Genomic DNA, 288,358 nt, shown 5'->3' with positions numbered 1-288,358 from the left:
CGTATCTTAGTCCGAAGTGGGGGGTTAGTGTGGACCAGGCCAAAGTCATGGAGTTAATTGTTTCACTCTACTCAGCACTGGTGAGGCCTCAGCTGGAGTACCGTGTCCAGTTTTGAGTACTACACTTTCAGAAAGATGTAGACAAACTGGAAAGGCCAGAAAAGAGCAACAACAAAAAAAGTGATAAAAGGTTTAGAAAGCCTGACCCATAAGGAAAGGATAAACAAATTGGGTAAGAGACAAGAAGATCAGGGGGGAACCTGATAACAGCCCTAATGTATTTGAAGACTTTTATAAGGAGGACAGTGATCAATTGATCTCCATGTTTACCATAAGTAGGACAAGAATTGGCTTACCTTACAGCCAGAAAGATTTAGGTTAAATATTAGGAAATAACTATCCTTATAATTAGAAAGTAAGTATTGGAATAGGTTACCAAGGGAGGCTGTGTAATCCCTGTCATTGGAGATTTTTAAGAACAGGTTAGACAAACACCTGTCAGAGACTTGTACTTGTACACCTGGACTTGGTTTTGCCTCAGTATGGGAGGCAGGACTAGATGACCTCCCAAGGTTCCTTCCAGCCTGACATTTCTCTGATAAGTACAGCTTCTTTATTGTATTTTGAGATTTCAGTGCCTGCTCTTTGCTAGAACCAGGTAGAACAGGGCTTGCAAATGGAAAACTATGAATAGGAAAGCTAACCAAACTTTTTCAATCCCCCTCCCCCAAAAGGTTTTGTCTTGAGATTTGGATCTGTCTTTAATTTACCCAAACCATTTCACCCTTCACTATCTAGTGTATGCAACTGTTGGCAGGTCTACACTACAGCGGGGATTGATGCTCTGAGATGGATCCACTGGCGGTCGATTTAGCGGGTCTAGTAAAGACCCACCAAATCGACTGCAGATCACTCTCCAGTTGACCCCTGTACTCTATCCCCAACAAGAAGAGTAAGGTAAGTTGACGGGAGATTTTCTCCCGTCAACCCCCCACAGTGCAGACCCCGTGGTAATTCGACCTCAGGTACGTTGACTCCAGCTACATTATTCACGTAGCTGGAGTTGCGTAGCATAGGTCGACTTACCGTGGTAGTGTAGACATAGCCTGTGTGCACATGCATTTCTGTATATGTGTGGAGTAGTTGCGTGTTTTCAGTACTGATCAGTAGTGTTATGTACACTAAGTCAGTGCAACCCAGTGCTGTGTTGAATGCTGGCTAGAGAAGTACAATATAGGACTGTACTGTGCAATATGGGATACAGCATAGTAGAATACAGGGCAGTATAGGTCAATGTAATACAAATAAGTACAGTGCAGGTAATCCACTCAGGAATTCTTCCATTTCTTCTTAGTCATAACGATAAATGTTAGAAGGGAGATGCCAGTTAAATCTCAACATTGTTTTGCTGAAGTCATCCTCAGAGGAGCTGTATAAAGGGAATGCATTTTGGCTGAGCTCTGTTTTGAAATTTATCTTCATGAATGAGGGGAGAAGGAAGAGCTCATAAGTGACATTATACCATCTAGCATTTTAACTGACAATAAATATCATGTGATTTTAGACAGCTATTCCATAGGCAAGACATACAAAATGTGCATATTTCCTACATTTGGAGAATATCTACAATTAACTCATAGCATTAGTTCTTCCCACAGTCTTAGAAAGTAAACTGATAAATGGAGATGAAGTGAAATCATTAAAAGCTGCACTGACTTTTTAAAAGAATTTCCCAGTGCTACTGCCTAGAACCTGCAATCTGTTGTTCTACTATGTGTATTTAAATACTTGTTCTCCCAAACTGTTTTCCATGACAGCTAGAAAACTTTGCAACCTATAGTGAGGAAGCCAAGAGCTCTCTTGCTTCCCTTTGTATAGAGGTGTATTCAGCCTCTGACCCAGCTCCTAAACTCTATTCCATATGGATCCCTCCTCTCCTCCACCATGACTGGTTCAGAGATTAAAAGCCCTCCTGAATTGTCAGCAAGTAGTTTGAAGGCGGAGCTGCCTTTTAGCATTTAAATTCCATATGTGTGAAATAATCGGTGTGGGGGGAATGATGTGTACTTAAAGAATCAACAAGGAGTCCTGTGGCATCTTAAAGACTAACCGATCTATTTGGGCATAAGCTTTTGTGGGTAAAAAACCCACTTCTTCAGATGCATGGAGTGAAAATTAGAGATGCAGGCATTATTATACTGACACATGAAGAGAAGGGAGTTACCTCACAAGTGGAGAACCAGTGGGTTTTTTACCCATGAAAGCTTATGCCCAAATAGATCTGTTAGTCTTTAAGGTGCCACCGGACTCCTTGTTGTTTGTGTGGATACAGACTAACACAGCTACCCCCTAATACATGATACCTACAGAATGTGTTTCCTGGCAATGGGGGGGAAGGAGGCAGATGGAAGAGTGACCAATTGTCTTCTTAATTGCAAGGTAACCAAACAGACTGGTTGTTTACAGAGACCTTACCTGGGGTCCTCTACCTAACCGCAGAAAAATCAGATAATACCTACATAGCAGTTACCTGGTACAGCTGAATCTTATCTGCCCATTCAACTAAAGACTCATTAACCAGACTTACAGCCCCACCCTCCTCCTGGGAAAGGAAAAAGTTGGGTTCCCAGTTCTTTTATTCCAGAATTCAAAGCTGAGGCTGCTGATGCAGCCATTAATACATCAAAATAGCCAAGTCAGGCTTCTACAAAATCAGGTGGTTGTTTCAAAGGCGGCGCTATTTTGACAAAACAGGGGATAAAGAATTTTTCTACACAGGATACTCCCAGTGAAATTCAGTGGGAAATCCCTTTTTAAAAAAACAAAAAACCAAAAACAAAAAGGAAAATCCCACCTGTGTCTAATGTGGGAAATTAACAAAAACCATGGAGCTCTGTCTCTCCAGGAAAAACAGGAACATTCTTATCTTTCTCCTTCTACTCTTGAAAAGTTCATGATTGGGAATAAAACATCATAATAACTAGTGCTGCACAGGGAAAACTCCAGGGATGAAATAAATTTTGTGAAGACTCGCCCATTTGAAATTAGAAGAATTTTACAGGATATCTTTCAAACCTAGCGGTTCTTGTCAGCCAGCCAGTCAGCATCCCATCCCATGGAATTGGAATGTTGGTAAGTCAGCTGAAGACACTAAAGCATATAATTAAATTTTGTTAAATTAATGCCTTTTTTGTCTCACAGCCAAGCAGCATCAGGATAACCCTAAGAATATGCATTGATCCTGTACCATAAAGAGGCATGGTACTATGTTAACATATCTCAGACTGTCTGTGCTCACTGGGGGTGAAATCCTGGCCTGATTGACGTCAATGGGAGTTTTGCCAAGGATTTTAATGGAGCCAGAATTTCACCGCAGGTCATGGCTCTGAGGGGTTCCAGTTCATCAGGTGAAGACACTTGGCCATGTGTTATTTCTGCATTTTGATGTATGGAAACTGGGACTGGGTGAAGAAGGATCATCGATTTCTCATTGGACCAAGCGTTCAGAGGTACTCAGCATCCAAGAGCTTCTCTTTACAATGGGAGCCGGGGCTGCTGGGTGCTGAGCACTGACCAGGTGTAACAGTGTTTCTAAGGTGTCAAGACCACCACATTCCTCATTACATGCAAAGCAGAATGTACTGGTGAGGGGGACAAGCCCGTGGGTCAGCAAAGCTTTCCTCAAACAAGTGATCTGCCTTTTGAGCTGAAGAACATCTCCAGGATCCGATAGATCATCCATAATTATGTACCAATGGGAAAGCAGAGAGGGATCCTCCCAGAACCTACATATATCAGGATGCTGCTGCTTATCTCTAATACTTTTCCTGGAAACCCTTTTCGACAGGTCATTCCCGTTAACCAGGATTGTGTTCCAGGGGGCTCATCTGCTTTTATGCAATATACTTTGGTTTTGTGTATTGAAAAACATATATATTCAACAGAACGATTCTTTTATCAGCTCAATATTTCTGTCACATTTTCCTTTCAAGTGCACAGGAAGTTTATGTACTTAACTCATTTACCTGTTATATAATTGGAAGGGCTTCACTACTTTGGTTTAATGGATGGAAAATGTGGTTTTTTTTCAAACAGGTTTGTTCCCTGATTCTTTTAAAGGGCACCTGCCTGTATACACAAAGACAATCTCCAAAGTCTATTTCTGTTGCTGTGGACGGTATGAGCCCTGTCACTGAGGGCAGCCATTGGGGAATCATTGGATTAATAGAAATTTCTTCTTTCCTAAGGTCACTTCTGGAATCATTCCCATTACAGCCTTTTCTGATCACTTACTACAAGGATGCACTGCTGACCTGAGACTTTTAGGCCACCTTAAATACAGCAGGATATCGGGGCTATCGGCCTTAGTGGGAATAGCAGATTGTCAGAGGCAGGGGATTGGACATGTGAAATCTTGGACTGAATCACAGAACAGTAGTCAGCCCTCCAGCCTTTCTATGGCTTTGCTGGTAAACTGAACTGTATTAGAAATTCCCTAGGTATTGCTACTGGTGCTGTAGTAGCAGGGAGTGGCAATTTATCTTTATCTCCTGTGTCTTCTTTGGCTTAGATGTAGAAACCAGACTCAGTTGGTATTTTTTATATTGCCATAATAAAAGAGATATCTTAATCAAATGTTTTTACAATAGATTCGGAAATCTCCATTCTTTGTAGCTCTTAGAAGCTTGGAAATAATCTTTCTGCCTGATTTTTGGCCTTTTCATTTGGCAAGATATTTACTCTGCCTCATGTTTCAAATGGATGTGGAATGAATGTAGCTGCCTTTACTGTGTGTGAAAGCTTGCACGGCCCCTGCCTGCACTGCCTTTGTTATTGGCATAATTAAACCATTTCACTCTCTCTGGCTGCCAATTCAGCAATTTTCAGGACCTTAGAAAACAAAATTCACCAAGAACTAGAACCCAATTAGAACAACAACGTCACCTTGTAGAGCACCTCAGGTGCTCAAACATCTTTGAGCTCACAATCCGGCATTAGTAACTGCTGTCAGCACAGCCTGGGCAATAGTGTTAGTTTCCTGCTGAAGCCACTAAGGGAAGCACAAGCTATGCTATTTTACATTTCTTGCTGATGGGCTTTTTTAAGCAGATATAGATATAATATGGAAGATTTTACTCATCAGATTATAAAAAGATAAATCAATATTTGGACCTAACCTAAGGAAAGAGGGAATGTACTGTAAATTAACCAGTCAATAGTACCCTATTGCTATTATGAAGAGGTCTGTGTGACAATATCAATACTTTAAACAATTTCAAAACAATAAGTTGACTATTTTCTTTTCAAATGGTGACTATTGGATAGTTAGAGTTGGTGGCGCTCCAATTTACAGTGCACTATAAAGGCTACAAGCAGGCGGATCCATTTTTTTTGTCAAGGTCCAGACTCCAGAGGGAGAAAAAAAAGTAAATAAAAAAGATTTCAGGATACGTTCAAAAGCATCTGATGGTCTGGATTTGGTCCGCGGTCTGCCTATTGACTACCCCCGACTACAAGAATCTGAAAATGCTGCTGAATGTCAGCGTAGTGCTGGGGAATCCTGACCAGGCCCCTTTTCATCTCATCACAACCGCTTTCCTCTGCAAAGCGAGCAGCAGGGCGGGTGTTTGGGGGGTAGAGCTGATGTTGGGGCTCTTAGACTGGAATGATCCTCCTTGAGTCGATTGAACTAATTTTGTGGTCAGATCATGCCACTCTGGTGCAAAGAAGCAGCATCACACTGGAGGAGCTGGCGTCATGTGTTTGTTTGGAGCAGATACATTTCCTTCTCACCAGTCCTTTTCTTAAGAAAAACAGAAACAATGCTTCTTGTTGCCTGAGTCTGATTCTACGGCACCATGGCTCTGTTCATTGTACCCAAATGCACTTTCACTTCTTGAGGTTTGCCTTGTCTGTGTGGATAATCCATTAAACAGACAGATGATTCCTGCTGGGTACAAAAACCATGTGATTACAGTGAACTGTTCTCTTGTTACGTCTAGGCAGGTGGATAGGTTGTCTGGCCAAGTGCAAACTGTCTATATTCGTGTTTTTTTCTAACACCGGACAATAACACTCCACACACAAAGATCCTTTGGAAGTGCTAATGCCCTGTAGTCCAAGGCTGATACTAACAAGAGCTCTACGTGGTTTGAAAGCTTGTCTGTCTCACCAACAGAAGTTGGTCCAACAAAAGATATTACCTCACCCACCTTGTCTCTCTAATACCAGGGAAAGACAAAGACACAGAACAACTGAAGAGTCTCATGTAAGTAATGTCATTGCAGCTGTGCTTTTAGCAATTCCTGCTGGAAGAAGCTAGTATTATTCTTTAAGGCACAAACAGCTTGTATTTAATCATTAAGTTATTTACTTACATTACATAACACAGCAATGAAAACTTGCAGGAAGCTGCAACCAACCAGTCTGATGTGCCCCCTACAGTCCACAGCCCTGTCTTCTAAAATGGAAGATGACCTTTGGTCTCTGAAGCCATGCCCCTCAGTCCTTCAATGGAGGAGCCCACGACATGCTAAAAACGTGAAGACGTACATTACAAGGAAGACACAAAGGTACATTAAGGTAACATGATGTCTAAGCTGGTTGATAAGAATCTTGATCATTTTATTAAGTTGCACTGTAATACACCAGCTAAGAGTCTCTTGTCACGATGAGCAGCACTTACATAGAATCAGTTTGCATCACCTGCACCCAGAATTCTCGGGTTTGTGATTTTCTTTTAGAACTGTCCTCATATTAAACCTAGCGTGTTCATGGGAACTTGTCTGCTTTGGAAAGAAGTTTTGCTTCATCAGGTTCCCCAGGGCTCTCTTTGGGCTCAATATTATTATCTGGCAATGGAGAGAGAACATTGCCTGGACATTCTCTGTCAGCCTGAGAATGCCAAGCTTGGCACAGGACAGCCCTCGTCAGTGCATCCGAGTGGACAACACCAGAGAAATCTGTACAGCAGAAACTGTCAGAGGATAAATTAACCTTTGAAAACACACAAGCAAAATACAGTTTCATAATTTGGCATTTGGGATATCTGCAAATGACAATACCAGAACGGAGGAGAACAGCAGGATGGACAAACGTTTAGTCCTGCATGGAAGAAGTGTTCCAGTAATGAAGGCTAGGAAGAAGATGGCTGCAGAGGAGGAAATACTGTGCATTTTTAAAATTAATTAGACAGACCCACATTTCTCTAGTTTGCTTTCTCTGTCTCTGTAGGGGCTGCTGCTGTGCAGGTTCAGAGCCATTTTTGCATAAAATGTCCCCAAAGGCAGCTCTGCCAGTGCACCTCAGTCCTGACCCACAGCACCTCCTGCTTTTCTCATTTGGCACCCTAGCACAAACCCTGCTACTCGAAGAGCTGTAGCTCACCGCCTGACCTGCTGAATCCCACACAGAAGCAGTGTGTGGCTGACCCCTTTGTGACCCTGAGAAACAGGGAGCAGTGATTCTACGGGAACCTGACTACACTCAAGCCTCAATGCTCCATGGTAGGGGTGAGTGAGTGCTGTTTCCACCCTGCTCCAGGTACTGCACATGCTGCATAAAGTCAAAACAGAGCCCCTTTGTGGGGTTGTCTTTGTTGGTATCTCAAATTATAATGAATCTCAGCCTAGGCTTTCTCACTAAGTTCAGCTGCTTCTAGGATTTACTGTAGGACTTGCCTGCTGTGGCCCCTAGTTTTCTCTGACTAGACACTAAACACCCAACTTATATATCTCTGTAGTGAACAAGATGCATTTACCACAGTGAGTGAGCAGCACTTGCTCAGCAGATTTAATCAGGGTTCTAAAAGTCCTGCTGATAGCAATGGAAGAGCCCTGCACCTCTGCACCAGGTCACAGATCTTGCTGCCCCGTTACATGGAGCATAGACCCCATCTTAGAATTCAGTCTAGAGAACTACTACAGTGTTAATTGGGGGCTATTGCAGTGACATACCCAGGGTACAATCCAGACAAATGAGTAGCTGCCCTGTAACCTGGGGTGTCCTTTACACTGCTTTGCTGCTGTAGCTCCAGTCTGGACTGCTCACAAACTGCCTCCAGCATGCAAGTCACTCCCAGCTATGTCTGTGTGTGTGTTGCAGCCAGTCATACCTTGGCTCTTGCCAGCCTGGGTTATATTGCAGGATGACCCCAACACACCCTCAGTTCTAGATTTCCCCCCAGAAATGTATGTCCGGTACTGCCCAGCTCTCTCTTGGGCAATACAAATTCTATTTCTTTAATAGAAATATGAACACTTTGTTACCCCAAATGGAGTTGCCCAGACACTTCAATTTAAACACACTGGATTAGATAGAATAGTAAAACAAATTTATTAATTACCAAGAGATAGATTTTAAGTGAACACAAGTAATGAGGCATAAATGCCAGAAATGGTTACAAGAAAAATAAAGATAAAATGCAACTAGTGCCTGACAAACTATATTCAAACCTAAATTCAAAGTAAAGTTTCTCTCACCACATGCTTTCAACAATCTTACTGCCCCAGTTTCTTAGGCCAGGACCCCTTCTTGTGTTTAATGGCTGCTTCCTTTGTCCCTTCTCATGAGGTGAATCGATGGACAGAGAGAGAGAGAGAGGAGGGGGTGCCTTGTGGGGTTTGTCCCCCTTTTTATAGGATCAGTCTCCCCTTTGGAAAACATTTCCAGCTGAGATTCTGGAGACAGGGTCTATAGGAAAGGATCTTCCCCGCTGCTTTTCCTTACCTGTTGGAGTGTCTTTCTTTCCTTTCCTGCTTGATGACTCCATTTACTGCTTAAATGCAAATGAAGCAGAGTACACATTCCTTTGTTTGAGAAAGACTTGTTTGCCATCTTCTGCTGTGGTTTGGAACATGTGTCAACAACATCCTACAGGGAAATCTTGTAACTTCATATACAACGTTGCCACACATCTTTTATCAGGACAATATTGACCAGCAAATTATGAGTTTTCAGATGCTACCTCACAAGGCATACTTTGTACAAAGATTATTACAACAGCATGTAGGGTGTGGACACGGATACATTTAATCAAAATTGCTGTCAGGGAATGTGCTGGTCAAGCCTGAGATAAACAGTGTTTGGATTCATCTGCTCACTCCCATTTGTTCTCAACTCTCATCATGAGAGGCATAGGGGGACTAATTCTTCAGCTACCAAGTTTAAGTCAAAGTCATTTTCTCACCAGTAGAGACAAGCCTTGGATGGCAGAGCCTGAACTGATTGTGAGGTCACAGTACACAGTGGTGGTGGGTGCAGACATGAGGAGGTGGTACTATTTCATTTTCAGCTGGCTGAAAGCTGACTTGCAACCTCACGGTCTCCAAATTCAGTTCAGACAACAGTTCTGTGTGTCTCCCAAAATGGGAGGCAAGGGAAGGAGAAGAGCCCTTCTAAGCAGGAGCTTGGCTTCCAATGAACAGGAAAGGCAGGTGCAGTGTTGAATTCAACAGCACAGGCGACATATGTTAAATGGCCCCGAGGAACCTTTCAAGTCTCACTTGTAAAAATCTACATCTTTCTCTCTGTATTTAATGCATCTTTGTACGGACACTAATTCCTCAAGTATCCAAGCCAGGACTGACTTTTAGTGTGTTTGTCCAGGCAGGCTGCCAGCGCACCATTCCTGCAATGCTCCCAAGCTCTGACATTTGTTAACACTGCAGTAAATCACAGAGACTCTTTGGGGATGTTTTTCATGACAAAACAGCCAAAGAAAGAGAGGAACCCACAACAAAACTACAAATGGCTTATTTAACCCAAAGAGGACTAACTAGACTGAAAGCAGAGACAGATGGGAGACAATGGAGAGGGAAAGATACTGCAGAAAATCTATTATCCATCAGTGTCCAATAGCTCAAACATTTAGGAAAAGGCTTAAGATTTGTATTTCTTTATGACTGGAGGAGATGTGGCAAAAATAGAGACAGTTTGGATATTTCATGGAGTAACTTGCTGAAATCTAAAGGACCTAGCAAAAAAGTATCAGATTGGGGGTGATGCTGCAATAATTGTATAATCTTGACTGGAAAAAAACCAAACATTCTCTGCATTTACCATCTTCCCGCCAGGATGCGTTGGGGAAAGAGATGTGATATGGTCCATTTAGTCTGAAGCCCTAACAGTAGCTGCAGCTTCAGACCAGGTTTCCAGAGAGAAAATGTAAGTTATGGGGGGGAAAATAGCTTGGATGTTGAACACCATCCACACAGCCAAAGTGGAGTCTCTCGTGCACTATTGTTGAATACAAACAAAACCACAACAGTCATAGTTCTCTTCTGTCTATCCCTTTTAAAAACATTCAGGGTGAAATCCTGGCCTTCCTGGAATCAGTGGGAGTTTTGCCATTGACTTCAATGGGGCCAGCTTTTCATGTTCACATTTTAGGGGGCGATGAGAGCAACAGGATAGTGGATACCAAGAATACCTATATATGGACTTGAAGAAAAAAGGGATCAATTCAGCCATGGTGTAAGCAGGTGAAATTCTACTGGCTTCAATGGGCTTGTGTCTGCTCACATGGTTGGATTTGGCCTTATATCTTTCCTTAAGACATCATGAGGGGCGGAGCACCAAAGCTTTGGGCCAGGACCACTCGGCCAGCTGCTGAAGAGATCAAATGCTGTAGACGATGAAATTAAGATTAAAGTTCAAACGACTTCCCTTTGGAAGGCAAAGTGAAGGCTCCATGACAGTCCCTATGAGAGACATTCAGTGAATGGGAGCTGTACCAGATTTCACCAGGAGGAAACGTGGCCCTAGGTTGCTTTGGCCTCTTTTTATCAACTAGTTCTCATCTGAAACGCCTACAGCAGTGGGGCCAGGAGTCACAGGCGGATATTGCACTGGCTCTGTACCTCAGGAGACTTGGGAACATCCCTGTCTTACAAGTGAAGTGAATAATGTGGAATCAAGCCTTCGCCCCTTGTGAACGCTGTGTCCTGGCTTGATGGCTGGGTGAAGTGAGCTAGAGACCAGACAGTAATCATGGCAGAGACACTACAGACCCAGCTCTTATGAGCCTGAGCCTAACTGAGGAAGAGGAGGGGCATTTCCTGAGAAGCAGCACCTAGAAGGAACATGCCTTCGAGAGATGTGGTACCTCCAGAGGTCAGGGGAGGGAAGTGTGCTTCACTTACATCTGTAACTCGCTCACTCCCATTGCAACCATCCTAGTATGGGGGTGGGGGCAGGGCCATGGCTTCATTCCCATCCCACTTAGAAACCTATTTTCTGGGGCCACTAGCACTGTTGGCAGCATCAACCAGTCACCCCCTTTGCACCCTCAGCCCTGGAAGCCAGATTGATGGCTAGCACCAAATGGATGGCTGCTTGGGTGTGGGGGGAAGGGCTCCCTGCACCTCAGACCTCCCTATTCACCTACACCCCAAGTTTTTAACTCTCAGACAAGCTTTCAAGACTTTTTGCCCTTGGCCATTTATTTGAGCATATGCTCAGAGAGACAATTCAAGTAACAAGACACCAAGGAATATTGATCTTTGAGGAAGGGAGAGCAGCAGCAACAGCCTTGGTGATATTTTTTGGGAGGGAAGGGCTCCTACTTTTATGGAATTTCCAGCCCAACCAGAGGCAGGAAGCACCAGAAATCTCATGAGGATGCGCTCTCTTGTAAGATTTCCAGCCTAGTTTTGCAATTCCAGGAGTCTGATAGGTTGGCTAAGGTTCAGAGAAGCATATGAACTTTTGGGAGCTTATCCAAACTTTTAAAGCTTCATCCATCTCCAGCGTTAGCTCAGACTCTGGTACATGCTTCAACAATTCAAGACCTATGCCCGGGGGATGGGGGGTGGGAGGGGCGAGGTGTGTGTGTGTGTGTGTGTGTGTGGAATAAAAAGAAAGGAACTTTAAAGGAGTGACAGCTGGCCTCAGACAGTATCATGGGTTTGTCAGGCCACAAGCAATAGCTAGCTGTTTCCGATCCAATAAGCACTGCAGGTTCAACTGAAGCCTATCCTAGGAGGCATGATTCTCTCGGTTACTAATACAAATGTACCAAAATGATCATTGCCACTCACTAGGGTGACCAGATAGCAAGTGTGAAAAATCAGCACAGGGGGTGGGGGGTATTAGGAGCCCATATAAAAGAAAGCCCCAAATATCGGGACTGTCCCTATATAATCGGGATATCTGGTCACCCTACCACTCACCCTCAGAAGCAGGCTGGTATCTGTGCTGAGTGCCAGCTTCCCAAGGTTATCCTTCTTCACCCCATTTGCCTGACTTCCCCAGAGGGCACATGTGCTGCACTGATCCATGACCTACTGTCACTTTCTTTTTACCATCACTCTTCCCATCTCTGGCAAAATTCCCAATCCTCCAGTATGCATTCCATGTAGTATAACCCTGCTCCCAGACTGCAGCCCATCTGACTCCCCCGCTCCTCCCCCAGGCCAGTCTGTGTCACTGTCTGAGAGCAGGTATTTATTTTTCCCTGCCAGCCTTCTTTCTTTTTACTTTTGCTGGTTTATTTATGGCTCTTCCTTTTCAGCTTATTACCATCTCAGCCTGAACTTATCCATTATGCTCTTCTCATCTAGGAGGTATTAATCTGCTGGCCCAGTGTGCAGAGTGATGGAGTCCCCTCATCATCATTAATTTTTCCTCAGCTTCTGGTCTTCTCTTTGGACCCAGCCGCTGTACATGTGCTGCTGGTGGCCCCCAAGCTCCCATACCATACGTTAAACTCATTCACAGAAGCCCATTATTTTGTTCTTCTTGCAGGCATCAGGTGGTGCTCCAAGCTGGATCTGCACTGTCCAGCCCCCCAGATAGGGGTTGGGACAGACTTTATTTAATAAAGTGTTTAGGGATCTTCTCTTAAAGTCAGTTATTTTACTCTACGGCATAGTCCTCCTCAACAAACCTGGTTTAAGAAAATGATGTAAAAGACTGACAGAGAAGTAATAGTTATGTCTGCATATTTTATATTTAGCTAGAGATTGACTCTATAACCTTTACCCAGGCTAACTAACATTTATCTGAGTAGTCCCATTGCCTTCACTGGGATGACTTGCACGAGGGTTGCAAAATCAGGACCAGTATATTTTTGTGTGGAAGAGATCCCAAAGAGCTTTAATAACTTGCTCTTTCTCTCTCTGTACTGTGTGTGCATGCAGATACATAAATACAGAGACATCTCATTCAATCCTAAATGCAGCCACTGCTGTGGTGGAACATGGTAGCTGTTTAACAGCACACAGCAACAGTACATAATTTAAGGACAAGGAAAAAAAAAAGACATTTCTTAAACCTCAATGAATATGTAATGTCTATGTATTGAACACAAAATGGTTATTATCCAGGCACCCAAAGGTGCACGAGGTGCCTCACAAATAGATAAGAGGACATCCTGCCTGATCTGAAGAGCTTGTATAAGACAGGATACAACAAGTGACAATAATAAACGATGGATGGGGTAGGCAGAAAGGAGCACAAAGACTACAAATATAATGTTGTGCAGTGACTTAGTATATCATGTATGTATCAGGCAATCACAGGATGCCTCTGTGTATAGGAATTTCTAAAAACTCTTACTAAATCTGCCTTGGGACCAGGACTGCCAAGGGTCACCAAGGCAAGTGAGGGAATTAATTGGGAATAACTTGCCTCAACTACAACCAGACAAACCTTTTATTGTCTGATTGCAGAACATCCAGAATAGTGAGCCTCTGATCCTGAGTGAAGCCCCTGGCTGCTACTGCAGGACTTGGGGCACTCAGGTAAATATTTTGTGTTTAAATTTGAGATGAACTTGAGGCATGGAACTCAGACACACACTCAGACCTACATGCTGTAGAGTGGCAGTGGATTTGGCAGACTCATTTCAATGTAAGTGAAACACTGAGCTTCACTGAGTTCAATGGCTGGGAGGTGTGTGTGTGTGTGTCAGGATTTCACACTTTGTGGTAAAATGCTTCTTTGCGTCATTACCAGCGTAATTGCTGGATGGAAACTCTCAACAATATCTGAATTTAAGCCCATTGAATGATGCTTCCTGAAACAAAGAGTGTCACTTTTTAGCAGCTGCCTATCAGCAGGAGGCACAGAAATGTCCATCTTAATGAAAGTAACTCCATTTTAATACCAGTCTATTCCACGCAATGAGAGGAGCTACATTTTCCCTCAGTGAACATTCCAAAGGATGTGCTGGCCTTTGAAAGAGACTCCTCTTGGCCGGAGAGCTGTACTTTCTGAACCACAGCTTCCCTACACAAAGGTTTGGGCTCTCTAATGAGCTGCAGCAAGCAACAAAACAGCTGTTTGGAAGTTATCTGCTTTCAGAATTACTTTCCATTCTGTATTTCTCAGCACTATAAAATGGCAGGCTGTCTGTCAGGTGGAAAGAAGTTGCTGCAGGCACAGGGAGCAGCAGAATGCCAGAGTCCTGGCCTTTGACAGGAATTGGGTCCTGGAGTAGTGACAGGACATGGGCATTCTGGGAAAATTAATAAAGTCCCTCCATGGTTCCCATTAATAGACCAAATCCAATGAGAAGGCAGTTTGACCCCTGCGCAGGAAGGCAGCTCCTGGATTTTCCTAATGCTTGCTTTGGGTCAGAATGTACCTGCTGTGTTTGGTGGAGAGAGGGGGAAAGAGAGAGAAAGACCATACAAGCAAGAAGCATCCCCTGGTTGCACCCAGTGTGCAATGACCAGACACGGGCAGTCCCTGCATTGGAGAAGCACAGGGATCTCTCCATTCTAGCACCCCAAAAGCATAAATTACCTCGAATAGGTCTCAGTCCTGCCCCTCCTCCTCTGCCCCCCTGCATCAGCCCACACAAGTGGCTGGGTGTGCTGGCAATAGGGTGGGGGGAGACTCTCATTCCAAGAAATGGTGCAATGTGCAGGCTTCCCCTCCTCCATGTGCCAAAGAGCTTGGGAGGGATTGGGCTTCCTGAGATGCTGTGTCTTCCTGAACTCCGCACAGGGTGGTGCAGCTCCATGCTGTCCCCAGAGTAACCTTCTCCAAAATGTACTGTGAGCAACAGGCACTGGAACACAGTCACACACTTGCCATATGTGATGTTTTAAAAGCTAAACTGTGACCACTTTGGTAATGACAACTATGTATTTGATGCGTCAGTACATATATTTTAGGTGGCAGACATGTGAGGAATTACTATCTGCAAAACATTTCTAGTTTCCTTCTTCACTGGGCACTCACGTCACATTTCTACATACTCACAATGTTCTTGGATATATGTTACTGAAAGTTGAATGGTGTCATGAAACAAACTCACTACCAGAGCACCCCTTTGTGCCAGGTTGTGGCATAGAGGGGGTTCTTCCACTCTAGCAGACCCTGTCATCTGTCATTGTAGTGTTGTAGAATCTGCAGTTTCCTGGCCTGGCCCTTCAGTTCAGGCCCCTTCTGGGATAACAGAAAAAGTACAAACAAAGCCCAAAGTCTAGTGGTCTTTATTCTGGGCCTTCAGCCTCCATCTGGAACCCATCTGTCTTTGGGTCTTTAAATCCTAATGCTTGAACTTTCTCTGTTGCTGGGGGAGAGGTAGGGAAACTGAGGCTCACCCTCTCCTCTTGGTTCCAGCCCAAGAACCTTCCAATCCCTCACTACTTCCCTGGGCTGCTCCTCCTTCCATTTCCCTATTTGTCAGTGTCCCTCACATCCAGGGCTGCAGACTCTGCTCCTCATGCTCTGGAGTTCTGTCACCTCATACAACTTCTTCCCAACCAGCTACTGGAGCTTCCTCAAGGCTCTTCCCAGACCTTTGGGCTTGACTCCAATTCTTCTCCCTTTGTCAGGATGCTAGCCACCCAGGCTATTGCCCGCTGGGAGTCTAGTGTCCTTTAACCTAACTTTCCACCCCCAGAGGCTTCAACCTCCCTTCTCTAGGCTTCAAAATCTAGCTCAGGGCTCTCCCCTTGCTCTAGGATCCCCACCATAAGAGTTAAGTCAACCCCACTCTTGTAGCTGTACCCCTAACTGCAGTTACACCTTCCTCCAGACCTATTCCCACCTCCTGTCTCTTGGGTCTCCTCCTAAACTGAGCTCTCTCAGATCCTTATACCACCTAGCCCCACCTCAATCAGTTAATCCACTCCTAGGTGTGGAGCATCACTAATTAGATCTTCTCGCTTGCCTTACAGATGGTGGGATTTAGCCTCATCACACACATGTTTAAGTCCCATTGACTTCAATGAGATTCATGTGCATTCTTAAACACTTTGGTGAGTTGGAGCAATACTGAATATAGTACTAGCCATGTCAGACTCAGAAAGATGTCAATAAATAGGAGAGAACTCAGGAATAGCAACAAAACTGTTTAAGTAGCTGGAGAGGTTGATTCCTGAGGCAAGATTAAAGGAACATTGTTGAGCTTGGTTAAACAATGCTTAAGGTAGGGAATATGAGAATTGTCTAACAGTACCAGTTCTTGGAGATAAAAATACTCAGGAGGGAGAGGAATTGTTTAGTTAGGGCTGTCTGAGAGAGTGATGAGATGAAACTGAGCACAGGCCATTTTAGGTGGAATTAGCTGATTCTGATCTCACAGTGGATTTACACTGAAGTAATTCCATTGGGCCAGCACTTTTGCACCTCAGCTCTGTGAGAAGGTGGCTTTAAATTGCCATTATGTTCCTCAGTTCTGAAGGCTGCTCTAATCTGCACTGGTGCCTCACTGCCTGTAGGTGTCCCTCTAATAGCTGTGGCTCACCAGGCATAAGGATACCCTGCCCCAGTCTCTCCATCCACACCTTGTATGCTGGAGGCAGGTAGCATAGGAGACCCTGTACCAGCCCTACACTACCCGGAAATTCCCCCATATGGGGTAATTCTAAGGCAGCCAGATCTGCCAGCTTTACTGAAACTTGGCAAATTGGTGGATTAATCCTGATATACCAAGTTGCAAACAAGAGGAAAATCAGGTCTCAGATCAGGAAATATTTTCAAAATGAGGTCAATTACTCCAGACGCTAGAGCTGGGAGTGCCTGGCCTTAGAAGCTATGGTCAGGATGGCCCAGCAGGTCTTCCATCACTAATTGCTATGGGCAAGGTGATGGGAGGGGGCTCCCAGGCAGGAAATCTCTGTGAAATATTCTTCATGGAAATTCACCTACATCATTATATTTGTGAGGCTGGGTCTTGAAGATAATGGAAATACATCCACATAAAAGCAGCATAAGATTCACATGGAGGCCCTGTGTCCCTGGTGCTCCCCACCCCCACTAGCATGACTTCAAGGGAGCTGTACTATTAGGGGCTACCCCTGGCTCTGGCTGACTCCTGTTTGTTGGGATCTCTGGTGCACAGCCCAGACTAATATCTTTCATTTGAAAGTTCTGCAGGGCTGGTGGGGGATGCAATGTGAACCCCCTTTTCACCTCTCCCCTACCCACTCCTTCACATCGCAGACAACTATATGTCCTCTCCCCTTGCCCTCTCCCTCAGTGGGGAGATCACTCTTGGTCTGTGGGAAGGATGTCAGGACCTGGTCAGATGCTGATTTTGAACCTAAGCACACTGTGTTCTTGGGAAGCAGCCATGGCCATCGCACTGTGTCAACTCACAAAATTACTAGAGAATTCACAGACTTGGGTGGGCCAACTTCCAGGGTTCTGTGACTTGCTTCCTGATTGGTCACACAATCTTGACCCTGATTGGTTGGTAATCACATATAAATTTCCTTTCTGCCCTTGTCTGAGCAACAAGCCGTTACCTGCTAGTTGCTACTTGGACTCGCTCTTGCTTGACCCTGTCTTGCTGACCCATCCGATTCTGCCTTGCCTCACCAGCTACTTCGCTGTACATTCTCCTTGGATTGGATCTCCTGGCTATCGGGCCTCTTGCATAAATGCTGACCACTAATCTGGGCTGCCCTGTGACCTGCCTGACCTATGGGCATTACAGTTTGCTCAGACCCTTCTTCTGTCTCCTCTGGTCTTGCCCCTTCTCCAAGGAAAGTGTGCATGGAATCTGCAGTGGCAGTGTCACTGGCGCCATCCAAGCAGAAACCATGGAGGGACTTTATTAATTTTCCCAGAATGCCCATGTACTGTCACTACTCCAGGACCCAATTCCTTTCAAGCAGAAAACTAAGCCCTACAGGTGATGGTGGACAAGCTCCAGGTGGAAACCCACATTTTGCAGGAATGGATTACAGGGCTGCAAATGGGAACGTCTTCCCTAGCTCCATGGCCCACAGCTACCTCAGTGTCCAAGCCCATGGTGCCTTTAACAGAGTATTATGATTGCTTACCCAGGGTAAGTTTTGTGGTTTTGTAAATCAGTGCAGGCTCCTATTTATGTTGTGGCCCTGACTAGGCCTAGTCATTAGCCTTCTCACCAACAAAGCCCTAGAGTGGGTATCTCCCCTGTTAGAGCAAGATCATCCTGTGTTGGCTAGTTGGGATTCCTTCCTGGGGGCTTTTGCAACAATTTTCAATGATCCACATTGGGCCTGCACCATGGAGGCGGCCTTATGTAGGCTTTGTCAGGCCCTAGGATCAGCAGTGTTGTATGTGGGCTGCTCCTGACGCCTGGCAGCAGATATGGCTTTGAATGAGCCATCCTAGCTGCATCAATTTTGAATGGGCTTGAGCGATGAGATAAAAAAATGAACTCAGTCTCAGCGGGGGTTGGGGGGGCTATAATGTAGTTAGGATCCAGCCAGGGGATGAATGGAAGACCACACAATATGGCCACTTCAAATACCAGGTGATATCTTTTGGCTTTACCAATGTGCCTGCCACCTTTCAGCACCTGATCAATGATATTTTGCAAGACATGTTTGACCACTATGTGGTCGCCTGCCTAGATGACATTTTAATTTATTCTGAGGATCAACCCATGTATGAGCACCATGTGCACAACATATTGGGAAGGCTCTGCCAGCATGGACTCTATGCAAAGCTGGAAAAATGTATCTTTGAGTAACCTACTGTAGAGTTTCTCGGATATATACTGCCTCCCAAAGGGGTCCACATGGATCCCCATAAGGTAGAAGCGATCCATGACTGAGTGGTACCCTGAAGCATTTGGAAAATCCAATGCTGAATCATGTTTGCAAATTTTCATAGGTGCTGTATACAGAGTTACTGTCAAATTCTGGCTCCAATAACCTCCTTGGCTTTGAAAATCTGCCAAATTCTTCTGGACGTTGGAAGTCCAACATGTTTTTTATCACCTGAAGGAGAGGTTCACCACTGTGCCCATCCTCGTGTGCCCTGATCCAAATCAGCTATTCGTCCTGGAAACTGATGCTTCCATTGTTGCTAATGGCGTGGTATTGTCCCAAAGAGTCTTGATCAAGAGCTCCATTCTGCGCACATTTCTCTTGAAAGCTCTCCCCTGCTGAACATAACTCTGAGATTTCAGATAAGGAGCTACTTGCCATCAAGGCAGCTTTCAAAATCTGGAGGCACCACATGGAAGGGGTGAGATGCCCCATGCATGTGTATACCAATTACAAAAATCTGGAGTACCTCAAAGTGCATCCTGTATTTCATGCTTTCCTCCTGAAACCCTTCTCAGACAATCCCTTCCCTAACCAAAACAAACTCCCCAGCCCCACCACCAGTTCACATTCAGGGACAAGAAGAGTATCTTGTCCATGAGATCCCAGATTCCCAGAGGGAAGTTGTGGTCCCTCGTCGATGGGGAAGGATACAGGCCTGAGGAGTGGACCTGGGAACCAGCTCACCATGTACACACCCCTGAAAGTCAACTCTTTCCAAAGGAGATACCCAGATCTCCTGCACCCCGAGGTAACCTCAAGGGGGGGGGGGGCGTGATGTCAGAACCTGATCTCAAATGCCAGTTTTGAACCCAGGCCCACTGGGTTCTTGGCCATCGCACCACACCAACTCATCCAATTATCAGGGAATTCACAGACTTGGATGGGCCAGCTTCTGCAACCTGCTTCCTGATTAGCCACATGATCTTGACCCTGATTAGTTGGTGACGATATATAAAATTCCCGCTTTGTTTTTGCCCTTGTCTGAGCAACAAGCCACTGCCTGCTAGTTGCTACTCAGACCCTGCTTGATCCTCCCTTGCTGCCTCACCTGACTCTGTCCTGCTGACCCATCTGATCCTGCTTTGCTGCCTTACCAGACCCTGTCTTGCTGCCCTTCCCTATCCTGTCTCACTGCCTCACCTGACTCCACCAGCTACCTCATTGTATATTCCCCTTGGATTGCAACTCCTACTATTGGACCTGGGATTAGATACAGGGCTTGAGTGCAATAATATGTTAAAGACAATACTGAGGTACAACAACATGGAAAGTTGTGCTCCTTGTAAGCCATGAAGGCTGAGTACCTGAGCAACCAAGCAGTGCATCTCCATAAACTAGGCAGGCTGCAGCTCACTGCTTTACTGAGCAGTTCCAGAACCATGAGTCTCAATATGGAGCAAGGCCTTTTGACTTTTGCAACCACCATCCATGTCCTTATAAAAAAATGTCTACTCTACATAGGAACAGTATATATACAATAAGTGTGTTGTCCCTCTGTCGCCTCCTTGAACACTGTCTTACTCAAACAGGGACTGAAGGTGAGACTTACTGGCCAGGATGAGGACAGTGGGGAAACAATTATTTTGATTTTTAATTCATACATGCATTATTTAGTGTAATAAACAGGGATTGCAAAACCCATCTCACTGGCCTTGCTGGTAGCATAGGGTTGCCAACTGTCTAATCGCACAAACCCAAACATCCTTGCCCCGCCCCCCTGTCCCACCCCTTCTCTGAGGCCCAGCCCCCTGTTCACTACAGTCCCGCTACCTCTGTCGCTTACTCTCCCCCACCCTCATTCACTTTCACCAGGCTGGGGCAGGGGGTTGGGGTGCAAGAGGTGCTGGAGGGTGGGGCCGAGAGGTTCAGAGTGCAGGAGGGGGCTCTGGGCTGAGCCTGGGGCAGGGGGTTGGGGTTCGGGGTGCGGGCTCTGGGAGGGAGTTTGGGTGTGGAAGAGGGCTCAGAGCTGGGAAAAGGGGGTAGGGTGCAGGAGGGGGTTTGGAGTGCGGGCTCTGGGAGGGAATTTGGGTGCGGGAGGGGGCTGGGGTTGGGGTGCAGGAGGGGTTCTGGGTGCAGGCTCTGGCCGGGCAGTGCTTACCTCGGGTGGCTCCCAGAAGCAGTGGCATGTTCAGCAGCGGCTCCTAGGCTCAGGGGCAGCCAGGTGGCTCTATGTGCTGCCCCTGCCTGCAGACAATGCCCCCTCAGCTCCCATTGGCCATGGTTCCCTGTTCCCTGCCAATGGGAGCTGTGGAGTCAGCGCTCAGGGTAGGGGCAGTGTGCAGAGATCCCCTGGCCACCTCTGTGCCTAGGAGCTGCTGCCGGACATGCCGGCCACTTCCGGGAGCCAGGGCAGGTAGGGAGCCTGCCTCAGCCCTGCTGCGCCACTGGACTTTTAGCATCCTAAAATCCCCGGGTTTGGCTTCAGTAGCCTCCAGGAGATCGAGTCCGATTCCAGGAGACTCCCGGCCAAACTGGGAGGGTTGGCAACCCTATGTTAGCATAATGCAATACCCTGGAGTTAAGCCCATTAATGTGGTATGATAAGGTTAGTGGGCAAGGACCTCTTGAAAAGTAATGGCTGCCTCTCCTTTTCCAAGGGAATGGGTGGGGACAATGATGGTTGAGGAAATACATTAACTCTGAACAGGAGCTCTCACTTGGCTGAATGGAAAGACTAGAAGTTCAAAGCCAATAATAAAAGAGAATGAGTGTGTGAGAGAAATGAGGGGGACAAGGTGGGTAGGTCTGGGGGTGGGGGAAGAGATTGTGTGCAGGAGGAAAGGATAGGGTGACCAGACAGCAAATGTGAAAAATTGGGACAGGGGGTGGGGGGTAATAGGAGCCTATATAAGAAAAAGACCCAAAAATCGGGACTGTCCCTATAAAATCGGGACATCTGGTCACCCTAGGAAAGGATAGGCTCAGAGGGATTTTAAAGGAAGAGAATGCCTCCCCTGAGGTAGTTACATGAGCTGCCCCATCACAGCTGAGGAAAGTCGGAAGCCTGAAAGAGAGAGCAAGTCCCCCTTCCTCAGGAATCCCGCTGCTGCTGGTGCCAGTGACAGCTGCTCCGAAATCCACCTGCTACTGTTGGGGCTGGGAGCAGGGAGCCTAAGAGACCAAAACCCTCCTCACTTCTTCACACAGCGGGGTGGGAGGTGAGGGATGCTGCTGCTGGCTGCCACAAGGCTTGATTTCAACTTCTCTTCTATCCAAAAGGAGGGAATTGAGAGGCCGCTCTTCAGCAATACATTGAAAAGGAAAGGGCCACTGAAGTCCAAGTTCTTCACAAATATAGTGAAAAGAAAGAATCCATTTGATTCCCCTGGCTCTGCTGGCTCCCTGCACCCCTTGGTTGATCTAGTTTGGATGAATCCCCTCTGTGTGCTGGAGCCACCTTCATTTTATATGACATTATCATTATTGATCCTTGCCAAGGGCTCTCAGCCTATGAATGTGTCGGGCTGTATATTTATGACTGCACATCAGCCGCCTGTCCTACTTGCTGTGTAAGCAGCGCCAGAGAACATCTGCTGGGCTACCTGGAGCAGCAGCATTAATGGAGTTAAAAATGCTGTAGGAGTCATTAGAAACATTCTGTCAAGAGAAGGAGTACTTGTGGCACCTTAGAGACTAACAAATTTATTAGAGCATAAGCTTTCGTGGGCTACAGCCCACCTCTTCCGAAGAAGTTCTTTTTGCGGATACAGACTAACACGGCTGCTACTCTGAAATCTGTCAAGAGAGTTAAGAGCAAGTGGACTGGCTGGGGCTGCATCACTTCAGATTATTCCCATCTTCAGGGGAAGGAGGGAGGTTTTGGCCAAATTATTGCAATCTTGCTTCATTAGGCCATTTGGCAGCACATCCATCTGAGAATGCCAGAAACCCACCTCCAGCTTCTCCCAGGAAACCCATCTGCTCTGGCCCGCTGCCCATGTTTGGAGGTGTAGGGTGCCCTCTGGTGGTGGAAGCGTACCTTTTTGTAAGAATAAAAGGCAATTTGGCTTGGGAAAGGAAGGACGGCTGTAGAGAAGGATTGTTTTGAGACAGGTTTGCGGTTTTTTTGGTAAGGTTGGTTCAGAGAGATCATTGGCTAGTTACCTCTACTGGCTGAGCCTGGGTTTCAGGGCTGAGAGGCAGCTTCCCTCCCAGGTCAGAACATCCCTTTATTCCTATGTAAACATTCTACAGTAACATTCTACCAAACACTGCGTCTTGCAGTAATGCGGCTGCAGCATCTAGTGCCATCACTGCAGAATAGTACTGCATCGTGTAAGTGTCTCATTAACCTCCCCAGCCCTGGTATCTAGTCTCTCTCCAGTGGAAGACATCTGACCTCTCTTCCCCTTCCCCCCCTTCTCACTTCACAGGTCCATATTTTACCTCTGCCTTTGAACAGGTGACACTGATCCTTCCACACAGCAAGACCCCTTTCCATGGAGCTAGACAACCTGAATAAAAGAAGACATAAAAGAAAAGGGCTCAGGCTTCCTCAGCAGCTTCAAGTTACTCTCAGGCAATGTGTCCTCATTCAAAAATAAACTGGTGGTGATGGCAGGGTGTGTGTGTGTGTGTTGGTGGGGGGGAGGGGAGGGAGCTGTACAGAGGAGGGTTGTTAACATGCCTCAGCTTCCATGCTGTATTTTTAGGGTTGGCATTTAGACTTGGCTCAGGTACAAGTGGCTGGAAAATGTTTGGCATTTCCTCTTCCTGTCAGATGATATGGTGAGTACGTACGGGGCGCTCTACCCTAACGCATCAAACCCAGGCCATCAGGTGGCTTGCATACAACGCAGGTGTCACCTCCTTGTCTTTTTGTTCATCTCTAGCTTCCAGAAATAAAACAGAGTCTCCCTGGTTAATTAGGATTAATTATTCATGTTATTACTGTTAGCAATTAGCACTAATGGAACCCTTTCCATCTTCAAAGCACTTTACAGATATTCACTAATTAATCACATCTCCTGCTCTGCTTGCTCTTAGAACCTGTCTGAAGCTAAACAAATAATTTAAAGCATGTTGTACTGTGTGAGGAGCTTCAAATAGCACAGGCCACTTGGGGAATACTTTAAATATATTCAGTGACATGTCTAATAGGCTTTTTGTTAGATGTGCACCCACAACGGGGAAATATACTATTGCATGCGAAGGAAACTAAATTGCAAGTGAGTAGAGTCCCCACCCCAGACGTATGGGAATGGGAATATTTATGAATGGAAATTGGTGACCAGCTGCCACAAATACACACAATTTATTTTAAAGCACAGGTAAAAGAGCTGCCAGAATAAGTTGCCAAATGATTAGGGAATTTTGGTTTAGGTTGCAGTTTCCTCTTCTCTTTGCCTTCCTAAATTTTCAAACAATTTCATTTTCTGTGGCTCTTCATACCCCAGCCATCAGCTTTATGATATGACTGATTTGGGTTCATGTCACATGCTGGACTATCAGCTGGGGTTGCCAAGGGCAGGGTAGCCTCATTCCATTTGCTCGGAAATCCGTGAGACTCCCTGTTTTTTTTTTATATAGTGAAAAATATCCTCAGGATTTGGGGGGGGGGGGCTGTGAATACTGAGAAGACAGTGGCCCAGTAATTCCATTTACCCAAATGCAGAGTGGGTGAGGATTTGGACCGTGAGGGGTGGCTCACTGGACAGTACTTGTGATGCTTTTCTCACTAGATCCTTGAATATTTTTAAAGCTGCTATTCCCAGCACTGTCTGGAGCTGTCAGTTCTAATCATCAGAAGCTTCGTGGCTGACTTTTGGATGCGGTACACTGGAATGCACCAATATCAGTGAAGCTAGCTCCCTTTATGGGGATAAATCTCTGGCAATGATAGAATCACCAGTTTGCATCTTTACAAACACACAGATCCAATTTACTTTTAATGCTGGTAAAGACTCAAAGATGCATTTGCAATATTTTAAATGCTAGACCATGGAGGAACATATCATGAGAGAGGAGATGCAGGAAGGACCCAGATCGTCCAGGGAGAAGAACAAGCAGACACAATGTGTTGTTTTTGAGAAGTGGTTTTCATGGGATCTAATATTCAGGAACACAGCAGATCCTGGTCCAGACCCTCAGCTCATGTAAATTGTCATAGCCCCCCTGACTTGAATGAAGTCATTCCAGTTTAAGGATCTAGCCCATAGTGCCTGTGTGCATATGTCTGGGCAGGTAGTAGGAGATAGGTTAGGGTTTGAGACTAACATAGCATTGAATTGGTGTGTAGGGGACCCGGGTGAGTGATAAGGTGAAAGGATTTATTTAGCAGCGTTGTTGATTGCAGTTACTATTTGCTAAGCACTGACAACGTGCTCAGAGCTGTACAAGGCACAAATATGAAGACAGTCCCTGCCCAGAGGAAAGCCATGAAATGAGTGTGGTGACCCCAGCGTGGTACCATACAGACAGGAGGTCCAGTGCAAAGCTTGCAGTCCCAGAGTGGGTCAGGCTTGAGTTTAGAGTATAGACTGAGCTAGCCTCCCACTTAGAGGGGTTTCCCCCAGCTCAAAGCACACTGCTATGATGGAGCTTCCATGAAATCTGCCAAGGGCATGTGAGGAACAACTTGGGCATGAGACCACCCTGCCGATTCTTTGGTTTGACATAGTTGCAGTAAGAAGAAAAATGTGACCTATGGTTTCAACCTCCCCCTTTTCCCTCTTTTATCCCTTCACCTGGAAAAAAAATCTAATGCAAGAGAACCAGCTGCAGAAGTCTTTTAGTGGGAGAAGCTCATAAATCTCCATCCAGCCCCCCGACCTTTGGTTTCCCTGGGGATCCACATGGAGGGAAAGGAAGCATTTTTCCTGTGGCAGTGACATGTAGGACCCTTGTCAAACCAGATGTTATATAGATACACAAACCTGTGCTGTCAATTATAAAATTTGCCCAAATCCTTCCACTGAAGAAAAGGATATTCTAGTTAGAAAGGCGCAGCTTTGATGAGAAGGTAGGACTGGAGTAAGGGTTAACTAAAGGATTGGAAAGCAAAGCCAGGGACTTCTTTTTGTGAAGGACAGATTTTCCATTTCAAAAGAACCAATCCCATAGAAGTTTGGGGGTTGAGTCTGGGTATGAGGAGGCATCCAGATTAGGATGGGAGAAGGATCACCAAAGGCAAAACACAAGACAGCTCAGGTTCAGTGCTACCCAACACACCATCTTGATTTGAGTGTTGGCTCAGGGATTGATTCTGAGCTGAGTTCAAGTTTGGTTTGGGGTTCAGTACAGGATAAATGTTGGACCCTGTAGAGGACTCCACTTAGCACTCACCCTCACCTAAGCCCATAGGGGAGGCAAGAGGCAGATGTACTTGCTTTCCAAGGTGTCTCAGGCAGAAAACCAGAAAGTAATTGATTTCAGAGAGGCATCTGGTGATCTACCACACTCATGTGACAGAGACTCTTTCAGCCAGGAAGTGCAGGGTAGTTGAGAGAAGATAAATAATTAGCGTTGCAGGGGGCATTACCAGAGGAACGTACAGCCTAACAGCAGTAGCTATGAGAGGAATGCAGGGCACCAAGCAGGGGTTTCTTCCACCAGGTTGGTGTGGGGAGGGGTTGTCAGGTGTGCCATGTGGGCACAGCAGAGTTAGATGGGGGAATATGGAAGGAGCAGTGGAAACTTCATGTGGATCCAGTTAACTTTTCAAATTTCAAACACTAAGAGAAATAGTTAGAAATAGGCTCCTAACACAGTTCTCCTTTGTCCCCTAACCAACAGTACACACCTGCTGTGGAAGTGCTAAGGCCCAGTTCCCCCGGGGGGGGGGGTATTTTCTCAAGGGGACACCAGCAGAGTGCATTGCTCTCTCATTTGGATGGTGACAGAAATGGCAAGTCCCTGTTCTTCCATTAAGGGGACACTTCCTGTAGGTGGCACCAGAACCACTCCCTGCTCTTTAACTGGACAGTGACAGAGATGCTATAGGCCATCTCTCTCTCCCAAGAGAGGATATTTCCTGTGGGTGGCACCAGCGCCATGCCCTGCTTTCTAGCCTGGGCAGCAGCTGAGATGTTAAGACCCAGTTACAAAAGTTCTTGAAATGAAGCTATTTGCTCTCCATTCTGCAGAGAGCAGTGTTCTGAGATTTCCCAGAATGCAAAGAATCTCCCCCTAACACCCAACATAGGAACTCTGAATTTTAGATGCAAAGATAAATTAAAAATTGGCATTGCATAGCCTCTCCTCCTCTCATGCTGCTGAAAAGTGATATTAACAGCTACCAGCTGAAGCTTAATACTGGTTTGCACATCAGAATAACCACTGCTGTTTAACAGATTGTTAATGTTCTCTGCGTAATTGTTACAGTCCTTCTCTTGATTGTCAAACCAGTATTGAAACAGGATAAAAACTGGTTCACTCTCTCCGAGGCTGGGCTCCCAAATGGCTGGTGCCAAAAATGACATAATTTTTTTCAGCAGTACAGTGCTGCCTGCCAGACACTAACAAATGCACTGTGAGTGGGGTATACTCACAATCCTCTTACAGTGGATAAAGGACTCATTGGAAGTAATTACTTTCTGCACTACATTTTTCTAGTGTACTCAATTGAATGTTTGGAGTCTGTCTGTGAGGTTAGGGACTTGAGTGCTAAGCTCAGCAAAGGGGAAAAAATTAATCTCCCCATCAACTACCACTCAATAAACCAACACCTGAAGGAAAAAGTGGTGACCAGGCAGAAAGTGGAACCAATACCCCTTTTCTACTTGCTAGCAAAGATGGCACTGTGCACCTGTCCCAAATACACTCCAGAAAAGACTGCTGCAAGACCTGGGTGAATAATGCAAAAACGGTACTGGGAGTATTCGCTTGAGCATTTCAAGGAATTGACTTTGATTGTGTTGTGGCCCTGTGCGCTCACATTCCCCCAGAACTGTACAGAGGAGATTTGCTAGAATGAATATGCACAGTAAGCAAGCGGTCAGCCTGAGTAGTGGTCAGATTTGACTTTGAACTGAGCAGTGAACGTCCACGATCTGAACAGTGAATGTGCAATTTGAAATTTGCTTAGCTAATGATGTGCTACAAAAGTCATCCAATCAGGGAACAGAATCAATACCATATGGCTGCTATAGCCAACTGCCAAAGTGCAAATGGTGAATATTCACAATGAACTCTTTGCAAAATGCTCTGGGGGCTGAGAATTAATTACTAAAGAAATTTGAAAATATTAACAAATACTTCTGAGAATTATGCAACTTGTCCATAAATAGAAAAAATGTTAAGTAAGTAGTTCACTAGGAATTATTTGCCAAGCTCTTGTTGTTAACTCTGCCTGCATTTTGGAAACTTTCAGGGGTCATGTGAGGCCTGCGCTGTCTTCATTTGTCTTCAACTTCTTTAATTCCAGGCCAGCTATGGAGAGTGAGACTTAGTATCTGCCAATAAGTCAGTGGCCCTGACCATCCCATCTGTGGGGATCGCAATTACTCTGCCCACGTGTGAGGGCATGGCCTAGCACAGCAGCCGTACGCACGTATTGTGCACTGCTCAGTGGACACAGCCAAGGGAAGAGTAATTGTCAGAGGAGGAAATGCTGCTCCTTATTCTCCCCCACTCAAACACATTTTGGGAGACTGTGCAAGGACAACATAGAGCTGTCAGGAATACTCTTCTGTTTCCTCACCAAGACGGCAGCAACAGACGTGCTAGGGAAATATCCTGCTGGACCTTAGTAGAACTGGCAGTAAACCATACCAAATAAGAGCCATTTATCCTAGTGTGATGGACTGTGGCTAGAGAGGTATGCACTCCAGAGATGAGGAAGAGATATGGGGAAGCACATGGATAATGGGCAATGTCTCCAACCGTATGGTTGCCAGGAAGTGAATTCTCTGATGCACACTATTACCATGTTGGCTTCATGCACTGTTCACTTGGATGCATACTGCAACTTGTGTGCTGTTGTAAGGCCTACTCTTTTGAAAACTATGCAGGACAGTGGTCAAGTCTTTTGTGTTTTATGGCTGTCACTTATGAAGCATGTCAGTACAGTCTGCTGTCAGGGTCTCTATCTCTGCATAATATTGTTCATTACTAGATACATTCAGTCAACCAGCAACCTCCATACTCTGCCACCCACTGAGTGTATTTTGCTCCTCTTTCCTACCCTCTGCCTTTGTTCCTCATCATGCTGTGGACTGGAAGTCACAGTTATGGTTGCTAGGGGGTGGCAGTAGCTGTTGCACAGTCTCAGCACTTGACAAGCTGAGTTCTCATGTAATGAGCAAGACATATATGCTACAGAGAGAGGCCAAATAGAAAGACAACCAGAGACAGGCAGATGGTCACACAGCAGGACAGAAAAAGGAGGATGAATGAATGATCTAGGCAGGGTTAGGAGAAAGGCAGAAAGAGACATAGAAAGAAAGGGAGAGAAAGCAGCACAGGCTGGGGAAAGATGCTTTTGTGGTTAAGTCACTAGACTTTGAGCCAGGTGATCTGGGTTCAACTCCCTATTCTGCCACATATTTCCTGTGTGACCTTGTACCAGTCACAGTCTCTCTATTCCTGAGTTCCCCATCTGTAAAATAGGGATAATACTTCTTACAGTATTAGAGGGGAGCATAAATCCACAAATACCAGGAGATGCTCAGATACCACTCTCATGAAGGCCATGTAAATAGAAAGAGAGGATGGATAAAGAAAGCCTCTCATGAACTGTTACTGTACCTCCTGTTCATTGCCCTCCTTCTCTTTGCATTCCTACTTGCTCACAGCCCTGAACATGAAGGATGCTCAAATCAGATTTAGATACAAAGGCTCCTCCCTATGACTTTGCTATGGACCACTGAAGATGGTAAAGGGAAAAGAGGAGACAGAACTCCACCAGCTAAACCTTGCCTTGTGTGCACTGGGGGGAGAGGGGAAGGGAAGAGGGGCACAGAGGGACTGTGGTAGGAGGGGAACCCACTATGATTTTAGGAATCCAAGATTGAAATATATTATGAAATTTGTGCAGTGTCTAGTTCACACAGCTATATATGGAACTTGCTCTATACACTGACTGCACTAAAGTGACCTGCTGTGCCTTTCCCTTTTGCTTATGAGAGCAATGAGACCCAGAATGGGATTTCACTACTGAACTCAAGGGGGAGGAGCAAGGGCACTTGTATTCTGCATCAGCATCTCAGTAGAGGAAGCTCCATTGTCACTGCCTACTGTTGCATACATTGGGATAATAGAGCGGGAGAGAAGTCAAGCACAGGGTCATGGCTCCTATACTCAGTGATATCAGAGCTCATTCATGGGGGAAATGATCACCCAGGCCCCCACTCTCCCATCCTTTGTAACATGAAGAGTCAAGTCAGGCAAACAAGAGGAGTGCTAGGAAAGACCATTTTGTCTTGCAGGTAAAGGATGAGAAAGCAGCACAAGGCCCACCTCAGAAGCTGGGGGTCAAGGCCAGGAGTAAACATTCCTCCCCTGGAAAAGGGAAGAGGCAGTAGGGACTGTGCTTCAGACATATATTTAGCTGTCAGAAATGTAATAGCCAGAAAGGTGACTTTTCACCTTATTCTATGGGGATGCCAGGAATGAAATGCTACTGTGACAGAGTGGTGCTATAAACCTTATATCCATGATGGCCAGGAAACTCAGGGTCTGTACTGTTGATATCTTGGATAAGAAGCTGAATAGAACAGGGACAGGAGTTACCAAAAACATTGTTTCCATGTAGCATTTTTACTCATGAAACACAAGTTGGCCTTGCTGTGTAAGTCTCCACAATCATTTTTTTCTCCTCCCAAAGGGTACAGTTCTACTTATTGAGCTCAATGGAGTTACACCCAGGATGAATTGTCCTCTTGATTATCTGTACTCCCATGGCAACTAGAGGCCCCAACCAAGATCAAGGCCTCATTTTACTGGACACTGCACAAACCTAGAGTAAAAGGTAGTCTGTGTCCTGACAATGTCACAATCTCCACTCATTCTGCTTCCCCTGTTGTTGCACCTTACTTTAGTGCATCCACACACCTGTAGTCCATAATGCATCTTTATTCAAGAGAGGAGTTAGGTGAGTTTTACAATCAGAGATATCAAACCAGAAAACCTTTCCCTTGAGGACAAGATAGTGCTCCTGAATCCAGGTGCCTGCTCATGTGTGTGTATATCAGCCACTTTCTCTTTGTAGGAAAGATATTTTTTGTCTGACAGACAAGTCTCATCTGCCATGGCCAGTCCTATCTTGTTCTGTAGCTATCCTCCAGCAATGGACAATACTTTGTTTCAGGTGAAGAGGCAAACTTCACTATGCACCTAACCAACTGGGCAAAGCTGAAGCTTCCTTCATGACTCCTGCAGGAATCAACTCACTCCCTGAAGCATAAGATTTGGTTACCATTCCTGAGTTAGGATAAACAATTGTCCTAAAATAACCCAGCTTTGAAATCTGACTCAATGACTTCCTGATGCCGTCACTTGATGGTCATCTCTCCAAAGACATGACAAACAGCACAGGATACAACTGAGGGCAGGAGAGAAGAATCCAGTCAGGAAAAACAGATGAGGTGGCCTAAACCTAGTTATTTCAATTTCATACTTTATTAAGTGTATCGTTATTCTTCAGGGCAGGAAATGTAGAATTGGAAGCGTTCCTCTCCAAAATCTGGCAGAGAGGAACCTCTCTTCCTTTTTTTTTTTTTTTTTTTATCACCCTGTCTCTCCCACCTCCGTCACACTGGCCTCTCCCAAAACACACAATGTCAGGTTTCAATACAGATGCTCCAGATGGGACATTGTATACCTGAGCCTGGATGCTGAACAATGCCCACTTTCTTTCCCACGGAGCAGCATGGAGTAAGAGACTCGTGTTGTCTCAACTTTCGTAGCGGGAGATTTATGAGGTGTTCCACTCCAGGGGACACTGCCAAATGTTAATTGCTTCTGTTACATGACTGCTGAGGAAGAAAGGGAAGAAAAAGAAGGAACTCTTTCAATAAAAGACTGTGTTTGAGGTTCATTGCCTTTAAATGAAGTATCAGTTTATATCCCTTCTGAATTGCTGGTCACCTTTGGTTCTGCTTTTGAATACTAGTTGCCACAGTGCTACCTGCCTTTATTCTGTTCTTGGTTAAGAAGAATATAGAAATGTCCAATCAGCACATTTAGCATGCAAGAGAAAAACCCAAACTCAGCATCTTTGAAGTGCAGTGTCTAAGCAAGATAACCATGTTGGCAAGGGGTTAGCCACACAAGGGGTCCCCATTAAACAAGGCACAGTTATACCTAACTTGATTGCCTCTCTCCCCAGTCTGTGGCTCTCATTTTTATGCTGGCATAATTCTATGGAGTTATATCCATGTACAATTATAGTCATGCAGCTGTAAATCAGGCCCCATGTTTTTATTTGGGGTGTGAGGGGAACATTTATTTTTCCTAATGTGTTTTTTTTATTAAACATATGTAATGTTTTGGATCAGGGCTAATTTATTTTAGAAAAGTGGCCTGGATAATTAATCTATAATCCCACTGAGAGAGAAAAATTAGTGGGAATTTTAATAGAAGCAGTAAAGTAGTAGTTACTTTTGCAACACAACAGAGACACTTTATCCACTAAGCCAGTGGTTCTCAACCAGAGGTACACATCTTGCCAGGGGTACATCAACTCACCTAGGGTATGTCTACACCCAGCCGCTAGTTTGGCGGCTGGGAATCGAAGTTCTGGGTTCGACTTATCGCGTCTTGTCTGGACGCGATAAGTCGAACCAGGAAGTGATCGCCGTCGACTGCGGTACTCCAGCTGGACGAGAGGAGTACCGCGGAGTCGACGGGGGAGCCTGCCTGCCGCGTGTGGACCGAGGTAAGTTCGAACTAAGGTACTTCGAACTTCAGCTACGTTATTCACGTAGCTGAAGTTGCATACCTGAGTTCGATTTGGGGGTTTAGTGTAGACCAAGCCTAGATATTAGCCTAGTTTTACAACAGGCTACATAAAAAGCACTAGTGAAGTCAGTACAAACTAAAATTTCATACAGACAATGACTTGTTTATACTGCTCTATATACGATACACTGAAATGTAAGTACAGTATTTATATTTCAATTGATTTGTTTTATAATTATATGGTAAAAATGAGAGTCAGCCATTTCTCAGTCATAGTGTGCTGTGACCCTTTTGTATTTTTATATCTGATTTTGTAAGCAAGTCGTCTTTAAGTGAGGTGAAACTTGGGGGTACTCAAGACAAATCAGCCTCCTGAAAGGGGTCCAGTAGGCTGGAAAAGTTGAGAGCCACTGCACTAAGCTTCACACACTTTTGATGTGGAGCCATGATAACCATAGGACGGTTTCTGCAGTGCAGTTGATACACTGAGAATTACCATTAAATAAAAAGTTAGACGAGCTATTACTGGATTCAAGGAAAGCAACTTCTTCAGCTCACACCGAGATCTATGTGTGAACACTAAATTCCATGTAAATCAGATATGGTTTACTGTGGCCATAACCTGCAGCTCGTATTCAAAACTGAGATGTGACTGAGTAATGGCTGCAGGGTTTGACCCTGTGCATTTAACTTCTTTAATGAAGAAAACAGAGGACTTTCCCCACATCTAATGCACACATAGTAAGGCAATGTTTGTACATGATGTTAAAGTAAGTCTGTGCAAAAATAAATCTCAGAAACAAAGAAACCTCATTATTTTGCAATACTTGGTATTGCCAGAGCAACACTCCAGATTCCTGATTGAGTTCAGTCTCAAATAGAGTTAATTACATTCTTGTTTTTCAGACTTGGCTTGAGTCGCTCCAGTAGTGTCCATGTTACACATGGTGTGTACCATTGGCAGGGCTGGATTAAGGCATAGGCTACCTAGACACATGGTTAGGATCCAATTTGTGGGAGGGCCCAATCTGAGCTCTGGCTGGTCTGGTTCAGGTACTGGTGCAGAAGCTAGCCCAGCGGCAGCACTGAGAAGCAGCAGTGAGGAGCAGCAACTCTGGCCTCCCCATTGCCATTCAGGTTTGTTTCTGCAGCTCCTCCATCATAGCAGGTCAGTGCAGCCAGAATTGAGTGAGTGTCATTGCAACATGGCACACAGGGGTCACAGTGATGCTCGGATTTGGCCCCTTGAAGGGGCTGTGTGCCCAAACTGAGCAGCACTGTGACCCATGTGCTTCATCACGGAGGGCCATGCAATGCCACTCACTCAGTTTTGGCACTGCCAACCCCTCCATCATGATAGAGGGCCACAGGGCCAAATCTGAATGGGCAGTGGGGTGGCACATTTTGGGATCGGCTCCTGCACCAGGGCTCCCCTGCAGCCTTTTCCTGCTTCCAGAAGCCTGTGTCCCTCTGCTCTGCCTGCAGGACTCGCTCAGTGACAGCCTCAAGTCCTGTTAGAAGTACAGGGAGCCACGGTGAATGCCCGCACACAGGTGAGCTGGTGGGGAAAGGGAAGTGGAGGGTTCTGGGGAGTGGACACAAGGGGAGTTTGCTTAGTGTAAGATAAAAAATTGTATGTGTAGACAACCTGCTAAACTAAAGTAAGAGTGTTTCAGTTGTGTGCACCAAGTGAAAAATTTCTTGGGGTGCCTCTGAGCCACTCTCCATAGTGTGTAACTCAGAGGAAACAGAAAAGGAGGACAAGTGACTTTAACACGTAATCTTAAAAAAAGAGCTATCAAGTAATTAAAGTGCCAGAATTTGCCAGGAATAAGGGTACTCACTGTTACTGAGTCCTGCCAGTAACCTCCAGTTATGACTGGTACCAGAGATCCATCCTGGAACATTGTTACTCAGCTCTGGAATCATTACAGGAGTCTGGATAGAAAACCATTTACATGGCCAAAATGCCCTTTTAGTTCCTAGAACTGGGGTGGATTTGACTTGTACCTGGGAAAGTTTTGGAGATGGAAAAGCTGCAAGCAGAAATACCCTGACTATTCACAGCAAAGTACTACCCATTAGCCAAGAATTTCACAAAACCTCCAGGCTATTTCTCACAAGAACTCCAGCAAAGAGTTCAGAAAGTCTTTGGGAAGGTGGAGAGTGCCAACTTCTTTGTGGGGCATTTGCCCATATTCAGTTATCTCTTTAAAGTTTATACATTTACTTTTAATAATGGTTTTCAGTTCACTCACCAATAACTGAATGAAAGGGCTAACCTCCTACCACTTCCTTAGCAGAATACTCAGCTTCTGATCTAGTGTTCAGGCTTTCCTCTTCCTTTCAGAAACTGGACTTTCTAGTAAATAAAAACACCCCACCTAAAGACCTAGGCCCACCACTTCTATAGCCTGATGGAGCTAATTGGACCCACTTGACAGTATGACTCAGCAGTAATTACTCAGACTTGTAATGCAGGATTTTAATGCATGAATGTATGGTGACTCAACAGAAGAGCCTTCCATTTCTATACAGGGCCTTAGAGTCTCCCACCTTGTTACAAATCCGCAGTTATATGTATTTGGAAAAGAAATGCACCAAACACTGTTAGAAATCATTCCACTGTGGAAAGGTTGTTTTATTCTGACACCTTTTTGGACATTTCATTAGCTAACAGTTTTTCCCTGTCATACCCCAAGACCCTTGCTTGAGGAAATGGTAAGTCAAATTTATTCCTGGTTAACTGACTTCTGTTGAGTTACACCGGCCATGAATTTGGCTGACTATGTCTGGGAATAACATCACATGGGTACTGTACTGTAAATAACACAGGTATGTCATCTGCAGGACTCATTCTGACACCTCTACTGCAAGTGTCACTTCCTGAGGTGGCACTATATTCTGGGAATGCTGTCACTGTGCCGTAACAATTACTGGGGTTATAAAATACTCCTCCATTGCCTCTCCTCCACCTCTTACATCAGCTTGAAATTAGACTGTGAATGAAATAGCTAACAGCAGCATGGCTGGCTGAATATCAGCTGATCACAACAGTGTGGCAATCTCCAGTATGACATACTGCATGGTGGTGGGATCGTGAAATGTCCACTCCAAGGCAACACTTCTCCAAGACATGAGGGCCTCCAGTCTCTGGAGAAAGCTGCACTTCAGTTTGTAAAAGGAGAGTTCCTAGCTAAAACTTCCCTCCCATAAGTCACAAACTAACTGGATCCAAGCTGCCTTCATTCAAGGAAAGTGGGGAGTGTTCAAGTGACTTTGAGTGAGAAAGAAACAGATCTCTGTTTTGAGTAGACCCTTCTCCCTATCTATAGCCAGCCTCTCCAGCTTTATACAATTGATGTATGCATCTCAGCAAATGATGCCCAAGGACGAAAGCTGGGGAACAGGGCAGGAGGCAAAATCTGAAAACATTTTGTAAAATGAAACTCTTTCTCTAGACTTGTAAATACTGTAACAGCTTGTAATCCTGAGCCAGTTTAGAGACCATGTCCCCACTCAGAACGGGATCAGGAAGTTAGCTTTACTTAAGACCCTGTTCCATTAAGTGGCAGATGAGTGGTAACAATGATTTATTTGCCAAAGTAGCCCAACAGGGTTCTCTGTCCCCACTGTTTTGCAGGATTGGTTTCACTTTGCAGAAGCTGTCACTCAGTGTTCAGATGGTTATTGGCTCCACTGTGCAAACAGCATGAGTAGATCTCCTGCTTCTGGTTTTCCAGGACTCTTTATATATTAGTGGTGATATAACAAACTCCATCCTGCCTGGTATTTTCCACCCTTTGATGATGTCATCATGATGCAGTGTAGTCCTGTGCAATGTTGGAGCTACTCCTTCTTGCCCTCTAACAAAGGATATGCAAGAAAACTTAGTGGGGAGCAGTTAAGAAGGTCGTAATCCAAGAACTGCCAGGTGTGTCATTGATCAGTGAGGGGTTTTTATTCACTTGGAATAATATTTTAGGAATCAACTTCTTCATATGCATTCATAATGCTCCCTAGGCAGAGCCTTCTCTTTGGTTTGGCCATGACAGCCTGTGACCCTGTGCAACCCAGCCCTCCTTAAACTTTGGCCATGATACAGTGGAGCCTGCAATAAGGATCATCTCCAGTAGGCTGTCCCCCGTTCTTAAAGGACCACTTTAAGGAAGCTTTGCAAAACTGTTATAGAAATTCACATGCTCAAGCACAAATCTACTGACCAGCCTTTTACCATGATGATCGAGGATGGAAATAATAATGGTATTTTACTTACCAGTACTTGCCTCCAGACCAGCCCTCTCCCAAAGAAAAATCTCACTGAAAACTCATACAAGGCGTGCAGGCAAATACAGCTCTGCAAGGCTACTATTAAGTGTCCCCAAGGTTTCTGACCAGTTCTGTTTGACCTGTAGTTAAAGAACTCAACTCAGTATGTCAGGTAGGCGGTGCCCTGGGTAGGCACTTGATTATATATTCAAAAGCACTTCCATGAAGTGCAGATATTTGGACAAAGAAGAGTCCTTACTGGCATGAGAGAGGGCTTTAAGGGGGGGCGGGTGGATTCTCAAATGTGCACAGTGTTGGTCTCACTGAAAAGAATGATGAAATTGCTGCTGATTTTAAAGGGAGCAGAGATAGGCCAATACTGAACGTTCTGGAAAATCCCACTCTAATTCCCTGATCTAATTCCCCCCTGCCACCCTATGTGGGATCCTTGGCACAGGGATTTCTGATATTCTCTCACCTTTTCCCCCTCCTCTGCCCTTTCTCCTTTGAAGCTCTGACTCGTACCTATGAAGTATGGCCACGAATCCCCCTCAAGATCTGTCATCAACACCCCTGAATCAGTCATTCTGAGTTACTATGGAACTTCACAAAGTGTTTCACCATTTTCACCTCATTTAAATAATCTACTCTCACCCCAAATCTCATCTCTTGGCTGCAAGTCTGCCGCCCAAGGACCTGTTTCCCTTTGGACCTTTCTACTTTGTTCTTAAAACAGATTGTTGTTGCTGAGTGATGCAAAGTTTTCCCTTCTCTTCCCCAGCTGCCCCATAGAACAAGGGTCAGGGACGGAAGCAGATCTGTCCTTTAACAGGGTACAGTTTGCTTTTCTTGCATATTGTAAATATGCTTTTTAAGTAAAATGAACAAACCCAGATCAGATAGTTTGTTCTGCTAATACAGCACAACCTCAATGGGGAAACTGCACAGGAGGGTCAATTCCATGTGTTGCTATGTATGCACAGTCAGTCACACAGGCATAGGAGGAACACGGGAGTATGTGTCCCCTTATCCTGCCCAGGAGTTTATCCAGGAATTAGACACCCCATATTGCGTTAGAAGCTACATTTGTCCTTTCCCAATATTATAAAAAGTTGGGCCACCCCATGCATGCCTGTGTAACATCTAATCTAATCTAATCTATCTATCTAAGTATTTAGATTATGTACTTACTGCAAAATTCCTGCTGCTTCTGCCCCCACCCACCCCCACCCCCACCCCTGACTGCCCAAACCCACCAGCAAGTCATCTTGTCCCTGCCATTCTGTGAAACTTTCGCCTGTTCCAGTCCCATCAGTACCTGTCACTCCAGATAGCTGCGTCTCTGTCTCTCTCTGATCAACCCTGCTCAGCTCTTGGCTCAGGGTGAACATTCTTGGTCACTGTTTCGCAGTCGGCTCTGCACCTGTTTCTCCACAACGGCACCATGGGAGTCTAAAGCATAATAAAGGGATATAAATAATGCAGTGACACACACACGCTAGCTTACACAATCCACTACGGACGGCAGTGTGTGCAATCTGTAATGAGAACCATCAGCTGTCCTCTTGCAAGCTTCTCAAAACCCTGTCACTGGGCCCTTTTGGTATCATCCAGACTATCACAAGCAAGTGGGTCTTTGGGTCCTATACTGGGAGATCCTCCACAACTCAGATGGTAAAGATTTTGCAATTCTACCTAAATATTTACATAACAAATACTGATCTTGAGCTATTTTGTTGCCATCAAACACATTTTTAGGTAGTAAAAAAAAGGGACTCAGATCCATCCCTGGTGTAACTCCTCTGGCCCAGAGTTTTTCGTTTTATTTGAGAGGTCTGTGGTCCTTAGAACCCTCATTTAAAAAGAAAGGGTATTATATATCTGTTTACATTTAAAAATGTGTGCAAGTCTGCCACTGAAAACCAGTGAGGAGTTTATGAGATTATACAAAACCCCAGTGCAGATTCTCCCAAGATTACTAGGTATATTTTAGCCAATAACATAGTAGAAACTCTGAGTTGTATTTAAAATGAAAGCTTTACAATTACACTGATAATTCCCTGCCTCCTGTCAGCAGTGGCCATCTTAATAGAAGGTGACATCATCTATGGTATCAGAAGTAGGAGAGGCCCAAAGACAGAGATCGTAAACCAGTTTCCTTCCAGTGGAATACTGATTTAACAATCAGGAGTGGAGGGGGGGAGGAGTTTTTCTGTTCAAGCATTAACCAGACTATTTTAATGTTAAAGAGTATGATCCTGTTTCTGATAATTAAACCAGCATTAAAACTGAGTGGGGACTGTCAAATCTCAACTCGCAACAAATGGAGTCTCCTTTCAATATCCACAGAAAAATTCACATTGCCAAAATGCCAGGTCAAACTCTCACTAAAGCTCTTTGTTACACTGTCTTCAAACTGAGCAAAACAAGTTTATTCTATTAGCTTTCATGCAGTGTGTATATGTGTGTTTGTGTGCATGAATGCATGAGAGAGAGAGAAAGGGGGGGGCACATATCACTTGCACAGGTATATTATCTTACACCTTGGGTAATGGAACTTGTGGGTGGATCTCTTACCCCGTATGAACAGTTACACCTAATACTTGGGGATGATCCTGGGTTAGTATTTTAGTGCCTGGAGTGTTTTGTGCTTGAAGATAAGAATCTTGTTACATTCAGTGAAGTTTTATTCACTGGGGCAAGTTTGGAGATTTTCTGACAGAACGTTTTTCCACGGGAAAATGCCAATTTGTCAAAAGTGAAACATTTTGTGGTAACATCTAGATGTCAGCTCAATTTTGTCAAGGCACCTATCTGCATCTTTAGGCATCTAAATGGCTTTAAAACCTGGCCTCTAGTGACAAGCGAGGGGTTTTCTTCCTTGCATAAATCCCATCAAAAGGTGTCTATTCTATGAGTCCTTTCCCTCTATGAGTGAAAAGCTATTGGTAAGGAGCTGAATATATACCACTCTCTTTAGCATCTGGTCAGTCTGACCATGCTGCTATAAAGTGGGGAAGGTGGTTACAATTTCCCATCAAAGTGAAAAAATCAGCAAGATCTTGTTCAGACATCAGAAAGCCTACAGGACCCAGTCCTTGAGCTCTGCCTAGGCATTGCTCCCAGCAGTGCTACAGACAAGAGATGCAGACAGGTTGTAGTCCTGTCAAGGGCTGCCATTGCCATGTGGTTTTTATGGGAGCGCAGCGAACCAAGATTTAGGACAACTGGGATGCTGATCAGAGCCAAAGTTTTTGAAGTTTCTGCTTTACTGAGTGTCTTTCAGCACGACACAAGCAGCTCTGACATTTCAGGAAAAATAAAAGAAAATGTATGGCCTCAAAAAGACCCAACTGTATTTCATAGCTGTATTTATTTTTATATCCCTAAGATTTTAAGCAATCTGTTTCCATAGGGAAAAAAAAGTATTCTCGCATTCTGATTAATTTATCATTCTGATCCTTGACAAACTATATTTTATAACACACAAAAATTGTTCTAAAAGGCTCCAGAGTTTTTTGGTGCTCTAGGTCAGGGTTCTAATATACAGTGTGTTTGTTTGTTTGTGTGTGTGTGTATATATATATAGAGTTATACTGCCATGTCTCTCTGTTGAATGTCTTTCACCAACTCACTGATTAAAATATAGCCTCGGATCCCAATCCTGCAATTAACTGTGGGTGCACATTCGCCTGTGTGGAGCCCCAGAGACTCCAGTAGGGGTGTGCCTGCATGCAGTCACTTGCAAGATCAGGGACCTAGTCTGTAGTGGCCACAAATAGTTATGATCTGACAGCTGCGTGGTGACCTAATGTGAAATTAGTTGGTAATCTCAGTCCAATTCCTGGTAGCGAACATGTGACCGTATCCCTAAAAACCACCATCACAGCCGGTACAACTTGGCACCCTTATTAGCAATCTCAAATAGATGGCTCAATTGTTGCCTGTGCATAGAAACCGAACTCCCCTCTGATCCCTAGAGATAGCGCCGCCAGATCAGGGTTGAGGTATACTGGCAGGGCAGCATGGAGAAGAGTGCATTGCTGCTGCCTGTGCTTTACCAGTTCTGTGGGTAAACAGAAGACTTCAGTCTCTCCAATGCTGTTTTCAGTCTGGCATCTTGCACCAGCACTAAATTTATTTTAAGTAAAAAAAGCAACTGAGAGTCTTCGCATGTGTTCCGAAGGTCTGAGCACCATGAAGCTAAGTGGTTTGGGGACCAGCAGGATATGGCAAGCCGTATTCAGGAAGCCCCAAGGGATGCACAAACACACCACATGCTTTTCACTGAATTCTCAGTCCTTTCCGCACACTTTTGAAATTGTTAATATTTATTTGAATTTTCTGTCATCAGATTCCTTCTGGTGCTAGGAATTTCCTTCTCTCTGGGTGGAAGGCTTGCTTTGCTAAATAAGGAGCTTTCACACAGAGTTGAACACTGAACTGTGTTTAGGGGTGGTGAGTGGTCTGAAAAGTCTTATAATAGAACATAAATCTTAAAGGGATATTGCCTAGATTTAGAGCCAATATTTGTTCCACCTTAAAATTGTTGTAATCTAGACAGAGATATCTTAAAGTCTCCAATAGTCAGATTTTGATCTAACTCACACTGTTTGTAAATCAGGAGTAACTCCACTGAAGTCAATGAAGTTACACAAGTCTAAATCTCAGAATCAGCCCTAACTCTCTCTCCTTAAAAACAACATCTCACTCCCCGTAGCTGAGGCAGTATTTTTAAAAAAGCCATTATTTTTATAGGACCTCTACAATTGTTTTCTGCTATTTTGTTATGTGCTTATGCCTGCTGGCTCTGACTCTAAAACTGTAATTAATTACCAAGTACTGTTCCCACATACATTTCTGCTGGCTTGATTGATGATGCTGAATGCACAACTAAAGAAGTAAAGAAAATATTCATGTCGAAAGGACACTTTCAAGGTGCTTTGTGTAATTTAAAAAAAACGCACGCATTTCTCTTGCTCTTGTTTTCATTGGAAGCTGGAATGCAGAAGGTGTTACATTTAGCTATTTTTGCCATTCACTCAGTGCACACACTAGTTTGTTGGAGCTTCGCTCAGAAGGGTCGCACTATTGACTTAAAAAAAAAAAAGTTTTTAATTGGATGCTTTGTCAAGTCCTGCGTATTGGGCAGTGCATTGATGTGCTGGTACCAGGAGCAGTGGAGTCAGGGAATCACGCACAGAGTGGCATGATTTCTTCTCTGTTCCCCCCATGCTCCAGGGATGGAAGGAATATGCTGTTGGTCTATTCCTATAACTCAGTATTACCCACTCCATTCTGGCTCAGGTTCTGCCTATTCCCCCACCCTGCCCAGCCACTTCCTGCTCAGCCACTTCCTGCCCACCTATTCTAGGGAGAGAGCATAGTGGGTGCACAGCACCTGTTTACCCCTGCACACCAGGCCCCTATGTCTGCATAGCCCATGCAGAGGTAGAATCTAGCCCAATGAGATCGGAAGCATCTCTTTTTTAAGTTCAGCTCTGGTTGAGGAAGCAGGGAAAGAAATCTGTCCAACAAAAAAGGACAAGAGTGGCAGGGAACTAGCCTATTTTCATGTGTCTAAGACAGTGTTGCAAATAAGAGGGAGTATACAAAAATGAAACACGAGGAGCCAGATTCTGTCACCCTTACTCATGTGGAGGGGTGTCTTACACTGCAAGCAATCCCAATGGTTTCAGTGGGAATACTTGTGGAGTAAGATAGTACTCAGTGTGACTAAAGGTGGCTCAGCGTGGGCCTATAAAAGTGGTCTATAGTTAACTTGCCTTTAATATCAGGATTTCTCCCTCCCCCTGCTTTTTAGAAGGTTAGTAGCAATACTGCCCTTCATGGCCTGAGCCAAAGCTGGAGATCCCTGGCTTTGCTTTGTCCATTTTCCGCCTCATCACTTCTTTTGCTTTATTGCTTCTGCTGTGTTTTTATTCATCTCTCTTCTTTTACAAGCAGGTCCCTGAAACCCTTCTCTGGCTGTGTCCTTCCTGCTCTCCTGAAGAATCAGTTACCAAAATCCCAACTGGACTAGCCTGCCAGATTGCTTTGAGTAGTGAACTGCTGCCCCCGTTTCATTTGCCTTGTAGGCAACTCTGCTTTTCCTCCCTTTTCACAGATGTTTCACATTACTGTAGGGCTTCAAACAGGAAGGCAGGGGACTGTGGAATATTTTGCTACATTAAGTAATGCAGGTCAGACTTGAAACATTTGGAAAGGAGTTGGATAAACTCGAACAAAGCTGGTTGTTGAAGCCCTGGTCTTGTGGGTTTCATGCATCAGTCTCCAGTGGTAAGGACAGACGGTAAAATTTGGCAGATTTGTCAAGAGAAAAGGATGAAGACTGTCACTTGCCTACATGTAAAGCTGGCCTTTTGCTGCCTTTCCTTCCTCACCAACTCAGAATTTATCACCCCCTAGTAATTTTTCCCTACATGAAGCTTATTGCTCCTTTCCCTTGGGATGACAACCTTATCCTTGAAGGAGACAGAACTTTTGGCCATATTCAGAGATGATATCCACTAATTCAGACTCCCTTCATCTCGGTTAGAATATTTTAAAACTACTTACACGCAACGGGAATCTTTCCATTCACTTCAATGGACTTTGGATTGGGCCCTAAGTAGGTGTGACTTACACAAAAAGGAGCTGGAAGAAGATGTGAATTAAAGGAGCCCCACTCTACTTTAATTTGTGCCTTTCTTACACTTGCTCATAAGAACATAAGAACAGCTATACTAGGTCAGACCAATGGTCAATCTAGCCCAGTATCCTATCTCCTAACGGTGGCTTGTGCCAGATGCTTCAGAGGGAACAAACAGAACAGAGCAATTATTGAGTGATCCATCCCGTGTTGTTCAGTCCCAGCTTCTGGCCGTCAGCGGTTTAGGGACACCCAAATCATGGGGTTGTATCCCTGACCATCTTGACTAATAGTCATTGATGGACCTATTCTCCATGAACATATCTAATTCTTTTTTGAATCTGGTAATTCTTTTGGTCTTTACAACATTCCCTGGAAATTAATTCCAAAGGTTGACCATGCACGTTATGTGAAGAAGTACTTCCTTATGTTAGTTTTAAACCTGCTACCTATTAATTTCATTGACCCCCAGATCTTAGGTTATGTGAAGGGGTAAATAACACTTCCCTATTCACTTTTTCCACATGATTTATTATTTTATAGACCTCTATCATATCCCCTCTTAGTCATCTCTTTTCTAAACTGAACAGTCCCAGTCTTTTTAATCTCTCCTGGTAAGGAAGCTGTTCCATACTTCTAATAATTTTTTGTTGCCTTCTCTGTAATGTCTCCAATTCTAATATACCTTTTTCGAAATGGGGTAACCAGAACTGCATACAGTATTCAAGGTGTTGGCATATCATGGATTTATAAAGTGGCATTATGATATTTTCTGTCTTATTATCTATCCCTCTAGCCCAGTATCCTGTCTTCTAACAGTGGCCAATGCCATGTGCTTCAGAGGGAATGAACAGAACAGACAGTCATCGAGTGATTCATCCCCTTTCATCCACTCCCAGCTTCTGGCAGTCAGAGGCTAGGGCCACCCAGAGCACAGAGTTGCATCCCTGACCATCCTGGCTAATAGTTATTGATGGACCTATCCTCCATGAACCTACCTAATTCTTTTTTGAACCCTATTATAGTTTTGGTCTTTCACAACATCCAGAGCCTTGGGGGTTAACCCCGGTATTTGCCTCTTTGCTTTGTGAGAGCAGACCATTTATTCCTACCCTTTGTTTCCTGTCTTTTAACCAGTTACTGACCCATGAGAAGACCTTCCCTCTTATCCCATGACTACTTAGTTTGCTTAAAAGCGTTTGGTGTGGGGCCTTGTCAAAGGCTTTCTAAAAGTTCAAGTGCACTCTCTCAACTGGATCACCTTTGTCCCCATGCCTGTTGACACCATCAGAGAATTCTAATAGATTGGTAAGGCATGATTTCCCTTCACAAAAGCTGTGTTGACTCTTCCCCAACTCCTTGGCCTAAGTCACACCTACTTAGACTCCCTCACATATGGACAGAATGGTTGTGAGTAGTTGTAATAGTTTAACTCAGTGTAAGTGGGTCTGACTCATACCATCTCTGAATTCGGCCCTTATTGTTACTGTGATGGGACACCTACCTCCTCCTAAATCACAGCAGGAGAGCAAATAGGAAGGATGTTAGGTCTAGAAAGAGGAATTTTTGTTATTCTTTGATGGTCATTGGCAGAGAATGCTGATCCACCTATGCTTTTATATACAGTGTGCCTATCATCATGGTATCGAAGGGATTAGCTATCTAAATCTGATCCAGGTTCAGATCCAGGTTTCAAATTCTCTCAAAGTTCATGAGCATTGGGGAAGTGGATTCCAGTTCAGGGTATTATTGAGAAAAGCCCTGATCCTGAAATCTGGGTCACAGTGTAGTTCTATGTTTCAAACTCCCTAAAAGTTTGGAGAGGTTCAGATTGGGGGATCCAATTTTGGCCCAGCTCAAATCACAAACTGCGGCTCCTTTACAAGGGGAAACTTTGTCAATGCCACACTGTATGAGGTCTCAGCCTCCCTGTGGGAGCCCAAGGTGAGTTATGTTGAAAAGTGTCAGCCACCCCTGGGAGATATTCTGTGAGCAGTCACATACTTAGTCAGCCTTTAAAGGCAGAGCACACAGGTGATTATACCCTCAGCCACACAACAGTCACCAAGGCAGAAGTTTCCCCCTATTTCTCCTCAGTTCTTCAGAGGGGGTTTCAGAGCGATGAGAAGAGGAAGGACCATGTTCGGTGTCCGTATGTAAGTGGGATTCAATGGCTATTGCCGTCTCAGATTTAGAACAATAAAAGCAGCCATAAAAAGAGTGAGCTTCTCGTTTGAGGCAGTAGCGTAGCTAGGGGGGGTGCAGGGGAAGCAGCTGCTTCCCCTCAGCACATTTTCCAAAAGTGGCGCCTTAGTTAGGGGTTACCATGGTGCCAGCGGGCGGGGCCCATGCTCCGCTCTGAAGCTTGGCCTGCCGGGCCGGTGCTGGGCTCCTGCAGGCAAGAGTGGGGCAGCACTGCCGAAGGAGCCATGGAGGGGGGGCGGCGGGCTCGGCCGGAGGAGTGAAGGGGGGCGCAGCATGGCCGTAGCGCGGCCGGAGGAGCCATGGGGGGGGGGCGGCACGGCCGGAGGAGCCATGGGGGGGGGGGCGGGGCCGCGGGGGCGGCACGGCACGGCACAGCTGGAGGAGCCAACCAGGATGGCCCGGGGAACAAAAAGAGAAACAGAGCCCGGGCTCGCTCCCGCTTTCCTCTCTCAGCCCGTGCTTAGCATTACTTCCCCCCCCCGCCGCCAGTGCTCTCCCTCCCGCTGCCCTAGTTGCAGGGTTATTTCAGGATACAGCCCGCCTCTCTGGCTCCGAAGTGCTGCTGAAGCCTGCCCGGCGTCTCCCGTGCTCAGGCTGGGGTTGGTCAGGTGAGAGCTCCCCCTCGCGCTTCCTTAGGGGCTGCCTTTTCTCCGCAAGTCAATCGCCCCAGAGACTAGGGGGAGGCGGCAGGGGGCGGCGTGCACAGAAGTCTTTGCAAGCCAGCAATGAGCTGGGGGGCGAGGCGGACGGAGCTGCCAGTCGCCACAAGTGGTTCAGAAGCCCCTTGGGAGGGTGGGGGCCTGGGATGCTGCCGAGCGCTGCTCCGGGGGGTGGGTCCAAGACTCCAAGGGGGAGGCGGCGCGGCCGGAGGAACGAGGGGGGAGCGCAGCATGGCCGCAGCGGGGCCGGAGGAGCCGGGGGGGGGCGCGGAGCGACCAGAGGAGGAGCCGGGGGGGCGTGGCCAGAGGAGGAGCCAAGGGGGGCGCCTTTTTTATGTTTGCTACCTCTGCTCTTAGAACCTGGCTATGCCACTGGTTTGAGGGAGAAGATTCTGATCATGGTTGACAAGCAAACCTGTCGGGCCAGAAGCTTTTACCCTGGGGTTTACTTCTGATTGCCCCAGAATCCTCTGCCTAACTCTTTGGCCTTTTGAGCAGGTGATTTGAAGAAGCTGGTAATTTTTTTGCAGCCTTTTTAACCAGGCTTTGTTTGGAAGAGAAGGTGAGGAAAGATGTCCTGTCTGGAGCAGGTAGCAGCACAGCAGGAGTGACAGTTTGGGACGACAGTCACACTTGCCTTCTCTGCCACCTCTCCACACCCAGTCTCTACTTCATTCTATCTCATTTCTTCCCTCTCCCCCCTCTCCTTTTCTTTTACTCTTTCTACCTTTCGTCAGCTTCATCTCTAAAAGGCCTCTCCCCTTCTCTCTCTCCCTTCCACTCCATGTGTTTCTCCCTTTTCTGCTCCTCTGGCCCTTATTGACTCCTCTCTGTTGTCTTCCTCCAACTCTTTACCTCTGTCCCTTTCTGTCTCCCCATTCCTCCCTCTCTGTCCCTGTCTCTCCACCCTGCTTGTCATTATAACTAGCAGCCCAATAAACACGTCAAGAAGGACATCTGCTATTGCTCTCTTTGCCCTGACAGCCTGCTTCTCTCCCCACACCTCCTCCTTCTCCTTCTCCCAAGCCACTTGACTCTTTGCAGTGTGAAGACAGGAGGAGGAGGGAGTCGTGGAGCAGCATCAGTCCCATTCCAGTTGACATCTGGTGATCTGAGAGCTTTGTGAAAAGCTCCAAAGGACAGCTGGAAGTCTCTCTCAGTTGCACAAAAATATTCAGGACCCCCCTTATCATTGTTCATAAATACACCTCAGAGATCAGCCTCCCACGTATATATGGAACCTAGACTGTAGTTATGGGATGGGGACAAAATAGGTAGGGTGGAGAAGTCAAAGGAAAGGGAGTCTGCACCTGTCACTTGGTAGCCTAGGCTCTCTCGGGGTAAAGAAAAAGCTTCCCTGGCAGGAAAATCAATTTCCTATATGAAACTGACACAATCAAGAATTCCTGATGGTAGGTCTCATGCTGATGCATAAATCTCCTTTCATGACTCCTGTGATCTGAAATCACTTTGCTACATCATTATGCCTATGAAATGGTATGGGGGGCGGGAAGAGACATCTGAGCCAAATTCTGCCCTCAGATACACGTTCACAGCTCCAACCAACCCTACTCTGGCCGTTACTATTTAAAGCACTGTGTTTTAAAGAACAGGTACTGGCATGTTCTAAAGCCAGTTTGCGCCACTACTTGATTTGGCAGGTCTGGAGGTTACTGACCTCCCATAACCAGAAAAGATGGAGGCAGCAGCAGCTCCAGGCACCAGTGCACCAAGCGCGTGCCTGGGGCAGCAAGCCGCAGGGGACGCCCTGCCAGTCCCTGTGAGGGCGGCAGTCAGGCTGCCTTCGGCGGCTTGCCTGCAGGAGGTCTGCCGGTCCTGCGGCTTCGGCGGCAATTCGGCGGCGGGTATGCCGAAGATGCGGGACCGGTGGACCTCCCGCAGGCAAGCCGCCGAAGGCAGCCTGCCTGCCGTGCTTGGGGGCGGCAAAAAAAAAAAAAAAAAAGAGACGCCCCTGGATGGAGGTGACTTCATATGAACCCCAGCTTTGCTTTCTGGTCTTGAGGGTTCTCCTTACATTGGGTTTAGTCAACCCTGTCCTGAATGAACTTTCTCAGGTGGTTCTTTTTATTCTACTAGAATAATGTCTTGCTGCTGTTGCCTGGGAGTTGAGGTTCCAGTCTATTTCTGAGGACACTGGCAGGTCCCTATACCTTGGATGGGAATGACAGGATAGGAAGAACCCAGCCCATTTACAAAGGTATCTTTCCCTAATCAGTCTCCTGGATCCAGTTTGGGTATTTTGTAATTCCCCAAACACATGGCAACTAATATAGATGGTGCCAATTGCTGTAGAATTGACAAGTGAAATATAGTGAATGACATGCCTCTCCCATTCAGTTTAGTCATGAAATCTGGCATGGTTTTTCTGATCCCCAAAGGTGTTATTCTCGGTCCTATGCTATTCTGCTACATTTTAGTGGCCAGCATAGCATTTAACAGTGCCATGCAGGTCTGTAAATGCTGTAGTAGCCATGATGGAAGTTGTGTAGTCCTGTGAGCGAGAAGGACTCTGGATACAGAGAGAGATGGCAAAACCTTAGGGTTTCACTTTTAGAAATTTTAGGGGGGAGCCTGACATTTTCTGGAACATGAACAAAATGAATGACCATCAAGGATTATTGATACTGCACCATAGCATTTCATTCACACCTGAAATTGACAGTTGCCTGCCCCACCGAGTCATGAACTACGGATGCTACCCCAGTTGAAATCCATGGCAAAATTCCTATTGAATTGAAAGGATGGAGGATTGTCACTGAAATTTGACATAATGTAGCCAGGGAGGACAACAAGCAAAAAGTGTGGGAGAGGGCATAGGAGAACAGAGGTTACCACCAGAGCAAAAGATCACAAGATAGTGCACAGCTTTCCAACTATTTTCACAAAATGAGGTAGGCTTCCATTTTCACTCACAGCAGAAATGGGAAAGAAGCCCCCTCCTCCCAATTCCATGTGAAACTTTCCTCTTCTCTCTAGTTACTGATTAGAGAAGAGAGATTGCTCTTCCTGCATGACCAGGCCCTGAGAAAGAAGGGATTGGTGACGAGTGACTGATGTCTCTCCTTTAGCCTTCCAAGAGCTCTGGAGGCTGCTGGGCCATTCATTCCAGCAAATGTCCTTCCCTCCTTAACCATTTGACCTTCAGTGTGCCCATTAGAGTAAAGTGAGTAAATTAAAGGCTGTCTCAAAAACCCTTAAGAAGCAACAACCAGCAACATGAAAGGGAATGTCTGGAAACATTATAAATGCAATTAGATAGAAAGCATCATCTTACTCCACAAGAGACTCTTTTGTATTTTTATACATGGTAAGAGAATAAACTTTCTGAATGAATCTGTAGAGCGAGCCCCTGGGCCAAATGCTGCTCTTTTACACTAGCCCACATACAGACTCACATGGATAAAGATATTCATGTGTGTTTGTGAGACTGGGCCATGAATCACTAATAATTATTTCTTTAACATTCTCTACATGGTGCAAAACTATACCTGAAAAAACAAAGTAGGAAGCGGATGAATTATCAGCCTTGGGACATGTAATAAGACAGGAAAGTCAGAGCTGCCTCTGGTCACACAAGGAACTGCAGCAGATGTGCACACCTCTTTCAGGATAAGTTCTGTTTTCTTTTTTGTTGTTTGTTTTGCTTAGTGTGCATTTCCCTGTCAGACGCACACTGCTCTTCACAAAGAGCTGTGGAAAATTAATGCTCCTTGTGCCTCTGGGTTCTACCTGGCTTGATACATGTCATCACACTGCAGATCCTGCTTGAGTTATAATTAAAGTGGCAGCCCCCAGGGATTTCACAGCTGCTCAGGTCACATCAAGGGAGACTGTGAAACATTTGCAGTTATAACTTATTCTCCTAGCACAAGTTTTCCTGGAGTCACCTAAGGCAGCAGTAAATAGATCCTTGAAGCTTTCCTTTAGCTGCTATACACCTTTTTTTGAGTCCTCACATTAGGGCACAAAACGAGACAGCCTTCCAGCTGGTGATAGCCAGACAGGGGTGTTGGGGAAATGCACAGAAGGAAGGAGACAGTTTACAAAGTAAGAAGAGATAAGGTACCAAGTGATAAATGATAGTGAGACCTCTCCTGGAGGGCATGATATAAATAGACAGCAAAGGGTTTCATTTTCAATATAGCACTTGCCTCATCTCCTCACCCCACTCACCAAAGCACCGCTTCATGCATCCTAAGAACCCAGGAAGCACAAAGTGGAGCACAGTAAACCTGGGAAACAGAAGATACTGGCAGTGTTTGGGAGGGGCCATTGGGTTGATATGAAGAGGAGAGAGATCTGCTTCTGGAATTAAACTTTATGGATAACATAAGAAGGAGAGAACATAGCCAAGGAGCGCTAGAGTGTATCGTGTAATCCCACCTGTTATCCCACATAGTGCTTCTTTTCTTTGTTCACGTACATGGGCTTTTTATTTGTAGTGTCCATGGGTGGGGCGAGTTGAGATTTTCCAGTACCCACGTGGAGGCGTGTAGTCCACCTCTTTGTATCTTATTCTAAATTACTGTACACAGTTAGGAGTGCCTCTTGAGATATAGCAGTATAATGTTAGATACCAAGCCCCTCCTATCCAGCTGATTCCCAATACCATACATGGGACATGCATGTCCTTTAGGACATGCAGGGTTAGTTTGGTGCCTGAAGATGGTCAGAGTCTGGGAACAAGGTGCTGTACTATACTGGTGTATCTTACTATACTATCTAGGACTGGTGTTATTTAATAGATTAATTAATGGCCTGGAAGAAGGAGTAAATTTTGATATGGCAAAATTCGAGATGACAACATTATTTAGGCTAGTCACATCTAGAGAGGGCTGTGAGGATCTTCAGCAGGACCTAACAATGCCAGGCAAGTTGATATCAAACTAGGCAGATGAAATTCAGTGTAGACAAATTCAAATTAATGCACATTGGGAGGAACAATTTGAACCACTTGTAGACATTGACTGCCATAACTACTCAGGGAAAATCGTTCCTCATTTTGATTATAGAGCTGACTCAAACTTGGGGCCATGTCCCCTTTCTGACAATTCAAGTCTGCAGTTTCTGGGCTCCTATTGTCTGGAACAGAGGAGTTCCATTAGATTGGATAAATGGTGATCTGATCAGGAAAAGCACTGCTAAAGAATAACAGCTGGCAGACTGAGAAAGGCTATTCTGTCCATTCCAGAAATCAGAGGGTGTTAACAAGTCTGAGGGACTTTCTTCTGTCAGCCAGGGAGTGAGAGATCATTAGTCTCAAACCTGGCCTTGCAGGTCCACCACACAGTAGCTTGCTGACACCAGTAAGGTGTGTGGGCTGGTGGACCCAGTGGTGGATTTAGAGTTAGTGGGGCCCTGTGCGCAGCTTCATTTCCACACTCCCTCTCAGGACCCAGCCAAGAAAAAGAACAGTCTCTCTTATCTCCCTGCCCCATTTTTCATTCTTTTTTTTCTTCCTCCTCCTCCTATATTATAAGTAATGGGAAGTAAATGAAAATAAAGTGAGGTACCTTGATTGGGGCAGGGGGTTGGGGTGCAGGAGGGATGAGGGGTGCAGGCTCTGGGAGGAAGGTTGGGTGCGGGGTGCAGGCTCTGGGCTAGGGAAGGGGCTTGGGGTGCAGGAGGGGGGCGGTGCTTACCTCGGGCGGTGTGGATCCCAAAGTGACTGGCACACACACCCCTCCAGCAGCAGCTCCTAGGTGGGGGGGGGGGGGCAGAGAGTCTCCTTGTGCCGCTGCCTGCAGGTGCTGCCCCCACAGCTCCCATTAGCCACAGTTCCCAGCCAATGGGAGCTGCAGAGTCAGCGCTTGGGGTGGGGGCAGTGCGTGGAGACCCCCCCACCCCCAGGGCCGCAGGGACATACCAGCCACTTCCGGGAGCAAAGTGGTATGGAGGGAGGGAGCAGAGCAGGCAGGGAGCTGCCTTAGCCCCGCTGCTGGCACATCTCTGTGCGCTCCTTGGGGGGAAGAAGACAGTTGGTCTCCATGTGCTGCCTGGGTCGAGGGCAGTGCGGGGAGCTACCTCCCTCCTCCGACAGGGGAGCGCAGAGACATGCCAGCAGCTGGCTGCTTCTGGGAGTGGCGTGGGGCCACTGGCCAGGGCATGCAGGCAGCCTGCCTGCCTGAGCCCTGCTGTGCCGCTGGCCCAGACTTGGGGTCAGGTTGTCAGATATTTGTCCTGCATTTTGGGGGCCTCCTTGTTGTTGGGGACCTCCTGCCATCACACGGTTTGTTTCATGGTAAATCTGCTCCTGGGTGGACCCTAGCTCGCCAGAGGCACCATCCCTGAAGGTCCCAATTGGAGGAGATGTCTGGCATCTCCAATTGGCTCAGACTCACTATTCAAGCCAGAAGGCACAAGAAGTTTTCTGAATAACTAAGTGAAGCCCTAGCTGGCTGCTACATTGGACCCTGCCTTCTTGCCTGACTCCTGCCTTCCTGTCCTGTTCCAAAACCCTGCTCCTATGCCCCACCCCTGGCTACTAACTCCGACTCTGACCTTTGGCTTGACTCCTGACTCTGTCTCCATCTTTAACCCCTGGCTCTGGTTCTTGGCTCCTGACCCCCAGAGCTCTGACCACTAAGTCTGACTACTGACATGCCAGTAAAGGACAGTTTGCTTGAACCACTAACCCATCTGAGTGGGCTCAACCTGGTATAAACCCAGTGGAACTCTCCCGACCCCCAAGGAATCCTGACGCTCCAGGAGCAGGTGACCTGCCTCCGGATGGACAACCAAGCTGTGTGGGTGTGGATCACACAGCTGGTTATTGCAGGGGCAAGTCCATCAACTCTGTGCAGAGAACAGTGTGCTCCAGGCCCATGAGCCAGAACCTGTCACCCCCATCCTGGACCGCTTCAGTGAGGATCATTCCAAATTTCGAGGCTTCATGTCCAGTGCCACTTCTTGTTTTTGCTTTGCCCTCAACCATACTCATCTGACCAGACCAAGGTAGGCCTAATAGTCAGCCTGCTGACTGGGGAGGCCTTGGACTAGGCCTCCCCATGCTGGAAGCCAGCTGTCCGGCACTATCTAGCTGGAACACTTTCCACCTGGCAATATCAACCATCTTTAGTGATGCCAACCATGCTTGCTTTGCTGAGACCGCCTTGCAGAAACTCCGATGGGTCAGAAACAGCTGCCTCCTATGCAGCACACTTCTGCCATCTCACATCAGACAGAGTGGAATGTGGCAGCCCAGCAGTTCCAGTTCTGATGGGGACTGCAGGATGAGATCATGGATGAGCTGGCTAGAGTTGAGATCCTGATGGATTTGGGCACCTCTATGGATCTTGTCATCTGGATTGACAACCGACTGCGTGAATGATAGGCAGAATGATGGGCGGCACCACAGCCATACCCCCCATTGGTTTCTGTTCTGCAAGTCCAGCTAATGCAGTCGACTTGGCCTGCTGGCCACTCACCCCCAGCAAAGGGAGCACCGGCAATGTTTTAACCTGTCCTTCTATTGCAGTGAACTGGGTCACATTATCTCTGATTGCCACATGAGGAACCCAGACTGAAAAGACCAGGAAAATGAGCCAGCCCAGCCCGGTAAAGGGACCTGGCATGAGCACCTTGACAAAATGTTTCCCTAAGTCTCAAATCCTGGTCCTATCTGGAATGCATGCCGAACACCGTCATCCAACATTGTGTTTGCAACTACTAGTTGAGGTGCTCCAGAGCACTCCTTTCCAATCCCTCTGCAGCAGGCCCTCATTGACTCGGGTGCAGCAGAGAACTTTATCGAGAGAAATTGATGGGCCCCTGCTTTCCTCCAGGCCATGCCCCTGGAGGTTACCATCCAAGGACACTGAGAGATGCTGCAGTTTAGTGCCTTTTCCCTGCAGTTCAGTGCCTTTTCCCTACATTTTCCTCTGATCCTGGATATTTCTTGGCTGACTTTCCATAACCCTCTCATTCATTGGCACAAACTAAAGGTCAACTTCTCTTCGGAATACTGCCGGCAGCACTACTTGATCCCAGGAAGTAGAGAGTGCCCAGCAGAGCCCTGACAGTCACAAGCCAGGGTAGCTGGTCCAACAGACTCGCCCACTAATGCGGAGCCTCAACTTCCACCGAACATACTTTGCTGATGTATTTGAAAAAAGGAATGTGGACATCCTACCCCCATATAGGGATTTTGACTGCTCACCTGAACTACCGCCAAGAGAGAAAATTCCATTTGGTTGCATTTACGCCATGTCTGAACCCAAATTGGCCAACCTGCACACCTACCTGCAGGAGAAATTGGCCAAGGGTTTTATTTGCAAATCCATCTTGCCTGCTGGGGCGCTGGTCCTCTTTGTTTTAAAAGAAAGATTGTAGCCTCTGATTTTTCATGGACTACTCAGTGCTGAATCAGATCAGCCTTAGGAACTGTACCCCCTACTTCTAATCCCTGAACTATTGGACTGTGTAGGGGCTGCCTGGATATACACAAAATTAGACCTTCATGGGTCATATAACCTAGCATGTATTAGAGCTAGGGATAAGTAGGAAACTGCCTGGCTCTGGGTGGATCAAGTTGTTGGCCTCCTGGAACATATCATCTTTGATTGCAGTGCACAACTTATCTCCCGCTTCTGGTGTGAAGTCCTCTGGATGTTGGGCATTTGCTCCTGTCTCTCCTCTTCCTATCACTCCCAGTCAAACGGTCAGTTAGAGAAAACAAACCAAATTCTGGAACAGTACCTATGGTGCTATATAAACTACCACCGGGACGACTGGTCCTTGCCTACTACCCCATGCAGAGTTTGCATACAATAACATGGAACATGCCTCTACATGACAAAAACCCTTTTCATCGAACTATGGGGTCCACCTTTGATTTTATCCGGAACTATTTATGGCCTCCCCCAGCCCACAGCCTTAGACTGGGTGCGACAGATCCATCAGCCCCAAGGTGACCTTAAAACCCACCTACAGGTTGCTAAGAGAAGCAACAAGCAAAATGCAGAACAACAATGACAAGAAGGGTCCATTTTTTCTGGAGATCAGATGTTGTGACTTTCAACTATATATCTGCATACAGACAGGCCCTCTCATAAACTGGATTACCAGTTCCTGGGCCCCTACTGAATTTGGCGCCTAATCAATCTGGTTATCTTTGAACTCCTCCTGCGCCAATCCCTCTGAATCCACCTGGTGTTTCACATATCACTTCTAAAGCTCCTAACACAGGATGTTTCCTCATCACTCCCAGCTGCTCCCCGGGCTCCCGATACATGTTCAAGGTCACAACAAAGAAGTCCTCCATGAGATCCTTGATGCCAGAATGAGATGTGGTAAACTCTGGTATTTGATTCAGAGTACAACCCTCTCAAAGAATGTTCATGGAAGCCCATAGAAAATGTCCACACCCTTGACCTGGTAAAGAGCTTCCAAAAGAACCAACCTGGAAAACCCAGCTCACTGACTCCCAGAGGATGCCCTGGGAAGGGTGATGTGAGGGATCATGTGTCTTGAATCCAGCTCTGTGGGTCCTCAGGAAGTCCGCAGACTGCAGCCACCAGCCAGCAGCTTACTAGTACCAGCTGGTGTGGGCTGGTGGATACCAGCTCACCATAGGCACTGCCCATGAAGGTCCTAATTGAAAGAGATGTCCAGCCTCTCCAATTGGCTAAGACTCACTATTTAAGCCAGGAGGAGGAACAGGAAGTTGTCTGAGCAACTATGTGAATCCTTGGCTGGCTGCTACGTTGGACTCAGACTCATAGAATTTAAGGCCAGAAGGGACCATCATGCTCAGCTAGTCTGACCTCCTGCACATTGTAGGCCACAGAACCTCACCCACCCTCTCCTGTAATAGACCCATAACCTCTAGCTGAGTTACTGAAGTCCTGAAAGTATGATTTAAAGACTTCAAGTTACAGAGAATCCACCATTTACTCTAGTTCAAATCTTCAAGTGACCTGTGACCCAAAAGAAGGTGAAAAGTCCCCAGAATCTCTGCCAATCTGACCCAGAGGTAACTTCCTTCATGACCCCAAATATGGTAGTCAGTTGGATCCTATGCATTTCGGCAAGACCCACCAAACAGACCCCTGGGAAAGAATACTCTGCAGTAACTCAGACCCCTCCCCATCTAGTGTCCCATCACTGGTTGTTGCGGATATTTTCTACTAGAAGTCACAGATGGTTTACTTGCCCCTGTAGGAACCTGCCTTCTCGCATGACTCCTGAGCTCTGCCTTGTTCCTGATTCCTGCCTTCCTGTCCTGTTCCTGATTCCTGCCCTCCTGCCTTGTTCCAAATCCCTGCTCCTACTCCCACCCCAGCTACTGACTCTGGCTCTGACCCTTGGCTTGACTCCTGAATCTGTCTCCTTCTTTGACCCCTGACTCTGGTTCCTGGCTCCTGACCACCACTGCTCTGATGACTGGGTCTGATCTCCTGGTCTATGACAGGGCTGGATGTGCTGAGGTGTGTTTGTGGCTGCCTGTTGGTGATTTTGTTTCTCTCTCCATATGAAGGTATTTGACATGGTCACAGCTTTCTCAGGCACTGGAATCACAGCTCTTTGCTTACACTTGATGGCATCAGTTATGAATACCAGACAGCAATGGCAGAGACAGAAATTCCATTCTTGTGCAGATTAATTGTGGAAGCACTCTCAGGAATTGTGCCGGCCTCTTTATCAGTCAACCCTTCTTTATGTGGCTGTGGTTTGCTTTCGCGAGTCCCACTTGCATTTATTTGAATATTAACAAATCTCTAGTAACCTTCTGTAAAGGCTCACTTTGGTTCTACCATTCCAGCACTAAGAATCCCTGTCCTACTTGAGATCCTAAAGCTCCTAAAATGGTCCCCAGTTAGTCTCCCCATTTACATCACTGGTAATTTATTGCTACACCTGCCGTATGTTGGTCTCCATTCCATACTAATCTCGCTTCAATCTCTGCTCTTACAACATGGCCAGCCCTTTAGCTTCTTCGCTTTCTTCAAGCTGGCTTTTTCTATAATTTTCTCTCTAACCAATCTGTTTGCTCTCCCGCCTCTCTGAGATACAGATCTGTTCTGTCTCCTAGAAATAGGCAGACATGCTGAAGTTTTCCCAAAGCTAATTTTCCCATAGTTCACTATCTAGCTTTTAGCTTCTGCTCCATTATTAGTGTTACAGTAGTATACCATCCCCTTTTAATATAGGTTTAAATTAGAGGTGTCCCAATAAGAACTGGATAATTCAAGCAGAGGGTAACAGAGCACATTACCTTTCTCTCCTAGAGCAATTGTTCTGATGTTTCTCAAGTCAGTAGTGACTTAAAGTCTTGAACATCTGATAGCTGTTTAATTGGTCTATGAGAAATAAGTTAGTAGCCTCACTCCATTTTGTAGCAGACAGGTGCATACATCATAAAAAAACACTGCCATATGTAGCACCCTCGTTTGCTGCCTAAGTAGACAGGCCCAAGATTGTGTGCACATGGGGAATGAACTATCCTCTCACTTAGAGGTGACTTGAACTAAGTGGTACAGGGAAGCTTACATTGCTACTACCTTTGCTACAGATAAAAAGAAAATATCACTCTCTAGGACTGTCAATCTGCCCCCTTCCACCAGTGCTAACATCACTTATGAAAATGTCATGGTAGTGACAGGCTACAGGATGGATGCAAGCAAGCCAGTTATTCACCAGCGTCACCAGCAAGTTGTTCTGCCATTACAAGAACCAAACAGCAAAGATATAGGAGCCAAAAGCTCTATTTTAAGAGGCATGAAGTGCAGCATTAATGGGAAATGATTCCTTTGAAAGATTTCTGCATATGTTCAGAAACTCCATAGGTTTCATAACAACTAACAGTTCCAGGCTCAGCACTTTGCCCAAGCCTGTCAGACAGATCCATACTTTATCAAGAAGTGACGTCTGGGTTTATTTCATAGGGATTGCCTCTGGACTCAGTGAGAGAGAAACATCATGTTTCAATTCCCTGGACGGGCATATATCTTACAGTGCAATTTGTACCACATCTGTAACGCCACCTCCAGAAAATCACAGCAACATGGAAAAGGTGAAGGAAAAAATGTGCATTTAGGCCAAGAAAAATAAAAGTATGGAAAGTTTCTGCAGATGAGATCTGCCGACTTTTCCCACCACAAAACCTGCTGCCCTCCTCAGCAAAGGCAGCATTAGCCTCAGAGAATCCTCCCTGGAATGCAGATCACTCACAATGTGACCCACCCTCACTTTGCCCCCACCTCACCCCCAAACACTTGCCTGTATATCAGAGTGAGAGCTGCCTGCAATTGACTCCCCGATAATATCACCAGCTAAACTTGTATTTTATAAGGAAAAAAATAAACATTGATTCTATGCAGATCAAAGAATCCAAATACTCAAGAGAGTTTTTAAACCTTAGGAAATTTAAAGGCCGGAATGGAGTCAGAGCAACCAGTCATGGGGAGTTTTAATCATTATGCAAGCTTCCCTACACGGCTCTGCCAAGGCACCTTGATCCTGATCTGCAGCACCAGCTGCTATTCTAGTCCTGAGTGCCCCACAAACCTCTGCTAATGAACCCCTGCATGAACTGTAGTACCCCCTGCTATTTCAGTCTTACAGTCTCTGCCAATGCACCTGAATTCAATTCCCCCAATAAAGGCCTAAATTCCCCCTGGCCCATGAGTGAGTGATGGAATGTCCAGTCTCCTGAGATTAACTCATATGAGCTTTGCCTGTTAAAATTCTTTCTCGCCACTCATGTGCAAGTCCAATGCAGAGAATTCCTGTGAAATACATCCGAGGGGTGCTTGCTTTGTTTGTGTAGGTTCCAGAAAACTCTGCTGGGAGGATGCTGAAGGCGTCAGACATTGGGTGGGGGGGAGGGAAACTGGGAGGCATGGAGGGAGCACAAAGCAGGACTGATCCACCGCCTGTCAACCATTGAAATTCCTGATATATGGAGTTTCTTTTGTGCTGAGATCAGCTGTCAGCCTGCTGCCTATTTTTAGGCATGCAGATCCCACACCCTCAATACTAAGTTATGGCAATACTAAAAGAGAGTGTGCTAACTAATGGGATCTGTGCATGGATACTCGTGTGTTTGTACACATGTGTTTACTTTAGCACCTGCATGAGTGCATATCTGAGCATATGCATGTTAATACCAGTGTGCATATATGTCTGTGGATGTTCATATGTGAATAGATGTTTGTGTTTATGTATAATAGTGTGTGCAGACATTTTTGGTTATATGCACAAGTATTTGAGCGTATTCCTATTCAAGTGTGCATTTTCCTGTGTAGATAGGTACATGTATTTTATACATGTATATGACTGTAGCAACCTGCATGAAACCTGAAGGAAGAACCACAGTTGCAGGAGGGAAAAATTTACAGGAGGCACTAGTAAGTCAGTCTGTATGCACATGACTAGAATGCCAGCTGCAGTTGCAACATCTCAGTAAATAATTCTCTTAATAAAGGGCCAGTTTAATTTTACCATTTTTAACCCAAAATAAACAAAACAAAAAACAAAAACCCCAGAAGAGGGAATAGATTCATTATAGAGCTGAGAACTCTAGCAGCTACATGTAACTTTGTAGACATAAAAGACTCACTAATTAGAGGGGGGATCACTTGTGGGATATGTGAGTCCAGTTTACAGGAGAGACTATTGAGAGAAACAGATCTAAACCTAGAGAAATGCCTCCAAATAGCTATGGCAGCTGAATTGTCCTAGGAAAGGATCAAAATAATGACAGTCACTAGTACAGAACAAGTACATACACTCAGGCTAAAGGAACCCAGAAGGCAGGGCAGAGACTGATAATGCAGGCATCATGTTCCAGCATATGTACTGTGTAAAGCAGCATGAAATGCTGAAAGAAAGATGCCCAGCCTATGGGTAATGGTGCCAGAAATGTGGGGGAAAGAACCACCCTATGTCCCCAAACTGCATCTACAACACTGCATACAGTGATTGAGGACACAGAAGCTTCCAGCGAGGAGGAGGATGTCTGCAGTGTGATTTTAGTAGATCCAAAGACTCTCCATGTGCACACGCTGCACAAGAAAGCTGTCAGTTGTTCTCCCTTCTCTCTCACACCGATTGCAGTACAACAGCACAGTATCCTCAATGTGAGAGAAAAGGGGAAACAGTTACTATGGACCCCACCCAGTATTCTAACAGAATTTAAGGACATAGTTTAAGGAGATGGACACTTAGAGGACAAGCTGCAGTTAGAAATAAAATCCCACATGGAGCCCCTGAGACTCCCAAAACATAGAATTCCATTAGTCCTGATGGAGCCATTGAAGAAGGAACTGTCAAGCCTGAAAAGAAGGGGCACATTACATCCATCAAAACTAGCTCAGTGTGGAACAGTCGTCTAGTAGAGGTGAGAAAACCTTCAAGGAAACTGAGGATCTGTATTGATCAATAACCTCTTAATAGAACATTGAAAAGAAGTCACTACCCATTCTCAATGAGTGAGGATATACTACCCAATCTATCTAGGCCAAAAGTGTGGACTGCTTGTGATGTCAACAATGGGTTCTAGTATATTGAGATAGATGAGCAAGCCATCCCCCTGACAATCTTTGCCACACCTTTTTGGCAAGTACTGCTGGGTATGAATGCCAATGGGAATCAGCCCAACCCCAGAGGGCTTCCAGTATAAAAACTCAACCAAGCACTGAAACATACCTGAGTTGAGCCAGGGAGTGTATCTACTGCACATGTATGAATGTCCAGTTGAGAATGTACACGGAACAGCGTGAGGTGTGCAAAGAATACAATGATCAACAACAGAAGGAGACTCTACAGCCTCATGAAATCCCAACCCGACCCTGGGAAAAGGTCAGAACAGACGTGTTCGTTTGTAATGACAGGAACTACATGGTCACACCTGGTGACTGCTCCAGTTTCTGGGAGGTGGACTATCTGGAGGACACTTAAGAAAAAACTATTATCTGGAAACGGAAGGTGCATTTCGCAAGTTAGGGAATTTTTGATATGCTATTTTCAGACAGTGGGCCACAGTATACTGCAGCAGAATTCAAACAGTTCAGTGCCAAATGGGAATTTGAACACAAGACATCTTCCCCTGGGTATCCACTGTGTCTCTGGCAGACCAAGCACTAGCTCATGCCAAGGTCCCCATATCTTAACTGAACACTGACAGACACTGAAATCTGTCTGGCTCACTTGTGGGTTAACATTGGTAGCATAGGTATTAGAATTATAAGAAAGTGTTTGGTGTGTGGACTCTACTGAATGCTAGTGAATCATTGTATGCCTGAATCTTTCTTGTAATATCGGTATTCCATATTGTAATGTGATATTTGTGTGGATGTAGTATGAGCTGTGACTGTAAGAATCACCATACAGGAGAGGGCAGTGAAGAGCTGCTCCTCTATAGAAATTGTTACACCACCCCGAAAAGAGAAGACCTATTGATACAGGCTATGGTTGGAACTTACAACTGTAAACTCCTTACATCTGGATTGAGGAATTGTCAACAAAAGGATGAAAGACACTTATTGTTGTTTTGCTTTCCTTACAATGAAGATGAGTCATGCGAATGGACTCCTCCCACCAGCTGAGTTTGCAGCAGAGAGCACATGGCAGGAGAAGGCTAAAACCCCAAACAAAAGAAACTAAGGATCTCTATATTGCCAGGACCTTGGAGGGGCAAGGCATTTCCTTGGCATAAGCAAGAGATCCCCCAGCTGCTTAGCCTGGGTTAAAAAGGACAAATAGCGTTTACTGATTATAGAAGCCTCTATTATCTTTTAAAACTCAAGACTGTAACTCATTTGTGTGTATATGTTTGCTTTCATTAACCTTGTAAATAACTCTCTAGTTTCCTTTTCCTATTTAATAAATCTTCATATAGTTTATTATAGATTGGTCACAATTGTTGTCCTTGGTGTGAGATCTAAGGTGCAATTGACCTGTGGTAAGTGACTGGTCCTTTGGGACTAGGAGTAACCTGAATATTGCTGTGATTCTTGGTTTAAGGGCCATCTATCACAGAGATATGCTCACCTGGATGGTAAGACAGGCCAGAGCATCCAAGAGGACCATCTCTGACACTGTTTAAGGTTGTTAACGTGCCTGAGGAGTGGCGCGGGTGGTTGGTGAAATCTAAGTTTAGAACTCACAGCCAATTTGGGGTTTGTGCCTGGGTTTTTTTAACAGTCTGCCCTGAGGTTGGTACTCACGCTGTTGCACCCCTGTTGGGAGTGTCAGACCCACAAAGCAATGCCAGAGTCAGCATTACAGACTGCCAAGAGACTGATGGCAAAAGCAAAACAGACTGGAAGATCTAGCAATGTTGGACCATCACAATACTCCCACCCAGGGACTAGATAGTGCCCCAGCACAGGGACTGATGTGTTGGAGAACCAAGACTCTGCTTCCTATGTGGGGCAGTCTGCTGCAGCCCAGCGGAGGAATGATAGACAGGAAAGAGAAGCAGTTAAGAGAATGCCAAGCTAAGCTGGCAGCCCGTCACAACAAAGGAGCCACGGACCTGAAGTCACTGTGCTCAGGTGAGCAGGTCTGGATCCAACCATCAAACAGCCACACAAAGCAATGGTGAAAGGCAACAGTCCAAGCTGAATGTCACATGAGGTGGCTACAGACTCAGGACAGTGGCGGAGATGAAACTGAACACAACTGCTGAGGAGTGGCAGACAACCAGCACACCTAGACAGATGGGCCAAGGCCAGGACCAGGAAGGCCTAGAATGAGTCATCAGCTGGCCTGACATAGGAGAGTCAGAAACAACGTATACAAGCAATACAGAGGACAAAACAGGATGACCCCTAACATACTGAAGGCTGGAGCAGGTGGAAACAATTCCCCTCCAACAGCAATAACACAACTAGGAGATTGTTTAGAAGATCAGGATACATGAAAAACTACAGGGCAGACAACTGGCTGGCAGTAGAGGCCATATCCCTAGAGTGGACTATGTACTGGTAAACTCTGGCCCCAGTAACTAAGCAAATGCTTGTACAAAAGACAGAACAATAACAAAAATTCTTGTAAGGAAAGTGGAACAACCTGCATGGAACTTGGAGGGAGGAGCAGAGGTTGCAAGAGGGAAGAGTTTGGAAGAGGCACCAGGAAGTTGGTCTGTATGCAAATGAGTTGACTGCTAGATGCAGTTGCAGCGCCTCTGTAAATAATTCTCTTAATAAAGAATCAGTTTAGTTTTACATATATGGAGTCCTCTTATGTTACTACCCAACATAGGGTACATGAAACAATTATCATTAGGAAGCCAATTGTCCAGCATGGTCTTGTATGGGGAGAGATACATGGATTGGTTAAGGGGAGGAGTAGGGAGACAACCCAGTTGGCAAGAGAAGGTGAAACAGTTAAATCTGGGGGGTGGGAGGAGTGGTGCTTGACCCACTAGGAATCTGCTTTTACCTACGTGGTCTGTCCCACCTGTTGTGTTACTTTCTCTCTTGCTCCTCCCCCCAGTTATTGTCTCTCACTGCTAGGTACGTATGTCGTAAGTAAATATACACAAATACATAAGGCCTACCTTCCTACAGAATGCTGCTCTCACTAGTTTCTGGCAGCTTCTAAAATATAGAACATTGTGAGCACCACTAGAGGGCTCACTGACTAGTTAAAGGGATACTCTATCCTATTCTTACACTACATTGCCTCTTCCCTTGTTTTCTCTGTTCTTCATTCCCTCTTCCCAGTGATCTGCTGCCAATATTTTAAATAACCAGTTCACTCAAAATTCCCCCTTCTGTATAGCAGGAGTGCCCGTGGGCCAGGGACTAGGGGATCTACGCACTTTAAACAGAAATGTTTTCTCAGACCCTGGTTTGCCAAGTGGCTTTGCCTTCTTCCTTGGTCAAACTTTCTTTAAACTGTGTTTGCTGGAGATGATTATATTATGTTCCTGAAAGACAGAGCATATACACATAGGATAGTACTGTGTCCAGCTGGTGCGATTTGAAGAAGGTGCTAGGCGCTGGGATGAAGAACTTCTGGGAAATCAAGGTGGAGGCAAGGGTCCTTCCTGACACATATTTAAAAACACCTGCAATTTAGTGAAATCTGGTCCCTTCCAAAACCAAAAATGTGTTGGGCAAATGTATTTCTATGAGCTCTAAGGACAAATAATCTCTGGCAATGATGTTTTGCATCCAGACTGAAGGTAACTGCATCAGAAGGAGGGAAATCATACTAGCCTCCTATTCAATTTGTTGCAGTTTAATAAGTGGTTTCCAGGAGTCCTTGAGAGCCCACTCCAGTACATCACTAGCCTGAGCCCAAAAAACTGGACTCAAACTTAACTGTAGACAGGACCAATTAATTTTCTTAATAGCAACCCTGCCATAGTCAGTGCCAATATTTTCTCTAGTCCACACCTATGATCTGGTCCCAGTTCTACTCTAGACCAGGCCACAAGTGAGCTGTAATCCTAGCTCCCAGTCTTGCCCTCAATCCTCTGACTATCCTAGGACCATTAACTTCCAACAGGCAGTACTTTCTTATCTTCCTGATGACATTCCATAGTGCAAGGACGTTGTAGTTTCCATATCATGTCACACTGGCTCACTATCACCCATAATTGGAAACAATAATATGGGGACAAAAAAATGTATGGCGATAGACAGTTCTTAAAAGTGTGGAGTTATCTCTGAGGTTTGCACATAAAGTCATATAAATCCTCACTCAGCCGGTGTGCGTCGTTCCACTGAAATCAGTGGAACTACACCAGTTGAAGATCTGGCCTGGTGCCCAGATTTGGGGATCTATATGAGATGCTTCAAGGCTCACCTATTTTCCCAGGTTTTTTCTGGAATTAAGAGATAGACTTATGGATGGGCTGAATGATAGGATGGTGATGGGAAGGAAATTTTTAGGAGGTCTATTTTTTCTAATGCCATTTTGATGTGTCTGGATTATCGCTTATGGATTATTGCTTTTAGCTTTTAGAATATGTCCACAAAACTGATTGGTTGGGTCAATGGGGGGAAAAGGCTATGGAAGGCTAAATTCTTCCACCTTTAATCATGCTGGGGAGCACTTACTCATGCAAGTAATCATATTGTCTTCACTAAGGCCTCCTTTATGAGGAAGGTTCATCAACATGAGTAAAGGGGTGGAATCTGGCCTCAAATAAAAAAAAACAGAATAAGGAATTTAAAACATTGACATTTGTTCTATAACCAACATCTCAGTCTGCAAAACTCAGAGCATCTCCCAGGGTTCATGATGGTAGTGTGAGGCCTTCTGTTTTTTGTGTACTACTGCTTCATGGAGAAGCCACCCAAACTTGGCAGAAATGGTTCCCTGGCATCAGTGGTAGTGAGCCACTCTGTTGGCATTAGTTGCACGCTGATTTTGCAGTTAAGAATGAACAAATCTACTTAGCTGTGGTTAATGCTTGTTCCTGATGGCCAGAAATCATATACACGAAAAAGTCTCTGCTGCCGGGGCTTTTGAGACACTGTGTGATATGTTTTCTGCGTACAGGCGAGCTGAGGATGTTGTTTAAGTTACTGGTCTTGAATGTGGGAGAAATTCGTTCAGCCACAACATAAATGCAGACTTCCAACAAGCTTAAGTTTTATAATAAAATAAAGCAAAATTTGCAGTGGAGGATGCAGTTTATTTTTGTAGGCACTGCATCTTTCAATGTCTAAGCACCTTCCTGTGTTTGGCCATTTTGTTCTTTGAGCTGCTGCAGCCTACGAGAGAGGATACACAGGCACTGTGCTCGCTTGTGGAGACTTTGGCTTTCTTGTCTCTTGTTGATGCAGTCAATAGATCAATTATATACATTTGTTTGTGAATTTTTGTTCTTATGATAGGTATTCCTGAATTAAAACAGTCTTAGCACAGATTCTAGTTAACTCAGTGCAGATGCTAGTCAAGTTTCCTACATGCATTTCAGACACCACTTCCCAATTTGAACTTGGAATGTCTCTCACTATTCCAGTCTTAGTACCCCACTTAGTTCTGCCTCATACTTTCAGTGCTGACCTGCAGATTCCCGTTATTCCAAGGTCTCTTTTGGGCAGAGACTGCCAGTCAGATGGCATTCTGTATTGGTTTTGTGATGCAGACAAACACGAGCCCAAGCCTGACAAATTTTTCCACTTGTGAATTAAATTGGATTTGAACAGAGGTCTCCAGAGGAGACAGGCTGTTTCACTAATTCTCTGCATCACCAGGTCCTAAGAGAAACTGCTTGGTCAGGTCCCACGTGTTCTTGCAGTAGAGTCTGCATTGCAAATAGTTTACATAAAACAGGTCTTTCCCCCTGTTCTGTTGTATGTTCTGTTAACAGCATCTCAGGCAGTGGTAAAAAGGTGCTAGTGAGCTCAGCCACCATACGAGGAGCTGGGAATGTAAAACTTTGTCCATTCACCTCAGGATTGGGTAGGTCTAGCCCACTGCGGGAGTCGTGAGTGCTGAGTTTGGTCTGACACTATGGCCGTGCACAGTGATCCTGTCTCCAAACTGGTCCAAAATCTGGCAGCCACTTGCTCATTATTAGAGTCCCAGGCCTGAACAAGTCTGAGGTGTGAACCTGTGAATTCCAGTCTGCCTGCAGGAGAGGGACAAGGTCATTGGCAGGACAGTAAAAAGGAGAAGGGATGTTTGTATTTAAAAGAAAAGAAAAAAGTATATAGTCTGCCCTGCTTAGAAAGTGGTTCCATTATGGCATTTGCAATTTGATTACTTCAGAACCAGGGCCAGAGCATTCATCTTGCTGAAGGTCCTTAAGGGACTGTAAAATGATTCTCAGTCCCCCCAGGGTCTGATATAATGAATTCTGACCTCCACTTCCAAAAGGTGGTGCTAGAACTGACTCTCAGTCAAAGGCAGGATTTTTTAAAGGGGCCTGTGCTGCAATGAAAGGGAATGGAGTGAAAAGGGCAATGCTAATGATGGTACAGATGGTAGCTATGCCTCTGTTCTCAATCCTCCATCTAATGTCTTAAGCCTTCAGGGTGGGAGTCCCTTTCTGATGACTTTCCTAAGGTTCATTGAATGCAGTGATCCACAGGAGCATCACCAGAAGCGTCCTCTATTGATGAGCTCCTAGCTATGTAGCTCAGGCAACTTTAGCTCTCCCTGCCCACTGTTGGTAGCTAATAGGGGCTAGGACATGGTAGAAGGGAGCAGTCAGAGCAGGGACCCTGCAGCCGAAGTTGCGTGGGAAGCACTGCTTGCAGCTTTACTATGAAGGAAGCTTCACCCTGACGCAGGGCTTTGGAGCGGATCCCGGAGCTGGAGCACAGACCAGTAGATTTTATGCCCGGAGCTGGAGCGGAGCTGGAGCAGAGCAATTCAAAAATTTGATTGATCTAAATCCCTGCCCCGATGAACCTCCTCTGAAAGATGCTGTGGGGTCCTAGTTCCTGGATCATGCCCAAATTTCAGCTCAGATGCATAGTGTCTCCATACATTTCCCTGCACTTTCTGTTGGCCACTTCCCCCTGCCTTTTTTTTCTGTAAGCAGTATTGTGTAATGCTGTTGGTGAAGAATGGCTGCTGCACTTCCACTCCAGCTGGTATTATGTCTCAGAGAAAATTAGTTCTCAGTTTGAGTATAATTGCCTATTTCAACCCATTATAATCTCCCATCCTGGATCCAATGCTTTTATGTCCTTTAGCCACCAGGGTCACAGTGAGTTCCATTACTGGCAGTAATCTGCTCACCTGGAAGTTTTGACACCTACAATTAGAGGTTGGGAAGTTAGGTATTTTCCTCTATAAGTACTCAGAAGGGCTCAAACCAGTGGGAGATCTGCATATGATTTTAATTAGAAATACATGTTTTCCTTATTAAAATTTTGTGATGCCCTTCAAATATGTAAAAAAAAAAAAGACATGAAAATTGGTATTAAAGCCAGACACCTATCTCTGGCTTGTGTAGCTAATCCCATAAGCTCTCTGTAAAAGGGAAATCCTATTAAAGTCAATGGGAGTTCTGCATTCAGAGTGCTTGCAGACTAAACTGCTATGTAAATAGCTTATAGTTAGGTGCAGGGAATATGAGATCAGAGGTAAGATAATTGGACTTTAGGTCATTAACAGATTGCAGTTCTGTTGGTTAGAAACATTATAGGTCTGATATTGACAACCGTACTCATGTAGATCAGTTCTTTACTTCATGAGCAGTAGCCCCATTGAAGCAAGGTGCTACTCAGTTTGATTATGGGAATCAGAATCTGACCCTGTGTTGGGTTCTTTACTCTTAAATAGTCATATTTCATAAGTCTGACCCTGAAACATAACTAGCCATGTGAAACTCAGATGACTTGAGTTCACAGGGGTTCACGCAAACCCTTCCCTCAGTTTTGGTTCATGGCGTTTTAACCCCCTTACCTCCCCCTGAGTTTTCCTTTACATTTTGAATTAAGGCAAACACTGCAAGTGAAAGTCAGCCAAAATGTCTGAGATTTGCCTAGTTTCAGGGTGAAATAAAACTAAGGGAAGCCTCTGAGTTTGTTATGGTTTCTACCCCAATCAATAAACTGAAATCAAAATTAAAATTGGCTCAGGTTCACTTGAAACACAGCCCGGGTTTGCTTGAAACATAGCTCAATTTTATCAGAAGGCAAAGCTTAAAAGCGGGCTGGGTTGTGTGTCAGAGAGGGGTGTCTAGCACATGGAAACCGCATGAGTTACAGCCAAAGATGCACAGCAGTTTATCAACCCAGGATAATTGTGTAGTGCTAAACAGAGGAAAACAAACCCACCTGGATTCCAAGACAGTGCTGTGATGCAGAGAGCTTTAGCAGGTGCAGTCAAACCCACAAAGGTGACTTTGCATCACCACAAGGGGAACAGAAAATAATATTTTAAATGCCTTTTTTTTCTAACTTAATCAACCCAGAGCAAGTTGAGAACTGGACATCAGACTGAGCCAGTGTATCCTCTGCCCGGAAAGCTGGACACTTGACCATGCAGGTGTAACTCATGTGCTGGCAGAGGAAGAGCTGGGATGACTTGGAAACCCTTAAAAAGGCATTGGATTCCTGAGCTGATACAGCTCCAACTGGATTTCACCTACATGAGAAAAAAGGTTGGAGCTGCCCATTTGACTAAACTATTCCAGCAGACACCCAGGATCATTTGAAAGACTGAGTATGCTTGTAGTACTTTATACAAGAAATAAAGCTTAGATAGGATCTTTATGCATTTTAAAAATAAGTGATAATGAATGTATTTTTCCCATGCTTATCCACATAGCAAGTACATTCCCGCTGTGAATATGTGCACAGTCATTCCACTTCTGTCCTATCAGGCCATGTTACTGTAGATGTTAAGTGCTAGAAAGAATAAACATATATTTTGCTTAAATTTATAGGGGCAAATTTCACACTCAATGACACTAAAGTCAGTGGGGGTACCTCAGTGTAACAGAAAACAGAATTTGGCCCATTCATCATAAGGAAGTGTAAATTAGGAAGGAAATAAGACTAACCTGACTGTCATTGAATAGCATGCTTCTAAAATATCTAGAGAGGGATCACACAGAGATCTCTTTGCCTGGAGTACTTTATACAGGCAAAATAAGGGTTTTCTGACTATGTAATAAATTCATTTTACCCTAGACGCAGCCTGTCATTTCTCATGTTCTGCTTGGTTTGGGATAAAGAGGAGTCAACAGTATCAAAAGTCACCACTATGCCAATTACCCGCAGAATATCTACATCACTGAGGCATCCTCAGACACAAACTATGAATGCTGAGGCAAGCAAGAGTAGTTGTGTCTCTTTCAAGGGCCAGTACAAATGTTTTGCCTGGCACATGTGTCTTGGAGCACAGCTGGCCCATTGGTTCGTCACACTCTCCTGCCTCCCATCACGCGTGATGTTTGGAGGAAATGCTATCTGGACGATGAAAAAAGCAAGCTGGAGGATTTTAGAATGGAGCATGTTTGTGGTGGGTGGAAATGCTGCAGTCAGTCTTCAGGAAACTAGCCCTTTCCTCACATGTACAAATTCTTGCCTTCATTTTGAAAACTAAGCTTTCTGCTGTTGCAGTTTAGCAACTAGGCTTTGATATATGTTATCAACCAAAGGTATCTGACTATGACATTTTCAAGACAATGGCGAGTTAGTGGAACTGGATAAGGCTAGGTGGAAATCTGCAGCACCAAGAATATTGCAGAGCTGCCAAATCTGCTGCTCTTCCCAACAGGTTAGTGCTTTTGGGCCCTTTCTACTAGCCAAATGGAAAACCTAACCCTTCTACTGCTGAGCTCCAGGCTTCATGCAGAGGGTGGAGGAGGGGGATTTCATATGAAATCCAATAGTTTATGTGTGCTAATACTTAGCTGTTGGATTCAAATGTTTAAAAGTGATCTGTTTTCCTGACTTCTCTCATAATTTAGATTATTCAGATTCTCTATACTCCCACAAGAAATAACTCTAAGGCACATGTTTCTACTGGTGCATGCAATATATATGTAATATGTGCAAATTTACAATCCTTTGCTTATTTGTTAGAGGATGTGGCATGTGCTCCAAAGATGGGCAGGGATGTGCTTCTAAAACTCAGCAATATCTTGATAATAATGATCCCACCACTTTGGGTCATGAAAACCATCCTATCTTGGAAAGTGGAAACCATGACACACTGTGATGCAAAAGGCATTATTTAGCACCTTCCTAGGCTACACTGCCCAGTCCCAGGCCTGCAGGCTGTCAGAATTTTAGCATTAAATAGCAAGCTCAGCATCCAATGGTCTTTTTGTGGCCACTATTGCACTAATGAAGCTCCTTCTAGTTCCAGTAGGACTATTTCATGGTCTGCTTTCTGCAGTAATTTTGGTTTTATTGCTGTGGGGAGAATGTTCCTGCAAGCCAATGAAATGTTCACAGGGGTGATAAAAGGTGTAAACTGAACTAACCTCATGTGGTCCCCAAGAAGCAGAAGTGGATGAAGGGACTTCTCCCTGTTTAACAGCTCCCTCCACTTTATTATAAATTGAGCTTCAGGTGTTGCTGTACGAAAAACAATATTTTTAGGATGGCTACAGTATGCCTGAGATTGCCCCTGTGGAGAGCTCCATGGACTGGTGTTTTCTCTTCATTACACCTCACTCCTCTTAGACTTGGTTTCCTGATGGCTACTTCATTTCCCTGTCCTCATGTTATTTTATTTTCCTGTAAACCCCCCACACCCACCCACCCACACACCAACTTTTTTCAATTTTTGGTTTTGTCCCAGCTTATTTTCCTTATTTTTCTCCCCTGCCTTTCTGCCATCTCCTTTGGTGCCTTCTTTTTATGAAACAGACCATAGCTGGGAGGCAATGCCAATGCATGGGGGGGGGGAGGGGACTAAAACGTCCCCCTTCTCTCATCACTGACAGAAAGGTAACAATCCTATTGTGGTAATGATTTGCCAGCCAACAGAACAACCCCGAAACTCTTCTCTTTTTTGACTGTGGAAACCTATGTGGTCCTATCCACTCAGGCCTTGGACTCTATAAAATCACAAAGGGTATGGAGAAAGTGAATAAGGAACTGGTATTTACCCCTTCACATAACACAAGAACCAGGGTTCCCCCAATGAAATTAATAGGCAGCAGCTTAAAACTAACAAAAGGCAGTATTTCTTCACACAATCAACCTGTGGAACTCATTGCCAGGGGATGTTGTGAAAGCCAAAAGTATAAATGGGTTCAAAAAGGAATTAGCTAAGTTCATGGAGGATAGTTCCATCAACGGCTGTTAACCAATTGGGTCAGGGACCCAACCCCATGCTCTGGGTATCCCTAAACCTCTGACTGCTAGAAGCTGGGGCTGGACAACAGGGGGTGGATCACTCAGTAAAGTGCCCTGTTCTGTTCATTCCCTCTGAAGCATCTGGCACCAGCCACTGTTGGAAGACAGGATACTGGGCTAGATGGACCATTGGTCTGATCCAGTATGGCTGTTCTTATATTCTTGTATTCTTATGTTTACTTTCAGTCAGCTTGGTAGATCTGCCATAGAATCATAGGGTTGGAAGGGACCACAAGGGTCATCTAGTCTACCCCCCTTCCAAGATGCAGGATCTGTTATGTATAACCATCCAAGACAGGTGGCTATCCAGCCTCCTTTTGAAAACCTCCAGTGAGCTTCCACAACCTCCCAAGGCAGTCTGTTCCATTGTCCTACTGTTTGTACAGTTAGGAAGTTTTGCCACGAAGCTTGTGGCAGCACTGCGATTGCAGAGTGTCTTGCACTTAGGGCGACCAGATGTTCTGATATGATCGGGCCCATACCCCTTCCTACCTCCCCACCCCCCAAAAAAGTCCTGATTTTTCACACTTGCTATCTGGTCACCCAACTTGCACTTCAATCTCTATACCCTCAGCCCCTCCCTATGCAGTCCTTGCTGAATCCTTCTGGTCTCCATCCATTCCAACATGATTCTAAAATCCTCTTGCTCCCCAAGCCCTGATCTAAAGCTCACGGGGATCAATGGAAAGATTCTCATTGACTTCAGTGGGATTTGGAACAGGCAATAACCTGCACTGAAAATAGCATGAAAAGTGGCAAACCTTTTCCTGCTCAGCTATATGCACTCAAAGCCTTCAGGATTCAGATTTACTTCACTTTACTGAAGAAAAAATTGGAAAGGTAGGCTGTATCCTATTTACCATGTGAGAGAAAGTCACTGACTTGTGGCATTTCTCCCCATTCCAGTTTGCCTCAGATTCAGATTTAGGATCTAATGGCTTATAGTCTTTCCACAAACATTCATGAAAAGGAGCCAAAGTAAGACAGTGTCCATAACAATTCTCTGGCTTGCTTGGAACATGTATGGTAACCAGAGACATGACATCAAGCAGCCCATGGTAGTATAGTATCCCAAGACTTGTGCACTGGCATAATGAGTTGTCTCTACTGCAATCAGAAGCTGTAAAGTTCAACCCAGGCAAGATTACACTGATGTGCAGATCCTATTTCACTGCAGTTCTTGAGTGTGACACAGAGGCTCCTTAGCAAAGGATCCCCTGTTCTTTGCAAACAACTCTCAACTCAGCCTTGACAAACTCACTACACCAAATATATCTTACAGGATATTTATGCATAAAAGTAATGTGAAGTTATCTACAGAAAGCTTGTAATTTGTCAAGATTCAAAATCAATGTGAGGTTGTATGTATGAGTAATATTTAAGGACTAATGCATTTATATTGAAAGTATGCTTTATGGACTGGGAATAAGAATTAGTCACCAGGGGATAATGCAGCCTTGGTGATGACCTATTTGGTTTGGCGGGAGTTGTTGCATCATCCAGTTTAGCTGGTGATGCAATGCAAGACTTAATTGTTTGGCCTTGTGCAATACTAAGACTTTTGATGGAAAACCATCAGAGGCAACTACAAACAATCGAAACCACGTAAAGGTAAAAAAGTAATGTTACAACAAGAAAGTGTTTCTCTCCTGTATGAATAGGAACAAAACCTGTCTCAGTATAACATAGAGGAGGGAGAGGTCCTCTGGATCCATTTGCTGAGGAAACCCCTTGTGGAGCAGAGATGTTTTCACGAATGTTTGGATCCTAGTTCTTTTGAATCTAGTCAGCTCTGCAACAGACTGAATTTTGTTGGGGAAAGGGAAACCTATTTTATTAGATAGCAAAGGTAACTACTGATAAGTATAAAGACAGGTTTGCATTTTATGATTTTGTTTCATATTGTAACCATTTGTTTCCATCAATTTCTCTCATTTCTAGTTAAATCTTTATCCTCTCTTAAATAACCCTACTTTTGTTTGATTAGAAGTGCTCACAGGTGCTGTGTGGTTCATAGGAGTGGTGGTTTATAGCAAAACTGGTAAACTGGGGCACACTGCACCTTTGGGGGCACAGGATCTGGGATTTGTGAGTAGCCAGTGCCAGGGGCTGGGTATCATGGGGGAATGATTCAAAGGGACTCGGGGACTGGGATGTACCTACTGTTAATTTGCAAGATGAAGACAGGGCTGGCATAGCCCAGAGAAGAGTGCTTGAGTGGCTGGAAGGCTGGTGGTGTTAAGGTGCCAGGCAAAGGCACGATTCCCTCATGCTGGAGGCAAAGAGTAACAAGGTGACTCACAGTTCTGGGTGCCCTGAGAACCATCATATTGAGTGCAGATGTGATGGGTAGCAGTACAAAACCCTAATGCATTTAGCTCCCTATAGCAGTGATATAAAGGAATAAAATCCCCTTTGTTCAGATGATGAGACAGAAGCAGCATGAGTATCACTTTTTTATTTAGCCATATTAAGTGTTGACTGTCCCTTCTCTCTTGCTTGCAACCCACTCACTATTCCGTCTGGCACTTTTCCAGTTGGCGCTGCTCCTTACTACTATTTTCTCCTCTTTGAAGGTTTGCACTCCACCCTTACAGAGGCTCCTGTTTATAGAGGCAGCAATATCTTCACAGAGCCTCATCCACGCTGAGTTGCTAACATTAGACAAGGGGGAGGTAACTCAGTCCTCTTAAGGGATGATTTCTTGTTCCCAGCTACTGTAGGAAATTGCAGTAAGTAGTTAACATCACTGGTAAGATGCATACAGAAGAAAATATGGTACTAATTGTGACGTTGGAAGACCAGGTGCCAGCTCACGCCAAGGCCACAGGGCCTCACTAAACACTGACAAATGCATAGCTGGAAATCAGTCTGGCTCACCTGTGTGCTAGTATTGTTAAAATAGATATTAGCGTTATAAGAATGTGTTTCGTGTTTAGACTTCGTGGAATGCTTGCAGCATGCTGCATGTATTAATCCTACTTACAATATTTATATCTCATGTTATAAGGTAATGTTTGCTCTGTAACTATAAAAAATTATAAAACCCCCAAAGTCAGGAGAGAAGCATTACTCAGTGTGAAATACTAGTTACTCGGTTGGTGAAATCTAAGTATAGAACTCACAACCAGTTTGAGGTTTGTGCCTTGCTTTTTGAAAGTCTGCCCTGAGGTTGACACTCATGGTTGTGAGCCACTCCAGCAATGTTTTCCCCAGGAATTGAAATTAGAGGGGGTGTTTGAATTTACAGGGTGAGTGTGTGTTGGAAAATGACTAAATTGGAAACACAGCATGTAACTAGTTGACCACTGGGGGGAGGGATGGGGGAGTTTGGGGGGTGGGGGTATAGGGAAATCTCTAGACAGCTTGATACTAATAACATTAGATCTCTGATTTCAGTCAGTCAATAGCAGGAAATATGGAATTAAAGGCTGCCACACTGTCTTTAATTCACCTTGTCAAATACAAATAATTCAGGCATAACGTGAGAGTTAAGGATGAGCACTGTAACTGGCATAGTATGGAATTTCCTGGCTTTTATGGTGAGGATGGAAGAAAGAAGTTATGTCGTGAACTTTATCATCAAAAACCAGCCTAGTCTCTAGGGTCAATACAGACCCAAGCATATTTTAGTCAGTTTTAACATTTGTATTATGCAGCCAATACACTGGAATGGTTCTGCCATTAGATACATGTTTATTCATTCATTCATTCATTCAAGCAGTTTTTAAAAGTGAGCTACATATCTATATGACTCAAACAGGACTCATCTGATCTGTTAAGCAGGTCCACTTTGGGTAGACAGATACTTCAATATGTGGAAGTTCCAGGAATTTGCAAAACAGGTTGGCTAATCTTTAATCCTTTATACAAAAATCATCAAAAGCAAGATGATTTCCACAGTGAAAATCCATTTAGCATCCTGGTACATCTCAGTTTCTAGGTGAAGCTGCCTCTGGAATCACTTCAGTGGGTGAAATCCTGGCCCCATTCAAGTCTATAGGAGTTTTGCAATTGACTTCCATGGGGCTGGGATTTTACTGTTTCATACTAGCCATCTGGTTACCATCCTCACTGGACTACATATCAACAACTCTGGTTGCTTAGATCCCAACTGAACAGGTTCAGTTCAGGAAAATAATCATTGGGATGCTTTAATGTTTCAGGATTAGGAATATTTTATGCGGGGGCTGACAGACTAAACTGAAAACTAACATTACATATGAAGTATCTCGAGCCAGGTTCTGTGGGTAGCACTTAACATGCTGTTGGGGATCCCCAGAGCTGCGAGTCACGGTTACCTCTCTGCCTCAGCAAGAGTGAGCTTTGGAGTCATCACGGATAGTTCTCTGAAAACACCCGCTCAATGTGCAGTGGCAGTCAAAAAAGGCAGTCAAAAAATACAGGGGTGCCTAGGGTCACAAGCATTGATGTCAATGGGATTATTCATAGAATCGGGTCCTATTCAACACAGACAAGTAATTTCAGCAGGACAAATGGTTACAATTTCAATGAACATTTGTGGGAAATATTGTGCGGTCTTTGTCCAACCCTAGTGAGGAGACTAATGAATGTCTCAGAAACAAGGGTGTCAGGGCCGGAGCCAGAGAGGTGCTGAGCAGCTACAACTCCCATTGACATTGTAGTGTCTGTACACAGGTTTACAAAGGTCACCTCATTCACCTTCAACGTGACCTGCTAACACGGGAGATTTCTACTCTATTTTTGGCTTGATTCATATTTACATTAAGGGCTTTGGTCGCCTGAGAGATGGAAGAGTCAATCTCCAAGGTCTGTGTGGGCTTGTTGACATGTGTACAGGGCTGGGAATACTGTTTCCATTTATTCTTTTGCATAGAGACAGTCCGGTTTGGCCAATGTACATGGCAGAGGGGCATTGCTGGCACATGATGGCATATATCACATTGGTAGATGTACAGGTGAACGATGGTGTGGCTGATGTGGTTAGGTCCTATGATGGTGTCTCTTGAATAGATATGATAGCATAAATGGACACAAATCAGACATCAAGAATTGTAACATTCAAAAACCAATAGGAGAGCACTTCAAACTCCCTGGACACTCAATAACAGACTTAAAAGTGGCAATTCTTCAACAAAAAAACTTCAAAAACAGACTTCAACAAGAAACTGCAGAACTGGAATTAATTTGCTAACTTGACACTGTCAAATTAGGCCTGAATAAAGACTGGGAGTGGCTGGGTCACTACAAAAAGGAATTTTCCCTCCGTTGATATTCACCCCTTCTTGTCAACTGTTGGGAATGGGCCACATCCACCCTGATTGAATTGGCCTTGTTAGCACTGGCCCCCACCCCTTGGTAAGGCAACTCCCATCTTTTTATGTGCTGTATAATTATACTTGCCTACTGTATTTTTCACTCTGTGCATCTGATGAAGTGGGTTATAACCCACGAAAGCTTATGCCCAAATAAATTTGCTAGTCTCTAAGGTGCCATAAGGACTCCTCACTTTTTTTTAAGTGATACAATGACCACCAACATCACTTTGCCACATTTTCATCATAATGGCAAATACACACACACACACACACACACAACAGGAAAAGTAATGGGCTGGAAATTTCAAGTACAGGCTTTCTTTAGAGACATCGAGCACGTCTAGGTTTTGGCAGGGTCAGACATATGAAAGTAGATTTCCCCACAATTTCTTTTTACCAAAATCATGAAGGGTAGATGCACATTTTTTATAAAAATTATTGGACTTTTTGGACATGAAGAAAAGGTTTGGTTCAGCCTGAGTTTGGGGCATCAGTTCTTGTTCTTATTTTAGTTTGCAAATTCCATAAAAATAGCCCTTTTGGGACTCAATGTTCCTGATCATCCCTGCAAACACCAGCCTGAGAGTTGGAGAAATCATCCAGCAACAGGGACAGACAACAATTGATCAAAATCTGTAGACTTCCTGGCACTCAAAGCAGCCCCACAAAGATTAGCTCACCACATGCTGAGAAATCAGTGCAAGTGAGGATGGATGATAGAACAGCAGCTGTGCGTATCAAAAAGCCAGGAAGGATGAAGACTATCTTCACTCTACCAGAAAGCAACCAATATCTTCCTCTGCGTGAGCCAAAGAGGATCCAACATCCATTATATGTAATTCCTATCCCAAGAGAGACTGACTCCCCAGGCAGACTGGCCCCATAGTGTGAAACACTTTTCAAAGGAGTTGGGATTATATCAGGAAGGCTTGAAGTTTGTAACTGAGGAAAGGGAGCACCAGATGCAGATTGACTGCTCTCAGATGACATTTACAAACTTCCCACATTCTGATCCAGGACAAACTCGCCGACAGCATGGAATGTGGATGGACTCTCCTTCCCTTGGAATCCACAGTCTTTTCCTTCCCCAACTAATTTAATGCTACCAAAAAAAAAAAAAAAAAAAAAAAAAAAAAAAAAAGGATCAACGGACCATGGAGCGGATTTTGCTCTCAGTTACATCAGTATAAATCAGGAATTATTCCACTGAGTCAATGGCATTATCCACCCACAGGTATAAAATCTGTGTGAGATCAGAATCAGGGCCCATGACCATAAATCTCTGAAAGGATGATCGCACTGGAACCAGTGTTCACAAGTACTGTTAAATATGGCCACACAAACCAACTCCAAACCAAGACAAAATCCTTTACCAAAATTCACAGGCAAATCAGCATTAATGACTTGGAAATGGAAGGACGAGATCGTCCAAAGGGTACTTTACCAAACAGTTGAAGTTGTTTCAAGAAAAGAATTTCCCCATTACTCTACTCACAATACATATTTTGTACACAACCACGTTACTGCCCAAAAATAATAGTAAATGTAGTACAGAGTAGCATCAGAGTTAAAACCAGTTCTTACAGGTTAATTCATAACAATTAGACCTGGGCAGAAATTACAAACTGTTTTCTGCAAAACAGGGCAGGATATAATGGTCTATATCTATTTTGAATCCAAACCTGAAAGTCATATAGTGCATGTAACCCATGACTGAGTGTCAGCAACAGCTATTAATCATGAAATGATTACATATTCCATCATATTTTCAAGTGGAAGATAGGAGGTGGCATTCAATGTCAGACGTGAGCAATAAGTCTTTGTATTGACCTGACAGAGAAGGCAAAATTTAAGGGCAAATGAAAGGCAGAATTTACTGGCTAATCACATGATTATTCTCAGTCATTTAGTAGCCAGAAAAGACTCTCAAGGAAACTACTGTAAAATATATAGGTCCAAATGTTCAGAATGATCACTCCATTGCTGGATGCCCAACTCAAGATATCACTTTCAGAGTTTCTGAGTCCTGTAGTTTCCATTGCTTTCACTGCACGAGTAAAGACTCGGCACCTTTGAAAATTAGACTCACCGTGTCTCAAGTCAGGCACCTATATATTGAAGCACCCAAACTCAGAGGCCATTCTGATAATTTTGCACATAGAGACAAATTCTTTCCTTAGATACGCACACAAACTAGCCACAAATTTCAATGGCTCCTGCATGCATGTATCTGAGAGCAGCATCTGACCACAGGTTATATGGTTACTGTCCAACGAAGGCTCCGAGAAATTGTAAGTGGTATTTTATGCAGAAAAAGTAAAGCTTTGAAAAGTCTTCCACTAACTAAATGCTTCATGGTTCTTTAAACAGCAAGATGGTTTTTGATGGACAGAAAATACCATGTTGGTGTTTTCTCCTGAATTCATCCAATTCCCTACAGACAATCATACTTTCTGCAGAAACTGTTGATTAAACAGTCTGTCTAACACAGAAAGTCACATAATATGTCATTAAAATTAGTTGTAATGCACTACAGGAGACACACCAGTGCTGTCAGAATCCATGGAGCTGGTTAACTTCACTTTGATTTACAGATAAATAGATGAAGTCTGTGACTTCCACTTGCTGACTGCATGCAAGCAAACTCCTGATTACATGCTGAACTCTGACTCTTTGGAATTAATTGGGACCAACTGGAAGTGTGACAGTAGCTCTGGTGTTACCGATCTCATCAGGGTGTTGTCCTCAATAACACCATTTGCATTGAAAAGTTAAGTCTTGCTGCTGTCTCCACAGAAATAATAACCTAAATGAACCTGAAAGGTAGACAGACATACTGTAACGCTGGATGAAAGAATTTACCCATCAAACAATAATGGAGAATTGAGGGTGGGAGTTGCTGATTTAGTGGAAACTATATAGCTGTGATGCCTATCTTTTTTCAGCAGGGCAGTGTCTTGATTCATGAGTTTTTAGCACAAATAAAAACCTAAAAATTAAAAATATAGCAACTGCAAAATACATAAAATGACGGTGAATTTGTGAACTTCAGCAAAATCAGGTAAAAAGTTACAGTGCAGCTACCTCTGGATGGATTGGTCAGGCTTGCCACAGTCTGAGTCTGCTCTCACTCCAGTTTTACCCTTGTGTAACTCCACTGGCTTCAGTGAATTTTTTTTACACCAGTTTCAGAGGGGTAGCCGTGTTAGTCTGTATCAGCAAAAACAACGAGGAATCCTTGTGGCACCTTAGAGACTAACAAATTATGCCCAAATAAATTTGTTAGTCTCTAAGGTGCCATAAGGATTCCTCGTTGTTTTTACACCAGTGTGAGAGGACAATCAGACTTTACATTGCTAATTATTCTGTTTATAAGGTATCCTGCTCATTGTCTTCATCTCTGAGAGATGAAGGAGTACATTTAAAATGAGCTCAAACTACACTTTGTACTCATCTGCTTTTTCAAGTCTTTTATAGGTTTATGAAGGAAGTTCAAACAACCCAGCAAGCCCCTTTCCCAATATCTCACTAAAGAGGCTGTCACAAGTCAGAAGTTAATTTGTTCTACAATCCAAGCAACTTTTAATGCGGACTTTTTGTTGACACATGGGGACTCAATCCTACAAACATTTATTGATGTGAGTCATTTAGATCACATCCATTGTCCCACTGAATTTGATGAAAACAAATTAAGGAAATGACAAAGTTCTTCCTTCTGCTGCTTTAGCAAAAATGTGTCAAGCCATTTAAACCAGTCTGTGGCTCATGTTTATCGAAGGTAATGTACAGCCATTGTATGGCACCAAAGTTTGAATCTTTTCTGTTAAGAAACATTGAGATCAACAGTAAGACCAGACTTTGGGAGCCAAAGAGAGGGAAGTCCATGTCCAAGGGAACATCTGCCCAATATTACTTATCTGGGAACAGAATGGAACCCTCTTTCTAAAAGAAAAAACACAAACAAAATATAAGCAAAATATTAGGGGCATAACTAACATATGGGGTGGAATATACTTTGTAGACCAGACCTCCTTCGCTGCCTTACCTCCAACTCAATCCAATGGAAAAGATGCATCCTTCAAAGGACATTTCTCAACATGTGGCAGGTATGTCCATATTTTGTTTTGTATTGTTTTTTCATTTGTGGGAGTTTTGTTTGGTTGATTTAAAAGAAAGGTCCATTCTATTAAATGGTTTAAAATGCTTTTGTCAAAGCAGCTAAGGATAGGGAATCATGGGGCAATATCAATTCCTTTTTCAGTTCTACCCAGAGTTCTCCTTATTTGCTCGATTTATCAAGTACTGAGAATTGTTCTGGTGACAGTCTGGTGATGGCCTAAATCTCTGTGATCTTTGAAGCTCATGTCTGGCACAGATGTTTCTGTTATTTCATCTACTTTTTGTCTGTTTATAAAAGGCTAAGCTCAAGGTTAACACATGTAGAAGTCCTAGGACTTTAATAGCAGTTAACTACCTGAAATTCCCATTGCAACTGGCAGATGCTTTAAAAAATGCTATTATTCCTCTGAGTTAACAAAGATCCCATGACACAGCATGAACCTCCCGAAATGTAAATAGACACTGGTTTTTTGATACAATGTGGATATGGGAGAGAGATAAGGGTGATGGGAAGAGCAATGCTCAGTGGCCTGGAGGATATGCCATGGAAAACAGCTTTGCACTGAGCAATTTTTTTTAATAGGTCCCAACAAGGACATGAAAAAAAAATGAGCAGTTCTGTTGCAGGGGTTATTATACTGAAGAGAAAACCTGACGTTCTGTAAAAGGCACACAATGGAAAGGAGAGGAAGATTGTGTGTGTGTGTGTGTGTGTGTGTGTGTGTGTGTGTGTGTGTGTGTGTGTGTGTGTGTGTGTGTGTGCGCAGAATATTGGGGAGAAATGCAATTCTAGGATTTTGTGTTTGTTTTTATTTTAAATTCATTCCAGAACCCATGTCTAAATACTCCCTGAACTTTGGGTCCAGCTCTCAATTTTATGACTCAGGCCTACCTCCAATCTTCAATTTTCTCTCTAACTCCAGGGCTCCTTTTTCCTTCTCTTTGTTTTGTGCATGTGTGTGTTTGTAATCCTGGTTTCCATTACACCAACTTTCTTAGTAAGTGTCGGTGATCTGGAGTGATACAATACTGAGCAGCAGTTTTAACCCAGTTATCCTACTTTCACATGCAGGGATGTCTAGCTGAGATCAGCCACAGACCTCATTAACACAGTAATTGCTCCCTGTTTGGATACTTGCTTGGTCTCTTGCTGATATTTGGTTTGTTAATTCCAGGGAGATTTTGCTTGTATGATTTCAGTCAAGAAAATTTGAGAGTCAAGAAAAGAAAGGTTTTCACCAGCTCGAAAAGTGAAGTGAACTGAAGTGAAGTGAAGATTCCAGTTCTACAGAGAGACTGAGACAGAAAATATTAATGAAACAATAAAGATCATCCTTTCATAGAATCATAAAACTGGAAGGGACCTAGAGAGGTCATCTAGTCCAGCTCCCTGCACTCAAGTCAGGACTAAGTATTATCTATGTCATCCCTGGCAGGTGTATTTCCAACCTGCTCTTTAAAATCCCCAATGATGGAGGTTCTACAACCTCCCTAGGCAATTTATTCCAGTGCTTAACCACTCTGACAGGAAGTTTTTCCTAATGTCCAACCTAAACCACCCTTGCTGCAATTTAACTCCATTGCTTCTTGGCCTATCCTCAGAGGTTAAGAAGAACAATTTTTCTCCCTCTTCCTTGTAACAACATTTTACATACTTGAAAACTGTTATCATGTCTCCTCTCAGTCTTCTCTTCTCCAGACTAAACAAACCCAATTTTTTCAATCTTCACTCATAGATCATGTTTTCCTGACCTTTAATCATTTTGGTTGATCTTCTCTGGACTTTCTCCAATTTGTCCGCATCTTTCCTAAAGATGTCAAAAGATCTACTGTCAAATATCAGTTCAGTCTCACTCTGGGGAGGGTGAAGTGTCAGAAGAAGAAGGATTTTCAAAAATAGTAAATGTGTGTTAAAAAATTAACATGCAGATGGAAAGGTTCTGATCTCTCATTGCCCTTCAGCTTATGTAGCCATTCACATCAGCACAATAGGAGTGTGAACTGCTGCTAAATCAGAACGGTGTAAATGTCTCCACAAGATGTAGGCCCATAGAGACTGAGACCCAGTGACTTTCAGCTCATTACACAAAAGAGTTGTACTTTCGGTATGCCATGTTCTGACTATTCAGCACAGGTGAAGGCTGCTCACCCACACTAAAAGAAAAGACAAAAACCAAAGATTGAGAATTACTTTTTTGGGTATATATTTGTAATATGAATTGAAAGCTGGCTAGGATTCGGCGTGCAGAATATTTGGTAAAATTAAATGTAACCAAATTCCCAGTGAACGAGTGAAAAGCAAGAGTGTAAGCCCCGTGCTGGTCTGTAACGTGTTGTGTATGGTCAGTGTGCTGACAGACTTTACAAACACACAGCACATCTGCAAGTGGCTTGTTTACACACGGCAACTTGTGCCCTTCTATAGCTGTAGCAGTTAGTGTCCAGTTCAAAAAATCAGACAGTGACACTGGGCCAAAGAGTCTTTAATGGTCATATTTATGGTGACCCCTACAGATTAGTCATCTTTTGGGTTTGGAAATTAAGCAGTAATGGGCCTTAAACTGCTATTTCATTCACCTTCAGCTCCTCTCCAGGGTCCTATTTCTTCTCCTCTGTCCCATTATACCTGTAAAGCAGAAGAATACACCCACGACTGAACCTCTGCACGCAGGGAGCCAATAAAGGGCTAATTTTCAAAGCAGTAAAGGTGAACTAAAAACTTTTGTAAACTAAAAACAGTGAAAACCTCGCAACGAAGTAGCAGAAAATGTGTGTGGACTTCATTAAAGCAAAGCGTTTGAGAAATCACCTCCTTCTTGACAGACCTGCCAAGACCTGAGATCAGGATGCTGTGTTTCCCTACAAGAGCCAATGTCATCACTGATAAGCACACCTACAGCATTGGGTAAGTGTTTACCGAATTGGGGCCTGGGGATTGAAAGTGACTGTTTATTTTTTCATAGTTATAGCAGGTATCTTTGAGGCATTTCTTTCTCAGTCTTTGCTCCAGCAGTTTAGTTAAGGTTGCTCCACTCCTGCTCTTTTATGAGCCCCTTCTGATTTCTGATACATATGTGTGCTTCGCTGTGGAACCTTGCAGACTGAGCGTGAGTAGTGGCGTGCAAGCAACACTGGTCTGCTCACTCCATAACGGAGATCCAAAAGAATGTGGCTCTTGGATTAGCTCGGCCAGTTTGATTTTACAAGAGAGCACCTGAAGCACAGCTGGAAATGATAGTTTTTATTAATATTTCTTTATTAACAACACTGTATGCAATGTGAACTCAAGTGATCGACACCCTCTTTACTGAGTGTATTGTTTCTCCCTCTCCCCACCCCCCCCAATAAAAAAACAGCCTCGGCAAAATGTTAGGCCTTATATTCACAAGGAAGTTGAACCAATTTAGTTAAAATGATGCAAACACCTGCGTGGACTCTCTTTTTTCAGTTTAAGAGTGGGTCCAGTCAGTGGCTTGGAGTGATTCCCAATAGACTTAAGCTAAAGTGAAATACACCTGGTTTAAAGTGAAATAAGAGTGTCCAGACATGCTTTTGCACCAGTTTAACTAAACTGGCTTAAAATCACACCTTCAGTTAAACCTGTGCAATTGTTTTATGTAGAACAGCCCTGAGGCCTGGGTCCTCTAATGCAGGGGTTCCCAAAGTTTTTCTTTCTGAGCTCCCTCCCCAACCCCGCCCCTCCCCCGCAACATGCTATAAAAACTCCACGGTCCAGCTGTGCCACAACTGTTTTTCAGCATACAAAAGCCAGGGCTGGTGTTAGGGGGTATCAAGGAGGGCAATTGCATGGGGCCGCACACCATAGGGGGCAACATGAAGCTACGTTTCTCAGGCTTTGGCTTCAGCCCCAGGTGGGGGGCTCAGGGCCCTGGGCTCCAGTCCCACATGGCAGGACTTTGGCTTTCTGCCTTGGGCCCTTGCGAGTCTAATGCCAGCCATGCTTGGCAGACCCCCTGAAATGTCACTGAGCAGTACTGGTACTATATTCACTGTCCAGTGACTGCTGTCCTTTACTGAGCCACACCTCAACTTTGCCACCTTGTCAAGGGGAACCAAGGAATGGTTTTATATTTTGAGAAGCTGTCCCAATCCCCAGGGCTTGGTGCAGAGATGGGATTGTCTTAGGGAGCTTTGTTCACCCCTTAAACTCCCAGGCGCCAATAGAACAGTCAGGAACCAGTATCCATCACTACAGATTTCCCCTCATTCCTGGCCAGTCCAGCCCAGCCCAGCATAGACCAGGTCCAGCAGTCTGAACTCACCTGATATTTTTTGTTTTGTTTTTTAAACCACAATTATCCACACTATCTGAGTCCCCATGATGTTTATTCCCAAGCATCATCTAAAATGAAAAACAGAACAATGCCATCTTTTCTGATTCATTCCTTGTCCAAGAGGGGTGGGAGCAGAGAATACGCTCCCCATTTTGTTCCCTGTCCCCAACAACCTACATTTGTCTCTGCCCTCAATTGAACACAGATGCCAGGAAATATTTCTGCTGTAAGACTGAAGTGAAAACACATGGAGGAAAAAAATCCTACATTTGCTATTTAATTATTGTCATCTATAGAAACTTGGATAGTGCTGGGGAGATCTTTGAATCAAGCACACAGTCGTGTGTGCATGTGTGTGTGCACACACGTGTGCATGTGCTCTTGCACAGTAACTTACAACATGCAATAGCTCACCCTGTATTTTTGGCTGTAATGCTACACTATTTTTTAAAAAAGATTAGATGTTTCCTTTTATTGTTAATTCAGAGAAACATGATCCCAGCCAGATTAGTGTTACCAAGACTAAAACTGGGGGTGATGTTATAACACATTCTCACTTTGTCTGTCTTGTCTATTTAGGATGGGATTTTCAAATGCACCTGAGTTAGGAGCACAAGTCTCACTGAACATTAATGCGACTGGTGTCCCTAACTCAATCAGGTGCTTTTAAAAATCCCACCTTTGTCAGCTCTTTGAGGCTGTGACTGTCTCTAACCATGTATATGTACAGGGCCTAGCACAATAGGAACTCAATCTTGACTGGGGCCATTTGACCCTATTGTAATAAATAAATTAATTAATCAATCAATCAATTAATTCAAGAACTAGGGGCCACCAAATGAAATTAATGGGCAGGAGGTTTAAAACAAATAAAAGAAAGTTCTTCTTCACACAGTGCACAGTCAACTTGTGGAACTCCTTGCCTGAGGAGGTTGTGAAGGCTAGGATTATAACAGCATTTAAAAGAGAACTGGATAAATTCATGGAGGTTAAGTCCATTAATGGATATTAGCCAGTATGGGTAAGGAAGGGTGTCCCTAGCCTCTGTTTGTCAGAGGGTGGAGATGGATGGCAGAAGAGAGATTTCTTATGTTCTTATGTTAATCACTTCATCCTTTAAAAAAACCAAAAAAAAAAAACCAACCTTGCTTTCCTTTTTCCCAGCTGGCTTCATTGAGAATTCCTGGGGTGAATAGAATAGAGAGCTAACCCTCACCCGCAACAAATCATTTCAAATCACTTCATTTGACTTGTATTGGAACTTGGGGAAACTAGGCAATGTTTGAAGAATTGGAAACCCATTTGAAAGTTTACAATGTGTAGAACCTTTTGAAAAATTATTTCTCTTTTTCTCTCTCTGGGTCATAACAGTAACTTAAGGATTCCATCTGCTAAGACCCACTACATTTTAAGTATAGTCTCAACAGTTCTGCCCTGGTGCTACTAACTGTTATACACAGAGCTCTGTTACAGGGCTCCCAGGATTTCATGGCGATTGTTTCTGTCAGAAACATACACGTTCTACTTCCAGTCAAATACTTCTTGACTTTCAGAGCTAGCCAGGTACAGAGTGTATGCAACTTTCCCTTCTGCTCCTTTTTAAGCATCTGCAAGTTGCTTTACAAGAGTCCCGATTCTGCAACCCCTAATCACAGTGCTACTAAGTGGGAGTAAGGATTGCAGAACTGGGCCAAAATTCTTCCAGCTACCTAAGGGTAGAAAGAGGCCTTGAGCATTTGCAGCTATTGTGTTTCTTGTTTGACTTGGAAAACTTCCACTGATTTTTCTGTGAGGACTTTCACTCATTCACACATTTTTGCCAGATTTGTTTGTTATGTTCTGGCCAGACCTCCTGAACAGGGTCTATCAATAACTAGCAGAGACAGGCATTAAAATGAATGATGTCTGAACTTTGTTGAGGAACATGCAGATAGAGTACAAGCAGCTTTCTGCATGCTCAGACAGCCCCTTCCCTGAGACTCTGATGGGACTTGGAGAACCACAAGGAAGTCACCAATCCCTTCTGGGATCACAGGTCACTGCCTACCTCCAGCAATCAACTAAGAATAAGTACACCATACTATCACCTTCCAGGGGTGAGACACACCATGTTACATATGCAAGGGCACAGGAATGGCCCTAGCCGTTTTGCCAGCCACTGAGTCTGCAAAACCTCTCAAGAATAGGCTCCTGAATGAGATTTCTAGCATGTCCACTTGGGTGATTACCATTACTGATAACAGGAGTTATGCACATGGCCCTCACTGCTCTGGGGCAAGTCCTGCTCTTGGCTCTGTGGGACTCAGAGCTGGAACTTAGGGGGATTCACTTTAGATAAAGATGCTACAGAAATGTTCTGCCAAAGCCTACGGCAGCTTTTATTTCCTGAGCTCACTTCATGAGTTGGAAAAGCTGCTGTTGGCCAGTAACTTATTGAAAGAAAAAAAAAAAGACAAAATAGATTGGAAGCCTGTGCCTCACAGATACGCTGAGCCTGCTGGGTTGGTTTCCATCCTAAAGTGGATCCCCAAAGGAAGGGGGTGATCACTCCTCTCCTCCCCTTCACTTTGAAGCTGCCTTTCTGCACCCCACTTATTAATTCTTTAGTTCACTTCACCACAACAGTTCCTCATGCTCTCTGCCAGGGGGGTTATTGCCATTCTGTTGACTCAGATCGTAAGGAGGGTTGCCCTAGAATTGGAACAGCCCTAATCCTTCTCATATGTTTCTCATTGTTCCCAATAAAGGGCCTTTCCTGCTCGACATCTGGTCAGAGACTGGCACAGCTGATCTAATCATTGCCTTCCCCATGGATATAGGTCAGCTGGGGAGGAGGGCTGCAGCCTCATTTCATTCCCCACAGGAGCAGTAGGAATCTGTACGATTGGATATTGAGTATACTAAAGGATCCCCCACACCATCCAAAAGCAAACCTCTAGTATGTTAAGCAGACTGGACAATTGTGTCTCCTGCTCTATACCTGCCTTTCTGCTTAAAGGCTTAAACAAGCGCTGGTTTTGATTAGATCATTCCTGGTTGGTCTTAGGTCTTTGTTTCCTAATGTCCACATTAGACCTGGAAATGTGTCAGGTGTGACAGACCCAGACCAGTGGGGTACAGGAGTCTGGTAGAGGACAAATATACTGGTCACTGGATGAGTAGTTTTCTGTTCCCTGAGTGACCAGAGCGGGGGCTGTACTAGAGTAATCAGGAACCTGCTACAACCAGTTAAGGCAGGCAGGCTAATTAGGACACCTGGAGCCAATTAAGAAGCTTCTAGAATCAATTAAGGCAGGCTAATCAGGGCACCTGGGTTTTAAAAAGGAGCTCACTTCAGTTTGTGGTGTGAGTGTGAGGAGCTGGGAGCAAGAGGTGCAAGGAGCTGAGAGTGAGAGGGTGTGCTGCTGGAGGACTGAGGAGCACAAGCGTTATCAGACACCAGGAGGAAGGTCCTGTGGTGAGAATAAGGAAGGTGTTTGGAGGAGGCCATGGGGAAGTAGCCCAGGGAGTTGTAGCTGTCATGCAGCGGTTACAGGAGGCACTATAGACAGCTGCAGTCCACAGGGCCCTGGGCTGGAACCCGGAGTAGAGGGCGGGCCCGGGTTCCCCCCAAACCTCCCAATTGACCTGGACTATGGGTTCTTCCAGAGGGGAAGATCTCTGGGCTGTTCCCCAACCCACATGGTGAATCTGAGGCAAGAAAATCCGCCAATAAGCGCAGGACCCACCAAGATAGAGGAGGAACTTTGTCACACAGGCTAGAAAGTTTCATTATGTCAAGCACACAATTGTTGGTGACCTCTGGAGGACTCCCAACATACAGTACTTTGTGTCACAGTAAACACATTATGCAGCTCCCGTTAACCTCCATCCTCCAGGATTTCAGCATCAGGCCAGCCATTTGCTCCTACCATACAGCACCTTCCTATGTTTTTGTTGGTCTAAATCAAGTGTATCCAGGTTTCCTGGGCACTACAGTGAGTGACCCTGGGGAGCTGCACTGAAAAAGAGGGTTTCTTTCAAGTGGAGCCATGTTAAAAATGTCACCAATAAGCTTGTGATTGGAAATTTTTAGCAAGTTTGGCCAAAAAATTAATTAAATTTAAAAAGTGAGCAAAGGTGACCTTTTTCTTAGTGCAGCTTGGTGGCATTGTGTCTGAGAGTTGAGGGGCTGATGGCTATGCTGTACTAGGCCTCTGCTCTCAAATGAGAGAAAAGGCCTTTTAATTGCAAGTCAAATGTATGAATTGAATTTCCCATGAGGTTCTTACCCAACATGTAGCTTCGGTGCTAGTTGACTGCACTCCTGAAGACCTCTCCATCAAAGCCTACATGATGAGGCCAAGTGCCACAAACTTTTGGTAACCCCCAAATAAACCTGTAGCCCTGCTTAAAAGTCCCATTCTACACGTCACACAGATGAAATCAAGTAGAAATACCCCTCCATTACATGCTTTTTGTATAAGGAGTGAGGTGAGGGAGTTAAAACCAATTGTGTGTTGTCTCTCTTCCCATTTCTCTTGCTTGTGTTCTTTATTCACAGTCTCTTTCTATTGTGTTTTCCCCCTACAATGGTAAGAGCCTTTTTCTCTTTGTTCGTTTAAAACGGAAAACATGAAAGGAGTTCTCTCAAATTGTACATATAAACATCTTTTAATTGGGGGAAAAGGGAAAAACAATCAAAAGAAATGTGAAAACCCAGCATATATATTTACCTATAAGAAAATAAGCAACACAAATCATTGCATCAGGAGTTTAGTCAACCCATAATTCCAAGTAATAATTGTCCAACTCATGGAGTTCCAGATCTCTTAGTCCCACGACAACCCCCATCCACCTAAAACCACACTCATGAGTCCAAAGAGACTCATAGTAGTCGGGAGAGGGGAGGGGTGAGAAGGCAGGGGCTGGCCTCTTCTCTACCAATTTATTCCAGTCCAGACCACCCTATCAGGTCCCACTCTGAGATGCAGCTATTTGATCCAGATCTGTGATACCAGCTCTGCTTCTGCTGGCCTGGGGCATTGTGAAGTTAAGTCAGTGCTGCCCTGGTTATCAGGGTGCTTAAAAGCCTCCTCTGTGCCCCACTAGGTCAGGCCTCCCAGTGAGGACAGATCCAGTTCACTGCCACCACTTGTCCAGTTCCACAAATTCACTCCTCACAGAACACAGACTCTCCAAGTGGGGAACCCACAATAAAACAGGACACTTGCACATAGCCCCTGCTCTGTGAATTAGTGCTGCAGTTCTCTAGAATTGAGCCTCATTCCCCTGCTGAGTCTGAGTTTTGTTACTAAGACAAAGCCTGATAGTTATAATATTCAGGGTGACCTACTCACGCCAGGGGATATCCAGAAAATTCCTGTGCCCTTTCATTAGTATAATAATACTATTGAACTATTATCATATTTACAAATCAAAATAAACAAATTCCAACCAAAGCAACAACATTCAGTTGCTGGAATTATTGGTAAACAAAATTAGAATTCATGTAAATGAAGCTGGCCAGAACTGGCTTTCTCCTTTCTCCCCTATAGAGGGAGCAGAGTTCCAGCCCTATATGTCTTCTGGCTCTGGGGCTTCCATCGGTCTAGTTAGGTTGTAAGCTCTTTGGGGCAGGGATTATCTCTTGCTATTTATTTGTACAGTGACTAGTGCAATGGGTGCTCTAAATACCACTGTAATACTAATGAAAGCATTGGAGCATACCATCACTTTTAGGGGGACATAATATTACCTATCCCCCCTAGTATGAATTCTGCTCCTTGGTCTATAACAGAGCCTATAAATTAAATGAGGCCTTTGTCTGAGGAGGGAGTTTAAGGAGTTTGAGTTTCTTTTGCCGCTTGAGTGGTATTTTTGAATTCACTCCACGCTAGCATCTTGTCAGATTTCTTATGTTATTAATTTGTGTGGTTTTAACATGGATGTGATTTTGTAAATTGTAAGACATATTTAAAAAGTCAGATCCGTACAAAATGCACTTTGGAGCTCTAGTAATTCTACACAATTTAAAATAAAACAATCCTGAAATACAAATGGGCTCAAACCAAAAACCTAGATCCAAAATCCTTAAACTTTGGAGGGGTTTAAAAAAAAAAACCCAGACACAAAATTTGAAGCTTCAGCCCATCCCTATGTTTAATTCTCTTTAATGTGCAGTTTTAGTCCTACATAGATGGGTTTAATAATTTTTAGTATGAATAATCAGCTCTACAGGTATAATGTAATCAAGACTCATTTTAATTAAGCCTGTTAGGTCACAAGGCAGTGTGGTCCAGGAGGGGCCAGGATACCTGAGTTCTGTTCTTAGTTCTTTAAGTCACCTGCTATGTGACGTTGGCAAGTCACTTAAATTCTTTGTGCCTTGGTTTTTGCACATGTAAAATGGGGATAATGATACTTATCCTTCTTTGTAAAGCACTTTGAGATCCATGAATGAAACATGTAATACAAGAGCCAAGTACTGTATTAATTATTAATTTATGCTCTGGAACTACTCCATACGAAGCAAGTCAGGACTCTGGGGGAGCATGCCTCCTCTCTGTGAGCATACTATCTCCAGGGCAAGAAGCTTACACAGCTTCGACTTTCCTGGGTCTGACCTTGGAGCATTCAGCATCCCCTTTTCACACTGTGCGCTTCCCACAGCGAGTCCGCACAGGCGGGGCTCCTGGGGAAGGCAGAGGGCCCTGCACCCCAACTCCACAGTCAGACGTGACTCTCAGCCAGCCAGTAAAACAGAAGGTTTATTAGATGACAGGAACACGGTCTAAAACAGAGCTTGTAGGTATAGAGAACAGAACCCCTCAGTAAGGTCCATCTGGGGTGGGGTTAGGGAGCCCAGAATCCGGTTCTGGGCCTCCCTCCATTTCCCCAGCCAGCTCTAAACTGAAACTCCCTCCAGCCCTTCCTCTGGCCTTTGTCTCTTTCCCGGGCCAGGAGATCACCTGATCTCTTTGTTCTCCAACACCTTCAGTTGGCACCTTGCAGAGGAGGAGGGGCCAGGAGACAGGGTGTCGGCCATTCTCTGTGCAGATAGCATCACACTGGCCCTCTAGGGCTCTGCAACAATCACACACCCTTATCCCACTACCTAGATACTTAAGAAAGGCATAGGGGAAACTGAGACATGCACACAGTATTCAGAGAAACATTAAATTATTAATTATTATTGCTATATTACTATTACACGTTATTATTGGTGGCAATTTATACTTAGAAATCTGGGGCAAGATCTTTAGCTGATGTAAATCAATGGAGCTGCACTGATCTACACCAGCTGAGGATCTGGTATCTTTTTTGGCTGCCAATAGTGCCGCATTAATTAATTTGTTTTGATACTTATCTGTTGCAATGTCTTTTGCTGTAAGCAGAATAAAGAGTACAGGACATAATGATAGGTTTATAAGATCTCATACTTAACACTTCCCTACAATATGTTTCCAACATATGACAAGGAGAGCAATGCCAGTAAATAAATATGTTAACACGCATTACTAATAAATGAGACAGACTAAACTCTTGGTAGATTGGAAACACTCCTTGTGGAAGTCTTTTTAATGTACAGTAATGTAATGAGGCTGTGGTTGGCCATCGATCTCTGTCAGCCCACACAGACTTCCCTAGTCTTACAGTGACTTCTGTACATTGTGCAGGTGTCAGGTGGGGATAGTGGCTACCATATGGCCTTCAGGCAGATTTCTGGTGTAGCAAAAGCTTTCCATTTTGGAACAGCTTGGAATCATTATATGAGCAGAGAAAGTGCTTGTATAAGGTAAAGCAAGGGAAACTGCCAGCCCTTAGGATTTTTGTTTTTTAATTTCCTGTGTTCCAAACAAATAATAGGGGACCTATTCTAAGCTGGGTGTACTCACATCCTGAGGCCTACAGCTTGGCAATATCAGGTGGTAGTTGGAAGGGAATGTCAATGCTATCCAGTATCAGTCCGCCTCTGTCTGGGGAAGAAGACTAATAATTTCCATTTGGGGATCGCCACATCTCCTGTCCATTTACCCACATCAGTGTCCTGGTTTTGGGGCCTACAGCCTTAAGCTGCATAGGACAGGTCAGGAACAAAAGTCCTATGTTTGCCATGTCTGTGCATGATTTTTCCTGGGTATGTTATCTCTGACAGTGGTGGTGTCACAAAAAATAGTGCAATTCAATGTAAGTCTGACACTGCATCGTGCCACTGCAGGGTAATGTTAAACTATGAACATGTCTATTTTAGACAATACAGCAACAGAGCTGGTCAACATTTTTTCATCAGAATATGGCCTTAATTAAAAATCAACATTTGTCACCAAAAAAGTTGACATTGTTGAAATTATTAATGTTGTTAAAGAAAAAATTCTCACATTATCAACTTTTTTTGGATTAAAAAATAAACAACAAATGGATCCACTTTGAATCCTTCAAAAGGAAAACAACTTTGAAATTTTGAATGTTTATATCTAAAATATCATTTTCTCAATTTTTCAAGCAGCTCTACGTAGTACAGGGGTTGGCACGCTGCTTCCCGCAGCTCCTGTTGGGCAAGAACAGTGAACCGCGGCCACTGGGAGCTACGGGGGGTCATGTCTGCAGACGGTCAATGTAAACAAAATATCTTGCGGCCCGCCAGCGGATTATCCTGATGGGCCACATGCCAAAGTTTGCCAACCCCTGACCTAGTAACTACTGCTGGGTCTCCTGGTTTTGTGAATGGAGGTGAATTAGCATGTGCTGTGTTAGTATGGGTGAGATTATCTATAGGCCAGGCCAATTTTTTAGAAAACATTGTCCCTTTTTTCATACGCTCTTCAACTTACTCCACAGTATATTACAAGGACTTAATCCTAGAATCACAGAAATTAGAGAAGTGAAAGCCCTATTAGGTCCATTTCCCTAGCAATGTAAATCTATTGTCTTGTCTTTGTCCACTCTGGTTTTAAATGTTCAGAGCAATGGAATATTTTAAAGGGACACTGTCAAGTAAAATTTACTTTAAAAAAAATTACTTATGGGCCTAATCCCCATTGCAATTGTTGTGATCTCAGTGCAAGGAGGATGTAAAATGCCCCTGTTCTGTTTGGTAGTTTTGATATTCACTTTTGCAAAGATGTAAATAACTACACAAGGTGCAGCAAAGTGGAGAATCAGGCCCACATATCTTTAGACCAAAAGCTGCCATAATACACCAGAAGACCAGTCCAGTATGCACATAGAATGTCTACCCCTCTCCACCAGAGACAACTCGGGACTGCCAATAGTGGGGGAGGGGGAGCAGAGTCAGGGTAGCTGGCTTCAGCCATGTTACTGAGCATGCGAGTCCATTTGAGGATGCTCAATACAAGCCAAGCAGCAAATCGGGGGCGGGAGGAGCACATGACCCCGCATTCTTCCCCCCCTCCCCATGTGTCATCTCTGCTCTCCCACATACATTGGTTGCACACCCAGACCTTTGCAGTATTGTGGCCTGATTTAGCACAGCCCTTAAGCACATATTTAACTTTAAGCATGTCCTTAAGTCAGCCTTAGGGTATGTCTTCCATTGAAGTCAAAGGGAGTTAAGGGTGCTTAGCATGTCTTTCATCCTGTTCTACTAGAAACACAAAGGGGAAAAACAAAACAAAACAAATGGAGTCAGTCACTTTAGCAGGGAATATTGTTTCCAAGGTTTGTACAGTCTGAAGTACTGACAATGTTCTTCAACCCTCCAGTGTTTTATTGTATTACTGACAGCCTCTGGTGTACTGCACAAAGGTGGCTCATGTCCAAGCTTGTACTAAAGCTGTCCCCGCAAAGTTAATTTCACTACAGTGCACATTATTAAACAGAGAGCACTTACACTGAAAATGTGTAGAAAATGTGTAGAAACACGTGTAAGGAAACACTGAATGTGTTTGTTATAGGATGGCGTTCCTTTTATACCAACATCATACAGGTCGGTAATGTTAATGGTCAGGGAACATTTAACTTCTCCATCTGGAATCTTTATCCCAGGAGAGTCGCAGGCCCCACAGGTCTAATGATGAATTTGCTTTTAGTTGCAGGTGATGAGGTAGAAGTGCTGGGATTGTATTTCCGAACATCTCTTAACCAAACAGTCTCCTCAATACCTTATGGTTTCTCCTCTGTACAGATCACTGCACTTTCTGCAGACAATACATTACGCATTTCCTTTTGAGGTGCAAGGAGAATGTTCACTGGTTTATAAATGAAACTCCAGGACCATGAATTTCTCAATGGAGGGGTGTGGTATATTCACATACACTGCAGGTTCCATCTCATGGTTTGGCTTTAATTCTTACGTACTTATACAATAGCTTGTACTGGACTTGGAAGCACCTTGGCAGTACCTGAGTGAACACCAACCATCTTTTATAAAAGCAACTAGGAACGATCTTTAAATTTGGCAGAATATGGCTGAAAAGGTTGAAAATCTCAGTCTTTGTTAAACTACAGCTGCTACGAGGAAGCCACAGACCCACTGTTTGATTACTGCTTCTTGTGAACTTTTCCAAACTCGGTCTATGGTTCAGACAATGGACCGCTTCCAACCACATTTCCTTGAACATTAATAAAAGCAAATAACTAGCTATAGGCATTCCAACTGCCTGTGCAAAAAGATTTCTATAGCCCAGACAGGTGTTTTGTTCTCATGCAATCCCCAAATCAGCCACACACAGTCTGGAGCTGTTTAAAGATTTGCCTTTGTTCATTGACCAGCTCAATAAATAAATCAAATTCCTGCTGAAGAACCTGGCAGAAATGTGTGTGTACAATGAGCTTCTCTGGGTTCTGACCCATAAGGGATATCAGCCCAGCCAGATTCAATTTCCCTGTCACACAATTCATCCATCTCCTGGTGATACTCACCAATGCTCTGCAAAATGCTGACACTGTTAGAGAGCCATCATCATTCAGAAATGTGTATCTAAGTTAGGTACTTATTTGGCCCCCTTTACCATAGTATCTGAGCACATCCCAATCTTTAATGTATTTATCCTGATAACACTCCTGGGAGATAGGGAAGTGTCATTATCTCCATCTTACAGATGAGAAAGTAAGGCACAGAGAGGCTAAGTGATGTGCCCAGTGTCACACAGGAAGTCTGTGACAGAGCAGGGACTTGACCGCAGCTCTCCCAAGTCCTAGACTAGTGCCCAAACCACTGGACCATTCTCGCTCTCTCTTTCTCAAAAGCATTGCTCAAAAAGTAATATTTAATAATGTGAGCTTCTTAAGGGATGTCAGTCTCAGGCAGAAAAGCTCCAGAGGAGGTCAACAGAAATTATTGGTGATTTGAGTGCGGTGAAGGGAACATTTCTAAACAGTCAGCAGTGAGAAGGTCAGAGGGGATATAGCGTGGGATTTTCAAAACCCTAACTTGGCCTAACTTTGCTCCTACCGAATTCAGTGGAAAAAATACCAACAAATTCAGTGAGAACAGAGTTATGCCAACACTCAGTGCTTTTGAAAATCCCACCCATAATCCTGATAGTATGATACTAGTCAGGCCTTCCTATTTACCATCTCTTCTAATACAAGAAGTAGAGAGTAACTCAATTGTGTTAAAATATAGCAAGTCTAAAGTGGATACAAGGAAATACAATCAATAATCAATCTGTGAAACTCACTGCTGCTGAATATTCTAGAGGCTAAACACTGAATAAAATTTGTTTTTAAAGGATTAAATACTGGGACAGATCTTCATCTCCCTACCTCCTTGCTGCACCTAGACATCTGGTGGATATAGCTATTTGGAGATTCCCTGGGGTATGGGAATCCCTAGAAGGGAAAGAGCTGGCATAGCCATTTCTATGCCATCTGCTCTCACAGGCTCCTGTTTATGAGGTGTGACAAGGACATGACTGAGAGAAAGGAGCATGGCCAGTACATCCTTGAGGTCCAGCAATCCCTAACTAGCACAGTAGCCCTTGGAGGGCCATACTTAGAGGATGACAGGGCTGAACTGACCCCTGGAAACTCCTAGAAATTAGAAACCAACATGCACACAACTTAACTCTGCCTCCGTACTGATGGCATTAAAGATGAAAGAAAATACAACCAAAATCTTTCAAGTACAAATTAATAACGACACAAAATACTACTTTAATATAGTTATATTCAGGTATTACTAAATATATAGTTCGTGCACGTGTGTGTGTTGGAAAAACATCACAAGTAAAACAGGTATCATACAACTTCCAAGCAGTACGACTACAGAATTTTGCAGTTCTAAAGTTTCTCCAGCCACTATAGAATAGGAACTTCTTATAGGCTCTTAGAAATAAAATTGGACAACGGCCAGATCTGAGGCTAGAACTGATATGGACACTATCAAGTTACATTGATTAGTCAGAAATTATGACGACAAACACCATCGTGGATCTCATTTGAGAAGTCGGTAAGGAAAAAAGGAACACCTCTTATCAGGTAGATACGTGATTATGGAGCCCTTTAATGATGGGATTGAGGATGAAAGGGTGAGGATTCAGGGCCAGTGCAGCAGCACAAAACCCAGTAATAAGCGCAAATTCTGTATTAATTTGGAACGTAAAATTATCTGGCACCAGAAGTCAGTTTTAAATGCAAATGAGCGGTGAGGAGTTTTCGGAGGCTCGCTCTCTAAAACACTAAGGCTTGGGGGAGATGTAAGTGATTACATAACAAACTGTTCTAGCAATTTAGTGGTCCCCCCAAAAAGCTGTTTGCTGGGAAATTTGAAGACTCGCAATGGGATTCAGGCCCAAGGAATTTCATCCATATGATCCCACAGAGATGTGTGCTGCTATTCCTGTACATCTTGAAAGGAACCTGCTATCAGATCCTTTGCTATTTTCTCTCATGTGGCCCCCCTGATAGGCATGATATTTCAGTCTCCGCTAACCCATGCACTCCAAATATTTAAAGACACTTGTGCATACATAGAATCACAATTTGCCTTATGTTTAGGAAGAGACACTAGGAAGAGGCATTCCTTTCTCTACAGACATGCCTGGACAAGGAATTCCCTTTCCCCCTGAGAAAGATAAACCACAGTGTCTCCGTTGGCCCAGATGGTTTACGGCAAAACAGAGTTTTGCACCAATCAATCACAAATCTTAACAATAAGGGTAAATCATACTTAGATTCTGCCTTATCTGTGGCAGTTGATCATGGCTAACTCATCAGAAATTCATAGCTTCATACAGTTTCAGGCCAAATGGAACCATTAGATCCTCTAGTCCAGGGGTTCTCAAACTGTGGGTTGGAACCCCAAAGTGGCTTGCGACCCCATTTGAATGGGGTTGCCAGGGCTGGTGTTAAACTTGCTGGGGCCCAGGGCCGAGGCTGAAGCCCTTGGGCTTCAGCTTTGGCCTCCAGTCCAGGTGGGGCTGTGGGCAAGTTCGGGCTTCAGTCCCCCCTCCTGGGGTCATGTAATAATTTTTGTTGTCAGAAGGGGGTCACAGTGCAATGAAGTTTGAGACGCGCTGATCTAGTCTGACCCCCTGTATATCTGGCCCTTAAATATAGATTCATAGATTCATAGATTCTAGGACTGGAAGGGACCTCGAGAGGTCATCGAGTCCAGTCCCCTGCCCTCATGGCAGGACCAAATACTGTCTAGACCATCCCTGATAGACATTTATCTAACCTACTCTTAAATATCTCCAGAGATGGAGATTCCACAACCTCCCTAGGCAATTTATTCCAGTGTTTAACCACCCTGACAGTTAGGAACTTTTTCCTAATGTCCAACCTAGACCTCCCTTGCTGCAGTTTAAGCCCATTGCTTCTTGTTCTATCCTTAGAGGCTAAGGTGAACAAGTTTTCTCCCTCCTCCTTATGACACCCTTTTAGATACCTGAAAACTGCTATCATGTCCCCTCTCAGTCTTCTCTTTTCCAAACTAAACAAACCCAATTCTTTCAGCCTTCCTTCATAGGTCATGTTCTCAAGACCTTTAATCATTCTTGTTGCTCTTCTCTGGACCCTCTCCAATTTCTCCACATCTTTCTTGAAATGCGGTGCCCAGAACTGGACACAATACTCCAGCTGAGGCCTAACCAGAGCAGAGTAGAGCGGAAGAATGACTTCTCATGTCTTGCTCACAACACACCTGTTAATACATCCCAGAATCATGTTTGCTTTTTTTGCAACAGCATCACACTGTTGACTCATATTTAGCTTGTGGTCCACTATAACCCCTAGATCCCTGTATTGTTATCCCTGTATTGAGCCCAATTACTTGTGTATGACTAAAGCGTATCTTCTAGAAAGACATCTAGAGATGGAGAATCCACCACTTCCCTTAGTAATTTGTACCAATGATTAATCGGTTAAACTATTAAAAAATTATTCTTTATTTTCAATTTAAATTTGTCTGGCTTCAGCTTCCACACATTGGTTCTTTTAGGGCTTTCTCTGCTAGATTAAAGAGCCCCTTAGTACTCAGTATTTTTGGTCAAAAGTGTTGGCTTTAGGTTAGCTGTAGTCTAAGTGTTTCACCACATTTAGCTCCAAAGCTTGGTCATCATCTTCTGATCAGAAACGATGGATTGATTAATTAAATTAGTTGTTTATGAAGGATCCCCATGGGGCTGACTTACCGCATGATAATTTACTTGAAATAGTAGATAATTAATCACAAGTCAGTCCATTTTGATGAGGATGCTCTTTCTCAAGGGTTTATCACTTATCCTCATTGTCACCATTGCACTAAAGAAAACTCACAACTATCCTATTTTAGGTGCCTGAATAACCACTGAGAACAGTGGATAATGAGCACTAGAACTGATTTAGTTTATTTAAATTAGGTCCAGTACCACCACATCTAACCAGATATACTTATCAGAAAGAGGAATCTTAAAACTAACATGATTCATTATTTCCCCAGGAGGCTCCCATGTATTGATTTGCTTTTCTTTTTGAAAGTTACAGGACATACTTTTCTGGCATCCACCCAAATTTTAGTTCTCACTTTTTCAGTGTCACCAGTGTTTTTCCACTTGCTTCACTGTAGTAATCTCCCCTATTGTTTAAAGAACCAGCTTCCCTGTATTAGTTCTCTGAGATTGAGAGTTATGCTTAGTGCCTGCACGAGATATATAATTGTGTTTCTTACTGTACATGCAGATATCATCAAAGGAATCACACCAGGTTACTCTAGAACACTGCACTGCAAAAAAAATTGCTAATCTTACAATCCATTAATGCCACTTGAAGCTATGAGTGCTCAGCAATTTTGTTAATCAGACCAAACATCTCAAAGCAAGCACCCAAAATTTCAGGCACCCAAAATTCAAGGCCACTTTGGAAACTCTGTTTTATCACGTTGCCAATGGAGACGGCACACCATGGTTACTTTGCTCTGTTTTATTTTTGTACACCAGAAGCGTTATTGATAAAGTCAGCAGTGTGGTGTTCAGTGATCACAGATTGCTTATGAGCTTGCAAGTGAACTTCTGCCTGTGCATTCATTCCATCTGGCTGTGCATAACAGCAGCAAGAGCTTCAGAGTGACCCACCCAGACTCCCTGTCTGGAAAGCTTCCCCCTAAAAGCTCAGCTCCCAACACCCCAGAACCTACTTGTCTCTGGGATTACATTTGCCAGCTAGCTGCTGCTGCTCCAGAGCCTGCAAGTGGCGCTCACATTGTTTTCCTGTTTGCCCCTCAAAATAGTGGCTATTGGGTTTATGTAATTTCTCAATAGCGACATGGTGGTTAAAAAAAATGATATTTAGAATCAGACTCTAACATTTTTAAAGTGAAATTTTAAAGGTGGTTTTAATACTTTTTAATATTTTATTTTTACTCATAGCCGTTTATGATCAGAATAAGGCATTTGAAACTGATACTTGTTTCCTTACCAGGGCTGGCGTTAGACTCGCTGGATCTCAAGGCAGAAATCCGAAGCCCGTGCCCCGCTGCCTGGGACTGAAGCTGAAGCCCGAGCCAGGGCCAGCGCAACCCATTAGGGCACTACAATTTGGGGGGTGGCGACCGCGGCGGTATTTCAGCGGCGGGACCTTCCGCCGCCTAGGGCGGCAGAAAAGCTGGCGGCACTCCTGGCCCGAGCCCTGCTGCCCAGGGCTGAAGCCCAAGCCCTGCCAAATGGGGCTGAACCCAAAGCCCGGAGAACTTAGCTTCGCAGGGCCCCCTGTGATGTGGGGCCACAGGCAACTGCCCTGCTTGCTACCCCCTAATGCCGGCCCTGTTCCTCACTGAAATTTGTCTTTGCATTGCAAAAGTGTTCCTTGCATCATGATTGCAATTATTTTATTGTATCACTTATGAGTATTAAGCTGCTGGCACTGATTTTATATAGAAAAAAGATCAGTTGTTTTGAAAGGCAACACATAAAGAATCGCAAGGATTTTGCAAACAGACATTATAAAAAGGTAGGTTAAATCAGCATAGTTCCACTGACTTCTGATGACAACCTGAGGTGCTGTCCCTCTGTCTCCACATGGAATTTTGCAGTTGAGTCCTCTCTCGCTTACACTCATGTAAATCTGGAGTAACTACAGACAAGTCAACCTAGTGTAAAACACCAGGGCTTGATTCAAAGCCTACTGAAGTCAATGGAAAGACCATTGACTTTAATGAGCTTCTGATCAAGTCTCAAATTCAAGGTGAATCAGTCCCTTTTGTCTTTAAAATCAGTCATATCAGTGACCCCAACTATTTTGTGGTGCCTTTTGAAATGAATGCTCATGCGGTACAGAAACATGTGTTTGTTAAGGATGACTAATAGTTCAGTCAGGGAATCGTGCACTAGCCTAGCAATGCCAGCATGACCGATTGTGAAAAAAGGAAGAAAGTCTTCAGGAGGTGCTTCAAGAGGATTAGAAATTCTTAGTGGCCAGCACCAGAATACCCCAAAAGATGCAGAATGATATACTGCAGTTGTCTAGCTGTGCTGCTAAAAAAACACCTTCATTCGTATGGCAGCTAAAAGACATGACAAGCTGGAAGAAGCCTCACAAATGGCTGGGGGTTTTTTTGAGAGAGAGCTGGCTTTAATAAGACAGGTTAACCCCTGTGACAGGAAGATTTACATCAGACATTGCAAAAGCAATGACAGAGAGAGAAGCATGTTACAATAAGAGCTGTGTATAACATGAGCCCTATAAGCAGCAGCAGCTGTTGCCTCATCCATGTCATGCAGCTGTAGCTGGAATGACTTCAGTGAAACTCCTAATGCAAAGAGCAAGAAACTTTCTTACAGGAAGGCTGTGCCCTCCCTCAGGTCCTTCCACTAAACTGTCACCAAACTGGAGACATGAAGTGACTCTAGACATGGAGAGGAGCTACAGATTAATAATTACACTAAGGCCAATCATTTTAGACTTCCATCATTGGAAGCATTCCCGACCAATGGAAACTAGAGCACAGAAGAGCTGTGATCTGACATCACTCACTGACAGAGAGGTGTGAGAGAGCCTGAGTGAGATGGGAAAGGAAACAAAAAAGAGAAAGAGGGAGCCAGGTGGTATTTCACAGAAAACTCAAAAAAGGTGTGACACCAGGATTTCCACTACCCAGGACACCCCAGCTCAGGGCATTTCCTGACAGTTGAGAATATCAGGAGGGGACAAAGGTCTCCTTTTCCTCCCCCTAAATTTAGTTTTATTTAATTCTTTCCCCTCATTTTGATGTGAATTATTGTCAAAAATAAAACCAGCATAGGTTACAATATTCAAAATCTGTGTTTGTTTTATGGACTACCAGAGAGATGGACAATACAGAGATAGTAAGGAGAAGAAAGGGGAAAAGAGGAAGCGAGAAAAAGTCTGTCACTGGATTGTGTAGGAATAGAGTAGTGTCCTTTTAAATATATTTGAGCTCTCTAGTGGCCCTCACCATGTTCTATGTTTCAGAGGCAGCCAGAAACCAGCCTGAGCAGCAGTATTTATGTAGCTAGGCCGGGCTTGTTCGTGTTTAATAAACATGGGTTTTTGGAACTCAGCTGTACCCCTGTGGTTCATATTGTTATTGTTGTGGAAAGAGCAGATGACAGAAGAGTTACTTTCTGGAGTGAAGGCTGAAGTACTTCTGCTTTCCTCTAAAATCCTCAGGGCCTGATTCTCCATTCCCTGGCACCTTGTGTGGCCATTTGCATCAGTGCAGGATGGGTGCAGAAGGTTACCAAATGAGAGTGGTAATGTTTTACCTCTATATCGCGTCACTGTAAATAACCACACGAGGTGGAGAATCTTTGCTGTCCAAAGAAGCTCTAGATCGTGGCATTCTTTGGCAGTGTACACCGGGTTACTGATAATCAATCCTTCTTCCGAGGGAGCTTCAGATCAGCATGTTCTCTAGCCATAAACATCAGCTTGTTCAGATAGTTCTGCTTCAGATCAGAACACTCTCTGCCAAAGAACACCACACAAGTGATACATTTTTTCCCTCTAACTGAGCCCTAGTGCAGGATACACCTTTTGCCACTCATTTTCCTGCTCAGAAGAGTCTTGGGTCTTTGCACACTTTCTGATTCTGTGATTTTAAACTTCATGGGAAATAATGGAGGAGCCTTCATACCCTTGACCCTCCCCATCCTGGGAAAACCAGAAACTGTCCTGACAATGATCCCTTTCCCACCCCTCTCCCCCTCCGTAGTTCTTCCAGTTTAACCTGCCCCTCTAAAAGAGGCCAACTTAAGGCAATGGGCCACCCCCAGTGTAAATTCTTTGCCTTCAACTGAATTACGCCAGAGATGAATTTGTCCCCATTATTAGAGATTGCTGTGAGACCTGAATCACTCAGCCTTTGCAAAGCTTGTCCCGGAATGTGGGTAAATCATCTACCATATTTGCAGAAGCAGGCACATCAATCGGGGAATTAGACCACCCAACAAAATAAAGCAGCAACCTACAGAAGACAGTACTTGTTTTCTGTGCTGCTTTGTGGTTCTTTGAAGTGTTTAGGTAAACAAATGTTTGGGGTTTCTGGACACACTTTGAGTCAAGGATACATAAGACTAATTACTCTATGTATCTGGTTGGGATAACAAATTCTACAACATGCATTCGGTCTGAATCCCCACCCCGGGGTCTAACTCTTTGACAATACGTGCCTCACTTGGGGCTTACTCAGGGTTTGGAATGCAGGCAGCATCCTGGTAATTATAGACATTAAGAATGAACGGATGGGTGAAATCTATATTTACTTTAATGTGGTTAGCATGCAAATGTGGTACATGCAGTGGCTGATCTGTTGCTCACTACCTCCTCTTCCTGTTGTATGCCCCTAAACTAATGGCAGACAAACTACTTTACACACGGGATCTGCTCCTGCTCCCATTAAAATCAATGGCAAAACTCCCACTGCTTTCTGTGGAATCAAGATTGGGTTGGTCACATCACCGATAGGATAGCAATAATCCTGCCAAGTGCTGTCTGCAAGTAACCATAAATTGCACACCATGATATGTGACACTCAGTCTCTAAGGGAAACCTTTGCCACCTATTCCTTCAGAAAATTCTACATTTCATAGCTCCTCAACATGAAGAATACATTGTGTCCTTATTAAAGATACCAGGTATAATGACCAAAATGACTTTAAAGATGGCAATCAAGGGGCATTGGCTTTGACCTCCAAAGTATAACTAATGAGAAAACAGATTCACTCTACCCCCCTCATGCCCTGATCTCAGCTCACAAACCCTTGCCTTCCCGTGATCCTGCTCTGATCTCATTTTATTTTCCCTTTCTCCCCTGCTCTGATATTCCCATGCCTGAGCTAATGTAGTTTCTCCCTCCTTGTGCTGCTTCCTTGCTTTCTGAACCTCTCTGGTCTGCCATATTGCTGAAAATTGAGAGAGCGACAGCGCGGGAGGAATGAGCCCAGTGTCATAAACCAGTTTCTATCCAGTTGTCATAACACCTGCAGGGGAACAACAGGGAGATAGTTATGGCTCCCTGATACTCTGCCCGAGTCACCTTGGGGGCTGCATGAACCTTCTGCCTCTGGCAATGACCCCCAACAGACCACCATCTAAAGAGATCTCTGGAGTATATTGTGCTCTGGTTACTGCCATCCACCACCCCTTCCCTCTCCCTGCACTGGGGGCTGCAGGAAAGGGGAACACGAGTTGACTCAGCCAACTCTATATCCCTTGGGGATTCCTCCGCTTGCTGAATGGCACAAATTTTAGAAAGCAAAAGCTGGGAATCTGTCTGCTGGTGGTTCCATACCCCAAAACCAAAGCATGTGCTTTCACTCTAAATGTAAAGGAATAGATCTTTGGGTCCAGTACAATCCCTTTGCATTGCTCCGGCTGTGCAAAGGATCCACAGAGATGGCTTAATTGGACAGATCATAGTGCACCAAATGGCTGGTGTTTTCAAAAACAGTTTTCCAGGGGAGGATGCTCCCTGCTCCTCTGTAAAGCTCTTACCTCTGTTCTCTTTAACTGTCCCATATGTTTGACACATGGGCAATAAACATACCCATACAGTTCCCATATATTGTGTTGGTCTGGGTGTGTGCATCTTTTTCTACCGGGATCAGCTGGTGTTCTTCAAGTTATCATTGAATAAATATTCTATTCATTACCTTATTTCCCCTAGAAGTCCTGCCACCCACGCTGTGCCGGAAGTGAGATAATTGTGCAGATCAAGCTGAAGTAGATGGCCATCTCTTTGACTCCCACTGCACAGGGCAAAGTCCATGTGAAATCAAATCCAGACACCAGAACAAGAGAAAGAGAAGTGACTGCCTGTGAGAAGCTGAACTCTCCCTTCCATGCCTATAGCTGTCTAGTGTTTCTGTGTGGAGCAGCTCCCTAAGAACGTCAAAAAATGAGTTTCAGGGCAATGCTCCTCCACTTGTCCACCTCAAAACAAAAGATTGATTGAAAACACAAACAAAGTTGCAAAAAAGGAAGCTTAACTCTGAATATTCTGGATTCTATCTGTTTGTATCTCAGCTTTAATGCAATTTTAACCTAGTTGTTTTGGATTTCCTTTATTAGGGAGGAGATAGCTAATCTCCCTATGCTGACTTCTATCCAATTTACTGAATATGCTATAACAGAACTGTTTAACACTAGGGGGTTGGTTCATCTGGGCTCACTCTCTAAGTGAAATGCAGCTGAAATCACCAAGTTTGCCTGGTGTGATACTGAAACCATAAGAAGTCACCAAGTTCCACATGGTTTCCTTCTGAAACCATAACTCAGCTTAGGTTTGCTTAGTATTCGGCCCAGGATGGTTGTGCACCTACGATGAGTTTGGGCTTTGTTACAGAACACAAAGAATTTGCGGGGTTTTGTGTGAAAGTTCTGCAGAGCTGCAGAAGCCAGCCCTTGTTGTCAGACGTATGAAGCTGACTTAACCTTAATTAAAAAGAAAAGAAATTAGTTTGGCCATATTAGGGTGATAAAATGACAAAGCCAAAACTAGATGTTACCAGTTCCGCATCTTGTTTTGTGCCCTTGACGTTTGCCAAATCTGATTCACAGTGTGCATTGAGCCCTTTTGTGTTTTAGAAACCCAAGTGATTGAAAACAGCCATGATATTGCAGCATGTAAAGCCTTACTACTCATGAACAATACCTTTTTACCATTTATTTTCATAACTCTTTTCCCAATGGATAGCATGTGCCTCAATTTTGTAATTCCACAATGGGCTGGAGCAGCTCTTAAGGGAAGAACTGTTCAGCTCCACAGGCTACTTAATACTTACTATAAACAATTGCCAAATTAGGTAGTTAGTACCCAATACTCCTGACCTGACCAGCATGGTATGCATATTTGCGTGTCTGGGGAGAAAAGGAGTGGGAGACAAGGGAGGTGAGACTGGGGTTACTGAGCAGAAAATCTGTACCATAAGAAGCCTGTAACTGCATATTTACAGTGCACATCATATTCCATAACTTCAAAAGAAATGTAATCAAGCCCTGGTCACCCGACCCATGTCATACCCAGTTATAATGTAGCCATTTAAGGATGGAGTTTTACCAATAACCCAGAGGGATACATTTGTAAAGGAGGGAGCAATCTCAGCCCTGACCTACACCCACCCTAGCTTTTTTGCCCCTGAGTAACACCACACAATTCTCTAAATATCCCTTAAACCTGATCTATGACCTCCCTCATTATTCAAGTCCTGGGCACGCCCTTGCAGCTATGGTCCTATATATTCATCCTCATCTGACATTCCGGTTCTGTGCTTCCTTTAATAGAAACTGCTGACCATGGCACGTTGTGAGATGGTGCACAAATGGAGAAACAGACGAGACCACCAAATTCATTTCCACTCTGCCCTCCAGAATTTAAAGCTAGATATGCATAGGTGAAAGCTCTTTCAAATCATATGAAAAAAGCATAAGGCTGCTGAGAAGTTTTCCTTCAAGGAACACAATGTGCTATAATTTGCAGTGCACAAAGTGAGTGAAAGGTTGGGGAAGTGCAGAGAATAGGTAACAGCATTTTTTAAAACTGGAGGTGGTGCAAGGACTGCTTACTAAGAAAGCAATGGACGGTTGAATTACACTGAAAAGGTAGATCTTGAGACAAATGCAAGGCATTCTCTGTGGAATTACTAGGAAAGGCTTGTGGCAAACACTGGCAGAGCCAATAACTCCCTAGACCGGTAGGCCATCTCCGCTGTCATGGGGATTTCTAAGCATAGCAACAAGTGGAACTGGACCTGAGCCACAAAGTTCAGATCCAGAGCGAGAACTAAACTCCCCCAAGCCCCAGGTGTAGTAGCGATCTAGTGTTGTGGTTAGGCTCATTATTAAGACAGGAGTCAGCCACAAAGTTTCAGTCTGCATCTGAGCCTTCCCCAGTTCAAGAGTGTTTTTAACTAGTATTTCTGAACAGGTCCATCCCTAGGCAAAACAAGTCTGATCTCAGTTTATGCAACATCAGTAAAAATAATGCCATCGAGGACATTAGAAGTATGTATAACTTATTGTGTGTGGAAAGAGATTTCAGTTGCTTAACTGTCTTTTTACAATACCTGTAAGAATGACACTCTCATGATAGTTAAGCGGCAAAATAACAGCAGCAGCTTCAGACTTTTCCTTTATGGGCTGGTTAATTTGCCACTAGCAGACTCTGGCTCCTTGCAAACGTGCCCCTTGTGAACAGCAGGGGCCATTCACTGACAGACCCCCATTCGGCTGCTCCATACATTTCCACCACTCCAATGTGCTGTTTTTCTCTCTCCCCCCACCCATCCCTTTGCTCTTTCTCAGAAAACATCTGTTTCCAGATGTTGTTCTCAAGTCTAATAAATGCAACAAAAGCAACAAAAGGCTTGAGTTAATATATTTACAATGGCTCAAGATGTCGGCTGCTAGTTAATGTCAGCAATGGATCACCTGAGCACAACAAGACCCCCTCATTTCCTGACAGGGAGGGGGGGAAAGGAAAAAGAAATGGAGTGGATTTTTTCCATTTAAGACATGACCTTAAAAGGGGAACAGCTTCTTAGAAAACACCCCAGATTTACAGGATCAATACTGTGGGCAGTTACTGAGACAGCTGGCTGGAGTGCCCAGCTACTGACAGGAACGAGCTGTTTGTTAAGAGTTCAACTTTCCGCAGAGGAAAGTTGACACTGCTTGGTGCTGTCACCCAGCCCTTAGAGTCCAAATAGAAATTTGCCATAGATTTGTTATAAGCTTGGTTAAAACACATAGCAGCATATGGCTACAATGGGACAAAGATATAAGAGGACCTGGGTTCCATTCCCAGCTTTGCCAGTGACTTCCTCCTATGTGACCCCTGAGTCCTGAACCTGAGAGGTGAGGAATGCAAATGCCACCTGAAAGCAGAGAATTGCAGGGGCACGGCAGTTCTCTCACAATCAGGCCCATAAAAAAAGAACTTCTCTGTGACTCAGTTTCCCCACCTGTAAAATAGGGAAATGATGTTTACTTTCCTACTTTAGAGGGGTATTGTGAAGCTTAATTGTTTAAGGTTTGTAGAGAACTTTGAGATCCTCAGATGAAAGGAACTAAAGAAAAGTAAACTACTAGCATCAGTTATAAATCAATGTACATAGATGTGTATAGAAAACAATGAACAAACATGTAAATTAACCAAAAGTATCAGGCACGTACTAAAAACAAAATAGCACCTGTAGTCACAGAGACAGGTTCACATCTCCTTTCTGCTTAGGGAAGTACACATTTTAATATATTTACCATACGTTTCATTGCATGTTTATAATAGTCTTACCGCCCCCAATGGACCAGTTACAAACCATGAATGTCTGTGCGTATTGTCCTTTTATGGCATTATATAAAACTTCCAAAGCAAAGAGAGTGCTATAACCTGAATGTTGGAATTTTGGGGAAAGTCCAACTAGGAAAAGTCACCTGAGTGTACTGGGTCAATGAAACCACACCACTGGTAGTGTTTGAGCATCTGGTTAAATGTCCCCAGCTTTGAGAGTCACAGCAAGTTCTGGGTGTGTTTCAGAAATAGGGACACAGACACACGCACACACATACACACACCCCGCCCTGGAGGACTACAAAAGACCAGTAAAGAATTCTGCACCCATATCAAGAGACCTGAGGTGATTCTAATTGCTGGGGACAGTCTCTAGAGGCACCTTATTAACAGAGCAGCACCACTCACTCAGCTTACACAGTTGGATATGGTCCATAGCTAATTTAGTCAGTTTATATTGGCACAGGATTATAAAACTCCTTAATTCCTCATGGATAAAAAAATTACCCTCCTTGCACATCTGCAGCCAAAACTCCTCATCCACTAAATTCTGCTGCGTTGCAGCTCCCCAGCTTGTAGCAGTTATTACAGTAAATGAACTGATCAGAAGAGGAGGCACTGGCTTAGAGGCAGGAAAAGGCATTTATAAAGTCACTCAACCGATTCTTGTGTCTGGACTGCAGGATCTGTATCACAAATCAGATCTGAGGAGTGGGGAACTCTCTCCAGCTAGCTCTGGGATTTGAATTATATACACACAGCATGTTTCCTTCTAAATGTTAAGGATGGATTTGGTGAATTTTAGTGCTCATACTGGTACAAGTGAGACAGACTGATGGTCTTAGCAGGAGTTAGGCATAATACAGGCAGGTGCTGCACAAGTTTCTGCCAGTTCTCCTCAATCATGATCTTCCAGACCCCTTGCTATTCTAAATGCTGGCCACTCATAGCGTTACCAATACTGCTCAGTCCTAATTCTTCCATCCCTGGAATTTCAGTCACTGGCCCCCATATAGCTCTGCCCCTGTGCTTCCATCGTGGTCATCAGCATCATTATTGCGGTCATGGACCTCCCCATCCCAACAGTTTTTTTCAATTCACCTCAGTACTGTCCTGCAACACCCCTTGCTATTCTATCCCTCTAGCCATCCCCATATCTCTGTTCTAATCTGAGAAATCCATTATCTCAGCCCAAGCCACCAGACATATCTCACTTCAAACCTGTCCTACCACACACCCTTTATTACAAGCCCGATGCCCAACCGAGAAGAGAGAACTAAGCCTGGCTGAGTATAGTGGGTTTGTGATATAGGCAGTCACCCACTAGCGACTTGGATGGGAGTGTAAAAGGTTCGTGCCGGGGCTCGACCCTTCAGGACAGGAGGGGAGCCACACCGGCTCACTACACACGGAAGAAACAGTTAGTTATCTCAGGGCTCAGGCCCTCTGGTGCAGGGGCTGAGTACCACAGTCACAGAGCCCAGGCCCTCTGGAGCAGGGGCTGGGCAAGCAAGCCATTCAGGAGCCCAGGCCCTCTGGAGCAGGGGCTGGGCAGCAAGCAGTTAAGTAGCTCTGGCCCTGGGTCAGGGCGGAGCACAAACAGCAATTAGCTCAGGCCCTCTGGAGCAGGGGCTGAGCAGATAAGCAGTCTAGTAGCTCAGGCCCTCTGGGGCAGGGGCTGAGCAGGTAGGCAGTTTAGGAGCTCTGGCCCTGGTTCAGGGCGGAGCACAAACAGCCAGTTGGCCCAGGCAGGTAAGGGGCTCAGGTTCCTACCTGAGCGTTGGGTGAGGGGGAAGCCTGCCACCCGTGTGTAGGGGTGGCAGGGGGGGACACAGGCCCACCCGCTCCACTGTGTCCCAGCCCGGGGCCCTATCAGCAGCAGTTCGTCTGCTGCTGGGTCAGTGGGGATCCTGACCGCAACACACTGACATGGGTTCACATGCGTCTACAGCCTGACCAGGGTCGGCTATCCCCGGGCTACTTCCAGTTTCCCCCTCAGGGCCTACCTCGTCCGTGGCATCGGGCTCGGTCCAGTCCATCAGCGCGGGCTCCTCTCGGCCGGGGCTTGGTGGAAGGTCTGGCAGCTCCGTAGGGAAATCCGGCCAATGGTTCTCGGGCGGCTCCTCCGGGTAACAGCAGGGCCGCAGGGGTTCTGGTGGGGCCTCCCCTTCGGGGTTGCTGAGGGGGAGTTCCAAGGGCCCCTCCGAACGACGGGAGCGGACGGGCTCCGGCGGCTCCTCCTCGTAGTGAGCTCGGGGCAGCTCCGGCCAGCTGGGGCGCCCGCCTTGGGCCTCAGAGGTATCCTGGCGGGGAGCTCCCGGCCGCACGTCTGCTCCCTGCGGTGGCCGGGCCCTGACTGAGCTCGGGCGGCCGGCCTTTATACTTCCTGTCCCCCCCCGTGACTTCTGGGGGGCGGGGACAGGCGGCGGTGGCTCAGCCCACTCGGGTGTCTGCAATGGTGCTCCCTCTTCAGGACAGGAGGGGAGCCACACCGACTCACTACAGGGAGCATTATCTTGTATATGGTGTTGGTTATGCGATAGGAGAGCAAGATCATCTGCGAAATCCAGGTCTTCAAGGGATGAGAAGGGTGTCCATTTAATGCTTCTTGGCATGTCTTCTGTTGTACGCTGCATTACCCAGTCGATGGCAATGTTGAAGAGGATTGCAGACATGACACACCCCTAATGTACTCCTGTTTTGACTTCAAAACTGAGCTCACTGTGATCAGCACTGCATGTAAAGTTGAAATAAAAGCTTTTGATGATGTTGATTATATGGAGAGGGATTCCATATGCCCGCAGAATGTGCCATAGACTGGTCCTGTCAATGCTATCAAAAGCCTTCTCAAAGTCTATGAAGTTTATGTAGCGTTGCTGTTGCCATTCTAAGCACTGTTCTATTATGTTTCGTAGAGTGAAGATCTGGTCTGTGCATCTATGCCCTTTCCGAAAACTGTCTTGCTCTTTTCTGAGAATGCTATCAACTGCCTCTGATATACGCTGGACTATGATCTTACACAATACGTTGCTTGGCACAGATAAAAGTGTGATACCAAGCCAGTTATTACAATGACTGAGAGTTCCTTTCTTTGGTATCTTCACTATAACCCCATTGGTCCACTCATCTGGCACTTTTCCCCTTTCCCAGACTGATGTAAATAGAGGGGCCAGGATAGAGCCTCATGTTATGCAGAAGCTGGTGAGACCTATAGCCTTCAGCTGTAAAAGGCTAGTGCATTAACTCCTGGAAAACTCTGCCATTGCACTTAGCCTAAAATCCATCCTCTTAAATAGATGCTGGTCAACAGGGCTGACAAACGGGCCGCCTTTCATCAGCAGTACGAACTTGAGAAAGGGGGAGGGAGATGAATTTTCAAACCTATTGTCTGTTTAATACAGAAAGAACAAATGACATCACTTCTCGGCTCTCTATGAGCTGAGGGGTGAAAACATTATCTTCTATCTGTCGTATTTGTAGGGCGTCCATCACGATAGTATCTAAATACTATCATCTAGGTGCCAATGTGCTACTATTTCTTCATATTTCTCCATCAAATCTTACCGACCTACAGAACAGAATCGTCAGCAGAATTGAAAATAGGGCAATGAACTTAGACATTTCTCTTTCTTCCCAGATTTGCTTGTAGGATCTTCTATATACTATTTTTTCACTCTTTTAACTCCCTCACCCATGTACCTTTGTCTTGCAGCTAACATGCTCTCAGCCAAGAAGGTCTGCATGGGTGTCTCCTTAGAATTATCAACACCAATTTGAAATGGGTCATAGAAATACCTGTTGAGTGACAATTTCTTTCCCATTCTAGAAGTTTAATATGCTAGCTCCAAAGCTACTCCTGCTGGCCAGGATTGGGAACTGGACATGTTTCTTTCACATGGTATTGTGGGTATTAAACTGGGAGTTGGGAAAAAACCCTTCAGGTCTCTTCTCCCTGACTTCAGGGTGACACAGTGATGTTGATCTCCTGGAAAGTCATGTAGAAATGGGCCTGAGTTAAAAAGATCAGATCTGGATCTGAACGCTTTCCAAGCTCAAGGGTTTTAGATCTAGGGGTTTGTTGCTGGCCTGTCTCTAAGTAAATGGGCACAAATGTGTTAATCTTTCCAAAGTTCAACATACTTGTCAATAAGCTCAGTTATGAGGAGATGTAGAATATTCAACATGCACCCAGTCATTCTTTGCTTCACATACACCAGACACGTACATGAAATCAAAGCCACATAACAACTGGAGAGAAACTGAAACAGAGAAGAGAAAATTGTGAGGGAATGACGGGTAACAAACCCACGTCCATAGGCAGTCCTCAGACTGCAGCACCACCCAGCAGCTTGCTGGGACCAACAGGGAGTGTGAGCTGGTGGACCCTAGCTCACCAGTGGTACCTCCTACGAAGCTCCTGGTTGGAGGAGACATCCAGCCTCTTCAAATGCCTCAGAGTCATTACTTAAGCCAAGAGGCACAGGAAATTGTCTGAGCAACTAGGTCATCCTCCTTGATAAACCTGCAGAAAACCAGGAAGCCTTCCTGTCTTTTCACCATTCCTTGCCTGCTGACTATCTGCTCCTCCATCACCAATTTCCCTTCCTCAGGATGTCCCCGCATCCTTCATCTGCAGCAGTAAATGGGAGACTCTGTTTGGGATATAGCCTCCTTTGTGGCTGACCAGGCCAAAACTCACCCAAAATGGTTTGGACTGGCTATGTTGAAATGTACACAGTAGATTTTAACAGGACAGAGAACGATTCCTTCAATAGACTCTGGATACAACCACCAGGGAGAAGCCAGGGCTATAATTTTTGTGCCCTATTGGAATGATATCTAGATATGCTTGGTATCTTGATATCTGGTATCAATGGGGATTTAAATACAGAGGGAAAGCAGATCAAGAATAGATAGGAAAGAATTGTAGAAAGAAAAGTATTTATTGCAAATAGTGTGACACTGCCATATAAGACCATGAACAGGGCATGTTTTATAACTCCTAAATTCCGGCTTGTCCCAAGAGGTGGATAACATCCAAACCACCAAATAGGGAGGGTTAGGCAGTTAGCACAGTGTTCATGTGACAATGCAGGCACTTCAGGCTTTTGTGATTGGTACTTCTGTGCTGGTCCGCAGTGTATGTTCAGCTTGAGTCCCTTTCCTCTGCCTATATTAGAACCTACAATGAATCTTGTGCTGCTGCAAACCCCATGCATCGCTGAATATAAGCAGCTGGTACAACCAAGTTCTTAACCTAGTTAACTGGTGCAGTTCCCTGAAATGGTTGAGAATTAGCATGACTGCAAATAACCTGGCCCAAGAATCCTTTTCCTTTACAAAGAAACATGCTTTACAGCACTGTGTAACCAAGAGACCCCCAGGATAGGGGGAAATCAAAAGCTTCAGGAAATTCAATGGAAGGCCACAGAATGCTCTCCTGAAATGTACACACTTTCTCTGTGTACCAAACTCTCAGATTATGCAGCACCAACTCTTTTATATGAGAAACTGTTGAAAGAATATAACCACCAGCAGACGGAGAATGTTTTCCATTTATCCAAAGAAACAACATTAATTGGAGCTGTTAAAAGACAAGAAACCTGTTAAAAGAAATTTTTAAAAAAGGATTTCCTGCCTAGCAGACGCTACAATCTCATTTTGGAAAATAAGTGGCTGTGAAAGGGATGTGGCTATTCAAAGAATAAACACTGTGTGCTACTGGGCCCTCAAAGGGTTTGTTTGACTGAGGGGGAACAGTTCTCTCTCTCTTTAACCTGATCCCACAGGTCTATTTCTTCAAACTCTCCGAAATGGAGATCAGGCTGGAGATGAATATGAGTTTTCTCTGCCAGTAATTCCAAGCATAGACTGCATGCAAAATGTTCATTTAAAATGTGTAAATGACAGGGAAATAGTCACGGGGGAACTTGACTTAAGAGGTCGGTTCACAGCTTGTGATTTAATGATCACACATCACTGTAGCCTCACATTGCTTTGTTGCTGTGTGTGAGTGAGAGACAGAAACAGACAGACCAAAGGACAGACTGATGGTCAGATGAAGAGACAGAGGGGACACACTACCCCTTGGGGTGAGATATTGAATGCGATTTATTTTCCTCAATGTGCAGAACATGGCAAAGCTAGGAGTCCCTTATTCAATGCTCCGAAAAGCAGAAATAGGTCATTATTTCAGCCCCAGGGGTGATGCACACTCTTTATAGCATATCTGTGGCATTACTGTCAAAGCCACATGTACTTTGTGGGAAGCTATCTCTGCAGGACACCCTGTATCTGCAGGACACCCTGACTGCAGAACTGTGCTCAAGGCTAACTTTTCACTTTATAAAAAAGTTACATTTCAAGCCCTCATAGCTGGGAAGATAACCTTGAAAACAGGAACCAAATGTAAACAGATGCAGTGGTGTCTTCTTAAGTCAGCAGATAACCTGAAACAATGCCTCTGAGAGAGGTGAAATGGTGGTTGCTGTAGGGTGCCCTGAAATGCCAGATGAGCCTGCAAGGCATTTCTCACCTTCTCAGGTATCCTGTCTGTGCTCACCCTTAGAGCTTTATCCAGGACTTGGGGATGTTCCTGAGTGGGCAGAGTGGCTGTTCATTTAGCTCTGTGGAACTAATCAGAGTCCTGTGGGAGCAAGAGCAGTTAAAAGAACCACTTTTTATTCCTGTTACCCAGCTCACTACACAGCTCTCATCCCTTCTCCTGACAAAGTAACCATTCTGTAAATCTTCTCCAAACACGGAGAGGTGCGTGGGGAAGGGGAACCAAGAAGCTGAAATCCTGTTTCATGGAATGCTTAGTGCAAAGGAGAGACTGCACTGATTGAGGTACTTGGCGTGTCTATCGATAGCCCCTTTCCAATCCGTGATCTCAAAGCACTCAAGATGGTCCAGCAGTAATGACCCTCTTTGCACTTCATGGGGAATAAATTCTAATGGAGAGCTGATGGTGTCTCCCCTACTAGGGCCCTCTTGGGGATGCTTGCTATGGAAGGGATCCTTCTTTGCTCCCAGTGGGCACTCCATGGGAATCCTGTGAGCAGGAATCACTGCAAAGAGGTGTTCATTCATTGTACTGCCAGGCTGCCTGGACACCCCCTTTCACCAGCTAGCACAGCCTACATTGGGGCTACACTGGCCTTCTACATTCCCCTGCCTGTTCCCCCAGTGCAAGGAAGTTTGTGGCCAGTTTCCACTGTAACCTCCTCCCTTAGCGGAGTTGCTGTCCCCACAGACCTCTGCTACACTCTGTGCCAGCAAAATCTGATATAGACCTGGCTGTTAATTAAAACCCATGTGAGTTAAGTGAGAGATACTGAGAACAATTCACCCACCACTGAAATGCAGCCATCTCCCCAGTGGAACATAGCACCTGTATAACAATGCAGGCTGCTGGTGCACCAAGACCACTGCCCATCGTGATGGCCATTGTTTCCTTTCCTTTCCCTGTCTGTCTGTATCCATCTGTTGTCTCTTGTCTTATACTTAAATTGTAAGCTCCTCGGGGCAAGGGCCATCTTTTGTTCTATGTTAGTACAACACATACCACAGTGGGGTCCTGGTCCTTGACTGGGGATCCTAAGCAACATGGTATGTAATTAATAGATTATAATAACAATAATTAATAATAATAATTAATAATGATAATAATAATGATATTATATTTTAGATAAAATGAATAATACAGAACCCAGTGGGAATTGCAAAGAGAACATAGGCAGACAGAACGTAATTACCTCAGCTGGAATTTGGCCAGGACCCATATTTTTACTTTAACAGAAAGTGACACAGGATCTGTAATGACTGCAAGTGATAAGAGCCTCATTTTTTACATCTGGTTGAAAAAATAGTACTTCGAGCAGCCTGGTGCCTCCTAACCCTATGCTTGGAGTGGAGAACAATACATACTGAATCATCAGCCTCACTTCCTGCACCACCAGAGTGTGTCAGGGGAGGCGTCCTGTCCAACAACTGACCGTGGTCAATCATGGTTAGGTTATAGACCTAACATGATCAGAAAACAAGGTACGCTGCCTGCAGACTGAAATATGAGCATTTAAGAGACAGTCTGAGCCCTCCAAGCAGTAATCCCCTTCCCTCCCAACACATTCTCTAGCTCCTCCATTTTGAGCCATAACATAGGTTTGATTGAAGATATCTGGGATCTATATTCAATTTCTATGCCAGCAGAGGCTGCTGAAAGGACAGACCCCATTCAGTTCAGCTGCATGCTGAATGTTAGATCCCATGTGGCTTTTGTGGACCTTGTTCAGAGTTTTGGCTATTTCCTTCCTGTCCCACATCAGCGAGCTGCTCTTCTGAAACACCTGCACCAAATTAACCTACATGTCCTAGTTACTGAGCCAGATTTGTCTCCACACCAAGAAAGAAGCCAGTGGAAGATTCACTGCAGAACAACCTGAAAGCAGGGTGAAGTTCTGCTCTCAGTTACTTCCATCCCAGACAAGTTCAAAACACCAGATCTGTCCAGAAACCAGGACCCATTTGTGGCAGCATCATAAAGTCCCCTATGAAGGAAGTTAAAACAACACCATGGTGTGAGACAAGGAAAGAAGTGTGAGTCCTGCCTCTGCTTTACAATCTCTTTCCTGATGCTATAAATAACTGCAGTGAGTGCCACTTCAAAGGGAAGGGGTAGCTGATGAGAGGTGCTTTGGGGACTGATGGGGATGGGGGCGTCGCAAGGTCTGATCCCACCCAGAAACTTTGCATAAATAAATAAATCATTGCACAGAGAAAGAGAGAGAGGGAGAGCAGAGGAGGTTACTTTGGGAAGCAGTACAGCTTGCTCATCCGATCCGTGTAGTTCAGAGAGAGTGTGTCATGTTACAGAGAAGCCAGGATCAGCCACAGTGCAACTCCAAAGCAGTTGAGAATTACCTCTCTCTAATGGGGACTTTCATGTGCAATCTCTTAACCACTCTGCTAAGGAACTGAAACTGACAAACCTAGAGGGAGAGGAAAAGAACAACAAACAAAAAAGACTGAAAGACACAAACTGATCTGATTATTTTCCCCAAAACTTTTCTGGAGTTGGATCCTTTCTTTTTTTAAATCACTTTTTCCCCTTTTTATCCGTACAATTTTGTTGTTGTTGTTGTTATAATTTCTATTATTCAGTGGCATTGGGATTCCCTCGGACGCTGCTCTTCCATGAATTCTGGATTGTTCTTCTTGGAGTGGGATTGAAACTTTATTTATTCTATTTATTTATTTATTGTTTCTCAGGAGAGGGAGGGAATGTTGGAGGAGAAGGGCTGGAAAGGTGCTAGCAATGGTGCCTTCGACAGGGGGTGCATTGCTCCCCCCAGGACAGGGGATGGAGAAAGATGCTGCAGGTTTCCTCTACTGCTGGGCTCTGGGCTTCCTGGGGTGTCTTTGATTTCTCTGGTGCTGAGCCTCCTGCTATACTTTAGGACATCAGACCTGCAATCCAGGGTTTCACATTTGGAAGCAGACAGATGCACTCAGCTCCCTGCCTGGCTCTCTGCAGACCAAATGGAGACAGCTATTTTGGGAAGAGTTGACCAACTGCTTGATGAGGTCTGTGTGCTTTCATTTTCATATAAATATATATTTTAGCCTTTTCTATTTTGCTTAAAGAATTTTCTAAGCAAATGATACAGCCGAGTGCCTGTTAACTCATTAAGATATGAATCCCCTCAGATCGCTCCCCTTTAGCCCTCCTTCTTTATAAGCAGCTCAGATTTTGCTTCTGTCTGACAAAGTCTATGATTTGTCTGAGCTTTCACGGTTTTAAAATTAGAGGGTTTTGTTTCTTTTCCCCAAGAAAGGGCCCCTTTATAGCATCAGTTTTTAGCTTCAGTCTGGTAATGAGGGGTTTTCGATTCACATGAGATGACAGAATACCAGTAGGGATAGGTACACAGGGTGCAATTCAGAGACCAGATTTAAACATCACATTAACAGTTTAAAACAAATAGAAAAATTCATCACCAGCTGAACTGAACATGCCTGGGAACAGCCTGGTGATAGTAGCAAAGGTACCCATACTGTGACAGGTAAACTGGGAAAAGCAGCGGGCAGAGACAGGTAAATATGATGATGAGCTGATTCCTAGATGCTTTGTTTCAAAGCAGTTTGGAAGAAATTCCCCTTTATTTCAATCCAAACTACTTTTACAGTAGTTTGGAAAATAAAAAGACAAATATTGCTAGAGTCCTTCTAGGTATTAACAGAAGTTCATACTCCCGAGCTCTTCTCTGGCTTAAGCACTTAGGGCCTGATCCAAACACTACTAAAGTCAATGAGAGTCTGTCTGTGGAGTCCATTGGGCTGTGGATCAGATTCTTAGATACTACCGTGATAGCTCCTGTCAAAAAAACTTAGACAGACAGACCAATAGATTAATGAGTCATATTGTGCATCTGAAAGCTCAGAGATAAACCCCTCCAACCCTGAAAGATCTCCCATTTCATCATTGTAATGTACCCACTTCATGTTTCTAATCATACAATTATAGATATGTAGGGCTGGAAGTCATTTAATCCAGCCCCCTGCACTGAGGCAGGACCAAGTCTACCTAGACCACCCCTGACAAGTGTTTGTCCAACAGTTCTTAAAAACCTCCAGTGACGGAGATTCCACAACCTCCCTTGGAAGCCAATTCCAGAGTTTAACAATCCCTATAGTTAGAACATTTTTCCTAATATCTATCTTCAATCTCCTTTGTTGCAGATTAAGCCCATTACTTCTTTTCCTACCTTTAGTGGACATACAGAATAATATATCACTGTCCTCTTTAAAGCAGCCCTTAATGTATATGACTGTTATCAGGTCCTCCTTCAGTCTTCTTTTCTCATGACTAAACATGCCAAGTTTTTTTAACCTTCTTCATAGCTCAGGTTTTCTAAGCCTTTTATCATGTTTGTAGCTCTCCTCTGGACTCTTTCTAATATGTCTACATCTTTCCTATAGTGTGGTGCCAAGAACTGGACACAGCACTCCAGCTGAGACCTCACCAGTGCCCAGTAGAGCATGACAGTTAGTCTTACATAGGACACTCCTGTTAATACAATGCATTTGTTCTTCTCAATTGTTGTTGATGGCCAACTTTTAAAATCCTGTACAGCTTGTGGGTTTTGCTGTGGTTCTGACAAGTGCTAGAAGTTAGATGGGTGCTCACTTGTCCAAACCGGTCAAAGATGCCGAACTTTGGTGTGCACTGACTCAAACGATCAGGGAGGATATTCTGTGATACCCAGAGAGATCTGCGGGGGGATGGAGAGGAGAAGGAGGGAGCACGCTAGGTCTTTTTTTTCTCTTTCACTGTGCAAACCACTCCAGCTTTTGCTCAGGTCAGAAGTATCACAGATTCATATAAATGTGGGGTATGGAAAGGACTGGTGTCAGACCCATTAGCTTATAAAAATGGAGCTAGTTTCTGCAGCCCACTGTGCTCCATTATTTCATTCACATATTGCAATATTAGGAAACTAGTCAAGGAACAAAGTAATAAAACCATTGAGAGCTGCATTCCCCTGGAACACCAGCAAACAATGAATAAGAGCAGCACCGTGACTCTGCCATTGTCTCATCATACTCTGAGAGAGGATTTTTGGCACAGGTTAAAATAATGGGGGGTTCTGGATAAAATATCGCTGTACTGCATGTAATGACTCTGAGTGCTTGATATCTGTGGATGGTTCTTTGACAGCCTGATTAGCTTGCAGATGAGCTCTTTAATAGCTAACATTGATATGGCACTGCTGTGAGGAAGCTCACACCGCTGAACTCCTAGCTGGGATTGGCAGGGCACAACCCTACAAGCCCACACTGCTGGAGTCCTAGTAATGCACTTCTGTGAAGTAGATCACATTGCTAAAGTCCTACTGACCTATGTGGGGCACTGCCATGAAGAGGCTCACACACTGTTCACTTCCCAGCTGACCCTGGGAGAATGGGAATATGAAGGACGTCCCTATCGCTGGAGTCCCTGCTGGTATTGACAGGACACTGGTGTAAGGAAGCTGGCATACCAGACAGCACTGCTAGGACATTGCCCTGCGAAAGCTTCAAAATTATAACAGAACTCAATGAAAGAAGTTAGGTTCTCTAAGAGAAAATGAATCTGATTCTCCTGTTACACCAGATTTACACTGTTGTGACTGCATCTACTTCAATGGAGTTATTCCTGATTTACACCCGTGTCCGTGAGAGGAGAATCAAACCCAGTAAACTATATGTTTTTTCTTCTAATAGCTAGTTCAACACTTTAGCGACACAAGTCCCCAGGAAGGATGTCAAAAGACAAGAAGGAAAGAGACAGAGCAAAAGCATAGAGGAGACAGGTAAAGGAGAGTAGAAAGGGAGACTGAGAAAGGAGATTGAAAGGGAGGGAGAACAAGAATGGGAAAAGCAAGAGAGGGAGACAGAAACTGGTGGAATATGAGAGAAAGAGTCTGGGAGATCACTTTAGAGGAAGGGTGAGCAAGGAAGCATATTCATCCCCTTCTCTTTCAGAGCGTCAGGCCTCTTACGGCCACATCCTCCTGGACAAACTACACTCTCCCTCGATGTTTTGACCTTAATGAGTTATACAGCTGCCAGTTTCATAGAATTCAGCACAAAATAATGTTTTTAAAAAAATCCCCAGACTTCCAAAGCTATGGAATCCGTCCTAATTGGGGGAGGGGGGAATTGCTGGGGTAAGGAGAAGGACATGGAGTGAAGCAGCCCGGCATCCTCCTTTCAATTGTGTCAGGGGGTGAGGCTGGGGGGACACCTGTATTTGTGGACTGGGGATTTTGTGAGTGTGTATGTACATGTATTGGGCTTGGATTCACATGCATGTGGCTGTGTGTTCTCTGTGTGTGGATGTAAAGTCGATGTATGTATGAGAACTGTTACGGCATGTGTTTGTGTGTTTATTATGAATGTGCAGTTTGTGTGGTGCATGTATGCAAGTGTGTTGTAAATGGACGTGTGGTGAGGTGTTTATATGGGTGAGCGTATGCTTGAGAGTGGATTGTGATTGTGTGTCATTGTATGTTTCCCTGTGCGTGTTCAAGCTGAGTTACCACCACATACCTTTATGGGGGAAGCACATTGTGAAGACTAAGGGCCCAGTACTCACCTGGGCTCTGGTGGCATAAAGGGGATACCAATGGCACTCTGGGACTAGTCCTTTGTAAGCAGGTTTCTCAGCTAGCTTATATCTGCCAGAATGGCCCCACACTGCCATCCCCACAAGGAGTAAGAGGTGTGCCAGGGCAGGCAGGGAAAAATAGAAGGTGAGGGTGTGGTTGGACCATGCTGGACTCTGGCTGCTCTTGCCTGGGGTTGGTCCAGGTGTTCTTGCCTGGGGGCAGCCAGTGCAGTCATAGTGTAAGTTCTAGCTTGCACCAGGGGCATGAAAGAGTCCCAGCTTCCCTGAAAACATGGGGATGTGAAGGAGGTTGGTAGCCACATGTCCCCCCATCCACACCCCGTTCCTCCGTGAAGAGCAGGAATGGAGCAACAGAGAATTGGTGCCTAAATACATAAGTGATCTGGCAAGATTCTCACTCACACAGAGAACATTTGTGCCGCTTACACCCAGGTGAAGGACCCGTTCCTGCTTCCCATGGAGAGTGAGGAATCACCTGGAGAAACACATCCAGCACAACAGAAAGCCACTCTCATCCATTTCAATTTCCTCTTCTTCCCAGGAGCTGTATCCACAAGCTATTCCATGTGAGCATCTACCTCCAGTTCAGGTTGTTCCAGTGCTGCCCACTCTCACATTTCTATCCTAAATCTTGTGATATTTGTTGTCTTTGTAAAGCCACAGCTCCTGGGGTCAGGGCATTACATGAGAATCTCAGCTTTCGTTTTTTTTAAATGTAAGTTTCTAGCTGTCATAGTTGCAGAGAAAAGCTCGAGAGACTCAGGAACCAGAAGGCAAATAAAAAGAAATCAAAACTTATCATTTTTTAAAATCTTGTGTTTTTTAATCAAATCTCATGATTTTTTTTTAACCTAACTCTCATACTTAGTGTTGGCTACACTGCTGTTCCTCCCTTCAGTCCAATAGAATTAACAGACTGGTGGGCAGTCCTCTACAGAGCCAGTCTGACTAGTGCAGACTTCATTAGCTACTGTCAAAACTTCTCACTATGGTCATGTGTAGTAAATACGGGGCTGGAATTTTCTGCCAGCCAGGAATGGATTCTATGTCTTTCCCTGAAAAAGTCTGCGCCGACTAGGACTGATATGGATGTTTCTGAGAAAACTTTGGCTGCAGGCTAGAATTCCTCTGTATTTATGGTGCATGAGAAAAATCAAATAAAAAGTGCAAATAAACTGTACAGTTGGCACTGAAAGCCGAGGCAGTGATTTGAAAAGAGGCAAACGAAGCATTTCCCCATGCTGGTGAACATGTGGCCTTGTCTCTTCTTGCCAAAAGCTCAGTAGGATGGAGCACAGGGTGTTCTCAGGGCTACCTGCTCACAATACATGAAGAAGTGGTGAATTTCCAGAGTTGGGAATTCATCTTTTTTACATAATTTAAAAACAATCATCATCCTGAAAACTCCCAGGAAACAGAGAGTTGACTTTACTGCCACTCTGCACCTGTACAAAATACAACTCAGCCATGTATCCAATGTCACGGAGTCCATTTGTCACCTTTTAAAAGAGATGTTGGGGCTGTGTTGGAGGAAGGGAGACTGGATCAGTGCTCTTTTCTATGTGTCGGTATAGACTTCAAATTTTCTCAGCCTTGGGGAAGGTGCTCAGAAGTGGAACTCCTGGTATATTTTCCTTCTCTGTTCCCATCTGAAGATTTTCTCTCATTTCATTTAAGTGGTTCAGGGAACTAAACCTCATGATTCTTGCTATCTAATGGTCAGCGAGTGCCAAGCTGCAGTGCCTTTAGTACTATGTGCTACCTTCCCCTGGCTCTCCAACTCAGCATTGCCAATCCCCTACATTCAAAAATCATGAGAAAGGTCCCAAAATCATGAGATTGCCTTAAAATCATGAAATTTTACAAAATAAGTTTTGGTTTCTACTTATTTGCCTTTTGGTTCTTGAGTTTGTAGAGCTCACTATTGAAGGCGTTTCTTTGCAACCAAGGGGGCTAGACACATTTAAAAAAATGAATGTGAGAGTCTCACATGCTCAGGTAACATGCTCCAGGAGGTGGGGCTATAAGAACACCAAATACCATGAGACTTGAGATAAAATCACACGAGCTATTAGCGATGCTACTAGTCTTTGAACTCTTCTGATTGGCTACAATTCTCTAGAATCTGTTTCCTTTAGCAGTTGGGGGTGGAGCAGGAAATGATTTTACCCCCCTCATGAACCAAAACAACTGCAGCTGCTCAAGACCTCTAATCCAGTGCTTCCCAAATGTTTGACTAAGGTGACGCATCAGCTGCATTTGGCCTTTTTTTTTTGTGACCCAACATTACATATATGCACCTTCCCCCCGGCACCACAGCCCTAATCCCGGCCAGTGTGGAGGGGACACCCAGGGGCGTGGCATGGGGTTGGACAGTGAGTCTGCCCTGCACTTACCTGTACTCACTCACTCATGACAGAGGAGAGGAGAGGCCAAATCTGAGTGTGTGGCATTCTGACCTGGCGCATGAGGGTGCAGCACCTCTAAGGTATGGTCCAGCCACCCCTCCTGAAGTGACAGCTGGGCCAACCCTGAGGGGTGCTGCAGCCCTGTGTGCCAGGTCACAATGCCCGGAACAGTGAGCTAGGCCCAGCCCTATGGGACAGGAGTCACCGCTGTGTAGTGGGCTCACTCTCCAACCCTCCATACCCTCCCCGGGGCCTCCTCTCAGCACTGGGGCAGGAGAAGTATGTTTGCCTAGACCAGAGCCCAGTGATGGGTTAATCCAGCACTGTACATGACGGCCCATCTAGACCCTTTCCGCAACTCACTTCTAGGTCGGGACCCACTGTTTGGGAAACACTGCTCTAGTTTACCCCCTCCCAAGTACCGCTCCCTGTTTCCCCTAAGCTAGGACACATCCCAACCAGGCACTCACTTGGAATGGAAGAATGGAAGACTCCTATTAACTTCAACTGGATTTGGATAAAGCCCTATAAGTTAGTTAGCAGTAAGCTGCCATCTATTATCACCTTCAAGGAAACTCACTGCCAGCTTCATTTGCTATTTCCAACATGTATTTCAGATAGACTTTTTTATTCTATTTGCCCATTCCCAGACACTACATCTTGCCTTCTGCTCACAGCTACCGTGGCACATAGTGATGGGTGGTCCCATAACTATAAGCACAGTAGTTGCCAGATAACCACAGACAAACAGGACCAAGAGTAGAACTTGCAGCCTGTAGCTGCAAACACACAGGGCACTAACCAGAGCATGAGAACTGCAATTCCAGAAACTCAGGACAAGTTTGTAACCAATTACACCTCTACCCCGATATAACGCGACCCAATATAACACGAATTCGGATATAACGCAGCAAAGCAGTGCTCCGGGGGGGCAGGGCTGCGCACTCCAGCGGATCAAAGCAAGTTCGATATAACGCAGTTTCACCTATAACGCGGTAAGATTTTTTGGCTCCTGAGGACAGCGTTATATCGGGGTAGAGGTGTAGTTGTATAAACAGAAAAAGTGCAGCCAGGAATGTGGATTTTTAAGTGACTTTAAAGAAGTAACTTGGGCAAATGGTATCATGATCCTAATATCAAACCTAACCTTGGAAAAAACAGACAGGGTGTCACAGTGGTAAAAAGACCTGAGCCGTGCCTACCTCTAGCACTTCCATCTTTGTTACCGTGAATGCAGCTGCACAGGGGTCTGATTTTGGACAGTGTGGATACACCTCTCAGGCATGTAATAACAGACTCCAGTCCCACTTAACAATTTGGTGTCAACGGATTTACAGACATCTCGGACTAGATCCTAGAGCTAGTGGGAAAATAGATCTTATTTTGGAGAGGAAATTTCAAATAAAATGAAAATGTATAATTTCCACGTGCATTTTTTCACTGATTAGTTTCGAGTTGATGAAAATCAACAGCCCTCCCCAGGAAAAATCAGTTTTCTATTTTCAAACCCTCACAAAAAAATACAACAACATTGGAAATTTTCTCATAGAAATTTCTGCTTAATGAAAAAGCCATGTTTTGTAAATAAACAAACATATAAATGGTTTTGACCCACTGTACTGTCAGTTTTTTTAACAGCTGAACAATTACTAAAAGCATATCCAGGACTGTCAAATAGTTATCCAGGACTTTTCCAGTAGTTACATTTTATATAGATTCAAACATTTTACGGGGTTTAAAATATCAAATGGGTTACATCAATATTCATTGTTTAATTCTTTGGATACAAATTTCAAAAAAGCCAAGTTATTTCTCTTATAAAAAACTGGTAACTTTGCTGCTCATGATGAAGGACAGAGAACATCAGTTGTAGCATGGGAAAATCGTTTATAGATCCCCAATACATCTTAGTCTAATCTGCCACACTCCCTCATGTTCTGGGTCTTGACCTTTTTGGAGCAGAAATTACTTGTTGTATTTAGTTGAATAGTGGTTTTGTGATATAGAGAAATGAAAGTGAAGATGAAAGCAGTAAAATTACTTTCATTAGTGACCTAAACTAGGAATTGAACTTAGGTCTCCTGAAGCCATGTGTTTTTCTGTTAGTAGTCAATATTGGTCTAGTATATTATGCATGGAATTGAAATCCAGCAACTCCTAAATTCTAATTCCACAGCACAAAAACACAAAGCCCCTGCTACCTATCCCTGAAGTTCCAGTGGATCTCAGAGGATCCGTGCAGTCTAGAGGCCAGTCTGGCTACTTCTTCCATGGGTTCAAACCACAGTGGAAGAATTTGAAGGAAACTCCACAATGGGAACTTTGCAGAGCTTTCCTCTGGGAAAAAAGGGGCAAGCCTTCTATCAGCACCCTTTATAAATTCTTAGATTTTAAGCTCTCCCAGCCATTTCTAACTATCTGTTTATAATTTTGTTTTTAAACTCCAGGGAAACATATGGTGCTATCACAGTGATCTTATAGATGATTTTAACTGTACTGTACATTAGGTACATTCCACTCTTCACACTCAGTGAATAAGGCTCTGGTGAGTCCTGTATTTCTGTTTCCAGAGTCTGGTGGGTCATCACTTCTTCTGCACAAAGTTCTACAGTAGCAAAGTAAATTGCTGATTAAATAAATGTTTATTTCCACTAGTTGTGTGTCACTGTCAATTTCTTTTGACAGCCTGGATGTCCTCTGCAATTTTGAGTGACAGATCCTTTTTACATTTTTAATATTTCTGTTCTATAAATAGTACATCAAAGAGCTGAGTTCCAGGCAGAGCATTAATCTTCACTAGTTAGAGAATGACTTGTCACAAAACACTCCTGTCCATGCAAATCATGCACTGTGACATCATCCCTTAACTCACAAAGATAAATGACATGCAGGGCCCAATTTCCAAATGTGGGAACCCTACTGAAATGTTGAAATTTTGTGTTTGGATGTTTAAATTGGCACTTGGATGAAAAGGGGAACATACATGTCCATTTGTTCCAATTTAAGATTCCATATAAAGCATATGAATCTCCTATTTGTGCCCATGTTTGAAATTTAGCTCAGAGTATTAAAAACCAAACTACAGCTGTGAACTTTAATTGCAGATGGGTCTGAGCCACAACATTTAGATTAGGATCCAGATCTCAACATTCCCAAAGTACAGAGGCATTCAGAGCTAGGTTTTTAGCTCCGGAGGGTATACATGTTATATATGAGGGAACCGGAATTTCCATTTTGAGGGAAATTCCATGATTTTGACATTTGTTTTCATTCTGAATCAGAATGAAAACAAAAAATCTAGGAATTTCCCATGAAATGAAATTTTAGGAAAAAATTCATTTTGGGTCAATTGAAATGTTTCCTTCTGATTTTGACTTTTAATTAATTATATTGCATTACCTTATATGATAAATTTTGAAATGAAAAGTAGTTCCATTTTGACTTTATCTAAACACTTTGTTTCAGTTTTCTTTTTTTAAATTAAATTATGTCAAAATCAGCATATTCCCATGGAAAATTTTTATTTCGATGAAATGTTCCATCAGAATGTTTTTGACCAGCACTACATAGTTATATGACATATACAGTACCTATTTTTGGACAGTTATCAATGTTGAGAGGAAAAGGCTCGGATGATATATTCTAGTTTCCCAGACCAAGATTTTCAAAAATAGCAGCCTAAAGTTAGGCTTCTGAGTCCATATTTAGACTCCTAAATAAGTGACATGATTTTCAAAAGTACTGATCACCGATCAGTTCCTGTTGACTTCTCAGTAAGGTCAGTAAGAGCTGCTGGGTGCTCAGCCCTTTTGAAAATCATGTCACCTATTTAGGAGCCTAAATATGGATATAACAGTCTAAAGTCAGACACTTATCTTTGAAACATTGGCCCAAGTTCTCAGAGATGTGGATAACAAGAGCAGGTGAATATGATAAACAATGATTCTTAAAAGTTAGCTGTGATTAGTGGGGAGTGTTGCCCTAAAACTCAGATAGATAGTTCTCTATTTAATGGATAGTCTTCTCAAATTATCAACACACCCACAGCTCCAGTCATGAACAAGATGCAGATAGCAAAGGGGTAAGTCATAAACTGCTTCTGAACAGAGACCCTGTGTGGCTCACCCAGCATCTCAGTAATGTATAACCAACCTAGATGGATTCATTTTTTCTCTTCTCAATCATGATAGGTGTATTAATAATACACTCATGAGTATACAATTAAAGCTGGTCAGAACATTTTCGACAAAATGAGTTTTCATTTTCAGAAAATGGTGTTTTGTAGAAACTAGCGTTTCACAGAAATGTATTGATGTTGATAGAAAGGTTTCTGAGATCCAGAGTGGACTGTCTTGTCAATTCCCAGAGAGAGAAAGACTTAAATCGAAAGCCTGACATGTTTGATCCAAAATGGGCATTTCAACACAGCTCTGTTTCACAGACATTGTCAAATGGTTTTCTTTTTGTTCCAATGGAATGGAAACACATTTCAAAACCCCAGAAGTTTTTATTAAATAGATTTGTCATTGCCCAACCAGCTCTATATGGAATGTTTCAAAGTTGCTGTCTTCTCTAGGATCATCTCTTTGGACAAAAATTACCAGTAGGCCAAGGAGCTGGCTCTTTGGGAGAGCAGGACCTGTCTCTATTTTTCATCTGCTACTTAGAGTTTTCTGTTGGGTTTGTGAGCATTACAGTCTTCACGTGGGCACATAGTCACCTCTTAATTCATCATTGTGGCTTTTTGCCAAAGGATCACTCTTGAAGGTTATTATGAAGTTTTATCTGCCTGCTTTCAATCAAGAGACATGTGGTATAAAGTTTAAGGTTGTGGACTAATTACCTGCCTTCAATACAGCACCAGGCATCTCTTTCTCATTGATTAGCTTCCTCCCACCCTACTTTTCAGACATGCTAAGGTTTGGGTTTCATCCCTGTTACTGATGCTTTTTTCCCTGTTTACTTTACAGAAATTAAAGTTCAACTTGCCGAGACATCGAGAAGTTCGAGATACCCACCAGAGGTGTAACTGCCCAGCAGGTAGGGATCTCAGAGGCCTTGGTACCTTAGAATGACTAATGAGCTCTTATTTATCCCATCTCACCTTGAAAGCTTTCCTAATGTACTGCAGTATTGGGTTATAATGATACATATAATATAATAAACCTGCATATGGAATGTATAAGTTCATACATACAGGTTTGGTTACTTATTCATTATATAAATAATAAATCTGTATGACAGAAACTCATGAGAACACCAATATCCACACACCCAATGTGTGCAATAAAATAGACAACCAAGTGTGTTCTTATGCTGTCTGTCTGCATGCCTCTGAGACAGTGACCTTTAAAACCCACGGAATTATACAGGTAGCTGAGGCATCTTGTAAAATTACAACCCTTGACGTATAGAAATAAGTCTATATTTTATGGCTTTGTTCAGTCATGCTTGTTTCCAATTCCAAAGGATTGTGTAAATACTTCCTCTGATGTAGTTTTAATACAATAGGTGAAAAAAAATTATGGAAAACCCATTCATGAGCTGAATTTTATTCCATCATCATGAGTCATGCAGTCTTCTTTGTCATCTTATAATAAAGTATACTAAGTACAGAGGAAATAGAGAGGTGGGGGGTTGTTTTATTTTTAAAGAACAATAGCACTGGTCTGTGATGGGAATGAACCAAAACCCAGTGTCCAAACACTCCTGAACTTTGGAACTTTATTACAGACCAGGCCCTTTTCCACAATGGTACAACAGGTTCAATTTATGTTTAGTTTAAAAGACAATTCAAATTAAACATAAATTAGATGGACTGGTCATTATCTCTCTTTATCTACGCTGTATAGCAGAGATGGGTGAAGCAGTTCAAATCAAATAGGAATCCCTCAGCCTAAATCTCTTTCCAAAACTCAGATTAAAATTTAGTTGAACCATTGTTGAGTTTCAAAAAAGTTCCACTAATTTTTCCTGTCATTAGCCTACAACTTCATGCATTGCTCGACCCCCACGTTATTGCCATGACTTGACATATAAGAGCTGAAATACCACAAGAAACAATTTTCTTATGATATTTCTGGAGCAGCCGAAAGCAGGGACCTTGGAATTTGAGTTCAGAATAGAAAAAAAATAGATTAATACATTATTAGGCCAGAATGGATCATTATGATCAACTACTCTGACCTCCTGTATAACACATGTCATAGAATGTCACCCAAGAATTCCTGCCTCAAGCCCATGAGGTCAGCTGAAGGTAGCTAAGACCCTTGTGAAGTGGTGACAGCAACAATGGCAGGCTTGTCATAGGATTTGGGTGGCTACTCATTCCATGCAGTTCTCAGTGTCTTCTGAAAAGATAGCCTTGATTCCAAGGAGAGATGAATATTTCTTAGACCTTAGAACTTAATTGAAGGTGGGGATGATGATTTCTCATTGCGCGTTGCACCGCTCTGTCCAAAGGCACAGATGCTCTTTGCAAAATTCCCTTCAGTCAGCCTCCTGATTCAATGGGTGAAATTTAGCCATGTTTCAAAACAGGTGGCCCAGCTGGCAGAGCCTTGGTTGACGCCAACCTGTGCATATGTGCTGCTTCAGTGTGGTCCATAATCCAGGTGGAGACCTTGGAAATCATTTCACCCTTGACATTTTTTTCTGATGCCTGAGATGTCTGAGGGCTAGACACAATCTGGAGTCCTAGACAGTGTGACCCTTGTGGGGAGTCTGAGGCTATCACAAGCATGGAAGAGAATCAATATGTTGCAAGCACTCGGTATAAGCCCCTTCCTCCCCAGCCAGCCCATTCCAAGGCCTGTAAACAAGCACACATAATCTCCCTTGCTGAAAATAAATGTTTATCAAAAGTGACATTTGAGTATAACCACAATTCCGAGTCCAACTTGTTGCATGGTACAGAAGGGAAAAGGAAATCAAATCCATTTGCTGAACTTCTCAGTACAGGATATAAAGGTCCTGGACAGTCAGAGAAGGGTCACACATACAGTAGGAGGGGTCCACAGCTCTAGGGCATGAGAGGTTTGTTTGTGAACTTAAACAATTTGAAGGCGGAGAGTAGGGAAGCAGAGAGGATGTATAAGTGTGTAACTATGTCTCAGTTATCTGGGTATTCATGATAAGAATAACAAGAATAGCACGGTCAGGAAAACAACAAGGTTTTTTTGGTTTTATATATAGAAAACAATAAGGAAATATATGTTTCCTAAAACTGGGAAGTTGATACTTCAAATCATTCATGCTTTGTTTGGGTGTGACCACCTATGAATGGAGTGTCATTGCTGGGTCACTGTGTTTTTAAAAAAACAAGGAGTCCGGTGGCACCTTAAAGACTAACAGATTTATTTGGGCATAAGCTTTCGTGGGTCAAAAACCCACGTCTTCAGATGTGTTTTTAAAGATTGTAGGACATAATAGCAAGTCTCTTAGTGCTCAAGGCATGTGCATTCAGGTTAACAGCACGAGCTTTGGTTATTTCAAACTAGATTCCTTGGATGAGATTAATATCCCATGAGCCCTTTCATGTTCCTGTAATCTGCCAGGCTTCTCTGGTACCAGACTGCCTGAAACAGGTTTACTGTATATCCTGAGATAGACCCAAGTATCCACAAAACATATGGTAGCTGTTGGGCTCTTCCCACTACAAACCTTAACCATTAGGGATGAACAAACCTTGGGAACTATTTCTGGGTTTGCAAAACTACCTCAGGTATTTGAATTATTTTTTCCTGTAATTTAAACCAATGATTTTTCAAAGGAGATATGATGTTTAAAAATGGATGGGCGGGCAAACATTGAATGCTTCAGGTGCACTTTGAAGAAAACCCCACATATTACCACAACTGGTGTTTATATGAAACTAGAATGAAAACAATATCTGTGCAAGTATCAGACTAGTTCGGCTGGCAGCTGAGCATGTATAGCCTACGAATTGTGGTAATGATGATGACACAGATTAATTGAATTACGGTAGAGTTTACGATGTGCCTGACACTCTCTAAGCGTATATTAAGACTAAGTTCCTGCCACAAAGAGCTCAGAGTATAGGCTCTTTAAGGAACCACAACTCAGTACCGAAAGGAAAAATGAAGAATTTACTGACCAGCCCAGAAGAGCAAAGATTGCAGTCCTAAACACTGGTGATGCGACACTCAAGAATAGACAAACAAACTATCCATGCCCTGTCATACTGACACATACCAGGCCATCAAAATAACAAGGACTATCATACACTCAAGGTCACCTGCCATATCTCTCTCCTTAAGATGCTACAGAGATCTCTTATCCTAACCTCCTTCTGAAAAAGTGAGGAATACCCTCACATTCAGGACTACATCTACCCTAACCCTACCTTAGCTGAGATGAGCTGTTCTCTTCCTGACTATACCATCTCAGAATATTCAACAAACTAAAGTCCAAGGATTTGTTTAGTGACCGCATCCTATCAGCAGATGCCCGTGTTCATTTCTCGGGAGTGGAAGTGACGCCATGTCTTGAGAAAGCCCCCTTCAGATTTCTGAGCAGGATTTTGGATCATCTAAAGAACAGACCATAGTCAAAGATCCATCCCAGGTTTTGATCTGAGGCCATTGCTTGCTGGGCAAGACTTTGGAGCTGTGTTAGGACAGTGCACATGCAGAGCAGAGATGTTAAATAAAGTTCATGGTTATTAGAAGAGAGCCACAACCAGAACCTCAAATCCAAACTCATTTGAATTTGGATTGCCCATGGATTTGATCCCTAAGTATGAACCTGACTACAGTGTGGTCAGATACAAAACTGGCCGGGGCTTATTTTCCAGCAGTGATTTGGATGTGGTTGAAATCTCTTGCAGACTGCTTGAGATGACCGAAGTCTCTCAAGGACAGCTGATTTCCCCAGGTTCCTGCCATTTGGTACCACACTGTCATGAGAACAACTTGTTAGATTGCAGTATCACTGAATGCAAATGTAAACCCTCCTAATCTAACCTCAGCATGATCCAGATTTGAAACTTGTCTCCTTAGACCATCCCTTATAGCTATCTACTGTACCTCAATCCTGAATCTCAGTGCTTGGATTCAAGGAGCTCTGAGTGATGGAAACACAGCCAAGAACCCCCCCTCTCCCCCAAAAGAGCAGGTTGGCACAAGTGGCTGGCCTGTATATCTCACATATGTCATTTATTTTTATCATTTTTATTATAATTTTTTTATTTTCTTCTCTTCTGCTCCTATTTTCACTATTCCTTTGTATTTGTTTTACGCTCTGCTGGCTCTCTGCTTCAGTTTTCAACATAATTTTTATTGGATTGAAGATTTGTCTTCAAGCAGAATCCCAGTTCAAAATATTTTAGTTTTATCAAACTTTTGAGAACATGAGTGGGTTCAAAATAAGGCAAAGTTGAGTTTTCCATCACTCTAAGTAGCAGATTATTATTATTTGTATTGCTCTAAACCGGGATTAGGATCTCATTGTGCTAGGCACTGTACATGCATATACTGAAAAGCTGGTCCCTGCCTGTCAGTCTATCAGTAGCTAAAAGTTCAGGCTGCCTCATGGATGTAATATGTAAAGTCAGGTGTATAAAAAAGCTGAAAAAGTCTGAAAATGTAAAAATTTGATGGCAACAGACTGTGAATCCCAGTGATGACTGAACCTGGTAATATTCTGAACAAAAAGAGCTCTCAGCCATGCTTGTAGATGTTTCCATTGCTCTACACTGACTCAACAAGACATTTTAGGTTTCAGTGTGATGTTTGGGGTTATTGTGTATGCTGGTTGTGTTGTTGTGTGGGTAGTTTTGAAGAACTGTGGCAGTTGGGACAAGTAATCATGATCTGTGCAGTCTCCCTCATGTAGAGTAAAGGTGATGATTAGTTGAGTTTCCTCTGATATCAAAGGACTCTTGGCATGGCATAGATACATGCCTTCCTTTGGCACAGGTGCAATTTGTAAAGTCAAAATGGCTGAGAACTTAAAAATTGGGCAATAAGAGACCACAAAACCTAGTGATGATTCAGCCTGGTGATAGTCTGAACAAAAAGAGCTTTGAACCATGCTAGTATCTGCTTCCATTGCTTCACACTGACTCTTCAGATACTTTAGGCTTCAGAATGACATTCCTGGAATCTTGTTATATAGCTGACCGGGGACAACAGGTGGCTACAAGACAGAGATAGCGAGGAAGGGGACACAAGGTAAGAGTGAGACAATTGTTACAAGTAGCGATCACAAATAATAAGGAGGTAGGGTTGGTTTTGTTTGTTTGTGGGGATATTGAATTTGAAAGCTGATGGACCAGTTAGTAATGGTGGAAAGCTTAGGACTGTGACCTGACTTTAGGAAGAACTCTATAGTAATAGAGAGTACTCACACTTCTGACTCCAGAGGAGGGTTGCATAATCTGTGTCCGACTGCAGCAACCTGACACCACCCTGCTGTCAGTTACATGAGCCAGGCGTTGGCACAGCCTGATAAAATGATTTCACCATCTGTCAAATGAAAGAGCTCCTGTGAGAAATGTCTTCTGGACCCTTTGAGTCCTGGGAATTCTCTAACGTAATTTCTTCCTCAGTTCTCATGAAAGTCCTTGCACAGCCATAGCCCCTCAGGAAGACTACAAGAAAGGAAGATAATGTGCCTCTTTCTTTCAGATTTCACACTTACTGACAGGGGCCACCAGAGCCTTGAATTGCTGTTAATATTTGTCTTCTTGCATTGTAGTCAGTGATGGCAAAGCTAGACAGGGGGTTCTGCCTCTCTCCAAACTCACAGCACACTGAGCCAGTGGGGACAGTAGGATTTAGTCCAGAAGCTCCACTTTCCAGGACGGAATCAGGATGAGACCCCTGTAACGCCTTTGGAAAAGTGGTATGGCAGGTGACATACTGGGACTCTCTTCACTCTCCTTCCCCTACCTATAGCGACTTCTCTCCTCTAGGCCCACGTCTCTTGGCATGGCTGCAGCTGGGATCCTCTTAACTTAAGGAGAACAGAAAGGAATCTCATTGGATTTATCCAGGCCACAGGTTGCAGTCTAGAATATGTCACCCAGCACTGGCACAAGCCAACTGGCAGAAAGCAACAGGATTTCCCATTTCCCCCTATCTCCCCACCCCTGCTCTTTTTCCTTGCCTGACAGCAGTAAAGAGGAGGGGATATCAGGTTTTTCTAAGTACAGAACTTTGCATTTCTTCTTACTGCATGACTATGCAGGAGAGCAAGGGGGAGTAAAACCACTCCCTGCTCAGTCACATTAGCCCTCCCCTCATCATGGCTCCAGGCACAAAGGGGAGGAGAGCAGAGGCTGAAGATCTGGTACTACCCCTCCCCAAGCAGAAGGGTGAGTTGATGATTGAACCTTGGCTCGACCCCCATAACATGCTGGTGAGCAGGGCTGAGCCAGCATGAAGGGGAAAGCAAGCTGCACCCAGTAGTGGGTTGCGGTATATACTTCCCCCAGGAACCCTTCACTAAAGGGAAGCTGTAGCAATATGGGGAATTTGTCTTTGAACAGCTTGTGAATTCTGTTTGGTACTGGGGACTTTCTATGTGTTTCTATGTTACAAGGCAAACTCCATTTTGAACATGGGGCTCGCTTGCCTTCTCTGATGTGTTTTGCCTCTATATTGATCTAAAACCCACAAGAGAAACTCTTTCACTTGGTACAGGGCTAACATTGGAAGGTCATTAAATATTGATGATCATCCATTCAAATGGAGCAAGCCTTGGACAAAGAGATGGGTACTGCCTGAGGCAAATCAAGTTTTCAAGTCTGAATTCTGGGGGGGAGGTAACTAAGCAACAGACAGGGCCGGCTCTGGCTTTTTTGCTGCCCCAAGCAAAAAAAAAAAAAAATCGGGGCAGCCAGAATGGCAAAGCAAAAACAAACAAACAAAACAAACCGGAGCGGCAAAGCAGGGGGGAAAAAAAAGCCTGTGGGGCGGCCGGAGCCAGGGTGCAGGGGGACTCCCTGCGCTGCAGACGTGCCCTGGCTAGCGGGGGTTGGGGGAGGGAGCAGGGGGAGAGAGAGTAGGGGGGCGGCCAGGGCTTCAGCGGGGCGCTCGCCACGCGGCCCCAACCACCGCGCCGCCTGCCGCAAGGGCTCCGCGCCGCTCCAGTTGGCAGGGAGGGAAGGACGCGGGCTGCCCTGCCGGGCTTGCTACAGACCTGGCACTGGCTGGGGCAGACGGAACGCGCAGCCCGCTCCCAGCAGGGCGCTCCCCTCCTCCAGGCCGCCGCCCCCTACAGGGCAGCCGGATCGGCGAACAAAACAAAACAAAACAAAAAGCGGCCGTGCCACCCTAGGATTGGGCGGAATGCCGCCCCGTAGAATCTGCCACCCCAAGCATGAGCTTGCTCGGCTGGTGCCTGGAGCTGGCCCTGGCAACAGATCACCTAGTGGGGGATTTTGATCACCTAATAATGCTGATATGGGGTCACCTGACAAAGAGGACTGGAGATTATAAAAGAGAGGGTGTCTCATTGCTACTTTAGAGACAGTGAGAGAAAGGAGAAAAAGCAAAAAGCTGTCTGAAGGAGTGAGAGGACACTGAATGTTCTGGAAAAGAGTCCATGTGTAGGAGGGAAAGGGAGAGAAGAAGGAACCTGGATTCCTTGAAAGGCTCTGCCCTAAACCCAAAGAATGTTAAAGAGAGGGAAGGAAACTGAGGCAGAATGCCTCCTGGAGCTCCTTGGTTGCTCTGGTGGAAATCAGACCATGACACCCCTGTAAGAGGTGCAGCAGGTAGAAGCTCACTTGCAGGGGCAAGATGTGGTGGAAAGTGGTGGGGACAAGATATGGCTCCACCTACCATCTGCTCCTCCCCCCTCCCTTTTCTGGCAAGGTGCTTTATGGGTGTGTGGTGTGTGTGTGAGGGGGGAAGCAACTCAATAGCAGCCCCAGTACTTGCCCAAACACAGGGGCTACAATTCTGGTTGGCTCTTTTGTGGTCCAAACAAAGGGAGGCTCTTTACTCCTTCCCCCATGTACACTGTGTGGCTGTCTAAGCCGAGACCACCATTTCCCCCTCCCTTTTTACTTCAGCAAAATTCCTGGCGATGTCCATGGAATTCTGCCCCCTACTCGTGTCAGTTATACCCTTATGCCAACCGATGCTCCTGCTGGGGCAGCACAGCTCTTCCCTAGCCCTCCCAAAGGGCTTGAACTAAATGCCACAATCTAGCTCCATGAAAGGACTTTAGCATTTGGAAGCCAGAAGGGGGATTGGGGGGGGGGGGAGGGTAGCAGCAGAAGATGTGGGACTCTGCAAGGCTCTTTCTCATTGCCCTTGATAATGCTATAACACACTGATCTAAGTTACAGCCAAAGAAAAATACACTTTGGAGGTCAGCGTCCTTCACAGAACCCTATACACCTGTCACGATGGCAGGGAAGTGGGAGGAATCTAGTCCTACTCCTTTTACACAGGACAAGTGTTCCAGCGGTGTAATGCCAAGTCAGCATGGAGACCCTTCACTCCATTCTTTTCCATCCACTGGCCCAGGTCACATGATTCAGGCCTGACGCAAAGTGCTCCCTCCCTCCATCAGTGCTGGGAGTCACGCCAGTGTCAGCAGTTCCTAGAGCTTTACTCAGTGGATCTATATTGGAGTCAGTCTCCATCCCTCCCCTCACCTGCCAGGACCCTTTGAAATGTGTGGGGGGTTTATTTATTGTTGTTGTTTTTAACTCTGTCCTTTTTTGTCCTGTTAGGAGAACTAGCTCAGGCACAGCATGACAGATACTAGTGCTCCTGAGCGGCCTGTGAGATTAAAGGCCTGGAAACCAGCTGAACTCTTGGGTTTGGCTTGTAGGGCACGGGGGTGTAGAAAAGTTTTGAGATTCTTGGAGGTGGGGGAGATGAAAAGGAGTGGTCTGACTATTTAAATGCAGGGGCTCTGTTGAGAGGAAGTGTGATTCGTCAGTTTGTCTGGGTCGGGGCCACTGAGAAGTGCTAGCAGGGTTTGTAACTAGATATGCCATCCCCTACAGTTCCTACAGCCATACCTGCCTCACAGACACAGCTCTCTGGGCTCATCCAAGCACAGATGGAGAGAGGAGAGCTCCTGCACCAATGACAGGGGGCTGGGTGTGTTTGTGGGTCTGCAGGCCTGTGCTCCTAATTGTGTGTAATACATACTAGTATAGATTCGTGACTGGCTGGGATTCGGACAACCTATGTTCAACCACTCTCTGAGATCAAAGGGAATGGGGTCTTTGGTCCTGAACACTTGCTGGGACAGAAGCTGTACGCTTGCAATACCAGCAATGTGTAATGCTGTACTGAGAAGGGCTGTAGATTTAGCTTTCAGACAGGTTGGAGGATTATTTGACAATGTTTTCAACACGTCACAATAATGAAGTTTTAATTGATTATGTGATTACGTCTTGTCGCCTTTCATCTGTTGTATGTTTTAATATTTGCTGGTTTTAACGTTGCTATTTGTGAGGCACTTAGACTACTATGGCTGTTTTCATCTTCAAAGAACAATACAAATGTTAATCAATCACACAGCACGCCTGGGCAGTAGGGAAGTAGAATGAGGCAGGAAACAGTTTTCTCATCCCGCAAGAATTTTCAAGATTTCAAAAAAAAATTCTGTCCCAAATTGGGACGAAAAATTAAAATCTTGAATGTTTGGAATTAAAAAATCTTGGATCAGGTCAATTCAAATGTTTCCACTCTGATTTCAAGCCTTTTATTTTTACATTTTTTTAAATTATAAATTAACAAATATTGAAATGAAAAGTTATTTCAAACTGAAAAATGAAACTTCCATGTAATCAATTTTGAAACTTTTTTCAATTTTTTTTCAAACTGGGAAATTCGTCAAAACCACCTCTTTCTCCCAAAAAGTTTTGGTTTTGACAATTGGCATTTTCTGATGAAAAAATGTTTCATCAAAAAAATTCCCAATCAGCTCTGTGTATAAGTACTTACAGATGGGGAAACTGTGCCTCAGAGGTTAAATGACTTTCCAGGATGAGTCAGTGAATTATGGCATAGCCCAGTTTGGAACTCAGCAGTTCCTGGTCGGACCAGTAGACACCACTGGCTCTTGCCATTCCTGGAAAGTGCCACACTTTAAAAATGACTTAGCAGCATCAGAAAAGCTGATTAGCTAGCAGGAGCACCTTGTGGGTGCAACACATCTGGAAAGTTATAGCACAGTAATTGTTTAAATATTTTTTCCTTACTTTACTATATAATAACTCTGCTTGGAAATTATTATATGATTCACTCAAATTTAAATCTGTTTTCTTATCAACATTTTTTGCCCTCCATTTTATCCACACACTCTGGTCTGTGGGGTTTTTCATGCACACTGGGCTGCTGACAGTATTATAAATAGGTTGGGGATTGTTTGGTTTAGAAATACTGTTGAATCATTTGTTTTGAAAATATAAACACACAATGAATTCCATGGACTCTGCAAATGAGTAGATGTGAGTGAACAATTTACAAAGAACTATTTATTTAGTAATTTAACCCCTTTTCTGTTAGTGAATTAATAGACTGCAGCTTAGTCAATATTCAGAACTGTTTGATGAGTAAATGAACAAATTTCAGCCTATTGCTTATTGTGATTATTCCTTCAAGGATTTGATATCCAAAATTCAATACTTAAACTGTGCGATTGGTCAGCCAAATCATGTTATTGTTTCTGTTTCTGAGTGGTTGGCCAAACCTTTGTAAATATCTTCAACTCAAACCAAAATACATTGAAGTCAATGGGACTCTCTTTCTGTTGACTTCAGTGGGCTTTAGATCAGGTCCAAAAAAGAATTTCGTTTCACCATAAAATAAATGAGCTCATAATTAAAAAATCTCAGGTCAAAACTTGCTTTCCAATGATTCTCTAAACTTTTCCCATCTCATGAATATTTGTGAAAAGTGAGTTAACAGGCTGTAAAACAGTCAAAGTGAAATTCTACTTTGAAGTTGCGAACATGCTGGTAAATGTTTTCCCCACTATTTGCCCAGCTCTGATTATGAAGAAATGAAGGTGAGTCCAATTCTGAACCTCCTGCTTTTAAATTAGAATTAAATCAGTTAAATATTATAAGCAGACATAGATGAGATTCAAAACGCTGGATCTGAAAACTTCTAGGCACTGGGGATATTTGTGTTTATTTATCTAAGCTAGTTGTATGCTCATAATCTGAGCATTGCATTGTGCATTTCCTTTTAGCCATTTTAGTATTTGTATTTTAATTAAATTGAGCTATCCTCAATTTCTTATATTATTGGAGGCAATAAATAGGACTTGATCAGCCTTCTTTATTTTAAACCTTTTATTTTAAAACATCTAGATTATGGATGGGATTTTCAAAAGCACTGAGTGTTAGCCTAATTCTGTTCTCATTGAATTCAATGGGAGTTTTACCACTGAATTCAGTGGGAACAAAGTTAGGCCAATGCCATGTAATTTTGAAAATCCCACTAGGTATCTCCTTTGACTCTTCTCTAATTCTTCCCATCACTTATTGTCTAGAAATGTTTCCCTGCCCACACTCATATCTCTAATAATTTCTAATTTCATAAGGAGGAATAAGATTAAGATAGTAGTTTAGTACATGTGAAGTCATTTCAGTGAGTCTGAGCAACATGAGTAGCAAAATGTGGATATAATCTATTTTACTGTGTAGTACACATGTTACGCAGTGATCTGGGGAGGCGTATTTGTATGTATGAGCTTTGTGCCATGTATGTGGAATTCCCCCTGATCTGCAGCAGCTGGAAGAAGCCTCTGTACCTGAACTCCTGGGGCCAATTCCTCAGCTGGTGCTAATCAGGATGGCTCCACTGAAGTCATTGGAGCTATGTTGATTTATACCAACTAGTGATCTGGCCCTGATCTTTTCCATTTCCAGCAAGACTGAATCCAAAGATCATGTCAATTTATAAAATGACTCCAAACAAGTAGAGACACAAGGTGGGTGAGGTCATATATTTTACTGGACCAACTTCTGTTGGTGGAAGGGATGAGCTTTCAAACTTCACAGTCTGGTAAAGGAAACTAGAATTTCCAAGCTTAATACAAGGTGGGACAGATTGTTAAGCATCAGTGGTTCACATATGTTGTAAGAGACCACTTAAAGTGAAGTAGGCAATCAACACATCTGCAGTCATAGGACAATGAAGTGCTAGTAGGCAACAGGGTGTGTTACAATTTGAAAATGGGCCATAAAACCAGTAAAAAGAAGGAGGAGTACTTGTGGCACCTTAGAGACTAACAAATTTATTTGGGCATAAACTTTCGTGGGCTAAAACCCACTTCATCAGATGCATGCATAAAACCAGTGTATCCATAAAACCAGTGTATCTCTTAAGTCATGGAGTTATGAATTTAAGTTCCCACAGGACTGGTCTACACTAGGAAATTAGGTCTGTATAACTACATTGCTCAGGGGTGTGAAAAATCCACACCCCTGAACAACGCAGTTAAACTGACCTAATCCCCACTGTGAGGATAGCGCTAGGTTGACTGAAGAATTCTCCCATTGATCTAGCTACCATCTCTCGGGGAGGTAGATTACCTAGACTGATGGGAGAACCCTCCCATCGGCATAGGTAGTGTCTTCACTGAAGTGCTACAATAGTGCAGCTGCAGTGGTGAAGCTGTGTCTCTGCAGCATTTTAAGTATAGACAAGCCCACGCTTGTCTTTTGCAGGTGTTGTGCAGGTTTCCTTTGAAGACCAGGACTGAGAGGTCAGATATGGTGTGACCACTTTGTGAAAATGTTCATTCATGGGTGATGGGTTTTTGTCTTTGATCATTTTTCTGTGTGCGTTCATTCAAGAGCATAGTGATTGTCTGGTTTCACCCACAGAGATGTTGGGACAGTTGATACATTGGAAGAGGTACACCAAGTGTTGTAATAGGCATGTGTAGGATCTATGGAACTTGAAAGGTGTGTGGTGGGAGTACTGATCATCATAGCAATGGAGATGGTTTTGCTTCTGTTGTCCAAGCAGGGTCTGGTGCCACTTTGAATTGGTGCATCCTGGTCTGTGGGAGCTTGCTTCTGATGATGATGTGGTGAGACTGGGGAGTTGGTTTAGGCCTAGAAGAAGGGATGGGAAAGATTTCTTTCAGAATGTGGTCTCCATTGAATATGGGTTGTAATTGTTTGATGATACCCTGTATGGAGTCTAGTGTGGGTGGTAGGTGACAACTACAGATGTGATGCTGGTAGGGTTTTTTCTGTATTGAAGCAAGTTCTCCTGTGATATTTCAGTACCATATTCCATGATGTCATCTACTTCTCTGTTATTTAGTGAAGGTAGTTTTAAGTGTATTAAAGTGTGTATCCCAAAATTTCTCTTCTGAGCATATTCTGTGGTATCTGAGTGTCTGGCTGTAAATAACAGATTTCTTGGTGTGTCTGGGGTGGTTACTGGATTTGTAGAGGTAAGTGTGGCAATCTGTGGGTTTCTTGTATATAGTTGTCTGTAGGGTTCCATTATTGAAGCTGACCACTTTGTTTGTGTATCTTGGGAAGCATGCAGAAGGTCTCTGGGGTGGGTTAGTGGGGGATGAGGTTGTAGAGTTTCTCTTGCAGTTGTGTGGGGAACAATTTGATGATATTCTTAATTTCCTGTATGAACTGTGGTGTAGGGTTTTCTTTGAGTTCTTTATAATAGCTGGCATCAGAGAGTTATCAGCTGCCCTCATTGATGTTCATCACAATTGAGGACTACAATGGCGCCCCCTCTGTCTGCTGGTTTGATCAGTATCTGGTGGTTGGATTTCAACGACTGTACAGCTATCCTCTCAGTGGTGGAGAGATTGTGGTGGATGTAATGTTTGTTAAGGACTTCAGTCATTTTTTTTTCTGAAGCAATCGATATAATGATTCATTTTTTGGTTTTGTCTGCTCAAGGAAAATAGATACTCAGGTATCTCCTAATGGGAAGTTTGAAATACATGGTGATGGCTGCAGCAGAAAAAATGCTGTGTGTGTGTATTTGTTGGGTTTGTTTACAGAGGTTTCTCAAGAGTATTTACATCAAGTGCATGCCTGTGCTTATAACGTATATGATACACATGTGCATCCATCAATGCCTTGACAAAGCAAGGCAAAAACATCCCAGTTGTACAGTCCTGGAGATTACATAGCTACTGAACAGAACCTCATCTGTTCTGCTGAGAAGACTCTACTGTGGGCAGAGGGGATGGGATGCAGCAAAGGGAAGAGAATGAGAATGAGGTTTGAAAGGAGTTGATGTCCCCAAGCAGGCTCACAGTCAGCCAAGTGTGCACATGCATGTGCATATATGGTCATGCAGTATGCAGAGTTGTGAAGAGGAACATCCCTGGTGCTTCCCTACCTCCATCCTTATAAATACTGTCACTTATACTTGGCCAGGATGCATAATCTGCAGTGATGTAAAAGCAAATAAAAACAGGGCCTTCTTCCTTAGAAATGACTGAAGCTGTCAGTGGAGTTTCCTGCTTTTGGGAGATGTTAAAGCCTTTCAGAAGATGGTTAATTATCTGTCTTTACTAACAGAGAGGAGATGGAGGTGGCAGTGGAGGGAAGGAAATGTTAGTGAGAGAGAGAGAGAGGGAGAGAGAGAGAGAGAGAGAGAGAGAGAGCAGTTCTTCCCCTAGAGGAAAGGAGACAGAGCGGGGAACTCTTAAATAGTATGTCTCTTCCACTCCATCATCGTGTGCTTCTGCTGCTCCAACCACTAACAGGAAAGACTGGGAGCCCAAGAAACTCATCGGCCGGACACCAGCTCTTCCCATTGCTCCCATTTCAAAGTCCCTTGCCTGATGAATTTTCACTTCACAAGTAAAGGAGGAGGGGGGAACTGAGCTCACCCAGCCAGGGAGAGGGCCAGAGTGGAAGCTCTCTATAGCTCTTAGCGGGGGGGAATGTACTCCCTCTGACTTCCCGTACTTTAACCCTGCCTCGCGGTCAGGATTGAGGCAGGCTTGTGGGAAGGCTGAGCTACCATTGCCCACTCAGTACCTGTTGTTGACAGACAAAGGATTTTGAAATCCAGGGCTCTCAGTCTGGCACCTTTCACCAGCCTGAAACTGCTCCCCACCTCTCGAATGTACTTAAGAGAAGTCAGGTGCTTCACTCTTCACGAGGATTGCGAGCTTTTCTCTTTGAGATATTTTGTTTCTGGATGGAGTTAGATTCAGTTTCAGTTGCTCTGATCAGTCTCTGCCCTATCTCTTAACCCAGCCCTTGAGACCGAGAAGCCTGAGGATCTGCTGCGGCTGGTATCTAACGGGTGTCCTTAATGCACTGATCAACAGGAAGAGCAGTGACGTTGTCTTCTTCCTCCAGGATCACTTTTCAGCCCAGCTGCCAGGCCATATCCTTAACTGGGGTCTGTACGTTTGGGAGGGGGAGGGAGAGAAAATGTTGCACTGCATGCTGGGTAGGACAGCTTAGAAGGCAGAGCTGGTACAGAGAGAAACATCATCTGGTAAACACATAACACTCTCCCCAACCTCCTCCTTTCCTCCCCCTGCTTAGGAACACATTCAATCCTCTCTTTGATGGATGTCCAAGAAAATACTTCTTCCACATCCTAAACTTGTTAGCACCAGTTAATCATCTTAACCTTCTTCCCCTCCAAATACACACGCCAATGAGTTTCCCATCACAGACTGTCATTAAAGACACAGCAACGCTTTTCAGGTATGGTTTGGTTTCAAAGTAAAGGTTATAACAATTAATTATTAAACTCTTATGTTAACCCTCAGGTAGACACAGTAGAGATCCATTAATAATTCTGAATCCACTTTCCAAATCTCACTGGATGGAAAGCAGCAATCAGACCTACCACCACTTAGCTGCAATTGTTATTTCTTTGTTTATCTTGGTACATCTCTAAATTGTCCTGGGCTATGGATTTCTGACAGGAGCAGACATTCAATTTGAGATTTACCTGCAATTCAGTCCCAGGGGGCGGAAATTGAACTAACACAGTCTGAAGCAGTATCAGACAGAAGACTTTCTCAGACTGTCCACTCACTTGTAATATGGATGAAAACAACCAGAACTAGGCTTGTGTGTCTGCCTGAATCTGCCCTGACCCCAAGCACTGGGCCTGTATCTAGTCCAGATAAATAACCACTCTGTATACAAATCTTCTGCTCTGCAGCTTCTCAGCTCATGAAAGGCTGGGGAAGTTTAAATGCGGGAGGATTAGCAACTGGATCAAGAATGGCATAAGAATATATGTGAGAATGTAATTTGTTAGAACTTCTCCCTCGCTTCAGATTTTCAGACAGGTTTCCTGTGCTCTGTACTTCTGTACCCACTGGTGCCTGGCATTGTGTGGGGATGAAAATAAACAATAGGTGTAAGGCAGGTGCAGCATTTCCAGAGTTTGGGTCGGTTTTCCCATGCCCTGGAAACCAGATAAAATTAATTAATGAAGTCAGCAGTTAATTCAATAGTTTGGTTTTCTCTCGTGCACCAGATTTTCTGGAGCTTCAACTCAGTTTTTATGTTTGCCCCAGTAGTTTTACAGCCACAAGCACTTTCTTACATAAAATCCAAAATTTATACACACACATTTGGGGACATAGACAAAATGGACCTGACTTGGCATCATGAAATACCTATGGCATGAAAATCAATGTTTTTTAACAGAAATGTATTAATCAAACTTGTATCTTTTTTAAATATGTATTTGAAATAATGATGGTGGTGGATGACACTCTTTCTGTCACTTTCAAATGAGTTCTTGACAGGATGCTAAGGAATACTGTGCTAGTGGAAAGACTATCTTTTTGCTGAGATATATTAGAAATCCTTGACCCTCTGTGATCATTAAAGACTCCACAGAACTTATTACAAGAATGAGCCCTGGTAACTCAGCTAAATGATGTCAAGTTATTAAATTCTACCAGCCTAATTCATCCCTGTAATTTCACTTGGATACAGTTGGGTTTTTTTGTTTTTTTGCATTTCCCTCCTGAAAACACTGTTGTTTAGTGTTACAGATGCAGTATCATTGCCACATTCCACACAGGCTGGCTGCATTTCAGAGGTGGGTGAAGCAATCCCTGTAACACTTCAGATTTTTAAAGTCCTTTTGGATCTTTTGGGGATGAATGGTGTAATGAATTTGGAGTTCATTAAATAACAAACCAGTGAATGAGAAAGGAATAAAACAAACTGTAGAGCGTCTCTGGGGAACTGATGCACAAAGCCATGTGGTGTTCCCAACCCCCGTCTCCATGGCACATCGCCAAATCCCTATGCTCATAATACTGTCCCTTATGACGGAGTGTCTCTAAATTATAATCTTCTACAAACACATCTCTACAAATGGTGCTATGGCAATGTGCAGTATTGTATTTTAAATCTCTCTCACATGTGTTATGTAACTCACATGTGCTAGATGTTTGGGCAACTATGTTCTTTCCATATGTGTCCTTCTGTTCTCTGAATTTGGTTGGGCTTCCACTTTTCTGTGGCATCTCTCAGTATTTCCTGCACTAGTCTGATCTGGTTTTAATGCTCTTTCTAATAAGGCCACAAAGCCTGAGGGCTGCCCTCTTCTTTTATGATGTCATTGGTGGGCGGCATCACCATCACTCAGCTCACTCAGGACAATGTAATTAAATCAGTGTATTCCCACGGGGTGTGTAGGGTGAATGGAGGGGAGGCTGATTAACAGCACATTTTACACACGTGGTTTGAGACCACATTGGCAGAAGGGTAATATCAATAAATTGTCTGCCTCTTCTCCCTCCCTTAGGATGTCTTTTTTTTTCTCTTTCAAAGAGAAAATGAAGATTATATCAGCCTAACTGGAATATGAACTGATGGGGGGTTGTGTGTGGGACTTGTTTATTATGGTTTGATATAGCTTCAGCCAGCATGTGTATTACAGAAGAGACCACCCAGTAATCTTCTCTGAGGCAACACAAACTTCTCCTTCCCCCAAGCATTACAGCTGTGCGGGTCAGAGAGGAGCAGGTAGGGAAGTGACGTGGGATGCAGGAATAACTTGCAATCAGAAAGGTTAGGTAACATATGGGATGCCTGGTGCAGTATCGCATACAGGGACCTAGCACAGAACAGAATGGGCTAGAGTCAGATGTGTACTCCCTGGTTTCCCCTCTTTAGTAAAATCAGTCAGTGCCTTCTGATGTAGTGGATATTTTCCTTGGGGTGGTAACAACTGCTGAGAACTGTACCCTGGCCTTGTCTCTAATGGACTCTGAGGCACATTGTGAGTATTATTTTAATACTAGCTCTTGATTAAGGGATTTTAACAGTAGGCGGGAGCTACTGTCCCTCTCCTCAAGATAGTCACTGCCTAATTAATAGCTCATCCCTGAAACTTCTCAGAGAATGAAAGCAAACCATGCCAGCCACAAAGCACAAGAGGCAACAACAGGCAGAACAAGAGCAAAAACAAAACTAAAGAAACAAAGATGGGCGGTGCGAAGGTGGAATGTCCATGTAAAGCAGGAATATCACAACCCTTGCAACAACTCTAGGGCCAGATTTGGATGCCCTTACTCACCTGAGCAGTGTTTATGCTAGAAATAGTTCCACCCAAGTGAAAGGGAGTTTTTGGGTAGCAAGGTGTTACCCAGCATGAGTAAGGGTATTAAACTCGGGCCCATAGTATTATTTATTTTCATATGTTAATTCTGGGCCCATCAATAACATTGATACATGGCTTCCACGGGTTTTCATTCAGGTTTATCCGTGTCCTGTATTTTATAAATCGCTCACAAACTGGTGCATTCTCTTCTTTGTGCTGTTGAAGCACACCAAGGCTTTTCAGACTATCTGCACCCGTGTAAGGGGAGGGATACGCATTGCCACACCTTTATGAACAGATTGTATGTTCACTGGGGAGAAATAACCCCATGAAAAAAATCCAGAGGGTCCAAACAGACCCCCTGTTTGGGAATTCAGTGTTTCTCATAGATGGCTGGGAAACATTTTGGTCCTATCATGGAGCATGCATCCCAAAAATGGGGGCAATGGCGAAAGCTAGGTCTCAGGGATACATTCTGCTTTGACTTACCCCTGAGTAACCTCAGTGAAGTCTCAAAAAAGTGACATCTTCCCATGAAGTGAACTCAGAGGAGTGCATTGGTTGTCACTAAGGGCAGACTCTGTTTGTCTCCCCCCTCCCCAATTCATATGACCGCTGCAATTCAGTCATTTTGCAGTCAGTCAGGTCTGGGGGCTGGGTGAGTGTGACGGGTTGGATCACAGAAACCCCCTTGGGAGCTGCCACCCAATGTGCAAAGACTACCCCTGCTTCTGTTTTCCCTGCCAGCTCAGGATTCCAGCACCCTGTCTTGCTGAGCCAGACACTCCAGTCTGCTCTAACAAAGACTCAGGGTCTGAATCACTTGTCCCAAAGCTGCAAGTTTACCTGAAAACCAGCTCACAGGAGTGTGCTTGTCTTTAGCACTCAGATGCCCAACTCCCAATGGGGTCTAAACCCAGATAAATCCGTTTTACCCTGCATAAAGTTTATGCAGGGCAAACTCATAAATTGTTCGCCCTCTATAACACTGATAGAGAGATATGCACAGTTGTTTGCTCCCCCAGGTATTAATACATACTCTGAGTAAATTACTAAATAAAAAGTGATTTTATTAAATACAGACAGTAGGATTTAAGTGGTTCAAAGTAGTAACAGACAGAACAAAGTAAGTCACAAGCAAAATAAAATAAAATGCGCAAATCTATGCCTAATCAAACTAAATACAGATAATCTCACCCTCAGAGATGCTTCAGTAAGTTTTTCTCAGACTGGACACCTTCCAGGCCTGGGCACAATTCTTTCCCCTGGTACAGATTTTGTTCCAGCTTAGGTGTTATCTAGGGGATTCTCCATGATGGCTCCTCTCTCTCTCTGTTCTCTTCCACCCCTTTATATATCTTTTGCATAAGGCAGGAACCCTTTGTTCCTCTGGGTTTCCACCCCCTCCCCTCACTGGAAAAGCACCAGGTTAAAGATGGATTCCAGTTCAGGTGACATGATCACATGTCACTGCAAGACTTCATTACTCACTTGCCAGCACACACATATACAGGGAGACTCACAGGTAAACAGCCATCTGCAGACAATGGGAGTCATCAAGATTCCAAACCATCATTAATGGCCCACACTTTACATAATTACAATAGGCCCTCAGAGTTACATTTTATATTTCTAGTTTTAGATACAAGAGTGGTACATTTCTACAAATAGGATGATCACACTCAGTAGCTTATGAGCTTTGTAATGATACCTTACAAGAGACCTTTTGCACAAAGCATATCCCATTTGCATTATAGTCACTTATTATCAAATTTTTTATAAAACTATCCCAGTTACATTATATTCACTTATTATCATGTTTTTATAAAACCATGTAGACTGCACAACGTCACAGTGAGCATGGAAGCATTCCACTCTTTTTCTACCACTTCATGCTCTGCTAATAGGTGTTCCGAGAACAAACTATGGAGGGGATCTGCTGACTCCAGAAGATCCACTCCATCTGGATTGTTCCCTGGTGTCACACCAGTTCAGCTGGTTCCTTGGTTTCAGAGCACTCACCTATCCAGTTCCTAATCCCGCCCCTTTAGAACTGACAAAGTAACAGTCTGAATACACTGATGCCATAGACACAATCAGGATGCCTTGGCTGAGTATCTGGGTGTTAAAACAGGGCTATTGTAAAAACAATTTCATGTGTGCAAGAGACAATTTTAAAACACAGTAAAGTAGAAAGATGAAAAAACAGAGAGAGAGAGAGAGAATGTGTCTGAAAGTATGTGATGTAACCAGCTGCTTCATATAAGCAGCCTAATATTTCACAATTGATTATCAGCTAATATGCACTTCCTTGTTCATTTAAACCTGTGTGTGGTAACCTGTTGTTCAGACACAACCTTTGTTGTTGTATTGAACATACTGAAGGAGAAAGAGAAGGAGGGGTGGGGGCTATGGGGCATTCCCTTTGTGGCTTCCCCTGTCCCCAATTTTCAGAGCGAATTCCGGATTGCTTTTCCATGCCCTCTGTGTTAATGCACTTAACTTACTGTCAATCCATTGAGGTTTCTGGGTTTCTTGACAAGCTTTGATCTTTTTCAGATAATAGTGGGGACTGGTTCTCAGTTCTGTTCAGAACTGAAGCCAATAGCATCAGACTCCTTGCATGAAGTGTGGTCACAGGCACTGGGTATTAGGACTGCTCCCTTGCTAGTCTGTGAGCTCTTTTACCATAGGAGTTTCCTCATGCATTTTCTGCGCAGAAATAAAATTCCCAGCAAATTGCCTCAGCTCCTCTCCCTCACTCCCTCCTCCTCTTTACTTTTTTTAAATTTTATAGCTGGTTAGGAAATGGATTTTATTTTCCAGGAAAAATTTCAATGAAAGTAAGGAATGTTTATTTTCTGCAAACTTTTCCACAGTTTTATTTTTTTAAGTTATCATAAAAAAATTGGAAACTGAAAAGTTTTCTGCTTTTGTCTGTTGAAAATGGAAACATTCAGTTTTCACATTTTTGGGGGGGGGGTTTGGAGAAAACCTGAAAAATTTAGACAAAAATGGAAATTTTAAAAAGAAAATTTCCTTGTGGTCAAAAAGGTATTTTAAATTAAAAAAACCTGATTAATGTTTTTTTGGACCAGTTCTACTTTTCCACCTCACTTCCATCTCCTCTGTGGCTGCTCCTGCAGTTGGCACGCCAAGCTTTGGTACCACAACATGGCCAGCAAATAGTGTCCCTCCACAAGAGCTTCCCTAACAGGAGTGGGAGCATGCAGGGCTTGTAGTGGTTGGTGCAGACCATGATCAGATAGCAATTCTGCATGTGTGGGCACTGCATTAGCATTAAGAAGATGTTAGGTGAAAGGACTGGGAAGAGTACGAAGAGTGGGAGGAAAATCAGAGCAGAGATGTAGGAGGACAAGGTTGTTCTTGTATGAAGCATTTATTTCTGTGTTATAAACTCACCTTTTCAGTAGTTTTGTTGATGCTGGTGCATAGTTTCTTGTGATCTAGGGAAATAAACCCAATATTGAAAGACAGGAAGTGCTGAGTTCTAATCCCAACTCTGCTGCTTCCTCACTGTGTGGCCTTGTGTGAGATACACAAATTCTGTTCCCTAGAGATAATAATACTGACCTCATATAGGAATTGTCAGGATTATGCAACATTTTTCAAATGTGGCCACTGATTCTTGGTGCCTAGGTTCAGACACCTAAGTGTTTGTAGAGTGCTTTTGAGTGCAAAGTGCTATGTAATACTTGTAATAGTCTTGTGATATTGGATCAGCACTGGCAGACAGGTAGGGTTCTCAACCAACATAATATAAAAGTGTGCTGATTTCCTCTGGACATCTTCTCTCCTACCTCTTTTCTGGCTTCACCTTTATCCTGCCTGGTACTTCCTCTAAAACCAAAATTCACTGTAGCACTGCACACACTCACCAGTGATTACAGAATACACCTCTGTGAATCTGTCACCAGGCAGGAATTCTCCAGCAGACACATTTCTCTGTGCCAAGGGCAGTCTTGCATATTTGTATGGGAATTGTGATAATTGCTAAGGGGGAGAATGTATGCCAGAGTCAGTCTCCCCTCCTCCTATGAAAGGCTCCTGACACTTACACTCCTCCCATCTTCTTCCTACTTTAAAAAGAGCTAATGACTTACTCTGTCTCTCTAAGTGTTTATATGGCCCTCATCACCATAATCGCTTAGCACTCTACACGCAATAATGGATTTTTCATCACAGCACACCAGTGAGGAAGGGAAATACTAACCGCACTGTACAAATGGGGAACTGATTAGATTAAGGGACTTGCCCAAGGTTACAGAGAAAGTCTGTGGCTGAGCCAAGAAGTAAACCCAGGTCTCTTGAGTCCCACTGCAGTGCCTTACCCACTAGACCACCCTTGCTACCAGCATTCCCAGCTAGTGAGGGAGCTAGTGAGGGAGTGCTGTGTCCAACAGAGCCCCCATGTCTTTAAGGATTTTTTCACTTTCTTTAACTTGAAGAAAATATAGAGTCTTGGAATTTATATATGAATCCTAAAGGAAATGGAAATCCCAATGGAGTCTAATGTTAGCTACTGCTGCAATTACCTGCTCCCTGAGGAATGCAGGATGAGTGACTGACTCACCAGCATGCTGCCTTTCAAACCTGTAACCTTTCCCCCCCCCCCGCCCCCCGCTGCCCCCCCCCAACCCCTGCACTTATTAGATTCTGTTTCTGTCTTCTGCTGGCATCATCAGTTGGACCAGTTCTTCCCACAGGTTCAGGTTCTGTTACTGCGACATTAGAACGTTAAAAAAGAGCATACAGGACACTTTCAGTGCCCTCACGTGGGGAGCATCACTAAGTGGCCGCCATCTTGTGCAAGGCATCACCTGAAAATCTCTTCCCTGATTTATTATTTCATTACTATTTTTATTTGTACTGATTCTTATATTTATTGAGCATGTGCCCAATGCTGCACGAGGCAGAGAGTAAGGAACAACCTTTGCACCCGGGGGCTTACCACCTAACGCCATGTAATATGTCATTTGGCCTGCTGAATGTCCATGCTCAGTATATGGTGTAATTTTATTTTTTAAAAGTTTGTCTGAGTGCTGGATTATCACTTCCTCCAAGGAGCTCTCCTTTCCCTCCCACTACAGGCAATTGCTTTCTTTTCAGAGAAGTGCACACACATACTTGTGCATATGACACGTTTAATACATTTTCCATCCCTATAGACCTAAGCCTGGAATCTTTACAAAAGAGACTCTGAGCTAAAAGCTAATATGTCTCCTCCATCTCCTTCCCAAGCTATTGTAGATCCCTCCATAGATATATCGCACTGTATTCTGACAGAGCACTCTACTTTTCTTGGAGAGACACCCCCTTTGTCTCTATTTGTTACTGCTCTCATTTGTAAAAGCCGTGGGTCTTGGAAGTAGGGCATTATGGAAAATATTCATGGCATCCTTTTATTGTGTGTTTGTTGGAGGGATTTCTGAGATTTACACTTATTTTTTTCCTCATGACTTGGGGGAAGTTTCCTTTTAACCTTAATATCCCTCTCCTCCTCTGGGAACTCTTCCCCATTTGTTTTGCTGTGTATGAAATGAGGAGAGTAGCTCTCTGTGTTGATTTTCCCCTAAATTTTCCCCAACAGCAAAAAAAGAAAAAGAAAAGAAAAAAAAAAGAAACATCCCATCCTCTTACATCTTCGTTGCTCTCCCTTATTTCTTAGATTAACAAAGAACCTCTTGGGACTTAGTTAAGAAACACCCTTTGGCCTAACACAAAGCCAAGGCCTTGATAGATTTGCCCAGCTTCCTGGCTATTAAGAAAATGGATAAATCATGAAGACTTTAATGGAGCTTGGCTAATACCATGGATTTGTTCAAAGATGCAACAGTGTGACTGAGACTAGGAGGAAATACTGGTGTGTCCAAGGCCAAGTTAAATGCAGAAATGGCTGTTCTTTTAATTTTGGTTTTGCCTTTCAGTTTCCTATGGCACTCGTACTCTCTCTGTAAAATGCAACACCTGGTGAATCTGGTGTGGGAGCTGCAGTGTTCAAGCAGAGTATTCAATGAATATCCACAATTTGATCTAGGTAAAGAAAACTACAAATTCCTCTTTTCCAATCGGTCACTTCCAGGGTTTGTTACCACATGCATAGGCCAGCTGCTCTTGGATAAAGGGCTTACACAGGTGCACCAATGGCTAGCCAAAGTACGCATAGCAGGACGATGGAACCCAGAGATTCAAAACTTATTAATGAATGTTTTAGGTTTAGAATAATTAATCAATATTGTGCACTTAATCTTTTAATCAAATTTGTTATACAGGCACCCTAAAGTTTTCTTCAAGAAACTGAGGCATATGGCCAATAAACGAATGGAAGGTAATAAACTTCAGATGAGCAGGCGACTCCATAGAGGGAGTGTGCATGGGTCAAGGAAGGTTCCTAGAAACCACAGCAAGTGTAATGACTGTGGGAGACCAGGCAGTACTTCTGCCCTGAGAGGTAGCTCCCAGGATCACATTTTCAAGCTTTCTTTGCATCCGATGAAGACTAGAAACCTACCGTTTGAAAATGAAAGCTAAGATTCTAATTTCATCATGTGATTCCAGGAGCTGGGGCCTTAGGCAAAGGCCTATAGTGTCTATATAGTGCCTGAATGTGGCCTTGCTGGTTCTGAAGTTACAGTGACCAAACAGAAGTGCCATCACAGGTGTCCTCACAAGAAAATTGACAAGAGAGCTGCAATTTCAGCTCTGCTCTGTCTGGTGGCCAGACATGAGCTCAGTTAAAGGAAAGACCATCCCATACATTTTAATATCCACAAGGGATGTGAGACAGTGTTTGGGAGACAACTCAAGTACCCAGTGATGTGAGAGGAAAGACCAGGGATACACAACTCTCATTTGCTCCTCCTAGCTTAGGTGACAGGATCTGTGGTTAGAAAAATAAAATGCAAAATATATTGGGAAGGATGAAAAGAAGGTAGCGTATAGATTAAAAAGTGAGATAAGAAAGCAACAAGAATTAGAAAAGAAAGTGGCTAAAAATTAATGTGTGAAAGTAAATATTCAAACAGTTGCACATTGGTAATTAAGATAATGGAAGACAGAAAAGCAGGAATGAATTTATGTAACTTGGCATGTGAGCAAAAGGTCACTAGAAAGTTGTAAATTTAGAAAGTTGGACATATCATCAGACGTTTTTATATAATTATTAACTACAGTAGTCTCCAACTATCTACTGCACCTGGACAACTGCCCTACAAGAGAGAGATATAACTTGCAGCCATAGACAAGTACAATTTTTTTTTTTTTAGTTCACCTGGACATGATTTACTTGTGTGTGTGTTAGCCAAGTTTCCTGTAGTTTGTTACTGATTCTATGGAGTTGTGCAGTGCATGGCTGGAGGCTAAGGATAATATCTAGCTCCCCAGAAGAAGAATTTCATGGATTTTCTAAGTAAATGGCCAGATGCAGTTCCAGAATTTTGAATGAGCATCACCTAAACTCCTGGAGCAGAATATGTTATGTTAGATAAACTACAGTGTGAAGCTTAATAGATACTACCCAACACTCTTCACAGGATCTGTTCCTTGGACAGGTGTCTTGTTTGAACAGCAACTTGTTTTTTTATGTTAGGAACAGCATAGGGGAGACAAAGGGATTTAGGCTGGGATTTTCAAAGAGGCCTATGGGAGTTAGGTGCCCAACTCCCTCTGAAATTCAATATGATTGACTGTCTAACTCCTTTGAGCCTTAATGAGTACAAATTCTAAGTCGCTGACTCTTATAATTAACCATTCCTAGTTCACTTGTTGGATATCCTGTAAGAACTTTGATAAGATGTTATGTTCAGGTTGCAATTCTATTCATTTATAAAAACAAGCCATTTATGCCTGCACCTTAAATCTTTTTTGTAGTGAATCATCTACCAGTCTAGGCAGGAACAAGCCTGTCACCAGCACATTTAGCCCCTGTCTGATCCAAACTTAAAGCACTGCTTTCTCCTGCCAGCTTGAGTCTGGGTTTTGGTTTGTTATTTCAAGTGCCCATAAGCTGAATGCATCTGACTAAACTCAGGAAAAGGCAGGGATTTAGATAAAGATGGCAGCAAGGTAGAGGAGAGCTTTATATGCCAGAAAATGTCAATGGAGATTTAAGTCAATGGTCTATAAGCCAAGTGCAAGGTGTGATGACATTCTGGTGCTAGACATCACACTGTGCCACTTATTCGGTTAATACCTAACAAGGGATATGTTTTGGGCCTTTCTTTAAACACATGGAACAGTTATGGTGCATGAAGCGGGACTACAGGTTTTGCTTGTGCAAAAACAAACATAACTCAGTTCTAAGTGCCTCTTATTCTGTAACACAGACGGTTCAGCCATGTCAGAAAGAGAATGGAAGTGTAAATGAGTATGTGTATCTCGGGAGAAGGCTGCATCTTTCATGATCAGAAAGAGAACAACGCAATACTGATTTATTTGGTGACCTCCTCCCACCACCCCCCAAATACACATTCTCCTATATTAGATGGAGCCCCTGAGTCTCTGCTCAGAGTTTGTCCCCTGCTGAAGGTGGGGGGAGTTTGACTATGTAGGCAGATGACTGCTTTGTGTTGTGATTCTGTTATATAAGTAGCAGTGGAAATTGCAATATGGTGAGACTGTATGAATGAACCAGCCCTGAAATGAGCATAGGAGCACCCAGTGTTATAATAACAGTGAAGCCTATTCAAGGGACCACCTGAAACAAGGAGTGGACCAAAACAACTCCACCAGTTGGAGCACCTGCAAAGAGCTGATCTAAATTTGGACCTACATTCCAAACTGGATTCTGCAAATGGCCACTATCTTTAACATAGGCCAAATCCACCTGGATACAAAACAACCTCAAATTCTGGAGTGTTTGAAATCCAGATTTGGATCTGAATTCTGCAGACTGAGCCCAGCTCTAAGCTAAACTACTGCAAAGCAGCACACAAGCAGCCACCTGCCATACTGAGCAAGGTCAGCTTTGGGCTGCTGACATTTTAATCAGCATTTCATAACTAATTGCCTTGACACCGCTATCTTGTTATCAATTAACATAGACCTGAATGTCAGGAAGTAATTGTATGTCTCTAACTTGCTAAGGCTGCCTTCTGGGTCTGTGAAATGACTGAATTTCCTCACAGGGATGTCATTACACATTTAGTGCTCTCATCTTTTTGAAGAGCTCATGAAGGTTAATCCAAAGGAGTGACTATAAAGACTTTATGCTACCCATCACAGTCATGTATTCTGGGTATGCCACGTCAATTACGGAAAAACCGTAGTACAAAAACATTTGAGAAAGTTTTAAAAACATGTATTCCCCTCCCCCTCTTTTTTATGTTAACTAAGGCTAGTCTGCCTTAGTCCAGCTATCCAGACCTCAGTGGGAGAGAAAAACTATAAGGGATAACATTTTAGACACCTTTAAAAATTGCCTCTTCTCCATACATCAGTGGGGACCCTTAAAAGGTTCCACTGGTTTAAAAGACTGTTTAAACACAGTTCTGGCAAACTTTCCATTTCTAAAGACAGGGAATATTTTTGGTACCAGTAGAATATTTCAGACCATTGGAATCCACTGTAATAATGCCAAGTTTTTAAGAGCTGATATCTTGGGATTTGGGGCCTTCCAGGCTAGAAAGAAGTGCGGTACTGGCATATCCTGTTATAAAATTAGGGTTTCCTCTTCCTAATGATATAAAGCTCTTGTTTCTAACCCTGATGCATCGTAACGTATTGGACCTTTGAGCATTCACTGGGACAGAGTTGAATACTGCCTGTCCTGACGCTGTAATTTGGGGGGGGGACACTTTATCTTTTTGGGGGGAGAGGAGAATACAGAGCCGTTTGTCTGTTTCATTTTTAAAAAGGCATTTGAAGATGCTGAGAAATTTGGAATGTTAGGAGTGGTCCCAGTGGAGACAGATTAGTGAGCACAGAGCAGGGGAAGCAGTCAAAGGTTTATGAGGAATTCAATATTTATATAGCACCATACATGTGCATTGTGCTGTACAAAATCAGAACATTTATAGCATGTTTCTGCAGTTCATCACATGGATGTCACCACCACATATACAAATAGAGAGAGAGAGAAAGCTCCTCTGAGGGCAGCTTCTATCTGTGTAAGAATTAGGGCTGTTGGGAAGGGTAGAGGCAGGTGAGGTAATTGACATGTCACATGTGCCTTAGAAGACCATAGGCTACCTATAATGACCCTGTTTTTTCAAAGTTCATTATTTTAAAAAGCGATTTGCAGTCTCATCTTTGTTGGAAATTGCTGCATCATTCCCCTGATCCGCCCCGAAATGTTTGTTCTAATCACCCCCCGTTCCCCACGCTGCAAGCACTGCCGCTGGATAACAGCAATGGCAATAACTTACATTTCTACAGCACCTTGCAGCAAAAGTGCTGAATAGAAGAGGTGCTTCCAAAGCAGTCCCGTCACTGCCTGGAGCAGCATGGAGGGCTGCTGGCAACAAGGAAGTGCCCCTCACCACCACACACCAAGTCACTCAGGGCTCATACACCATAATAAAGTGACATTCAAATACAGTACAAGCAAAACAGCCTCTTAAAGTGAAAATCAATAAAAGCAAACAAGGGGATTCAACTCAAAAGAAAGGAACTCAGGGAGGTAATAACTATAGAGCCCCTGCTATGAAGAGACAGAGGCACACAAGCTTGGTGGTCCTCGTCAGGGAGCTCTTTGCACTTCATTCTAACTGGGTTTAATTGTTATGAACGTGTGATCGTCTGTTTGAGTGATCTCTCACCTTCACCTCCCACCTCCTGCTAGTCATGGATTTCTTCCTCGTTTGCTATTTGTTTATAGGGACTGAATTTAATTTGTCTTCTGAAGCACCTTCTCTGGCTCACACAAATAGCCTACTGTGAAAATATGAGATGGAAAAAATGATTGGCTTCATTTGCACCTACACTGGTTTGAGGGTTTCAATTCTGAGAGAGTTTTGTGCAGTTTACTATTGGCTTTGCTCCTCAGGAATCCAGGCCCAGTGAGATATGGTCCATCAAGGAGTAAATAGAACCTTTTCTTCTGAGTTAGTGCCTCAGTTTCACCAGGACTGCAGAAACCTAAAATACCTGTGAGAACATACTGTAGATTTACTACCCATGACAAGTGTTACAGGATTGCCCTGATTTCCCATTGTAACATTCCAAAACATCACATTGTGGTAATGCCGCATTGCATCAGTATTGGACTTTTGCGATGTGGCAAAGTGGCGCATGGTGTTTGCTCTGCTAGACAATGTGTTAAAGGTGGCAATTCTTACTTTGAACCTGTAGGTCATGCTCTCCTCCTCAGAAAATGTAGTGAGGCACACTGGTTTTTCTGTTAATATATATTATTGTCAACAGTTCCTCCCAGCACAAAATGGTTTCTGCAGACTCTTGCCCTTATGCTTTCAACTGATTTGGGTAAGTCTTATGCATCATAAATAGTGCAACTGGCTTCTTCACATCTAGATAAAAGAATGGCTGGATAGAAATTGTCCCTATGGCATCCAGTTCAAAAACATCAATGGGGGAGAAAACAAAGCTTCCAAACTTTTGTCCATGTCAGAACACTGACTGTGTTTGACCCTCCTCCTCCTTCCCCACCCTCAGAGCCCGATATCTTCGTGACAGCCTTCTAGCCAAGGAATAGGCTGGTGACAATGTGGAGGCATGAGGGAGATGGCTCCACAGTATTTCTAGAACCTAGCAGAGAATGGCAGCACTGGAGATGGTAGCATGTTTCACTATGGCCAGACCAATGAGCCAGCCTCTACCCCAAGTTTTCAGCATGACAACGAGTATTAAGAAGAGAATCTTTCCAAGGGCTCGATCCAACAACCTACATAGAGCAGAGTGGTGGGTGACAGTTAGTTCAGGGCTTGTGATTAGCTCACTCTTGCAGCAGCACTCCTCCACAGCAAAATTTCCACAGAGCAGAAAGCCTTCTTCAGAGTGCCCAGCCCTGCTCTCTAGACCCTGCACACATGACAGAGAGCATAAAGGGATGTGGCCACGGGTGGGCAGGCTGGCCAAGTGATGCATTCCTAAACACAACCCATTGAGCACTAATGAGGCCGGTGGCAGACGTTTTGGGGGTATTTCACTACTCCTGCTCAGTCCCAGGAGTAAACCCTGAGTGCACAGTGTGGATCAACAGGCTGTGAGGTATTGAACCATATCAGCACCTTGACCTGCTTGCTGTCGTCTGCTGCTGCTCAGTGCATTCCCTTCCATGTCCCTGCTGGGTCAGGCCCCAGGTGTGTATCTGAAAGTGGCCTATGTACCCAGTATAGCTTTCATGTGGCTTAGAGACAGGCTTCTTTGTTTGTTCTTAGTCTACGTTTTTCCTACCTCATTGACGATTTCTTATAAACATAATTCTCAACCTATAACATGGCACCAGTAAGAAAGATGCTACCAAAAAACAAAATATATCCATGACTATGCAACTTGAAATGATAAACGGCTATGGACCAGGGTGAGTGAGGGCTTAGTGGGGAAGGGAGGTAAAAGACAGACATGGAAAAGGGCAAAACAGATTTATGTGCACGAAGTCCTGAACCTTAGTATCAATTGCAGCAGCAGCAGCTTGCATCATCTCAGCTTGATCTCTGGGTGCTTTGTGGGACTACGTTATCGAGCAGCATGAGAGGTGAGGCTGCAGAAATTATTTGAGCAGCTCATACAACTGGTGCTGCTTTTTCAGATGGGAGATTAGTGACAGGGAGAAGTCTGAAGAGGTTACCATGAAGAGGAAAACCTGAGAATTGGAACGTTAAGGAATCAGAGGAGAAGCGGGGATGTGTCCCTGTTCAGAAAAGAGGGATGATACTCAGGGGAGGGACAGTGACATTAGATGACCTAGCATGTCGTGTCCATTTGCTTTTCATTCTCCCCATGTGCTGCAAGCACTTAAATAAAAGGACTGGGAAACGTCTCATTTTCGTATATCTTCAGTAGGTGCCTCTATACCCTCTGCTGAATTACTGTTTTGCTATAGTAAAGCTCTACAGTGAATCACAATAGATAATCCTGGGTTACATGGCTCCCATAGGCACTATTATCCCCTCTTTCTCCAGTGGTGGAAGAACACAGTATTACAAAAGTCTGCTGCATCTGAGGACTCTAGCTTTCTTTTTGCTGATACTAAGAGGTCCTGCTTTCAAAGCCCAGCCCCAGAAGGCCTCTACGTGTAAAGTTATTGCAGGCTTAGTGTATTCTTACAGGAATGCTCAGCTCACTAGTTTGAGTTTATTTATATATGACGATGCTGCTCCCTCTCTGTGACTATTAATTTTATAGAGGGAGTATAAAGAGGATGGACCTCAGCTATGTCTCCTGCCTTTGATCTGTTTGTGGTGCACATACTAATCAGCAAAGAGCCGCAGGCATCACTGGATTTACTATGTTGTTCAGGATATAACAGCATTGCTGAGTTTATCTCTTGGAGCAGACAAAGGCTTATATTTTCGTTCAGTGGAACTGCAAGATCATTCCAGGACATCCCAATGTCAAGTCTCAATTGGTCTGGAAGTGCAGGGATATTTAATTATTATTTTTTTACGTTTTTGTTGTTACAGTTGCAACATTACATAAATAATAAGCACATACAATAAAAGATTATTCCATGGTTTGTTGAAATGTGATGTACTAATAGGGAGAAGTACTAAATGTATCTATCCCATTGGCTGAGCTTTTAACTCAATGCAGTGCAAACAAGGTCAGGTGATCTCATCTTACTCAGAAAGAAGGGGAGTCTGGTATTCCAGTATAAAGTTTAGTTATCTGGACTGATGTTTGTAAATTTGTCCATGGTTTTAAAACATTGCATAGTTTGGAGATTCATTGGTTAATTGTAGGTGAATGTTCCACTGTTTTTACTGGAATCGGGGGCTTATTGTGTAACATCTCCTAATACAATCTGGTTTCTCTATGACAGAAAGATTGTACTGTGTAGAGGTGAGATGGCATCTGGATCTGGATCCACATTAGATTTAAGGTGAGGCTGCAGGTTCAAATGGATGGTGCCAAAATTTTGCAAGTTGATTTTATGAGATTTTGGCTCTAGATACTGGAAATCTAAAGAGAATAACTGATCTTGTGAGATTTCCGCTATTCGGAAACCAAATCTCACAAAAATGTTTTTTTTTTCAAGATTTCAGCGTCATCCAAACCAGAACTGGTTTTCCTTCCAGTTTTGGATAAGACCAGCGGCCAAACTCACAGGGCTCACCTGGGATTCATGAATGTGAATTGGACCAGCCCCACAAAAATGCAAAGGGGTTCTGAATGAAGTTTATGGTTTTGACTCATCTCCAGTTCTGATATCTAATATAATACAGATGCTTATAATGGAGTGATTAACTGACTGACTGACTTAATTTCCATGTTCCCATTGAGCTAGAGTCTTGATATACTTGTTGTCAAGGGGCACTTGAGTACAAGAGGAGAAATCCCAAATTTGAACCTTGATCAAAGGTCACCATAAGGTCATCAGTCTCTTTTATTGGATTTTACAGCTGAAGTGCCCCTTTGAGCTACAATCCTGAAAATTGATGCATTCATTCATTCACCATGGTCTGATGATCACAGGGGAGGGGAATTAAATTTGACATGGCTATCATAGATCACCGAAGTTCAAGAGTCAAACAATTTTTTTAACTGATCTTAATTTCTCCCATGAGGTAATCATGTTGGGTGTGAGACATCTAGTGTGGAAAAACTGAGATAATCTAAGGTCACCAGTTCTATTTACTGGAGTTTAGACAAGAACATTTTTTGAAGATGAACAAGTACTCCACAGGCATCTACAGAGCCACATCCAATGCTAACGGGTGAGCCTGCTGTCAGCTACTCCATCTTATCAGTTAGCCCAGTTTCTGGGCACTTTTTTTTTAAAAGAATGTCTAGAAAATATGGAAAACACAGAAAATATTGACAGTTGTATTGTGTATTCCACTTTCCCCACTGAGAGGAAACCGCAAAAAATGAATCCAAATGTTCCTTTTCACAAACAATATCCACAGAATTTTGCAGGAAAATTTGGGAACCCGATGAAAGAAACTTGTCAGTTTAAGCCCCAGATATTTACTGGTATTTAGTCAAAGTTTTATGTACATGGACTCTTCAGTTCTGCATATTGGCAGCTTACAAAGGCTTTTCAAAAGAAAAGAAACCAAAGGTATTAAGGAAACATCTTCCTGGAGGATAGATTAGCTCCCAGGGGAACAGAGACAGAAATAAAATATGGAAATTAGCATATAGTAAAAGAAAAAGGTATCAAATGTATTTGATAGCTGTAATTTGTTCATTACCCTTTCCTTGCTATTGTGTTCCCTCCAACAGGAAGGTCTCTGGTGCTTGTAATAAACCATTATACAAGTCAGGAGGATTTTACCTCCCTTATGTCTACTGGACTGTTTTAAATTCTAAGGGGTTTATTGGGCATGAGGCTGGTTACAAATATAAGTCCTGATCCTCAAAATCCACTTGAGTAACTTTACTCACATGAGGAATTTAATGGGGCTCTGCACTTATGTAGAATTACTCATATCTTAGTTTGCAGGATTGGGCCCATTGTCTGTTTCTTTCGTGTTTCCAATTGTTATTTAAGTTCAACGTTTGGTTTCAATACTAAAGACTAGATTTCCCACTCTTTGGCTTCCAGCAGCAGCAGTAGCGCTTGGCAGAGTATATCTATGAGCAGAGTAATTTGGGAATAAAGAGACAAACACGGTAGCTGTTGCAATGCAGGAGCTATTATAGCCTAGCTCTTCCTTTACCCACAGCTTTCTTTTTCTGGTTGTTGTAAGCGTCAGCTTTGTCTGCTTTGACACTCTCAGCTGCTGTTCTTTGGAAAGGAGGTTAAAGGGCAGTTTGAAAGTTATTTTGGTTGAGCACGCTCATGCCAGGAGCATTTCTGAAAAACAGGGGTATGTGGAAGGATGTGGGTGCAGCAGAGAAAACAGAGAATGGATGTTTTTTACATCTTCTCCGTGTGCTGCCAAAGTTATGGTTATACCTTTTAAGGTCATCCACCTCATTAGGTAGAACATTCCTCATGTCCAACCCCCACAGTTCCCCTCTTTCACTGACTTGGAGAGTGCCGCATCTGTCTCTGATTAGGTGGGCTGTTTTCACCCACCGTCTTCTCTCTGTCCAAAACCAAAGGGGAGTCTGTCTCTACTATGTATCCTTCTGCCCCGTATCCCCCAAGTGTCCATTGTTAGGTAGAGAACTTCACAGGTTTCCCAATTTTGCTATATTATGAAAGGGTTGTCTCCTGAAATCTCAACCACAGAGGGGAAGGAGGTTGCTTCCCCACCTCTAGTCAGAGTTTTTCCTGTTTTTGCTGTTTCCAGCATGTACCTCTGGACTGTTGTGCACAGTCTGCCATCTCTCCTCAGATGTGTAGATAATCTACAACACAACTTGCTGTGTAAAAGTTAAATATTTGTTAATACCAACCATAGCACATTTCCTTTTTGTTTGTCAGATGGTGTTGAATGTGGAGGGAGTGAGAATTGGTGCTAGGGGCAATCACTCAGCACAAGGTTTATCAACAAAGGCTGTTGAAGCACCAGGTTAATGGCAGTGGGTCAATTTACATAAATAATAAACAAGTGTCTCCTCCTTAACCAACCAACCATCAGCAAATTATTGCCCATGTCAGAGAGCAGCGGGCAGTATGGCTTGTCAGGTTGGGAAATGCAAGCATGGCAAGCCAGATATTTTCAAGTTCTCTACATACAGCCAGAGGGACTCTGCCATAGTTTTGCCCCTGTTAATATGGACCTGGGGTGATCTGAAGGTGAGCTGGACCCATCCAATTGCCACCACTCAGTGGGACAGTGACTGGATTAGGCCTGAGCATAGTTTTGGCCCCAGTAGTCAAGGCCTTGTGTATTGTGCTCAAGAAAGCCCCCTTGACTTTCTGTGGCAGCTTCAGTCCAGTTAAAAAGTGGAGGGTTTTGTTACATTCCATTGAAAAGGAATCATACAGTCAGCACAGTAGCATCTGGTGGTGTTTATCTTGAAATTCAGTTCAGTGTAGTTTCGGTGTGCTACACATGTTTGTACTGACAACACATAACTGTGAGAGAAGCTGGAAAATTTGGAAGTTAAGTGTGGGGAGTTTGGGCTTTCAGCAACAAATGAGGCATGGGAGGCAGCTTAGGACTGCTGACTAAATACACCGGGCCCAGTCCTCAGCCTCCTTATGGCTGCTTTGCACTGCATCTGGTGTCATAAAGCAGCCATAATGCAGGCTTAACTGGTTAATGGAGATACCCTAGGATAAGTGAATCCGTGGGTGGCATACAGCCAGTGTACTATCGCCTACTCCACTCTCCCTTTCCAATGTAGGAGGCCTGGCCAAGGGGAAGTGGGCAAGGCCAGGGCATCTCTATGCCCGAGCAATCCCCACTGCCAGAATGACCCCTCAAGGCCACAGACAGCTGTGTGTAAGAGCAGCCCTGAGGCTGCTTTAACTTACACCAGGAACTAGCATGGGCTTCAGCTGTCCTCTGCTCCACCTGATTTATGTCACTCTGGTGACACAAAGCAGCTGTAAAGCTAGAGGATCTCATCCGTGAGAACTCCCCTGACATTGCGGTGTGTCCAAGGGAAAGAGGGTGTGGCTGCAGCATCCTTATGCCCCAGCAGTCCCTGGCTGCTGCTGGACCAGTCCCTTGTCTGCAGGCAGCCAGGTATCAGTTAGAAGAGTCTGAACCTACTCTAACTTGTGAAATGGTCCCTGCCAGATGGAATCAGGGGGAAATAAATATGGTTTAAAACCACTTTTGATCCCTTGCTCCAGTCTTGTGCTGAATACAGCTAGGTTAGAATAAAGGATCGGCCAACGTAAGCTGGCTGCATATGGTGTCACATCTGCTTAGACATATATTCACCATGCCAGTTTCTGAATGGGCATTCCCTATTATGTGACAGAATGAGTGAAGAGATATTTCTCAGACAATGAGATCTACATGGCCCACTGCGCTGTAATAAAAGAAAGGTGGGATGGAGCAGTGGCGGGGGGGGGGGGGAGAGGGAGGGAGGAAGGGGACGAGGGAGCAGGGCAGAGTGTATGTTGTGAAATATAGTGCACCGGCAGACCATGCTGCTGCTGCTGCTGACAGAGGTCTGGCATGCTTCACTGCAATCTGATCACATCAGCTGCCAAGGTGTCAAGCAGCCCATGATTTCAGTAAGAGATGCAGATGAGGTTGCTGAATGGCAGCCGAAAATATTCTGTGATATAATACAAATGGTCACGGTAACAAGTGATGACATCACAGTGGATGTCTGTCTCCATTTTCCTCACAAAAATAGACAACATTCCACTAGGCCACAAACATCTCCAAAATACCAGTGGCTGACTTGAGAAGGAAACTTGAGAGAGAGAGAGAGAGAGAGAGAGAGACTGGATTTTTCTGTTAATTTTTTGTGTTGAAAAGGACAAATTGGTTAAAGCTTTAAACAGAAATGGGGAGCATAAATTAGGTGCAATTTTTAGATTGAAGACAGTTGCTATTTGGTGGCATTTGCTGGGCAGTTGGATTTTATTATTATTTTCTCAAATGCAACATATTCCAGAAGGTCAGGCTGTTGCCCAGAAAGGCACAAAACTCGTTAAAAAGGGGTGCACTTGGCAGTGAATAAATGGATTTAAGTTCTGTCCACATGATGGTTTGTCCCTGTGATTGAAAAAGGGTGCAGATGCTGTAAACCTTACTTAGGTGAGACATCCCATTGGAATAAATTGCATGAGTAAGGACAAGCAACATGAGTGAGGGCTGCAGGATCAGCTCAATAGCTAATAGCTGGCACAGGCTTGTCATGATTAGCATCAATACTTTGCAGCTGCCAACTGTGCTGCAGCCATGATAAAAGAAACAAACACATGGTATGGACAAGCTTGAGAGTTAGTTTATAGCATGATTTTGGCAAGCATGCTTCTAAATAAAACCCAAGCCTCTGCAATACAGGACTGAGACAGCATTCAAGCCATAGTGTAAACTTATAGGGACAAATTCTGCCGTAGGTTATGAGTGCAATGCCTGAGGACATCAGTGGGAGCGTAGTGTATTAAGGAATGGCAGAATTCATCCCACAACAAATATGCACCTGGAATTTAGGGATGTGATCTGAGAAAGTCTGACAGGCTTTATTTTAGAGCACATTTGTAATAAACCACAGGCCCTTCTCTGTCTTCTCTCCCCAAGTGAGATCATCTCTACGTAAGGTCACCCATATAATGTATGTCCAATGGACCATGAGAAGGCCATTTCTGTAGAGTCCCTCCACTTTACCTTTTGATTTTAAACTTGACTGTCTGGAGGAGAAGAGAGCATTAAATCAGAAATTCCTCCTTTAAAAGAAATTAGAAGAGACTGACAACAGAAGACAGTGATGGCTAAGGTGGTATATATTACACCCCTAACACTCAGACTCCCTTAAACCTTCTATTCATGTGCAAGGGATTCTAAATGATGAAGACCCAGAAGGCATACGTCCAAGCAGAATGGCAGCTACTTTGGCTTACCCTTTCTTATATCTTCTTACAACTCTTTCTTGTGGAAGCTAAACAAATTTAGCCTCCCTCACATGTTGGCAGAGTGTGAGGAGGTTCCAGGGAGTTTAACTGAGCATAAATTAGTGTAAGTAAGGCCCTTCTCACACCACCTAACATATCACTTCTGTATTTTACCCACAGCCTGGATTAAAGTGATCAGCAAAAATAAATATAAGGATTACTTATTTAATTATGGTAAAAGGAGATATTGATTGTCTGACCAGAAGAGAGACTGACCAGACACACTACACTCAGCTGTCTTTAAACCTATCTGTAAATGATGCAGCATCCTGATTTTATTTCATCATATTTACCCTCAAAGGTTTTAAAAATCAAATTTCACAAATTTGTAATTCGTTGCTCTTGGCAGCAAAGTGATTTCAATTAACCTGAAATGAAAATGAGTGAGAGACAGGCAGAAGACAGAGAGAAGGAGAGAAATTTGGGGTCTGATTCTGATCTTGTTTTCAGTGGTGTAAATCAGGATGAATTCACTGACAACAATGGAGTTACCTGGGTGTAGAACAAAAATAAGTGAGATCAGAATCCAGTCCACAGAGAGAACGAGAGTGAGTGCAATGTAAGGAGTGGTCATCTAAACTTTGTCTTCGGGATTTATTATATAACAGCACTAATACCTGTTTATTTTCCTTCTTCTTTTCTTTCAGGGCCTCCTGTAAGTACCAAAGTTCCAGTGCGTTTGCGAAGTGTGCACCTGATGGTAATGGGGTGAAGGGGGCTTGAGGGGAAATTGGCAGTAACAATTTTCTCCCATATGCCATGTTATACCCAAGTTTGCCTTTAAAATCTCCCAGAATCTCTCAAACACCAAATATCCTTTGTATTCAGTCATAGTGCCTAGATCCTTAGTGGGATTTCACAGACACACCCATATAGCTCTGCACAATTCTGAAATCTTACAGCATGGGATTGAGAAAGCTCACAGGGTAGAAACAGTGAATATGAAGGGCTAGAAATACTCCCAACTATTTTCACGTACAAAAATGAGGATGACAGTGTGCAATTTGCATGCATAGGATGCCATACGCTGAATTCAACATACTTTTAAAAAATGGATGCAAATATATGTTGTATGCATACCTGTGCAACTTGTTCTCTGCCACTCAGCCAGCGTTGCTGAATGTTTGGGCCTAGATGTGCAATTATCAGTTTTGAAGAAAAATTGTGTAGGCAGCTTCCTTTCCAAATGTTAGCCAAACGCAAAAACTCAACTCAGACAACTTAGACTTCAGAAAAATGTCCCAACTACTGCCAGAATGTTTCTAGTTACTCATTATTTCTGCTAAGAGACCTTGAAGGGTATGAATCAGAAAAAGCCTTGTAAAGACTGAAGGAATATCCCCACAAACATTAATTTGTGGGGGGAGGGATAGCTCAGTGGTTTGAGCATTGGTCTGCTAAACCAAGGGTTGTGAGTTCAATCCTTGAGGGGGCCACTTAGGGATCTAAGGCAAAAATCAGTACTTGGTCCTGCCTAGTGAAGGCAGGGGGCTGGACTTGATGACTTTTCAAGGTCCCTTCCAGTTCTATGAGATAGGTATATCTCCATATATTATTAATTGATACAAAGGAATACAGTAACTATTGCATTTTGGACCTTATAAAGGAACTTGTTTTATATTAATGTATAACATAATAATCATACTGGATCTCTGCAATGGGACTTGGACAGTTAGACATCCAGTAGTCATCTTTTGTCTGTAAGTGTAAAAATTGCATTTTCTGTTATGACTTAAGCAACAAGGCTTATAAAACTATTTACAGAGGACATTTTAAGGAGAACTAGTTGCTACAGAACAGATTTGCATTCCCTTTGAGATACTGATCCTGCAAACCCTCAAATGCAAAACTTTCAAGCAGTCTCTGTAGGCAGAGGAAGACGGCACTGCATCAGTTCACAGGTTTTCTTTGCAACAATAAGGGCTAGAAACTTAATATTCTAATGAAAGCTTAAATCCTGCAAAAACAAATGGGACCACCAGAGAAGCGATGACACAATGTGCTACTGTATACCAGCTTATTCTGACCCCTGAACCTGTCTGTATAAACAACTGTTTAGGACAGGAAGTGAGAATACTGTAGCCAATTGAAATAGCAAGATGAAATTAGGCGGGCTGAATTTAATTAACCAAAGTGGAATATTTCCTGGGCTCTCAGGCTAACCACGCCCTATTCTCACTAAGAATGCCACGAGATTTTAAGGGACTGCAAGTGCTAGCAGTTCAAAAATCACAAGCATAACTTCACTGTTAAATATTTAAGCAAAGCACTTGGTGTTTACATGCTGAAGATTTTCGCCAGTGTTTTTTTCTGATTAAAATGGATGGGAACTAGTTTATGATGTGTGGAACAGATTCCCACGCTGCTGGTTTCACATATGTCAATCCAGCCAGCAACTCAGAAATGCTGAGACACCAAAAATCTCAGTTTATTATACATTTCACAGCATGTAAATGTGAAGTTTCAGACTTCTGAGCTAAACAAAATGGGAGCAGCTCTTACCTTGTACCATTTAGGGCCAAACTGAGGGGCTATGTTTTTGCAGGGCTGTTTCTGATACATGACAGTGGTGGATAGGATTGGCAAGGCTGAATTCCAAAAAATGAGAAACAGAAAAGATTAAAACACTCCCTAGTTGTACTCGTTCTTGGGCATATACTGTCAGAGCAACTGAAGGGACTTAAAATTACACGTTGAATTAGAATGGTCCTAGACTCTGAATTTCCAGTGGCAGATTCTGTCATTTCCATACCAATTTTGATGTAGATAGGGTAATTTGAAAGCCAGCAACCTGTAGATGAGTAATTGGAAAGAAAGAAAGGAAGTTAGTCTGGAGGTTCTCAAACTTTTTCATAGTGTGAACCGCATCTTCGATACCTTCCCTCCCAGTCATGATTATACAATATGTCTGTGGCAACTCCAGAAATTCTGTACATGAACAATTAATATTCATCAGATGGAAACAAGGAGAAGACTCAGAAGCATGTGACTAGCTAGCTCTCCATGGGCTACCAGTTACCCACAGACCCCAGTTTGGGAATCTCTGTGAAAGACACATACCAAATAGAAATAAAGCTTTAAAGATGGGTTGGGAAAATGGAACAATCAGCTCGAGTTAGTATGAGAGCTGTTCTGATGACTTAACAATTCTGTTTTCTCATTGTTTACACTGGATTTCTTCTTTTTAATCAGTGCTTTCCCTACCTCCTACCCCAGTTTTTGTGCCAATGTTGCCTTTTCTGTTTTATTTCAGGGCCCTACAGGAAGACCAGGGCTTCCGGTAAATAGCTTTTTTCTATCATGTTATTTCCTTTTTGTTCACTCTCTTTCTCTCTCTGGCAGTAGTTTGAAAGGCAGGCCTCAAGGCTGTGTAAATTGGGAGGTGGTAGTGGTCTCCAGTGGTGGAACTAAATTAGATGAAGAGCATGTTGTAAATGAGATATGGATGCCAATAGGATAGGAACAACAGGACCTTGGCAGGACAATGTTCCAAGAAACACATTTTTTATAGGATCCTTTTGTGTTTGGGAAACATGTAGCCTTTTAAGATCACCCTTCCAATATGAATCACCTTCCCCATCTAAAGAACCACATTTGTATTGTACTCTCACTGATAGGAATCTGAGCTTCTTCAGGCTTTCCAGGAAAGACTGGAGGTTCTATTTCGAGCAGATACCAGGATGGATATTGCAGTGATTTGGATTGTTTATTTTAACTCTGGAGGAGCTTGGGGGATGCAGGAAGCATCCATTTAATCCATGCTGATACAGGAAGTAGAGATGAGAGGGATATCTAGAGGTCAGGCCACGGAGAAGTGAAATTCAGACACCAAATGGACACCAAGCCATCCCTTCTCATGGCCACAGTAGAGCCAGTGTATGGCCAGTCACTCCACCTGTTTCTTAATGTATTCCTAGTGAAGGGGAAACTTCGTTACACTGTCAAACTGGCTTCTGAGTTACACTGAGGGCTACGTGCTTCACCTTTTGCAGGTGTTCTGGGCAGGGAAGAGATCTCAGGGGCCTCTTGCCCTTCTTCCCCCCCCCCCCCCAGGGGCCAGGCAGAATGGTGACCTAGCACTTTGAGTGTAAAGCAGGCAACCTGGGTACTGTGCCCAGATGTGCTTCTCATTTCCAAGCGCGCACAGACAGTGATTTGGGGTGTTGTCCAGTCTCCAGCTCTCCTTTGCCTGCCAGTGCAAGCAGAAGGGAACCTCTGCTCGATGGCCACCGCTCCACTCTCCCCTCTCAGCACCCCTCAAACAGAAAAGCCAGTCTGTAACCTAAAGTTCTCAACAGTTTGTTTTTTTGCCCCCATAAGCTTGTTTTCATGAACAGTCCCATTATCACTGGTTAAAATTAAATCAACATGGTGCCTGCCAACTTCTCAGGGAGTTGTAAATCCATTACTAACTTTAATCCAAATGAAAATGAAGTATTAGCAATGGTCTGTTTCTGAGATAAATCATGATAAGGATTTTAGATGCTAGGATCAATATATTTTCTCCACTGTGGCAGCCTGAGCCATCTCCAGGGGAGAAATCAATAGATGGATGAAAAGTAGTTGGCTCAAACTCAAATATTGAGACACAGAAGTAATATTAGCAGAAAGAAGAAAATACTCTAACCTCACCATCATCTGAGGGCAGCAGGCCACATATCATCAAAGCAGTGCAGATCCTTGGGCTGTGGTGGACTCATCTCAACTTGTGGACATACTGATTGCCACAGTAGAAAGGAATTCCTTTGTTACATTTTTGGTGGGTCAGAAGGCTGTTCCCTCTCTTTTTAGACAAGGTTTTGACCACCATGGTCCATGTTTTCATTGCCTTCAGGTTAGATTATTCTATTCATGCTACCTGGGGCTGAATGTAATTGTCACATGAAGGCTGCAATTGCTGCAGCACAGTGTCCCACCTCACAAGTAGTAAAAGCTGATGCAAAGTGCTGTGTGAAACTGCTGGCTCCCCCTTCATCTAAGGCCCAAATTCATGGTTTGTCTCTAATTTACAAGGCTCTTACAATCCGGGGTTAGATTACTTCAGAGTAGCCTTACTGTCAGAGACTATCCAAGCCAGCTGGGCTCCTGTACTGGAGAGACTCAGGATAAGTCTTTCAGGCTCAGGGAGCAGAGCATTCTCAGCAACAGAACCCAGGTATGAAACCCTTGGCCAGAGGAGATCGGACCAAGCCACAGCCTGACCATACTCTGATCCCAACATATACCACCTTTGGATGAAGTCTCCTCAGCAATGACTTCCACAAAAACAAAAACAAAAATCCACCCATTGCCTGAGGGAAGGAGAGAGTAAAACATCTTTTAAGACCACTCAAGCCTTCTTCATAACTATTGTTTGGTGCTTGGATACTAAAACAATAGCCATTTTAGAAATACAGCAGGCAGGCAGGCAGGCAGTGGGGCTATGAATACAATGCTAGCATACAGTGCAGGACATAAGTATTATCCACAACAGAGTGTATTTCCTGGCTTCACATCATAGGCAACTCTATCTCATAAACATCTGGCATTTATTTGCTATACTACTGGGACCATTTCCCCCCTGCTAGTATTGTTTAGAAGACCCTAAGTACTGTGTAGTCAAATACCAGACACAGTGCACTCATACATCATTTCATGATGAGGTACTTGGCAATTTGACATCAGGTACTGTACCAATCACTGTGCAGACTAATAGCAGACACAGCTCTGTCCTATACAGTATCAGTCATTATGTGGTCAGATACCAGTCACAGCACAGCCAGAAAGAGTTTCTCAACAACAGATCCAAAAGTCTGGAACACCCTTCCACTACAGATCATGAGAGTTTGACCCTTGTCATCTTCATAACAAGTTGCCAAGCTCAGCTGTAGAGGAAAGCAATGTCCAAATTAAAGAACAAGAAAACTCAGCAGCAAGCTCCCAAGCAGACAGGGCCGGCTCCAGGCACCAGCCGAGCAAGCTGGTGCTTGGGGCGGCAGCTTGTAGGAGGCGGCATTCCGCCCAATCCTAGGGCGGCACGGCTGCTTTTGTTGTTGTTGTTCCGCTCCAGCCGCCCTGTAGGGGGCAGCGGCGTGGAGGACGGGAGCGCCCTGCAGCAAGCCCGCCACGGCAGCCCGCGTCCTTCCCTCCCAGCCGACTGGAGCGGTGCGGAGCTCTCCCGGCAGGGGGCACGGCGGGAGGGGCTGCGTGGCAGTGCCCCACTGAAGCCCTGGCCGCCCCACTTCTCTCTCTCCCCCCGCTCCCTCCCCCTCCCCCCGCTAGCCGGGGCACATCTGCAGGGCAGGGAGTCCCCCTGCACCCTGGCTCCGGCCTCACCGCAGGTTTGTTGTTGTTTTTTTGCTTTGCTGTTCTGGCCGCCGCGGTTTTTTTGTTTTGTTTTGTTTTGTTTTTTGCTTGGGGCGGCCAGAAAGCCAGAGCCGGCCCTGCAAGCAGAAGCCAAGAAATCAAAGAGCAAGGCAATGAATTTCCTGTCCCTTATGGAGAAATTCCATTGTTTTCTGAATAAACCATGTACAGCACCTAGACACAGAGATAGATAGATAGAGAGAGAGATAGATCAAATAGCATGTTGATGGGTGCAGTATGAAAACCAGAATGGGATGAAATAGAATAGATATTGTCGCCTTTTACTTTGCAATCACATACCATCTATGTAAATTTAATCAAACTGCTTGTGTAAATCACCTGAAGTATAACTGCTGCAGCAGAGATATGGGTTTTTGATTTATCAAAACACGTATGTGAAAGAAATGCCCATTGATTAGGGAATAGCACTTGTCTATAACTATGGAGTTGTTAAACCTCTAAATACTTTTTACTCCATTACATTTAAATCTTGTGCATATTGAAGTGTATTTAGAATATTAATCTACAGTATTATTATGTACAGACAGGGAGCAAAGAAAGGTTACTGAGCAACAGTGGCAGCAAAGTGCATTCCTTGAATGGCGAGAAATAATCTGTCCACTCCCCAGATTTCAAGACAGTCTTCTCCATTTTGCTTTTTCTCCACACAGCTTTTTGCAGTTCCATCACTGGATAGTAGAGCGAATTGGCAGGTCACAGTAGAAAAATGACCATCAGTATTGTTTTATATTCTCATTTGATTACAGACACTGCTGGGGAAAAAAGAATTTCTGAACATTTACCAACATCAAAGATTATTTTCCTCAGCAGAGTTACCTGTGTAATCAGTATGTATCCCTAACTCGTATTGATCACTAATAGACACCGAACTAAGGTTCTGGCTCATTGCCATGATTGTAGCGATAATGACAGAAGAGGCTCAACGATTTCATGTAGGTGACACAGTTAGGGTTGTTTTCCCCTCATCCTTGAGGCAGCCTCCTACATTGTCTATGTTCTTGTCAGGTGCTGCAGAAATCAATCTTCTCAGAAAACAGTATTATGGTGAAAATATATGAGAAGGTACAACAGAAACATTGGGGGTTTTTTTCATAGTGAAACTTAGGAAAAAACCAAATTGATGGTCAGAAACAATACTGAGAGATTTTACAATGTCATTTTTGCAAATTGTGCAGCGAAATCCACAAAACAATGGACACCATAAATAGTTCTGTATCCTCTCAGCATCAGCATACTGCTCTCTAAGTCTGCATAGCCATTCACTTTTTGTGACCAAAAATACAGAGTTTTTTTTAATTCTATAGTTAAATAATAAAAATATTCTTTAAGATTCAGAACTAAAATCTATATAAATGGCTAAGAATAAGCCAATGGCTTTGTGTCCATGTGTCTTTGCTATTCAGTTCAAGTATCGTCTCATACATTCTTAGGCAGGCACATTCATGCAACCTCACTTAATGATTTTCACACCCTAAAGATGCACTGGGCAGCATTCTCTACAGTTAAGAGACACAGAACACAGCCATTAATATACATTGTGCTAGACACGCCATTTCCTGTGTTAGCTTGTTATCCACATTAGTATAACTTTCCCTTTTCTGGACTACTGGAAAATGTGGACCTGTTCATGGTCTCTGAGAGTTCTATCTTAAGTGGTAACAGCTCTGTAAATAAATAGCTACCATTCAGATTTCCTTGGCAAGAAAGAGAAAATTGTGATAATTAGGTACTGAAGGGAGCAGTTTCCCAGCAGCTGGATTATAGAAAGTGTTGACATTATGATTAGATTCATAGTTGGATCACAAACTCTTGCCTTTTTTTCCTTTCTAAATGGTTGTGCTTTGTTGGTTCCTTGTGCCTATATAGCAAGGAGTTATACTGATGACTTACATACACATCCATACCCACATGCTTACACATATGTTCAAAGATACATACAAACATATGAACATGCTTTAAATATATGTATATATCATGTGTCAACATGTGTGCACCTACACACACACCTCTCAGTCAATTAATAATCAAAGATACACACATATGTGACATCTAATTTGTGTCATTTTGTAGTCTTGCTTATGGTCAGTTTCCAACTGCCGTCTGATTTTGCATTAATTGTTAGGGAGACAAAGGCGCCATGGGAATCCCTGGAAGACCGGTGAGTTACAACCTCTTGCATCTGCCTGACCTGACTGACACACATTTTTCCGAAAGCTGGGATGCCTGTGGGTCGTTTGGGGTGATACTTTCATTATTTCAGGGAAATGATTCCCCCAGCTCCATGCTCCATTTTAAGGTTTGGGTACAACAAGGGAAAAAGCAGCAGCTTCCCTCATGAATAAAGCTGAATGAACTGCTACTCAGATCTGCTTCCAGGTTTAGAAATTCTAGGCTGCAGGTTCTATGATTTGTGATGTAACCAGGCTCCACCCCGAAAACGGAGGCATGAATCCTTGGTAAGTCTATAGGGGGCTCTTACCTGAGACATTTCCATACAGAAACCAAATCTAAATGGGACTCTTGAGAAGGAGGCCTTGGCTACATTCTGAGAATGCTCCCTGCAGAACCATGTGTTCTAGTGGTGCCAAGCAGTGGGCTGCCGATGGTTTCTTGCTGCCTGCAATGTACTTGCCTATGTGCCTCTGAAGGTAGAGAAGAGGCAAGCTCCTCCTGTGGATCTGTGTATTGACAAAAATGATATAGATCAAATAAACATTTGTAGCCTTTTCTCAGCCTATGAATGTACAATGTACAATGTCTGCCCAGCACATTGGCTCTAATTTGGCCCTCTAGTCATACAGTACATATTTAAAATAACAGTGACACTTTGAAGAAGGGCTGGGCAGCGCGTGTCATATAGCATCACATCAGCACCCCAAACACCTTTGCATTGTGCGGCTCTGCCTTCGGTTCTGTGTTCCCCCTTCCTGGAGTTGTTCTCTTTATTCCCCATACATGTTGATGTCTTTCCAAAGAGGGCAACATAACAGCCTCAGGGGTGAGGTGACATTCCAATAAGTTCACTCTGAATTGTGGATAGGTCCTGAATCCTTATGCTTTTCTCTGGCTGAGGCACCTGCCCTATGACCACCCCACATTTCAGACAGAGAATGGAAACTGTGTTATCTTCACTCCTTGCCAGTTCCCAGCTGTTCAGCTTGCCACAGCTAAGCTCGCCTGAGTTACCATTTGGATATCTTCCCCCAAAACATTTTACATCTTTAAACATCTTTTGGGAAGGCTGTGTGTGGATGAGTGAGATGTGTCTGGGTTTGATGCCTGCAATTTCACAGGCAGCTGTAATATAGAGTGGCTAAAGTGGTCATGCCATAAGAGATTACACATCCAGGGCCAGATCCTCAGCTGGTGTAAATCAGTGCAATTCCATTGAAGCCAGTGGAGCTATATGAATTTACACCAGGAACTGGCCCACAGTGTTTGTTATGGAGGCTGATTAGCGAAGAGAAGTTCTCTTTTTACATACAAATACAACAAATATTATTAACAATTAACAACTCTTGGCATTAAATAACTCTTTACATCTTCAACGTATTTATAAACATTAATGACATAATCAGCTACTCATTGCCATCAGCAGTGATGGAAAAAATATAGAAAAAGGGTCAGCGAATTCCACAGGTAGGGTGGGCATAACCCTGGGTGCCTTGGTTTTTACAAACCTCATGAGCCAGGGTAATTCAGATTTGAGTCCCAATTAATCCAAGCCCCCAAAGTATGGGAGGGTTTTATGGCTCCATTATATTTTATGTACTATGTTGAGGACTTCCTTAGCGATACCTCTGGGTAACTTTCTCTCTCCAGTAATGTCTCCTCCCAATGCCTCATTGGTATTGGAGCCTGGCATGCCTGAGGGGGTTAGATCTTCAGTATTACTGTATTGCCAGACTCAGGGTGATTCAAGCAATGCTAGTACATGTTCATGATGTCCTTCTGGTTTGATGTTGTGTTGCCATGACAGCATTACTTTGGAAGTAACTGCTGCTTTCAGTAATGTGACACAACAGGATATAACACAAGGTAGCACAGTTTATGAGGATCACTGCTCTAGACAGAGATGGAAAACAGACAGAAATCTATATGGTGTCTCTCATTTTCTGCTTATTTGTATGTGCTAGAAGAGGGGAACTGAGTAAAACTGCCCTTAGACCCTGCTAGGAGGCCTCTGAGAGGCAGAGGAAGCTGGCTCCGCAGAAATGCCAGCCCCTGCCAACCGCCGGAGTAGTGAAAGACGAGCTAGTAATCAAACCTGAGACTTTTGGTGGGTAACATAGATCACAACACTTCCAGATGAGCCCCTGTTTAAAGCCTACACACTCTGTTCATTAAAGACTCAGCTTTACCGTTCTTATACTAAGTGAAGCCTTAGTATAAGGCTAAGTAGTTCCACTGAAATCAGTGAGACTCCATATGTAGTAGGTTACTCCTCAGTGTGAATAAGGGTGGTAGAATAAGGTCCTACCATAAAACAGGCCTGTTTTAATTTTAATTAACCTACCTGGAGTGACTTAATATATTAAACATATTTCAGTATGTAAGACTTAAATGTATTTTGCACATTTACCCCACAGATTTCACACAGCCAGACCATATATTATATCTAATTCCCCCTCTTTGAGCCAGGCAGAAGAGAAAGAAGAGAAAAAATCAATATTTTACTACTGTTTCAGTAATGAAGACTTTCAATTAAATATATTTCCCATGCCCCACCCTCCCATTCAGTCAGATACCTTCTTCCCAGTACATTCATCCGTTTATCCTCCTCTGCCTTGCCTCAATGACCCTCCTGTCTCACACATTGAAAGGCTGGCCAGGAACTCCTGCCACTTGGCCAGTGTGGACTGACTGTTAGCCAAGTCCATCTTCAGCTACTGTTCTGACCACCATGGCTAATCCCACCCGAGGACTATCATCCCTGGTGGCGGCTGTGCCAAGGTTCCTTGTCAGGTCTGTTGCTGCTGCCTCACTTACTTGTGAGCTGATGTCTCTGAACTCTGAGCCAGCCTTGCTAACTATGGCGAGCTTATCACTAACACACAGCTTCAGTTTCCCCACCACCACCACCACCACCACTTGTTAAAATCAAGAATTGATTTTCTCACGCTGGCTGAAAACCCAATTTCAGCTGCCACCTCTCTCAGCTGCCCTTCCTCTGAGACATTGCCAGGACAGCTGATCTTGATGGCAGTGGAAGGGGGAAAAGCAAAGGTCATTGTGCTTGTGTGTGAACCTTAAACAGAGCATGCATCAGTGTCTGTGACCTGTTTTTTGTTGTGTTGTTTTGTGTTTGGGTTTAGTGTGCCATTAACACTGATTCCTGTGTTTGTGTCTCTTTCTCTCTCCCCTTCACCCTTTTGCATGCGGCTGCAACTGGTGTAATTGACCCAGGGACTAAAGGGGCAACCCGGAGAGAAGGTGAGTCAGCTCTTTCCAGCTCATCATGTCATACCCTGACCTCTCTCAGCCGCCTGAAATCCCTTCACTTCAAATCACAACAATTGAAGAGCTGTGCCTTTAAAGCCCTCCGTGTGTTTAAACCACACATGGATCTGAACTGCCCCACCCCTCTCCTCTCACAATGTGAGCTCATCTCTTGAATTCCTTCCAGCCCACACAGCATCTGAGGATGTTGAATTTTTTGTTTACTATAATTTACTAACATTGTAAGGGCTGACTTCCAGAGGTGGATGGGCACACTCAATATTTCCAGCTGGGCCTTTGTGGTTTTTTAACCATTAGCTTCTTCACTGCTGACAGCTGTGCCTGGTAAGTCCAGGAAATGTGCATATGCAAATGTGATAAGATATAACAGCTATGTCCTAATGGCCCATCCAGTTCCTATGTGCTGGGCTTCTCCTATTCACCATTCCTCTGGTCACAGACCATGGCTCATCACCTCCATTCCAGGGTTAGTCGCATAGTGAAAAAACACGGCGGGAAACAGGAAAGATATGGCCATGACCCCACACACATACACTTTTTTACTTCAATCATATCTTCTCCATTTAAAGAAAAAAGACCCTGCAGTACTTCCTGTCTCTCTGAGAGGTTGCCTAAACTATTTGAAAAGTATTGAATGAGTTTTTTGTCCCTACATAGAGCTGGTAGTTTACAAAGCCACTAATATGTCACATTGGTGACACAAATGTCATGAAATATTCAATGTCAGTCAACACTTTATGTCTTCAGATGCCACTACATCATACACTTAAAAGGGAAAGATAGGAGAGGGACAGAAGTGCCTTGGATCGATTCAGGCAGCATCTAATTAATTGGAAAATGAACAGCAAAATGTGCAGAAATTAGGAAATGTCTAGATGTTCACCCCATTGTTTGAGGAAACATCTGTAAAGAGTATGGTATTGGCAAACCTGTTCAGACCTCGGTGAAAAAGATAGGGAGCAAAACAGTGACATACCATAGGAAGAAAGGGCAAGGCAGGATGAAAACCTGGTTGTTCTTCTTCTCCTTCCTTTTCTTCTTCAGGTCACTCCCTCTTGTCCCCTGTTTGGATCCTCCTGGTAGCCAATCAGCACTATCAAATCATCCAAGATGCCAAAGCCCCCTTGGCAGATGATGTAGTTGTATCACATAATAACACTCTTTCCATTCCACTAGTATCTCAAGAGGAAGTTAAACAGCAGCTACTAAAGATGAACATTTTAAAATCAGCAGGTCCAGATAAGTTGCATCCAAGAGTTTTAAAAGAGCTGGCTGAGGAGATCACTGGACCATTAATATTGATTTTTCAATAAGTCTTAGAAGATGGGGGTGCTGTTGCAGAAGAGTGGAAGAAAGCTAATGTTGTGCCAATATTTAACAAGCGTAAACGGGATAACCTAGGTAATTATAGGCCTGTCAATCTCACATCAGTCCTGGGCAAGATAATGGAGCAGCAGATATGGGATTTGATTAATAAAGAATTAAGCAAGGGTAATATAATTAATGACAATCGACTTTATGGAAAATAGATCCTGTCAAGCTAATTTGATATCTTTTTTGGTGCGATAACAAGTTGGCTGTTAAAGGTAATAGAGTTGACATAATATACTTAAACTTCTGTAAGACATTTCACTTGGTACCACATGACATTTTGATTAAAAAACTAGAGCAATATAAAATTAACATAGCACTCATTGAGTGGATTAAAAGTTGTCTAAGTGGTAGGTCTCAAAATGTAATTGTAAATAGGAAATCATCACTGAATGGATATATTTCTAGTGGGGTCCTGCAGGGATCAGTTCTTGGCACAATGCTATTTAACATTTTTATTAATTACCTGGAAGAAATATCAAATCATCACTGATAAATTTTGCAGATGATACAAAAATTGGGGGAGTGGTAAATAACAAAGAGGACAGGTCACCAATACAGAGCAATCTGGATTGCCTGGTAAACTGGGCACAAGAAAACAGTACCCATTTTGGCCGTACTTACATAATGGGGAATTTTGGAAGCAGTGACTCTGAAAAAGATTTGGAGGTTGTGGTGATCAGCTGAACATGAACTCCCAGTGTGATGCTGTGGCCAAAACGGCTAATGAAAATCCTGGGATGCATATACAGGTGAATCTCAAGTAGGAGTAAAAAGATTATTTTACCTCTGCATTTGGCATTAGTGCAGCCGTAACTGGAATATTGTATCCAGTTCTGGTGTCCACAATTCAAGAAGGATGTTGATAACTTGGAAAGGGTTCAGAGCTGAGCCATGAGAATGATTAAAGGATTAGAAAACCTGCCTTATAGCAATAGACTTAAGGAGCTCGACTATTAAGCTTAAAAAAGAGAAGGTTAAGGGGTGATTTGATTGCAGTCTAAATGTACCTACACGAGGAACAAATAGTTAATAATGGATCTTCAGTCTAGTAGGGAAAGATATAACGTGATCCAGTGTTGAAGCTAGACAAATTTAGACTGGAAATAAGGGGTACATTTAATCAATGAGAGTAATTAACCATTGAAACAACTAACCCAGGGTCGTGGTGGATTCCCCAACTCCGGGTAAATCAAGATTGGATATTTTTCTGAAAGATCTGCTCTAGTAAGTATTTTGGGGAAAGTTTGATCGGCTGTGTTATGCAGGAGGTCAGACTAGATGATCATAATGGTCACTTCTGACCTTGAAATCTATCATCTGTGACTATCAGTCATGTATTGTGTATTATAAAACACATTGAGATAGTCTGCCAGTCATATGACCTGGGTTTGCCGTGAATCTTTGACGGCTTCTATTTTTCCGGGAAGAACTTTACTGTTTTTTTCTTAATCCAAAATGAATGCCTTTTATAAATAGCTACAAACAGGACTTTTCCACTCCCCAGGTCATGGCAGGTCACAGCTGCCTCTAAGTTGCCCAAAGTTCCCCATTTTTACTTTTGCTTTCTTCACTCAGTTTCTCTCTTCTTTTCTTTAGGTAGTTAGAACATTCTTCCCCAAATCACTGCTACTCTTCTTTCACTTTTAACTGAGGAAAACTGAGAGGCTGTCCCTCCTTTTTGCAGCCAGATCATTCTTCTCTCTGAACACTTGTCTTTCTGTGACTTAAAATCCTGTTTCCAAGTCCAGTGAATAAAGTTTACTCCCTTTAAAGAGAAAGTAACTTCTTTAGAGCCATGTACTAAGTATGCTAGTCTTTCTTCAGTAATTAATGTCGCTCTTTAACACTATTAATCTACCAAAGTAGAACCTCAGATCAGAACATCTCAACACAGGGAAAGCTGATACTTAAATCTGGATGAGGCCATTGACGCTTAGGCCTATCCCTGCATTTGAACACAGAAGGTGTCTTGTGCAGTGGAAAAGTTTCCATAGCAGCACATCCCTCCTCTGCAGTGAGTGACCAGAGAGAAGGAATGGTAAAGATATTTACTGGGGTGAACCCAGGGCACTGGGAAGGGGCATGGCCAGATTACACTGCACTCCAGTGGTTTTTGGCTGGCAGAACTGTCCCTATGGCAGTGTTTCAGCCTGAACCCAAAGGTCTACACTGCAGTTTTATAACCCCCCAGCCCAAGCCCTGTGAGCCCAAGTCAGCTGACTCAGGCCAGCTGCAGTTGTGCCTCGGGTCTCTTAGCTCAGTATAGACGTACCATAAATGTCTATCATTGCATACAATACATGATTAAGTCATAAGAACATTTTGTCTCCATGTCAGTCCCTACTTATTTTCGAAACAGGTTTGGCCAAGCCACTTATTTCTGGATACAGTACATTAAGCTGCTTCCACATGGATTTATTTAGTTTACTTTAGACCTAAACTTTCAAATTCCAATCTGATCACTAAATCTCATTTGATCCAGTCATAAAATCATAAGTACTAGAGTTGAAAAAGACCTTGCGGTTTATGCAATCTGTCTCGCTCTCCTTGTCCTACCCTGTGATATACAATGTGGTCTCCCTTGTATATTCAGAGCTGGGTTAACCAGCCAGTAGTTTAATATCTCCAGTGATAGTACTTTCACAACTGACCTCAGGAGACTATTCCACTCTAATAGTGATCGTATGTCTTACTGTTACATTGAACCTTTCACTCCAAAGGCACCCTGACCGCTTCATAAACTTGATAAAGTGTGTACATTTTGGGTATAGAGCTGCCATTGAAATGCAGATGCATCTGGGGTGAGATGTGAAATCTGTTTAAAAAGCACACAGCAATAGACTGGAAAAGGAAATGAACATCACTATCATCAATTCAATTTCACAAAGGAAATTTAGGGGGGCAAAATGTCATGACCTGAATTAGAGTTTACCCAGGGCTTGAGAGTAACAGCACTTACTAAAAGTGTCACAGGATCTTTAATAATCACAAGAGGTCAGGGCCTCTGTGTTGCATTTGATCCAAAAGGTATTTTATGTGTCTATAATTTTCCTTGCTGAACATCTCATTTTCCCCTTATACAGCACAGCTTTACTCCTAGCTATGCCTCTCTGCATTATTCAATCCCTAGACTAGGGCAGGTGAAGCTTCAGGCCGAACAAGAGTGATCAAATAGAGGGGAGGCAAATGTGTGCTCTCAGGGCATGGGGAGTATGCAGGCATGAGATGAGATCTCATGTTCCTCACCAAAGGGACTCATAGTGGTACCATCTCTTAAGGGGGATGGGACACTTCAAAATGGCCTCCTCTCATGAGCAAGAAAGGCCAAGGAGCGTTTTTATCTCAGGTGGGAAGGGCTCTAATCAATCACAATTTAATCATGGTCTCTATAGAGAATGTGAATATTGATTATTTTGATCTCTTTTCCTTAACTGTCTTTCTTCCTCCTCCTCATTATCTCATGCAATCACCTCTCTCTCCTCTACTGATTCACTATCCACCCTTGTTCTTTTCTTCATCTCACTTTTTGCTCTCTTTTGTCTTCTCACTGACGCTTTCACATCTCTCTCTTCCTCTTTCTCTTTCCTTCTTCTGCTTCCTTGCCTTCCAGTTTTTTCCTTTTTAATATTCCTTTTCTCACACCTTTTCTGTCTCTGTCTCTCTCTGCAGGGAACCCCTGGAGAAGCAGGCATGTCCATCATCGGTCCCCGAGGCCCTCCCGTAAGTGTATTTCTCTCTATTTTTGTGTGATGCAGGCTGTGGGTGAGCTACTGAAAAAAGACTAAGGAGGGGTACCAAGTCAGCAGCAGCATTTCCAGAGGAGCAATAACACTATCTGATGTGGTTTTACTTTTTGGCCAGTCTTGTTTTTATACAAATATTATTTACTATATATAATTAAATTACAGCCCATATTGCTAGAATTAGTGAGCACCTAGTCCTTAGCAAGGAAACCATATAGGTTTTTCCAGTGGTTTTTTCTCCTGTGTTAAAAAGGAAGAGAAATAGTTCCACCTCTTGGCAGCAGCGCTGATGCCTTGCTGTGAGTACGCCCTTCGCTTTGGGCGAAGCATGTCTTCTTTGGCTGAGTGCTCTTTGCAATTAGTCTAGTTGGCAGATGACATTGCTCCATCTTTACAGTGCAACATGTCTGGGATTAAGGCTGGGCAAATGGCTGCTGGAGATAACAAAAATGGGTAATTTGGGAACTTGCTTGAAAAATTCAATTTCTTATCCTAAGACCCAAAGTTTTTGTTACTCAGCCAGGTTCATCAATGACAAGCATGGTACTGTCAATTAACAGAGAGCTGAGGTTTCTCTCTGAAGAGTTCAGTGAACCCTTCCTCTGCTGCTATCTTGATGGCTTGTTTTAATAAAGGCTTGTTTTAATTAGGGAGCAGAGAAGAGGCACTTAGAGAGGTATGCTGGGCTGGAGAAGTACAGTATTAGGCCCTGATCCTGCAAGGAGTTCCACGCAGGTGCAGAGATCCACCCACATGAAGCTCCTAAGAGAACTGAAGCCTTAGTGCCCTAGAAAGAATACAGGCTTAGAGTTTTCATGCATCCCAAATTCTAGGTCCTCCTTGAATTGAAGTTCATATTTCTAGCTTTCCCTAACACAGTAAATGCACAGTGTTGTCCAAATTTCTGTTAGGTCTTTGTATCGCTATAGAAACTCCAGTTTTCCAGTACATTTCCAGTGGTTATTGACTAGAGTTTAGATTTGTATTAATGGTATTAACTTTGCTGGAGTTCTTTGATCTAACTTCATGCCATGGAAGAAGCACATTTCTTCCCATCCTTCAGGACCTAAACATGGCTGCCCCTCCAGTGGCACTTTAGAAAGGTACCTTTCTTACAGAATGAAATTAAATATAAATTTAAGTTCCATAAGGAGACAATGAGTTTAGACAATGTGTATTAGGTAGGGATAGCTCAGTGGTTTGAGCATTGGCCTGCTAAACCCAGGGTTGTGAGCTCAATCCTTGAGGGGGCCACTTAAGGATCTGAGGCAAAATCAGTACTTGGTGAGGGGAGGGATAGCTCACTGGTCTGAGCATTGGCTTGCTAAATCCAGCATTGTAAATTCAATCCTTGAGGGGGCCATTTGGGGATTGGCCCTGCTTTGAGCAGGGGGGTGGTCTAGATGACCTCCTGAGGTCCCTTCCAACCCTGATATTCTATGTGACAAATATTAGCCCAGGTTTTCACATCTTTACAGCTTATTGCCCAAATAGGTTATTACCACTGTCTTTCAGGCAAACATTTTCACTCTCTCTCAGTTCCATCCATTCTGAGATACCATTGATTTCCACTTAGGGTGACCAGACATCCTGATTTTATCGGGACTGTTCCGATATTTCCTTGTTTGTCCCGCGTCCCGACCGATGTGCGGTCGGGACACTGGACAAACAAGGAAATGCTCCGGAGCCTGGAAGTGCTCGCGCCCCCCCCCCCGCCCCGACTCCGCCCCCTCCTCCCCCCATTGGCTCCCTCCCCGAATCCCCGCCTCTTCCCCAGGCTCACCATTCCTCCTCCCTCCGGTGCTTGCGGAGGGAGGCCCCGGAGACCCAGGGGGAGCATGGGGCCGGGGTGAGTGAGAGTCCGTCCTGGCCCCGAGCAGGCAGGACTCAGTCGGGCGGTAGGGAGAGTAGGGGGGCGGCCCGCGGGGCCAGGCGGCGGCTGTTCTCCCCCCCTGGGCAGCGGGACTCGAGAGCAGCCGCTGCTGCAGCTCCCACTGCCACTGGGGGAGGAAGCGGCCGATGGCCAAGCTCGGCAGCTGCGGCTCTGGCGCCCGGGCCCGAACCCCCCGAGCCTGGGCCTGCTGTGGGGACCCAGCAGCGCGCACGCTGCGCCCAGCCCCTGGCCAGTCGCGTCTGGGCTGCTGCCCAGCTGGTGCAATCCCGCGGCGGCGGCATCGGCAGCCCAGCCCCGTTCATTCCCCTGCGGGACCCGAGCGGGACGGGGGGGCTGGAGCCTGCTGCCCCCACTCCAGGGCCGCCGTGGGATTGCACCAGCTGGGCAGCCAGGGTCCCCGCAGCAGGCCCGGGCTCGGGGGGTTCGGGCCCGGGCGCCAGAGCCACAGCCGCCGAGCTTGGCCATCCCCCCGCGGCAGTGGGAGCTGCAGCAGCGGCTGCTCCCGAGTCCCGCTGCCCGGAAGGGGAGAACAGCCGCCGCCTGGCCCCACGGGCCGCCCCCCTACTCTCCCTACCGCCCGACTGAGTCCTGCCTGCACTCGGGGCCAGGCCGGACTCTCACTCAGCCTGGCCCCGTGCTCCCCCTGCGTCTCCCGGGCCTCCCTCCAGCGCTTGTGGAGGAAGGGTGGGGTTTTTTTTGCCTCCCCCCCCCACGTCCCGATATTTGACTTGGGTGATCTGGTCACCCTATTTCCACTGCAGTGTGACAGAAAAAGATTCAATCCCCCTTGCCGCCCACCTGCCCCGGTAACTTCCTTTTTTGATTAGCTTTGTGAGGAGTAGCATCCTTGACCTAGAGAGAGGATGGAGGACATATGCCCTTGTTTCACAGCTAATTGGTTGAGGTCAAGAGAAAGAGACCTCAGCAGCCTGGACAGTCGGCTACATCTGGCTTTCCAATTATCCTTCCATAAGTCCCATGGTAAGTGCTCCTAATAAGAAACAGCTTAGTCTGCTCCCAGTGCCACCTGTCCGCCACTGTGAGTTTGATAAATGACAAAACCAAACCAGGAAACAAATGCAGATTCTTGGGCTTTTCAGAAGACTAACTTTTATTTTGACGGCTGCAGTTTTCTGAATGGCAGATAGCCTTTTAGGGTCTGGTGCTAAACTGCAGAAGTTGTTTCAGCCAAGATGTTCCTGCTAGGCTGCTATTAGCAGCAATAAGTAGGCCTCTACCAAAGTCATAGTCCATTTTGGTCAATTTCACGGTCATAGGATTTTAAAAATTGCAAACTTCAGGATTTCAGCTGTTTAAAACTGAAACTTCACAGTGTTGTAATTGTCGGGGTCCTAACCCAAAAAGGAGTTGCAGGGAGGGGGGCACAAGGTTATTGTAGCGGGGGTTGCAGTGCTGCTACCCTTACTTCTGCACGGCTGCTGGCAGCGGTGCTGCCTTCAGAACAGGGCAGCTGGAAAGCGGCGGTTGCTGACGGGGGGAAAGCCACCACCAACAGCAACGCAGAAGTAAGGATGGCATGGTATGGTATTGCCACCCTTACTTCTGCACTGCTGCTGGCAGGGCACTGCCTTCAGAGCTGGGCACCCGGCCAACAGCCGCCACTCTACAGCCACCCAGCTCTGAAGGCAGTGCGTAAGTAAGGGTGGGAATACCGTGACCTAAGTTCCCTGTAAGCTGCGCGGCCGTGCAGCAGCCTATTTAGCACTGTGCAGGCGCTCAGGGAACCCACCCACGGATCTGCCAGGGCTGGGGAAGGGGCGCCCTTGCCTCGGCCACAACCTAGCCCGGCCCCCAACCTGCCATGGCCGGGGCGGCCCCCGGACCCCAACTATGCTGCATCCCGGACCTGCCACGGCTGGGGCACCCCTACCCCAGCCTGAACCCAGCCGGGGTGGCGCGGTGCAGCCCAGCCCCAGCTGTGGCCACGGTGGCGCAGGGCAGTGCAGCCCAGCCATGGGGCGGCCCGGCCCGGCCCGGCCCGGCTCAGACCTAACCATGGCAGTCCGGCTTGGACCCGAACCCGGGTGGCCCGGCCCGCTTGGCCCGGACCCGGGTGGCTCAACCCAAACCCATCAGGGGCACCCCTCCCTCAACCCAGCCCTGGCCCGGACCTGCGGGGGCTGAGAGCTGGGCCAGAGGCGCCTATCCTGCAGCCCCAGCCTCGGAGCATCCATGGCGGGGAGAGGTGCCTCTCCCCCCAGCACAGGTGCTGCTGTGGGGAGAGAAGTCTGGTAGCCCCAGAGCACCCTCCTGCACCCCAAACCCTTCATCCCCAGCCCCACCCCAGAGCCCACACCCCCAGCTGGAGCCCTCCCCCCACCCTAACCCTCTGCCCCAGCCCTGAGCCCCCACCCACACTCCAAACCCCTCCACCACATGAATTTTGTTATGTGCACCAATTTGAAGGTGATGTGTCACATATCACATCCATATTGGTGCACATAACAAATTCATTCCGCACATGGGTGGGAAAAATTAGAGGGAACACTGACCATGACCACCCCTAAAATAACCTTGTGACCTCTGCAACTCCCTTTTGGGTCAGGACCCCAAATTTGAGAAACGCTGGTCTCCCCCGTGAAATCTGTATAGTGTAGGGTAAAAGCACACAAAAGACCAGATTTCATGGGGGGAGATCAGAGTTCACAGTCTGTGATGCGTTTTTTTGGTCATGAATTTGGTAGGGCCCTAGCAATAAGGAAGGACAATAGTACACCAAGCGGATTGGGAAAGAAGACCTAATAGACAAAATGTCCCTCCCCCCTACCCCAGGGTGAAACACATTGTTCACTCTCTGCAGAGTCTAGGAACAGGAGCTTCACTCTGGCACGGGAAAAGATATCTTATTGTCCTGATCCTTTTAGCCAACAACAGGGTGTCCTGCTGTTCCTAGCAAAACATTAATCACATCTCTTTATTGAGTTTATGTGCACACTTTTGATTTTCAATGAGAAAGGCTCAGCATAAGTCCTTCTAGGAAGTATATTATAAGTCTCCCAGACTTAGAATAGCAGAGACAGAGGAAAAGAGGTTGTTGTTCAGGACTGAGGTGTTTCAGAAGAGTTGTGTTGTGATCCAGGAATAGAATAGCAAGGGGTGTTACAGGTCAGGGTGCATTGACAGTGCTTGTTCTGCCTGCACTATACTGGGCTCTGAGTGGATCAGTCCTTTCGTTTTCTGAGCACTGAATTAACCACACAATGGAATATAAGAATAACAGGCTTGTCCCTTTCCCCCTTTGTCATAAACTGCAGCTCTTAGCTAATAATTGGCCTCAAGAGTGATGCAGATGTCCTGAGAGTTGTAATTGGATAGATCTACCAACAGTCCCAGGGTCAGCCTCATGCTTTTAGCTGCTCCTTCAGGCTGCCTCTCTCACTCCATCTGTTCTTATGTGACCTCAGTTCTGTGATCTCTCTCTCACTCACACACACACACACACACACATACACACACTATCCAAAACAACACTCAATAAAAACTCCTGGGTAGGTATACACAGACACAGACACACACACACACACACACACACACACAGAGACACACACACACACATTTTGTCTTAAGTGAGGCTTATGCTTACAATTATGTTAACGGGAGGGCAAGTTCACATCTGCTAGTCTCACTGGGGTTTTAACTCAACCCATACAAAGGGTTCACCCAAGTAACAACAATATTTAAAATGGATTTTTGTCTATCACAGCCAAAGCTCTTAGAAGAACTATGACCGAAAGCACCCCTGTATACACATCCTACACATTAGTGTAATAATCTTTGTGCAAAATATGCCTTGTGAGGTATCACTTAAAAGCTAGTGACACATTGATCATCAATATTCTTGTGTAATGTATGTGCGAAATACTTATTAGGAGTTATGAACATAAGCTGAAATTATGACTACAAATGTGCTTACCAGATTAGTCTGGGGAGTGGGTAAACCGGTTTCTCAAAGACAAAGGATAAGCTGACACCTCTAGTCAGGTGTCATCAAAGTTGACTGGCAATCACTTGTCAAATGGCCATTCTTTGGCAACAAAGCGGGGCAGGAACAGATCGATCTGCATTTTAGCAAACAACAATATGGAACCTCTTTTACCACAAGACTCCCTGTTTCCTTCTTCACAGCTGGAATGAACTTTATCTAGGGGTAACCCTCAGGAAAATGTATTTCAAAGGGGGACAGGACTATAAAAGTGAGGGGCAAAAACACACCAGGTTCTCTCTCTCTCCACCTAAGACGACAAAGGAACCAGCCCTTTGACTTTGGGGGGAGATCCTGATCAGAGAATTTGGTCAGCTCTGTTGCTGGGATATTACCTTGAACCAAGTCTAGCTTATTAAGTTTCAGCGACTAGAAAGAGTTTTATCTTTATTTCTCTTGTAACCTTTTCTGACTTTAATATCTTGTACTTGTACCCACTTAAAATCTCTCTCTTTGTAGTTAAATAAATGTGCTTTATTTTTAATCTAAACTAATCCAGTGTTGTGTTTAAACTAATCTGTTTGGTAACTCCAGTTAAAGTCGCAAACGGTTGAATATTGACCCTTTACAGGAGCAACGGACTTTTTATATCTGAACTGCCCAGGAGAGGCTGGACAGTGCAGAACACATGTTTTTGGGAAAAATCAGGACTGGGAGTGTGTTGGGGTCACCCTGCAAGTAGTAACCAAGGCTGGTGAAAGCCAGAGTGTGGCTGGCGTGTTGCTGACAGGCTGCTGGGGTCAGAGTTGCTGGACCAGGACTGTAGCTATACACAGACATTCAGGGTGTGATTTGCATGCTGGTAGGCTGTGTGTGAGTGGCCCAGGTTGACAGCTACAACAGTAAGGCATAGTGAGGCATCTAAGGTTGTGGGGCAGGAGGTGAGAGAAAGTTGGAAGGTATTGCCAATACAGAGGAGGACCGGAATATCATACAAGAAGATCTGGATGACCTTTTAAACTCGAGTAATAGAAATGGGATGGAATTTAATAGTGCAAAGTGCAAGGTCATGCATTTAGAGACTAACAACAAGAATTTTGCTATAAGCTGGGGACTTACCAGTTGGAGGAGACAGAGGGGGAGAAAGACCTGGGTGTATTGCCTGATCACAGAATGACTATGAGCTGTCAGTGTGATATGGCCATGAAAAAGGCTAATGCAGTCCTAGGATGCATTGGGTGAGGTATTTCCAGTAGAGACAGGGAAGTGTTAATACCATTATATAAGGCACTGGTGAGATCTCATCTGGAATACTGTGTGCAATCCTGGTCTCCCATGTTTAAGAAAGATTAATTCAAACTGGAACAGGTGCAGAAAAGGGCTACTAGGACGATCCAAGGAATGGAAAACCTATCTTATGAGAAGAGACTCAAAGAGCTTGGCTTGTTTAGCCTAACCAAAAGAAGGCTGAGGGGAGATATGATTGCTCTGTATAAATACATCAAAGGGATTAATACCAGGGAGGGAGAGGAGTTATTTAAGTTAAGTGCCAATGTGGGCACAAAAACAAATGGATATAAACTGGCCATCAACAAGTTTAGGCTTGAAATTAGGTGAAGGTTTCTAAACATCAGAGGAGTGAAGTTCTGGAACAGCTTTCTAAGGGGAGCGGGGGGGGGGGGGAAAAACCTAACTGGCTTCAAGACTGAGCTTGATACATTTATGGAGGGGGTGATATGATGGGACTGCCTACAATGGCATGTAGCCCATCGGCAACTGGCATTAGCAAAAATCCCCAATGGCCAGAGACTGGACACTAAATGGGGAGGGCTCTGAGTTACTACAGAGAATTCTTTCCCAGGTATCTGCTTGGTGGGTCTTGCCCACATGCTCAGGGTCTGATTGCCATATTTGCGGTTGGGAAGGAATTTTCCCCTGGGTCAGATTGGCAGAGATGCTGGAGGTTTTTCGCCTTACTCTGTAGCCTGGGGCATGGGTCACTTGCAGGTTTAAACTAGTGTAAATGGTGAATTCTCTTTAACTCGAAGTCTTTAAATCATGATTTGAGGACTTCAGTAACTCAGGCAGAAGTTATGGGTCTATTACAGGAGTGGGTGAGTGAGGTTCTGTGGTCTGCAATGTGCAGGAGGTCAGACTAGAAGATCATGATGGTCCCTTCTAACCTTAAAGTCTATGAGTCTATGAGACACAGCCCCTTACTGGTTTGGATTGTACCCCAGAACTTCACAAGCCCGTACTGGCAAAATTCACTTCTTCCACCCCCAAAGTCTGTTGAAAAGATGATTTAATTTCATGAAGAGTTGGTGATAAGTATAAAGGATTACCTAATGCCCAAGATAAATAAGCAAATGCTGGAGGTTGGGGCCACTTTGGAAAGAGGTAGGATGACAAATAGTTTCCAGATTTTCTTTTAGAGGAAAGAGGAGGTTCAAGTTTTCACTTCCAGAGTTTTCTGCCGCTTAACTTCTCTTCAGGCATTCTGGCCAGAAAGAAGCATTGTGCTGACAGTGGCAGAAACAGACAATCTCTATTATTTGGCAATTCCCAGGACTATATACTTGATATGAACAACATTTGAACAAGAGAAGGAAAAAATGTTTCTTGGAATCTTTAGTTGGTCAACTTTTGCTTTGGCCTGTTATTGTACACGTCAGACTTTAGCCAAGGAGTAAAAGGAAGCAGTTTATAGTTTACAAGAAAGGTAGCAGAGGCCAAATTGCACCATTTCCGGGTTTCCTCCTTAATTCTTTTCTTAGCACTTCTTGTCTGTGGGACTAGTCCACAAATTAATGAGTTATTAATGAGATCCTCTCAGTTCTCACCCTTTTGGAAATCAGCATTGGGCAGATCCTTAAATTTATAGCGTATCTTCTCCTCTGGTCACAAGCCAACGGATCCAGGTGGTTTTATATGTATCCTGCAAAGCAACTATGACCAAATTCAACTTAGTAAAGCTTTAAAAAAACAATGTGAATGATTCAGTCATGCTAGCATTCTGAATAGCAACATTACTGTTTGGTGCAATTTGAGACATTTTATAGTAGCTGTAGTTCTCTAGAGCTCTGCAAAAAAGATTTTGGGCCCAACTCTACATTGTGCCAAGGTCCCATTATGTCACTCCAGAGGCGTAAGGGGCTGTAAAGGGGTGGAAATATTCTCTGTGGAATACCCCGAGGTAAAGGCTCCTTCTACTGCCAAAGGGGCTCTAATCTGGCCCTTTTCCCAGTCCCCAGCACATGTTGGGGGAGCTAAAGGAGGGAAGAGGCAAGGCTGGGCATTGATGTGCTCTGACTATTCCCTGCTTCTATAGTCTATTGGGCTTAATTCCACAATGCTGCACACTGTCTAGTGAGCTAATCCCTTGCTACTGCATAGGACTGTTAACTACAGTGATGGAGGAATTCAAAAAGGACTCAGGCTCACAATTTCCGAAGAGCCCCACCAAAATCATGAACGGTTCCTTATCCACTGCTCCCTGCACCTCTGCACCCCCTTTTTCTCCCAACCCAGCCAGATCCTTCACCTGACCTCCCAACTTCTTCTCTCTCATTCTGAATATGCATCCGGCTCCCAAGTCATTCGCCTCAACTGCTAAATAGCCCTGAACCTTCACTGATACTCCACTGTGAGGATCAAAGGTCTGGTCATAAACTATGTTCAGTCCCAGCCGTTGTTTCATTCAAATTTTATATGCTTAGAGACTTCCCTAGGTTAAAAGTGCCCTAGAAGGTATTTCCCTTCCCCACCTCACCCAGCTGGGAAGTCCCAGAATGCACAAGGTCTGAAGAGAATAGTTAGCCCAGCAGAGAGAACTAGACCTATTGAAATTGCAAAATGGATTTCAGGGGTCAGAGAAGAAGAGAGAGGCACAGAATTTACTTCATTCAACTATTTTAATCTGAACGGCTTAATTTCAGGATCGGACTGAAATTTGTTGTTATTCTTTCCAAGATGGCTCACACATCGCTAGCTAAATCAGGATTCAGATACCCTTAAATAAACAGGACTTATAGGATATCTGTGCTCTGGCACTTAGTGTTTTGCAAACTAGCAGCCATGAGGCTTTCACCCTCTAATTGTCTGCATGTGGTTGAATCTATGACAAGTAGTCTGACAGTCACTCCATTGTGTGATCTGCCAATACTTGCTGCATTTTGTTTGATTCAGATCTTGCATTGACAATCAGAAACTGACTTATTGGAAAAGAAGAGAGGGGAAGGGGCTTGTTTACATCACCCATTCACTTTACATACAATCCCTTTTTATTTTTCAGAATCTCTGCTACAAAATTTTCTTTGTGAGTAAAATTAATGAACTGGGGCAATAGCATAGAGTTTGTCTTGATGATATAGACTTGGTGAGCTGCAAGGGTTTGCACATTGCACTACACATCACTCAGTATTAAAGACCTCATTTTATGGCCATGCATGTGGCTATGCAAGGAATTTCCATAAAGAGAGCTTAGGCGCTGGAAAATGCTCCAGAAGGCCAGCGTGTGAGCTAGGAACGCCCATTTAATTACTTCAGAAACTTCAGACAAAGTACTCGGAGTCCAAATTGGACCATCTCCAACACTGTCCTGGCTCCGTACAAAACGAAGCTGTGATTGGAGACTTCCCCTGGCTCCCCAGTAGCCTGCTTTCTTAAAACACACTTAAGTCTTGGGTGACTATACTGAGAACTGCAGTGATATTACACAGAGATCAGGTTGGGGAAAATAAACCCTGAGGCCCTACAGAGCAATTTTAGGAAGACATGTTGCACTGCTCTCAGATTTCTTTAAACCTCTCTGTCTCCATTTTATTCTTCTCAGGGCCAGCCTGGAACGAGAGGTTTTCCTGGATTTCCGGTAAGTGGAACTGTTAATCTATGAGGTACAAGTGTATAATATTGCCAGCTCATGTCACTAAAGCTAAGTGCCTTTCAGCATTTCCATCCAAAACCACGGACCCAATATAATGTAATTGAAAAGGTTTTTTCTGTTTCATTACTATTTTCTTTTCTTTTTAATGATGCCTTAAAAAACAAAGATACAACACTAAAGGAAATTAAATTTTTTAAAAACCCTAATGTTAAAATACCATGGTTGACGCCAGGTCTGTGCTGTAAAAAACACCCCAAAACAACCAAAATAAAGAAAATAAACCCCAGGTAAGTGAAATTCCATCCTTAATGAACTCCAGTGTGATATTGTAATAACAAAGAGCCCCTGAGATTCATCCGGCTCTGTGCAGCGTGGCTCAGCTATTGACTTTGCTAGACTAAAAGCCCAGGCAACAGGAGGGGAAGAGGGTAAAAGCATGGCTGGAATTTCTTTTGCAGCACTGTAAGTTACAGATATAACCTGAGTGGGCCATGACGTGAAAAACAGATTCTGAAGATGAAGAAATTCCCATTTCAGCCCCACACTTGCTGGCAGGTTGGTCCTGCAGCACCATCCACAGCATCTATTCTGTTCCAAAACTGTATTCATTATGTATTTTCTGTTAATTTATTCTGATAACTGAACTACCTTTGTCACACACACACACACACACACACCCCTCTGCCAGCCTGCTCAGTTCAGCTGAGGGCTTGGTAGTTTTTATTCAAGGATTTGCTGTGTATAATCACAGATCTGCGGGCAATTGCCTTGGACCGGGGGGGGGGGGGGGAGGAGAGAACAAAAAAACGAGGAATCTGCAGTCTCCATGCCCACTGAGCACTGGACTCTCTGCCCTGCCTCTCTGAAAGGTGGCCAATAATTGCAAACTACCCTCACTTTAGTAGGAGCAAGGCACTGAGGAGAAGCAGATCTCTCCACACTTTGATGTCCAAGCATAAGGAGAGCAAACAAGCCCTGATCAAGTTAAAATAAAAACAAACCAGGGCCCAGACCTTCAAAGGTGTTTTAGTGCATGACTCCCATCTTCCCATTTTATCCTTTCCTCTCCCCTCACTTCTGCCCCCTCCACAACTTCTCAGTAATCCTGCCAGAGTCCTGAGGACCCCCCCATTTTTCCTACACAGCCCCTCACACTTGAGCCCTTGCATCACAGCCAGCATCCTTCTAGCCAAGGAGAACTGCAAGGGCCACTCAGAGCCCATCAAGATAGTTCCTTAATTAGCCAGAGGCCACTAGTGACTGAGGCAAGAAATTCCCCCATGGGACTGAGCGATGGGTACATTGGCTCTGCAGCACACCCCACCAGTGAGAGACCAGGATAAGAAATCTCTCACATAGCAGCACTCCACTGGGTTAGTCAATTTGCTTTCTTTCTCCTATGTTCTGCGTCTCAAGTGATTCATTGTTTAAAGTCACAGCCACATCATTCCTTCACTGTTCTTTCTGCCATATCCTGTGTAATCCATCTGTATCCTACTGAGTCCCCACCCAGATTTGTGGGGCAAATGCATAAACCACCAATGAACTAGTTTCCCCATCAACTCTCTCTTTTTTCTTTCAGGGCCCGATTGGTTTGGATGGCAAACCAGTAAGTGAAACATTTCCCTCACAGCTTCTCTCTCCCTGTTCATGTCCCTTTGTCTAGTACTTCTCCTGTCCTCTGAGCCAGGCTGTTAATAGATTAATTTGTATAGAATTATTTTGCAAAGTGTGTGCATGCCAATTTGCATATGAAAGATTGTGGGCAGGAAAACACCACCACCAAATTCCCCTGGAGAGGCTTCAGAGCATCAGTAAATCATGGAAGGTGCCCTACTGATGTTGCTCTTCTGGTTACCCTATTGCTTCACCTGTGAACTAGCACTTATCCCTGAAGCTGCCCTTTAAACTTAACTGAGCAATTGAGTTCCCACCTCCAGCAGTTACAGCTAGAGACAGAGACAAATAGAATGAGTTTCCTAAGCTTCAGATATCATCTCACTGCAGCCTAGACTAGCTATTAATTGAACATTATGGTTTATTCCTCCCCCACATTGCAACAGGTCAGCTAGCACAGCAAAGGATTCTGAAGACCTTTGTGGCACTCAAGCCCCTTTTGTGGTGGGCTTTGTTGTAAAACAGACAAACAAATGTAAATAATGTCCTGCCCCTTTAAAAGGGAAACACAAATACTGCAGAGTTTCTCCCAACCACAGTCAAGAAACAAGGCATGAGTTGTTTCAGGCATGTCCAAAAGAAAAGTCTAAACTGTAGCTCACTGCAACCAAGTTTCAGAAAGAAAAAGAAACCACAATCCCCCACCCAGTGCTCCTCCTAGCACCAAACCACATACTAAGGGTCTTATCTCACTGCCAGAAACATCCCTCAGCAGCTCTCAGAAGCATCCCTCTTATACTCTGCTGGGGATAATTAATCAATCAGAGCACTGCTACCCTGCACATCACTGACTCAGGGCAGACAGCTGTGCTCTTTCCTCTAGTCCAAAGGCGAGCATTAACCCCTTCTTGTCAACCTCTAGGGAGGGTCTAAATACCTCACCACATGTCCATGCTATTCATCAGCAAAGCTTTATTTTCTGTGCTTTGCACCTGAATGATCAGGAGTGATGATCCACTTGCTGTGAGGCTACATGGGTACAACATTATGTCTTCTTTGGTACCAAGAATAAGCAAAATGAAATGACCAGCCACAGCAAGGGGATGTGTAAATGCAGTGTTTAGGCCTGATTCTATAATGATAATACACACTCTTTTACCTTTTCAGGGCCATCCTGGACAGAAGGGGGAGATGGTAAAAATTACATGTGTATCTTCAGGGAGTAGTGGGTTGGTTTGGGGTTGTATTGGTTCTCCTCAGGGGCATTAACTAGAGTTTGACTCAAATGAAATGAGTAATCTCTGCATACTAACCACCCAAATTCCTGCTAACATACTAACTTTCTAGCTAATATAATAAAATCATGATAGCAGAAGCTGGGAGGTTTAGCTATAATTTTTACATGATGAGTACCTGTATCATCATGTCACAATAGCAACTCTATAGTTATACATGGGAATGTCATTTCCATTATTAAGCCTTATGTTCGGTTACTAAGTATGTTCTTTAAAAATACTTTGGGAACTGAAATGTTTCATGGTTGGACTCATCTCAGAAGTGAATGTTTATGGAAAGTTTCATAAAAACCCATTTAGCAGATTTTGGGTTTTCTGAACTACAACAAAAAGCACATTTGTCACTTATTAAGATGAGTTTTCAGATTTTTCTTGATAAATCCAAAATGGCTTAATTTTAATGCTACCAACTTGGCATGTACTTTATGGTGTCCTAAACAAGGCCTTGTGACTTTGAGATATCTGAAGAACTTTAGCTGTGAAATCACAATGATATAGATGTTTAAAACTAATATGTAGCTGTGTTAGTTTCCTTCATTTCATCAAAATTTCAAATTTCGATTTTTTTTGGCCAGCTCTAATTTTCACATAGTTCAGGGAGTTCACTATTCACAAGGTTATTCAAATGAGTAATTTGGAAAGCCAGCAATTAGTAATATCCCTGCAGCCAGCAACCATATCAGCTACATATAGGTAACTGGACACACTTTGGGTTACTCAGTTTTTACTGTTTTTGTTCTTCCAAAAAATATCCATTTTGTTAACTGTACTGCTATTCTGCCTATGTGTGCTTATTCCAGGAAAGTCCATGTGTTGATATGCAAGACAGAGAACTAAAGCAATGCAGGTGTTCTCTCTTACTCTCCACTTGAAGCTAAAGTAAAATCTTGTATCTCTCCCTTCCTTTTCTCCCTAGAATCTGTCAAAATAGTGCAAGCCAGAGCCTTACCAAGCTCCTGCTTGACCTGACACAAAGGCCAGCAATTACTGATTTAACACTACTTTGCAAATTAATTGCTTTCTGTGTCCCCTTACTGTTCAAGTAGCTTTCATTAATATACTGCATGCACAGGGCATATCATTGTTTGTGCCAGACAGAAGCTGACTGCTCAAGGTGCTAAATATTTTGTATTTAATATAATCCATTAGAATCAATAAATCTATATCCAGTCATGAAGGATGCTTCCGGAGTATTCCTAAACATCACACTGAGGAAATAGAGAGTTAAAATGGGCCTGACCTATACAGGATGCTCCCATTGGCTTCTGTAGTTAGAGCCCATCCTTCTGTAGGACTAAATGCTGCCCTTTGAGGGCACACATGTGATTCTCAATTAAGCAAATGAAAATTGTATGAGGGAATTCAAGCACAGACTTTGGCTTTTAATTTATTCAGGAGTGAAGCTGCAAGGTGCCGAGCAACTGCAGAGAGACACTAACCAACCTCAGTTCCTATGGAAATGAACGGAGGGTGCCCAACACATAGCTAGAATTAGGCCTTAAAAAAGAAAAGCTATAGGTGAAGCTGAACCCTCTGGTGAGCGTGTGTTAGAGGTCCCCTGCTGGGCCATGCCATGCCATGCCACAGAGGCTATTGTTACAACCCCTCCTTAGAGAGTTTTAGCAGCACATGCTTTTAGTTCTGAGGCCCCTGGTTCAATCCCTGCTATGTCAGCCAAGATGGCGGCCATCAAATAAGTGGGGGCTCATTTGGGGAGCCTCAGATGCTGAGGATGAGCATCCTTTGAGCAGATGAAATATGTAACCCTCCGGTGCATCTGTATTACTGGTGCCCCTCTGTGCTGATCCACAGAGAATATAAGTTGCTCCAGTATCAACTCATGCTTTTGGTTCTGGAGGTCCCTGCTTCAGTCCCCAGTGTGTCAGCCAAGAGGGCGGCTGTCATATAACTACTTAATTTCTCACTCTCCTGTTGGCATCCCCATTCAGTAAAGCTGCAGGACTTGTGCATCTTCGCTCCTCCAGTGTAAGAAACACTGCAAGGGGAACTGAGATCTACCATAGAAATTTTTGGCTAAAGACTTTTTAAAAAGCCACTTTTCCATCTGAGTACACGCCACATGCTGAGATGTTTAATGTTCCTGTCATTGAATGTATAAGCATATATATAACTCACAACAATGTATTTTTTTAAAGGGTGTTGCTGGTCCCAAGGGACAGCCGGTAAGTGCTGAACTTATCACCTTCTTGTAAATCTACCTTCTTTTGGCACTTTCCCCCTAATAGGCACAGTGCTCTTTAATTAATTTTTTAATTGTTTTCCTTTCACAGGGACCTCCAGGACAAAAAGGAGAAAAGGTAATTTTAATGGGAGCTGGGTTTATAATGACATTTAAAAGGCAGGGAAATGATTGAGTGATTCATCTTGGTGTTCCATAGCCTTCGGCTATGGCTTTCAGAGCAAATTAGGTCAGTTCACAAAACAGACAAGATTTTTCTAGTTGTGGGCTCATCCTGTGGACATCTGAAAATCAAGCTGTGTTCCCCCTGCTTCATACATCAACTCCTGTCATGACCAATGCCAAAGATTATGGACTGAGAACTCCTCTAGAAATGCTGTTGATAATGCCTGAGGCTGAATGGAATACAGCCTGCTCTTCTATAGCTAAAGAGTTTACAGTAAAAACTTCTTTTCTTCACTAAATTATGCAGCTCTGACTCAGAATAGAGCTATACCAAATGTACCAATGTGAGCTATACCAAAGTGCCTTTTTTGACCATACTCATAATTTTAACTGAGGCTAAAATGTTTTCCACATGGTCACATTGTAATCAGAACAGAAGCATTTTAAAGCATGAAGGAGAGTTAAAAGCAGCAATGGATAAAGAGCAACACGAGACCTAGGTGCTTTGATGAGGTTTTGTTTATTTTTTCATAAATTGTTTTAAGAAAAAGTCCCTGACACTAATAACAAAATACAGTGTTTCCAAAACTAGAAGTCAAAAGCATGTCTCCTAAATCCATTTGTAGGCCTCTAAATAAGAGGTCTGATTTTCAAAAGTGCTGAGTGATGTTGGCTCAAGAGTTTTGAAAATCACCATTTATTTAGGTGCCTAAATATGAATTTAGGATCCTATTTTTTTTAAATCTTATCCCAACTGTGAAGACCCAGCAGCCACAATGAAAATCTGATGGGTTATATGCTGGGAAATCCTATAAAATGTTATTTTGGGTACATTTCAAAATGAGAGAGAGTGAGTGTCTGTCTGTCCATTGCTTTCTGTGGATCTCTGGCCAAAAGACAAATGATGACACTGGGGAGAAAAGGGGTAGTGGATAATACACTGGATGCTCAGTTGGTATAAATTGGCATAGCTGTAGTGTAGCCATGCTGATTTCTACCTGCTGTGGCTCTGACCCCATATGCCTACTTTAGTTCACTGCATTCACAATTTAAACTATTTTCTTTTAATCCCCTCCATTCACAGGGCCAGTGTGGAGACTACCCACACAGGGTAAGCAGTATTTGTTATTAGCTGTCCCATGGCTTGCTGCACATTAATCCTAGTTTATTTGAATGACTTTTATATGGGAATGTAGGATATTTCATTAATGAGGTCCATCATATGTGTCCCACAAGTGCCATTTTACTGACTGACATGTGTTGTTGGAAGAATTTTCTAGGAGGGATTTACAACTTTATTTCATTCCTTTAAACTAGGACAGCCCTCCAGATATATACCCATACCATCCCCTCATGGAGAACCCCCCCAACATCACCCTGTCAGGAGGCTTTGCCTCACGAGGAAAAGGATGTGGGCTGCACCCCTAAACCTGGTGGATCCCTAGGGCTCTGTAGGAATCCAGGGTCATTCAGAGGCTTTGTGCCTCCATACCATCTCTGGACCCTAGTAAGTGCCCTTGCTGGCAGCATGGCTAGGACGTCTGGGGGGCCTCAGGGAAAATGTCATATAGCTAAGGGCTCTGTTATCTTTTTCACCTAATTTGCATAAGGCCAAGTCAGGGCACAATGGGCATCTCCTGCCCTCATTCTGCACTGTCCTGGCCACTTCTCCCTTCCCAGCCCCTTTGTTCTCTACCCTCTCCTCTTCCAGCACAGGCCCTGGACCATGTGAAGAGCCTTCTATAGAGCCCGAAGGGAGGGATGGTGCTGCAGAGTTGGCTGAGCTAAAGTTGGGTGAAACTTCCATGGGTGCCCCCTCCATGTGCAGATCCAGAGGGCACAATCTGGTCCATAAAGGGCTGCAGAAATGTAGGCTTCAAGAGCAAATCAGTGAAAGGCAATGGGTAAAACTGGCCGTGTGCCTGGAAAGCCTTTGTATTTATAGTTAGAACACTTAAAGTCCATGTATTCACTGAGGGGCGGGAAGTTTTTTGAGGGAGGCGGGGTAGAAATTCTTTACCCAGTAAATAATGCCTATGGTCTACATTTAGAGTTAGACATCCAGTTCTGTCACAGTTCCCAGTGAATTCCCTGTAATCTTGTAGATGCCGCCTGGCTTTTTGCACATCACTGCTTGGAAAAGGGGAGGGACACTTATTTATTTTGGTAATAATCTTATTAAGCCCAGGAAGTAGCCCCACTTGCTTCCCCATCCTGCCCTTTCAAGAGAGACGGGAGTATATCATGGGGTTTAGGGGATTATAGGGATAGAATTTAACCAGGCATAAACAAAACTAAAAACAACTCTAGCTCTGAAAAGCCATTGGAAATGCACTGGAAGGACATCATATGAGAGGATTGAAACTTGTAACCACTTTGCACAGGGAGACAGGCTTAAAAGCTTTCTATTTATTTTTTCAAAAGTCTCTGGACAATTAGATCGGGTGCTGGCCCTGGGCCCAGAGAGAAGTGGGGTTAGGGGTGGTCCAAGACTCTGGTATGAAGACTGCATGTAGATAGCAAACCTGTCAGTGGCATCTGGGTGTTGGGGGGAGGAGGGTGGTTGTGTGTTCCGGCCCCGATACAATAATAGAAGGTCAGCTGTGTTTATTTAGACAAGCCATCTCACTAGATTGTTATGTTAAAAAAAAAAAGCTAACAACAATGTTCACTTAAGCAGTGTCCTGGGTTCCATTACAGCCCTTGGCTCCAGACTGTCCACATTGTTCAAAGTGAAAAGCGGGGGCAGGGACTCAACACAATTAGGAAATGGAGAAATTGATTACAAATTAAGAGGAATAACCTCAGTTTATACCTGACTGAGGTCACAAGTGGTCTCAGTTCATAGTCATTGCTGGATGTTGGTCCACATTTAAATTCCACCACTACCCAATCAATAGTTGGCAGTCTCCACTTAAAAAAGGCCCAGGACTGTAACACAGGAGGTGCTACAGGTTAGAGTTATGACGCACACTGGCGAAGCTAGGCAAGGGAAGCCTGCCTGTGGCCTGCTTGGCTCTATCCAGGACTATAGGAGCACCAAATCCAATCTTTTAAAAAGTGGTATGGAAGTGCTTAACCTGTCTGAGTCAGAGCTTCTGACGTGTGTGTGACAACTGCCCTCAGACCAGTTTCCTGTGTTGAATATACCTGTGAGCCAGAGGGCTCTAGGGGGAAGGGAATAGTAGATGTGGACCACCCTATGCACAGATATCCCTCTCTTCCTCATTATAAGGGGGAAAAAAGGGAAATGAACATTAAGAAAAGTCCCTTTTTAAATAGTTTTATGCACTTTTTTAGCTAACTTAGAATTTGTCTGGTTCACACAAGCAGCAGTTACCATCATCAGATGCCATGGGCAGGACAATGAATTAGAAATATGATAACAACAGGGACAGGTTTTTGGTTTTTTTAAAGAGAGGGAATTTAAAGTCAAGGCTCCCTCTTAACCTGCCTTGGCCCATTTTTTAAACCATCAGTCTATTGTGTAATCTATGAGCAAACAGGACATACATTCCCGTGGGTAAAGAGACCATACTAGGAGGTTACACGGTATAATCCTTAAAGACAGACTGGGTCATCAGAGCATGTTACAAAATCACAATGGCCAGTCTAGGGCTGGGAATGGAACCTGGTCTCAGAATAGTCAGGCCAGTAAAGTTCTTTTTTCTCTTGATGATGTGGTGTATCTAACTGACCCAGTTCTGTGTCACTGTGTCTTCACTATCCCCTAGGAATACCTAAGTACAACACTTGCAGCCCTGCGCTCTAATCAGATCCTTACACTAAAGGTTTGTGGGTAATGGTCTAACTGGACCCAGTTCTGATGCAAAAGAAACAAGGATGTGGATACAATATTGCATGCTCTGTGTTGAAAAGAACTTGCCATTGGGACTTTGGGGATGCAAATCTGGGGACAGAAGAAAGAGGCTTGAAATACATTTCTTATCCACACCTCATATGCTTGCTCTCTATGTACTTAAATTCATAGCCAGGTCCCTTCTCACCTATGGTCAGTTTTGAAGAAGGGAAACTAAATAGGCTCCTGAGTTTCCATGCTGTTTTTTTCCTTACCCATTTTGAATAGCCCCTCCCACTCCCTTCCTTCCAGCCAGCACATTTCAGCCACTACTTCTTCGAGTCAATAGAGTTACATGAGATACAACAGTGTTCCCCCCCACACACACACAAATCCCATCTTGGTGACTCCCAGATCATTCACTCGAGTTACTACAAGGAGATGCTAAATGGATCCTTTGCCCACCTGAAAGGTAACAGTTTTTCCAGCCCCCACTACACAGGCAACCAATCCAGAATGCTCCACTGAACCACCAGGCTGGTCTCTTATATTGCCTTGCTCCCTGACATTGTCCTGATAATGCCCCAAAGGAAATATCCATTCATCAAACCAAGCTGAAGAAAATTCTAGAATATCTCTGTATTTTCCAGCCATTGTGATACAGCATCATGTTGAGTGGTGTTGGCCATATTCCACACAATGCACACATGGCGCTGAACAACCTAATTAGTACCATGAGAGCTCTGGTCAAAATCCCACCCATCCCACTTCAGCCCTTCCTTTCTCTGTTCTTCACCCCACTCTTCACAAAGGTTTGCTTTTTGGCAGAGGAGAACCTGCTCCTATCAAAAGTGGCCTGGTCAATTTTCTAGGGCCATTTTGTACTTCTTGATAGCTTATGCTTTCTTATGTTAGATTAGGGGACAGGATAACATTAAAAAGTCCATCAGTGCAGACTGCCTCTGAGAGACTGACTGGTCTCCAGAGCCCTGGCACTGAAAACATGGCTGCTTACTCCCTCCCAGATGCCACGTATGCTGACTGCACGGGTACTGCAAGTTTTCAAAGGCTCAGTTGATCATATAGCTTCACCTCAAAAGCTGAAATTAGCATATTTAATTCTTCTGAGGTTCAGTGCGCCCTAATGTGGTCTGTAAATCTGCTTTTAATTGTGGTCCTCTGAGTCAGAGGCTCTCGCCACTGGTTTACCTCAAGTATGTATTTACTGTTTATATAAACTGCCCAGTGGGCAGGACTGTAAGGCTGCAATATTGTGATGACATTTCACTTTGCAACAAGACTGGGTCTGAGCTTTCAGTAAAACACAAACACCCATGTTTAGGGGGAGCAGAGCGTGCTGCTTAGATGCACATCATCACTGTCGTGGGAGACCTGCGGGCAACACCTCTCAGCCTCGAGTTCACAGTTCAGACAGGGAAAACCCACAGAGAGGAGTACTGTGTGTGCACACGTGGAGGACTTGCTGCTCCCCTCACTTACACTGCTATAAATCAAGAGTGACTTCAATGGAGTTAGGTAAATGGGAAAGAGAATCAGGCCTAATATGAGCATTCCTGGTGTTTGAATCGGTGCTGTCAACACCCGTGTGCTGTGGTTCAAAGCAGCTTCCTGAGTGCACAGGCAGACAGGAGCATGTTTGGAAGTGGAAATTAGATACAGTAGAAGGGTGAACAGAAGACCCAGAACTTTAGTACATGGTTTTGATTTGTGAGGATCAGCTTTGTGATGTAGAGAGGATTCTTGTCCAAAACGGATCACAAGCCATTGTTACTGTTAAACAAGGAGACACAAAGTGCAGGCTCAGCATATTGTGAGGCAAAAGTTCATCCCCTCTGGTGATCAGGGGACATCTCAATTCACTCGCAAGTTGGGTCATGATGATACGGAGTGTCTTTGTGAAGCAAAAGAAAATGAAGGATCTTGAACAAGTGAGACGGCTCCTAATAGAATTCTGCTTTGCTATAAAAGGGTATAAGTTCACAAACTGGTCTCATTCTCTCACTGCTGTCCCTGGCAGGAAATGTGAGGTTGATGAATAGGTGATGAACTTTGTCTCTGCTTGGGAGGGACTCCTTCACTGTTGTGCATTGACCCCTCCAACCAGTTAAATGGTAGAATCCCACAATAGCTTGAAGGAGCAGGTCTAACGAGGAAGAAAATAGCAAGATTATTAGGGCTTTTAAAGGAACATGGAGGACAATCTTGGGGTAAGGGAAGAAAAGGGGATAACTGTGAACTGTAGCGAGGGTAACTGTATAGTCACCAGTCTTTGTAATTTGTAGAGAATTCATTGCAGATTTATCTAGTAACATGATGATGTCCAGAGAAAAAATATATTTCTTGTAATGAGGGTCACAGAAATATGGAGCCGCAATTGCCAAAGAGCTCAGGTGACAAGAGGAGCTTTAAAAACATAGAGCAAACTGCTGTCTTAATAAGTGCCCCAGATCTAATAAGGACCAATTGAGAGAAACAGCACTGTCCCAAGGGAACTCTGGGGAGAAGAATATTTATGTTTTGATACAATAAATATTATCTGAGGAGTGCAGCAGAAGCTGGCACAAGAAATCTCCTGGTAAGTTTCCTTTCTGAGCCGAGATAGAAAGCAAGAAAGAACTGATAGAATGGTTGGGTGTGAAAGACCAAGGGGGTAGCAAAATTATAGTCCCTTCAAGGAAAACCAGGGCCTTCCAAGGCCCAGCACAGAGGTATTTCTTCCTGTGTTTAAAGTACAATACAGAAGAGCTCAGAGGTTTGCCAAGCGGTACCCGATGACAAGTATCCCTCCCTGTGCCATTCACAACTATCTCTCACCTGTGGTTTATTCTCATTACAGTCTTTCTTTTTCCCTATCTTTTCATTTTCTTCATTGGCTGCTCTCTCTTGATGTCCTACTGACTCCTTTGCCTTGTGACCTTTGCCCTGTGACCTTCGGGTTCGGTCTTCTTCTTCAGCTGTTGCCTCTCCTCAATTCAGTGCGGCTGGCTCCACCCCCGGTCATAAAGAGACGCACTTTCCAGGTAGCCACTTTTTCCTCTTTGCCTGTTTTAAGCCTACTCCGAATCATAAGATTAATTAGCTTCTTTCCTTCCTTTGAGAAGGGGTTTCAAAAAGACTTTGGCAGAGCCGGGGGCTCTCTTTAGAATGGAGCATATATTTGGTGGGAAAATGTGTCTAAACAGAAACATAGTGAATCCAGATTTTTAAAATAAAACAAATTAAATATGAAACATATGACTCAAAGAAAAATGCGGTAAAAAAGGAGGTAGTGTCATGGATAAGCCTAACTGCTACCTTAAGGAGCCAGTTCCTGCATGCACAGCAACAACATCAATGGCTGGTCAGAGATCCCTTTTTGAAATTTAGTAAGTGCTGTAAAACTGGTGCAAGAAGCCATGCTTACTAGGCAAACTCCTGTTTTAAAACATACTGAGCCACCTCATGTTATCAGCTGATTTTTGTCATTCCTTTGCACAGTCACTTCAAACCGTTTTCACTGTGTATGAGATATAGAAAGCAGGATGTCTCAAGGGATGGGTATTCCCTATACAGCCTTTCATTTCCAGGCTACTGGTCTATGCCCAGTACAGTTTACCGTTTACCTAGAGTAATCATCTGGTGTTTTTTCAGCCATGTGAAATGAACTGGTGGTGTCAGCCCAGTTTCTACTGGACAGGTGTTTACATCACACAAACCACCACAGCTGGCATTGGTTGTCCCCCTAGCTGGTAGTCTCAAAAGAGAAGCAAAGATAGAAAGATTTTTTAAACCAAAGTTCATTTCCTGGGCCAGGTAGGGAAGCTTGCACTGCTGCACTCCATTCTATACCTGGCTTCATTCTCCAGGACTGTAAATCTCATAAGCATTACAAAAAAAATGTGAATTTGAAGTATATGATTCATTTAGCTTCTGTGAAATTCACTCTGTAAGCAGCAGAAAATGTAAGCCCCCTCTGACAAATCCTGCCTCCCCACAGCAGAATAGTAAGTCATATGAACCCTGGGAGCCAAACATTTGGAATGCTAGAAAGAGCTGAAGCTGTAAAACAAATATGACCACCAGTAGTTGGAAGAAAAACTGCTGCTGCTTTACACTATACCAACAAGAGTGTTATAACAGAGAATTTGTTGTGGGGGGAGCAGCGGTTAGCTGCAAGCCCTGTTGGAGGGAGAAGAGAACATTGAATCCACAAGGAATATCTAGGCAACTAATTGGTGTTTAACAAAACTGAAAAATAGCACCAATTAATGGCTAAAAATATTAAATGACATCTGATAAGTATGATATCTGATCTCCAACTTACTCTATCTACTCAGTTACATTCCAGTTAAATCCTAAAGGGTCTTTCCAGGCTGAAAGTACTAATAAGAATATAATTATGTAGTAACTAAGCTTTATGTGTCTAGGAGTCTGTCTACATGGAGCACTTGCTTAAACAAAGTCCCCTGCAAAAAAGCAAGGACACTGCAGTGACGGCATATGCTTTGCTCAGGCATCCCACCAAAGAAGGTTGCCTGTGTCTTTCTGAAAGCTTGCCAGCTGCCAGCGTGAATTTCCATCAAGGCAACTGGGTTTAACATATATACACACATTAGCACCTTCTGTGCCCCGGTCATTACAAGAAGTGGATAGCCACATCCAACAGAGGGCCCATTCCAGTTATTGACAGTCTGAGTAGTGGGAGACGGAGCAGGCAAATAGGATTCCCCCTTGTCTCAGTAAGACATAGGGTTAGCAACTGAAAGTACCAGCGAGGGCTAAAATACAAAGAGGTGAACTTTATCACCTTAGTATGCAACTAATAGTTTGTTTTCATATTCATAAGGTTTTAAAAATGTGTTTTTTAAAAACTACGCCAAATCCAAAGCCTTGATAGCTCAGCAGGGTTAATGTATTCCCCATCCGCCTGGCTTAACTTCAGATCCTTGTCGGGTCAGAAGTGAAAATAAATGTAGTCTCATCCATGTTTGGAACAGTGAGTAGGGTGTGCTCAGGAGATGTGTGCCAGGGCTAGCAGTATAAGTCAGGAAGGAGAGGCAATAGCAAGAAGGTCTCTGGGAATTTTGTAGTGTGCCGCTGCCCAACTCTGTCCAAGGCTATTTGCGTCATGTTTTTATCGGAACCAAATTCACTCAAAAAAAAAAAAATATGTAAAGGTGTATGGCTGATAGTCCTTTAATGACACTGGCTATAGAATATACATTCAGCTCAAGGAGGCTCATGTATCTCTATGGAAAGACCCCAGGATGTACTAGGAAACTGCTTAAAAGAAAGGGGGAAAGATAAAGCTCTTTTTCCCTAGGCCATAGTGAGGGCAGGGTGAACTACCAGCAATTCTGATTGGATACGGAGGGATATTACAGAGGGGAGGCCGGATCACTAATGGGCTTGAAATGTTTCATTTCAACTTTCTCATTTTGATTCATATAGTTTCAACTTTTATATTATATAAAATATTAACTATAATATATAAATAGAATATACCATATTTAATATAAAAAATCAACAGAAAATGGATCAAAATGATAAAGTTAAAACAAAATGTTTTGACATTATCAAAACAAAATGAAATTCAAAACAATTTGTTTTGCCTTCTTCCCATCAAAAAAACTTGTTGAAAAAAACATTTTGTGGATTTCGATTAAACTGCATTTTCCAATGAAACCGTTTTGTCGAAAATTTTTCGACCAGGTCTGCTGCTAATGTGACTGGTGCCCTCTAATGGTAGTGCCCTTATACTGACTTGCCACCAGCTACCAAACCCTCCTTCATTCAGGTTAAATCCTCACCCATTACAGTGTTAGCGTCTCCATTATTATAAAGCAGTCCTTTTCTGCTGGTCAGTGTTGTTCCTTACTAGTTCTAGGGGAATTCACTATGGCTAATGAAGTAATAGCTGTGGCCATTCCTTGGGCACCTTGAACAAGCCTATTTTTATGTAATGCTTGTTGTTAGCTTATAAACTCAAGGACACTGAAGGTAGGAAGAGGGATCACATAACTGACTTACAAGAACACATACCTATAGCATAGATGTAGGATTGTTACTACATGCATGGGATATGTATTACATGCATTGTACACACATGTGGATAATGACTGCATGTGAGTGGAACCACATTGTATCCAACAACTTCATCTTCTGCGCAGTACAAGTTCAGCGGAGACAATGCTCTTTATCTCCTGTGATATAGCCCCAAACCCATATATTCATTTTGAATAAATTACTATGTTGTATTTCAGGCCTTCCACTGAGATCACAAAGAGAAATTTGTTGAACTTAAATCCTGACACTGATATTAGGACTTTGTGATACTGTGTCTAAGGAGAGGGAATGATAAAAAATTGAGAAAGCAGGGAGCTTAACTTGAGTGTCATGGTCCCCTAGGAATTTACTGGATTAATCATTTATAGATCAGCGGTCTGGTATTTAAATGGGATCCTTCTAAATCATTACCTTCTCACCACCAGCCAGTTATGACTCTTGATTCCCCCACCCTGGGACAACAGAGGCAAAAGCCATGTATGAATGCTTTAGAATGTTGGGGAATCCAAGACACTGGCTGTTGAGGTGGCATGTGATGGGCCAGCTACAAAAGGCTTAGTTCAGATAAGCACCCAAAAGTTTGGATGCTTTTGTGCACCTTATCCAAATCAAATGGATTTTAAGTCTCACAAGAATAGGCTTTCTCATGAGAATCCTAGGTCTTCCTGTTTCTGGCAGGCTCCAAATTAAAAGAAATTAAGAAAGAGCAGACACATGCCAAAACTGAGAGAGTGTTGTCTAATGGTTAGAGTATGAGGAAAAATTACACTGAGGACTCATGGCTCTGCCAGTAAGTGACAGAGTGACCCTGGCTTGATTTCTCTAAAATGGGAATGAGAGTAGTCCCCTATTTCAGAAGGCACTGTGAGGTTTCAGTGATCACTGACTGTACAGTGCTTTAAGATCCTCACATGGAAAGCGCTCAAAGATTCTTGGGGGATTCTCAATATTATTATATAAAATGAATCACACTTTTTTAAACTTAAAAAACCAGTTTACTTTGTATTTGGGTTGCTCCTGGCACTATTTTAGTATCCAGTTTTCACATTTCCTCTAAGTGAGCTCTGACTAGGAGCTTTAAAATGTAGTTGCAAACTACAGGGAAATGGCTCCCATCATCCACCCAGAAAGACCATCAGAAGGGGACCTTTGCCTGAGTTTTGGAAACCTCTCCTGCTGCTAACTGTAACTTGCTTGGCTTCTCTCTCTTTCATGTGCTCTGGCTGAGCTGCTGTATGTCACACACTCTGGATGCTGGGCTATGAGTTAACCCTGCTTGATGGTGATCCTTGTTTTAATGAACCTCAGGGTGAACAAGGACAGGCGGGGATTCAAGGTCCGCCAGGGCCACCTGGTCCACCAGGGCCAACTGGACCATCTGGACCAGCAGGAAATCCAGGACAACCTGGCCCAGTTGGGCCACCTGTAAGTTTAAAAGAAACCAAACAAGCAGCATTTATCCTTCCTCTCCCCTGACATGCATGCAATTTCCTTTGCCTTTTATTGTCTCCTCTGAGCTGGGTGCACTGACCAAAAGCCATTTCCCAGGGCATGGCTGGAGGAAAGAGTTCCCAGGCAGGGAGGGAGGAGTTCTATGCCTCCAGCTATCCCTATCTGCACACACATGTGTGAGACGGTGACACCAGTGCCATTTCCTCCTCTCCAGCCTATGCCACGGGGAGGAAGTAACACTCCGGCTGTAATTAGCCTGCTCTCAGCAGAAACCAGACTAAAAAAAGCCCTTGAAATCTCTTTGATGTTCTGCTCCTTGTTCTATTCCCAGGCTGACAGCTAGCCGCCTTGGAAGGTGAAAATACTGTCACTAATGTTCCTTTCCCTCTCACAACAGGGCAAAACAGGGGAGCCTGGAAAGGCAGGCAAGGATGGAAAGGTAGGTACAGTAGAGCTGCCTCACTCCTCTCTCTTCTGCATGCAGCATTCGTTGCATGAATGCAGCCAGCTCCTTCATGCCTGAGGATGGGGAACATGCCTGCAGGGCTGAACCAAGTGTTCAGCAAACTGAGCGGCTGCACTTAATGTCTCCATTGCTGTCTGTTTCATTCACCGGGGGTCACCTATGCTGGCTCTGCTCTCAGGGTGCACCCAAGTTCCTTGCTCAGGGACTGTGGAGAGGCATCTTAGCATATTTTTCCATGATAAACATGATCGGAAGCACTTCACATTGAAGTCTTCTGTCCAGAAAAGAATATATACAGCATGGCTATTGCCAGTGCTAGCTTTTCCCAAACTGACCCACCCATCAATGAGCCTCAAACCTGACATGGACTCTCCTGGGGGTGACAGGTAATTTAGTCTCCATAGACTTTCAGTCCTTGGTCTCTCTGCCAAAGAAAATACCAGTTATGAGGTTTTACAACTGCTGACATCTGTCCACTAGGAACTGAGTGAAACCACCAAGTCATTTCATATAGGCCACCAAACAACCAATAGTTAGGCATGAATTTTGGTCTTTGCCAATCTAAGATGGGTTGGAACTAGTAACCTATATGTGAAAGGCTCTTCAGATCATTACCCTGTGAGCCCCTCACTTCACCTCTGTGTTAATACATTTTTATGTAGCCTAGAATGATAACAATGTCTAGGGACTGAGTAATTGAGAAGAGATGCTGATTATAATAAGTTAGGGATGGAGGAATGGAGAAAGGTCATAAGGATCTGTGATAAAAAATTACCAGGGTAAGAACAGCAAAATTAGGGCTTGCTTATGCTGATGCCTAACTTTTGGTTAGTGCTGTTCGCATGCAACAAGATACAGGAAGCCTCAGTAATGGTTGAAGACGTACAGCCTATCACCTGCTATTTCCTTAGTAGCACACGAAACAACTACTCAATTCCTGTGTCTAACAATGAGGAGCATGGCATGCTGGTGTGCCAGACACCTAGTACTTAGGAAATAAAGATACTTTCATTCCCAAATTTTTATAATAGCTGTTTCAAACCTGCTTGCAGAAAAGGGACATGCAGTCAACAGAGGAAAGAGAAGCCTCTTTGTGCATGTTATCTACAGGCAGAAGACTCAAGACTTGGAAAATCCCCACTTTTGATCTTTTAACCCAAAGTAGCCATCTAAATGGCCATAAACAGGCAAAAATACTGTAAATTCAGGCCGTAGAACACATGTGGGGTATCTGTTCCATCTTTCTCATTTGGACCATTTACATCACAAGGGCAGCTGCCATATGGAAATTTTAGATATTAATATTTATATGCTATGTATAGTACCTAATGCTTGATATGTGTGGAGATTGAATGGCTATTTCTAATTTAGCACAACTACTGGTGTCTCTTCCTTCTGAAAGTCTTATTAACATATTGCCACTACTAGGCAAGTCAAAGAAAACCATGTTCAGTAAAACCCATGCTTCCTGCCCCTAAAGAGTACTTTCAGACGTGTAGCATGCCACACAGGTAGATTTCCTTTTTAATGAAGAAAAGAACAGTTCTATTCGAAATCTGATAGTAGCACATTCCACCATGAAGAAAGGATCTTTCTGTTATTCAACAGTGTATTCTAAAGTACAGGTAGTCCATATCAACTCTCTCCCTCCCTTAACACCTTTGAGATCACCTAGTTGGGTAAGGAAGAGACTACCCATTTATTGAATACTACCAGTTTCCAGTTTTGATGGTTTTGTTTCTCCAGTGCGTATAGACAGAGAGTTGGGAATGAGCTAAAGATAGGCAAGAAAAATAAACCAGATCATATTCTGGAACCATGACACGTTGGGCAAAGTAGCTTGATTTTCAAATTTACTGAGACAAAGACTGGTGGTTTGGGATAGTACTTGTGGGAGGGAGGCTTGGCTGGTATTTACTGAAATGGGGAACCGTAGAGTTTAACTACTCGACAATGAGAATAATTTTTGCAGTGACATTCTAAAGTGATGAACTCTTTAAAATCAAACTAGGCAGCGATTGATGTCCCAGTAGAAAATTAATTACCCCCACCCCACTTCTCTAGATAGTTGCAGTTTTCCCTACCTCAGTATGTGTTCTTATTTTATCTACAGGGTTTACCTGGATCCCCTGGACCAAAGGTGAGACATTTTTCATCATCTGTAAGCAAAAACAAGGATAAGAAGTTTAAAACCCTTAGCATAGATGTGAGCAAAGCTGGGCATGATCATTGTGGAGAGGTGGGGGAGGAGGGAGAAAAGAGGGTTGTTTCATAATACTTCTGAAAAAGTTCATAACCAGACTGAAACATCTTACTAAGGGCCCAATCCCAGACTCCTGGCTTATTGTTTTCAATGGAAGTTTTGTCTGAGGGAGGTGGTCATCATCAGGAAATATTGAGAAAAAAAATTGCAAGCCATGGCTTTGCTGGACTTTACCATAGAACATTTACCACATTTTGTGAATTTATTTTGTAGCCATGTTGCTAATTTTGCCAAATTTTCCATTTTTACTTGCCAAACTTGTGAAATGTCACTGACAAAATGTGAGATTTCTTTTGCCTGCAAAAATCCCCAATTTGCTTTCCTTGAGATACTTCAGACAGAGCTGTAAGATTAAGCAGCGTTAGGACAGATTAACTGTGTAAATTGAAAGCAAAACCAAATGCTGTGCCTTGCAGTGTGTGGCGCAGCTTTCCTATTATGTTGTAATTCACGCAGAGTAAAACTCACTCCTGTGCATTGGACTCAGACAGGATATAAGCCCTGTTTTGAAAGCTCCAGGGGGAATTAAATGGTGTCTAGGCCTCATTATGATCCTTGCACAAGGGTGAATTTCACACTCAGTGTCCTATTTTTCTTCCTACATCTGCACAGGGGAAAGGACAGGGATTTTTCCTTTTCAGCCTAGCATCATCGGCTTGTCTTCATTTTGATTTTTGCAGGGAGACCCTGGAATTCAAGGATACCATGGGAGGAAGGTAAGAGGGGAAGGTAAACTTCTGAGGCGCGCAGAGCAACTGGATGATCAAGTATCTTAAAATGCATTATGGTGAACCAGAGTCTGGTGGAAGTGTAATAGCAGAGGAATGCCATCCTTACTACACACATTCACACACACACAGCCAGAGCTCTTCCATCATTTCCTGCAATGAGTGACTTGCTGGCAGAGGCTGGGTATGGAGGAACCCTGACCTCCCCCATAGCCGGCATTCCTCTACCGTTCCCTGCAGTGACTCCTGCTAAGAGAGCCGAGTACTGAAGATAGTTGCAAATCCCCAATAGCCACTACGCCTACCTACTTCCCTGCAGCAATTTCTTCTGGGAGGGGCTGAGGCAGGAAAAGCTGTAAGCTCCCCTATAGAGTCACTTCTTCCTGGCTAAAATTTATTTTGTGCACCCATGCGCGGACATCCTCCCTCTCCACCCACCCAGTCTGAATGACGTTGGAACAAGCTATGGCATTTACATTCCCCCTGGTATGTATCTTTCTCCAGACTAAATGATGGAAGGTTTGATTCAGCCACAGGTTACCAGGCAGAAGCTGGTATTTCCCAGGGCTGTGGATCTCTAGCATTGAAAGGTCTGCCCAAAGGGTAGTTGTCCCAGTGCAAGGCACTTGCACTCCCTATATTTTATGGGGCACAGAGGTGGCCAGAGCAGCCCTAAAATGAGATGGTGCTAGGCAGAGAGGAGCATAGCCAGGGTGCCAGGGGAATATGCTCATTTAGGTCATTCCCAGGCAGCTGGATTTGGATGAAACTCCAACAGCGCATTAAAGATACTCTCCTGGGGAAACGCTGTCTGCCTTCCCCCAAGGTTAAATCCCATCCTAAGACATGGCTAGCCCTGCCCCAGCAGCGCTAAATCTGCCCAGAGAGTTTAAAGGACAGACAGAGAGGGGAGAGAATGAAATGAAAGAGGATAAAGGGGGAGAAATATTGACAAGGAGGATGAGGGAGTGAGAAGAGGAAAGTGAGTATTCCCAACAGCCGGCAGTTGTATATACTGTGTTATCTATACGTTGTTTTATGGGTGCTCTGTGGGTGAAGTGTCAAGACCTGAGAGCTTTTTAATTAGTTCTGCATAAACTGAGAAGTTTTTGTTATGTCAGGAAATGAAAATTATAGCCCCTGTGGACCACAGTCCATTCCTGCAGACACACACAAAATTTACTGCTTCTTCTTTCAGCAAACTGTCGGTTTTCTCATTAACCATCCATCCTTCTCTTTGCGACATTCAGGAGGCTTCTTAACCTTTGAATGTGCTGAGGATGTCACTGATATGGCATATTAGTGGGTGTTTGTACCTGGATCTTTTCCTATGGACGGCAGTTAATCTGGTTGATTTATTTCTCAAGCAAGGGGTCTGAATTCCTTTCATACTATGAGAAGGGTGATCCCAGGTCTGGGATCCATTAATGGGGAAGTGTGCAGGAAACACAGGATTGAATGAACACACAGGAGAAAGTCCTCCCCACTGAGTCGACAATGAAAGGAAAGAGAAACTTCTATACTGCCCTTATCTAATGGGCAGACTCAGGATTTGGAGAAATCTCTCCCTCCATTTTGATTTTTTGTATTGAAGGTAGTCTTGTGACACCAGGGATGTGGTGACCATATCTTCACATTTAAAAAACAGGATACTTTTGTGGCAACATGTTTTAGGGTCATAAAATACCTAGGCAAAAGGCAAAAAAAAAAATATTTTTTCAAGATTTTTTCAGGTGTGTTTCTCAGAATGGAGGATTTTTTCCAGTAACTCACCATTCTCAATGAGTTTATAATTGAACATCAAACCAGTGTCATTAACATTCACTTTGAGCAAAAAGAACAGCTTTGATACTCTCTACAGTCATGCAGTCATTATCTTCACTCCAAACATTTCATCACATTGAATACTTGCATCACTAGATTGCTTGTTCTTGGTAAACGCTTGGGAAATTCTACTCAATGTAGCAATACAGCCTGAACAAACATTTTCTAGTTATTAAAAACCAGCAACCCAACATGATGACTGCTGAAATGAAAAACCAGGACTTTTCAGGCAACCCGAAAGAAGTTCCTGGGACACTAAGTTGTGAAAAACCTGGACACGTGGATATATGGTCACTTCAGCCATGGATAAAATGTACCGTATGAGGGATTGGAATACGTGTTCCTAGCACCTAAATATTGATGGAATCAGGCTACTTGTGAGGAACTGTCTCAGTGTTCCATCTCTCTTTGCTTCTTGCTAAGCAACATCTCTCTCAGGGCAGGGTAAGAAGGCTATGTTGCCACATGTATTATGGGACTGTTCTCTGTCCTTCCCTCCCCACATCTTTGTTAATATTTCTTGGTATACTGAAGGCCCCTTTTCTTCCTTCTGACTGTGTTTGCCTCTCCCTCCATTTCCTTGCTTCTCTTCTCAGGGTGAGGTGGGTGAGGCTGGCCTACCAGGTGCACCTGGCCTTCCTGGACCTATTGGCCCCAAGGTAACCATTAAACTAACAATTCTTAGCTAGTCAGTATCTCCATCTGCTTAGTGCAACTTATTGCCACCCAGACATGTGCCCCTTTTACAGAAATGCAAGTATACAGGGGTGTGATACAGTCTCAGATAATATGGTAAGCAATGTGATATAAATGTCTAGATAGACTCAATAGATTCTTTGCACAATCTGTCTAGATGACATACAAGATCCTATTGTAGATGGGGCCTGGACAATTGTCAGCCACTGGCCTCAAGGCAAGAATGCTTTCTTGCTCTCTGGAACCAGGGCCAGGCTCCAATGTGCTCTGTCACTTGTAGATGGTATAATGTAATTACTTGTATGTGCACAGACCATTATCTTCTGCTGGAACATGACAGATCTGGCAGTTAGTGGAGCTGCTCTTTTATATAACCTCTAGCTTTGGATACTGGAGGTGATTGAGTGAAAATGCCTTGGATTTTCAAAGGGGCCTCAGGTAGCAAGGCGCCCAACTCCCATTAAAAGTTAGTTGGATGTAGGTACCTAACTCCCTTTGGCTCTTTTAAAAATCCCAGTCAATGCCTCCAATGGATAGTGATGAATGTCATAGACACTGATCACCTATGTGTGTATAGAAGGTTCTCATGCACCCATTTCTCCTCTACACATTGTCTTGCATCGGTATGCAAGGATGAACTGAAGTCAGCCCTCGAGATGCTACAGTCATTGTTCTTTATCCTTCGGTCATTTCTTTGCAGCTACAGCATGCATGTCTCATAAGCTAAGCTCTATCAATTACTTTCTATTGTCATTGCTATTAACATTATACTGTTTTTCTCTTTTTGTTCAATATGTCTATCTACCTTTCCGCTCTATCTCTGTTCTCCTTGCACAGGGTGAAAAGGGGGACACTGGCATGAAGGTAGGCATGGGAAACATGTTTTTCTACCATATTTTAAGAGACAAGTTGCTATTCAGAACACTGTATTGTAATCAGGAGCTGGGCCTGAGAGAGACCTGTTGGATATTTAATGGAATACACATATGAGCTGTGATTAATCACAAGCAGACACGCCATGTCCTGGCTCTTTTATGCACATGCAATACAAGCTGTCTTTAGCCACTTGGTGGAATTTGATTCTTACCAAAGAATTTCTCTGACTATGAAGTTTACTAATGATTTGTTACATCTCTGTATTTGAAGGGATGGGCTGGGGTTTCCTCATAAAGTCTGGTTAGCTGACACATCAAATCTACTCAAGTTCAGCAACTCTGAGGCTGAGGTTTGGCACTGTTCTTTCAGTCGCCCTCTGTTTCTAGGCTGGACAGCTCTTTTTATAGGCTAACGTGGTTTTCTGCCCATATGTTATCTATTTGATTAAGATTTATTGAACCTACATATTTAAAATATATTACTCAATACAGACTTTAAAACTTTACAACATTGGCCGTTTTCATGACAGTCAAAGCATATTGTGTCATACCATATATTTTAAATATAATGAGAAGAGGCCTGTTTTATAATATTTTACATACATTAACTCTGACATATATATTTAAAATATTTATTATGTGAAATACATTTTATTTATCATGCAACAAATGCACCCACATAAATTTTCCCTTTGTGGGGGATTATCATTCTAATGCACTAAAGGTTCCTTTCAACTATACTCTCGTGTGTTAGAATGAGTTTAACGAGGTCTTCTTGAGGGATCTGGGGTCTCCATTTAATAGCTGTATATTACAGTAACAAATGATCTTCCTTTTAAGATCAACTAGAGCAACACCGAATAGATCTTCTAAATCATTGCTTTATGCAGATCCTACTCATAAACAACATCTGCATGTAATCCAAGATCCTTCCACACATCCATTCTTACACTGGTGTAATTTCATTGACTTTGATGGACTTAGTCCTGATTTGCACTTATGTAAATGAGAGCAGAATCAGACCAATAGAAGATGGGTTTTAAGAGCTATGAAATTGCTGGGTTCTGAACAACTGTATGCTTTCTCTTTAAACTAATAGGTAGAATGAGTTGTGGATGACCGAGGGAAGTATATGGTCCTAAATGAGGAAAAATGCTATAAGTAGAATTCAAGTCCCAAGCCTGTTTTTATTGACTTGTGTCACTGCTATCAGTCACCTGTTCCTCATGCACTCTAAGTACATGGATTAATAGGCCTTTGATTCAGTTTCTGGAACCAAAACCAAAATTGCCTGGTCCCAACTCCAGACTAAAATAACCCCTCAATAACAGATGACAAATCTGAGACGGCCTCTCAAACATTCTAATCCCCTTTGTCAACTTTAATTGCATTGATCGCTTGCCTGTCTTGTATTGTGATCCTAGGAGCTTATCACAAACTCTCCTTCCCATTTCCTTGATGTCTCTCGGACAGCAATAGAGACAAGGAGGGGGACTGGTAGTGGTAGCTGCTAGTCTGAGGCAAACTGCATGGAATGGAGAGAGAAATGTGGTAACCTTTCTCTCTAGTCATTTACATATTACAGCAAGCCAATATGTTATCTTCTTTTGTGCCATAAAAGGGAAAGCTTCTTCAAACCTATCCAGTGATCTCTCTTAGTCAGTTACTCACACACACATTCACAGATGCAACCTCCACATTTTACATTGGAAAGCGATGGATAATTGTGACCCAGGAAATGTATCCTTGCTCTTATGATCCTTATTCAACCCAGGTTCCTGAGGTTTGAGCAAACCCCACCCCACCCCCCGACCCCCCAGCAACACATTTTGGAATGGGATCATCAATACATGTTCTAAAGGGCCACCTTCCCATCCCAAGTGCAATTTATCCCTGTTTATTACGACTCTTCCATTTGTTACTGCCATTCTCACTTTGTTCTGGGTTCTCTTATTTCCCCACTCAGAAGAATAAGAAAAACAGCAGAGCATGAGATCCCAAACTAGCAGTAAATCAGCAACCAATGTATGTTCAGACAGTGCATGTGTTTGTCCTCCTGGAGTAGCTTCTTTCTAGGTATTTTCTTTACAAAAGAAGATTATATGGGGCTTGGGAAAGCCCTTGCTGTTTTCCCCTTCAAACCATTCTGCTCTGAGTTAAACATGTGCAACCTCATTAATGGTGACAGGTTTGTGCAGAAGTAGCTTGGGTCACAGTTGGACTCTAGTTATCAGAATTTGCCCAGGATATTGTTAATTCATCAACTCTTTAAAATTACCATTTAGGCTCCCTTTTTGTAGCTGGTTGCATACTGAGCATTTGTTCCTTATTACATTTTACCTTCTCTCACTTTACATTCCCACAACTTACAATGTTTGTTGCAGAATCTGGGTGTCTCACTTTGCTTCTTTCCCCTCGGGCCTCCATGGCATTGAACTAAATCTTAGCCCCATTAAAGTCAATACAAGTTTTATCAGTGGTACTGATAAGACCAGGATTTGGCCCTTTGCATATATATTTTCCTGTCAAATTCTGTTTAACTTAAATGATCTATTTTAGGAAGTTTCTTATAATTATTTTTAATGGTTATTCCTCATTCCCAGAGGCAGGAGAATAGGAAGAGTAGGAAGCAACTGGCTACAGGCAAGGAAGCCAATAACCACATAATTTTCTGTCTCCTGAACAAGGATCCAAGCTTGAAGTGTTTTCTTTGTTTTAATTAGGGGTTCATTATTACAACCCAATCCTGCCAGAGAGCTAATCAGAATGTGGCACTCTCCATTATTAGGGATACCCTCAGTGTGTTTAGGCTGATAACATGAAAGGCAAGGGAAGGAAGGGTAGATCTGCCAAAAGAGGGAAACTGGCAAGTACTTTCTGTGCCCATGAGAAAAGCTGCAATCCATTTCTTTAAACTCTGGCTGTGAAGAATGTCCTGTCTTTCATGGCACCTAATGCCACATTTATATGAGACAAGTGCCATTTGAGGAATTGTAAAATGGTATTGTGGGCTTCCATATTTATCACATTTCAGTGGCTTCCAGATCAAGTGTGCTCAGTTTACACACACACACACACACACACACACACACACACACACACACACACACACACACACACACACACACACACACACACACACACACACACACAAATCTAACTACCAGCCTTGCAAACCTGGGATCTGAAAGTGAACTGGGTTATTTCTGACCTGGGCACCATTCCCAGTCATAAAGATTCTGCAGGCCAATGTTGCTCTTAGGCGCACCTGTATAACTTCATTCCTCTTTAATTAGACCCTTAGTTATACCTGCATGACCCTATTGCCTTCAGGTATAAATGAGGGCATAATTTGAAGACAGTGGGTTTGCCCAGGTAGCCCTGCAGTTGGGGCTCAGTTAACAATTCTGTTGGTGATGAGCAAGCCAGAAAAGAATCCAGTTCACTCTCCCAGAGCTGGGTTGGTTTTGCAGGGCTGACAGCAGGAAAGAATCTTATTTTTGCCACATCAGTTGGCAGAGCTGACTGAATACACAAAGGGAACAAATGTGCACAGGCTAGTGCAATGTTAAAATTACATAGTTAACATTTTTTTTAATTCAGGAAATGCAAAAGTTAAGGTTCTTGCTGCCACATTGCACATCCAGTTTATTTTATAGGATATACAGTATGATATAAAGAATACAGGGAGGCATTGTTGCCCAGTAGACAGAGCATGAGGTTTAGCATTAAGAGACCTGTTCTCTGTTCCCAGCACTGCCACTTATCTGCTTTGTGACCTTTGGCAAGTCACCTCACCTCTCTGTGCTGTAGTTTCCTCATCCCCAAAGTGGGGATAATGAAACTTACTTCCTTTGTAAAGTACTTTGAGCTCTATGGCAGGGATCGGCAACCTTTGGCACGCAGCTCGCCAGGGTAAGCACCCTGGCGGGCCGGGCCAGTTTGTTTACCTGCCATGTCCACAGGTTCGGCCAATCGCAGCTCCCACTGGCCACGGTTCGCCGTTCCAGGCCAATGGGAGCTGCGGGAAGGGTGGCCAGCACATCCCTCGGTCCGCGCCGCTTCCCGCAGCCCCCATTGGCCTGTAGCGGCGAACCGCGGCCAGTGGGAGTAGCGATCGGCCGAACCTGCAGACATGGCAGGTAAACAAACTGGCCCGGCCCGCCAGGGTGCTTACGCAGGCGGGCCACATGCCAAAGGTTGCTGATCCCTGCTCTATGGATAAAAAGCACTACATAAGAGCTAAGTGTTATTACTAAATGTCTTATTTATCCACAAAAACAGGAACAGAAAATATTTATATGAGCAAGGTGACCATGTTAGTGTTGCTGTAGAAACTTAAATGTTTACATATCCTGACTATTTTTAATTTAACTGTGCATCCTTATTATTGCATCAGTAAAGTTTCTTGCATCGATATATATTACCATTCACGTGTATTGCACTTTAGAGGGTTGGTAGTTATTTCCACTGTGATCTCTCTGTTTCAAAAGAGTGGGTGTGGAGGGTCTAGTCTATAACAGAGTATTTTATTCACACTGAACACCCACTGCTTTATACTTTTCTGGAACTTGGCCCCATATCACACTAGTTTCTTGTGGTGGCTTAATTAAATATCAAGTGTTGAATCGGGAAACTAAAATGACAGATGAGCAGTAAGGAAATGAAAAGAGGATGGTAAAAAAATTATTTTTCTGCTTTTATGAATTTCCTCTTTCCTTGATTTTATAGCTGTCTTCAGTTCCCCAGAGTCCCTTTGTGAGTTAATATGCAGAAGTTTGAGGTTAATATGCTCAAGAATGGCATGCGAGCTACTTAAAGAGGCCCATTTGGATAATGGGTACAGACAATTCAGTGCTGACACATAGGGGGTATCTACATTGCAATTAGACATTCATGGCTGACCCATGCCAGCTGACTCTGGCTCATGGGGCTTTGGCTAAGGGACTCTTTAACTGCAGTGTAGACGTTCGGGGTCCGGCTGCAGCCCAAGCTCTGGGACCCTCCCACCTCACATCTACACCACAATTAAACAGCCCCTTAGCCTGAGCCCCATGAGCCCAAGTCAGCTGGTATCAGGGGTGAAAGTAACTTAAAAGTTGACCGGTATGGGGGCCCGGCTCCGGGGCTCCGGAAGGGGCGGAGCCTCAGGCAGAAGGGGCAGGGCCTCCGCCGGAAGTGGGTGAGGCGGCAATTCAAAGGGCCCAGGGCTCCGGCTGCTGCAGCAGTGGTGGCAGCGGCTGGGAGCCCCAGGCCCATTTAAATCGCTGGGCCCTGGGGCAGCTGCCTCTTTTCCCCCCCTCCCCGACAGCCCTGGAGGGGGCAAAAGGGGTAGCGCATTAAGGGGCAGTAGCGCTTTAACGTGGGCTATGTACGGGCCCGTACCGGCGACCACTTCTTACTGGTACACTGTACTGGCCCATACAGGCCCACTTTCACCTCTGGCTGGTATTGGCCACCCATGGGTTTTTAATTGCAGTGTAGACATACCCATAGTTGCAAGCAATACTAATACTGATCAGTATATTATAAATGCTTGGGCCCACCTGGAAATTTCCAGCTATACCAATAGGTTAATGCAACACTGAACATTCTGCTGAATAAAACATCACATAGTACTTTTGAGGGAGATACTGAGAGAGTTAAATAAGAGCTTCACCACTGTCTGTGAATGTGGTCGGCTCATTAAACACCAGCAATAGGCAGTTTCCTAATCTGGGATTTCCGATCCGCTACTGATCTGAGGGAGGTTTCAGATTTCACCGTTAGAAACATTGAAGCTCCATACAACTTGGGGCCTGAAGATGGGTGAGTAGGGCAGGAGGAGGCATTGCTAGTGGATGGTACTAAAACATATTATTGGAAATTCTGGTTCTTAGACTGAGGTCTTGCACTGCCCTCTGCTGGGGTATTAAAAGAAGTCTGGTGTCAGTGCAGTTCTTCCAATCCAGATTACATCTGAAGAAACAGTAGTTTTTCCAAGTTTATCTTTGAAACAAATCTGCCTCTCCTCCATTTTGCTCAGCATGCTGTTCCAAAAGCTTATGTCATGAGAGCCATTTCTTTTCCTGCATTAACTGTTAGTTGCATATGAAAATGGCATTGTTTAAATTAAAGCTTTAATTTCCTGAGCCTTCTGCTGGCTGTGGACACCTTGCTACATCACTTGTGACCCATAGACCATACATGAATCCTGTGTCAGTGATTGCAAACTCACTTTCTTCCAGTTTTTGTCTTGGGGGTAGGAGTGCTAATATCCATATCCAGTGTGTGTCTCATGTATCACAAACAATATCAGCTATTTAGTGAATATTAAAGCTACATAGACTGTCTTGATGTCTGGGATGCAGAAGTGTGGGCTGAATTTCACAATTCCCACCCAGGCTGTTAAGAGGTAGTGTGAGCTAGTGGATAGGGCACTGAGGTACAATTCAAGAGATGTGGTCAGTACTATTCCTGGCTCTCCCCATGACCAGCTGGGTGACCTTGGGCAAGTTACTTTACCTTCATGCCTATTTTCCCTCCCACCCTTTGTCTTTCTTATCTTTTTAGATAGAGGGCGCTTTAAGGCAGTGAAAATGCTAGCATGTACGTGGCAGCATGAAAGTCAGGCTGAGGCCCAGATTTTTGAAGGCATTTAGGCATTGCTCCACTCAGTGCTGCAAGGCCTTAGTGACTTAGGAACCTAGGTCTCATTTTCAGAAGTGACAAGCTCTTAAGGGTCATATTTTTAAATGTATATATGTGCCTTATTCTCTTAGAAATCAGTGGGAGTTAGGTGCCTAAATACCTTTAATAATCTGGCTCTTAAGAGCCTAAGTCTTATTGAAAGTCGTTGACATTTAGGGTTGTAAGTGCCTACGTCATTTTTGAAAAAGAGACCATGGCTATGTCTACACTAGAGACCTTACAGCGGCACAGCTGTACTGATGCAGCTGCTTCACTGTAAGATTGCTTGTGTAGCTGCTCTGTGCCGACAGGAGGGAGCTCTGCCATCGACATAATTAAACCACCTCTAAGGAGCGGCAGTAGCTATGTTGGCCGGAGAAGCTCTCCCGCTGACATAGTGCTTTGCACACTACTACTTATGCCAGCGACACTTATGTTGCTCAGGGGGGTGTTTTTTTCACACCCGAGTGACATACGTTTTGCCAGCATAAAGGATAGTGTAGACGTGACCTTAGGCTCCTAAGTCACTTAGATCTTGCAACACTGAGGGCCTGTCTTCACATACAGTGGTGCAGCTGCGCCACTGTAGTGTTTTAGTGAAGACACTACTACAACTACAGGAGAGCATCTCCCGTCAGCATAGTTAATTCACCTCCCCGAAAGGTGGTGGCTGTGTCGACGGGAGAAGCTTTCCTATTGACACAGCGCTGTCTACACCAGGGGTTAGGTCGGTATAACTATGTCGCTCAGGGGTGTGCAATTTTTCACACCCCTGAGCAATGCAGTTATACCAATATAAGTCTGCCTGAGCACATAAATACCGTTAAAAATCTGGGCCTGAGGACCTTGTACTACTTGACATCCCAGAGAGTCCACCTCAGACAGAGCAGACCTGCCAGCTCTGTCTGTTTAGCACTGAGATGCAGGACTTATCTACATGAACATTTAGTTAATGGCAAGTGGGAGTGTGACTATGCCACAGATAACTGTCCCTGTGGACCATGTTGACCCACATTAACAGTTCGTTAATGTGCTTTGATCTAGTCCCATTCAAAAAGGACTAGATCAAAGTGCATTAATGAAGTGTTTATGTGCATCAGCAGGGTCCACATGGGCAGTTAGTCTGTGGCAGGGTAGTGTGGGGTAGAGTCACACCCCAGCTTGCTGCAACCTAAATGTTCATGTAGACAAGCCTGCACTTTTTAAAAACAGATTTACAACCTCAGCAGCTCCTGAAGAAGTCCCCTGACTGCTTTGCCTGCACAGGCACCATACAATGTAATTCTAACCTCTCAGCAATTTATTTGACAAAGAGCCACGTAAATTAAATATGGACACATTAGGCCACAAAAAGGCATCTACAAGACTCAGCACTGCAAACTGGCAGGATAAACTGAGGAGTTAGGAAGAAGAACATAAGAACGGCCATACTGGGTCAGACCAAAAGTCCATCTACCCCAGTAACCTGTCTTCTGACAGTGGCCAATTCCAGGTGTCCCAGAGGGAATGAACAGAACAGGTAATCATCAAGTGATCCATTCCCCGTCGCTCATTGCCCAGCTTCTGGCAAACAGAGGCTAGGGACACCATCCCTGCCCATCCTGGCTAATAGCCATTGATGGACCTATTCTCCATGAACTTATCTAGTTCTTTTTTGAATCCTTTTATAGTCTTGACCTTCACAATATCCTCTGGCAAAGAGTTCCACAGGTTGGCTGTGCACTGTGTGAAGCAATACTTCCTTTTGTTTGTTTTAAACCTGCTGCCTATTTTTTAAAAAAGCTAAAGGTAGGAACACACTCTCTTCCTTTACTTTAGGATTTTTAGTACTGGGTTGACAACATGAAGAGCAAAAATTCACACTTGCAAAAGTAGAAAGAAGCACCCATCAACGCATTTTGATCTGACAAAGCCCAAGTCTGTTGACCTTCTGGGTATGGCCAAGGCATTTTTGTCTGCCCCAGCTTTTGCCTGACATGGTGATTATAGGCTTTAGGTTTATCTTTGTCCCGGGGTAAATCTATATAATTACAGGGATACTGATCAGTGTATTGTGTATACCGCATTCTGAATTTTCTGCCCAAACATATTGTGATGTGTACACAGTACTGATCCTACAATGGAAATAAAGAAATGGTTTCCATACCCATGTACTGCGCAGGAGCTGGCACTGGGTGTTAGAAAGCGCTTCAGGGCAGCAGATGCAAGGTTTAAACATAAGGCTCTCATTGTTCTGCTCTCATTTATATCACTGATGTAACAAAACAATGTGTCTCACATTGTCCTACCACAGTAATAGGAGTAACATTTTGAGACAGAACATGGCAATGCAGTCCTCCTGGTTCCATCCAGATGCTAGGAGGTACCCAACAAGAGAAGCTCTGACTAAGAGAAACTGTCTTGTTGAAAATAAAAGCAGGAGTCGGGGTAAGGGGGTTCTGGCCTCCCTAACAAGAACTTCTTGACATCTTGTGAAATATAATGTCCACCACTGCTTTAGAGATCACTAACACAGACCCTCCTGAAGACTCATCTCATGCTTGTCCCTCTCAACTTTGTTTCTCATTCCATTTCCAGGGGGAGAGGGGCATGCCAGGGCTGCCAGGAAAACATGGAGCTAAGGTACCCTGCAAGGAATGGAGTGAGCTTGTCCACCTGACCCTGCCCATACCTCTCAACTGTCCCTGACTTTCAGGGATGGCCCCGATTTGGTTTCTACAATGATTTTTCTCACTTTCTCTATCATTTTCTTTCCGCTTCTAAAATGCAAAGCATAGGGCCTAATTTATCAAAGGGATAATAGGGGAGAAAAGTTTTACTGAAGAAATGACATGCCTATTCCCAATGCTACTTCCCATTTTGAGGTCTAATCCTGCAAGATGCTGAATGTCCTTTATTCCACTGAGATCAGCACCTCCCAGGATCAGACCTGTAATACTTTATTCTAGTGAGAAGTACCACTAATTAGTATTGGTAAGACATCAGCACTTTATAAACTGTGAACATGTATCTAGTGGGCCCAATTTACCCCTGCCTACTCCAGTTTTAGGTATGTGTTATTCCATGGATATCAGTGAAGTTACACCAATATAAAAATGGAGAATGCAGTGGTGAATCAGAGCCAGTGTGTGTATGTGTTACAGGTTTGAAATTAATATTGGAAAAGATCACTAGACTTATTCATTACAATTTTAAAGTAGAAAAATAAGGAATAGGAATCGCATCAATTCAGTAAAATCTAACCCCCAAAACATGATCTGTACATGATCCCTTTCATGACTCGGGCCCATATTTACTAAAAACTACTCACCTCTGATACATTTCTGAATGCTTTTCCCCCTTTTATTACATAGAATCCCTGATTTCCATCTTCTGTCCTTGTGTTTTTTAGCTTTGTCCCTGATTTCTGTTTCAGAAAGTTGAGAGGTATGATCCTGCCCTTCCCCTGCTTCACACTTCTCCTTGTTTGAATTTTTCCAAGCTCTTCCCAGTTATGAACTCATTCTCTTCCTTCTTTTTGCCTCTCATCTGCTACGTTAAGTTCCCCAAACCCTCCTGTTAGCTACTTTCTAACCCTGCTTCATCTCATTCTCCCCCACCTCCTTTCCTAGATTGTCATTACTCCTCATGTTTGCTTTCATAACTGAACATTTTCACAAGGATCTAACTAGCACTAACACTTAGAATACAAAAATATCTAGTCTGAGCAAGGGAGTGATGCCAAAGTTTCGCTTTTGCACCATTGTCACTGAGGGAAATATAATCATACCCACAGGAGCACCTGCCCCAAGGGTCCAATAAACAACCATCTCAGTTTCCGGGGTGGGATTAGAGTCCATAATTTGTTGGTGGTGTTTTGCTCTGCCATGCAGAATGTCACAAGAATCTGAGTGCTTGAGAGTCTTTTTGCCGGTGATAGCTGGCTTCACAGATTTCCTCTGTAAATCTGATACTCGAGTTTATGTCTTCTGTGGTAAAACAGAATGATGCTGGTTAACAAGACCAAGAACATTTTCTCTTTCTGTTGTCATTGGACATTTTTTTCGGGGACTGTTTTTTAATAAGGGTCTGGATTCAAACATTTAACTAGGTATTTGGTCCTCACATTGTCTCCTTCATCAGTTTCTCAACACTACTCCTATGGGGTCATGGGTTCAACTTCACTAGATTAGCACACCTAAATCTGGGGGAAGGGATACATTGTTTCCTCTGTGCGAGTTGAGCCTGTGATGTCTTTCTTTGGTGGCACAGCCTCCTTGCTATTCTGGATAGCATAGGCACTACTATAGGGAAGGTAATTTTAATGATGCTCCCAGCTTGGGGAACCAGGATGGATGTGTGTGGTAGCTACTGTGTTACAATGTCTCTTCTGAGCTTTGGAAAAGGAAAGACATAGGTTATTTAAAGTTCCTACTTGGCTGATTTTGTTTTAGAGAATATATATTTATATTTACTTCATTTCAAACCAAGTGTTCTCATCTTTCCTCTCTCTCTGCTAGGGGGCTCCTGGAATGGCTGCTGCAGGGATGAAGGTCAGTTTTACATGAAAATGCAGCCTCTTAGGACAGGTCATGGATAAGAAAGAGGACAAGGGCCATGAGAGGAGATGAAACCTCCAGCCTTAGACTGATGGCCATTAGTTCATGGTAGGAAAGCCATGGATTAAAAGAAAATGGAGACATACATTCATTCTCCTGCCAATTCGGAAAGGGGAAAGCTCAAGCTAAAACAGATATAGAAAATGGCTATCCCTTTTATCAGGGAGAGGCTAGGGCCTGTCTATGTTATAGCTAAATGCTAACTCCAGTGGGAGAATGACTGATCCCTTCCCTGGTCAGCTAAACTATACTTGTTCCAACCCTGAGACTGTAAGAAGATTTCGGTTCTCTTAGTCCCTCAGTTCACTTTCTGTGAGACAATGATCCTCTCTTGGTTTCAGCTCCTCTCAAACCCCATTCTTAACCGTACTTGAACCTCCCTATTTCCATAGCTTCCGTTTATTTCCTAATAAACAAAATTATTATTATTATTATATCCCACCTTTTCAACCAATATCTCTGTTTCTCCACTGCATTGGAACCAGATAGATTTCTGCATTAGTATATGCTCAGTGCTCAGATTTCACGGTGACAGGCAACCTTATAAAAACCTAGAAAGATAGGTACAGCCAGATTAGCCGGCTTGAAACAGCCCAGATGAGTTCCAAAACCCATTGACCGATACCAAGGAACAATGGAATGCTCTATCCATGGGCCTAACTTCAGCAGCCTATGAAAAACCTTGGAAGCAACAAGCACTGTCCTCGACTGCTGGTGAAGGCTCTCTCTCCCACTGCCCTTGGCTTGTATAACTGTGTCACCACCAAGATTCCATGATTGTCCAAGGCCTAGCACAACAGGGCACCAATTGTGATTAGTGCCTCTGGATGCTACCGTAATACAAATAATTAGTAATAACAGTAGCCGCAGAATCCCCTAGAGCCAGCGACAGCTGTACAAGTTGCAGCTCAGGAACAACGTGACTCACCACTAGAAGCTTTCTGAAATTGTGAGAGACCTGGTGGGACTATTCCACACTTCTTGCTAGGACCCCGGGGCATACCCTTTAAACAGGCAGGTCTGGGAACCCATTTCTTAGGAAACAACTCAAAATGGTCACTTACCTCCCTTTTATTAATGGCATTTTCAGCCTATGGGCTGTACCATATGTCTTCAAAATTAGGATAAAAACAACAATATCCATGTACAAGAATAACCAAGAGAAAAGAAAAACCAAGTCTGTAGTATGCCTTTAAATTTGACCTTATACCCTTATTTCCACAAATCTAAATTCAAATTGAAATCAAACTAAAGCACAGCTTTGGCTTGATGCCTTCTTAAATGACCCTTCTCTTTTTTTGAATCTAGAAGTGGGTTGGCTGCCCCCTCTCTTCTCTTTCTTTCTCACTGTGTATTTTTCCATCTTTTCCCCATGCAGGGCAAGCCAGGAAATCCACGAGAAAAATATTGCTCTTAAAGGAATAATCATTGGAAATCTGCATTTCCTGGATTTTGTTTACAGGAGCTTATAATTATAAGGAGTTTCCTGGTGTCCTCTGTAAAATGCCATCTCTGCTTCAGAAAAGCAGAGTTGCATTTCTCCCTAACAGAAGAGAGACATGTCTGAGAGAGATTTCCATATTGTAATTAGACTATCTTCTGTCCCCTTCCCTCCCTAGTCACTCAGTGTCTGGGGGGGGATATTCCCCTGCTATTCTCTTTCTTTTCTTCTTTGGCCCTTAGGCTATGTGGCAACCTGCTATTCCTGGAGAGTATATTCTCTCCCTGTTCCCCTTGGCTGCCTCTCCCCACCAGCACTTGTGCCTCCTTCCAGGGACATGCTTGTGCTGCAGAGGGAACTGCTGGGGACGCACTCCTGCACTTTTGGCAGATGCTGTATAAATTGGTCCGATGTTTCATGCCCCTTCCTATCAATATGTGTAAAATAGTAAAAATGGTACAAAAATACCCCTGCATTTCTTTCACTTGGCAGCAAATTCAGACAACTGAGCAAATGGCTCCTCTTGTTTTAGCTTTGACTAGGTTTGTAGTGTTATATTGTAGAGTGTGGAGACCACCAGCCATATAACAGATGTATTCTCTGTCTCTTTTCTTACCAACAAGGGAGAACCTGGAGTTGCAGGGATGATGGGCCCCCCAGGTTTGCCAGGGAAAAGGGGACAGAGGGTAGGACAATGTGTGTTTGGATGTGATTTCTTAGCACTGCTGTACTGGCCTGCTCCTCCCCTATAGCCAAGGCTAAAGTGGGACTGTTTTGCACTATAGTTCCATGCTTGTGGTGGAATGCTCTTACCCCATTGCCGATGCTCTCATCTCATTGATGAAGTGTGCTTTGTATGTTCCTCCTTGCAAAAAATAGAAAGACCAACCCAAAGGGAGAATGAGTGCATTCTGGGAAGGGAATGAAGTACTGAGCATTAACATTCTCTTGAGAAAGATTTTGTACCTTTTGATTACAGCAATAATAAATGATGAGGAATCTGAATACCCAGAATCAGGAAGGATGTCTTAATGAACATGTATGCACCTCAGAATGTTCTCTGTAAGTTCCTCTGTCTGGGTCCTCCTCTCACTACAGCACATGAATGCTGATTCTGATTCTTGGAGTACAATGAAAAGCAGATATGCTGAACACATAACAGGAGCAGAGTGCTGGAGTCAGAGGAGTCTGGGGCACTGGATTATTCAGGAGAGAGTGTTATTTTGATTATCCTGAAAAGGAAATAAAATCCTTACATCCAATTAGTATTCCTTCTGCCAAAGAGGCATAAAAGCCCCTTGCTACCCAAACAAATGCAATTATTTAACAAGACCAACTGCCTGATTTTGTGGGTAATGAATATATCCAGATGGGCCAAGGCCCACCTTCTGTTGTACAGATGCCAAATGAATTGCAGGTAGAAATCAGAGCATCTGCACTTCTAAACACCTGCTTTGTGATTGCAGTCTGGTAAGTATTAGTGGAAGTACCCCATTTGCACTCACGACTGAATTAGGAGTACAAATTTTGCAGGTGCAAATCATGCCCATGAAAAGGATATCACCTTATTGAAAATGTGTCCCTTAAATAGGAAGGGACTGAGAGTATGTTCATTCCTCTTTGAATTGGGGTGTTACCCATGGCTGTTTCTAATGAGCATTCAGTTTTTTTAAATTATTGACTTCTGTTGTCTGCTCTTTAGGTTCTTTTTCACCACACGGTATAGTGTGTCTGCATCCATAAGAGCAGCTTCCTTTTACTGGGGTGTTCCACTTTGACTCAGTGGATTAATATGAACAGTGACATGGCTGGAAATCATAATATTCTGACATCCTAGAGATGGCCAATAATTCAAACTTTTCCTTAGGAAACAAAATCCAGCACATTGGGCCCTTCTCGCTTTTCCAAGGAGAAAATCATTAGCTTGTGGTTGCAAGGTACATGTTCTAACAAGGATGAAAGGCTACAGAGCACTTATACTAAGCTGGAGGTCAGAGAGTCTTGTAAAATGGGTAACTGTGCTGTCTTAGGTGGGATGCAGAGTTGGCTAGAACAAGGATAGTTTTCGTTTAATTAATTCCTGTAGAGCCATATAGTGCATGCCCCTTCTCAGAATACTTTTGCAGGCACCTTGCATGTTAGATGTCAGTCCTTGAACTCTGCTGAAATTCATATACTTGTCTTTCTATAAGATTAAAATATATCAGCCATGCATGCAAGGAAAAATAAATTCCTTATCTCTAATTTTTCTTTTGATTTTGTTGTTGTAATAGAGCCATGCTTGTAGGCTAAGGTCCTGTATAAATACTTTAAAAGGGTCTATAGACCAAACTTCTGAGTTAACCCACCTTAAAAGAGATTCCATGTACCTGTATGCTATTGAGAAATACAGTCAAGTAACTGTTCGTGTGTGAGTTACTCTTTGACAAATTAAAGAGTTTAAATAAATCTAAAACCAAGTATTATCCAATGCTATTGGGGAAAAAGGTTAGGGAAATGGGGACTAATCATAGTAAAAACCATAGTAAAAAAATCATAGTCATCATCATCATCTATACAAATTACTAACTTTGGTGAACTAACAATTGGAAAGAAAATACCTTTTCTCTAGTGGTAAGTGTTATTGTACTAGAGACATTCTCTTAGAGACTAAAATGATTGTAAACTACAGCAACCAAAACCCTGTCAGCTGTTTAAATAGCGCCTGTTGTACAAGCAGCTCATCACGTACGGAAATGCTGGAGATAAGGGTTTGGTTTACAGTTTGCATCCTGTGGACAGATTATTACAAGATCTTAATCAGAACTTAAAAGGCAGTAAGTGAGCCAATTGTGGCACAAAAATTCAAAGAGATGTGCCTTGTACCGGTGGCTTCAGGCACACAAAAGAGATGACTGCAAGCTAAACAAAGTCACTTCACAAAAACAGCCATGGGGTGGTCTGTGTCTGTCCTTTACTCATTTCAGTGAGGAATTTATCCAGAATCTGATTATACCTCTCACAACTCAGTTCAGTCAGACTACTCCTCTTGCTGGGGTCTTGACAGCTTAGGGGTCACGACAAGGATGGCCTATCTAGTCCTCTTCTGACCTTGTAATTTTCCCTCTGACAATTGACACCAGCCACGGAGTTACCCCAATAGCATCTTGTGTGAAAATGTCTCTCTTACTTGATTCCATGCGACCATTTGTATCTTGCATTCACTTTCAAACATTCATTTGCTGCATGAAAGGGACTAGCAACAACCCATGTGTTCTACAGAAGGAGCATGTGTGAATTAACAACATCAAGCACTGCCCATCTGCAATGAGTATGTTGAGTTTTGGCTGTTAGAACAAGGAGGAAAATACATAATCAAAGTGCAGGTTTTAAAGTTCAAAATGACCTTTAACTTAGTAGGGGACCATTGTACAGTGGCCTTTAAATGCTAAAAGTTTCATAGAAAGGAACAGACAGTAGCACGTACTGGCTTTCTAAAACATAAGGTGAAAAGATGTCAGAGATAAGAGAAAATGATGACACAGTTGAGCAGGTACTGAAGGCAGGGAGAAAACCTTGGCTGCCTCTTAAAAGGGTGTCCCAGAGGGAAAAGAAGAGTTTTAGGAATGTTTGCTGTATTGTATCAGGTTTCAGAGTAGCAGCCGTGTTAGTCTGTATCCGCAAAAATAACAGGAGTACTTGTGGCACCTTAGAGACTAACAAATTTATTAGAGCATAAGCTTTCGTGGGCTACAACCCACTTCTTCGGATGCATATAGAGTGAACCATATATTGAGGAGATATATATACACACACATACAGAGAGCATGAACAGGTGGGAGTTGTCTTACCAACTCTGAGAGGCCAATTAAGTAAGAGAAAAAAAACTTTTGAAGTGATAATCAAGATGGCTCAGTACAGACAGTTTGATAAGAAGCAAGTGTGAAAATACTTACAAGGGGAGATAGATTCAATGTTTGTAATGGCTCAGCCATTCCCAATCCCTATTTAGCCCTGAGTTGATTGTGTCTAGTTTGCATATCAATTCCAGCTCAGCAGTCTCTCGTTGGAGTCTGTTTTTGAAGTTTTTCTGTTTTAAGATAGCCACCCGCAGGTCTGTCAAAGAATGGCCAGACAGGTTAAAGTGTTCTCCCACTGGTTTTTGAGTATTATGATTCCTGATGTCAGATTTGTGTCCATTAATTCTTTTGCGTAGAGACTGTCCGGTTTGGCCAATGTACATGGCAGAGGGGCATTGCTGGCACATGATGGCATATATCACATTGGTAGATGTGCAGGTGAACGAGCCACCGATGGTATGGCTGATGTGATTAGGCCCTATGATGGTGTCACTTGAATAGATATGTGGACAGAGTTGGCATCGGGCTTTGTTACAAGGATAGGTTCCTGGGTCAGTGTTTTTGTTCAGTGATGTGTGGTTGCTGGTGAGTATTTGCTTTAGGTTGGGGGGTTGTCTGTAAGCGAGGACAGGTCTGTCTCCCAAGATCTGTGAGAGTAAAGGATCATCTTTCAGGATAGGTTGTAGATCTCTGATGATGCGCTGGAGAGGTTTTAGTTGGGGGCTGAAGGTGACAGCTAGTGGTGTTCTGTTATTTTCTTTGTTGGCCCTGTCTTGTAGGAGGTGACTTCTGGGTACTCGTCTGGCTCTGTCAATCTGTTTTTTCACTTCAGCAGGTGGGTATTGTAGTTTTAAGAATGCTTGATAGAGATCTTGTAGGTGCTTGTCTCTATCTGAGGGATTGGAGCAAATGCGGTTATATCTTAGAGCTTGGCTGTAGACAATGGATCGTGTGGTGTGTCCTGGATGGAAGCTGGAGGCATGTAGGTAAGTGTAGCGGTCAGTAGGTTTCCGGTACAGGGTGGTATTTATGTGACCATCGCTTATTAGCACAGTAGTGTCCAGGAAATGGACCGCTTGTGTGGATTGATCTAGGCTGAGGTTGATGGTGGGATGGAAATTATTGAAATCATGGTGGAATTCCTCAAGGGCTTCTTTTCCATGGGTCCAGATGATGAAGATGTCATCAATGTAGCGCAAGTAGAGTAGGGGCGTTAGGGGACGAGAGCTAAGGAAGCGTTGTTCTAAGTCAGCCATAAAAATGTTGGCATACTGCGGGGCCATGCGGGTACCCATAGCAGTGCCGCTGACTTGAAGGTATCAGATGAGCTCTATGGATTCAGTAGCACTTTCACTGATCCCACAAGTAATGGAAGCCCTTAAAGCCACCCCCTGACCATTTCTGTCTTTTACCAACAGGGGGAGAAGGGAAGAGCTGGTGATCCCGGACTTCCTGGATTCCTAGGACAGAAGGTTTGTAATGTTCTCTGACTTTTGCCACACTTTTCATCCCATTTTCCTTCCCCTAACAAAGAAGCTTGCACTCACGTGTACACAACTACCTAAACTGTATGCACATGTGCTTGCATACACGCTTACACATATATATGCACACACACAAAAATACACTGAATACTATCACCTGTACTCTATCCTAGAGATGAGAGAGGGGCAGGCTCTGCAGATAATATGAACATGATTCCATGGCCAGTTCCATGTCGACAGGAAGAACACAGCACATTTCTCACCCTACCTTTATGGTACCCCCCTCTTCAATCCCTGCAAGCTGGCAGTTTCAAGACCAGTCCCAAGAGCAGCTGGATCCCATTTGATTTAGATTAATAGCCTTATTTTCATTTTGTTATGTAGCTTTTTTAAAAAAATGCCCAGCTACCTAGCGTGAAAATTTGATTTATTTCAACCCAAACAAAACACTGGGATCCAACCAGAAATAAAACATTTGGGGTCAAACATATTGCTGGTCTAACTGGGTGCAACTCCATTGATGGCACTGGAGACACAGCTGCCTGTGACAGTGATAAATTTGGTCTACAGAATAGGAGGAATGAGTGGTTTAGGGGATTGACAGGAGAATACAAATCCTTTTATCTTTAGGATACTGGCTCACAAATCGTGTCCAGATCAGTGACGACTAAAATGCTCCTTACCATCCAATGGCTGTTTGATGCTGTATATAAAACAAGAGGGTGGTTTCTGTACAGCTCCCAGTGCATGTCACACACACGCCCGCAAATGCAATTACAACTGGCACTAACTCTTCAGCAGAGAGCCAATGGACTGAATGGGCCGACCTATTGCACTATTAGAATGGCCATTATAGAAAAGGACTGAGACACAGTGGCAGAGCAATGTGGGGAAGCCTGTGCTAGTACTGCCAATGCTGTATCTGTTTTGTGACTACAGAAAGGATTTCAGTCTCCAAAGCTGTCAGATGAGTTGATGGAGAGGTGCCAGCAGGTCAAAAGGGGTGGGGCTGAAAGGACTGATGGATTGGGGCCGGAGGAAGAGTATGGAATGAATGGATTTTGTGCATGATGGTGGGAGGATTGGGGGTGTTTTTCAAGCCATGTCACATGTGTCACTGACTGAGGTGGAGAATTTTTGAGGGAGCCCCTTGTTTCAATGTTGCCAACACGCTGCTGACTGAGGGTGTGTCTACACTTGGAGCTGGGGGTCCGATTTCACGAGCTCACATAGTGTAGCCATGGCACCACAAGTGGTGGGAGGGGCTAGCCTCCCTGGGTGTGTGCCCATCAGACAGTAGGTGGGTACTCAGGGAGCTTAGCTCCTCCCGCTGCTCGTGCTTCCATGGCTACATTCTATATCGATGAGAGCCAGTGTGAGTATGTCTCCTCACGTGGGGAGTCAGGCATGAACTGCATTGGCATTGGCAGAACTGTGTACGGGCACAGAAGTCCAGTAACAGGAGGGGCTACAACTCCAGATGCAGCGGCATGGGGAGAACCCCTCTCTAGCCAGTTTTATCAGTCTCCAGTTCTCAGCTTTAAAATTCACCAGTAAACAACTAAGTAAAATGCAGCCAGGTTCTTCAGTATCAACCTTGTCCTGCTTCCCCCGATCCCAAAACCACAACCTGGCTGGTGAAGTTACAGAATGAGAAATTGATTTAACTGACAGTGGATTATTCCTCCTTGAACCAGGGAGAGAAGGGAGATGCTGGCAATGCACTCGGGGGAGGTAAAGGGGAACCCGGACACCCGGGACTACCTGGGCCTCCAGGACCAAAGGTGCGTCTCTTTCCTCCAATGAAGTCTGTGTTTCCTTTTTGCATGAGAATGTACCTAGCTCAGGGTATTTAGGAAGGGGTTGAAGTTTGCATTTGTCTGCACCTGGCTGTAATTATGCACTGTGGAGATTTCATAAGCTAGCCAGCTCCTGCAGAGTTCTTTAGTTTGTTATTTTAAATGCTGAAGGTCAGAAAATTTATGAACTGCATTTCCTGGGGAAAAAAAACTACCTGTGTTCAAATGATTTCCCAATAGGGTCTGTAAGCAAACAGTCCCTCAGAATCACTGCCAGCATCTGGTGCCATAGATGGCAGCTGGGACAGGGTGAACATTGTGATCAGGACTCGGAACCTCCTCTCCTGCTGTATTCCTGCCTAGAGAACTAGCAGCCCTCAAACCATACCTGATAGCAGAGGATGTTTAGGACACTTAGGACTAGTTCCATTCACAGTGCAGTTAAGAGATGACCCATTGGTCCCAGTTCATACCACCCATTCACTTTGTAGCCCCTTAGCCCATGGGTAGTGTAGAAATGGGAAGTCACCCCAGTGCTCTGAAACTCCTAAAAGAAATCTGGGTATGACAGGTCTACCTGAGCTAGTGGAATGCTTCCTGTCTGAAGTGCTGTCAGGTCTAACCGCTGATCCCAGCACAGCAATTGCTAGAATCGCTCCTTTCTGCTCATTTATATGAATCTGTTGCTTTTCTCTTTTTTCCTAGGGGGAAGCTGGTGACATTGGCCAGACTGGCATTGCAGGACCTCAGGGGGAAAAGGTACAGAGGAGGAGGAAAGCACAATAGGGAATTATGGCTTAGCAGAGGATTCCAGGCCAGGGAGCTCAGTTACAGTGCAGCAATAGGAAAATTGTTTCACAATACAAAAAACATCCCTTAAACTATACCTGATGGCCACAGCCAGTCATTAAAAGAAACAATAACTTTCTCCATACACACAACATTTTCTGCAGGATCTGCACATCCAAAGCAATCAGAGCAGTATTAATCAACAGGCCCACACAAGCCTGGGTCTGAGGTGCAACCGTATTTGCAGGAAGAAGGCAAACAAGCTGCAGTGGGAATGCCCAAGCAGGCAGGGAGACTCTGAGGATTGGCCAACCAGCCCACATCTAGCAACTGCAGTTATGTAATACAGGAGCTATGACGTCATGCTGGTCATCCATAGCTGTGGATTGGTGGGATGGAGGGAAGGAAACAAACCCAGGATAGGAAGTGTGGAGCTAGAAAGGAGAAGGCTCTGGGAAAAGAAAGGGTTGTAGCCAGACTGACTGACTCTCCCAATATGTCAGGGAGACTCCCATTTGAACCCAAAACTCCCGACTGAATAACATTATCGCCCCCATAAAACTACATTGCCCAGAATCTTGTGCGTTAGCCACACACACACATCAGTCTTTCTCTCCCTGAGTCAACAAGAGAGGCTGAGGCACATGAGCACCTGATGCACAAGATTCTGGGTAATAAGGCTGACTTCTGCTCTGCTTCTGGCACTGGGAGTGCAAGAGGGGCGGGATTGGCTGGGTTTGGCAGCCAATGGCAGGGCAGGGAGGTAGATTTGGTGTGATGGTGATGCAGAGCTGAAGCAGTGCAAAGTGGTGGCTGGACAATATATCAAGGAGCGGTTCATGCCCCATTTTCCCCAGGCCTTGGCTGCAGCAGAGAGGGGGTGAATGAGGGGCTCAGAGAGGGGAACATTCCCACTCAACCTGGGACTCAGCACAGCAGGGGGGTTGTAGTTTAGGCGGTGGGGGGGAGGGGATCATGCCCCATTCTCCCCAGGCCTTTGGGTGCAAGAGGAGGGATAACACCCCTTCCAGACCCAGGACTGGGCACAGCGGGGGGGGGGGGGGGGGGGGGGGGGAGGGGCTGCATGGTTCTGTTCTGCTGCAAACACCCTGACAAGAGTGAATGTCTTGTCTCCACTTCCCCAGGTGTAACTGTGGGCCTGTCTTCCCAAAGGCCGCCTACGGCTGAGCTCATTATAGCCTGGCCAGGGCAGGGTCCTGTAATTCTGTTTGCCTCACTGTGTATGCTCCAGAGTACAAGGCCCTGGGTGGGGGGACAGGGAGACTGAATGAAGGTATGAGTGGGGGAGCAAGAGCGTGGCAGTGGGGGTGTTGGTGGGGCTGGAGCAGGGGCAGTGAGGCTTGGGGGATGTGGAGGGGGGGTGGAAGGATGCAGTGGGGGTATTTGGTGGGACTAGGGGAGTGGAGGGGCAGGATGCTCCCTGAAAGTAGTTTGAAAATGTTGGCCACTATGCTAGTGAGACAAGGAGGGCTGAAAGGCAGGGCTCCTGGGATCTGGGAGGAAAGGGGAGGGGTCTAGTGGGTTAGAGCAGGGGGGACCTTGATGGGACTAGCAGGAGGGCAGGGTGCTTCCTGAAATCCATTTGAACATGTTGTTCAGTACCACTGCAGCACAGCGGAAGTGCTTCTTTCAAAAGAGGTGTATCAAGAACTGGGACTAAAGGGTTAGGAAAATAGGAGAAGATGTACAACATTTTAAGGCTTATAGGGTCTCCCTTGGCTGACCTAGTCCTTTGAACAATCTTTTCAAACAAGCAGCTTCTGGGGGAATGTGCTGAATAAAGAATATGCTAGACAGTGTTGTGGAATGGTGATAGTAGGGCATAAACTTAGCTCAAAAATATGTTTTTCCAGATCCCTCTAGTATGCTGAAATAGTAACTACTTCTTTAAAGTCACTCCAGGTTGTACACTGCAAGTAGAAAAAGCAGCGGTAATTACAACAATAAGTGTTTTTGGCTGAACGTCCTGAAATAAGAAAAAGAAATGGGGGTTATACGTATCTGAGGCGAGAAGGGTCTCTTCGATTGGAAAGCTGTATCTTCATTAATCAGTTGATCCTTGTTTGCTTTACCTCCTAACATAATGATGTAGCACTTGTGACTGTGTTTAATGGTCGCTCCTGAAATGTGAGCTTTACAGTCTCATTTGAAGTTCAAACAAGATGTCAGCTTATCATGTACAAGGCACTTGTATGTAGTGTCTACGTCATAGTATTGAAGAATGCTTCTCTTAAAAGAATATTACAAAAGGCCACATACACAATGGGAATTGTCCATGAAAATCCTGTTAAGGCAGCTGAAGCACAGAGCATCACTCTGGCTGTAAATCAGGGCTCCAATGGGATAGGATGTCTAAGGATAAAGAATGAAATTTGTAGGAGGATCAAAGACTTTAGTGTTATTCATCACCAACAAAATACCAGCTGGCCACTCCATGTTCATCTCCCTGACCTGAAACAATCAGCTTTGTCTAGTATCAAACTTCTCAATACAGAGAATTTTAAACACTGCTAGTTTGGATTGCTATTTGGTGGTGGGAGATATGTTAGACAGGAAAAGCCGACAAATATCCCTGGTAATGTTATTGAACAATAAAGGCATTTCTAGTCTTTGCTTTCATTAATGTGTACTACCTGCTTGAACCACCTCTCCTGGTGTGTTTTTCACATTCTGATTTCAAGTGCCCCCAAACGTTAGATTGTGACTTCTTGTTTTACCATTCCCCCTGTCATCTCAACAGGCTGTACCCAAGGTCCCTGTACTGTGACCATTCTGAGGCTAGGTCTACACTACGGGGGGGGGGGGGGGGTGTCGACCTAAGATACGCAACTTCAGCTACGTGAATAGCATAGCTGAAGTTGCGTATTTTAGGTCGACTTACCTGGCTGTGAGGATGGCGGCGAGTCGACCGCTGCCGCGCCGCCGTCGACTCCGCTTCTGCCTCTTGCCGCGGTGGATTTCCGGAGTCGACGGCAGAGCGATCAGGGATTGATTTTATCACGTCTTCACTAGACGCGATAAGTCGATCCCCAATAGATCGATTGCTACCCGCTGATCCGGCGGGTAGTGAAGACGTGCCCTGAGTACTGGTAACCATAATCAATTTCCCGTTTTGCTCTTCTTTTTTCGTGACTGAACATAGTCACGTCTCAGAGCCGCACTCCTGATCACAGAACTATCATTTTAGTCTGTGCAGTACATTCCATCAGCAATGGAAGAGGGAATGTCAAAGTCAATAGACTAAGACGCAGACTGGGGCCTAGGCTAGGGGCCTGCGCAGGGGCATACGTGGCAGTAGGAGTGCCCCAGCCCCACGTGTCTGAGTGCCTGCCCTGGACCTGGGGCTCAGAGGCAAGTGGCAGCTGAGCACCTGCTACTCTCTCCTCAAGCAAGTGGGTAGGAAGAGGTGGAGAGGGAGCAGAGATTCAGCTCTGTCATTCTTGAATGCGCTGGCCAGCACAGTGGGCCAGCCTGAGGTGTGGGGGCAGTAATTTGCTACTGGTACAGGTCTGTAGCAAATTACTATCCCCCACTGGGGCAAGGAGAGAGCAGGGAAAGAGAAATCCTTCTGCAGGGTAATTCTGGGGTGACACAGCTATGCACTGCCCCTTACACAGGGTCAGTATATTGCACAATCTAGCCCTAAATCATTTCAAAGTTGCAGCAAAAAACTCCAGACCTTTGATAATGCAATGTATTGTTACAGGGAGAACCTGGAGCACCCGGAGAACAGGGGCCTGTTGGTCCAAGGGTAGGTGCTACTTCACTGACTAATAAAGGGGCTTCATTCCTGAAAATATAAGAAATTTTAGAAAGAGCAGAAGACTACTTGTCCCATTTAAATGGCATCCAGACTGTTTTGCTAGTGTCTTACCAAACTCCTTTATCATGATTAACTGGGTTTATAGCTCGTTTGTATTGCCATAGTAGGGAAAAGCAGCTAGAGCATACTGATTAATCTGACCCACAGAACCTAAGAGCAACCAGTTTAGCAACACTCTTTGTACTACATGCTGGAGTCTTCCCACCATAAGCACTTCCCCACCGCTGTATTTATCAATCGCTCCTTGAACGGTTTTAACTTAGAAGAATTCAGACAACTCAATTTTGCATGGGAACACCAAGTCCTGACTGGAGATCTGGTTCATTTTATAGGGTCCCAAAGGGGAGCCAGGAAAGGATGAAATGGTGGATTATGATGGTAACATCAATGAAGCTCTACAGGTGAGAAACTAGCCTACACGGCTCAGGAGCCATGTTCAGTGACTTCTGGAGTGGATTGTTTGGTTGTTTTCCATGTGAAGCTTTCTCTCAGTCAGATTGGTTCATTCTCCCTTTGCTTTGTAGTGACAGAGAGATCCCCAGGACTACACTTTTTAGTAGCCTAGGTGATGGAAGAAGGGTGGGGCCAGGGGAAGAGAATGTCCCCTTGGAAAGACAGAAAATTTAAGAATGGTGATCTCACATTTCATTTTGGATGGATAAAACTAAGCATGTCAGTCCAGCCCAACATACTTCTTCTTCCATACTAATAGCAATGAATAATGCTTATTACTTATACAGTGCAAGTCCTTTACAATGACACAGGACACATTCTTAATAAAGACAGACCCAGAGTTCATCTGAACTCCCTCATAAGAATAACCCAGAACATACATATTAGATTGTTTAGAAAAAGGCCATAAACCATGCAGGGAAACGTCTTTCACTCTAGACTAGTCATGCACCTACCAGTGGAAGATTACCCACAACTTCTACCATCCAGCCTTCCTGGCAGCCCCCCAGTGCTCCCAGCACAGAAGGAGTACATTTCTGGAATACTATTACAAAGGGAGCTGGGGCTACTTTTCTGCTTATTTTATTTTCATGCCTGTAATATACTCCCTGCCCGTCTTAACCAGTATAGTGTTAAAAGAGAAAAAAAAACCCACAAACACTGTGGTCAGAAATAGTTTAATTTCAAGTGGGACTTTTATTTGTATTTATTTATTTCTTTTAATTTTTAGGAAATACGAACCTTGGCCCTGATGGTGAGTTCTTACTCTTCTCGCTGTGCATTTTGTTTTTTTGAAGAAGTAACTGGATTTTAGTAACAGCTAGAGGAAAGTAGGCAGTGATACAGACTGACAAACTTTTAATTCCATGCCACAAGAATGTCTGACCTTTACAGTTATGTGCTGACACTAAAAAGCAGCATTGACAGCTAAAAGAAGGACACTTCTTATGTTATACTCCTGAGGCTCTTATATTATTAGTACTATTTGTTTACCTGCTTTGTAAAGGTTATGCTGCTGTTCAGGCGCTCAGACAGCAGAGAGGATCAAAGTAAGGAAAGCCCAGTGCAGGTCAGGATGGGCCTAAGTAGTGCTGTTTTCACAGCCAGTGAAAGTCTCCTCTCTTAAGCATGTCCTTCCCTAATACCAGGGATGTATGATAGCCCAGCATTGTTTCTCCTGGGAGATAGCCATCAATATTAATCCCACTTGAGGGAGCAATTTAACATGGGATGAAGAACTAGGTCCATTATCAGACACACATAGCTGTGACCTTTAATATGTAGCAAACAGATACTATGATGATGTGCACATTAGGAACTTGCATATCAGCCAATGTTTCCAAAAGTGGCTTCTTATTTTTGGGGCTTCCATTTTTGAGTGCCCACCTTTATGACAACATGCATGTCTTAAGCTGGGTACCGAAAAATTGAGGCACTTTTGAAAATTACAGGTAAATAAATCATTTCTACCATTGATAAATTTGTGATACTTTGTCACTTAATTAAATTTAACCTACACTGGAGAACTCAGAAATATAGAATTTTCCTGCTATCTGTGTTCTCTATTTGGATACCAGATTTCTACAAGCAGAATGTATTTATTATCAATAGCAAATAATTATTTAAATTCACTTCATTATCAGAAGCAGATAATCAAAAATGCCATTTTCATGGTAATTATTTTTCGTTCATCAAGCGGAGAAATAAATCTATGGTCATATTTGACTTTGAATTGCTACTGTTGGTTATTCAGTAGCCCACTGTTAGTTATTCATTTTCCAAGTTAATATATTTCAGGATTGCCAGTGCAAAAATGTAAAGAAAATACAATTCTGCCTTCCCTCCAATATGAGGAGGTTTTGAAAAAAAAAAGTCATTTGTGTATTTTTCTTATTTAGGGACCTCCTGGACTTCCAGGAGTAGCTGGGCCCCCAGGGCTACCAGGACAGAAGGTACCACTTTCCCTTTGTCATTCATGAAAAGATAACTAGAAATGCATGAGAATCAAAGGCTGGAATACTGATGCTATTATGCTCTTTGTCCACCTGCATCACCCATGACATTCTGCAATCCTTCTCCTCCTTTCACTTTGCACATGCTCTGTTATCATTTCTTTGCCTTCTCCATATCTCGCATTCCTCCCACAATGACCAGGCATGGCCTTGGCTCAAGGAAGGAGAATGCTTTCTTACTCCCACTGTCCTTCAAACAACTGCATATTAGAGTTAATCTCAGTGCATGGTTACAGTGAAGTCCAGGCCATGAACTGCCAATCAGCATGAACAACTATAGTGGAGTTAATCACCCTTAAAATTCTGACATTGTTTTGAGCCCTGCCTCTTAAGCATTTGCAGCCTTTCTTTTTGTGGTTATTGGTAATGAGTAACTAGCTCTCCCAGAGAGAGTCATTGCTGTTGACTGTTTCCATAGCACAAGCCCCATCTTCCAGTTTCCAAGCCCCATGTAAAAATAGGCAAAATAACAATTTTAAAAAATGATCTATGATGATTTTGCACTTTAGGGTGACATTGGTTTACCGGGTCCTCCTGGACACGATGGCGAGAAGGTAAGATGAGGGATGCCATGTGTAGATGAGAGTTATGACTCTTCTCTGTTGCTGGATTTGGGAATTTAATGGCTGATAATAACTGGAGCTAGTCAACAATGGGAATATTTTTTCCATGAACACTTTTCTAACGATCTCTCTCTCTTTTCCACTGAAATTCAGAATCTCACCATAAGATTTCATCAACCCGTTAAATTCTGAAATTTTCTTGAACAGCACTGTAGCTGCTCAAGGACAGGATTCATTTTTCATAAACATTTTTGCAAAAAAATGTATCCATGTTTTTGGGGGGACAAGGGGATGGCAAATTGATTTTGGAAAATTTTGACCAGTTCTAAATAATAAGCATACATGAATCTTTCAACCGCATCCTTTTTCACATTTTTTGTATACATGAAAGATATACACTCTAATTCATCTCTCATTTGTACCAAATTTACAGCAATGTAAGGACAATGGTGTTACTCCTGATTTACACTAGTTTACATGAAAGCAGAATCGGACCCATTAAGGCTCAATCCAGCTAGCTGCTGCGTACTCTGACCCTGAACCAGCAAAGAACTTAACAATCTGTTTGATGCTAAGCACATGAGTAGTCCCCTAGAGTCTGATTCAGCAAAGTGCTTAAGCACATGCTTAACTTCTTTAAGCATATGAGTAGCCCCACTGAAACCAATGAGACTGCTCAGGTACTTAAAGTTGAGTACATGCTTAAGAACTATGCTGAACTGGGGCATTAGGCCCCAGTCCAATGTCCACTGATGTTAATGGGATTCTTTCTATTGACCTTAAAGGGCGTTGGATCAGACCCCTTAGTGATTTGCTGGACTGGGGTCAAAGTGCTCAGCAGCTAGCGGGATAGAGCCCTAAATCACTAACTATACGGTCTCCCTTTTTCTCAGTTTCACTCAGATAATTGTTGATACATGAGCTCTGCCCTTAACCCAAATCCTCCTCCATGCATCTGTGGAGAAAAATTGCACAGAGCAGAGCTTTGTGGTATAGAATCTCCACGAACAACTTCTCTGAACTGCATGCAAAAGTGTCAAATAGCAAAACCACAGCAGTTCCAGTACTTTTCTAGTATCAGGAGGTAGCCGTGTTAGTCTGTATCCACAAAAACAACAAGGAGTCCGGTGGCACCTTAAAGACTAACAGATTTATTTGGGCATAAGCTTCCGTGGGTAAAAAACCCACTTCTTCAGATGCAACTGAAAAAGTGAGGTTTTTACCCATGAAAGCTTATGCCCAAATAAATCTGTTAGTCTTTAAGGTGCCACTGGACTCCTCAGTACTTTTCTAATGAGCCTTATGTAAAGGTGGTGCATTCTGCCCCTTCACTCACACACATACATTTATTTTTTACTGATGACATGTCACAAATGTTTTTCCCATGATTGATTGAGTGTTTACACTAAAAACCAACAACAAAAATTATTTTCACTCTGCAAAAACGAAAATTTAAAGAAAAAAATTCAGGAATGTGACAGCAAAATTCATCAGATGGTTATAAGATGACCATGCAATACCCAATATTAAAATAAAATCAGCAGATTTGAAGATACTGCTTATAATTTTGGACTTTTATTCACTACTTCATAAAATGTTCATTCACCCCAAAAATGTTGATAAAGGAAAACTGCAAATTTCACATTACTTGTCAATGGACAAGAGGGGAATATTGTCTAATGACATCTACTCATATGCTAAGCACTACCTCTATGTAAACCACCATGCTGTATCTTGTAATAGAGTGAGAGGGACTAAATCTCATTTATACTAAGCCTCCCGCCCCCATAGTCCTCTGTGAATTACATTTGCTTACACTCACTGTAAGGCTCCATTACACTGCCTGAGCGGTGTAAAGGAGCTTCATTGTGAATGAGAGTCAGGCCCAGAGACTCGAGTGAACTAAGCCCCATACTTTGATTTCTTTCCCTAACTGTAGAAGTATTATTTTTAAATCGTGTGAATATCTTTTTAGGGGCCACGAGGTAAATCAGGAGAGGTGGGGCCTCCTGGTCCCCAAGGGCCCCCAGGAAAGGAGGGACCTCCAGGAGTGAAGGGAGAGACTGGACTTACCGGGACCCCAGGAGCAAAGGGGGGAAAGGGGGAGGCAGGAGAAGCTGGCTCTCCGGTGAGTAAATACCACACATCATAGCAGTGAGTTGTGTTTGCAAACAGTCACGGCAGAGATGGACATGAACCAAAAGCCTGGGTGCAAACACTCCCAGATGTTGAGGGCCTTGAAAGTGAACTTTAGGAACAGGGACCCTCCTTAGTGTACAGTGCATGTACATGTAGAAGTAATCACATCAGTCTTTCAGTGTTGAAATCTCTGGCTGCTCTCTGAGTGACACATCCTAATTGTTTCTCTGAATAAAGTAATAGTGGATTAATCACGCTTTACAGAATAAAAGACACCGTGTCTCTTATGTATTTCCACAAGGTTGTTAATAATTGACTATTGCTCTCAGTCCCATAAGAATTAGTTGTTAGGATGAGATTTTGGCACTAATCCAGGAACAACCTAAGCATGAGCATAACTTTAAGCATGTGGGTATTCCCACTGACTTCACATGGAGCAATGAAGCACTTCACAACTGCAAAACCAGGCAGCAAAACATTTAAACATGTGCATGTTTTCACTCACAAGTAACCCTCTGATTTCAAGTGGAGTGAAGTGGAGAACATTAACATCACCCATGCTGCTCAAGGAACTTTTCAAATTTCAGTTTAATGTTATGTCTATCTTTTATTTGCATGATTTACTATTGCAAGAAACAAAAGTCTTTCTTGATCTATAGGGTCTTGATGGCCCAACTGGGGAGAAAGGAGAACAAGGTGACCAAGGGATACCAGGACCTTCAGGATTACCGGGTCTAATTGGACTTCCAGGATTGACAGTAAGAGTGCAAAAGAAAGAATGAATTTTCAAGTTGGGTTAAGCAGAGGACAGAGCAAGCACCAAAACTCTGAGGGTAACATGTTCAAAAGGGTTTACATAATTTAGGAGCCTTAGATCCATTTTCAAAAGTGACTTAGGGATATAGAATCCTAAATCTAAATGAGAGTCGATAGGACTTTACTCCTAAATTGCTTTGCACTTTTGAAAAATTTACGCTGCATACTGGTGAAATAATAGTAGATCCTAGCTATACTCTTCATACCCCAACTCTAGGATTTAAGGGAATAATCCCTAAACTGAAAATCCATCCTGGGACACCACTTTCAGGGACCTGAACCTTCACACGCTGTATAATATTGGCACAGGTGTTCAGGGGAGCAGAAAGGGATGCAGATGAACCATGTTTGTAAATAAATGCTAAGTTCTCTTTCCTCCTTGAAGGGATTGCTATTTCTAAACTTGTGGCTGTTTCATAGCTGGCTGTTGGTGGAGCTAGACTCTCACTGGTGCTTCTGTTTACATAAAAAGAACAAGGAGTAATTGTGGCACCATAGAGACTAACAAATTTATTTGAGCATAAGCTTTCGTGGGCTAAAGCCCACTTCATCAGATGCATGCAGTGGAAAATACAGTAGGAAGATTGTATATATATACATATACATACACACACATACATATAGAGAACATGAAAAAATTGGTGTAATTGATTAAGGTGGGCTATCATCAGCAGGAGAAAAAAAACTTTTGTAGTGATAATCAGGATGGCCCATTGCAAACAGTTGACAAGAAGGTGTGAGCAGGGCCGGCTCTAGGCACCAGCAAAACAAGCTGGTGCTTGGGGCGGCACATTTTTAGGGGCGGCATGGCCGGCGCCAGAATGCCGCCCCTAAAAATGTGCCCCGGCTGCCCTAGCTCACCTCCGCTGCTGCTGCTGCTCGCGCAGGGAGGGGGAGAAGCGGCGCCCGCGCCGCAGCCACTCAGAGTCTCCCCCTCCCTCCCAGGCTCTCAAACCTGGGAGGGAGGGGGAGATCCCGAGCGGCCACGGCGCGCGAAACGGCCGTTTCGCGCGCCGCTGCTCCCCCTCCCTCCCAGGCTTGAGAGCCTGGGAGGGAGGGGGAGACTCTGAGTGGCCGCGGCGCGGGCGCCGCTTCTCCCCCTCCCTCCCTCCTAGGCTTGAGAGCCTGGGGGGAGGAGGCAGGGCTGGGGATTTGGGGAAGGGGCGGAGTTGAGGTGGGGCCGGGGGTGAGGTAATTAAAAAACGGGGGGGGCGGCCAAAATTGTTTTTGCTTTGGGCGGCAAAAATCCTAGAGCCTGCCCTGGGTGTGAGTAAACTAAAAGCTATTTCCCCATGTTAATTTTCCCCCTACTGTTACTCACACCTTCTTGTCAACTATTTGAAATGGGCCATCCTGATTATCACTACAAAAGTTTTTTTTCTGCTGCTGCTAATAGCCCACCTTAATCAATTAGTCTCATTAGAGTTGTATGGCAACACCCATTTTTTCATGTTCTCTGTGTATATATATCTTCCTACTGTATTTTCCACTGCATGCATCTGATGAAGTGGGCTTTAGCCCACAAAAGCTTATGCTCAAATACATTTGTTAGTCTCTAAGGTGCCACAATTACACCTTGTTCTTTTTGCTGATACAGACTAACACGGCTACCACTCTGAAATCTGTTTACATAGTTATATTGTTGTGTTTACAGGGAGAGAAAGGAGAACCTGGTGAGGATGGGGAAAAAGGAGACCCAGGGGACTCAGTAAGTGTCTCTCTCCACTTTTTTCTGTACTATCAGAAGATGTACAATTGAATCTTGTCACCAGTGCTTCTTGAAACTCTGCAGGTCTCACACCAGCCACCTTATCACTGACACGACAGCATCCTCATAGCCTTCATGAGCTTCTTGGAGTGGCAAACGCCATTTTCCATGTGATTTAATAACCAGCCATCCACTGCTCCCAAATATCTAGTTTTCTGTAGACTGTGCCTTGTACTTTCACAGAAGCATTTATTATGACAATTACTTTTTTACCTTGGTTTTAGGTATCGGGGCCACCCGGGCCCCAAGGCCCACCAGGTGTTGCAGTAAGTTCTGATTGATTACTTTGGGGGATGAGACTTAAGGAAATATTTGAATGAAGCTAGTGTAATGGCTGTATAGATTTTTGATGGAGCTTTTCTTGTGTATAAGAAGTGGTGTGGGAGACAGAGGTATCTGAGGGCGAAGCTCACAGGTTGGCAGTAAAGGTTGGAAATAACGGCAGCGTAAAGAGAGGAACTGACACAGCAGAAGGTTACTAATTTAGCTAGATAGCCGTACCCTATGTTGTGATGGGCCTTAAAGTTAAAGGAAAGCGCTTGTGTTTGATGCAAAGGTGAACCGGGAACCACTAGAGAAATGTAATCAGAGTGACGAACCAGGAAAATCTTAGCAGCTGGCATGCACCACTGCCGGATTGTTTTTGGATAGACTCTCTTCATTACCAAACCAGAGTACATGAAGTATATCCTAGTGTAAAAAATGATACCTTCCAAAACACTATGTATGCATGTAGTTGACAATGTCACATTAAGTATATATGAGCTCAGTATGCCAGAAGAGAAAGGCTGTATGCAGTGTTGTTGTAACTATGTTGGTCCCAGGATATTAGAGAGAAAAGGTGGGTGAGGTAATATCTTTTATTGAATCAGCTCTGTGTAAGCTCAAAAGCTTGTCTCTCTCACCAACAGAAGTTGGTCCAATAAAAGATATTACCTCATCCACCTTGTCAGAAAAGCAAGTTATCACACTGCACATGAAACCAGGATACTGGGATTTAAAATCATAGTAACAAAATATTGCCATTTCTTATCTCAACTGTAGGGTCTTCAAGGCCTTCCAGGACCGAAGGTAAGGCTATAAGCTGTTAAGTATTGATATTTTACTTGAGCTGGCTGGAGAATGACAATTCCATTTCACGACAAATTTTGAGGTTTAAAAATTTGTTTTTGTTCTGCACTGGAATGAAGATAAAACATTCAGACATTTTTGCAAAATAGAATTGTGTCAGAAACATCCGTTTAAGGATTGAAAAGGTCAAGTTTTCAATTCAGGTCTCTCTCTGTGACCTGAGAGACAATCTTGGACTGCAGAAACCTTCCTGATGAAAACTTCACCAAACTAAATATGTCTCTGCAATACATTTTGGCTTTGACAAGACAGCATATTTCAACTAAAAAACATTTTATCAAAAATGTTCTGCCCAGCTCTACATTTTAGCTTTGATCCAGTTAGGTGGTTTAAATGACTTCTCAGTGAAGGTTGTAAGATGTTGATCTAAACATGGAAGTACCCACTTCTCCTGAGTAGTCTAGGGGTACGTCTACACTTACCGGAGGGTCCGGCGGCAGGCAATCGATGTTCTGGGATCGATTTATCGCGTCTGGTTTAGACGCAATAAATCGATCCCGGATCGATCCCGGAAGTGCTCGCCGTCGACGCCGGTACTCCAGCTCGGCGAGAGGAGTACGCGGCATCGACGGGGGAGCCTGCCTGCCGCGTCTGGACCCGCGGTAAGTTCGGACTAAGGTACTTCAAATTCAGCTACGTTATTAACGTAGCTGAATTTGCGTACCTTAGTCCGAAGTGGGGGCTTAGTGGGGACCAGGCCTAGGTGTTTGGCTACCTGAGCTTACCGTCCTAATACATTCATGGTGCCAATTGGAATGGCGCTTTTACAGGATGCAGCACTTTTGGGACAGATGTCCTCACATTGCATACCAATTGGCTTTCAGAATTGGTACATTCTGTAAAAACCAGAGATGTTCATTCCTATTTTCCCCAAGTGTTGGGTACACATACAAATATAGAAATGTCAGTTGCTCAATAAACCACTAACCACTGCTACCACTTGTCTGAAAAACCTTTGAAAGACCCAGGCCTGGTAGTTTGTGTGGGTATATACCAAAAAGACCCAGACCAAAGAAATTCCTGAAGTTTTGGTTAGAGGTGAGGGAGGAAGGACCACACATGACCCTCCTCAAATTGCTCTGATACCTATTGGCCTGGTCCCAAAAGAAACAAGTCCAGAAAAAATTAGGTATGGAGTCTTATATTCCATCCCCTTAAGCTCCCTGATTCCTTATAGCACCTTCAGTCCTATGGCAAGTTTGTAGTGACCGGGAAGAGAATTGGCTACCCTTTGGAAGCACATGTTAGAAGTAGGAAGTCTCTTCCAAGTACATACACTAAGCCGAATAGATCTATTTCTGGGAGAATGGGCAATGATATCAATTTTTACCAAAAAAGAAATGCTTTCTCATGATTAAGGGAAAGGGGGCAAGTATGTGTTATATATACATACTAGAGCTGTGCAAGAACTGGAATTTGCATTTCTATGAGAGTTTTGCAATTTTGAAATTTCTTCCGGTCCAGAATGGAATGAAAACAAAAAAATTGCAAAATTTCCTGTGAACCAAAATTCACATTAAAAATTGTTTCTGGTTGATCAAAAAAATTTTTTACAACATTGAAACATTTCATTCTGATTACAACTTCTTTCATTTGATATTTTATAGTATGAAATTTAAAAAAGATCAATCATTTAGAAGCAGAAAGCCAAAATGTTCCATTCCAAAAAGTTCAACATAGAATATCACTTTAGTTCAATTTTAATTTCAAGATGAATCTTCATCAAAGGCAACACATTTCCATGAAACATGTCTGCCAGAAAATTTCTGACCAGTTCTATTATATACACTTACCTTCCACCTGCTTGTCATAGATCTACTTTCTCACTAATTTCTGAACACCAGAGGGAGGGTAATATATGAGCTCTGTTCCCTATAAATTCTGTAATGAGACATTGGCCCTGATTCTTGTCTTTCCTGCACTGGTGTAAATCAGGAGTAACCCTACTGAAGTCAATTGAGCTACAGTGTTGTTCTCCAGTATGAGAGGAAAACCAGGTCCACACTGTCCAAGGTTTCTTTGGCCTCTACTACACTATCTTTGGTGCAGCTATGCCTTTGGAATGGAGAAATGTTTGTTTTAGAAGTGGTGCCATGATGGGTTTATTTTCTGATCCATTCTTCCTTCAGGGGGAAGCAGGGATTGATGGAATGAAAGGAGAGAAGGGTGTCCAGGGTGAGAAAGGAGACCGAGGTCCACTGGGATTGCCCGTAAGTCTCCAGGAAGCAAGGAGAACTTGGGAAGCCATACATAGTCCAGTCTTAGAAAGATCCCAAAATAAGAGAGACAGATAAAGATTTGATTATCTAAAATTAGTTAGGGACAAAAAGCTGGCCTATGAGCAGCAGTGCCTATTGGGTTTTAGTGATGGACAAGCCTCAACTGTTTTGGGCAGTTGGTTGGGATCAGCATCTGAAACTGGAGAAGCTTATCCCTTGGATCTGTAAAATTGGACTAGGAATCTCATTAGAACAGGTTCCCTCAAGTTCCTTCTGCTTTCCTGGCTGAAAATACTGTATGAACAGCTTTTCTTCTGGTCTTTTGGCACTTCTGGTTTTGGTCCTGGCCTTGAAATGCTGAGATGTGCAAAAATGAAGAGAAAACAGTTTGCTGAGCTGTTTTTAAACTGAAAAAAAGGTTTTGTTCAAGCTTTGGGGTCTTTTTAATGTATCCAATCCAGTTAATTTATCCGTGTCATTTTTGCAATAAAACTTGATGCCTTCCCAGAAGCAGTAAATATCCAATTAAGTTTCATTCTTTTCTTGTATATGTAGTAAGGATATTCTATTTCAACATATTCATGTTTAAACCAGTGTTACTGTGCTGCTCAGTTACATGTTATCAAGGAAGCGCTAATGCATTTCAGTAGAGTTAAGAATCAGAGTGTGGTCGCTTTATATCAAAACCAAAGGATTTTGTAAAGAAAAGGCACAGAGTTTTACCTATTCAGAAAAAAGCACTGAAGTGAAAGCACCAAAGTACACCTTTGCTGAACCTCACACTGCCTGGAAACATTCACTGCAAAGAGCTTGTTGTGCGCACCTGTGTGATTTGTTATTATTGGCCTTTGTGCTATCACCCAGCTCCCTTGTCCAGATAGTTTTGGCTGAAAATTGCATGTCTTTGTTTATAACAATGGTGCCAAGATGTTTAAAGCAGTGATGTGCTAAGTGACTTCAAAAATGAGGATATGACATATGAAACTTGGTTGGGAAGCATGTTGCACAGATGGGCTGGCTCACACATTGCCTTGTCGGCTCCCCCATCTACAGTTCCTTATAATGCAATGCAAGTGGCAATAAATCAAGAAACAAACTTGCTCTCAGGGGAGTTATAAGAAAGCTGGAAAGCAGAAACCCTCCCAATATCACATTCACCCTCAAAAATATAACTGGCTAGTAAATGAACCACATAAAACATAATTATTGAGCTATGCAGCCATTGACAATTAGCAAAATGTTTATTGAGATGTAGATGGATTTTATTTGCCATATTCAGAGGAAATAAACTACATAGTCAGGACATATAAATACTCTCTTGTTAAGATATAAAGGGCCGGATCCTGCAAGTTTTCAGAATGTAGACCCCTAAATGTGGTTGAAGTAATTAAGCATCTAATTAGCATTTATCGTGACAGAGATAGACTGTAGATAATGTGTTAGAAATCAATTGTTAAAGCAGCACAATCCCACCGAGCTCAAATAAGGGCAAAAAATTGGACCAGAATTTGGCCCACCGACTTTAAACATTTAGACCCAGACCCACAAAGGGATCCAGAGAGAGAGTGAGTGAGAATGCCTTGTGGTTAAGGCAGGCACCCGGGAGGTAGGACACTGAGGGCCCAGTCCCCTTGTTCCAATGACCCTTTAATTATTTATTCTCAGAGGAACAGGTTCAACAGGAGAGACTGCAGGAGTCCCGCATCAGAATATCCCTTAGTTCAGTGATTAGCACACTCTCCTGAGAGGTTGGAGACATAGGTGCCGACTCCGTGGGTTCTCCGGGGCTGGAGCACCTACGGAGAAAAATTAGTGGGTGCTGAGCACCCACCAGCAGCTCCCTGTGGCCCTGCCCCACCCCCCTGCTCCAGCTCACCTCCGCCCCCACCCCCACCTCCTCTGCGAGCGCACAGCTGCGTCCTGCTTCTCCCCCCTCCCTCCCAGAACTTGCGCCGCGAAACAGCTGTTTCGTGGGGGGGAGGGGGAATGTGGTGTGCAGGGGGAAGAGGCAGGGCTGGGGCGGGGATTTGGGGAAGGGATCCAATCAGGGCTGGCTCCAGGGTTTTGGCTGCCCTAAGCAGCCAAAAAATAAATAAATAAAAAAAGCCGGGATCGTGATCTGCGGCGGCAATTCGGCGGGAGGTCCTTTGCTCCCAGCGGGAGTGAGGGACCGTCCGCTGAATACCTGGACATGCCGCCCCTCTCCGCAGCGGCCGCCCCAAGCACCTGCTTGCCAGGCTGGTGCCTGGAGCCGGCCCTGGATCCAATAGGGGCAGGGAGGGGGCGGACTTGGGGCGGGGACTTTGGGGAAGGGGTTGGAATGGGGGCGGGACAGCGCGAGCACCCACCAGCGCCGGAGAAAGTTGGCGCCTAGGATTTGACCAGGGGTCTCCAACCATTTCTCCCACTCAGGCAGAAAGGGCAATTGAACCTGGATCTCCCACAACCCAGGTCAGTGCTCTGACCACTGGCTAAATATTGTAAGGTCACCACCACTAATAATAATAATTTTGAATGGGACCCAATCTGGTAGGCAGCCTCTGAGCGTACCCACCGGATCGGGCCCCATGAGTGAGATTGGCTCCTCTGCTTGTCTTCCCCTGCTTTGTGGATCACACGGGGGCTTAGGTGGAACACAGGTGTTCAGCCAGCTAGACTGAGACAGCAGTGCACATACCCAGAGACAAAAACGTAGGCGCCAAGTGAGTTTAGGTGGCAGCTGAGCAGAAGTTTTGCAGACCACAGTGGAGCCTAAAAATGGGTCTAAGGCACCTAAGTACCTTTATGGAACTGGGCCTTACATATTTAAAAAACAGCTACTCTAGACAGTATTACAAATTAAAGCATTCACACTGCAATCAGGTGAATGAGATCAAAATTGAGAAATATCGTGTCAACACTATCATGTACATGTCCTACACTTTTGATTACAAGATATCATATGTGTGTGCAAGAATTCTCCTTGATCTGATAATTTAATGATCGCCTAATATTAAACATATGATGTCAGAATAATACCAATGACTACACAGTGATCCTATAAACCCAACTGTCTACCAATGTAGGCATTTAGACCACCCTCATCACCATTGTATCTGGATACCTAAGTAATAAACCCAGGTGTATACTTCAGTGTAAGAGTCAGGCAGAGAAAGCTATCATTTAAATTAAGGATCAGCAGTGACCCTTCCAAAGTTGAAACTAAAGCAAGATTCCCAATATAAATCTGATTTTCAGCCACTCCCAACAGCTGGCTTTACCCCCTTATCTGACTGCTAGACCATGCAGCTCTCTCTATGTGAGGCATGAGCAGTTTTGAAAATGGAACGCACATCCCCACTTAACTGATACACACTTCTAGCTGGGAACTCCCTGAGCAGTGGATGGCTCTCCAGAACCTATCAATATCTGGGTGGGTTCCAGGCACCTCGATTCCACTCTAGTACCAGTGCTGTGTTTCATTTCACCGATAATTCAATGCTGCAATGGCCAGCCTGACACTGTCATTAGAAGGGTCCGCAGCTCCACTGTCACAATGCCCTTCTCCTTGCCTAGAACAGCACAAAGCAGCTTCTCCCTAGTGTGATCACTGAGTGGTACTTTGGTACAGAGTAAGAGGGAATGTTGCATTTTCAAATGTATCTTAAAGGCACTAGCCAGTATTACATGCATTCAGTGTGTCTATGTTTTCACTGGTTTCCGTGTAAGTACCATCACCTGTCCTTGAGTTCTTATTTTTTGTTTTTGTTTATTGCGAGCATATGTTTGTCTCGAGTCACTGCTTCACTCACCTCTCCCCTCCCCCTTTCCTTTTTCTCCCCTCACCTCCCACTCCTTCCTGCCTTTTTTGTAAACCCTTTCCCATCTGTTCAGGGTGCTTCAGGTTTAGACGGCAGGCCTGGACCACCGGTGAGTTCCATTTCTCCATTACCCTACATTCCTCTTCCCTGGTACTGTGATGTGTCTTGTCCATCGCACTATGCGCTCATTTACATTATGAGTAGCTTTCTTCTCCCTGAAGATGGAGAGGATGTCAAAATGCTAAATTTAGATATTGTTACTGAGAGGTGAAAGATCGCCCTCTTGTCACTCTCAATAATGTACTTCCATTTGGGACTAGGGGTTTTAGCCTTAATCACATCCTTTTAAACATTTTTTTACTTTATTATTTATTATTATTACCAGGATTATATTAAATGATGCCTCTGCATGAACCCATTATGCCATGTACTTCTGTCCTCATATTGTGAACTGTCTCCGTCTTGTCTTTCCCCGTGGTAGCCTTGCTTACAGCATTGTGCAACAGCATCTCCTCAGACTTGTCTTAGACATAGTAACACCTCACTGTGTACTGTTTTCACACATACCATTTAGGAGTGCATTGCAATGGGTTGCATGCGCAGCTCTTATTATAACCTTAAATGCACCTCTCCAGTAGGAGAAGAGGCATGTGAGAAACCTTCTGAAAAACAGCACAAGCCACCCCTTTGTGAGCACCCACACACCACACAATTTCCTGAGCTTCAGCAACTTCATAAATGCTTTTCCCAAGTCTCAAAAACCATTGGTGGAAGTTTTAACTTGAATTTTATTCATCTGGGAGGCAGTGATGTCTAGTGGCTGAGCTGGAGGCTGAGAACCAAGACTGCTAGGTTCTATCCCTCTCTCTGTCATTAACTCACTGTGAGTCCTGGGGCAAGTCAGATAAACTCTCTGTGCCTAAGTTGTAAAATTAGAACAAAAATAATGATGCTAACCCAATTTTATAAAGCACTTTTGATCCTTGGATGAAAATTACTAAGGGCAAAATATTATTATTTCTTCATAGGATGCTATATAGCCTCCAAATACAGTCAGATTTGACTTTTTCAGAGGTACTTTGATTTCCCCCTTTTCAGTGGAACAGGAATTACCGTAATTTCATTGCCCCATAACTCCCCCAAAACAGAAATTGAATGACAACTTCTAATTTGCATATTTGTTTCAAGAAATTGTATATTTACTTTTACAAATCTTCTAGATATTCCCTATGGATCTTTAGGGACTCTAGGCCTTAAACTATCTTAAAATGGAGAAAATGTATAGGTAGTTAAAATTCCCACGGTGCACTTACAGTCCCTGCATGAGTCCAGGGAATGATTTTTTTCCCTCCTTTACACTGAAGTGGTGTGTGTGTGTCATGATGAATTACTTCTCCAGGCAGTTCCTGCAAATTCTTACAAGTACAAATAGTCCTTCTTACTCACACGAGTCATCCTACAGAAGTCAGTGGGAGTCCTTTTGTGAGTAAGGATTGCAGGATCCAACCTCTCATGATTAAACTTCCACTTCCTTTTCCTTCAATTAAAAGGATAAGCTACTGTAAAAGGTCCAGAAGGTCTCCTTTTTACATTCCTGTCAGAGGTAGTTTTCCTTTCTAGCAGTTCATGAAAGAATTAAAAAATTGGAACTTGGATGGATAGCTAGTTTTTCACCAGTCCAACATAATATGATCTGATTTGGCATAGAGTTAAAAAGGTAAATGCATAAATATGTTCTGTTTAGGAAGGTGCTTTGAAATCTCCTAATCCTTTACTTAGATTTTAAAATAGCAGCATGGAGAACGTTAGATACTGTGGCAGAGAACACTCATATGACCTAAGGTTGCCAACCCTCCAGGACTGTCCTGGAGTCTCCAGGAATTAATCTTTAATTAAAGATGAATTCTTATGTCATGTGGCAAAACCTCCAGGAATATGTCCAACCAAATTGGCAACCCTAGTTATGACATGTGGTATAGGAGTCCACAAGAGGCTGAATCCAGATTCAAATGAGTGTAAATCATAAGGATTTCCACAGAAAATCTGACTTAGTTGTGTTGACTTCAAGAATGATAACACTTCTCATGGCCAAAAGGGCTATTGCCTCCGACTGTATTATTAATGCAAAAAGATAAGAATTGATTGGGTTGACTAATTAACTTACCAACGTCCAAGCAAGCTTCAATGTGGCTGAAAATGTTGGTATGAAAAAGGGAGATTGATTCTGGGCCAAAGGCTGAGCACAGAGACTGGATTTTCCCTTTACCATGACCAGAACTTGTTGGAGTGATCTAAATGATGAAAGGGTGGACAGAGGATTTAGGATTGAATGGGTACTCTCTCGTGTTTGCCTCTGTGTATGCGTGCATCTGCATTAGTCCATGCGGCATGGTGACCTTTCAAACTGCATGATGATCTGCCTACCAAAAAATAATGCAAATTCTATTTCATTTTTGCTCAACTGAACTCATTTGGAAAAAAGCTTAAAATGTCTACATCGCCTTTCTGCTGCTACAGGTTTCAGCTTTGCTGGGGATGCAAACTCATGGGTAAAACTACAGTCACCTAGCAAATAAAGGGGTGTCTGTCAATGTTATTTTTCAAGAAAGCCACCCCCCAAATAAAAACAAGGCTTTGTAAAAATATACTGATCTTGTATGGCAATTTCTATGGTCCTATAATTGCATGTGAGAGTTGTTAAGAGAACCTGTCCTCATCAACCCTGAAAGCTGTAGTAATTCAAATGACTCCTTACATAATTGAATCTCCTTCTCAGCTCTGCTTTTTCCTCAAGGACCATGCTGTTTCTCAGTTGTAAAGAAGCCTGATCATGAAGAAAATGGTTTATGTGTTTTTCTCTCTAAAATCGCAGGGTACTCCAGGACCAATTGGAGCTCCAGGACCAGCAGGACCAAAAGGGGAAAGGGTAAGTTAGCTTTAAAAGACACACACACACCCCTCCCCAACTTCTTCAAAGTTTCATGGATGGTGCCAGCTGCTACTGTTTCTGAAGTACAGTAATTGCAGCTCCTTCCAGAAGTTGGGACTTGGCTCTTTGTGACTTTTAAGCATTTTATATTTTGGCTTTTTTCTGTACGGCAACTAGAGGTCCTGAAATGGGTGCCCCCTGCATTATTTTCAGAAGTGTTCATTTATCCATCTGTGCCCAGCCTGTTAATGGATATGTCTATACTTCAAGCTGGAAGTATGGATTACAACATGGGGAGACATACCCATGCTAGCTCTGATCGAGCTAGCCACTAGAAGTAGAGTGTAGCCGTGGTGGCACAAGTGGCAGGAGGGGCTAGCTACTCCAAGCATTTACCCTCCAAGATGCTATATACATACTTGGGCAGCTGGGACCTCCTTCTGCTCGTACCACTGCAGCTACACTCTTGTGAGTTGAACCTCCAGATCAAAGTGTATTTGTACCCCATACTGTATACAAAAATAGAAAAAAATTTCTCTTTCGTCTCTATTTTAGGGCAGTAAAGGTGACCCTGGAAATGCAGGACCAATGGGGCTAGCTGGGCTTCCTGTAAGTATTGGGGTCTCTAAATTGTCTGCTATCCATGAAGCTTTCACCTTCCAACAGCAGCATACTCTGCTGTAATGGGAGAAAATGTTCTCTCGTTGACATATTAATGCCAAAGTGTAGCTGAGGAATTTATACAAATAATGGTACATGGAAACCCTGGTTTTATTTTTCAAAGTAAGATTCCCAGTCCCAGCGCCCTCAGTGATATTATTTAAATAATTCAAATACTTTAAAACAAATAATAGAAAAATAATTAGTCTAGCCAGCAGAACAATATAAAGAATAAAATATGTAACAGTGTAGATCCTGAATTTACTGGGTAAAGTAAGCCATGCTTAGACTATTCATGTGTTATACTAAGGTGCTATTACTGAACATATCCATTCCAAGTGTTTACTTTTCTGAACTGAGCACCAGCCTTCCAAAGGCTGACAAGACAGAATTGGGGCCCTGTTTTGGAACCCTAGTCACGCAAGTAGCCCTTCAATGGGACTATTCACATGATCAGGGTTTATTCGTGTGCTTAGCGGGTGTAGGATTGGAGCTGTAGCTTTAGATGATCACACACTATCTTTATTTTAAAATAGAAATGAAGAGGTTAGTTTATTTGCTGAGTTTTTGTCTGAAGAATTATTTTGACTGAGTAAACAAAGGGACCAGTTTGGCTGACATTTTTTTTTTCTTCTTACTGATCTATTTTAGGGTTTACAAGGCCCATCTGGTGACAAAGGAAACCGGGTAAGTCAGGAACCAAACTTCCTGCATTTGGTTACTAATGTCTTTATGTGGTGGTGGAATGGTTAATTTCTGAATTTCCTGGAAAAAAACAGATGAATTCCTACATGTTAAACCCTTATAAAGCAACTTACAGTTGTGTAATTTACAGTGTGATGGCTGTAGTTTATACAATGCACCATAACCAAAGACATCATCATTCAAACACTAAAGCATACCCGCTGTATTTTCAGAAGCGCTCAGTGGTGGCCTCTCTCTGTTCTCACTGAATGAGGCCAATGCAGAGTGCTTTTGAAAATCCTACCTTAACATGCTTAGTGAGATGTGCAGGGATGTAAACCAGACAATTCCCACTAGTGGTAATAACGGCGGTATAGCTAAATCTTTTCACATGGTACTCAAATTCCCCTTGATGCGAAAAAGAATGTCAGCCACTTTATTGCAGCAAAATGTTTTCCAAAATTTCCAGAATTACATCATTTTTTCAACCAAACATGGAAATCTGGAGAAGAAATTAAATAGGACTATATTAAAGAACCCGATCATGCAGTCTTAGACTCCTTACTCAGGCTTTGACTTGAATTGGTATAAGAACTGCAGAGCCAGGTCCTAAGAAAAGCAATAGATTATGTTAATTGCTGACAATCTTTTTTACATCATGTGCCTGTGTTATAAAGAAATAAACTATACCAAAGTGTACATATTTATAAGATTTTTTTATATTAGGATTATTAGTTATCTGAATCCTTTGATAACAACAATAAAGAGATACACAGCTGAGAATAGTTTATTCACTTGATAGATATAGATTCTCTTTATAAGGCTCTGATGCCATATGCAAGCATTTCAGAAATAGACTAAAGCTATGATGGAATATGTGCCAAAGCAGTAATTGTATGAGATAAATATATTTGCTGATAACATTGGGCGAGTGCTGTCTCTCCTTCCTTATCATCTGGAGTGCTCCTCTGATTCTATGTTGGACAGATTAACAATTTTGAAAAATGCACTGCCAGTCAGCATCTTAAACAAGGAGAGACTATTCCAAATTTCTTGAAATTCATGGCAGCTCCAAGGTGCTGCTACCTTTTAATCATTCCACTTCTGGTTTTGCTCTTTAACCTCCTCTTTATTTTATTAAGGTGTTTTTTTTCTGAATAAGACATAAGCTTAACAGTATCTTTATTTAGACTTTTTCAGTTGGCTTTAAATTTGGATAATGTATTTAGAGGATGGGTCTTTTGTTGGCTGCAGTAGGAATCAGTTTGGGTTAACATGGCTTCATTGTTCTCCCTCACATAAAAATAACTGACAAGTGGGAAGAACAGCAACTTTTATAGATGATGAGAGGGGAGTGTCACAGTCCCCTTGAAATAAATATTTGGCTGAAATGCAACAAATGTTTTGAAACAAAAATGTTTGAGTAAACTGAGTTTGTGAATGGGCAAATACTGTAGCTTTTCAGGTCTGATCTACCAAATATATATTTTATCACTAACAATTTAATTAAGGGCTCCTCCTCAGCCCACAGTCCTTTTAACAAATTATTAAGTGGGCCACTTATTAGAGTAACTGAGGAATTAGAGTAAATTTTATTTTAAAAAATTTAAGCTTCCCGTATCAGGCTTTGTCTGATGTCCCAGTCTAATTGACATTCTTACAAATATCTCACAAGCTCCATTACGCAGAAATCTGGAGACTTCTGTGTGCTCAAATTCATTGTCAGGCCACCAAATGGTGTCTCTCATTAGCCAAACTGTTTAGTCACCAGAAGTTTGCTCTCCTTTCCCATAGCCCAGGCTTGAGCATAGGGTATGGCACTTTCATACCCATTTATGGGAGACATGCCTCAGTAATGAAATGACATGGACTTCTTCAGGCACAAATGTTTTTTATTTTGATCCTCTGAGATGGACTCCCTCTGACAGGAGACCTGGAACAGAGAGCTTTAACAACTGAATTCAAACACCTGCCTTGAGTTTGATACATTTTCTTGCTGGAAAAGAAGCTGTTATTTAAAAATATTTTTAATAGTAGGTACTAGTAACAGCCATGGGCTATTAATAAGATGTATGCCCATACATTGTGATTAACACATTGAAAATAGGTTCTGAAGTGCCCACCCCATTCCCTGCAGTAATTTGACAAAAATCCCCTTCACAGGCCTTTCAGTTGCAAAAGACAGAACCCTGCCTTTTTATGCTGTGGATCTTTTCTGTGGAGCAGAGCCCTTTGTTCTTATGTCACTGTAGGATGTATAATAATAGCCTTCAAGATCCAGTGCAGTCATGAAAATAGTGTGCTATGTAACAACTGAAATGTTACTGGAACATGACAGCCTTGTGGATAACTCAACTGAAAAAGTATAAATGCTGAAAGTGTGCATTAAAGCTAAATTCTTCACTTTTTTTATAATATCTATTTTTTTCTTCTCCTGTCTGTGTGTTCGTATGTATTCCTTGCTTCTACAGGTCCACCTTTGTCCCCTTTATCCCTTCCTCCTCTTCTGCCTTTTTTCCTGGGTCCTTCCTCCTCCCTCCACTACAACCCATTCCACGTTTTCTCCTGGATTATCCTCTCTCTGTTCCAGTGTTTGATCCTGGGTGATTTCTCCTAGTTACCTCTCCTATCCCATCCATTTCTTTTGTCAGCTTGTAATTTATTTTGTCTAAAACCTTTTACTTCTTTTTTTTTTTAAATCTATACCTGTGCTGCCTGATTTTATTGCACCTTCTAATCCTTACCATCTAGACACTAAATAAAATTCCCTCTTCAGCCATCCCACTTCCATTGTATCCTCAGCAGCTTTGAAAAGTTCTGCTCTTTTTAAAATATAATTAATATGAAGATATTTTGTATATATATTTTCTTGTAAATATCAAGGCCTATCCTGATGTTGACCTGCACTTAGAATTTTTATTTAATTCAGTGTGAACTGAGGGTGAAATTTACCCTGTGCAGAGGGCCAGCGGGATACCTGCTCACTATTTAAGATCCACTTATGCCCTGTTTTTACACAGGCTTTATGCTGGCCCTCTGCACAGGGATGCATTTCATTCTGTGGGTGTGATTCTTTTCTCACGGACCCCAATGTAAATCAGGAGTAACTCCACTGAAGTCAGTGGAGTGACACTGACTTAAACCAATTTTATACCAGAGAAAACTCAGACCCTCTCTGCACAAAACAATGGCAATATCAGGCTAATTCATTTGCTGAAATTAAAGCTGTGACAGATACAGACCTACCTTTGTTAATCAAGAAAGAGAGATTTTTTAAAAGTACAGCATTTAAATAAAGCAGTGGAAAATGCTTACGTAAAACATATGGTATTTTAAAAATCATTTAAGAGAATGCATTTAAAATTACTTGTTATATTATTATAAACCAGAAATACTTTTGGGGGAAGGACAAGGAGAAGTATAAAGGAAAACAAGTGTAAAACTCATTAATTGGTAATTAGGTCCAAGGATGTGACAAAACAGGAGAGCCAGACTTGGAATCAAGCGGCCAGTATCTTGTTCCTTGGGTCAGTGGAGCTAAGAAGTGACACACTTGGGCTCCTGAGCCAGGCTTAGGACCACTCAGTGTTCAAACATCTCCTAGCCCGGGGGGGCCAACCTGAGCCTGAGAAGGAGCCAGAATTTACCAATGTGCATTGCCAAAGAGCCACAATAATACATCAGCAGCCCCCCCCATCAGCTCCCTCTCCCCACCCCCGCCGCTCCCAGTGACCGGCAGCCCCGCCGATCAGTGCCTCCCCCTCCCTCCCCGTACCTCTCGATCAGCTGTTTCCTGGCGTGCAGGAGGCTCTGGGGGCAAAGGAGGAGGAACGAGGGCACGGCAGGCTCAGGGAGGGGGCGGGAAGGGGTGGAGTGGGGGCAGGGCCTGTGGCAGAGCCAGGGGTTGAGCAGTGAGCTCCCCCTGGCACATTGGAAAGTTGGCACCTGTAGCTCCAGCCCCAGAGTCGGTGCCTATACAAGGAGCCGCATATTAACTTCTGAAGAGCCGCATGTGGCTCTGGAGTCACAGGTTGGCCACCCCTGACCTAGCCAGTCTGCGGAGTGTTATTAGGTGTCACTCTCCTAGCTGGAGGAGTCCCCAGTGTAATCCCATCTACAAAGTTCAGGGGGCTGACAGTTCATTTAATGCAACGGTGGGGTCAGAATCCTTATCAGGACAATTGCTGAAGTGCAATACATGCAAATAAAAAATATCAATAAATCCACAAAAGGCTTTCCTATAAGAGCAACTTAACTGAAGGAATTTCCTTTTTTACAATATTTTTCTAGACATTTATTTATTTCTTTTTTTAACTATCTCTGACATTTATTTGAAATGGATGATCCTAAAGCTTTTGTGTATTTTTTTTTCTTGGACTAAACTATTATTTACAGGGGGAGAGGGGCAAGAAAGGCTCTAGAGGGCCTAAAGGGGATAAGGGAGACCAAGGAGCGCCTGGATTAGATGCACCCTGTCCATTGGTATGTTCTGTTTTATAAAATGTTTTATTTTAAGATTTGTCAATGAGGAAGAAAGAAGGAAAACTTAAAGTAAATGATGGATATAAAGAGCACCCTGCTATAACAAAAGTCACATCGCTTAAATAAGGTCCTGCGCTGCTCCAACTGGAGTCTATGGCAAAGCTGTTTTCTTCAGTATGAGGCAGGAACAGTCCCTTAAAGAGCAATTGGGCTATAGAGTGACTTTGGCTTTGGCCCTTTCTTTTCAGGAGCTCAAAAAGGAATGGGTGAAATGGCAGGAGGCTGAGAGCAAAGGGGTTTTACTATGAAAGGAGAACCTTGGAACTCCCATGCCCCCACTTGCAGGTTGTTGTTCTTTGGCAATGTTTAACATCATCACCCTTAAGCAGCGATGAAATCTAAAATGCCTTCTTTTTTGCCTCTGAGCAGTGTCCATCTGATGTGTTTGTAAGGGAGTCGCTCCTTGATAATGACACAGGGCACCCAGGTTAGGATACCCAGTGGGAAAACAAATTGGTGCGAAATCTGATGGGAGGTACAAAAAATGATCAAGATGGCCATGTCATTCAACATGACATTATCTCACTTCATTGGAAGCCTCTTTATATTTAAAAAGTAGCAAGAATTATCCAAATTATTTTCTAAAACACTAATGGAAAAACAATGATATATGGCAGCAAGGATTATTTTATATATATCGATCATACCCTAGCTATTAAGGAAGCTCTGTGTGTCTAAAATGTTATCATTGATCTTTTTAGTTCATCCCCCAGGTATATTATTTGCTCAAGCTGAAGAGTCACTTGCGTACCACAGTAATAAGTGCAGTGTATGTGCCCAGACGGATCCTGCACAGAAGTTATTCTCTTTTGTTTCAAAGTGGGGACAGCAACTGAAGATGATTTCTAAAAACCGAGATCCTCTTCCCACTCCCCCAACCAATAGAGTCCTCCCAGATTTAACAAAATCAGAAAAGCATCTTCAGACTCACACAGAATACAGAACCGGCAAGGCAACCTTTCCTACCGGTTATGTACTAGAGATTCAAACACTGATTATTTATGTACTGGGTATGTAGCTTGAGTGCCCTTTGATTATACCAGTGCGGGACTGGGCCTCTCCTCCCATGGCATGGAGGGGATGGCATTGACTGGAATAATTATAGTGGTTGATTTCATGAACAGGGACTCCGAGGTTTTAAAGGCGAGAAGGGTGAGCCGGGGTTACCTGGGCTGGACGGGCTGGATGCCCCTTGCCCATTGGTATGGTGTTACCTTCCCTTTCCTGCATGCTTCTGTTTGCTTTTCGTTCTTGATTGTTATTTTATGATACTTCCAAATAGTAGCATGAATTGTAAACCTACAGCAGTGGTGCTATCCTTACCAATCTCCATCCTACCTCCCCTCACACGGCTTGCTTCACAATATGACCCATAACACCCTTTGCAGTGAGTCATGGCTGCTACAGCCATCCCTTTGTAGTGTGGGGAGAAATGAAGCAGTAGTCTGGATGTTCTACCACATTACAGAGTATTAACAGAGTATTGTTCATAACTGCTTCATTTCTTCCTGTAAGATTTCCTTCAGAAACTCTGCTGGACCAATGCTTCGAAAGCCGACCCTCCAATACCTCAACTCTCTATTTGATCATTTGAAATGCTTAAATCCTCCATTAACTCCACTGGCCAAGTGTGAATACTTGAAAGTAAAGTCTGACTCTCCTCCACACCGCCTATGCACCTCCCACATTTCAAAACAACCTTTCAGAATGCAGACATAACTCTCAAACAATCCCTGAGAAACATACCAGTACAGTATTTCAAATCATCAAGTTTCCAATAACTAATTTCTAATTATAAGAGTGTCCCGAAAAGACTGAAGCACTCCACTCTTATGTCATGACTTAACAAAAGACCTCACCTAAGTCATCTTTCAATCGCTCATGAGCAACATAAATGTCTGGGGGGAAATTATGGATTTTGCAGTGCATTCAGAATGTAAACAAATGTGGGCTCTAATGGAAGAATCTTTCAGAACTGAAGGACCTTCATGGAGAATCCCATGCCAGCAGCTCCTTCTCTCTTGTGATAAGGGAGTGCCAACTCAAACTCCTCTTCTGGCCTCAGCAGCAGGCCCAACATTTCTCCTTTCTGTTGTTCTTTAGTGTCTCAGAGAAGGTTACTCTTGACTTGAAGGCTGCCTAGTACATTTCCTGACATCCATCTTACTTGGCTCTTAAAGGGATATTATCATTTTAATGCCCCTTCCTAAATACTGTATCTAACCTAAATATGACAAAGCTGCTCTTGCCATCACACTAAAAAGCATCAGTTTATTCATTTACTCAAAAAAAAAAAAAAAAAAAAAAACTCAGCTCAAATGCAGTATCTGTTCCTTAGGGTATGTCTGGGAGCATGGGTAAGGCTTATGATAGTGTAACGCCAACAGACCCCGGTTGTCAGCAGGCGGGATTGAACCAGGGACCTCTGGAGTTTAGTGCAGGAGCCTCTACCACATGAGCTAAAAGCCAACTGCCTGTTAAGCAGACTCATTAATATCTCTCTCTAAGTGGTCTCAGTGCCACTAGATGGGACAGAACACCACACCCAGGAGGTGTGTAGGTTACAATAGCACCAACTGAGCTAGTGTGCTGAAAATAGCAGTGAGGACACACAGGTGGCAGCTCAGGCTAGCCACCTAAGTCCAAGCCACCCAAGCAACTGCCTGTGCCACAATGTCCACACTGCTATTTTTATCCTGCTAGTTCAAGCAGAGCTACTGAGAGTCTGTAAGGTCTAAGGATTTACTAAAAGACAGTCAGTGGATTAAAACTCATGATCCTCCTAGTTTCCATTTCTAATTTGACAAGTCTGGGAACAGCTGTGACAGCATGGGTTGTACAAGCCCACCTAGGAGCCAGGGTATGGATTTGAGCAGCTAGCCTGTGTTGCCTCGGCTTTACTGCTGTTATTCAAGCTAGCTACACCAAAGCTAGCACAGCTACATATACTTCAGTCACACCTTTAGTTGCAGGCTAGAAATACCCCAAGAATGTTAGTGCCAAGTCCTACTCGGTGTTACACATGCAGAACCACATTGATTGGACCATAGACAAACCAATGGAAAATTATGTTTAAAAAAAAAGGGGGGGTGGACTTTAATGAGAAACATTTGCTGCATCTGAACTGAGTTTTTCCTGAGTAGATAAATACAGTGGTTGCCATTAAAATCTTTACAATTTTGCCTTTGCAAGTAGCTAACGTTACTGTCACTCCAAGTATTCCCTGCAGTTTGCACTTCAATTTTCTTTGCATAGTGAATAATTGAATACTTCTATAATAATAGCCATCTTCAAAGGCCAAACTGTAAAGATTTTAATGGAAACTCCTATTCTGTGAATACTGGGTAAATAAACAAATTCTGCCCTCATTCACACATGTGATCACAGAAGCTAAAAATGCAAAAGAACTGTTCAGTCAACTAGTTCACCTCCTGCAACTGCTAGTCACTTCTATACTGAACATTCCTAAATTGTATAAAACACTCTGAGAGCATCTCTAAATAAAAGGATTCTTCCACTACCCTGGAAGACTAGTTTATCTTCTCTGGCACTACTCCTTCCAACTGCAAATTGCACTGCAGGGCAGCAGCATAATGTATGTCTATTTCATGACTATTTTTGTTATGGGAGACAAGCCAGGAAATCTGGTGAAATGAAAATGCCAACAATATACAGTATTCTGGCATCCAAGCCTGTTTGAGACATTAAATAAGCATGTTTGTTGACCCAAAACTGTTAACACTTACTTCTGCCTGGCATTCTGCTGACACAACTTACTTCCATGCAGGATCTGCACAAATGTATGGAGTCTGAACTAATGCAATTCTGAAATATGGGAATCTAATGACTCATTACTAATAAGCATGTCCCACCTCCCTCCCTCTGCAGACTAGCCTGCAACAAACACTTCCTTCTGACCCTGTTCTTCCTTTGATCCCTAAACCATAACTCTCCAGCCTCCTGTTCCTTTACACACCTAACTTTCCATTTCCTCCTGCAATCCACTACACAATTCATTCCCCACCACCACCAGCCTACCAATGGGAATGCACTTCTTCCCCAGTAAAGGATCCATAATCATTTATTTCCACAGTCCTGCAGCCTGGGGGAGGGAGCATTGCTGGGAGGCTACATTAAGAGAAAAGGACTTTCTGTCATCACCCAGTGATATTTGATCCATCAAAGTTGCTTATCCATGTACTTCAGTTAACTAGTTTCTCTCTCATTATAACCTTGTTCATTTTCTTCTCTTTGTTTTTTCTTTTCTTTTTTAAAAATGAGATGGTAAGCTGTGGAGACGTCTCCTACAATAGTTACGAAGCTAAGAATAAACTAATTTGATTGAAGAAAATGGGTCCAATTCATCCTTTGTATAATTTCACTGACTGCAGTAGAGTTACATCAGGAGTGTATATGACCCAATAGCTTGAACTGTTAGAGCAGTTGTAGGCATCTTCTATAAGGATTTGATTGAACTGTCTAACTATCAGTGGCCTAACTTGTTAGGTTAGGCTGTTTACCTGTTTATTATCCCAGTAATATCTCCCCACCATCCTCTATTGCCTGTTTCACAAGGCTGGTTAGTGCTGATCTGAGTAGAATTAATTATAACAGTTCACGAAAATTCATCTACCAGTTACCAAGGCAAAGGTCACCCTGTTTGTTTACTTTTAATATCCAAATGTTTACAGGATACAAAACTTTTTCAAAATAAAAACACTCTAAACCTGTATAGGGATGTCTGATCCTGCAATCCTTTAGTGCAGGATCCTGCCAACTTCAAAAGGAATTCTGCACAAGAAAGTCTTGAAGGTTTGGGCCATGTGAGAATACAGGCCTAATCCCATCCATTTTGTTGAGGCAAAATGCCTTTTTGGCCAGCTATTCAGGATGCCACAAAGGGGTCGTAAAGGTGTCTTAAAGGGGCAGCTAAAGATTCCTTCATGGTAGAGGAATCCTTATCTGGTGTGAAGCCTACTCCACCTCCCAGACTCTCTCAGTGTAGGAACATGTTGGGGCAGGAGGAATGTGATGGAGCGGTCTGCATTCCAGCAATCCCTACAAACATAATGGCCCCAAGTAAGCTATTGCCAGCCAGCACAATTAAGAGTACCCCTGAGGCTGCTCTAGGTTATCCCAGGGGTTGAATTGGTCCTGGTTGTACCCAGGATTAGGGGTAGGTAAGAAAGAAAGATAGTGGAAAACAACCCTTTTAAAGAAAAGTGCACCCATTTTCCTCAGTCCAGGGCTCTAACTACCACCTGGTAAAATAATTAGGATTTTAATTAGGTTGAGCATGGCAGCAGCCATCTTGATGAAAAGTGACAGCAGAAGTAAGGGAGCCTGATGTCAAAGACCAAATAAATTTTCAATCAGATTTATAGATGTTATAGTTAACATTAAAAACAAACTTTTGCATTTAGATATGAAATATTTTGCTTCATTATTAAACAGTTAAGCTCCTATTGTGACAGTGAAATAAGCTTTCAAAGCAGGGTGAAATCGGTTTTATAATCCATTCTCCCATGCCACCACTATAGAAATTGAGCAAAATGGAGGCAGTAATTTCTTTTAATATATTCTCAGAGCCTCCATCTGGATGGCATTGATTCTGGGCTTCACCCCAACACTAAGGGATTAGCCAGCCGCACCAGAAAAAACACTTTGCATCCATTTCAAACCAGCACTGAAAATGCCTCAATCCCACACTACGCTGTGCTTTTTGTGGGGAGTGAAAACACTTTAAAAATGGGCCAATTGGGCCAAGATTATCTGTACAGTAACTCCTCACTTAACGTTGTAGTTATGTTCCTGAAAAATGCGACTTTAAGCGAAACGATGTTAAGCGAATCCAATTTCCCCATAAGCATTAATGTAAATGAGGGGGTTAGGTTCCAGGGAAATTTTTTTCACCGGTGTGTGTGTATATATATATATATACACACACACACACACACACAGTATAAGTTTTAAACAAACAATTTAATACTGGTACACAGTCATGATGATTGTGAAGCTTGGTTGAGGTGGAGGAGTCAGAGGGTGGGATATTTCCCACGGAATGCCTTACTGCTAAATGATGAACTAGCAATTGGCTGAGCCCTCAATGGTTAACTCTCACACTCTACAAAGCAGCAGGAATGGAGGGAGGGGAGACACCGTGTGAGAGAGAGAGATGCGCATTTCCTCTTTAAGTACGCTGACCCTACTCTTAAGTACACTGCCTTGTTAATTAGATCAGCTTGCTGAGACTGCAGCTGCTGCCAGCAAGCTCCCTCCATCCTGAGCCCTGTCGTGTGTATCCCCTGCTCTATGGAAGATGGGGTAAGCGGGGTGCAGGAGCAGGGAGGAGAGGGACACCCTGACAGCACTTCCTGCAAACAGTGGACAAAGCAGGCAGCTGCCAAACGACGTTAGAAGGGAGCATTACACAAACTTTAAACGAGCATGTTCCCTAATTGATCAGCAACGTAACAACGTTAACCGGGACGACTTTAAGTGAGGAGTTACTGTATCTGTCCTGTTACTATGGTTAATAAAATTTATATTATGGTAGTGCCCAAACATCCCACCCTAGTATGCCCAAACACAGATAAAGAGGCAGTCCCCACTATGAACACCTTGCAATCTAGAATCTTCAAAATTGTTTAAAGTACCAAATCATATCCTGAACTGGTGTTCTAACAAATCTGCGACTGCCACACCTTTTTCTTTGTGCCCTATATGCTGTATAGGGTTTGCCAGTGCCCCTATTTGTATCTCCTTTCTTGCTATTGAAGAATATCTACAAATAGAATAAAAGTGTCAAGCAGTGCAACACAGAGATTTCTGATGTCTCAGCAGATTTGACACAAGGGATTTCTTGACATTTAGAAATAAGGACCATACAGCCAAGACATAAGAAAACGTAACTCCCAATGAATTTTGCTCAAGTGGACAAAGTGACCATTCTTCACTCAATGCTAAAGCCAGCCCAGATAAATGAAATGAAAATATTTTCTAGACATTCCTGCAAGTCCAGATGTTAGTGCAGTGTTTGTGATCCGCTTTGCTGTATGTTGTCAGGAATGGCACGTCACCTACAAATTATGACATGGAATCACGCATGACAACGTAACCAGCCAGTTCATGTCTCCCACTGCCAACATCCTGATATGTTTTACTCCTGAATTGCAGCTTTTATGTTTCCCTCTTCACGGAAAACAGGGCCAAACACATTTTCTGAGCAGAACTAGAGCATATATCCATAACCCTGCAGCCTAATACCCATCAACAGGAAGCCTGTGTGTGTTCCCTGCACAACACAGACAAATTTCCCTCTTGAATCTCTGGTTTCGGATTGAACCCTAACCAGGTCTTTCAGCCAGAAAAATGGGTCACCCAAAACAGAAGGGGAGAAATTATATATATTAGGACATTCATCTCAGCCCAACTCAGACTTAAAATGTTTGTTGCAGCTATATTAGTTAACCCTTTCCTTCCTTCCGTTTGGCTCTGTCTCCTGATCCTAAACTGTGTTTGTTTCCTTCTTTGTTGTAGGGGGAAGACGGCTTGCCAGTTCAGGGCTGCTGGAATAAGGTAAAATAATCTTGGAACTTCTATGACTGTGCTGAATTAAAGGTGTTGATGCATTTTGCAGATGCTTTTCTGTGAGTCTTTCTAATGACAAAACAGATGTGTAAAGCATGCAGTGGATTTTCAGTGCCAATGCTCATGACAAGCAAGGACCAAAACTGTCCATTTGATTTATCCAATAATACACAAATAAAATAGGTTAAAAATGATGGAATTCTATTGGCAACCCTGGATATTCCAGGCTTAAAAAATATCTTATAGTTGCACAGAATCAAAACTCATTAGCTGTGTTATATTCCTACATATCAATATATTATTAGTAAATAATCCTTTTACCCATAGATCTCAAAGTACTTTGCAAAGATGGGTAAGCACTGTTATCCCCATTTGGGGGAAACTGAGGCACATAAAAAGCCAACATTTTCAAAGTGGAGTGCCTAATATTAAGCACCTGAATCCATTTTAGGCACCCAAATAAAGGTAATTGATCTGATTTTCAGAGGTTCTAAACACCTGCAGATCTAGTAGACTTAAACTGAGTTAATCTGGAGTTACTGGTGTAAATGAGATAAGAGTTGAAACAGAAATATCTTATATGTGGTTGGGTTGTTGTTTTAAATTGTTATTACAGCCAATACAGCATGCTAAGATAAAAAACAAGACAAATAAACTAAAGCTCCAAATTTCCTTCCAATAACCTTCTGCCTGGGTTATAATTAGCATACAGTACTTTATGTTTTACAACTGAGGAGGTTTTAAAAGCTCTGAAGGGAACAGTACAGCTGGGATTTTCACAGAGCCTAAAGGAGTCAGGCATATAACTCCCATTGACTTTCAGTAGGAATTGGGCACTTAACTCCCTTAGTCCCCTTTGGAAATTCCAATCTAAAGATATAATGATAATTCAAGCTCTAGTGCTGTGATCAGCTCTAATGCTGTTTATAATATTGACTGGGAATTCCAGGTTTTAGTCCTGGCTGTATAAGGTATAACATGATTCAGTGGCTGGAAGTTGAAGCTAGACAAATTCAGACTGGAAACAAGGCATACATTTTAAACGGTGAGAGTAATTAAACATTGGTACAATTTACCAGGGGGTGTGATGGATTCTCCATCACTGAAACTTTTTAAATCACGATTGGATGTTTTTCTCAAGGATCTGCTCTAGGAATTATGTTGGGGAAGTTCTATGGCCTGTGCTATACAGGAGGTCAGACCAGATGATCACAATGTCCCTTCTAGCCTTGGAATCTATGTTCAACTGAAATACTCTGTAGCCTTCGACAAGTCACATGGGACCTAATTTTCAAAACCTGCCTCTAACTTTGGGTGCCCAACTTTAGACATCTCAGGCCTGATTTTTCAGTGCTGCTGAGCACCTGCAACTCTCATGCATTTCACTTGCAATTGTAGGTGTTCGGCACCACTAAACTTTAGGCCCTTAGTTTCTAAATTAAGACATTCCACAATTGAAGGACTCTAAACTAGAAGTCTTTTTCTGATCATTTAGGTCTTAACTGCAGTGTGTTCATGAAAAAAAGGGGTGTATTATCTACCTCACAGGGCACTTTGAAGATCAATTAATTAACTGATTTGTAAAGTGCTTTGAGATCTTTGGATAAAGGTTGCTGTTTAAGTGAAAAATAGAATTACTATGCCAAATCCTGGCCCGAGTGTATCCAGGATGGAAACACTCAAACTCTATGGTCTGCCTGAGCTTTGCAGTCATGACAGTTTGTGCTAATTCTGAAAGGACACACTACCTGAGGCAACTCAGAGCCCTTACAAGGCTGCCCAAAACCTACTCCATCCCAGGGATACTCCCCCCAACCAAGTCCTTGAGGAGGACATCAAAGGAGGCACTGAGACCATGCAATGCATCTGATGTCCAAGAGGAATAGGTATGACCCCCTCTCCCCCAAGCAGGCTGACAGCTATGCAAGAAGAAATTTACATCTTTGAAATGGAAATATCAGATGGAAATATAGGGGCCCCCTGACCTGAAGATTCCAATCAATGATCGACTCACACACATGCACTTACACAAAACTTGTAATAACATGTTTTCTTTAAAGAAAGACAGCATAGAAACCTATTCAGGTCCCTTCTTTTCCCTTCATTTTCTGCAGTTCAGCTGCATAGGAGTTCTTGATGCCCTATAGCCATTTCAGGCTTATGCATCCATCAGTGCCACTCTTCAGGTTCTGGGTCATTATTATTAGTATTACCTGTTGTTTACATTAGTGCAGAAAGCAGCTCCACAAACAGCAATTTCAATAGGTATGGTGGGGATGAGCAGGGTGGAGAGTCATCCAACATTGTACCCCCTCCTTCCCAACCAGACAAATGAAAATGGTCATTCCTGAGGTTCTTGATTGCTTCCTCAACTGTTGTGTGTTCTGGAGCATGCTCAGATAACAAGGTCCCCCCCAGCTGTGTTTCCCTCCATTAAGAAATCCTTGCAGCTGTTTGAATTGTGAAACTAACACAGGTTTATGTTTTCTTTTGCAGTGATGATTCTAACCATGGACTGGCCTGTGTGTGTTTTGTACATAGAATATTTATTTTTATACAGTGTTCTTTTCTGAAATGCCAAGAAGTTATACATTTTACAAATTATCAAAAGCTGCATATATTTTGTACAGAAAATACTAAATTGCCCTTTTTCTGTTTGTCAATCCTTTATATAATTCTGTGTCTATATTATGCTTATATTGTTGTGGAGTCCAGCTGTAATATTTGCATGATATTTGTGCACACTTGATAAGTATTGGAACTTAATAAATTATTGCATTCAGGTGCCAAAAGGAACTGCCCTATATAGATCTGAAGGTCATTTCCCTTGCCAAATCGGGAGAATTAAAGAATATTTGAAGTGTTATGGATTTTATTATTAAAATGAAATATGACAATGTTATCTTTTTGTGAATAAACTATGGTGTTGCTGGGGAAAGCCTGGGGCAGCCAGCAGTGCTATTAAAATGAGGGACTTCTATCTTCTATTTATTACATCAATTTAGAGCATAAGGGCTTTCTTACTCAGTTTGCCATATCCTAGTGCAACCAAACCACCACTAGAGGACACTACTGGTGCTATTTTAACAAAGGTGCCCATTCATCAGTGAGGACGTTTAGGCAGCAAAACATGTACAAACATACAGAATCTGTCTTAAACTCTTGTAACTAGTTAAGATGGTATGTCTCACATTACCAGTTAGCCACCAGCATTTGTGATTATGGCACCAGTTCAGCAAGGTACTCAAGCACCTGTCTAATTTTAAGCACAAATAGTCCCCTTAAAGTCAATGGGACTATGCACATTCTTAACATTAAGTAGCCGCTTGAATGCCTTGATGAATAGAGACCTAAGTGAATACTTACTGTACGTACGAATACACATTTAGTGTCAAGTATCAGGGGGTAGCTGTGTTAGTCTGTATCCACAAAAACAACAAGGAGTCCGGTGGCACCTTAAAGACTAACAGATTTATTTGGGCATAAGCTTTCGTGGGTAAAAAACCTCACTTCTTCAGATGCATCTGAAGAAGTGAGGTTTTTTACCCACGAAAGCTTATGCCCAAATAAATCTGTTAGTCTTTAAGGTGCCACCGGACATTTAGTGTCAATCATAGGGTTACATGCACATTTGCAGAAGAAAATAATCATAATTTGCATATGAACATCTTAAATACTCTTCTTGGCTTACCTATATTAATGTCTCAATTCCAAGGTGCCCACTCAGATAAAACTATGTTAGTAGGTTAAAGAGAACATCACAGTGTATGTTACAGAAGCAGTAAAAGAACACAATGGGTGCCACACTAGTGTAGCAACTGACCTCCATATATAAAGACCACTTGAAAGAGATTGCTAAATCATAAACCTCAATTTGATATAATTATGCACAAGCCAAACTGTGATTCTAATAACACAGAAACTCCATTCGTGCTTGTGCATTTCACATTGTACACAACGGACCAAATTCAGTCATGACATAAGTGCAGTTCCCACTGAAAAATCCATTTATGCCTTGGTTGAATTTTGCCCACTGTGTGTGTTATGTATTGGAAAGAAAGGGATGATGTGTAATTCCTAAAACTTGTGCACCTTTTGTAGCCCAGGTCTGAAAAGTGAAACACTAGGAATAAAGTTTGCAATTGGGGGATAGAAGGGAAGCTAATAGTGTCAAAAAAATCACAGTGGAGATGAACAAAGTGTACTCCATCAATTGAACTAAACAGAGGCACTGAAATCAAGCTGCTTAATGCAATACTGCAGGTCTCTCACAATTTTGCTATATATTCCCTCCAAAGTACCTGCAGTACTGTATGTATCAGTCTTACATAAAAAGAATCCCTTATCTATGCAGTATAAGGAGGGTGAACACCTGGTTTGAGAAACTGTAAGTTAAAAAAGCCCCGGTATACAGTATGTATCATATCCAGAGGACTCCCAATTTGTTATCTTAGCCAACAGATTCCTCTTTGTTGCTACAATATAAACAGAACTGCCATTGCCCTGGGTTAAGACACTTTGTTTGAAACGATATAGCATGAGAACTAACAACTGTATAGCACTATTTTTTCATAAAAACATTGATATCAAATCCAGCTACCTGTTACAAGGTTGTGGAGTGTGGAGTGTGGCTGGCACGGGCAGCAGTTATCTGAACACGAACTGATACTACCCAATTCTAGTCTTATAATTGGATCAGACACAAAAAAGTCAGCCAGTACAAAAGTCAAAATAAAACCCTGTCCTAATAGTAACCCTGTTACTGAGTCCTTGTAGGGTTGTTACGGCGTTAGAGAGGAATTCCTTTGCTAACCTTGTACCAAGAAACAACCAAGATGAATCAGTCCAACCCTTTCTAAAAATGGTGGCTGTACTTAAACAGCTGGCATTGACAAACTCCTAAGCAAATTCACAACTGTCTGCTTTTTGTCTGCCCCTTTCCTGTTTTCTGAATGTGTTCTTCTTCGTTGCATGGCATGAATTTGTCACGGCAAGATTTTTTTTTTATCTAAAAGAAAACAAAACTTACAACGGTAACATTGTTTTACATGGCAACTGAAAGTTAATTCATGCGCTCAGAGGAGTATGATATTTGTTTATTATTTCTCAGGCTGTTTTTCAGCTGATAAATTTATGGGGAAGGAACCATTGTCTGAGGCATCAGGGACCTTGAAATGAAATTGCCAGAGCTCTTGGAAGTCGCTAAATCATGACAGTAAAATAGGGTTGCCAACTTTCTACTCGCACAAAACCAAAACACCCTTGCCCTGCCCTGCCACTCCTCCGAGGCCCCACCCCCACCCTACCCCTTCTCCAAGGCCCAGCCCCCCATTCACTCCATCCCCTCTCTCCCTGTCGCTCGCTCTCCCCACCCTCATTCACTAGGTCATTTTCACCGGGCTGGCTCAGGGGTTGAGGTGCAGGAGGGGGCTCCATGCTGAGGCAGGGGGTTGGGGTGTGGAAGGGGGTGAGGGCTCCGGCTGGGGGTGCAGGCTCTGGTGTGGGGCCAGGAATGAGGGATTTGGGATGCAGAAGGGGGCTCCAGGCTGGGACTGAAGGGTTCAGAGTGCGGAAGGGGCCTCTGGGCTGGAGCAGGAGTTGAGGTACGGGGGGTGTGAGGGCTCTGGCTGGGGGTGCAGGCTCTGGGGCGGGGCTGGGAATGAGAGATTTGGGTTGCAGGAGGGTGCTCCGGGCTGGGATCGAGGAGTTTGGAGGGTGGGAGGGGGATCAGGGCTGGGGCAGGAGGTCAGGGGTGCAGGCTCCAAGCGGCGCTTACCTCAAGAAGCTCCCGGAAGCAGCAGCATGTCCCCCCTCCGGCTCCTATGCGGAGGTACGGACAGGCGGCTCTGCGTGCTGCCCCATCCTCAGGCACCACCCCTTCAGCTCCTATTGGCCGTAGTTCCCCACCAATAGGAGCTGCAGAGCTGGGGTTTGGGGCGGGAACAGCGTGCGGAGCCCCCTGGCTGCCCCATGTGTAGGAGCCGGAGGGGGAACATGCTGCTGCTTCTGGGAGCCGTGCAGAGCCATGGCAGGCAGGGAGCCTGCCTTAGCCCCGCTGCGCCACCGACCGGACTTTTAACGGCCTGATCAGCAGTGCTGACCGAAGCCGCCAGGGTCCCTTTTTGACTGGGTGTTCTGGTCGAAAACTGGACACCTGGCAACCCTACAGAAAAAAGAGAGAGGTTTTGGGAGCACTAGACAACATGGGCTTGATGTTCCTGTCACTTACTCCTTTATTGCACCAGTGTAACTCCAGTGGCTTCAGCAGAGTTGTTACTGCTTTACACCAGTGTAAATGAAAGGCGAATCAAAGACCAATTGCTGCAGCTAGAACCCACTTCCTTTTAGTCAGCAATGTGCAAGTACACACACCCAGCAACTGTCAGCTCATGCTCCTCTCCCCACTTCTTTGTTCAGCTTTACTTCGAACAATTCCATTCAGAGCTTTGGGTTGGCCTGTTCTCTAAATAATTTCCAAGATATCACTAGGCTGTGAATTACTGAGTCTGGATATCAGATCTTAGGCCTTTCAGGGGTTTGTTTAACATTCCCTCTGTGGTTTCCTAAAGAAGTCACTGCACATTTTAAAACTGTCACTGCAGTTTTTGTGTTGCAGTTTGACCTGCACCCATCTTCAGTGGCAGTGATGGGGTAAAATATCAAAGAGATCAGCACATCCAGGTCCCATGCACTGAAGGGGTCCCCCAAAATAATTATTTTCCAATAGTAACAATTAGTCTCCCCCTAAATAAAAAATAAATTAAAAAGATTGTGTTTCCTAGTAACGCCTCTAGCCCTATGCAGAGAGCGGTTTGGGGTTTCTGTTTTTTCTACTGATCTGCACCACCTTTAACCTTCCTTCCCTGCCCAGTTGGAAATTAACTTGGTATGCTCCTCCTCCGTATCAGGAACTCCTTAGTTCAGTCCTCTACTCCCTGGTATAGTCCAGTGTTCCTTCTTCCCCACAACATTTCTCCTGCAACACATAATCACCTTCTGAAAGCTTAAGTTCAGGCCCAAGCATTTTAAATCTAAAAGCATGTATTTTTCAAGACTGAGGGCAGGTCTACACTTAAAATGCTTCTTTGGTGCAGCTGCACCAATGCAACTGCACCGCTGTAGTGCTTTAGTGAAGACACTCTACGCCAACAGGAGAAGCTCTCCTGGTGACACAACGCTGTCTACATTGGTGCTTAGGTTGGTATAACTACGTTGCTCGGGATGGGGATTTTTCACTCCCCTGAGCAATGTATTTATACCAAAGTAATTCTGTAGTGTAGACCGGGCCTGGTTTTGCTCTGAGTAGATTCCACCGACTTTACAAATTAGTTTTATTTTTATCCTTACCTGAAAAATAGCAAATACTTCAAGGCAAAGGGGATCTGTAGACTTCAGTTTAAAAGAAAACTTGGCTCTTAAATACTAAATACTAATTTTAAGGGAGTTTGGCACCTAACTCGCTTAGGTTCTTTAAGGAACCATAACACCTTTGAAAATCTGTCCCTGAGAGTCTGACAGAGTTAACAACAAAGAAGCAAAGTAGAAGAGTGTTACAAGGTATACACAAATCTGAGAGTGCGAGAAGTGAGTGTTCTTTTCAAGAGGAGGAGGCAATGATACCTAGATAGCAGGCAATTCACAAAGTAAAAAGGGGAATTGACTTCTGCGAAGGGAAAAATACTGAATTTGCTCCTTTGGTTACCCTAGAAAAATTTTGGCCAGTCAACAGATACTTAAAAATTCTATATGCTCCCAATACTTCTGTTAGTCTTAAAGGTGCCACAGGACCCTCTGTTGCTTTTTACAGATTCAGACTAACACGGCTACCCCTCTGATACTTAAAAATTCTATTGTGGCTTCACAAAATAAAGCTATGCTGGTGATGAGGGGAAGATTCAAAGGGCCACACTTCACTACTGGAAGTTCCTGAACATGCCTTCTCTCAGTTCCTAGGCCTCCTTCCTCTTGGGTGGCTAGCAGCTGATGGAAGGGCACAGAGCATGGCCTAACTCCATTCAGAGTACTTCACATTGCTGGCAGCACTAACACTCCTGCTGCCTTTGCATTCAGGAATTGCAGAAACTGGTATTGTGGTCCGCTCCCTGTGCCCTCTTTCCCCTCCTTGTGCACCAACACAGGGCCAGCCATGATCTAGTCCTGCTTTATTAGTGCTGCATGAGATATCAAGTACATGATATTTCCACCATCTTAGTCTAAAATTTTGGTTGAATAGCTATTCTCACAAGATTCCAGACCCTTACAGTTTTGGATTAGAACTAGAACTCAGATCATAGAGGCATTTTGTCATCAGTGGAATCAAATTTGAACCACCTTGAAATCTGAAGGTTTGGATTCCAGGTTCAGATTTTGGTCTATTTCTACTAAAACCTAGAGCAATAAAAAGCAGTGCTAGTATTAGGCATTACCTTTGATAGGCCATTTTCATATTAAATCATTTGTCTACCACTTTAAGGGTCAAACTCCTTGGTTGATAGCCAAAAAGTGAGACAAGCTTGGGGGATGACTGCAACAATGAAAGGAGAAGAACATCCTTCCTGAAGATTTTCTGAAGATGTTTGCAAATTACCGTCCAGGAGTTTGAAGGAATTCTTCAGTCACGCACACCAGAATATTGTCCTTGACCAACATGCGTGGTGTGGCTACTGGAGATGGGCATACCAACAGTTTTTGCTTTGTTTTTTTGTCCCCTCCTTCCAGAGGCCAGCAGCAGAGCTAGAAAATTACATTATTATTTTTTTTGGTCATTTTCCCAAATTCTATTTTTGTCATCAGACTCTTCGCATGAAGAATTAGGTTTGTTTTCCAGCAGCCAATATGTAAAGTAAGTGTAACATAGATACAGACAATAATTCTGTGGGACTCTCTCAGTACAAGAAGGAAACTCTCTCTCGAACAATCATCTCTTTAAAGAAAAACTTGTATATTCATTTTGGAGAGCAGCTCCAAGAGGACATGGTAAAAGCTTTGCTACCTTTCCTGGTTACAAGATGACAAACTTCCGTCTATTCCCTTTGATGATTCCATCTTTAATCCTTTCATAACCTTTTATTCTCCCCACAAGCTATACATGAATGAATCTTTTGCACACACACAAACAAAACTTCTATCCAGTTTGTACAGTCACATTATATCCTGGCATAATAGACTAAAATTCTGCTGTTTGATGAAAGTCTGTTTTCATTAAGCAGTTGCTTTGGATACTGGAGTTCCATTCAGTTTCAGTCTTTCATGATTCAAATTGGAAGTATTAGTTGGCACTACACACCAGAACAAAATAATGTTAATGATGACTTTAGATCTCCAGAAATGTTTCTGGTGTCTTGATAAAGTGCTTAAGTAAACTTTTCTGTGGGTACATTTCAACAGAAGTATTCCAAGATTGAAAGGAAGGATCATAGTGGTGTAATTTCTAACAGTTACAAGATATTAAGGGGTTTTACACAGATTTACTAAAGGGAAGAAAAGATTAGGCAAGGAGTTAAATGTCACATAGTACATTTCCCCCTTCATATGAAATTCTGAGTGTACAACACCGGAACCTCAGCTGCCTCACAACACGTAACACACAAATACGGCATCCCCTATTTTATTCCTATTACTGAGAGTGAAAGAAACTCTAATCATATATATTTGTATTGAGTATCTCTACTATAGAGTTCCTGCAATAAAACAATGCAGCTACAATTTATAAAATAAGTACAACTATTGCATTGAGTGCACTAATGCCCCAATTCAGTAAAGCACTTACATATGAGTAGTCCAATTAAAGTCAATGGGATTACTCATATGCTTAAAGTTAAGCATGTTCTTAAGTGCTTTGCTAAATGCATTACATTATTTTAATCACCAGAGAAATCAGGCTGATTTGGCTAATGGGTTAGCAATTCATGTTGTAGTTCAGCTAGGAGGGCTTATCTTCAGAAATCAAATCCAATGTGATTTATTTTTTATCAGAATAAATCCCAGAAATAAGATACTTCTATATATACCCATATCAAGCATCTCTCACTTCAGCTGGCACTACCATGCCTACTTTGGGGTTTATTTGTTTTTTATCAGTGGTTTACTAACTGCTTTTCAGCTAAAATGCACCTTTTGTTATCATCTATCTCCATGAACAAGCTTGTGATTGGCTGCTAAGATCTGAAGTTGAGAGATGTGGTGGATGGGAACTCACCAGGAAAATTAATGATCCCATTACACAGGTTTAAGAATCATGATTAGTGTTAAAAAGCCCACTTCAGTGTTCCATAACCAATGATCTAGTGGCACTATTTTTACAAACATGGCAGCACAGCATTTTGGAGTTGCTGAGACTCAAGTTTCTAAATCAGTGGGTCTCAACTTTTTTACTGGCGACCCCTTTCACATCGCAAGCCTCTGAATGCAATCCCCTTAATAAATTAAATACACTGTTTAATATATTTAACACCATTATAAATGCTGGAGGCAAGCGGGGTTTGAGGTGGAGGCTGACAGCTCGCAACCCCCCCCCATGTAATGACCTTGTGACCCCTTGAGGGGTCTCAACCCCCAGTTTGAGAACCCCTGTACTAGATGATCCAAGCTATTTTGAAAGCAACGTTTCAGTGCTTTTTCAACAAGGGGAATACAGAAGACTTACTTGTAATTTGAAGGGCAGAAGAAGACGCTTCCCGCTTTGGTCCTAACTCTAACTGCTATTTATCAGGATAGCTTCATAAACCGGGATGTACCAAGTATATTAGTACTGAACAGAGAGCAGGCCCTGAAATAACGAATGAAAACACAAACCTGTCGAAGTTTGCCATTGTAGGGGAAATTGTATGGAATACTGGAATGCCCACAGGAAAGGCACACTTGTGATTATCCTAATTTGCCTCTAGGCACTCCCAGTGCATTAAACCCACCCTGATGAAGAGCCTTTATCAGGCAGCAAAAGTTTTAAACAGATGATAGGTCATATTGACTATGAGACCTTATACAGTATCCACCTCTTCTCATCCTTATACAGAACCTTTTCAGAGAAAGTCTACTTCCAAAATAATTCAAGGATGAAGGGGACAGGAAATATCTTCATGTAAAGAATATGTGATGCAAAATTTCTTTAAGAAGTATATCAGTCACACAGATTATGCAATAAATGTATTAGCAAAGGAGAGAAATATCTTCAGGTTAATGAAGGGGTTAATTTCTTTTATTTGTAGTTTTTACTTTTCGGGGTGTAAGAACCCGACCAGAACTGCAGGCGGTGTGCCTTTTGTTTTTTAATGAAAAAAGTTATATTTATAGTTTGATAATGTTAATATCACTTTTCTTTCTGTTATTAATATTATTATGGCAATACATTTGCTCTTTTTTATTTCATTGTGATTTCTTTTAGGAGTACTTTCCGTGGGACTTTGGAATATAAGGATTATAAATACTCCCCACCCCAAAGTTCCTAAGGACATTTTTGCCCTGTTTTTCCCCAGTTCATTAGCAAACTGGTGCTTTTTACTGACATGTTAATTTTCAGTGCAAAGAAATATATCCACACAGGCCACCCATGGGGACCAGGTAACAGTGACCTCTCATACAAATGGTCTCTCTAAAACACTGTATTTACATTTTCAAAAATAAAAACAAGAATATATTAGGGACCAGATGACAAAAAGTGGTCTCCTCTCATACCAGGTGGTCTATCTTAAAGAAGGTGGTCTTGAAAGTTTCTCTGTGTTATTTTTGCTAGTGTTCTATGGAATCTCAGACTCATTAGGAATATCTGAAATGCTGATTAAAAAGAAACAAATTTTCAGTTATGACTTGAAAACAATAGGATGTTGGTAGTTACCTTCTAAAATTATCCTGTTTTCTCCCTTTGTTCTCCCTGGCCCCAATAAAGCAAAGTACTTAAATTGATGCTTAACTTTAATCCAGTGGGTCTACTCACATGTTTAAAGTCAAACACATGGTTACATGCTTTGCTGGATCGGGGACTCTGTCTCTTTTCTATTTCTTTGTTCTCTGAATCATTTTCCTATAATGTCCCTTACTGTTTCATTCTGTTTGTCTCTCATGATTTTCTTTCTTTGCTTCTTTCTTTCCATTTCATCTTTCATATCATCTTTTCTTGCAGCATCGTGTTCATTGTTTTATTTCCCCCCCCTTATTACCTTATCCTTTCTGCTACATTGTTTTCCAACCTTTACCTCTCTATAATCAGATATTTTGATCTGATGAAAGTATCAAACCAAAACATCAATAAAGATGGTACAGTTTTTATAGGTTTTTTTTTATTTAGTGTTTAAAATACTAGAAAACAAAGACCAGTTTAGTTTTACAACTAGTTTATGATTTTTATTGTTGTTGGTCACAATTAAATAATTGTACAAATTTGGTTCTTTGTGAAACAGACTTGCTTAGAATCATTTAAAATGTCATTTGAAAAGTACTTTCACCACAGATCATTGTATTTTTTAATTTATGTCATT

At 43.5% G+C, this 288,358-nt stretch overlaps 2 protein-coding genes across 2 annotated transcripts; one reads left to right on the top strand and one right to left on the bottom strand.

Annotated features, from left to right (window-relative positions):
• Nucleotides 1-105,955: 105,955 nt before the first annotated feature.
• PSORS1C2 (psoriasis susceptibility 1 candidate 2) lies at nucleotides 105,956-112,828 on the bottom strand. The gene is made up of 3 exons (XM_065408192.1): nucleotides 112,772-112,828; nucleotides 112,278-112,676; nucleotides 105,956-105,964 (listed from the first exon to the last, which is right to left on the bottom strand). The coding sequence occupies exons 1-3, from the start codon at nucleotides 112,826-112,828 to the stop codon at nucleotides 105,956-105,958; spliced, it is 465 nt and encodes a 154-aa protein (XP_065264264.1).
• A 6,725-nt stretch (nucleotides 112,829-119,553) lies between these two features.
• On the top strand, nucleotides 119,554-278,837 carry COL13A1 (collagen type XIII alpha 1 chain). The gene is made up of 43 exons (XM_065408179.1): nucleotides 119,554-119,856; nucleotides 130,821-130,890; nucleotides 169,653-169,705; nucleotides 172,259-172,285; nucleotides 177,494-177,529; nucleotides 180,778-180,804; nucleotides 185,875-185,925; nucleotides 196,620-196,655; nucleotides 198,253-198,279; nucleotides 199,455-199,481; nucleotides 201,739-201,765; nucleotides 201,874-201,900; nucleotides 203,032-203,058; nucleotides 208,722-208,787; nucleotides 213,121-213,237; nucleotides 213,662-213,703; nucleotides 215,844-215,870; nucleotides 216,674-216,709; nucleotides 219,142-219,204; nucleotides 220,079-220,105; nucleotides 229,363-229,407; nucleotides 231,285-231,317; nucleotides 233,448-233,510; nucleotides 238,082-238,135; nucleotides 239,845-239,931; nucleotides 240,652-240,705; nucleotides 244,463-244,507; nucleotides 244,912-244,980; nucleotides 245,763-245,786; nucleotides 246,931-246,984; nucleotides 247,554-247,598; nucleotides 249,583-249,735; nucleotides 250,406-250,504; nucleotides 252,217-252,270; nucleotides 252,555-252,596; nucleotides 253,375-253,401; nucleotides 255,591-255,671; nucleotides 262,353-262,406; nucleotides 262,965-263,018; nucleotides 263,721-263,756; nucleotides 268,149-268,235; nucleotides 275,835-275,873; nucleotides 278,669-278,837. Exons 1-43 carry the CDS (start codon nucleotides 119,554-119,556, stop codon nucleotides 278,765-278,767), a joined length of 2,514 nt encoding a protein of 837 aa, XP_065264251.1. The 3' UTR covers nucleotides 278,768-278,837.
• Nucleotides 278,838-288,358: the final 9,521 nt, after the last annotated feature.

Source organism: Emys orbicularis, chromosome 7 (genome assembly GCF_028017835.1).
Source record: "Emys orbicularis isolate rEmyOrb1 chromosome 7, rEmyOrb1.hap1, whole genome shotgun sequence".
NCBI classification, from domain to species: Eukaryota; Metazoa; Chordata; order Testudines; family Emydidae; genus Emys; species Emys orbicularis.
Note: the sequence above shows the minus strand (reverse complement) of the source record. Positions and strands in the feature narration are given on the sequence as shown.

Coding starts and splice junctions, on each gene's coding strand:
- PSORS1C2 (XM_065408192.1), bottom strand. CDS start 112,828: ATGATCTTGCTCTCCTATCGCATAACCAACACCATATACAAGATAATG. Junction 112,677..112,771: donor ACAAGATAATGCTCCCTGTA/GTGAGTCGGTGT, acceptor CCCGCCCCCCAG/AAGTCACGGGGGGGGACAGG.
- COL13A1 (XM_065408179.1), top strand. CDS start 119,554: ATGTTGGAGGAGAAGGGCTGGAAAGGTGCTAGCAATGGTGCCTTCGAC. Junction 185,926..196,619: donor TCGGTCCCCGAGGCCCTCCC/GTAAGTGTATTT, acceptor TATTCTTCTCAG/GGCCAGCCTGGAACGAGAGG. Junction 213,238..213,661: donor CTGGCCCAGTTGGGCCACCT/GTAAGTTTAAAA, acceptor CTCTCACAACAG/GGCAAAACAGGGGAGCCTGG.